This window comes from Canis aureus, chromosome 1 (genome assembly GCF_053574225.1).
Source record: "Canis aureus isolate CA01 chromosome 1, VMU_Caureus_v.1.0, whole genome shotgun sequence".
Classification (NCBI taxonomy): Eukaryota; Metazoa; Chordata; class Mammalia; order Carnivora; family Canidae; genus Canis; species Canis aureus.
Window position 1 is genome coordinate 57,914,424 of NC_135611.1, and position 243,793 is coordinate 58,158,216.

The window sequence follows — 243,793 nt, forward strand, 5'->3', positions numbered from 1 at the left end:
CAGCTTCTTTCTGTTACTTTAGAGGGTCTGCTAAAACTTCTCTTGAACTAGTGCATTGAGGAACTACAAACAATGCTGTCATCAGAGGACTCATGGGGACTGTTCTTTAGAGATTGTGAGAATCCAATGACACCTAGAATGAGGATCTAGAAAAGATAAGATGGGAAGCCTATAACAGCCAATTCAAATTCAAATGGGGAGTGAGACAATGAACATAAATGAGTGAAATTGAGCAGGTAAGGCCAGTGGCAAACTCTCGTGTGCATACCCAATCAGAGGGAGAACCTGCTCCCCAGCCCAGCAGGTAATAGCCAGGCAGGAATATAGGTTGGGGGCTATTGTGAGAAGAGAAATGGAAAGTTTTGAATTTTTATGTAAAATATTCTAGTTTTTAATGTTGGAGGTTAATTCTATTATTAAACAAAATGTACCAATTAAAACATCCAGGAGTGATATGTGACCAGTGGGCTGCCTGATTTCCACCTTTCCCCTCAAGGGACAGATACCAAAAAGGAGATACACAAGGAGGAGAGGAAGCCCTATTTATGTTCAAGATATCCAAGATATTTAAAGACCCCTGGGTTTATCAAAGACAAGCCCTTGCCCCATGGTCGATAGATCTATACTAATGAACGAAATTCTCCATATTTGTGCTAATATGGTGGCCGGTAGCTACATGTGGCTATTGAGCACTTGAAATACAGCTAGTGTGGCTAAGAAACTAGATTTTAAATTTTACCTTATTTTAAGTAATTTAAACATAAATAGCCACATATGGCTAGTGACTACCATACTGGACAGGACAGCTATAGAAACTCCAAATGAATGATTCTCAAATTTTAGCATGCATCAGAATCATCTGGAGAACTTATTAAAACATAGATCACTAGGCCTCTCCCAGCATTTCAAATTCAATGGATATGGAGTGAAGATTCCAGAATTCTCACTTAAAACAAGTTCCCAGGTGATTCTGATGCTGCTGGCTCACACCCTGAGAGCCACTAAACTGTCACCCAATTTTTAGATTTCCAAGACAGAGTGTGGTCACAGAGAGAGAACCACTGACACCTATATTATTACTGCTTTAAATACACACACACACAACCACACACACACACACACACAGGCCATGAACATTTTTGCTTTTAAATCAGAACATACTGAATGACTGCTTGTGTGGCCCTCAGTCTTAGTTCCACTCCAGCAGGGGGCAAAAAAGAAAATCCTATATCATCATGACCAAACTAGACACCTGGCAAAACCCATATGTCAGGAAATTTGATTATTTTTTTCTTGCAAGGCGTAGCATCAGCAAAGCGCCTAATTTATCCTAAGAATGTACTATTAAATATCAACCTAGGCCAACTGCAGCCTTCACCCCTGGAAAACATGTATTTCAGGCCAGGGGGGATAAAAGAGAAGATCCTTATCCTCCTTCTATCCCCTTTCCTCATTTAAAAAAGCTGAGATAGTGGGATCTGCTATTGTAATATATCTAAAGAGTTTCAAAGACATGATCTTTGTGTCTTAGTCCTAATATTATAAGTAGACTTATTCTAAGTGGAGGAATAATACCTGACAGGTTGGGGGCATGGGATGGGAAGGAGTCTTTCAGACTGCCTTCATATTTCTTGATCAGTATAATAGTTTACTTCTTGAAGTTTTCTCAGTGTTTACAGAAGCAGAGTGGGTTTTTTTTTTAAAGATTTTATTTATTTACTCATGAGAGACACACACAGAAAGAGAGAGAGAGAGAGAGAGAAGCAGAGACTGGCAGAGGGAGAAGCAGGCTCAATGCAGGGAGTCTGACATGGGACTCAATTCCGGGTCTCCAGGATCATACCCTGGGCTGAAGTCCGTGCTAAACCGCTGAGCCACCCAGGCTGCCCAGAGTGGGTTTTTAAAATCTTATTTTCTAGAGTGCATTATTGGTATTCTTTTCACCTGAAAATTTATTTTCTTCATTCATGTGGCATGACTCATCTTCAAGGAAACAGACTTAATAAAATCCTTTAAAGTAAACCATAATCATAACATTATGTTGTATCAATAATTCAAGTGGAAAGTTTATGCCCTTGCCATGTGTAGAAGGCTGGTTGCGTGTATATTCCCAATGTTTCACATCTCCATGTATCCATATTCACTGGCATTGTCTTCCCACACTGACTCTGAGATTTGCCATGAGTTGCTTTAGCCAATGGGACAGTAGCAAACCTGACATAAGCAGAGACTTTATAAAGCTTTTGCACATTTCCAATTCTCTTCATATTTCTATGCTTTCATAATGATTATATGCTCAGGACGGTTTGCTACCAGTGTGACATGGGGGAACAGAGTCAAATCCGCCTGATTGCCCCAGCTGTAGTCCTAGATATTGAAGAAACCCAGCCAAGATTAGCCATGCTGCCTGGTGGACCTGCTATTGACCGAGACAGAATCTTGAGTGAGTTGAGCTAACAGCAGCATGGACTAACAGAACTGCCAATCAGACATATAGACTCATGAGAAATAATAAATGGTTGTATTAAGATAAGTTTTTGGGGTGATTTGTTATATAAAGTTAGTACATAATACTTCATGCTTTCTTATTCAGGTAACAAGTTATGTAATGTATCTAGGAGAGATGATGTGGAAAGGAACATTATATACATTTACAATGTTTGGCTGTTCTTATACTTACTTCAAGCTTTCATCGTGGAATCTATAGGAGAAGAAATTTTAAGGAAGAAGGAAATTAAAAATCCTTATTCTGTATCAGAAAGGCATCCCCAGTCTTAGCAAATCAGATAAGTTTTAAGCAAAGTGAGGTTGCTAAATGGGAGTTTATTTTAACCACATGATCATGGTCCTAGAGATTATTAGCCTAAAAAGGAAAGAGAACCTTCCATTTCAGATGCATCCTTCCATTCTCTCTGCCAGCAAGCTATTGCTTTCCACTTTACAACCTCTACTCAGTTTGCAGTACAAATTGGACAAATTGTCCACCAGCATCAGGTAGGCGGCCTCATAGTGTCTTAACAGAACCCCTGCTGATGTGCATCTCTGTTCTCTACTCAGCTGTCCCATCCTGCAGCTATAGTTCTAAAGTTACAGGACAGTTTCTAACTTTGTGCCTGTCCCAAGGCATCAGGACCAAGGCACATGATTTGTAATTTATGAGGACACCCACAGAGCTGTCACTTGCAAGGCAGGTGTTGAGAAAATGGCAAGCAGCTCTAGGAAAGAAAAGGACTCTGATCTCACCCCTGAATAATGGTGGCTAACCTAGTCATGGATAGAAAGCGTTGACATAAGCGAGCTTTAAAAATAAAGTGATGGCTCATCTTGCCGAAGGCACTCTCTACTTGTCTCTACGCAGTTGAATATAACAGGATTTAAGTAATCTATGAAAAAGTTAGCTGTAGTATTTATTCTGAGACTGATTGTATGCTTTTGAACTGTGCTTTGACACCCAAACTACCAATTTCAGGTATCCTACAGATAAACAGGCAAATCAAACTTCAAACTAAATAATCCCAACAGGATGCAATGAATAATAATCTTCTAATGTCCCTAAAAGAAATGATAGAAAATGGAAATCATAACAACTGAACTCAAAAGTTAGATGCAAAGGAATTGCAAAAAAAAAAAAAAAAAAAACTCAGCCAACTAATATTTTGAAATTTAATAAACTGTATCAATGTGTTAGTTGCTTAATATTTTTGTACCACTGAATGTGGTCTCATTGCAGCTTGTTTCACATTCCAGTTTATGGTAATTTTTCAGAGACTAGTACCGAATGACCTAATCTTAAACTGAGATAGATGGTAGTGGAAGTCTATTTATAAGTAAAAATAGAGTGAAAGCCTCAAGGCATTTCCAAAGCACCACAAGGCGCACGTTGCAACTCTGGATGGAAAGAGTATCAGCTAGGAAGCAATATGAGCTGTGAAACCAAATAACGTCATGGTGAAAAGGCTCCAAGATTTTAAAAATATTGCTTACTGATAGGCAGCTCAATTTTCCATCTCAAGTCTTGAGCGTTCCAGGGGGATGTCTGTGTTACAATGCAAGTCCAGCGACTTCACACCATGCGAAAACCACAATGAACATAGAGACTCAAATATCAGGCTGATTACTGGTTGCAATTGGAGCTTTCACACTGGCAAAACTAGAGAATTTTTTCCCTTCCTTTGGTGAGGACAGATCAAGTTGGCAGGTATTTCCCATTACCACATTCTTAAAATCTCCCTTCTAGATAAACCTTGCATGCTGGCATTCACAACCCACATTCTGCTCATAGATTTCTATATGTTGTCTATTAATAAACAGTCAGCAAACCACTAAATGACATAAGCCATTGTGTCCTGCACCCTCCCACCTCTATAATAAATGATCAGGCTGAAAAGAACAGTTAAGGAGGTTCTGGACAACCCTAAGCCACTTTTTTGGCATGTAGCCTGGAAAAACTCCTGACAGAAAGCTTGTCTGGTGCCCTTGGCAGAGACCCACAAGATCTAGTAAAATGCCAAAGAGGAGGCACCATGACCTCAAGAGGGAAACATGCTATACAGCAAAAAGGCTACACCTGGCCAAAGGCAACTTTGGAAAATTGGCTTGTTGAGTGATTGGCTTGTTGGGTGATTGCAGGGCAGGTATAAACACATGGACACTGCATCATCCTCTTGTTGATTTTTGGTTTGGATGGTTTCATACCAAACATTTCATTTGGCGCTTTCTAACAAGTGGGAAATAGAGACTTAGTGGAAATTGAGGGATCTCTTTGGGCTGTCCTTTCCCTTCTTTGCAAGAATCCAAGCAACCGTTAGCCAGTATATTAGTATGAGTTTCTCATCACCAAGTTCCCAATCACTTCTTGGTGGGCCCTTCAGCCGCACCACAAGAGTCTGATGACGGAAAGGCAAAGGGTTCAGAAGTTCAAGAAGAGGTCATTAAAATAGCTGGAGATCATCCAATACTTCACATCCAATCTCAGCTCCGCATCTGTGCCCACCAACTTGATCTCTGTTGTAAGGTCTTCTGAAATTAGATTCCTCCATTGTTACTCTTCTCCCCCATCCATCTACACCATCCCACAGATTGGGCTGAATCTAGAAGTGTGACATGCTAAGTGGGGACTAAAGGAGAGGAGGTTTGTCCCCAGGACACAGCTAATAGAAAATCTCGAAAGATCCACTGGCAAGCAAATATTTTAGAAGCTTTGCATTTCATCAGAATGCATGTTTGTGAGCAAATATGAAGAATTTTCAGCTCATAGAAATGAAGAAAGAATAGAAGATGATGGAAACAGTCATGAGCTTAGGCTCAGACCTAAAATCTCTGGGGCCCATCTGCAATGTCTGCTTTAGGTTAAGCAATAAAGGGGCATATTAAAAACCAAATTTTATAGCTTATTGCATTTTTCACTTGTACGGATATAATGATAAGAAAATAGCTCAAATATTTTGATTTGTTAGAAAGGAGCTAGTGACAAACAACTTTAGGTTTTTGGTCCTACAAAACTGGACATGAATCTAGCACTTACTGTTGTGCAAATTTGGGCAAGTTACTTAATGTCTCTGAGCCTAATACCCCTCATCTGAAAACAGGGGGGAAATGCTTACTGTTTAGCATTCCTACAAGGAGTGAATTAAAATGGTATATGTGAGGCACCTAGCACAATGACAGTCTATTTTTGTCATATAGATGGACTTATTGCTGGAAGTATGCTGTCCTTTTGCATGGCTAGGTATATTGATATAGCAAATACTTATTTCCTATCTGCTGTAGGTTAGGCATCCTTTAAAATAAGTTCCCCCTTTCCTCTGAAAAAGAAAAAAAAAAAAAGAAAGAAAAAAGAAGAGAAATCTAACATGAGATAAAGACCCCCAAGTGAATTTTTGGCTCCATCCAAGACATTTGAGGAATCCCTGAGAGGAACAATTAAATGGGCAGATAAGGGGATCGCTGGGTGGCTCAGCAGTTTAGCGCCTGCCTTTGGCCCAGGGCGTGATCCTGGAGTCCCAGGATCAAGTCCCACGTCGGGCTCCCTGCAGGGAGCCTGCTTCTCCCTCTGCCTGTGTCTCTGCCCCTCTCTCTCTCTATGTCTATCATGACTAAATAAATAAAATCTTTGAAAAAAATAAATAAATGGGTAGATAAGATACATCCATAAAGGCAGTGTGAAAAAGGCAGTGTATGCCTAGGTGCCAAAACCAAACAATACAGTTTTAAATGCTTGGTATTTATTCACTATAGCACTCTAAAAATATAAAAAAACTTTTAGCTTTCTCAGAACAGTTTATGTTAAAGATTTTCCCAAGAGTCCTAACCATTTCTAGTGTATCTTATTTCAGGACTTAAAGAATTCTCTTACATTTTATTAGAATGGCAATACTTCCATCTGAACTTCTTTCATAGTTTGGATTGAAGATTTTCCTCAAGCTTTGCCTCCAACATTTATGTTAAAAAGAGCAATGCTAATATGCATATTACTACCTGGATTTGAAGTCAGAAGTAACTAGATCCCAAATTACCTAGATTCTTTGAGCCTCAGTTACTTTAATTGTAAAATATGGATAATAATGACCTCAACAAACTTTTGTAAAAATATATGCTCAATTACACTGAGAATGAGGAAGATGCTACATAAATATATCCTATTTTTGTCATTGTTTCCATTGGTTCATACTTCTCTTCATGTTATCCATACTGCAAGAAGAAAAAAAAAACTCACACATTTCCAGTGATTATATTGTATAAAAATCTCTTACCAGAGACCCATACAACTCAGCTTAACTGCCATGGATTTAAGTTTTATTTTATTCGAGCAAATTACCTTCAATCATGACAATCTTATGAACATCTAATGTCTAGAAATTAGCAATCATTGGGTTAAATAAATGAATTACTATTTTAAGTAAAATTTTCAACATTCTTGCTTCCTAGATCCATTAAGTGATCTTTCTTTCCAAAAATTAATTAGTCATTTCAATGAAAAGCCTGAAGATTTTTCAGATTCCTTCAGACAGCATTCCCTTCACCATGTACTGTGCATTTGTTCTGCATATATTTGTTCAATAATATATCCAACTTATCTTACCTTTGACTCGTCCTTATATATTTGAAAGTGGCCTCTAGATATTTTATTCATTTTGTTCTCCCTTTTTTTAGATCTCCTTCCTTTTACTACTGAAATATCTTTTATGCATAAATATATGACATGTTGATTTCAGTTCTTCATATAATCAATGTCTACTTTTTGGTCACATTTTGGCATCAATAAATGTGTCAGTTAGCTATAGCTGCATAACAAACCATCTCCAGACTCAGTGGCTTAGAACAGCAATCATCTATTATAGCTTATTCATCTCTGGATTGGCTGGAAATTAGCCAATCTAGACCTGGCTCAGCTGGGTGTCTCTCCTGACAGTAGCTAGGCTTGCTCATACATCTACAGGTCAGTTGGGGAATCAAGTGAACTAGGCTCAGCTTGCCCATGCGTCTGAGGATTAAATGGTGGCCCTCCTGTAAGCTGGGTTTCACTGATACCACTTAGCAGGTGCAACTATATCTAGTCCATGTGTCTCTTATACTCATGCTGGGACCCACAGGCTAACACAGACAGATTCTTTTCATGGTGAAGGAAAGTACAAGAGGATAAGCAGATAAAAAATATCAGCTCTCATGAGGCCTGGGTTCAGCAACAGCACAGTACATCTCTGCCCCATTCTACTGGCCCAAACTAGTCACATGCTAAACCCAAAGCCAAAATGCAGACAGAGACACTGAAAATCAGTAACGGTTATAAGTACCAGGAAGGGTAAAGAATTGAGGCCAACAAACAATTCAATCTAGCATAAGGTCCCAGCAGATGTCTAAACAGCAGCATTTTACCCTTCCAAAACATCAAAATAGTTAGCCTTTTTGGTCCCAGTGACCATTTTGTAGTGCAAGGTGAGAAAAGGAGAAACAGCTGCAGGCAGTTGTAGGATTTCATAGCCAGGGTAACACCCCTCATTACGACTGGAGAATAGTTACAGCAGAGATTGTGGTGCCACGCATGGTCTTTTCTATATAATAACACCATTTAGAAAAAGCTTGGTTTTCTCATTGAAATTAGATTGAGTCCTAATGGCTCATAGCTCATTTTCAGGGAGTCAGCTTTGGGTAGAATTTAAGAGATAGAATCTTCTGGACTGGCAAGTCATTTAGCTGGCAAAGTTAAGATGGATGAGGCTGACCCCTAGTTCCACGTGAAACCAAATGGTAAATTGGTAAATGGACAATCTTATTAACATTATATAACTCTTTTATCAATACTGGTGTCACATTTCAGATGTCTGCTCCCTCTTGTCACTGACCTACAACTTGTATCCTCAGTGTGGATGTACCATAAGCAAATATGGGACCCTATAATATTTAAACAATCAGCACCATGATCCAAAGGAGTGCTTAGAAGAGTTAAACAAGAGTTCACCATCTTGATTATAGGTGGTTATGACACTATAGTTTTTAAAATTCAAGCATAAACATCATGTCTTCTAATGAGATTTATAAGAAATAGGAAGAAATTAAAAGGGTGTGTGTGTGTAAGAACAGATATAAAGTAAGAACAGTATAACAATTCAGCATAAGCTGTAACACCTATGCCTAGGATAGTCAGTAAGAGAGATCCTCTAAACAATTTCCTAAGATGTATGGATGTGATAGACTGTCAGTCTCAGAGGAAAGAGTGTGACTGTGACACTCCTCATAGACACTTTAAGCATCTAGAAAAGCCTGCCAAATGTGGCAGCCTTTGGCATAGGCAGTCCTCCATATTCCTCACCCAGAAAAGGCAAGGTGACTCCTTACCCATCAGCTAAAATAAATTCTGGCTTCCAGCCTGGAGTCTTGCAAACCTATTTATCTTTTGCACATTAGCCCTTACTTTCAAGTAGTGGTTCTCAAGGTGCAAATGCAAATTCCAGAGCCCCACCCCATATTTCCTTAATCAGAAACTTAGGAATGAGTTTCTCATGAGGGATATGAAGGAGGAAGTAATTGCATTGGGGAAAAAAATTGTGATCCCAAAAGAACCCTTTGGAATTCAATTTTTGGAAATGTTTCCTTCAATAAAATTACTTACAGAAAATTATCTTATCACCTAGAAAAAACAGGTCTAAAGGACTGTAATTGGAGAGTTTCATTGATTTTTGAACAATTTGTTAGCAATACAAAAAAATGCAAAATCTGACACCTGGGTGGTTGACGCCTCAGTGGTTGAGCGTCTGCCTTCGGCTCAGGTCATGATCCCAGGGTCCTGGGATAGAGTCCTGTATCAGGCTTCCTGCAGGGAACCTGCTTCTCCCTCTGCCTATATCTCTGCCTATCTCTGTGTGTCTCTCATGAATAAATATAAAATCTTTCAAAAATGCAAAATCTTTCTCAGCAAATGCTATTACAAGCCAAGATGGCGAGGGGTGCCTGGGTGGTGCAGTTGATTAAGCATCAGACCCTTGGTTTCAGCTCAGGTCATGATCTCAGGGTCCTGAGACTGAGCCCTGTGTCAGGCTGTGAACTTTCACTAAGCTGCCCCTTTATAATAATTATGTGTAATACACCAATACATCATTCACAATTCGAGGCTTCATTTGATATATCAATCAAAGTTTATGATATAAAAGAGAAGGCTCCTTATCCCATCTCTCAGCCTCATGGGTGGGATTGGAGATGAGTTGAGGATTAGCCTTGGGTAAACCAAGGAAAATCTCTCCACACATTACATTATCAGTGTTTGAATGTTTTAAATATTTTCCTCAGCATCCAATGTCATTCTCCATCCCTAATTTGACTAATACTGATGCTCCTGCTTTCACCTACACTTCCTACAGACATTCTAGAGTTCTTACACTCTTGTTCTGCTGACCTGGATCCTTTCCCCTTCCTCAGCATCCTCATTACTACCTCAGAATTCATGCAGGAAAATGCAGGACTAAGCTGGAGGACTAGAGAGCACTCAAAGGAAAACCATGGAGCTTGTTGGGGCTACATGTCCTCCCAATGCTGATCACTGTCTCTGACCCAAAGTGCTGTTCCTTGAAGTTTTCTTCCCTTTGGGTGACTTAGTCCCCCATTGCCAGCTCAGCATCTCCATGAATATCTTCCAGATACACCTATAAAAATTTAGTATATGTTCAGTCCTACAGTGAGCACAGATTAGTTGGGATCTGCTTCTATTTAAAGAGCTGTGATCACTGTCAAAACTCTACTTATGGTTTTAGCTTTGCTTTTACTCATTTGTAATAGCACAAGAGTTAAGAGTTCAAATCCTCCCACCTACTAGCTCCCGCCCTCTTACCAGCTGTGGGACCTTGAGTAACTTAATGAACTCTTCAGTGCGTCCATTTTGCTATATGTAAAGAGGGGGTAATAAGAGATATTGGAGGGGAGATAAGTAGGGGGACAGGTTAAATGGGTGATGGGTATTAAGGAGAACACTTCTTGCATTGAGCACTGGGTGTTGCATGTAAGTGATAAATCACTAAATTCTACACCTGAAACTAAGATAATACTGTATGTAAACTAACTGGAATTTAAATAAAAACTTTGAAACTAAAAAAATGAAATAATAATAATAATAGACAATACAGCCTACCTCATTGATAAAGCATGAATACAGCTTAACTCAGGGACTAGCTCATAGTAAAATGCTCCACTGAAGTCAACCATTATTCTTTGATATATGAGAAGACCAAAGTGGAGTTAGTAAAAGAGTTTTTAATTCTTCTCCGTTCAATACTAATTCTCAAGCAAACAACAACAAAACTCAGAAAAGTAGCACAAATTATCTTCATGAAACTTTCTCTTCATTGGCTTCAAAGGACAAAATAGGGAGGTAATAAAAGGAGAGAAAAGTCCCAAAGGACGCAGTTGAGAGAAGGAAGGGTAAACTACTTCATGTGCCTGCGGGAAGGAGGGAAGGCAGTGGATCACTGAGGAGATATGAGCTGATCAGCCCTTCCCCTGGAATGCTCTTCTCCCAATCCTTGCCATGGCTAATTCCTTCCAATCACATCTCCATCCATGTATCACCCCCTCCGAGACTTTCCCGGACATTCTATTCCCTACATCGTGTTGTTATGCTCCCATCACCCTCCTATCACATCATCCTATTTTGTTGTCTTTAAAATCACATCATCACATGCTCCCATCACCCTCCTATCACATCATCCTATTTTGTTGTCTTTAAAATACTGGCCGCAAAAAAAAAAAAAAATAAAATAAAATAAAATAAAATAAAATAAAATAAAATACTGGCCGCTGTCAGAACTCTAAGAGAGTTATTAGCATAATTGTTTAGCACTCAGCCCCTCTGTTATGTCAACTCGGTAACAACATAACATAATTTTCATAAATTGAAAATCTTGTGCAGTCTTCTGTCTCCAGCACCTACAACAGATCCAAGCACGTTAAGTGCTCAGTAAATGTTTGCTTACATTTATATATTACCCATACATAGTCTTCTAGAACTTTAAAGTGATCTTTCAGCGCAGAAAGACCTGTTTGTGGGACACCTGGGTGGCTGCAGTGATTGAGTGTCTGCCTTCGCTCAGGGTGTGATCCCGGGGTCCTGGGATCGAGTCCCACATCGGGCTTCTCGCAGGGAGCCTGCTTCTCCCGCTGCCTATGTCTCTGCCTCTCTCTGTGTGTCTCTCATGAATAAATGAATAAAATCTTTAAAAAAAAAAGACCTTTTTTGTGACTATAAGCTCAGTTCAGAAGATTACTCTTATCTTCTACCAAACCAAATGTAGTTTGTGTAGACATTTTAAGAGGCACATTAAGACACTAGATAGTATCGAGAAAACAACAGACTCAGCAAGACTTGGAAACTAGATCATGTGAAAAAATGTATGAAGAAACAGAGCATACTTCTCTCTCTCTTTATCTCTTTTTAAGATTTTATTTATTTATTTATTTATTTATTTATTTATTTATTTATTTGAGAGAGAGAGAGCATAAGCAGAGAGGAGGGGCAGGGGGAGAGGGAGAAATAGACTCCTGGCTGAGCAGGGAGCCTAATGAGAGGCTCCATCTCAGGACCCTGAAATCATGACCTGAGCAAAAGGCAGACACTTAACTGCTTGAGCAGTCAGGCTACCCACAGCATGCTTCTCTTGATGTTGAAGAAAGGATTACCTTGGAAATAACATATGAACTGTTTTTCAGAATGTAAAGATATGTAATTCAAAGGAAAAATAGACTACTATATGTAGCTCCTGAGAACAATACTGAGAATTTGGGAAGCAAAATTCCACTCAATAGGTGAAGAAATTAAAGAAAATTAGAGTGGTTTTTCAATTAGAGCTGCTTCCAAAAATAGTTCCATAATTCAGATCAGTCAACATTTTTGAGTATCAGAATTGCCCAGAGTACATGCTAATGAGCCCACCTGGAACTTGAAATGAAATTATCAAATTGTCTAAATTTTTTACTTTTTATCTTAAAAGAATGACTGTTTTAAGCTACCATAATTTGCCACACTTGGCCCCACAATGTAGAAATATGCTTGTTCGCTGTTGGTGAACTCTGTCATAAATTGCTTTTCTGTGCTACTCCTGGTATTCTGGCTCTAACTTTGCTACCTGTTTTTCTATTTTTATCACCATTATTTCCATTCACATTTCACCACGATGTTGTCTTCCCACTTAGAACCCTTTGCTTTTGGAGAAACTAACATTCTGTTTATGCTGCCTTGGGCCACACTGGAATGGTCTGTTCCAGGTTGCATAATATTCACAATCCTCTTTCCTCATTATCTTATGGGTAATGGCCTTGTCTAGTTCGTTCTTGCCTCTCAAATGGGTACAGTTCAGGTCCTTAAAATTTTGCATAAAGCAGTATAATGATAAAATATAAAATATGAATAGAACTTTGCTCCATCATTTTAAAACTGTGTAAATGGGTAATTATCACAGATATGGCTAAAAAAAGTGGTCCTTTCCTCAGAAACAGTGGTCCTTTCCTCAACATACACCGACACAAGACCTGGCTAATGAAGAACTACATACACATACAAACACGGGAGAAGAGAAGTTCCATCTTTAAAATGGTACATACATAAATTACAATTTTGATTAATCAATTAACTTTAAATATGTCATATTTAGGAGTTTTTAATGTACTAACATTGTTTTTGCTCAACCATATCTAGATTGTAGTTGATTCATTCTTTTGTATTTCTTAGGCCAAAGTTAGGTCCCCTTGCCTAAGTTCCCCAGTTCAAAATACTTTTTCTTCCTAACATTTACCTCACCTGTAATCTTTTGTTTAATATCTATCTTCCCCACTACACTCTATGCTTCATGAGTATGGGATAATAGACGCTACTGTTACCTTGTCACTAACACTAAAGCCACACAAAGACCCAACACGTTCTAGGCACTAAATAAATATTTGCTGAATGAATGAAAACACAGTGTGGTACAAGCATGGTAATAGGATATTATTTAAATATAAATTCTGCTTCTAACCAGCTGTATCTCATTGAGCAGATCACTAACCTCTCCAAGCGCCAGTATTCCAGGAGCAATGTCCTTCTGATGCAGGGAAGTAATGATGGCTGAATAAGGAAATACAAATGAAAACACAATATTCATAGATATTGCTCTATAGATATGACATCAAAGGAATGTGTCTGTCTTGGGCATCTTGGTTTGTCTTAATATATTGTGAGCAGTGTAAATCAGGTGAAGAAAAAAACATGTATACGTTCGAAAATGTATTACTCCAAAACTGCCTCTCTATTCATTTAATACCATATTATTTTTTTCTCCATAGTATTTTCACTATTTGTCATAGAATATTGGTTGGTTAGCTGGTTGGTTGGTTGGGTTATGGTTCATCTCCACTCCCTAGAATGTTAGATCTGGCATTTTGTTTGGTCCACAGCTGTACCCCTGGTGCTTACAATAGCATCTGGCAACATAGTGTGTATTCAGGGATTATTTGTTGAATGACTGGCTGGAATGGATAGATATACATGGGAGTGGGTACCATGAAAGACTAGCAATCAAGGACCTGCAAACTTTTCCTTGGCTGTTCCTGCCGCATTTGTAGATTGGTAGTTATGGTGCTGCTGAGGCACAAGTTGACTCCTTGTTCCCCATTGGATTTCCATTTCAGTTGCTTAGAACTTCTTAAATCCCAAGTCATATAAGGCATCCTCTTATTCAGAGCATGACATTCTTGCAGAGAACGTCAGAGCAGGTGTCTTTGCTCTCCTCTAACATTTCTCTGCAATGCGTTTATAGCTCAAACTCCAGTGGGAGCACTCAACCCTCCTCCAGGCACTCAAAACTCTTTGGGAGACAATTTCTCACTCTTGCCAAGTTCCAGCCACCCAGCTGGGTGGCCAAAAAACAATACATTTGATCCACAAAAAGCAGTGGGTTTGGAATGTCTCCCATTACTGGGAGTCAAACACAAAATCAAATTGACTAAATCCTTCTGGAATTCCACAAGACAGCAATTTTCCTAACTCCCAGCTCTACCACATTTGCTGTCTTGTATGGCTGCAAAATGTAAACTCTTTAACACCTCTTCCCATTCAGTCACTCAGTCCTTCAATCCAGCTCCAAGGGGTGCGGGGAGTTTGAGAAGGAGAAAGAAAAGAGCTCTAAGATTGAAATAAAATTGTAATAATAATTTTTGAAAATTTTCTTGCTTGAGGTACAAACTTAAATAACTGATTCTGGATGAATATGGTTACATTATACATTCTTAATTTAGCTTTATGGTTATTTTAGGTTTGATCATTCTTGTAGGAATGTTCGAATATTTTCTCCTCTCTCATAGTTTGAAGTTAAACCCTCCCTCTATCCTCACACCAACAAACACATAGCTCAGTTTTTTTAAAAAATGTTTTCCTTGTCCCAGTTTTTAATAGTCTAGAGTAGCAACTGTTATAGTCAAAAGATTCTTTAAATGGGAAAGTGCTTTGTCTTAACTAGGGCAGACAAAATTATATTAAAATTACAGTTGGCTTTCACTAGGATTGTGGCTTGGGCAAAAGGTCCTTCACTACTTACTGCTTCTGCTCTTCCTTATCCCTGCCTTCCTCTCTTCCTCCCCAGGAAGGGGCTGGGGCAGCAATGTGGGTACATATCAGCAATGAATGCATGCGGATGAGTGGATGGATGAATGCCAGCACTTGCAGGGCACCACCCATCAGTAGGAGAATGCAAGGCACATGTGTGCTTAGTGATGGATTTTCCAAGTGAGTTCATTTATTTGCCACTTTGATTGAGTTGTTTGAATTAAATTCAAACCTGGATCTTATTTTGCTTAAGATATCTTTAAAATATTACAATATGATGTATCACTGAAATGAAAAGTACAATGCATTCCAAAGCACAGAAGTAGAGTTATGGAAAATATTTATGGAAAACATAGCAAGAAAAAAAAAGAAAACATAGCAAGTATTTTTCAGTGGGGGTGAACTTCATGTTTTCTTAGAAAGGCTACGAAAGATAGAAAACACAAAAGAAAAAATGTTGTTGGACTTCATAAAAAGTTAAAATTTTTTCTCTTCAAAAGACACCATCAAAAAATAAAAAGGCAAGCCATAGGATGAGAAAAGCTATTTGAGGTATATAGATGTGTGTGTATGTGTGTGTTACTTTGGATAAAATCAGATAGATGATAGATAGATGATAGATAGATAGATAGATAGATAGATAGATAGATAGATAGATAGAGATATCTCACAATTTAGGAGGCCAGAAATCTGAAATCAGGGTGTCACCAGATTGGTTCCTTCTGGAGGAACCGGGGCACAATCTGTTCCATGACTCTCTACTAGCTGCTGGGGGTTGCTGGGCAATCTTTAGTGTTCCCTTAGATTATAGCTATGTTTCTGTCATTTCTGCCTTTGTCATCACATGCCTTCTTCCTTCTGTGCCTCTGTGTATCTGTCCTCTTTTTATAAGGACACCAGTGAATAGATATAGGGCTCATCATAATCCAGTAGGACCTCATGTTAACTAATTATGTATTTTCAAAGACCTTATTTTCAAATAATGTCACATTCTCAGTACTAGAGGTTAGGATTTGAATATATCTTTTTACAGAAGACAATTTAACCCCCATCACTGGGGGAGAAATGTCCAAAAACAACAAGTTAATAAATAAAAAGATGTGGTATATCCATATAATGAAATTCCTACATAGCAATAAAAAAATTTGACACAAACAACTTGGAAGAATCTCAAAATCATGATGAAGTGAAAAAAGCTGGACCCCAAAAAAGTATATGTTGTATGATTCTATAAATTCTAGAAAATGCAAAGTAATATATAGGGACAGAATCAGATCAGCTGTTGTTGCCTTGGGGTGGTGGCTGAGGGAGAGATTGAAAAGAACCCTGAGGGGCAGCCCTGGTGGCTCAGCGGTTTAGCGCCGCCTTTGGCCCAGGGCATGATCCTGGAGACCCAGGATCAAGTCCCACGTCGGGCTCCCTGCATGGAGCCTGCTCCTCTCTCTGCCTGTGTCTCTGAGCCTCTCTGTCTCTCATGAATAAATAAATAAAATCTTAAAAAAAAAAAAGAGAAAGAAAGAAAAGAATCCTGAGGAATCTCTTGGAGATTATAGAAATGTTCCCCATTTTGATTGTGGTGACAGTTTCATGGCTGTATACACTGTCAAAACACATCAAATGTTCACTTTAATTTGTACACTTTTTTAGATGTAAAGTGTACCTCAATAATAAAAAATAATTGAGGCTGCCTTTCAAATGAAGTTTAGGTTTTAGCTATAGACAATTTAACATGTAAGTAGATAAAATCAAGAAGAACTTATCCTAACTTCCTTTAAATTATGCTTATATTTGAAGTAGCCCAACAGTTGCCTCTTCAGAAAATCTGTATTCTTAAACCCGATTCCGATATAGCTACTCCATACAATATAAACCAGAGCTCGGTGATATACATGTATATACACAGAGTGCGCATGTATAATGTGTGGCCTCACAATCCGTGGTTTTGCAGGGATAAGTATGCCATATTCTCCTTATTTCTTTCCTGAAATGCTAAACTTCTAGTTTTATTTTTTTTAAGATTTTATTTATTTATTCATGAGAGACACAGAGACAGAGAGAGGCAGAGACACAGGCAGAGGGAGAAGCAGGCTCCATGCAGGGAGCCCAACCTGGGACTTGATCCCGGGTCTCCAGGATCAGGCCCTGGGCTGAAGGCGGCAGTAAACCACTGAGCCACCCGGGCTGCCCATAAACTTCTAGTTTTAAATTTTGATTCAAATACTATCTCATATTGGAGATTCCCCTAAATCAAGCTTAGGACAAATTCTAAACAGCACACACCAAGGCCACCCTTACTCAACAGTGTAACACTTACAAATAGTTTTCTTTCCAAGTACAATCATGAGTACATCATGAAAGCAAAGTAAAAAAAAAAAAAAAAAAAAAAATGACTTTGACCTAAGAAATGCATTCTTCCATAGCAAGAGCTCAGTGAAAGACAGTGAGAAGATCTGGGTCCAGACCACCTGGAGCAAAACAGATTTCCTCAAGGAAATGCACATCTGAATCCAATCCAATATTTTACTCCATGCATTCCGGTTTCAGCTGCTGCCTCATTTCTGCACTCTCCCATTGACTCTCTTCCCATCAGATTTCTGAAGAATGTGCCTCCTTTGTCTTATACAGCACTGGTGACTTAAATCACTTGGTCATAATTATCATTCCATAATTACCGACCCAAAAGCCTGTTTGACACAACTAAAAAGCTGGCATCTCAGCTCAAGCACTGAGGGGCTGAACTCTTCTGCATGTGTCTCAGATGCCTACCTCTGGACATCTGGGTAACTGGCAGTCAGACCCCTGGTAGATATTCAGCTGCTCAATCAGAAGCAAGATCTTATATGTGCAACACTAATTGTATTTGTGCTTCTTTATCCTGTGTCCATGGTCCACAAAGTCTTTTCCAAATTGCAACTGGACACTGTACAAAATTATTTTATATTATTGGGATTATGTCTCAACAGTGCTAGGTTGTGCTAGGTTGAAGTCAGTACACCCCAATCTCCTGGGACTCCCAAAAGGCCCTTGATCCAAATAGGCTGCTCAATTGTTTCAATTTGAAACAAACAAACAAAAAGGCTAAATGGGTCATACTCTACATGTACACAAAGAAATAGCAAATTTACACGAAGGCTTACTTGTTTAAGTCCCATTTTACTTTCATGAGTAAAAAACCTAAGTTTTCTGGAAACAAAGGAAACTCAGATTCACAAACCTGTCTTTCCCAATTAACTCCACCTATCAGGCAGGTGGGTTGTGTCACCCACTAAAATGGACTATCCGAGTTTTTCCTCCAAGGTCAATATTTTTTAGATGAATGTTGCCATTATATTAATTGTGTTTTATTTAATGCATAATGACTCTTTCCCTTAGCTGAGTTTTCCTAAAGTAAGAGTGTAAGAATGACATAAATCATTTTACAGAGTATAGAAATGTTCCCATTCATTTATTGATCGTCACAGTGATAACATATTATCTTCATATTGTTATGCAGACCAAATTTACCAGCTTAGTATCAATAATAGTAATAATAATAATAAACTATGCTTCAAATACTTTTCTCTTTGTTTAAAAATTTTGTCACATAATGGGGTGCCTGGGTGGCTCAGTTGTTTAAGCATCTGCCTTTGGCTTAGGTCATGATCTTGGGGTCCTGGGATAGAGCCCTGAGGCAGGCTCCCTGCTCAGCGGGGAGTCTGCTTCTCTCCCTCCTCCTGCCTCTGCCCTCTCTGTGCTCATTCTCTCTCTCTCTCTCTCTCTAATAAACAAATATAAATAAATCTTTAAAAATAAGTGAATAAAAATAAAATAAAAATTTTGTCACATTCTGTAGGGAAAAAAACTTGCTTTAATAATAACACTATCATTAAAAGACTCTCAGAAATGCAAATCACAATCTTTCCCAAAAGTATTTGGAGAGTGTATTTAGCATTTTATTTGAATATCTTGACTATTCTGGAAATTTTAAGGAGAGGTTTCTCTTTATGTTCACCAGAGCAGAATAGGCGGTACACTGCTCCCCTGACATCTAGAGAGCAACTGGCCTGGACAACTTATGGATTAGCCAGTTAAGCTGACAGTTGCTGCTTGTCTTGGCTTTTATTTATTAATTTATTTTTTTAAGACCCAGGAAGTACTGACATCATTGTGGAAGTATAGAATTTAATTTCACCAATAAATCAAATTGGGCTCAAGCTGTAACTCTGTCACATCTACAGAGTTAGGCAGAGACAATGTGCCTCAATGAGCTGACAACAAGATATAAAGCTTTTTATCTCCAGGTCCATGCTTTTCATCAGGCCAAGCCCAGTACAGGAGAGACCAAAGCTGCTCACATTGCTGTCCAAGACTTTGCAGGCCCAGTTTCTCAGAATCAGCCTGATAAAAATCTACATTGGCAGAACCATGAAGACAGCAAGGTCACGTGTTGTGTCTTCATAAGCAAGTAAAGGTCCAAAGAGTTGGGTGTGGTCAGTAGAAATTGTCAAAGGGTGAAGGGTAAAGGATTTGAAGGTAAAAGAAAGCTTAAAATGCCCACCCAACGGAATGGCAGAAAGAATGGCGATCCTCACAGTGGAGAGCCCTATTTGTTTCTTCTCTGATGTCAAGAGTTGGTGACAAGCATCTAAACATAGGTATTAACAGGTGTAATGGTTATATGTCAACTTGGCTAGGCCAAATACTCAGATATTTGGTCAGGCATTATTCTACAAGTTTATGTGAGGGTTTGTTTTATTTTGTTTTAGATAAGATTGACATTTAAATCAGTAGACTTGGAGTAAAGCAGATTATCCTCCGAAATGTGGGTGGGCCTCACCCAATCAACCAAAGGCCTTAATAGATAGACTAACCGACCCAGAAGAGGAAATTGTGCCAGCAGATGACTCTGAACCACAAGAGCAACTCTCCCCTGGGTCTCCAGCCTGCTAACCCTACACTTAGATTTTGGACTTGACAGCCTCCACAATCAGCTAATTCTCTACAATTAGCTAATTCTCTAAAATCAATCAACCTCTCTCTTTCTCAATATCTATCTATATCTTCATCTATTTCATCTGTATCACCTATTCTATTTTTCTATAGAACCCTAGTACTACATGTGGGTATAGATATTTCAAACACATATTAACTCTGTGTACTTTTCTTCTTTTGGCTTCTTCCTCCCTTGCTCACACCATATCTCACTTTGGTAGAAAACACAGAACTATTAAAGATGTTTTAGATGAGAGAATCACATGCAAAGTTCATACCTCAGTAAGCTAACTCAGATTGCAATGTGGAAGATGTGGAAGATGGACTGGAAAAGGACAGATTGGAATAGTTAGAAGTTTATTTTTTTTAATTATTTATTTATGATAGTCACACAGAGAGAGAGAGAGAGGCAGAGACATAGGCAGAGGGAGAAGCAGGCTCCATGCACCGGGAGCCTGACGTGGGACTCGATCCCAGGTCTCCAGGATCACGCCCTGGGCGAAAGGCAGGCACTAAACCACTGCACCACCCAGGGATCCCCTAGATTCAAATAGTTAGAACAGTTATGCCTATAGATCATGTTGTCCAATATGGTAGCCACTAGCCACATGTGGCTATTTGGATGAAATTTTAAATTAGTTAAAATTACATAAGATTAAACAATAATTTCTTTAGTTGTGCTAGCCAACATTTCAAGTATCTATTTAGTTATGCGAAGCTAGTGGCTACCATATTGGAAAGTATAGATTATAGAACATTTCTATCATTGCAGGAAGTTCTACTAGAAAATGCTGGTATAGCAAAATCAGGAGGAACCCCAGCTGTGACAGTAGAAAGGGAGAAATAAGAGAAAGCAATTGTCATTGGGTATTCAATATGGGCTCAGTAATGTCCTGTTTACATTTCTTGTCTCAGTTCATCATGAACTATACAGGACACACAGTGTCACACACATGTTCACAGAAGAGGAAACTGAGTTTCAGCAGTTTCCTGCTGAAGGAAAACAACCAGACAGTGACAGAAGTGGGATATAAATGCAGGCAATTTTAACTCTAAAACCTCTCATGGACATAGACAACAGTTTCTCCAAACCTGAAAAGAGAACATTTTAAATTTTTTAAAAAATTTTTATTTATTTATGATAGTCACACACACACACACAGAGAGAGAGAGGCAGAGACATAGGCAGAGGGAGAAGCAGGCTCCATGCACCGGGAGCCCGACATGGGATTCGATCCCGGGTCTCCAGGATCGCGCCCTGGGCCAAAGACAGGCGCTAAACCGCTGCACCACCCAGGGATCCCAAGAGAACATTTTAAAAATAAGAAAATGATATATCAAACTTCCAATAGGAATCCTAAAGCCATCACACCCCATTTTCCTTGACAACCACCTGTGTACCTCCCTAAACCTATGACACAAAGAGAACTCCTCAAGTCCTCTGACACTTGGGATTCTGAAAGTTCCCTCTCTGACTACAATGTTATCCTTCCATTTCTTCTTATTCCTTCAAACCTACTGTACTGGTGTCCTATTCGTTAGGGCTGCTATAAGAAAATGCTTTTAAGGAAGAGAAATATATTTCTCACAGTTCTGGAGGCTGGGAAGTCCTGAATCAAAGCACCAGCATAGTTGTATTCTGCTGAGAGCTCTCTTCCTGGTTCATACCTGGCACCTTCTTGCAGTGTCCTCCATGGTGGAAGGGGCTGGTAATCTCTCTGGAACTTTTTTTGTAAGACACTAACTACACAAACAAGGGTCTAACTTCATGACCTAAGAAATTCCCAAAGGCCTCACCTCCTACTTTGGGGGTTAGAATTTCAAAGTATGAACTATGGGAGAACCCAAACATTCAGACCATAGCAACTGGCTTGTCAATCTCAGTTGCTACAACAAACAACCTCCCCAAACTGGGTGGTTTAGACCAATGCAATTCTATGTAGCCAGTTTCCTTAGTAGTATGTTGGCTAAGTGTGTTAGCTATGTTGCCATTCTGTGACAAGACAAAGGAGCTTGCATAAGAACATAAAAGAACACACCATTTCCACCATCATTGAGAAAGTTTTGCTAAGGAAAAAAAGAATTGGTTGAAGTAACCAGTGCCCTTAGTGATATACTTGATTTACATTCTGGTGCAAGCTCCTTCTATTGTCTCAGACTGAGAACAAACTGGTTTTGGATAGGCACTGGCCAGTGGATCACGAAGAGTGTTGGCTTATGGATTTGTGGCTCTTCCAGGCTTTATTATTCTTCCAAAGGCCATGATCCTACGGTCACTACCAATGCTCTCCATTCTGAGGCTGCTCAGGCTCCATTAGTCAGGAATCTCTAAAGCTCCCTGTTTTGCCCTCTGTTTCTACCTCTTCCAAACTAATGAAATATTTATCCATCCTTTTAGAGCTTCTCTTTCTTTCAGAGTTAGAGGTATTCCTGTTCCTTTATGATGATAGTCCTTGCTTTTGAGAGTACATCTACCTTCTAAGTCCTTCAACAATTTGATTTAAAAATTACTCCTTTTTAAAATTTAATATCATGTCTTTAACTTCTCTTTGAATCTTCACTCATGTTCATGTTTCTTTCATCCTAAAAAAATCCTTAATTCAACCCCACCTGAGCCGAAAGTTAACACTGTAATTCTATCTCCTTTCCCCCCTAGATTTCTACCTCCTAACTTCCCATTCAAACTCTATCCATCACTCTACTGAAAATGCTCTTAATATCAATCATGAAAATTAACATCTTAAAATGCCTATTATGAGCCAGAATCACAGTAGTGATCACTCATCCATTTTTAGTCATACCTTGGAAAGCAAATATTATTATTACTCCAACATTTGTAAAAGAAAATGTTGGATCAAAGACATTAAGTAACTTGAAGGTGACACAGCTACTGAGCTCTGAACCTACATCCATGTGACTCGTTTTCACATCTAGTTGTAACTGCTCTTTTCCAGGTATTCACTGACTTTGGAGTCCCTATTCCCCTTTCTTGGCTTTTTTTGTAGGCTCTCATTGGTCACACTAGGGGAGCCTGCTCTCTACTCCTTCAGTGACCCCTAGTTGTTGCCTTCAGGGCAGATCCACCAGCAGAAAAAGCTTCAGGGAGCCTGCTCTGAAATCGTCACACTGCTGATGGCTTGTCTCTGAGGCACAAGTATATGGCCATCTCCCAGAAGCCTGTTCTAAGGGAGGAAAGGCTGCTACATCTGCAGTGGCATTCTTCTGTTCAGTCAGGCTCTGAGCCATGCAATGAGTCCCCAAAAGAAAGTGAGGAAAGCAGAGAGGGATATGTGCTTTAGCCTTCCACTCCCTGCAGGGAATGCAAAGAGAGAAACCAAGACCAGGAAAGAATAAAGGCAAGGCTGGAAGAGAATAAAGGCAATCCCAAATACTATCCTAAGAACTTAGCTTTATGAAGAAAGCATGTGGCCCTGTTACCACACTTAGTAGGAAGCTGACTCACGCCCCAGAACAGGCTGTGGGTATGGACAGTAGCTCAGCCCTGTGAGAAGAATGTTTTTTTTCCTCACACACAGCTGCAGCATACCAACCTTCCACGCTTTCCCTAACACTATCAGATAAGAAGGTCTAATTCTCACGAATGCTCTCAATTCTGAAAAATGCCTGATTATCCTTCCCTGAGAACATGTTTGCCCTTTAACCTAATGAAGTAGTTATGGTGAAATCTTCAGACATCTTGACTGACCAGTGGCAGGATATTGGGGAGCTTCAATTCAAGCCAGATAGACAGCTGTCTTCTTCCCTTACAGTTAAGTCCTGGTTAAGGGTGTGATCCAAGCATTTCCTGATTCCATGTTGGATCCATCATCTATAAACTAATGTGTGCTCCCCTGATACCATTTGCATTTCCACATTCCTCTTAGTACCCAAAGTCTAACCTTCCCATGCCCTGGGAGGAAGGAGTGGAGACGCCATTACTGCAATGATTTGGCCGCTCCCATGGAAGCCATTACACTCCTGATCCAGAGCTTTGCGGCACCCATTTCCCCCACTTATGTGAAGAGGCTGTCAAAAAGCTTCTCTTAGCAAGGCAGTGTTGGGTTACCAACAGCTGGTAGCTGTTCTCTGCAATCAGGTTCCGGGTGTATGGGCAATTACAGGTTAAATGTGTGGCAGCCTTGCCTATGGGTGGCTGCACTGTAGCCCCAGCCTTCTAGAGACACAATGCTTTTAACTGGAGGATGGCTCTTGTGGTGGGAATTACAGTGCCTGGCAAGATGGCAGGGAAGATATTTTGGGGCAGGCAGGCTTTCCAGCACCAAAAATAACCACCAGTGGGAGGCTGCCTAGTAGCCCCTACAGAAGGTCAAGCCACCCCTGCTCTGTCAGCATGAGCTCTTTGAATCATCTCAACACTTTCCTTTTAGCCAAGCTCTTCCCCTTCCCCCACCACCACTGTCATTCCCAGACTTTAGAGCTATCTTTGCAATGGAGAGGCAAACAGGGATCACTTCTCCTTTTGTTTGAATTTGATAGAGAATGTAAAATGAGTAAGGCACAAGCAATTGGGAACCAGTACCCTCCCCTGATCCACAAAACCACAGAAGTTCAATACTGGGGCAGCCTTCAAGATCTGGCTAGAACTCACATTGCCAAGATTACTCCCACAAATCCAATCATCCAAGGGATACCAAATCTGTTCCTTGACACTGCTTCTTTTCCCTCAAAATGAGAGATGTAAGTATGACAATCATCTGCACATGATTCCTCCAGCATCACTCACTTTCCATTCCTCCTAGAGGCTCCAAGGCACAGCGAGTTAAGCTAAAGATTCCCTGGATTCCCCACAACATAGCAGCCGTGCTTCAGAGAGGTGCTGCAGCTTGTTATGAGAGATGCCACGCGTGGTTCCTGGAGGGTATATTTTCATTTAGTCTGGATGTTTGGCACACTCAGACCATAAACAGAAGCCCAAGGTAGAAATAGATGGTGTGACTGGTTTACTCAGGGAGTGTTGAAAATGTTTAATCAATTAATGGTGATAATAAAGTGTCTCATTGGAAGATAAAATGACAATTCCTCAAGCTAGAGCACATTTGTGTCTAGCCTAACAGCTCACAGGCATTTAGGGTGACTGATGGACAAACACGAGAGCTATGCAAATTATGAGCGTCTCCTTTTATGTTTACATTTGTGCATATTTCTGGCTATTTTTGCAGATAGGCAGATTAGCAGCCCTGCTGATAATTTGATCTCTCTGACAGAAGTGAAAAATCATTCACTCATCCCAAAACGTGTTCCCCATATCCCCAGTGTATGGATGTAATAAGCTGTCTGGGTGTTACCGCACAGATAGCAGCCTCACACATGACCAAGCATGGGGATTTCTAGGGCAAAATCAATCTATAAAGGGACAAAAATAAGCAGTCAAAGTACAAGCAGCATCTGGTGAAATGAAATTTCAAATATTTCATTCAAATAATTTCAGACCACAAAAGTTCGTGACATGACCATAAAAGAATGTTATAGTATTTACTCATTCATTCATCATCTAACTTCATTTACTAGCACATGAGCTCCATAAAAGCAGGGATCTTGTCTGTTTTTATTCACTGCTGTGTTCCCAGCTGTTTACTACATAGGAGTAATTCAAAAAATATTTGTTGAATTGAATTAATGAGTCCATTCATCATTCAGGAAACATTTAATAAATAATGTGATACACAGGCTCTTCCATTCATTTGCATTCTTCTATTTGCTAATTATTGTGCAATTTCACTTCCATAAGATTTTCTTTTTTGGGAGAATATATAAATATGTTGGCTTCCTCCTTTAAGAGTTTGATCTTTGAAAAGAAATTATGCTCTCTAATATAAAAATGAAAAAATAATAATTTAAGCCTCTCTTAAACCAAACTATCAACATACCATATAAGAAAATTGAAAATCAGGAGCTCCTGGGTGGCTCAGTGGTTGAGCGTCTGCTTCGGCTCAGGTTGTGATCCCGGGGTCCTGGGATCGAGTCCCATATCATGCTCCCTTCAGGGAGCCTGCTTCTTCCTCTGCCTGTGTCTCTGCCTCTCTCTCTCTCTCTCTCTCTCTGCGTCTCTCATGAATAAATAAATAAAATCATCACCCAGGCATTCCACAAATGTAATTTGACTTAGTGCATCATTTTAAAATTATTTTAGGACAATAATGAGGATGGCAAAAACAAACAAAACAAAAGAAAACAAAAAAGCCCTGACACTACCAAATGCTGGCAAGGATGGAAAGCAACCATGACTCTTATTCAGTGCTATTGTAAACGCAAAATTACAATACAGCGATTTTGGAAGGCACTTTGGTAGTTTCTTACAAAGGTAAACAGGGGCAGCCTGGGTGGCTGAGCATTTTAGCGCACCTTCAGCCCAGGGCCTGATCCTGGAGACTAGGGATCGAGTCCCACATCAGGCTCCCTGGGTGGAGCCTGCTTCTCCCTCTCTCTCTCTCTCTCTCTCTCTCCCTCTCATGAATGGATAAATAAAATCTAAAAAGAAAAAATCTTAAAAAAAAACAAAGGTAAACATAGTCTTACCATGCAATCCAGCAGTTATGTTCCTGGATTTTTCCCCACCTGATTTGAAAACATGGCCTCAAAAAGAAAAGAAAACATGTCTTCACAAACCAGCACACAAATATTTATAATAGCTTCACTCATAATCTCCAAAAACTGTAGGCAACTAAGATGTCCTTCAATGAGTGAATGGATAATGTTACTTGCATATAATAGAACATCATTCAGTGTTAAAGAAGACATTAGCTATCAACAAGCAAAAATACATATATGAACCTTAAAAGCATGTTAATAAAAGAAGGATTGGAAAGCCTACATATTGTATGATTCCAACTATAGGATATTCTGAAAAGGGTAAAGTGAAAACATTAGTGGTTGCCGGGGGTTTGGTGGTAGGAGGTCCGGTTGACTATGAGAAGCACAGGTGACTTTTAAGTAGTAAAACTATTCTATATGATACCATTATTATAGATACATGACAGTATACATTTGTTAAAACCCACAGAATTTTATAGCACAAGGAGTGAACCTTAATGTATACAGTTTTTAGAAATTATTTAATTTAGAAGGTTGGGAGGAATCCAAGAGAGTGCATAATGTGACAAAACAATCTATTGCAAATGTATGAAGTTGGAGGGTTGGGAGGAGAGGTGCTGCCTCAGTAGCCTTAGATATGAGTTGTGATGAGCACCAGGTGATGTATGGAAGTGTGGATCACTATATAGTACCCCTAAAACTAATATTACACTATATGTTAACTAACTGGAATGCAAATAAAAACTTTTTTAAAAAATTAAAAATAAAAAAAGGAGTGAGTCGAGTCTGTAAAACTAAAGGCAAAAGGAAGAGCACATAAGTGGTATATTGTAGTTGATAAATTGGTTTCCCATGAAGATACAAAATTAACAACTCTGATACTACTATATATGTATACTAGAATTAAATAAATATGGCAAAGAGTAAGAGCCATATTTCTTAGTGTTAGACTGCTAATTCACAGATAAGCAAGGGTAGGAGGCCAGAATGATCCCTTTTATAGTGGATAAGGATTTGGAGAAATCAGTCTAAACTCATATTTAATTTACTATGGATACAGATGATTACATATACAAATATTTATAGATACATGTGTAGGCATGGATTTGCATAGGCACATATATTTCCTTGCTCTGTAAGATGAAAATGTCGAGAAGTAATGACAACCTGGTAGCAAGGAGCACACCTAATGCCTAGATCCATTTGCCAATAAAGGAAACAGGGCTTCTTTGGGAAACAACTGAAGCTAAGATTGTAGCATAAAATATACAGAATAAGTTTGGAGAAGCTGATGATACCAGAAAGTAAGGAAGTGCTCAAAAATGTTAAAACCTAATTAGAAAATTACAAACCTACATTGGTAGGGGTATACTAAAGAGACACCAGAGATAACTAAAAGAACTCCAAGTAGTCAATCTCCAAATCACCGAAGATGAAAAAATTTTGAGGAAAAAGAAAGTAATATTGGATTATAACCCAAACTGTGAAATAAATATCCATGAGTCCATACTGAAATAAACACAAATAAATAAAAAAAGAAACACCTCCCATGAAGAAGAATCCAAAATAATATACTTAGAAAGTCTGCACTTAAATAAAGAAGCATAACATCCTAGTTTCAAGTGTGGGTTTCACATAGTGGCTTTCTTCTAAGGAGTACAGTATGGGAAGGAGAGAAAAAGAATAACCTTATAATAGAGAAATCTGACAAACTCTGTCTCAGCCAGGTGATCAAGGTCAACATCAGCAGTAATAAATCATATTGGTAGTACACATACTCATGGTGTGGTGAGAATGATATTTTACTGTGGTCTTCCACCCGAAGACTTAGAACTCCAGAATGATCATGAGAAAAACATCAAACAAGTTCCAATATAGGGGCATCCTACACATGACTGGGCCAGTATTCCTCAAAAGTGTCAAGGTCGTGAAACAAGAGAATTCTGAGAAACTGTCACAGACTAGAGAAGCTGTTAGGAGACATAACTACTAATGTAACTTTGTATCTTAGATGGGATTCTGGAACAGAAAAAGGACATTAAGTAAAAACTAAGAAGATCTAAATAAATTATGGACTTTGGTCAACAATAATGTGTCAATACTAATTCATTAATTATAAGAAAGGTACCACCCTAGTGTAAGATGTTAATAGTAGGAGAAACTGGGTGGAGGTACATAGAAACTATGAACTATTCGGCATTTTTTTTTCTGTAAATCTAAAACTGTTCTAAAAACTAAAGTTTATTTTTATAAAAATTCTCATAGTGTAGCCATAAATACTGAAGCATTTGCATGTAAAAATAATATATCTTAGATTTGCTAAAAATATATTAATTTCTTAAAAATGAGTAAATGTGATGGTTAATTGAATGTGTCACCTTGACTGGGCCTTGGGGTGCCCAGACATCTAGTCAAATGTTATCCTGAGTGTGTCTCTCTGAAAGTGTTTTGGGATGAGATTAACATTTGAGTCAGCAGACTGAGTAAAGCAAATTGTCTTTCCAAATGGATGGGTGGGCTTCCTCCAAATAACCTGAAGACCTGAATAGAACAAAAGGGCTGAATTAGAGGGAACTCTTCTTGCCTGACTACTAGAGCCCAAACATTACTTTTTTCCTGACTTTGGACTCTGAGACATCAACCTTGGGTCTTGGGCCTGCCAACTTACCATCAGATCTCCTGGTTCTTAGGCCGTTGCACTTGGACCAAAACTACACCAACTTTTCTAGGTCCCCACCTTGCAGACTGCAGAACTTAGGGCTTCTTAACCTCCATAATTACATGAGTCAATTCCTTATTATAAATTTATTATATAATAAATAATAAATAAATAGAAATAATATATATTATCTCCTGTTAGCTCTTCTTCTCTGGAGACTTTTGAATAATGCAATGAAAATGTTGATACAGAGAAGGGGTCCATTATAATATTCTGTTTACTATTGTGTGCCTGTGAAAAATTTATCTAACTTTATAAACTTAGATGAGTACAGGAAAAGAAAAACAGCAACAATAAAACAAAACTAAAAACCACAAGGGACCACCATCACCCATGCACTATGCTTCTCTAGTCGTTTGCTTTCTTAGCACTTAAATGGTAACCCAGCTTCCCAGGACAAATCCCCACCACCATCATCACCCACACCTATGGGCTGAAATTTACCTCCATATTTCTTTATCTTTATTTCAGTAGAAACAGAATATTTTATAATTGTCTTTATTAAGAACCTAAGACAAACAAAAAGGAAATAAAAGCAACATGGAAAAAGGACCAACTCTGACTTGCACAAAGCAAATATCCTCATTCTTGGGTCTGGCTACAATTAAGCTGGTATAACTGACAATGATTTGTCTCATCCTATTCAAGTTATCCCCCAAAGAAGCCTATCTCTTTCAATTCTTCATAGTTCTTCTTTCCACACTTATGTTATTCATTTATTCATTGACTCACTCAAGAAATAACTGAATGTCCACCTTGTTCGAAGACATTGGAGAATCTATGGAAACCAAAAGAAGTGAGGTTTGTGAACACATGAGGCTTCTAAAGGGTAAACAAATATTAATAAAATAATTACGTAAAGAAATGTAAAACTGTGGTTGTGATTTTTGCTATGAAAGAAGATATGTGATGATAGGAAAGAAGAGGTTTGACCTGATACTGAGTTCAAAAAACAATGAGTAAAATTGAAAAGTTAGAAAGTAGTGGTCAAAACAGATCATTTGGCATCCTGGCAGTATCAAAATAATCAGCTAAAAGAGATGAAAGTAGTTGTAAATGGGAAGGAAGAAATGAGAAATGAGACACTGCCATTTTATAAAAATTAAAATTTTAGGGGCTTAGTTGTTAAGTGTCTGCCTTCAGCTTGGTCATGATCCCAGAGTCCTGGGATCAGCCCTGTGTCAGGGCTCCCTGCTGAACCCCCTTCTCCTTCTCCCTTTGCCACTCCCCCTGCTTCTGCTTAACCCCCTCCATCAAATAAACAATTTTAGTATACATGCTGCCGAAGTGAGCACATCCATAAAATAAACAAATAAAATCTTTTAAAGTTTTTTAAATTTTAAACAATTTTACTCTTTAAGCTGTGTGCTCAGAAATTTTGATAAACAAAATTTTATTCTGAAGAAAGAAAAAAATACAAGAGAAGACAAATAAAGCTGAATGTTGGGTGCTTTAAAAGACTAATAAAATTGACAAATTTCTGGCAAGCTTGATTGAGAGAGAGAAACCAAAATTGCTAGTAAAATACAAGTTAAAAAACAAAACATAGCCATAGATACAGTAGAGATGTAGGGATTAAAAGATAAGAAACTATTACAAACAAATTCACCCCACAAATTAAAAAACTAAGATAAAATAGTTACATTCCTATTTTAAAATCAAAATCAACTCCAGAAGAAATAGTAAGTCTGTATAGTCTTTAAAAGAAAGTCCTATTAAGGAAATTTTATCACATTTGAAAGTTATCCAATAAAGAAAACATTAGATTCTATCAAATGTTTAGGTAACTTACAGGGACATTTTATCAAATTTTTCAAGGAATGAACCATTCCAACTTCATTCAACTTCTCTGGAAAGCAGCAGAAGAGGAAATATACCCCTATTCATCCCAAGTGGCTAGCATAGTTTGATATCAAAAAACAAAAACAAAAGCAGAAACAAAACCAAAAACCAGACATGGAAAGCACAATGAAAAAAAATGCTTTCCCAGGTCTTTCATAAATATGAATGCAAATATTAGTATGCCAAATCTAGCAAATGCACTAATGTAATTTATTATATGAATTGACTGACTAAGGGGGGGGAAACCTATGGTCATTTCAATAGATACATAAAACAGATATCAAAAAATTCAGTACTCATTCTTGGTAAAAATTACAACCAGACAAAGAAGAGAAAGGAAATACTTTAACCCAGCAAAGAGTTCATCTCCGAAAACCAAATTATTTTAATGGTGAAGTAATGGAAACATTGTTTTTAAAATAAGGAATAAGACAAGAAAATTGACATTATTGCTAGTATTTAATATGGGAACAGAGATAATGTGTGATGTATGTTGAAATAGGAAGAACAGAAAAGTAATATTATTGGAAAAGAAAAACAGAAATATAATAATAGATGATATCAGGTTAACAATACAGAAAACTGCAAAAGAACCAAGGAATTATCAGAATTAATAAGAGAATTTAACAAAGCTAATTGGTTATTAGAAAGAATGGTCTATTCAGCCAGCGAGGCTGTTACAATTGATTAGCGGTAGAAAAATTAAAGGGGATCCCTTCCTCGTCTTTACGCAAAAATCAATTCCAGATTTAAAAAAATAATAAAAAATGTGAAAGTCAAAATACTTAAACATTTAGAAGACTATATAGAAGAATATCTTATCTTAATGAGCTCTACATAAATAATGATTTTTAAACAGGGCACCAACAGTACAAACCATCAAGAAAAATTGATCAATTCAAAATTAAAATTAAAATCCTTTTATCAAATCAAACCATAAAGAGAATGAGAAGGCAAGATATACATGTGACCAATTAAGATTCATATCTAGATAAAAAATAGTGAAAGGGAATAAAGGGGAAAGGAGAAAAAATGAGTGGGATATATCAGAAAGGGAGACAGAACATGAGAGACTCCTAACGCTGGGAAACGAACTAGGGGTGGTAGAAAGGGAGGTGGGCGGGCGGTGGGGGTGACTGGGTGATGGGCACTGAGGGGGGCACTTGACGGGATGAGCACTGGGTGTTATTCTATATGCTGGCAAATTGAACACCAATAAAAAATAAATTTATTAAAAAATTTTAAAAAGATTCATATCTAGAGTATAAAATCTGTCTTTAAAATTCAATAGGAAGAACATAAGCACTCTAAAAGAAAAATAGACAAAGGTCATAAACTGGCATTTTACACAAAAAAACCCCCACAAATGTCCAATAAGCATATAAAATATTTTCAATCTCAATAGAAATTAATGAAATCTACATTAGACCTGAATAGTCTAACATTTAAAACCTACTCAACTGGTAAAAATTAAAAATTATTTTTAAAAAAGGTTGGTAAGGGTATAGAACAACAGGAATCTTCATTTATTTTTTAATTAGTTTCAGAGGTAGAATTTGGTGATTCATCAGTTGCAAATAACCCCCGGTGCTCATTACATCAATTTCCCTCCTTAATGCCCATTACCCAATTATCCCTTGCCCCCACTCACCCTCTAGCAAACTTCAGTTTGTGTCCTAGAGCTTAGTGTCTCTTATGGTTTGCCTCCCTCTCAATTTTCATCTTATTTTATTTATTTCTCTTTCCCTCCCCCTCTGTTCATCTGTTTTGTTTCTTAAATCCCATATATGAGTGAAATCATATGGTATTTGTCATTCCCTGACTGACTTACTTTGCTTAGCATTGTGCCCTCTAGTTCCAACCACATCGTTGTAAATGGCAAGATTTCATTCTTTTTGATGGCTGAATAATATTCCATTATATATATATATATATATATATATATATATATATATATTTATCCATTCATCTGTTGATAGACATCTGAGCTCCTTCCATATTTTGGCTATTGTGGACATTGCTGCTAGAAACATTGGGGTGCATGTGCTTCTTCAAGTTACTATGTTTATATCCTTTGGGTAAATACCTAGTACTGCAATTGCTGGGTATTTATTCATTCCTAGCACAAACATTGAAATAAAATCAGGATTATCTTTTTAATAGAAGCGTGTGCACACTCTATTCCAAGAAATTCAGACTATCCTAAAGAAACTCCTTTGGCACATGATGTGATGCAGCGGGTATTATACTATGTGTTTTAAATTGAATTTAAATTTAAAAAATGAATTTATACCGAGAGACACATATGAAAACTTACCTAAGAACAAAAAAGAAAAGAAAATCCAACTACATATAAACAGAATGGATGAATAATTTGTGGTACAGCCCTCTCGCCAAACTAGGAATGTTACATAGCTGTGAAAATAAGAGAACTACAGCTGTATGGACAACTTCAATGAATTTTAGAAACGATGTATAAAAGGAAAAAAGGCTTACAAGACTAATTGCAAACAATTTTTAAAAGTTCAATAACAAGAAAAAGCTTTTTAAAATATATCTTTAGGAAGGTATACACACGTGCTTAAAACTATTATGCAAGACATAAACACAAAATCCAGGATTGTATTTATTTCTGGTTTATGGAGAGGAGACAGGGAAATGGGTGTTTAGAAAAGGTATACTTTCACATTCAAGGGTCCTGGTAATGTTGTAGCCCATCCATTAGGAATTAGAATTTTAAAAGTTAATTTTATTATTATTCCTGAAAAATATATATATATACACATACACACACATGTGCACTCACACACACATCACACACAATGCTAACAATTCTCAGATAAACAAATGTACAGACTTCCTTCTGAAAGTTTATACCCTCTAGTCCAGTGGTGATAAGAGAATCACACACATACACACACACACACACACACACACCCCAACTGAATTTTTGTGGCAATGTAATGCTGATGCGCTGGGGATGCTTTTCTTCTTTATTAGATAATACTGTTAATAGGATTTTTGTAAATGAACTTGAAAAAAGTAGCAACTGCCATTGAGTCATTCACATTGATGGCTATTTAAAAGTGTATAAAATCCCCTATTAAAGGAAAAAAGGGAAATCTTTGATTCTTTTTAGCTCCCTCATGTGGCCACCAGAGAAAAAAGCAAGAATTGTTTCTAATTAGTGATAGGTTACCTTCATAACAATGTCTACACTGGGATTCCTGTAGATCAGTTGTAGTTACTTGGTAAGTTAGAGAACAGCGTACTTCTGAAACTAACAAGAAAGTTCTTGATTCTTCTTACAATTTATTACTAGAGTGTCGAAAATGAAAAAAAAAACAAAGTATGTTACCCAAACAGAAACAGGAAGAGATTAATTCTCAAATAAACCAGCAATCCCAAATATCTTCTGTGGGGGAACATTAATTTATATTTCTCTCCCTTAAGGGAGAAAAAAGTACTTATTGATTAAATACGTGAGAAATTTAGCATACTATCCCCACTAGGACATTAACAATGAATATTAGTTCAGTAAAGGTTCTAAAAGTCCTGTAGTCAAATACCTGTTTAACTCTGTTTCACCTAGCATTACTCCTTAAAAGGAAAATTTTGTTGAAGTACTGATTGACATGATTCATTTTAAGGCATGCTGAAGCAAAGCTTTAAATCCTGGCAATTTTTTTTCACTTAATCAAGAAATTAATAACCACTTGCATTTTGACAGCCAACACACAAGTGTAGAACTGTGCTGTTTATGTCCACAATAGCCAAACTGTGGAAGGAGCCTCGGTGTCCATCGAAACATGAATGGATAAAGAAGATGTGGTTTATGTATACAATGGAATATTACTCAGCCATTAGAAATGACAAATACCCACCATTTGCTTCGACGTGGATGGAACTGGAGGGTATTATGCTGAGTAAAATAAGTCAATCGGAGAAGGACAAACATTATATGGTCTCATTTATTTGGGGAATATAAAAAATAGTGAAAGGGAATAAAGGGGAAAGGAGAAAAAAATGAGTGGGAAATATCAGGGAGGGAGACAGAACATGAGAGACTCCTTACTCTGGGAAATGAACTAGGGGTGGTAGAAAGGGAGGTGGGCGGGGGGTGGGGGTGACTGGGTGACGGGCACTGAGGGGGGCACTTGATGGGATGAGCACTGGGTGTTATTCTATATCTTGGCACATTGAACACCAATAAAAAATAAATTTAAACAAACTGTGCTGTTTAGTGAGTATTTAACGTTAAATGTCAGATACCCAGTTGAGTAGATTGTGGTTAAATGAATAAAAAATGAATCAATCTAGTGTAGAGAATAGCAAAATTATTCATCTAGATTCCAAGTTACCTTTCTGTTAACATTTCTTATTGATTGTATGTGGTTTTGGTAAGAAGGATATTTCAGTCTGAGCCTCTAGTCCTCTAACTGTAAAGTGACTTTGCTCATCTGTGCTGTAGTAGTCATCAGTTAAGCATATCAATAACAATATATTTCAAATCTTCAAATTAAACAGAATAAATTATATTAAGTGAACCTATGCATGCTATGACTTAGAGTTTATACCTGTTCATGACTGTCTTAGTTTAAAATTTCCATCACATAAATAATATAGAAATGATTACACATCTATTACTGATTTGGGGGAAAGAAAATAATTACAGTGCCACCTTAGTCTCATCACATCCTTCCCCAAATCATGCTTTCAAAATGTTCTCTGAATGTCTAAGAACCTTTGAATGAGTTGACCTTTCAGAGAAGTGCTTATACAAATAGTATGATAGATTTAGTCCCTTTCTTGATGAATAAAACTTGAGTTAGTAAAAATGTTCGCTAGACCAACATCAAAGAACAATAAGAATAAGAATATTAACACCACCTGACAAACCTACCTTCTTTTTTCTGCATATGCAAATGTTCATATTTTAATATAGACATATATACTGTGGTATGTAATATAATATATAACGTAAATAAATATATATATATGTAAGTAAATACATAATTCTCACTACAGGATTTTGCTAGTAGATGACCTTTCTCAATTTTCACAGTTTTCTAAGAGGTAATCACATTCTGATCACTTTTGGAAGTACAAACTTAAAGGTGCATTGGCCAGATACTGACAGTAAGAAGTCTGTCATTACAATCAAACACTGACATTGCATCTTAATGCTTTAAAATTTATTTAATATTTTTAATGTTCTAAAATTTATTTTTATTGTTTTTAAGGTCAAAGTAGTATAAACCCATTTTCAAATAAGAGTAAATAAAAATCAAATAAACTGGAGTACACAACCAGAAAGTACCAAGTGATTGAAGAAAACAGAAAGGTCTAATAATCTAAGGGAAAGATATTTTAATAAATATACTTTTTTAAAAAGCAGGACAAACAAAAATAATTTAAAGTATTATTGACATCCTCAGAGGTTTGAAAGTACAGGGCATTCCTGAGAAATTACTAAAGACTTTGGAAATGAAAATTTGATTTTTGCATTTAAAAAATGATCAACACATGAATTAACTAGCAGAACAATCATAGATTAAAAGTAAATCAGTAAGCTGGCACATCAAATTGGGTAATTATTTCAGAATACTATACCAAATACAAAGAGCTATAAAAATAGAAAAAAATTAAGAGGTTCAAAGATAGATCCAGAATTTCTATGGTCTATACCTGTATTGATAGATGTCTCATAAAGAAAAGAAAGAAAATACAGAATTACTCAAAGAAAATGTCTAAGAACTTTAGAAAATTATTAGCTTTCAGTTTGAAAGTTTTCCTCAATACCAACCATAAAAAATAAGTAATAATAAATAATAAAGATTTATAACTAAACATACCATTGTGAAATTTCAAAACACCAAAGAAAAGAGAAAATTCTGTTTCCAGAAAAAGAGGGGAACCTGCTTAAAAAGAAAAGATTCCAATTGGTATGAGACATCTAAGCAAGCAATAATGAATGTTAAAAGACAATAGAATAATATTTTGAAGACTCCAGGGGAAAATCACTTTTAACCAACAATTCTACATCCAGGAAAACTAGCATCAAGTGCAAGGGCAAAAATCGTTTGAGATTTGCAAAAATTGAGAATATTCATCACAAACCCTTTCTTGGAAAAAATCCAAAGAAGAAACTATAGTGAAGAAAGACATAAAATCAATCATGTAATCAAGTCTAAATAATGGTTGACAAACATTGCTTAAAAAAATAATACACAAACTTAATAAAATAATACACAAGCTTAATTTTAAAAATCCCAATGCCTGCAAGGAGTGAGAAAGGAATGGTGAAGTAGGTAAGTAAAGTCATGCTAATATATTTTGTTTGTTTATAGGGAAAACATAGATTCAGATTAATATTAGACACCAATTTTTAAAATATGTATTAAAATATTAAGGGTAATTATCAGAAGAATGAAAATAAGATCTAAAATCAGAGATAATAAGATCCAAAGCACCAGAAAAGAAAGTAAAGGTAAAACTCAATAAGGAAATGAATAATCCAATTAAAAAATGGACAAAACACCTGAACAGACACCACACCATAGAAGATATTCAGATAGAAAATAAGAATGTGAAAAGATGCTCTACAGTGTATGTCACCAGGGAAATGTAAAACAAAATGACAGTGAGAAACCACTGGATCCCTATTAGAATGGCCAAAATCCAGAACACTGACAACAGCAAATGCTGACAAGAATTTGAGCAACAGAAACTCTCAATCATGATGGAAACGCAACATGATACAGCCACTTTGGAAGACATTTGGCAGTTTCTTCCAAAACTAAACATACTGTCACCATATCATCCAGCAGTTGCACCCTTTGGCATTTACTCAAAGGAGATGAAAATTTATTTCCATGCAAAAACCTGAACAGGAATGTTCACAGCAGTATTATTTATAATTAGCAAAACTTGGAAGAAACCAAGTTGTCCTTCAGTAGGTGAATGGATAAAACGAGGAATATTATTTAGCACTAAAAACAAATGAGCTACCTAACCAAGAAAAAACATGGAGGAAATTTAAATGCAGATTACAAAGTAAAGGAATCCAATCTGAAAAGGCTACGCACTGTGATTCCAACTATAAGACATTTCAGTGGTTGTTAGGGGTTGATGGGGAAGGAAAGATGAATAGATGGAGCACAGAGGATTTTTAAGGCAGTAGAACTACTCTGTATGACACTGTGTGGTGGATGTGTGTTATTATACATTTGCCAAAACCCATAGACTGTAAACTCTAAAATAAACTAGGGTGATAATGACATGTCAATATAAGTTCATCAATTATAACAAATGTGCCGCTGTGATGCAGGATATTTTTTAAGATTGATTGATTGATTGATTGATTGATTTGATAGAGCGAGATAGAGAATCTCAAGCAGACTCTACTGAGTGCCGAGCCCGATGCAGGGCTCAAACTCATGACCCTGAGATCATGACTTGACTTGAAGCCAGGAGTCAGATGCTTAACTGACTGAGCCACCCATGTGACCCCGTGGTGCAGGATTTTGATGTTGGGGTGACTGTGTACGCACTTGGAGCGAGAAGTATACAGGAAATCTCTGTATTGTCTGCTCAACTTTCCTATGATTCTAAAACTACTCTAAAAAGTAAAGAATATCTTTTAAAATGCTATTGTAGTAAATAAAATAGCAAAAATAATAGATCTGCTAATGTTTGGAAGATTTTGTTACACTGTATTTTCTCTTAATCTGCCTTTTGTTTTTATGACTTTTTAATTTCATCTTTCTTTCAATTTTCCTCTATGATTTGCTGATATGTTAAATATATCAGCATCTAAATATATATTTTTTTCTGATATATTAAATATATCAGTCATCCACAACTCTTTGTTCTGAAAATTGCTTTCTCAACAGCTAGAATCAAGCATACTGATCAGTAAACTTCTTTCCCAGATTGCAGTTTATCCTGATTTCTAGCCTGAATCTTAAGAAAACATTTTGCAAGTGATCTGGGCGTCCAAAGATTCATATTCTACAGCACACACACAGAGGAAAATGGAATTCCTAGTCCAAGTTTCCATATTTTGCCTTCTCCAAAATCACACAAAGACTTTTTTTTCTTTTTTTTACCCAGAAAAAGTAGCTCACTTCTTAGGAGCAATATTGGAGATGATAAAATTCCAGAAAAGCCAAGGACAATTCCAAACAGGTTATTGAATTCTCCCTAAAATGCAACGTTCGTTTTCCAGGAATATTCACAATGACCTCATGCCCTTGTATCAGAACAACATTTCGAGGAGATTATTTTAAATGTATCTTTGAAATCTTACCTCATGAAACCTAGACCTCTAAAGACCAAACTTGAGTACTCTCTAGCATCAGTGTAAGCAGAAGGAAAATAGCATGACAATTCTGATGCATATTTGTAGAATAGTCTTTTTATGCATATTATTTCTAGTGAGAGTAGAACAGCTGCAAGAGAGAGAGAGAGAAGGGGGAGAGAGAGAAGGAGAGAGAAGGAGAGTACTGGGAAGTAGAGAGAAGAAGAGAATCTTGTGGATCTTGCTATAAAAAAAAGAAAAAATCATCTCCAAGTAAGGCATGGGAGAGTTTGTGCTTTTGTCCTCTCTCAGGCTATTTTGTCCTCTCAGGAATAACCTATTAGCATCTCTTTCTACTTCTCAGATAACTGACATTGTTGACAAGCCCCAATATATGTGGATCAAGAGTTATGCCCATACAACACAGGATTTAAAGACAAAATATAATGCAAGTAAATATAGCAGTTTCCTCAAGTAAGGCAATGTCTCTCTAACTTCTCATCTACCTTTAGCTTATCTGCCAATTCTTCTATTTCTCTCTCTCCACAGATTCAGTGTCATAAGCCTGAATCCTTGAAGTTGCTCTCTTAAAACGTGTCATACACCCTGTGTCCAAGTATGGTCACTATGAGAGAGCTGTCACTGAGAGCCCTTGTGGAAAATTAATGGCTGACTGCAGAGGGCAAAATGATAGGACAGATGGCTCTGTCACCACCGCCAGCCTGGGAGGCTGAAAGAAACCCAGTGTCTGGGCAAATAGCGCTGTGTTTCATGCACTTGCTCCTTTGTTAATCCAATCTCCTTGTCAGCAGCTGTCCTTCATTGTTCCGTTTGGGAGGGAATGTTGTTTCATTTTCTACAGATATTTTCTATATTGCAATTTGTTAATGACGCAAAGAACACATTTCAGAAATTCCTTGAGACCCCAAGCCAGGAAAGAGTCTTCTCTGTCATTTCTTTAAAGAATGACAGTGAAATTTCTACTTTGCATAATCTAAGAAAATTTTGGTCTTCATCCTGCTATGGATTACTGGATTTAAATTCATTCAAGAATTTCTGCAACAATCAGCAAGGGATACTTAATATCCTAAGGTTACATCCAGCTAATATCAACACATAATTGGGTTAATGCAATGAAGGAAGGGAAATGGTCAATATGGAAATGTCAGTCACATTAGAATAACTGCATGATTCACAAATTTTGCACTTTTTAGCAGTGTAGTAGCGTCAATTAAATGTCCCTTACCTTCCAATTACTTCCTAGTCCAAGAAAAAAATGATATAAGATGAAGTCATAAGATGTTAATAAAAATTTTTTTCCTCTTACTCCATCTTCTTGGCCTGCCTTAAATCTCATTTGCCTTTGTCAAGACACTTCTGATGTTAATAGCTGGCTTCAGAAAAGAAGCAGAAATGTTCGGCTTCTCGATATCAAGGCCATGTCTGAATTGAGCAACACAAAAGTGCGCCTCAGGAGAGACGCTCACCTGCATTCTGGTTTCTTTAGAAAAGGCCAAATGTGCATCCTTACCAGGAAAATTCTTTGATCCTTGAGAGTTTCCTTCAGTATCTGACACCCCTCCCTTTCCCATTACTGATGTCTGAATTTTGAACAAAATATTACTGTCGTTCCTGTGACCCTACACAACAACTGGTCACCAGTTTCCCTACAAATGTCATTGGTGCCTCAGTTTCCCTCCCTTGTCTTTTCTGATATTTTTCTAAAGTAACAGCCCTGGAGCCGTAGGGGGTCAACTAGCACACTTTCACACACTTTTTTAAAGCTGGAGGAGGGCCTTTGCTTTTGTGTGTCTTCCCTATAACAGTGTAACTAAAACCCTCCAACATTTAGAGTTGTCACATACTCCATAACATGTGATGAATTTTTTTTCTTTTCAAATTTTATTCTGTTTCTTTAAACCAAAACCAAAACCAAAACAGTCTAGCTACTTCTCCCACCTGCCCTGACCCCCCACCTCTTATAGCTAGCAACTTGTTCTCTGTATCTGTGAGCTTGGTTGCTGTTATTGTTTTATTCCACATTTAAAAGAGATCATACAATATTTGTCTTTCTCTGATCTATTTCACTTAGCATATTGTCTCAAGGTCAACCCTTGTTGTCATAAATGGCAAGATTTCATTCTTTTTTATGCTAAGTAATATTCCAGGATATGTTATATATATATGTATATATATATGCACATATATATGCATATATATTTGGATAACAAGTTTGTGAGATTTTGTATATACATAAAGAATATTTATATCACAAATTTTTATCTACTAATTTACTGATAAGCACAGATTGTTTCCGTATCTTGGTTATTGTAAATAATGTCATGATAAACATATCACATTTTCTAATTAGTGTTTGCATTTTGGGGGTTAAATACCCAAATGTGGAATTGCTGGATCACATGCACTTCTATTTTTAATTTTTTGAGGAACCTCCATAATCTTTCCCATAGTAGTTATATCAACTTATATTCCCATCTACAGTGCACAAGGGTTACCTCCATATCCTCGCCAACACTTGTTAGTTCTTGTCTTTTTGATAACAACCACTCTAACAGGTGTGAGGTGATATCTCATTGTGGTTTCGATTTGCATTTCCCTGATGATAAAGGATGTTGAGCATCCTTTCATGTATCTGTGGGCCATCTGTAAATCTTCTTTGGAAAAATGTCTGTTAAGATCTTCTGCCCATTTTTTAATTGGATTGTTTGTGGTTTTAGCTATTGAGTTTATTTCTCTTTATATTTTAGATATTAACCCTTTATCAGATATAGGACTTCAAATTATTTTCTCCCATTTAGTAAGTTGTCTTTTCATTCTGTAGATGGCTTCCTTTGCTGTGCAAAAGTTTTTGGTTTGTTATAGTTCCGCTTGTTTATTTTTGCTTTTGTTGCTTTTGCTTTTGGTGTCAGACCAAAATAATCACCACTAAGACCTATATCAAGGAGCTTATGTTTTCTTCTGGGGGTTTTAGAGTCTCAGGTCTAATATTCAATTTCCTTTACAGATTTATTTATTTATTTATTTATTTATTTATTTATTTATTTATTTTAGAGAGTGAGCGAGCAGGGGGGTGAGGGTGTGAGGGGCAGAGGGAGTAGAACAGAGAATCCAAGCAAACTTGGAGCTGAGTGCAGAGTCTGACATGGGGCTTGACCTTATGATCCTAAGATCACGACCTGAGCAAAAACCAAGAGTCAGGCACTTAACTGACTGCACCACCCAAGTGCCCCTTATATTCAACTTTTAAATCCATTTTGAGTTAATTTCTGGGTATGTTGTAAGATAGTGATCCAGTTTCATTCTGTTGCATGTGGCTGTCCAATTTTCCCAACACCATTTATTGAAGAGACTGTCTTTTCCCCATGGTTTATTATTGGTTTCTTTACCATAAATTAATCAACCATATATGTGTGGGTTTATTTCTGGGCTCTCTATTCACTTCCATTGATCTTTATGTGTATTTTTAATGCCAATATCATACTGTTTTACTCATGGAGCTTTTCATTACTGTTGATAGAAATTTCACTCAAAGTAACTCATCCAGGTAACAAGTCTCTCATTGGGATGTTAGAAGAAACCCTGGCTGAGAGGCTTCTTCCAGGGGCACAGCTCACACTGTCAAAATCATCATTACCCTAGGTTCTATGATTCTCTGGTATTTCCAAATCGAATTGGTAAGCTCCTCTGCAAAGGTAAGAGGGCTGAGGTATTCCCAATTTATTGGTATCTACCTCCATGTGATTTTTATTAAACCCCTTTGCCACACAAAGTATGAAACTATTTTAATAACAAGTCCTGACATGTGAGGCTTATGAGTTATTTGAGAAGCAATTATTATCTGCAAAGTTTCATCCCAGTCTGGCAAGTGGATTTTTCATGACCCATGAGATATTGTCAACTCCTACTACATGCTCTAGAGCATTAAAAATCACATTGATTCAGTAAATCTGTATTAATGTGTCAAGCACTCACTCTCCATCAACTCCTCTGCACTCTCTCAGGTTCCTGAAATTCCTGTAATCCCAACTTTCTCCTGCCCATCTATGCACTGCCATGCCCATGTGACACAACACATATGTGCTCCATATTCTCTTCACCCCTCCACAGGCTGACATTGTATTCCTTCACAAAGTAAACCATTATAATTTTGAATTGGCTAAAAATTGGTGGATTTCTGTATATTTTTATGTGCTAGGATAACTAAAAAAAAATTGCAAGCAGAAAAAAGTTAAGCCATGTTTCAATTTCGATAACTAAATATTGAGTATTTACTTTGTTCCTGGGACTCTGGGAGAAATAAGAGAAGTATAAAAAGTATTTTTAAAATAGTTCTTAACATGTGTTAGGGATCTCAAACCATTTTAGGGAGAGACTATTAAGTTAAAACTATGTTCATAGTATTACTAAGATACTACCTACCTTTTTTACTTTAACTCTTATAAAAGCAAACAGTGGAGTTTTCCAGAGGGTATAAACATGTGATATTGCAATAGATTGAAATCAGAAGCAGATATAAGAATCCAGCTGTCTTTTGTTAAGCCAGATATTAAAGGGGCTTGAAAACCTATAAAACCAATACTCTTTTCACCAAAATAATTTTGTTTGGAAAATACATTTAGTTTCATAAAAATATTATTCATGTTAACATGTAACGTATTCATTTTTTAGTAAATTAATAAATGAATATTACTTATCAGGTTTCATTTCTAACATGACAAATATCAACAGATATAACTACATAAACAAACCTCTTTAGGGTTCATGATATTGTGATTTATGATAAGAAATGTAGTTTTTGTCTTCATTTTTAGGACAGAGCTTCTAAAATCCTTGCAATTTCTGAAGCAATGAGAGTGATAAAGATGTATTTTGCTGTATTAATGAGGTGACTTTTGGACCTCACCTAAGGATGGGAAGCTAGTTGCCAGAACGACCAACCATGAAGAGGGTTGAGGATTGAAAGTACCACTCCCTGATCTCCAAGAAGAGAGGGACTGGAGGTGGAGTTCAATCACCAATGGCCAATGATTTAATGACTCATGCCTATGTAATGAAGCTTCCATAAGTACCTGAAAGGACAAGTTTGTAGAGCTTCTGGATTGGCGAACACATGGAGATTTGGAAAAGTGGGTGCTGGAAGAGAATGTGGAAGCTCCACGTTCTTTCCCCATAATATATGCTTCTCTTCCATCTGGCTGTTCTGGCTGTTTGTTTGTTGGTTGGTTGGTTGGTTGGTTGGTTTTGTTGTTGTTGTTGTTGTTCAAAGATAAAATTTATTTGAGTAACTACTATATACATTTTAAAGGAACCAGAGCTCTGACGGAATGGCCAAGGAAATATCCAAGGCCTGAATTTGTACACCAAAACCTTAATGATTAAAACTTGACTCCCATAATAGGAAAAAAAAACTGTGCAAGTTGTAATTACTGATTATGGAAAGTCAAAGTATATATTGTGATAAAAACCTCAAACTACGTGGAAACACAAGTTAAATGTTTAACCATAGGAAAGCAAGATGCTACAATGAAAATAATATTAGGCTTCCCAACAAAAGTACACCGATCATAACCACGTGAAATGCCCTCTACTTTGATTAAATAATTAAAAGCACACTATTCCCAAAGGAAAAAATATATTTTTTTTACTTTTTAATTTTAATTAAAAAGTAATCATCTCATTATCAACACAGAATCCCAAAGAGAAAAAAAAAAAACACTCTATAACACAAACAGGTCAGAACATAAAACACTGCCACCTGGGGACCTCGAATTTTTGAAATCTTTGTTTGCTCAGCCACTGGCAGGGACTCCTCTGAAATCACTGCTCTCCCTCGTCCCTGCCAGTGCCCCTTGAGACTGTGACCCACAGGGCTCTAATGAGCACCATCCCTAGGGAGAGGGCAGCTTCCTTTGGCTCTATTTAGAGCAGCAGCCAGAAGTCCTCCCTCTAATAATATATATATATTTGGTCTTGACTCTTGACTTTTGGTAGCTGGACATGTATATATATATATATATATATATATATATATATATATATATATATATTTTTTTTTTTTCCAGCCAACAAGACAGATCTGCAGAGACACACAGCATGTAAGGTGATCAGTGGGCTGCCACCAAGAACTTCCAGAAATCAAGGCTGAGATCTCTCGGCCAACAATGTACTGTCAACCAGAATGTGCACCTCCTCGTCTGGCAGAAGGGAAACCGCACACAAAGCCAACCACTTGCTGCCTGCCTCAGCCTCATGGCACCACCTCAGCCTAGGGGGCACGTCCCACAGGCACCACTGGGCTGCTGCACAGAAGACCAGCTGTGCTGCAGCTTCATTCCGAGGCGGAATTATACCACGGCAAGGCAACTGCCCCTCACTGGGTTTACTTCCAGCCCAGTGGGAGGGGCCTTAGGGTGAGTCATCACATGAAGCGCTGGCCACGACTGGTTTACAATAAACCAGTAATCTAGTAAGTAAAATGTTTTCCTGAGTTCTGTGAGCCACTCTAGCAAATTAATTGAAGGTCCAGCCTATAGCTGGTCAGTCAGAAGCACAGATGATAACTTGAAATTAGCATCTGAAGGGGGTGAGGGTGTCTTAAAGGACTGAGGTCTACCTGCCATCTCCAGGTAGTGTCAGAATTAGAATTAATTTGGACTGTAGGACACCCTAGTGGTATCAGAGAATTACTTGGTGATGTTGGGAAAACCACCCCTTCACACACCGGAATTGGTGATCAGAAACATTAGATTCTTAATAGCCAATAAGAATGTTAAGGAGTCCTGAAATCAAAAAGCTAGAGGACCACCAGTATAAGGCAAAATACTATAACTTATAGCTCAACTGGGAGAATGAGCCAAAAGTAAATAAAACAAGAAAATAATTTAATGCCATGCGACCAAGTGCTGGTCAGTGTCCCATCGACTCAAAGTGAAGAGTTTTGTTGTTGTTGTTGTTGTTGTTGTTGTTGTTGTTGTTTAAAGGAGGATGGGGAGGAAATGGCAAAAGTAATAGGGAGGAAAGAGTATATTGAAAATAATATGCTAACCAGTTTGTCATGGTCCCTGACTAATCTGGTGAACTCGTTTGTTAGCCATGGTTGGGAAGACTCATAACGGTATTGTGTTTGAGCAGGGCCTTTTGGGAAAATCTGGTTTTAAGAATGTTATAAAGTTGGGAGAGAAGTTCCTGTGATGGAAAAGCAGCATGAGCAACAATATCAGGGAAGAGTCAGCACATGAGCACGTGGGGATTAGTGAGGAAATGATCCTGACCACAGGGAAAGGCACATACTGGCAAGAAAGAGTAGAAAACAGAATTGTGCTAGCACAGTTGGTAAATGCCCAGGCATAAAAAGCCATATTCCTAAAATCCACTTCCCTATACTGGGGATAATAGCGTCTTCATTCTGCCTGTTTGAATTTCCACTAATAAGAAGCTTATTGAGATTACCAATAATAGTTTGAGCATCAGTTCCCTAAGCCAAATAATAGATATAAATCTACTGCAGAGAGGGATGTTTAAATGAGAACGTTGATACCAGAAGATCTTTGGGAAATCTCTAAAACCCTGGACCCATCCTGAATAAAATTCCCCTTTTAAAATAAAAACACATTTTTTAAAGTAAGCACTTGCACTCACAACTTTGTAAAAATTCAATTAATCAGATTATTTTTCTCTACGATTCCTAGCTGAGCTCCAGTGTGATAAAGGAATGGGAGCCCCAAGGACAGAGGAGACATGGTAGGAAATCAGAGGCAATTTTATGACACAAGACACTTCAGTTTGTCAGAGAGCAGCCAAAGGCCATCCAAGGACCCTGGTCATAAGGATATGGAAGTGCCAAAAGCCAGTGGCATCAGCACAGGTCGGTGGTGAAATCAAAGGCTCACTAGCTTGGCTGTGACATTTGTTAACTACATGATCTTGAACAAATTACTTAACATTCTCTAAGTCTCTGTTTCCTCATCTATAAATGGAGATTTAAAAATAGTACCTGCCTTTTTGGGAAGTGGCCTTGCTCTTACCTCTATCTGATCTTCCCCAAAGTCTTCTTGTCTTTCAGATCCCAACTCCATTATCTTCTCAGTTAGCAACACTGTAAACCACCCCCTCTCTATTATAGTGCCCTATTGTTTTTATTCACTGCACTTATTTAATAAAATTTTCTCATTTATATTTATTAGTTTGTTCTCTCTCTACCCCAAGTAGAATGGAAGCCCCATGAAAGCACAGATAATAGTTGCCCAAAAAATCTTACTGAGTTCACTTCTGTTCCCCAGTACCCAGTACAGAACCAGGCATACATGGGTGCCTGCTAGAGAGTTTGTATAAATGAATATCATTGTTCAGTGTGGCATCAAATATGCAAGATCGGTAGAAGGAGTTAATGCCTTACTTGGTGCTTTGATAAAATTATTTTAATTATTATGTGCTTGTTTAAAATGACTTATAGAAGCCATTAAAAGATAATGTCAAAACTCATCTAATATGGTCTGCATTTTCTTGACAGTACAACTAATGAGATCTCTCTTGGATTTAATAGAGTAAGTGTTCATTATTGATTCTAAATCAGGAATTGTGCTTAGCGAGCAAGAGAGCATGAACTCTGACTTCACAGAGATTATAGGCTAATAGGGAAGACTACTTTAAAAAATAATTTAAAACCAAGTATGGGTGCAATGTATGGGGAGGAGTGGGGGTTGAGTACAAGTTGCTATAGAAACAAGAACATCTAATCTAATATAGGACAGGGGGTGGGAGGCATTAGGAAAGTCTCTCAAAGGTAGTTACAGGAATATCCCTGGCAGATAAGTTGTAATTGGTGATGCAAAAAAGTGGAATTGTCTTCTGGGCTAAAAAAAAGGAAAATATTGAAAGTCTTTGAGAAGAGGCAGACCTAAAAGGAGGTCAGAATGTACTTGATCTAGAGGGTAGCAGGAAGCTATAGAAGAATTTCAAGTAGGGGAATGGCCTGATCAGAGGTGGTGGTGGCTGTCCCATGGAGGATAGGTTCAAAGGGATCAAAGCTAAAGGAAGTGAAGCCAGTTAAGAAGTTGTGACAGGAATCCACATGGGAGCTGATTCTGCCTTAGACTAAGATATCGTCAGTATATTGCAAAGAGTTAGACTGATTTAAAAATCTTTACAAGAAAGATTTTATAAATTTTAGTAGCCAATTGGATACTGAAATAAGGAAGGGGGAAAGATCAGCGGTGACCCAGAGATTTCTGGTATGTCCCTGTTCTGACATGTTCCCTGGTATTTGGGAAGTTAATCAGGCTTAGTCCATTACCAAAAAGACACTAACCTTACTGAGTTAGTCATCGGATTGAAGTCCAGAGCAGGGTGAAAAACTTTTTTTTTTTCCTGTTTTAAATCAAAGTCATCTTCAGATAGATGCCCAGAACCTCTCTCCATTATCTTCCTATTCTGATAGCTTAGGATCCCTCTTGCATTTGCTCCTCGTGGCTAAGGCCAGTGCAACTCCAACCCCCTTTTTGTCAAAACCTAGTTCTACCTCCATCCTGGGGGAGCAGTCTAGGATTCCTGTGTTTCTCATAGTATTGCATTCATAGCAGGCACACTTCTTTCTTTCCTAATATTTCTTCTTTCCTAATATTGATCCTCTTCAGATTATACCTTTGCTATTATTCATCCCCTACAGAAAGTGACAAGAAACCAATAGGACAAAAACTCCATCCTGACACAGGGGCTAGGTGACTGGCTAGATGGTAATACAATTCAACAGGCTAAGGAACTCTGGAAGAACAGAAATGGGAGGATGGCCATAATAAGGTGCATGTGAGGCATTAAACAGAGACCTCCAGTGGAACATTGAACAAATGGATGAACCAATGATAAGTAGAAGGAGTTGTGGGCATACAGAAGTTCATTTAACCATGGAAAAAGCTGGGCTTTTTGTCCAGGAAAGTATGTAGAATTATAAGAGAAAACGCCAAGGACACAATCCCAAGTGATTCAAATATTTAAGACACGGGTAGCAGAAGAGGACCCTAGAAAGGAAAGAGATAGAGAAAACTGAGTTCATTTAGAGCTTATAGGCTGCTGGGGGAGACTACCTTCAAAATTAATCTGAAAACAATCTGGGGGGAATGTAGTGGGACCAGTTGCTATGGAAACAAGGACACTTAATTTAATGTGGGGCAGGGGGTGGGAGTCATTTAGGCAAGAGAGTTGAAAAGGTAGTTTCAGGGCAGCCCCCCTTGGCCCAAGCGGTTTAGCACCACCTTCAGCCCAGGGTGTGATCCTGTGACCGGAGTCCCACGTCTGGCTCCCTGCATGGAGCCTGTTTCTCCTTCTGCCTGGGTCTCTGCCTCTCTCTCTCTCTCTGTGTGTGTGTGTGTGTGTGTGTGTGTGTGTGTCTCATGAATAAATAAATAAAATCTTAAAAAAAAAAAAGGTGATTTCAGGAATAATTTCAGGAATATACCTAGCAGATGAGCTGGAGCTAGTGAAGTAAAGGGAATGGTCTTGTAGGCTAAACAAAAAAAAAAAAGTTGGAAGTTCCCGAAAAGAGAAAAACTGAGAGTGTGGTGTTATGGAGGCCATTGGGAAAGAACATTTCAAAAAAGAGGGAGTGGCATTACTTGGATGCTGCTGAGAGATCAAACAAAATAAGGATGGAAATGTGTCCATTGGTTTTAGCAATAAGGTCCCTTGAGCCTTGTCGTAAGCAGTTTGGGGGAATAAGCATCTTTTTCTTTCAGTCTGGTGTGTAAAAAAGCCATGAAGTTTTGATTAACGAAAGATGCCTGGTAAACCTTTACTTAATTTTTTATCCGTATATTTCCCCATGCATGCAGCTTGAAACGCAAGGGGCCTTTTAAACATGCTGTTCTGAGCCCAGTATATTTAAATGTTGTTTTCCTTTGTTATTCACTAGTGAGTATGAATTCAGTCCTCTAAATGATAAAGTACCGACATGCTTTCTTGCAGGTAGAAGGTATCTTCAGCCTGAAAGTTACAGTGGAACAGAAGTGTTGGGCACCTTCTTACAGAAAGCTAGCCACAGAGAGCACTTGAGTTGTCAGATCACTGCCATGTCTGAGAGAGAAGAATGAAGCTAGCATTGGCAGGGAGAATGGTTTCCTTAACCATAAAGTGATTATATGTGGAGGGAAAGAGAGATGATATTTGGTTGATTTGGTTTGGTTTACCTTTTGTTTGTGTTTGGCCCTGGTCTTAAGTGTTGTGTGTGGAAAAGAGCCACAGCCTCGTTGGTTGCCTGGGCCAGGGTCCAGATAAAAAGCTCTGTCTGTGTCTTCAGGTTTCCTCTGGACTTAGAATGGCTTCATCTCTCAGTAAGTGCTCAGTTATGTGTCTCCTTTGCCAAAAAAACTACTGCCCTATATAATCCCCAAGCTTCTGCCAAAAAAAAAAAAAAAAAGTATACCCAGCACCCACTCCAACTCTTCTTGCGCTAATACTTTCTGCATTTCCTTCACATCACTCTCTCCACAGTCACCATCCATACATTCTTGAAAATCTCATCTCCATCATCACCAAAACCAGAAGTGATTATTTCCTTCTCAGTTCCTCAGTAGAAGGCATGTGACAGTTAATCACTCACTATCTTATAAATATCTCTTCTACATTATCTCAAACTGCTATGGAATTCCTTTTTGTTGTTTCATTTTCCCTGCATTCTTTTCCTTGCCTCTAAATAGATCCTACGCCCCTTGATGGGAGGGGAAAAAGAAATCTCTGATTCATCTCTGAATCCTCTACAATACCACACCCATAAAGTGGGTGGTCAAAAAATATTGACTGAGACGTTTGGAAAAGTGTGTGTGAAAATATTTTTTGAATGTCAGGCGGTATTGTTACTCTCCTTTCCTTTAGCTTTTATGACAATCCCACTTCTATCAGATACTGTGTCAAGGGAAAGAGAATCCTGTAAACTCTCAGACTCCAAACACCTTCCTCTCATAATGCCGGAGACTTCCAAACTTTGAACGTCTTTGAAATTATAAAACTACAGTAATCCAAAAGATATGGCCAGATCTATTTGCTCTTGCTTTTGACCATTCATGTCAGTAGTGCATTGCTCCGTTTTAAACTCTCTTCCAGCTAAATGAGACCATTGACAACAGAACTGGGCTGCTGTGGTGATACTAGAGGGTCAGAAGCCAGAATTCAGTCTAGTTAGTCGGTCTATTTTAGATGATATTTATGATAGAAACAGACTGCTCAGATGTATATGGACTAACTTATCCCATGGTCCATCTTTCTTAAATAGACATCTCTGCTTTGTTGGAGACAAGTATGTCTTGTCATAATTTGGCCACCTAATTTTAGCTTCAACTAGGGTTTGCTTAGCCACCAAGCTCCAAATCCAGGCCAGAAATAGGCAGAAGAGTGATGGTCATGTGTTTAACAAGATCCTAGGCATCAGGCCAACACACATTGGAGCTAGGGTGGAATTTCTTGCCCTGTGAAAATGCAGTGCTAAATCTTTCTCTCTCTCTCTCTCTCTCTCTCTCTCTCTCTCTCTTTCTCTCTCTCTCTCTCTCCTCTCTTTCTCTATGAGTGGATCTCTCCTGTACAGTGAGCTGAGCTATCACCTGAAACTGAGGAAGATGTGTCTTTCAGCAATCTGAGCTACAGTCAAAAGTGGGTGACCTATCAGCCTTGACATGTCAACTAGGACCAAGATTTCTGGAATGATTGAAAAAAGTATTTTAATATGGTTCACCTTGGTGGACTATTTCATCAATGACTTCTAAAATTTCACAGGATACATCTTTAAAGTCTTTAGACATCTTCAGGTATAACACATAGTACATTTTTTTTACTGTAGGAAATGAACTCCTCATTCTTCTCTTTCACTCACTCTCTTTCACGTGGACTTTTTTGTGCGTATGAAGTATAAACCCTCACATTTGCATCTCCCTTTCCTTCTCTTGATTACAAGAGATGATTGAAGCATATTTGCTAAGAAAGTTATTTATAAGCTTATGAACATAAATTGTACTTTAAGAATATCTAAGTTTGGCTGTATGTTCATTTCTAGGGCTTTCATACTCTTTCATAGAAAATTTGTTCTATCTATAGTGTGAAAGTAGAAATAACATATTTATAAATTTGGGGTTTTTTTCTAGGACTGATTTCTTTGAAGTCTTAAGAAAGAACATATAAGAACAAAACAGTTTCAAGGATCAGAAAAAAACAGAGAAAGCATAAATCCTTAGGTTATTTTCAGAAGAATTTTTTGGAGTTATTTGTTAACCTATAGTTGTTAAAATCAAAGAATTGATGCATAATACAACCATATATCATATTTTAGGTGTGATTAAAGTTCTGAACTCTAATACAACAATTTACTCTAGGGAAACTCTTAAGGCATGTTAACTGTGTCCCATCCAGGAAGATATATATGACCTTCACATTGGATCTAGAAAAACAGACTTGGGTTCTCCTTTGTATACCAAGGGCATGAACTTTAAGAATTGCTGGTAAAAATGGATTTGCTGAGATCCTTCTTTCTTACCCATTTCCCATTGTGAACTAGATATTGAAGGTAGGGACACCATATCTCACTACAGATCTCTCATCCCCATCTACCGATTCCCAAAAATGAACCTCTATGATACAAGCTAAATAATTTAGTGAGCCATGCAATTAGACCACTAATATCACTAATTAGCTAATGAGCTGGTTGATGGAGAGGATCCACGGATATATCTAATGGTCCAAACTTTAGTGATAGGGAAAATTCTATGTGTTACAGTAAACACTTTGTTCAATATTTGACTATCATCATTTTTTACCTAGAGATAAATCCTAAAAGCTTGTTTGGAGACCCTGGAAGGGAAGAACAATTTTCCTATAATCCTTGATCAAAAGAATACCTTCTCTCTACAAAGGGCATCCTCTCAGAACAGGGATGCATCTTATTTTTTTCTTTTCAAATTTTTATTTAAATTATTGTTAGCTAACATACAGTACGATATTGATTTCTGGAGTAGAATTCAGTGATTCATTACTTACATACATAACACCCAGTGCTCATCACAACAAATGCTCTCCTAATACTCGTCACCCATCTAGCCCGTCCCCCACCCACTTCCCTCCATCAACCCTGTTTGTTCTCTACTTTTAAAAGCCTCTTGGGGGATCCCTGGGTGGCGCAGCGGTTTAGTGCCTGCCTTTGGCCCAGGGCCCGATCCTGGAGACCTGGGATCAAATCCCACATTAGGCTTCCAGTGCATGGAGCCTGCTTCTCCCTCTGCCTATGTCTCTGCCTCTCTCTCTCTCTCTCTCTCTCTGTGTGTGTGACTATCATAAAAAAAAAAAAAGCCTCTTGTGGTTTGTTTCCCTCTCTCTTTCTTTTTTTCCCCACTCCCATATAATCATCTGTTTTATTTCTTAAATTCCATGTATGTATGAAATCATATGGTATTTATCTTTCTCTGATGGACTTATTTCACTTAGCACATCATGCACTCTAGCTCCATCCAGGTCATTGTAAGTGGTAAGATTTCATTCTTTTTGGTGGAGGAATAATATTCCATTGTGTGTATATATATGTGTAATATATATATATTATGTATATATATATATTACATCTTTATCCATTCATTGGTTGATGGACTTAGACTCTTACCATAGTTGGCTATTGTTGATAATGCTGCTATAAACATTGGGATGCACGTACCCCTTTGAATCTGTATTCTTGTATCCTTGAAGTAAATGTAAATACCAAGTAGTGCCATTGCTGGATCATAGGGTAGTTCTATTTTTAACTTTTTGAGGAACCTCCGTACTGTTTTTCAGAGTGGCTGCACCAGCTTGCATTCCCACCAACAGTGTAAGAGGGTTCCCCCTTCTCTACATCCTCGCCAACATCTGTTTCTCCTGTGTTGTTAATTTTAGTCATTCTGACAGATGGGAGGTGGTATTTTCATTGTGGTTTTGATTTATATTTCCCTAATGGTGAGTGATGTTGAGGATCTTTTCATGTGTCTATTAGCCATCTGTATGTCTTCTTTGGTAAAGTGTTTCTTTATGCTTTCTGCCCGTTTCTTAACTGGATTATTTGGTTTTGGTTGTTGAGTTTGATAAGTTCTTTATAGATTTTGGATATTAAACCTTTATCAGATATATCATTTGCAAATATCTCGTCCCATACCATAGACTGCCTTTTAGTTTTGTTGATTATTTCCTTCCCTGTGCAAAAGCTTTTTATCTTGATGAAGTCCCAGTAGCTCATTTTTTATTTTCTTTCCCTTGCCTCTGGAGATACGTCTAGTAAGAAGTTGCTCTGGCCGAGGTCAAAGAGGTTCCTACATGTGTTTTCTCTAGAATTTTGATGGCTTCTGTCTCACATTTAGGTCTTTCATCTATTTTTAGTTTATTTTGTTTCATTCTTCCGCATGTTGCTGTCCAGTTTTCCCAACGCCATTTGTTGAAGAGACTGTCTCTTTTCTACTGGATATTCTTTCCTGCTTTGTCGAAGATAAGTGGCGCATCCATTTCTGGATTTTCTATTCTGTTCCATTCATCTGTGTGTCTGTTTTTTTTTGCCAGTATCCTACTGGCTTTGTAATATAGCCTGAAGTCCAGAATCATGATACCTCCAGCTTTGCTTTTCTTTTTCAGAATTGCTTTGGCTATTCAGGGTCTTTTGTGATTCCATACAAATTTTAGGGTTGTTTGTTCTAGCTCTGTGAAAAATTCTGGTGGTCTTTTGATAGGGATTGCATTGAATGCATAGATTGCTTTGGGTAGTATAGACATTTTAACAATGTTTGTTCTTCCAACCCATGAACATGGAATATTTTTCAACTTCTTTGTGTCTTCTTCGTTTTCCTTCATAACTGTTCTATAGTTTTCAGAGTATAGATCTTTTACCTCTTTTAGGTTTATCTTTAGGTATCTTATGGGTTTGGATATAATTGCGAATAGGATCGATTCCTTGATTTTTTTTTCTGCTGCTTCATTATTGGTGTACAGAAATGTCACAGATTTCTGTATGTTGATTTTATATCCCGTCATTTGCTGAATTCATGTATTAGTTCTAACAATTTTTTGGTGGAGTCTTTCAGGTTTTCTACACAGAGTATCATGTCATCTGCAAATAGTGAAAGTTTGACTTCTTCCTTGCTGATTTGAATGCCTTTTACTTATTTTTGATTTTTGCTGAGGCTAGGACTTCCAGTACTAGAACAACAGACTTGAACAACAGTGGTGAGAATAGACATCCCTGTTCTGTTCCTGACCTTAAAGGCACAGCTCTCAGTTTTTCCCCATTGAGGATGATCTTAGCTGTGGGTCTTTCATATACGGCCTTTAGGATGTTGAGGTATGTTCTATCCATCCCTACTTTGTTAAGGGTTTTTATCAAGAATGGATGCTATGTTTTGTCAAATGCTTTTTCTGCATCCATTGAAAGGATCATATGGCTGTTATCTTTATTTTATTAATGTGGTGTATCACGTTGATTGATTTATAAATACTGATCCATGCTTGCAGCCCAAGAATAAATCCCACTTGATGAATGGGGGGTGAAAGATTCCTTTAATGTACTGTTGGATTTGATTTGCTAGTATTTGGGTGAGAATTTTTGCATCCACATTAATCAGGGATATTGGCCTGTAATTCCCTTTTTGAGTAGGGTCATTGGTTTTGGAATCAAGATAATGCTGGCCTCATAGGAGGAGTTTGGAAGTTTTCCTTCCATTTCCATTTTTTGGAACAATTTGAGAAGAATAAGTATTAACTCTTTAAATGTCTCGTAGAATGTGGGAAGCCATCTGGCCCTGGACTTTGGTTCATTGGTAGATTTTTGATTACTTTTGTTCAATTTCTTTACTGGTTATGAGTCTGTTCAAATTTTCTGTTTCTTTCTCTTTCAGTTTTGATAGTTTGCATGTTTCTAGGAATTTTTCCATCTCTTCCAGGTTGCCCAGTTTGTTGGCATATTATTTTTCATAATATTCTCTTATGATTATTTGCATTTCTGTAGTGTTGGTTGTGATCTCTCCTCTTTCACTCATGATTTTATCTATTTGAGTCCTTTCTCTTTTCTTATTGATAAATCTGGCTGGAGTTTATCAATTTTATTAATTCTTTCAAAGAATCAATTGTTACTTTTGTTGATCTGTTCTACTGTTTTGTTTGTTTGTTTGTTTGTTTCTATATCACAGGGATGTATCAGGAAACCCTCATCAGTTCCTGAGATTCACCTTGTTCTCTCCTGCTTCTGGGCCTTTATACCGAGCATCCCTTCAACTTGATATGCTGAGCTCTTGTCTCCCCACTACCCCACCCCCCACCCTCACCCCCACCCACCCTACTCCTTCTCTTTTGTGTGGCTAACTTCAACTGATCCCTTAAATCTTAGATTCTGTATCACTTCTCCAGGAATAAAGCAATGAAAGAGCAAGGATACTTGCTGATCAACTGGAAAAAACTCTAATTGATGCCTCAGCCAAATTATTAGCATCTCTTTATTATTCATTTTGTTAACTGGTGTTCTCCTGAATACTGTTTAAGAATATTCATTAAACACCTAAAATAGGAATAGTACAGTACTAGGTACTAAGAAATGATATTGGTTACAGAAGTAGAACCTTTGCCCTTAAGGAGAGCAGAGTCTAGCAAAAGCAAGAAATATAAAAACAACTAATGACAGCATAGAGTAGTAAAGCCATATAGCCTATGTATACGCACGTAGAGCAGGAATATAGTATTTTTTTAGGTGGAGTTGAGTATGAAAGGGTGAGTAGAATTTTAATCAATGAGAGGGCAAGAAGGTCATTCTAAGCAGGAAAAACAACATAACCAAAGGAATGGCAAGATGGAAGGACACTGTGGGTTCAAATATTGGAAAGAAGGGTTAGGTGCCTAAATGGAGGTGAGTGATGGTAGAGGGGATGGGCAGGGTCAGCTATATATTTCATGGAGTCCTGCATAAAATGAAACTGTAAGTTCCTTGGTTAAAAAGGAGGGATAAAGCTACAGTTAAAGGTATTAAAATACAAAGCTTTTTTATTTAAAAAGGAATATAATAGAGTAATAGTGATATATGATAACATAAACCTATAAATTGCAAAGAAAATTATATTATAATTTCATGTAATACACTGAATAACGTTAATGTGATATCTTGGTTTCGCCCATTTGTCTACAAATTCCTTTGCAAGGAAAAAAATCTATATTTTTAGGAACTTAATTTTCAAGTATATTATAAAAAGCAATGTCAGTCACTCCCAGCTAATGCAAGATCACAAGTAATTTTTGATAACTTTTCATTTTCAGAAGGATCTTTCTGCTGATGCAGATTTACTGGAATTGTTAAGGATATTTACTAGACTGTGACAACATTGGGATACATTTCTGATCAATTATCACAAAATATAAATTTTAGCACATCTAGAGCTGATGACTCTTACAGTACATTTTTTTAAAGATTTTTTTTTTTTTTAAGAGACAGAGTGAGAAAGCTCAATCAGAAAGAGGGGCAGAGGGAGAGTGAGAGAGAGAATCTTCAAGCAGCCTGCTCCCTGAGCACGGAGCTGGAGACAAGGCTCAATCTCACAACCCTGAGATCAATGACCTGAGCTGAAACCAAGAGTATGTTACTTAACCAACTAAGTCACCTAGGCACCTCAATCTGAATTTAATTTTTTTTAAAGATTTTATTTATTTATTCATGAGAGACACACGCACACACAGAGAGAGAAAGAGAGAGAGAGGCAGAGACACAGGCAGAGGCTCCATGCAGGGAGCCCGACGTGGGACTCAATACCAAGTCTCCAGGATCATATCCTGGGCTGAAGGCGGCACTAAACCACTGAGCCACCCAGGCTGCCCCTGAATTTAATTTTAAATGTAAATTTAGACAATGACATTTAAATATTTCCCCTGATATTTCCTGAAAGTTGTGTAGGTTGTATAAGAAAAGTAGCTTCATGATTTGCATGTATTTCAAAATACCTGTTTCTGCATCCAATCTCTGTGTCTTTAATTAGAAGGGAAAATTGAAAAAACAAAAAAAGAAGGGAAAATTTATTTGAAAATTGTCTTCTCTTTAATGGTTCATGTGAAGTGTTATTCGAAAATAGCATTTTTTCTATCAAATGAACTGGTCTTCAAATCTTTCTATTGCTAAGCCTGTGGGTATTTGCTTTGCAATGTTGCGGCAGTTTTCAAAACCAGAAATTCAAAACTCTTAAGAATTCTAATAAATTCTTGATATGCTTTAATGCAATATCTGTCTGACTTTGTAATAATTTACTGACAAATGTTCCTGCCTCATTTGCCAATGGTATCGGCTGCAGACAAGACACACTGGGCTTTTGGTTTTGGGATGCTTTACTGCAGGTGCTGGCTATCCATCTTCCATCTGGGGACCTTACTATCCCTAAGGGACCCTGGTTCTGAGTTGGATAGTGGTGGTTTGGCTGGGAGTTAGGGAGGACCCCAGAGAGGAGAAGCAGAGCCTTGGGATCTCAAGATCTGTCTGACTCCTTCACCTCTGGGCCCTACTGCCTCATACTGCCTCAAAGTTTACTGCACTCAGGCTGGAGACTTCATATTTGAGCAGATGCAGAGAGATGCACTCCAGGGATGGACAGGATGCCCACCTCCCACCCAAGTGCAGGCAATGACCCCATGCAAAGTCCCTCCTTTGTCCCAAAGCTGCTGTCACTGCTCTCCCTACACTGCCTTCTTTGCCACTGCAAATCTGGGTCCGGGTTATAATCCCAAAGGTCCCTTGGGGGCTCAGAGCATCTCAGACTGTCCCAAGTGCATGCGTGCCAGGAGGCCAGACCAACTGCTCAACCGTTGGCTGCAATGGATCTGAGTCTAAGCACCCGCAAGCTGCCTCCTCCTTGCTCATACCCTCACTCCATCATTGCATGTGACCTCGCTTAGAAAACACAAGTTTAAAGATAAAATCACGAAGGATGTCAAGTCCATAGCAGAGCATTAAACCAATGGTAGGGTTTATTTGAGAGCAGGTCCGGGGGTGACTGCATAGGAGCTGTTTGCCTAAGAAACCTGCTTAGGGGATGAGGAATGCAAAGTAGAAAAGAAAGTCTTTTAAAATAGTGGGGACAAGTTTTAAATGAATGCCTGAAGAAAGAGCATTTTGTTTTTTGTTTGTTTGTTTGTTTTTTGTTTTTTGTTTAGAAAGAGCATTTTGAATGCTTTAAGAAAAAGCATGAAATATTTAGGCACTAAAGATTTTGAAGTGGGAAAGGAACATTGAATTTGTGTTTTAGAAAAATCACTCTGGTGTCTAGTCTGATGACAAGACCAGCAGATTAACTAAAAAATTTGTATCATCCAGGCAAGCAATTTTGAGAGACTGGATGTAGGAGTAGTAACAGATTTAAGGAATAACTATAGTGTTTAGAGTAGTAAATATGTCCCAGGCACTTTATAAACATTATTTCTAATCCTCTAATAACCCTGGAAGGTGCATATTAACCTGATTTTGCACCCAAGGCAGCTGAAACCACTGGGGTCTGGTTACCTAAGGTTACCTAAGGGTCTAGTTACCTGCTCCACAGGAAGTAGAGCAAAGCCAGCACTAAGCCCTGAGCATACCCTCCCCTCTCTGGGCAGCACCTCTTCTTAGCTTAGGGAGAATGCCCCAGAATGTGGTGACAGATCTATGCAAAGCTTCAAGGAGAGGAAAGGGTCAGAGTTTCCCTTAAAAATTTCACCTCTCCATCCTACACTTTCCAAAGTCCTCCAGCTACCCATTTTTATTTCATGTGTATTTCAAAACATCCTAGGAAATAAAGAGGACCAAGGTCTAAATAGTGAGACTCTGCCGTAGATTCTTTTCAGGTCATCTGTGCATAGTACCTAGTACATAGCTGGCATTCTATAAATATTCCTTTCCTTTTTATACTACTTCTCCAGCAATGGTCCCACAGGGCTCAAGTTTGAGTTGGTTAGATTAGGTTTTTCCTTTTCCTACCATGTTTGTACCCCCACCTTACCCCATCAAGCTCCAATGATGGTAAATTTGCCCAAAAGGCCATGGCAAATAGTGTGCATTTTCCAAGCTTTGGAAACATTACCCTCATTCGGTTCAGGAATAGCCCATGGGAAGGAGGGGGCATGACTGGGAGAAATGAAAGAGATAAGGATGTAAATGAGTGAGGCGATTAGCACCCAGGCATCATCCAATAAATGTCAACAGCCTGTCAGCCACAAGAGAAAGATCTTTAAGAGCTCTTCTATTACCTATTACAGAGCAGTTGAGAGTTCTTACATAATGAACATCCGCAGGCTGCACGCAGAGAAACAGAGTCACAGCCTCATTCTGAAAGTCACTGTGCATTCATCAGTCAACAAAGATATATTGATGTTTACTATGATAAAGACACCATCCATTTAACCATTAAGGTCTTGGAAACTGATAATGTTGGAATATATTGTATTTGGTCATATATGTACAAACTAAGAAAATAAGACTTATTGAATTATTTCATCAGGTCTTGTGCCAGCTTTCCTGACATGAAACTGAGACATGACACTGAGACAGAAATTGTCTCAGAACATAAGTTATTTTAGAAATTATTCAAATAGCTGTTCTACTTGTCATTGCACCATTCCTTGTGGCATTATTCCTTAAGAAATGACTATTGACCAGGTTAGTCATTTTCCAAGATTAAAATGAATTTTAACCATATATTCAAGTCCACATAACAAACATTTATTGGAGGGGGAGGGACATTCACATTCGTTGAGCAATAACCTTGTAGCATACACCAAGAAGCTCCTTTACCACGTCTTCATTTAATTTCACAATGACTCTAATTACCTCCCTCTACAGAAAAAGAAATTGAGACTCAGAGAAGTGAAGTAATTAACACATATCATGGCACTAGTACAAAGTTGAGCCAGATTTTGATTCTAGTTCTATTTAATTTCAAGTGACCTCCATGCATCAGAGATCAGAAGTTATACAGGCAGGGGTACCTGGGTAGCACAGCCGGTTTAGCACTTGACTCTTGGTTTTGGCTCTGAGCTTGATCTTAGGGTCTTGAGATGAGCCCCATGTCGGTCTCTGTGCTCTGCGTGGAGTCTGCTTGAGATTCTCTCTCCCTCTCCCTCTCCCTCTGCCCACTCCCACTCGTGCTCTCTCTCTCTCTCAAATAAATACGTTTTTTTTTAGTGTACAGACATACACAATTTACTTCAAGTCACTCAATTAAGTAGAACAAAAATCTAGCACATAAGCAAAAATCTGTCCCAATACAAATATGTGGTCTTATTATCTAAGACAGACTTACTACCATCTATTTCTATCCTTGACAATAGCTTCATTGTGCCATAATTTCATACTATACAATTCATCAATTTAAACTGCACCACTCAATGGTTTTTAGTATATTCACTGTTACATATCCATCACACAATCAATTTTAGAACATTTTCATCACCCCAAAAAGAAATCCAAGAACCATTAGCAGTTATTCCCTGTTGCTCCACAAATCCCTCAAACCTAGGCATCTATTTCTTTTGTAACTTCTTATTCCCCTGCTGAGCTCATGACTGTGCTGCAGACAATATAAACCAAATAAATGTTTGCTTCCTGGGGTTTGAGTAAAATTAGTCTCAAAACCTAACTATCATTTTCATAACAGGTATTCGTGGTACATCAGGTTTTGTAGTCAACTGGGAAATCTTTGTTTCCCCCACTGATAATCCAGGCAAACTGAGAAATACTGTGAATTAGCTTGGGTTAAACAGTTGGCTACAGTTGTGCCCTGTATATTCTGCTTAGCAACAACAGCCTGGTCTTCCAATGATGAAAGAGTCCTGGGAGCTGAGTACTGACCCAGTGGAATGTGTGGAGCGCTGGGTGTGCAGGGTGCTGGAAGGCAGGAGATTAAGGAAGGCTGGCAAGCGTGGGTTGGAAGGAGGACGGCACTGAAAGACATGTGTGTATCCTGTTCAGCAAGGAGAGTGGACCACACACAGAAGGATCAGAAGGACCAAGTACAGGGGGCGCCAGGGTGGCAAGGTTGGTTAAGCATCCCACTCTTGGTTTTGACTCAGGTCATGATCTCAAGGTCCTGGGATCGAGCCCCGAGTGGGGCTCCCTGCTCAGCGATGAGTCTGCTTGTGATTCTCTCTCCCTCTCCCTCTCATTCTCTCTCTCTCTCTCTTTCTCTCCTTTTCAAATAAATAAATCTTTAGGAGGAGGAGGAGGAGGAGGAGGAGGAGGAGGAGGAGGAGGAGGAGGAAAAGGAGGACCAAGTGGAGCTGAAAGATACCTGGTTGATCTTTTGAAAGGCAGACTGGAGTTGTGAGAAGTATGTGACCTGTAGGCCACATATCCAAGTATATGCCCTCTATTCACTACTCCTAACTCCTCATTCTCACCAATCCTTGTGGAGTGTCTAGAAGATCATTTTCATACATATTGGATCCCATATCTCACTGTGTCAGAACTACTTCTGCTCATCTGTCACGGCCCTGAAGAGTGTCACTCGTCATCTTAACCACTCTACTCATCTTCTCCTCCCTCTCCTCACGTCTCAGGTGCTTCCCTCAGTTACAAGGGCATGTTTGCCATAGCAGGCATCCCAGATCTGATAGATGACCTTGGGCTGTGGTGCATGAGGCTCCATTTTAGGCAGGGACTCTCTTCCTATGAGAGCCTGCAAAAATGACCTCCTCTCACCGTGGTGGGAGCCCTGGGAAGACAATAAATATTGACTATAATCCATCCCATCACCTAGAGACAACCAATGTTAACATTTCAGTGATTTTCTTCTAGACATTTTTATGGGACTATATATATATATATATATATATATATATATATATATATATATATACATATATGTACATATGTACAGTTTTATGGGACTACATATATATGACTATATATGTTTATTTTTATGGCACTATATATATATATGACTACATATATATAACATACACATGTATTTTATGCAACTATAGCTATATCTACATATTTATAGCTATATAAATATATTTCTGTCTTTTTTCATGTAAGATTATATAATCACCATTTTCTCATGTCAATAATATTCTCAGAAAACAAGATTTTGTGAGATATGTCATCTCATAAATATAACATAACTGATTTACACCTTTTCCTATTGCTAGACATCTGCATAGTTTCAAATTTTAATCAAAATAATACCACAATAAATATTTTGTTTATAAATTTAGGTGTACATTTATGTTCATTTTCATAAAACAGTAACAGCTAACATTTGCCAGTGTCTTATTCTCTGAGTGACTCTGAACTAAGTGCTTTATATGAATATTATCTCATTTAATCTTCACAAAAGTCTCTGAGGTTGGTTCAATTATTACCTCCATTTTACAGATGATGAGCAGCAGAGTAAACCGTTGAACCTCACGCAAGAAGAAAACACAGGAGGCAAGGTTTAAATGCAAACATCTGTACTCCCCAGTCTGCTGTACTTCAAAGACAATGGAATTACATGGAATAGAAGACTATGGAGATTTTATTTGTGTGTTTGCTATGTAAGGGTAATTCCTGCAAGTAGTAGATGAAAAGTCCAAACTGCACAGAGTGGTATTGAATGGAAAATAAAGGACTTCTACACGCTCAAGTCCTACTCCCTAGAAGTGGTAGGTAAGCCTTCCTCCCTCTTCCTCCTCCTCTCCCCCCACCCCCTTCTTTTTGTTGTTGTTATTTTGATAATTACCACTATAATTTTCAATGAAGTGGAAGCTTTTGGACAAGTAGTTGATCATTTAATTGAAAATGTCATTTAAAATGGGGAATTATAATAAATGACACGTACAGACCATCGATGCACGTCCAAGGTCTTGTCTTTTATTAGAGGCAAAACTGCCCAATGTGAATGTTGTGTGGCCTGTTGTGTATCAATCACAGCTGGAATGCCTAGTCTATGATTTCTAGTTTCCATTTCTTTGTTTGTTTTAGTCTTCATTTTTTTAAAGCAGGGCGAAGAGTTAAAGCCACTTACAAAGCACCTGTGTGCAGAATCAGTGTAGATTGCTTTTCATTTTCTTCCAACCTTTTAATATTGCCTTCCCATACCTATTTCAACACCAGTATTTGTAGTGACTTTCCTTTCACAAAGCACTCAACAAAGCATTTTCAAAGTATTCGATTAACTTTTTAGACAAAAACACCTCTTACCTCACACATTTTATTTATTGGTTTACTTAAAATTTAATTAAGTTACACAGTGACAGTATGTACTTCGTAATATGCATTTATATTATAATTGTATTAATCTGCTAGGGCTGCCATAACAAAAACCACAGACAGAACATTTAATTAATTAGTTAATTAATTTAAAAGTAAAATAAAATAAGAAAATAAATTTAAAAACCCCAGACGAGGTGGCTTAAACAATAGAAATTTCTCCCGCTTCTGGGGGCTAGAAGTCCAAGATGAAAATGCTGTCAGGAAAAAGGAAAAAAAAAAAAAAACAAACGCTGTCAGGTCTGGTTTTTGGTGAGACTTCTCATCCTGGTTTATGAACCACTGCTTTCTCACTGTGTGTTCACATGGTCCCTCTCCTGCATGCATGGAGAGATCTCTGCGTGGCTTTGGGTGCCCTTTCCTCTTCCTATAAGGACACCAATCCTATTGGCTGAGGGCCCCACCCTTATGGCCTCATTTAGCCTTAATTATTTACCTAAAGGCCTTATCTTCAAATAAGACCACATTGGAGGTTAGGGCTTCAACATATGACTTTGGGGAGGGGGACATAACTGCATCCATAACAATAACAATAGTACACATATTCCACACGTAGGTATGGGACTTTTCTCATCATGTTTGGTAATAAACAGGTGTGGGGCAACACAACTGATTTCTAGGGTAAGTTTACAAATCAGTGTGTATACACCAAAGGGCAGGGGTGTCTAAAGATTGGCCTACTCAGCATCAGTCAGTATGTTAGAGAGGAAATGGAAGGCATAGTCCAGCCAGCCTAATGAGGTCATTTACAGGAGCACCTGCAGTATTACGCTTATTTTTTTTCAATGTGTCAACTTTTGAAATTTCCTAGTGACTCCAGGGAACCCTACCTGCATCTCACCTCCATCCCATCCCACTTTTGCTACTGATATTATTTCAATTCTTCTGTTATCTTCCTTTATAACTTAACACCTGAAATTCTATTTCATTTCATTAATTTTGGAGAGTATAGCTTGACGCCAGAATCTGTCAGATGAGCAAATTCGTACCTTTTTGTTGCCTCCACATTTCACCACACACCTCTGTAAAAGGTCCCAACCTCTGAAAGCTATATTAGTATATTTACAAAGTCTGGGTTTCTAACATTTGCTTTCCAATCTGAAATTATACTTTTGTTAGTATATGTGCTGCCAAAGCAAGCACACAATTCGCAATGATACTTAACTCATAAGTGTCTTGTTTATACAATGATTCTAAAAATTGGGAGGAAAAAGAAGTAAGAGTCTGTAAGTATTAACAGCAAAAACAAGAGTGTGATTGGGCCCATAGAGAAGGAAATGGCATTTCTATCTCCATAAATTTGTGTTGCTTAGAGGAGAATGATACAAGAATTACAGGCAAAGGGATTTTCATTTCTTATATTCATCTTCTTTCAGCTTGACAGATGAAAGCAATGGATGCTGATCTGATTCATATTCATATACCCCTCTTGGAGATCATGCTTTGATAACCTTATTTTTAAAACTTCTATGATCTCCATATTTTCAATGTTCTAAAATTAAATGATGATATATCTAAAGGTGAATCTTTTTTTCTCATTCATCCAGCTGAGTATTCGGTGGAATGTTTTCAATCTAAACATTTGCATCCTCCAATGAATTTTTTTCTATTTTTTTAAATTACTTCTTCTCTTTTGTCTCTCTTTTCCTCCACAGTGGTGGATGACATGATTATGTCATCTAATCATATGGCTCATTTGTGCCCTCTAGCCCTGCTCATGCCCAATCCCAAATGTACCAGTTCCATCTGACCATGAATTCTGCTAGGCATTCCTCACCTTATAATTTGGTGCAGTTGACAAAATGCAGTTCCTGGTGGGCAATTTAATGGTCAGGTGCTCCATGTCTCCCAGGGCTCAGTAGCATATCAGAAGTGATTTTTGAAAGATTCCAGCATATGATGTGTCTGCATTGTGATGTTTCTGTTGACATTGCCCATAAGCTGCACATGGTATATCTTCTTACTACAGATAAATCTAATAGAATCAGCCAAGTTGCATGGCCCAAGAGGCTGAGCTGCTTGCAATACAGTCGGGACCTGTTAAAAGCCCTTTTCTCTTATGGGCCCCACTGGAATTTGGCAGGTCTTTTTGCTATCAATATATAATTTGGAACAGTGTTTGCAGTGTGCAACTTGCTATCCCCAGGACCTAAAAGACATTCAAGACAATGTCCTTCGTCCTTAGTAATAGGAGGTACAAAATACAATATTTTTTTCTCTATCTTGTAGAGGTTGCCCCAGCAAGTCTCATGCTGGGTTCCTAAAAAGTTCAATAGTGTGGCATGCCCCTGCATCTTCATAGCATTTATTACTGCCCACCCTTCAGAGCACAATTGTACTTGCTGCTTCTTGCTGACCTGGTCTGATTAAACTACTATTAAAAATACAGGGAACCATGTAATGTTCTGGGGGGTTGTAGATGGCTCAGATCCCTTCAGACTGTATTACAATAGAAAACAGAGAATTAACATAGCCTGGGGCTAAACTATAAATATATACTGTTGTCTTTCCTTGTCCTTTCTGATAGAGATAGAAAAGATGACACTCATCAAATCAGTGACCACGTACCATGGACCTGAGGCTGTTTATCTACAGTGGGCACAGATACTACATCTAATACAGCTGCTGCAATCAGGGCCATGAATTGATGAACTTCATTGTTAACTTCCAGAATCTACATGACTTTTGTAGAAACCAGACTGGTGAATTAAATGAACATGAGATGGGGAACCACCATCCATTGATTCATCAGATCTCTAAGGATGACAATAATCTCTGGCATTCCCCCTGAATTGAATATTACTTTTAATTTATTCTCTTGACCAGAGGTTTATTTTTGTCCTGTTTCACTATGATACTCTTACCCCACATGCCAAGGAACAATTTCACAATTGTAAACACATTCCAATTGCACATGGTGGGATAGGGTTTATATCTGATTTCCCCTCTAACAGGGGATCCTTGACATGCTTCTGGTCCCTCGGTTCAATGTCACCTAGAAACCCCTGTCGAACAATTCTTGGGAAATGAACATATTTTCCTTTCCCTGTTGTCTGGTTACATGGCTGAAGAGCCATCGGTTCCTTTGAGGAAGGGTTGAGGAACCACATGCTATAATGTTATAGTCTTTCCTCTTGGAGACCTGACTGCTCCTTCACTATTATGGATTCCAGGCTTGAAAATTAGCACATGACTAGGAATTGGGCAGAGGTTTATGATTTTTAATCAGGTCAGTTTCCTTCTACAACCTGATCATCTATCCTTGATTTATTTTTGTTGTATAGATTGAGCAACATCCTTGGTGGCTGCCCAAATATCTTGCTCCTAGGAACACTGTGCTCTGTGACCAATCTTCATCATTCTCTATAGGTCAGCCTCCTTTGGCTGCCAGCTTGAACTTGGTGTTCATTGCATGAATAGCACCCACCTTGCATCTGATGGTTAAGTGCCACCACCTGACTTCTATTATTTTAGGACCCTATCATGTCCATGGCCATCAGTGAGTAAAGTTCAGACATCATATCTTCCACCATTCATCTTGGCCTACAAAGGAGCTATAACTGAGCTTCTCTTTCATGTCAGTTACCCTCCCACTACAGACCTCACAGCTTTGGTTGGCAACCTGCATCCAGATGTGTCAATAAAGGAGTACACAAGACTCAATTTTGAAGGGTCACCCTAGCTCCAGAGCTCCCACTAAGATTCACTGAGGTCTTTGTTAACAACTTCATCACTCGACCTTTCCCTCTGTTCAATCCTGCTTTCTTCACTTCGCTCCCCTACAGGCACTGACCCTGTGAGCTCTCCACAGTAATTTCCTGAATGCAAATCTTTGCCTCAAAATTTTCTTCCCAGTAACTGAGAATGCAGACCTTAAAATAAGATCTTGGCACTGAGCCAACAGCTGATGGGTTAGCAAAGAGGACCCCATTGTGATCCTAGATCAACTGACCCTCTTTAGCTGAAACAAGGCTCAGAGAACTCATGGAAGAGCTATTGGCTATCAACAATATCCTAGAAGCTTGGAGAATGAATGTTTCTATTCCACGAGTACATCTGGGCAGTACACCAACAGTATCTACTACCTTTATGTTTTCCAATTACTTCTTTTTCATAGTAGACCACTCTTGTTTTATGTTGCAATACATGTTTGACTTTCCCATAGAATGTTAATTAAATTTTGTTTTAAATATTCTTGCTGTTCCTTAAATTAACTGTTTCCTCTAAGGTCAGTGACCCTAATAGTCCATTTTGGTTTTGTTTTGTTTTGTTTTGTTCCCTTTGCTGTCCCCGGTTCTCCTCAAAATACAATGCTTCTTGGTTGTTTAACAATGAAAGACCATGGGGGCTCCTGGCTGGCTCAGTCAGTAGAGCTTACGCTTATGACTCTTCATCTCAGGGTTGTGAGTTCCAGCCCCACACTGGGAGTAGGGAGAAAGAGAAAGAAAGAAGAAAGAAAGAAAGAAAGAAAGAAAGAAAGAAAGAAAGAAAGACAGACTATGTTAATTTGCATGGGAGTCCACTGCTTTTTTTATAAGTCTGTTTCCCTAGCATGACTTTCTCCTAATTGGGAGTGTTGAACACAAACCAGTGGTGATATTAACTGGCAGGTTTCTCTTTGGGTTCTCTGGAGGTATCCACGTGAGCAGTCTGGGTGCCTTCATTACAAACTTCAAAACAAGTGAGGATTTACTCTGATGCACTAATTCTCACTTAAAATCCTACATTTCCCCTGTTAGAGAGTTCCAATTCTTTGAAGAACAGTCTTCTGTTTTTATCCTGGGGGTAAATAGAGTTGCTACTAGTCACTGTCCATGTGTAGGGAAGTCCGGAATATTTTTATGGATCTATCCTACATAAAAGTTTGCCAATTTATTCTCACCGTTTTACCATACTCTTGAAAGCACAAAGCATTACTGATTTTTAAATGTTTGCAGTTTTATAAGCAAAATAATGTTATCACTTAATTTGCATCAAACTTTTTTCATGGATTTATTTTTTTAAAGATTTATCTATTTATTTGAAAAAAAAGATTTATCTATTTATTTGAGAGACAGAATGTGAGCAGGGGGAGGGGCAGAGAGAGAGGGGATGCACATTACTCCCTGAGTGTGGAGCCTAGCACCCCCCAACCCCCAAAACCCCCGACCCCACCCCAGCGCACCCAGGGCCAGGTCCCACGACCCTGAGATCAGGCCTGAGCTGAAACCAAGAGCTGGACCCTCAACCACAAAGCCACGCAGGCGCCCCCTTCCATATATTTAGGAGCTCATAGCTGCCAAACCTGTAGAAAGACTAGGAGAGGAAGACAAGCTGCAAAATTCACAGCACTGCATTTTTCTATTCACTTGCACATTTCAGAAAGGTCACAGCTAGGAAAGAAAAAAAATGTTATTGCTATGCTGGTTTTAAAAATACCCACTTCTTAGCAGATCTATAATCCACAGAAGGGTAAATTAATTCCATACTGTTTTTACCAGTCAGGTATATTTTGTAACAATTTGTTTCCTGTCTCCAATCCTTAACATTAAGGATATATTTAGGCAGCTGTATGAGCTATGTCACTTTTCCCAAAATAACACCCTGACCCCAAACCATGCAGTCAGATAATAAGGAATTAGTGTGCAGTAACACCCTGTCAACAGACATAATGTTTCTGAACGTGAAAAGGGCTTGACCCATTGAAGGAGCACTGTCCTATTGCCATGGTCCATCATGACATGGCCCGGTTTCTCTTGCAAGCCCTGGCCAGGGTTTCTTCCTTAGTCGGTCAGCCTCAGCCTAGCCCGCCCACAGGCAGGTCCTGCCTCTTCCTACTGGCCAGGAGGAGGGTGACAGACGGCCGCAGCTGCGGCCTGGGCCCTTCCAGGTTCCACCTTCAGCCTGCGCACATCACCGACTCAAATGCATCAGGCACCGCTCAGCTGTTCCCCGAAAAGCCCACGTAGAGGGCCAGCATCCTGTGCCCTTACACGTGCACTCACTCTAGGGGTCTGGTTCGGAGAAGGGAATGGCATCCAGCCCCACGTCCTGCCCCACCCCATACCCAAGAACAAGAGCACCAACTAGGGCCTGGTGCTCCAGGCACATGGGTCATACGTGTGCAAACCAGCAATCAGTAGGCTCGGCCTTAGCTCCAGAGACAAAAGTATGCAGAAGGGAAAGGGTTTGACCAAGCAGTCCAGAGCTGCCTTGGCACTAACCTGTGAATGGTGTTGCACAAACAGATGCTTGCAACACTTGCCAGGTGTGTCTCAGGAACTCGCAGTCACTAAATCTGGAAATAGCATAAAGGTGGTAAGGAGGAGATGGGACAAGAAACAGCCAACATCCCGTGGTGCTGGGACCTCTCAGGGACCCTGGAATGAAGAGTTCAGTGACTTTCACCCATCTGCTTTTCTGAGAGCACAGACCGTGAGGTGTATACTTAGCCTCAAGTTCTGAGACGATGACTGTCTGGATACTAATAGTCTGTGTCTAGGGCTGAGGAGAGCTCCAGTATTCTGAATTTGGGACCCATATTGACCCCAGGGCTCCTCCACAGAACAGCTGACTGGCCTCTCTAGAGTATCAATAATCTCCACAGGCCCAGTGACAGAGCTGGGCTGACAGCAGCATCTGCTGCACGTCTGTCATCTCTTCTGGCCAATAGAAACAGGGCATGATCCCTGTGGCCTGGGAAGGCCGTCATTCTCCCTCTCCAGTGGTTGTGCCAGATGAAGAAGTCATTACTACTCAGGGCTGGAAAAGAAACCAAGGATGCCTGGAGGGAATAAAAGAATGAGACAACAGGATACAGTCAGCCAGTTGGTCACTGGGGCACATTACAGCCTCTGGGCACTCTTTCCAGATGCCTTGCATTTTTCAGTGTGCGGCCGCGTTCCTCAATCCTTCACTGGGGGAGTTCAAGGTTTCAACATCCTTGTACACTGTAGCATTTGAGAGAGGGATAGGCATGTCTTCAGAAAGAGAGAGCAATGTGGCAGCCCAAGAAGAGATTCCATGTCTCCTCATTGCTTTGCAATGAATTCTGGAAGTTCAGTGAGGAGCCATGGGTCAATGCGTGTCATTCATGGTTGCTTTTCATCACTCTTTTCGTGCCTTGTTTCTCAAAAGCCTTATGGTTATTCTTATGGATCATAATACTAGTAATGTCTCCCTTCTGAGCCATGCACAGCATTTACACAGATTTTTCACATTCATGACTTCAACTGAAACCCTAAGAAATAAGGACAGTGTGTCCTATCGTGCCCATTTTAGAGATGAAAACCTAAAAGATCCAAAAAGGTAAGAGCAGCCCCAGCTGAGAAGAAGCTGAGATGGAACTTGACCTCAGATGTTATGCTTCCAAGTCCAGGGCTCTTTCCACACTCATGGCTCACATTATGTTGGCCCTGTCCACAACTCAAGTAATACCAGTCAGTCGTGATCCAGAAGCAGGGGCAAGGTGAACTGCATAGCACCTAGAAGTTTGTCTGGGGCATGTTTCTATCATGATGTCATTTCCATAAAGGAAGCCACACCCATGCCCCCAGTGTGTGGGGGGGAGGAACGGGGGGGGGGGGGAGGGAGGGGTGCACTTGCCCACGTAATAGCATTGTAATGTTCTCACTCTCCAGACCAATGACTCCTGAAATGGAGTCACTAAGTGGCTTCAGTGCTTTGATGAAGAACATCAACTCTTTTTTGAGATTTGGTATCATTTTCTCAAATCCATAGGAACCGGAAAAGGGACAAAGTAACTGACCAAGTAAATCGGTTGATTTATATTGAAATCTGAAAGGTAGAGTTCGGCATGCTCATATGTGTGCGTGTGTTTGTGTGTGTGTGCATATATATTTTAAAAAGCAATATGATACACTTTCCTACCCCACAGAAAACAATCCCTAACATTTAAGAGTAAAATTCTTACAGAAAAATATTTGGATATGGCACGCATACACAGAGCAGAAAGTTAGCTATCCTCAAACTATTGTCAACTTCCAGTAAATGATGTATTAGTTTTTCTTCCTCAGAATCCATACTCTTTTCTTTTTCCTTTACCTCTTTTCATAAAAATGTAATATATGACAATAACCCCCCCCACTGGCCCCTCGAAAATATGTAAGAAAAAAACTATTGCTAGCTTGAACTAAAGAAAGTGAAATAGCATGACCAACCAGTGTCTCATTATTTTGAGAACAATCTTTTTGCTGTTTTGACTTTCTACACTAATTAAGAGATTTGGATTAGACACTGGAGCTTGAACAGGCTTTCACAAGCCCTCAGAGTCACTCTTAGCAAACTTTGATTCATAAACCCTACCAGTGCATGACACCCCACAAAAACAATCCACAAAGCATATCAGTTACCAAAGAAGAATAACAATTCCTGATCTTCTTTAGATAGCTGTCATAAAGAGTGGGGAAATGGGATGAGACCATTAAGAACATATAAAAAATGGAAATTCCACTAAGATCCTAATTATTCTTTCTACTAGAAAAGCAATGAAAGCTTTGATCTTTCTCTAACTTGCTTCCAGGACAGAGTTTTCTCCTACCCTCAAATCCATTTTCTTCTCAAGATGTCAGAACTGAAACAAAGAGGGAGGAATAGGGAAAAGTAGGGAAAAATTAAAAACCGCAGCCCTGAAGCAGACCATCACCCTCTACCAGCACAAAGAAACTATAAAATGTGTTTAACCAATTATATCATTTACTCTCTTATCAAGAAGCAGGAAAAGGCTATAATTCTAATCTACTCCTTGATGCATAATCAGAGATTGTCTTCATGTTTTATTTTTGAATAAAATTAAGTAGGAGTTCTGTAGTAAAGTATGATCAATATCAGCCACATTGCCTATACTAAAAAAAGAAGAAAAAGCATTCTAGCATTCAATGTGCCTCTGATGCAAATCACAGTGGGACTGTAAAATTTAAACAGCAATTCACAACACCAACTCCCATATTATGTACAGCACTGATTCCCAAATTTTATCATGCATCACATAGAGGGTTATCTTATGAAAACCAATAACTGGTTCCCACACCCAGAGCTTTTGATTTAGTAGGTCTGAGAATGTGCATTTCCAACAATTTACCAGATGCTGTTGATGCTGCTGATCTGGGGAACCATCCTTTGAGTATCACTGCTCTAGAGGAATTAGGAAAACAGGAAATAGTAAAAAGAGTCTTTGGGATTGGGCCATATTGATGAACTAGAGGAAGAAATTTCAGAATAGACAGTATATTTATTCAAAAAATACTTAAGTTCCCACTCTAGGCCATAACTGTTCACCACTGGAGATAGAGTGGTCAACAAAACAGGCAAGATCCCTATCCTCATGGGGCCTGTGTTTTAATGGAGGAGATGGATGATAAGCAAGTAGTCAAGAGTGGTATAACAAAACATAAGTGGTGCCTGGGTGGTTCAGTTGGTTGAGCATCTAACTCTTGGTTTTGGCTCAGATCCTGATCTCAGGGGTCATGGGATCGAATTCCCACCCCCACCCTCAGCCCCCTCCCACAATGCCCTGGGGGTACTCTAAACTCAGTAGAGGGATTCCCAGGTGTCTCTGCGGTTTAGCACCTGCCTTCAGCCCAGGGCATGATCCTGGAGTCCTGGGATCAAGTCCCACACCAGGCTCCCTTCATGAAGTCTGCTTCTCCCTCTGCCTCTCTCTCTCTCTATCTCTCATGAATAAATAAATAAAATTAAAAAAAATAAACTCAGCAGAGAGTTCAGTTGAGATTTTCTCCCTCTGCTCTTACCTCTAAGTGCTCTCTCTCTCTCTCTGTCTCTCTCTCTCTCTCTGTCTCTCTCTCAAATAAATAAATAAACCTTAAAAAAAAAACAAAGTGGAATAAGTGGGCAAAAATGATGGAGGTGGGCTACTGTTAGACCTGGTGTTTGGATCTTTGTACAAGGGTTTGAATTAAGTGAGGAAGGAAGCTGTGACCAGGAAGATTGCAGGCATATTCTAGGCAGAGGAATAACAAAGTCCAAATACAACTTGTTCTGCTATTGTTGCTACGTGTTTCACAACCAATCTTCATTCAGCAAATAAATTAAATGTCAATGTAAAATATCAATGTAATGTTATTAAAAGAAAAATATCTCGTGAACAGTACTTAGCCAAATGCTAGAGCTATCGGTATGATATATACAGAAATCAGTGGAAATGCCCTACATTGAATAGAAAGGATTTCAAAATTTGACGCTAGAATCACTAAACATTTAAGATAGGTGAAAGTAATAAAGCCATGGAACACTGTTTAGTGTGAAGATTTCAAAGTGGGATTAATTTAATGAGTAATAAAATGAAAAAAAGTTATAGATAAAATCTGGAAAAAAAAAAGTGCTATTCAGTTGAACTACATTGTATTAAAGACAAAGCCAGGCTGAAAAATCAACATTGATTTTATGTATTGTTGAGCTATGAGAGAAGAAAACGAGACTACCACTAGGAATCAGTGTTTCCTTGGTTTCACACCTGTTCGATGTAAACAGTAAAGAGTTTTCTTTTTTTGTGAAGGTTTTGACTACATAAAGAATGAAACAATAACTTTAAATTTTAGACATTAATTTTAAAAGGCAGAGAGGGGAACCTAAGTTAACAACACTAATATTAGTGCAGAAAAAGGTGCACAAGTCACAATTTTAGCAGAAAACCAGAAAGGATTCTTTCTGCCAACTACAATGCATACTTTGAATTTGTTCCTAAGAGACATGGCCTCAACTGTGCAGATAATAATGACTTTTGCGGAACAATTTAGCAATTATAAACAACATATTCTGGATCCACTCAAAATAGAACATCTTGATGAAACACACCAAATGTGGCTTTAAAACTACTCTTGGACACAAGACAGGAATCCTGACTAAATGTTGTCAAAGCAATTAAATTTAATTTAGTCGAGATATGAGATGCAGACTGAGAATTAAGCCAAACCACAGAAGATCCTCAAAGAGTGAATCATGGACATTGGCAGGAAATGAAACTAATTTTGAACTTGTAGTAACCACAGTGATTGATATGAACTGTTGCTTGCTATTAATAATGTTAACGAATTTTACCAAAAAAAAAGCTCCAAAAACCCAAACAGATAAAACTTTCACAGTTTCACTGTGTAAAGGATTTTTTAACTTTTAAAAATTTAGAGATAATTAAATATATATATGTATATACTGTGCTACAAAAACATTCCAATAAATCATAAGGAAATTAAAAGTTCACACAACTGTGAAGCTGATGAATCACATACAAAGAATTTTCATTTATACTATTTTCGGGCCATTGTTATGGCCAGGTTATAGTTGATCAGTGTACTGCTATTATTCCTTTGGAATGTATTTATATTAAAGTTTTTGAAAGAAAAGAATTTTAGAAATATTGTGTTTCATCTAGACATTGCTTTTAAAGTTAACGGACAACTGTGAAATAAGTGATAGTGATTTATATGAAATTAAAATCTTTTAATGTTTTCTGTAATAATAATTTCTCATATGGCAAACCATAACAATATCTGAAGCTGATTTACAAAATTCACGGTATATTTTCAAATTTAATTATTCCTTCCTTTAAGAAACGTATTGACAATTCCAGTAGGTACTGCTTTGGTAGAGCAATTTTTATTCAAATCAAAATTAATAAAATCTATCAGAGAATTACAATTACTTAAGGAAATCCATTTGGTTGACATGATTGTTGTCAGAAAATAAATTATGTTAGAATCTTCATGATAACAACATAATTCGTAATTTTGCTAAATAAAAACAAGAAAAATATATGTTTTGTTATATTTTGCTATATTGTTCCTCATCCAAATATCACCAACCAATCAACAGAACACTAGAACAAACACAACAGAATAAAACATGTGCAATAATAAGTATATCCAGTGGTCGTTCATTTGTTGCCTAATTTAAATCATATAAACACATGACTTCACACACATTTTTTATCTATTATCATAAAGTATATTGTCAAGATTGGATGAAAGAAAGCTTGTCAGCTTGATTTTTAACTCTTAAACTATTAGACAAATGGTATGTGGGCTTCCAATCATGTTTTAGCGCTGGCCCCCACAAATATTGAGAACAGGCATAATTTTACCAAAGAAGGAGTGAAACGTAGTTTTGGTTCTTTCCATCGTTGCTGCTGCTTTAGACTCTGAGGGATCAGACAAATCAGATGACATCAGTCATCTCCCCAGGTTTTTTTTTTCCTATTTATCCTTCAGATACTGCTTCTCAGATTACCCAAACTAGTGTCCCTCCCGCACCTCTGTACCTGTGTTCCTACCTGCACTTCCACTTATCTCAAGGCTCTGAGGCTCACTCCTGGCTACCTGGGAGTACAAGGAGGATCATAGTGGGAATGATGGCTCCTGGTTGATGTGGCACTGTACACTTCCAAGGTGGAGGCAAGCCATAATTGGAGTGTGGGGGAAATAAAAATATAAGAGAAAACTGAGATGATTAAAAAAAAAAAAGTACTCCAGGAGTTAGGGACAGTGGTGAGAATGGTAAAGAAGCAAATGGGAGAAGGAATTAGTTAAGAGAATGAGAAGCATTTCTACTTTTGAGAAAAAGATAGATGATGGATGGATGGATGATAGATGGATAGATGAATAATTTTGAGATGTGTTAGAGACTAACTCAATTTTCTCAGAAATTCATAAAGGGAAATTGTCTACTTATAGTAACAGTGTCAGTATTAACAGATTCCAACAATACATATTGAGAGCCTACTGTGGGCTCTGTATTGTATGAAGTCCTGGGGTAATAGTGGCCAACCAAAGAAGACATGGTCCTCCTCTTATGAGTTTAAAAGCAAGAAGGAAACATAGGGAATGCTCAAATATTCATACCACGGAATATATATTATTTCAACTGGAGTTCCAAGATAAAGTCATGCTTCCACAAAACAAAGATTAGTGAATTTGAGAACACATAGAAAAATTTGAAAAGGCTCTCTCAAGTACAGCACGATATGGAAACTATTGAACTTAGTAGAGAACCCAAGAGAAGCACAGGAGAGAGTAAACCTCAGCACCAAGGCAGCTCACGACTCAGGCCTAAAAGAAACCCACTGTGTGACTGGGAAGTCACCTCTCAGATAGTTTTATTCTTGCATAAATTGTGGCTTACTTCTTGATCTTAAAAATAAATGGAAAGTAAAAAGGAACACCTGGGTGGCTCCGCGATTGAGCACCTGCTTTCGGCGCAGGACGTGACCATGGAGTCCTGGGATCAAGTCCCACATCAGGCTCCCTGCATGGAGCCAGCTTCTCTGCCTGTGTCTCTGCCTCTCTCTGTCTGTGTCAAGAAAGAAAGAAGAAAAGAAAGAAAGAAAGAAAGAAAGAAAGAAAGAAAGAAAGAAAGAAAGAAAGAAAGAAAGAAAAGAAGGAAGGAAGGAAGGAAGGAAGGAAGGAAGGAAGGAAGGAAGGAAGGAAGGGAAAGAGAAAGAAGAAAGAAGAAAGAAGAAAGAAAGAAAGAAAGAAAGAAAGAAAGAAAGAAAGAAAGAAAAGAAAGAAAAGAAAGAGAAAGAAAGAAAATATTTAAAAACTAGAAAAAAAAACAAATTCTCTTCAACAGGTGAATAAGTAAATTGTGATACATAATGGAATAATAGTCATAAAAAGGAATGACCTGTTAATTCACATAACAACTTGTACGAATCTCAAATGCGTTTTGCTAAGTCAAAGGAGCCACACAAAGAAAGGCTACAAACTGCATGATTCCAATTATAAGCTATTCTAGAAGGAGCCAAACTACAGAGAAAGAAAAGATATCAGTGGTTGCCAGAGTCTGGGAGCAGGAGTCGGAGGTAACTACAAAGAAGTCTGAGAGAATTTTTTTTTTAGTGATAAAAGTGTTCTATATTTGCCTGCGGTGGGGTTTATACTCTTGTATGCATTTATCAAAACTCATATAACCATACACTGCAAAGGCACACTTTTCTGCATGCAAATTTTACCTTAATTTTAAAATTATGTTTTAATATGCCCAGAGAAATAAAGAAAGGAAATATAAAGAAATCTTGTGGATGCTGCCACTGGGTTGGTGATTTTTTCTCCAACCTATAGCATCTTCAATTTAGGAGACACCACTCACTGCCTATGAAATTTAGTTAGATCATAACTGCAAGTTGGAGGTTAAGAGTGTCAGGGTGCCTGGGTGGCTCAGTGGTTGAGCATCTTGCTCAGGTCGTGATCCTAGGGTCCTGGGATCAAGTCCTGCATTAGACTTCCCGCGGGGAGCCAGCTTCTCCCTCTGCCTATGTCTCTGCCTCTGTCTCTAAATAAAATCTTAAAAAGAGAGAGAGAGAGAGTAAGTGTTAGTAGTTATATTCAGACTCTCTTGACAAACCTCAGCAGGTAGAAGGGAAATGCAAATGCAAAGTAGGTCAGTCATTCTTAGGTCTTTCACTTGTTTATTCTACTCCATTTAAATCCTGAAGTGCACTTATGTCTCAGAGATAACCCAGACCAGACAGGTATCTCACTTGAAGACTATCTTGTTGGTGTAAAAATAGAATGTGTTAAATAAAATGTTTTGGAAGTCCTTGTTATGAGACTGAAGAACATAAATGAGTAGTTACTACAAATAGTGACCTAATCTTCTGGCAGTTGTAAAGGAGCTGATCTTTTACAATAAAGGTGTTATGGGCAAGGTGCCCAGAATTGGTAGCCCTAATCCATTGGAATAAATTGGTATGGTGACCCAACTTAACAACTATGAGCTTCAACCATGCAATAGTTAAACAAAGAACCCTTGTTCCTGAGGAAGATAATTACTTTCAGAGAAAACCTGCAGACCTTCAGAGGAAAATGTATTAGATTGCCTATGGTAAAGTGGATTTTCTTCCTTTTCCAGCAGCTGAGGACACAGGCAGAGGGCGAAGCAGGCTACCTACAAGGATCCTGATGTGAGACTAGATCTCAGGATCCTGGGACCACAACACAAGCCAAAGGCAGACACTCAACCACTGAGCCACCCAGACATCCCATGAAGTCCCTGAATTTTAACAAGAAGATTTTTTTTCTGAAATTGCTGGATATTTTCTGAGACTACTGACCAGTTAAGAGATTGTGAATTAGTATCTTCCTTTTCCGTTGTATCTAACTTTTATTAGACACCATATACAATTAGTATCTTCCCATTTTCCCTATATCTGACTTTTGTTAGATTCTTTATACAAATGTGACTACCCTATAGCACAGATATGAATTAGTTCTATCATAGAAAAGAATCCAGATAACAAAAAAAGGAAAAGATAAGCAATACTAGATCTAATCCATGGATATACTTTCTTTACCCTAAACTTGGATCTTTTAAAGATGAAAAGATTTCAATTTCCTTTAAACAGACACAGGCAATGTCTTTCTAAATGACTTTAGGAATAGGTTTGGCTGTTTGGTTATTGACATCTCCAAGCAATATTTACTAGAATAAAAAAGGCTATACTGATTTCTTTATATGAGGCTAGCAGAGTCTTAGTAACAAAATCAGCTAAAACGTAATACAACACAGAAAACAACAATACAATTTTACTCATGAATATAAATGAAAAATCATAAAGAAGATATTAGCAACCAAATCTAGAGAAGTATGAGAAAGATGAGACATCACCACCATTGTGGATTAATAGTAGGAAATGAATTAATGTAATTCATCATATTCACAGACTGAGAAGAAAATTTGTCTGGTCATCTTAATGACCTCAACGTGAGAAAAAATGTTGGCATAGTTTACAGCTAATGTTACTGTTTACATAGAATATACAAAAAAAACTAAGTAAATTACTGGTATTGATAAGCAAATTTAGATATAAAAGCAATCAACATATAATTGTGTCTCTCTTCACTACCAAAACTAATCAGAAAATGTAATTTTAAAAATACCATTAACAAGAGCAATAGGAAGTGGAAAGTGCCTAGGAATACATCTTGAAAACATTTTCAAAGACATAATGAATAGAGAGCTACTTCATGTTCTTTCACAGAAAGGCCCAAGAGAAGAAGGCTATCCCCAATTAGATCTAGATTTTTCCTGGAACCTAGCAAGCTAATTAAAAAATTTATGTGGTAATTCAAAAATCCAAAAAATAGCCAGACTACTCTAAAGATAAAGAAAATCAGGTGGGGACACACCCTACCATATATAGAGACCTACTATAAAGTATACTTGTTAAGATACTATGGTATTTTCAAAGGAAGAAATAATTTAACAAAAGAGAAATACAAGAAATAAAGTCGTGCATATATAAATACTTGATTCTTGTCAGATATCAAGTAGGTCAGGAAAGAGTAGATAGTCTACTCTTTAAATATTACTGGGACGGTAGATTTCCATATAGAAAAATATGAATTAAACTCCCTTCCTCATACTCTACTAAAAACCACTAAAAATCAATTTCTGATGAATTAGACAATAAACGTGAAAGGAAAAATTCAAGTACTAAGTAGATAACATAGAACAATATTGTTATGATCTCAGGGAAGAAAAGAATTCAATAAGTAAATATAACACAACCATAAAGGGAAAAATGATAATTTGTCAATGTTAAAATTAAGAGCTTCTATTTGTCAAAAGAAACCGCAAATGAGTGGAAATATAAGTCATGAATGTGAGAAGACACTTACATCGTCTATAACAAAGGATAATTATCCAAATACTCACAGGAGACTTCTGTGAATCTGGAAGAAGATAAGCAACCAAGTAGAAAAAATGTGAAAAATATATAACGAAATTTCATGGAAGAGTAAACAGGAATACCTCATTGTCAGCGGTAATCAGGAAAAAGAAAATGAATATAAAATCCCAACACACACATAACACGTGGGCCAATTTCAGAATAGCAAGAACGTTTAGAGGTGGGAACTTTCTCATCCCCTGTTAGTGGGAATATACATGATACAATTAATTAGAAAAACATTTTGACATTCCTTGGTGAGGTTGAAGATACACAAGCCCCATGACAAACAGTTTCATCCCCAAGTGTACGCTGTGAAGAAATCCTTGTGTATATATGTACCACAACTACATTTTAATATAAAAAAAATGTAAACAACTCAAATGCCTCTTCACAATAGAATAAATAAATTGTTATTATATTCCCTGCTCGACTATTATACAGTGATATATCCAGCAAAAAATGGGCTACAGCTTTACGTATTGATATGAATAAATAGCAAAATCATAAATTTGAGAAAAAGAAGCAGGTCACAGAAGAATCCATGCAGTATAAATCAACTTACATGAAGTTCACAAACAGATGAAGCTAAACAATATATTGCTTAAGAATACTCATCACAGGGGCGCCTGGGTGGCTCAGTGGTTGAGTGTCTGCCTTTGGCTCAGGTCATGATCCCGGGGTCTTGGGATCCAGTCCCGCATCAGGCACCCCACAGGGAGCCTGCTTCTCCCTCTACCTGTGTGTCTCTCTCTCTTTGTGTCTCTCATGAATAAATAAATAAATAAAATCTTAAAAAAAAAAAAAAAGGAATACCCTATCCCAGCTGGTAAAACTGAAGGAAATGGACAAAGATGCTTTAAAATCACCTACTTTCCTCACTCTGTTAAATCTCTGAATCTTATAATCAGTTCTTCCTTTCAGTGTCTCAGGGCTCAGATTATGAATTGTATACTTATCCCATGGGACTCTGATCCATAGTATTGTTTACAAAATAGAAGGATATCTGGTTCAAAATAAACCTAGGAAAAGTGGCCAGAAGCCTCTTACTTTATGTAGTTGATGTAATTTCTCAATTTCCAGTTTCTTATTGTCAGACTCTGATGAGGGCATACTTGTCACACATAAGAAAAAAAAAAAAACTGGGGCACCTGGGTGGTTGAGCTGTTTAAGCCTTCAGTTCAGCCCAGGTCTGATCCCGGGTCCTGGGATGGAGCCCCTCATCAAGCACCCTGCTCAGCAGCGAGCCTTCTTTTCCCTCTCCCTCTGCCACTTCCCCCGCTCATGCTTGATCTTTCTAACATAAATAAAATCTCAAAAAAATCAATAAATAACAAATAATATTGCTGTGATAAACCTATTAAAATCTAGTTAGTACCTTCAAGCTATTTGTACAGGTTTATCAAGACAAAAAATATTAGTAGATATTTAAGTCCCAGGCCCTGCTAAGTAAATATTGGAACATTATACAACCATTAAGGTCTTAACTGAGTATTTATGTAGTAATTCCCTAGACAAAACCTAAATCTACAGTAAATCCCTCTTGTGACTCAGAGTGAGAAACTATGTGCACCCACTTTTAGAGAAGAGGTCATGGAACCAGTAACATGTACAACTACAGGTTCTCCACTTTTTTACTCTGTGACCTCAGAAGGGTTATTGAACTCCTGAGCATCAGCGTTTTTTTTAATTTACATAAAATGAAATAATAACAGGGCTGTTGAAAAGACTGAGTAAAATATATATAAAGTGCCAAAAATATGAAAAAATGTTAATCTATAATTAATGCAATTATTAAAATATTATATCAGGAACATTTAAATTAATCTGGAGCCCTTACAATTTAGAATGTCCAAAAGACATTTTTACTGTTGTTTAAGTTGTAAAAGTTTATTTTATGTGCACTCAGTGGCCTAAAATTCAAAGAATTTTGCAAAGAAAACAGGGGTCTAAATTGCTTTATTGATTAACTGGGAAATTCAACTATTTCTTTTGCTTTCTAAATAATTCATACATGCACATATGAATTGAAGCTTAAAGTGGTAGAGTATAAGATTTCAGAAACTCCAAGGGACAGATCCCTTTAATCCATCTCTCAGAAAAATGGATTTCAAACCTTAATCAATACTTAAGTGAAAAAAAGAATTATTCATCTTAAGGAAGCACCCAAAACTTACCTCTAAAGATATGTAATAATAATTTTTGCATATACTTTTTTTGGTAAAATATTTCAAAGGACAGAGAAAGAGAAAATCATAATAGAACAGTCTTGTACTCACTCCTCAGCCCTAACAAATTTTGCTATATTTTCCCCCAGATTCTTTTAAATCATAGAAATCCCATGTACTCTCCTTATTCCCATCTCTCAGTGGTAGCCTTATTCTAAAATTGACACATATTTCTTTCATGGTTTTCATGTTATTAGCACCTATAAATGTATCCATAAAAATAAACAGCATTGTTTCACAGGTCTTCAAGTTCTATAGAAAAATATCATCCTATTTTGGCAACTACCCTTTATTTGTTGACAATCCTGTTAGATTTAACCATGTCGATACATGTAGTTATAAGTCATCAGTTCTATCTGCTATAGAGTATTTCATTGTATGAATATATTGTAATTCATTTATTCTCTTCACTTTTGTAAGTTTATTTGGTTTTTATTTTACTTTGCTTTGTTTGGGTTTTTTGTTTTGTTTTGTTTTGTTTTGTTTTTGTTATTTCAAAATAAACACATACCTCATTTTATTGAGCTTCACAGATACTGCTTTTTTTGCAAATTGAAGATTTGTGGCAACCCCACATCAAGCAAGCTTATCAGTGCCATTTTTCTAGCAGCATTTGCTCACTTCAAGCCTTGCATTATATTTGGGTAATTCTCACAATATTTCAAAATTTTTCATGATTATTATATTTGTTGTGGTGATCTGTGACCAGTGATCTTTGATGCCACTATTGTACTTGTTTTGGGGGCATCACAAAGCAAGCCCACATAAGATGGTGAAGTTAATAAATGTATTATGTGTTCTAACTGCTCCACCAACTGGTTGTTCCCACCTCTCTTCCTGTCCTTGGGCCTCCCTATACCCTAAGACACAACAATACTGAAAGTAGGCCAATGAATAACCACAGTTGCCTCTAAGTGGTCAAATTGAAGGAAGAGTCACACATCTCTCAATTTCAATCAAAAGCCAAAAATGATTAAATTTAGCAAAGAAGGCATGTGGAAAGCCAAGACAGGCCAAAAGCTAACCCTCTTGTGCCAAACATTAAGCACATTGCAAGTCCAAAGGAGAGACTCTTAAAGGAAATTAAAAGTGCTACCCCAGTGAACACATGAATAATAAGAAGGCCAAACAACGTTATTGCTGATATGAAGAAAAATTTAATGACCTGGATAGAAGACCAACCCAACCACAACATTCCCTTAAGCCACAGCCTAATCCAGAGCAAGGCCTTCACTCTCTTCAATTCTGTGAAGGCTGAGAGAGGTGAAGAATCTGTAGAGGAAAAATTTGAAGTTAGCAGATGTTGGTTCCTGAGATTTAGAGAAAGAAGCCATCTCCACAGCAGGATGGTACAAGGGGAAGCAGCAAGTGCTGATGATAAGCTGCAGCAAGTTATCCAGAAGATCTAGCCAAGATCATTAATGAAGGTGGCTGCATTAAACAATGGATTTTCAAAGTAGATGAAACAGGTCTCTACTGAAAGAAGATGTCATCTGGGAATTTCATAGCTGGAGAAGAGATGTCAATGGCTAGCTTCAAAGCTTCCAAGGACGGGCTGACTCCCTTGTTAGGGGTTAATGCAACTAGTGAAGTTGAAGCCAATGCTCACTTACTCTTTTGAAAACCTTAGGGCCCTCAAGAATTATACTAAATCTACTTTGCTTGTACTCTATAAATGGAATAATGAAGCCTGGATAACAACACATCTGTTTACAACATAGTTTACTGAATATTTTAAACCCACTGTTGAGACCTACTGCCCAGAAGAAGATCCTTTCAAAATATTACTGCTCATTGTCAAGGCATTTGGTAGCCCAAGAGCTCTGGAGATGTTCAATGAGATTAGGTTGTTTACATGCCTGCTAATACAATATCCATTTTGCAACCCATGGATCAAAGAGTAATTGCAAATTTTGAGCTTTAATTATTTAAGAAATACATTTTGCAAGGCTACAGCTGCCAATGACAGTGATCCTTCTGATGGACCTGGGCAAAATAAATTGAAAGCCCTCTGGATTCGCTATTTTAGATGCCATTTAGAAATTTTGTGATTCATGAGAAGAGGTCAAATTATCAACAGTCACAGGAGTTTGGAAGAAATTGAGTCCAATCCAGTCCAATCCAGTTCAATCCTCATGGGTGACATTGAGAGTCTCAAGAGTCCAATGGAGGAAGGAACTGCGGATGTGGTGGGAATGGCAAAAGGATCAGAATTCAAAATGGAACCTGAAGATGTGCCTGAACTCCTGCAATTGCATGATGAAACTTGAATGAATGAGCAAAGAAAGGGATTTCTTGAGATGAAATCTACTCCTGGTGAAGGTGCTGAGAAGATTGTTGAAATGACAACAAAGGGTTTAGAATATTGCATGAACTCAGTTGATAAAGAAGCAGCAGGATTCGAGAGGGTAGGCTCTGATTTTGAAAGAAGATCTACTCTGGGTAAAATGCTATCAAACAGCATCTCAAGCTACAGAGAAATCATTTGTGAGAGAGAGGAAGAGTCAATCGAGGTGGCAAACTTCATTATTGTAATATTTTAAGAAATTGCCAGAGCCACTGCAACCTTCAGCCACCATGCTAATCAGTCAGCAGCCTGATCAACACTGGAGGAAGACCCTCCACCAGCAAAAATATGACAATTCGCTGAAAGCTCTGATGATGGTTAGCATTTTTTATTAATAAAGTATTTTTAATTAAGGTATGTATATATTTTTTAAGATGTTATCATTAGAGAGAGAAAGAGCACAAGCCCTATAAAGGACTCCAGTCCAGGACCCTGAGCCGAAGGCAACAGTTTAACCGATGAGCTCCCCAGGTGTCCCTATGGTATGCACATTTTAAAGACATAATGCTATTGCACATTTAATAGACTCTAGTATAGTGTAAACATAACTTTTATATGCACTGGGAAACCCAAAAATTCATTTGACTCACTTTATTGCAAAATTCACTTTATTGTGGTAGCCGGAATCAAGACCACAGTATCTCCAAAATATGCCTGTAAATGTTTCAGAGAAACTTTCTGTAAGTACTTCTGTGTGCTCACATGCATGAAATTCCCTAAAGTACATATCTAGAAATGTAAGTACTGGATTGAAGGACATATGAATCTTTAGGATTGCCAAAGTCCTTTAAAAATTGACTATATTAGTGTATGTCCCTATCAAAAGAGTTAGAACGTTTCTTCTGTTGCAGACTTTTGCCAAGATTTGGTATTGTTAGGTTTTGTAATTTTTTTTCTTCTAAAACAAGTGGTTGTAAAAGGCATTATATTGGTGACTTTCTTTGTTCCAGTTACCATTTTTAATAAGAGTTTAAATAAAAGTTTCTAAGTATATAGTCACATACAAATAAGGATATTTGGGCTCTTCCTTTCCAATTCTTACCCTATTTCCCCCCTTGTCTTCTATATTGGCTAGCATGACTAATATATTGACTAGAAGTAATGATAGCAGGCATCCTTATCTTGTTCTAACCTTTGATGGAAAAGCTTCTAAAATGTATCCACTATGCATAATTTCTACAGTATATTTTTGATGACTGCCCTTAATCAAATTAAGGAAGATCCCATCTATTTCAATTTTTATAATGGATGAGAGATCTCACTCATTGCATTTTTCAACATCCAAAGAGATGAGATAATTGTATGGGTCCTTTTCCTTCTTCTCCTCTTTCTCCTCCTTTTCCTTCTCCTTCTATGTCCTTTTATCTGCTAAAGTGATATATTCCAGTTAATAGATTTTCTGCACTTGAATTCCCAGGATAAGCCCTTCCTACCTGGTCCCCACGTATCTTTTTCTAAGTGCAGTGGAAACCCAAATGCTAATATTCTCGTTAGAATTTTTGCATCAGGGATCCCTGGGTGGTGCAGCAGTTTGGCGCCTGCCTTTGGCCCAGGGCGCGATCCTGGGGACCCGGGATCGAATCCCATGTCGGGCTCCCAGTGCATGGAGCCTGCTTCTCCCTCTGCCTATGTCTCTGCCTCTCTCTCTCTCACTGTGTGCCTATCATAAATAAAAAATTTTTTAAAAATTAAAAAAAAAGAATTTTTGCACCAGTGTTTCTAAATGATCCTGGTTAATGACTTTATTCTTTTGTTGTTCCTTAGTCCAACTTTGGTATCAAGACCTGTACTCTTCTCTCAAACACTCTGTGAAACAGAAAATTAGGTAAAGCTTGTCTTCAGATTCTGTATATCAACATTAAATGTGGTCTTTTGGATGAAACAATACAATTTTTAAATATCTTTTAATTTCATGCAAGATACTTTTAGCTATCTACCCAATATCATCCTTTTTTTTTTTTTGGTTAAGAAAACTCTAATTTTTTTGGAGGTTGGTGGTATATATATCATATATACACACACATTCACATGCATATATACTGTACATACACACATGTGCACATATATTATATTATATACATATATACCTGTACACTGTATACACACGCATGTTTACATACACCATATGTATGTATATGTTTGTTTTATCACATAAATTTTCACTAAATAATAATAATAACGTATTTTAGTATATAAGCATTTGCTCCTTTGCCATCCCTAATATTGTTCAATTGCCTCTACCTGCCCCGCCCACCATCACCTGTACCCATCCCAGTCCACATCCTGTCCTAACATACATATTTCAGAGCTTCTGCTCCACTGGGTAAACAGAGATGATGCAAATCCAGGCATGGAGTCAGAAGGTCATCTAGTCCAGCTTTGGGTCATAAAGTTGTTTATTTGCCAAACCAGGATGAGAGCTTTAATAAAGATATAGCCAGGGCAACAAGTCAGAAGCCTTTCTTTTTCTTTTTTTCAGCTTCTTTTGTGGGCATGAGAATCCCAGAACAAGCCTTGGTTTTAGGTTGTGGGTCCAGCTCAGAACTTTTCATCCCATTCCCCTGCAGGAGCCAACAGCCTGATTGTCAGCTTCCAGTCCAGAGACCAACAGGCGCATGGCAATTGGCTCTGCTCATGGTTTTGAGTTTGTTTTATTCTTTTGTCTTAGAATGTTTATCTTATTTTGGAGTCCATTCATGTTTCCTGGCTATCTCTTTCTACATTTTATTACTGCTATAGGTGTGAAACAAAAGGGGTGAGTCTAATGATGAAACTTACTGTCATCTCTACAGCAAGTGATTTTCAAACATTCTTAAGGATAAACAAAGCATCAAAATTCTTATCAATGTTGCTATTCCTAATGTAGTGTGGGTCATTGCTCATTTTCTTCCAGAAATCTATTCAAGCGTTCACCTGTCCTGGGCAGGAGAAATTTGCAGTACTTATCACCAAACAAGATGTATGACTAATACTTCTAATAAGTTTATTTCCTCTATTAAATAAGCATGTTGAAATACACAACAATTATGCAATATGGAAAAAAGGGAAAAAATTCTAGTTTCAGAACCCCAGCCTTACAAATTTAAAAAATGGTTATTCTTTGTTCTTGCCCTCATGAAAGATCAGAAAAGTTGAACTTTTATTTCCCAGAGAGCAGACATTGGATGTATACACATGCACTGGGACCCACAGAAAGCAAGCATAACGACAGTTTTGCTTCAAGTACTGCATACCAGAGATCTCCACTTCATTCACTTCAATGCTCAAAAGATACAACCCCCTTTTATATTACACTTCCCTGAAATTCTAAAGAATCTCTGGTTAACTAATTCTGCCCAAACTTTAAGATAAGGCCTCTACTGGGTGAGAATTCAGGAATACAAAATTATTTAAGTGAAGTTTATTTTTTTGAAGATTTTATTTATTTAATTTGACAGAGAGAGAGAGAGAGAGCACGCAAGCACAAGCAGGGAACCAGAGAGGGAGGAACAGGCTCCCCACTGAGCAGGAAGCCCAATGTGGGGCCCTGGGACCATGATCTACGCCGAAGGCAGCTACCCAACTGACTGAGCCACCCAGGTGCCCCTCAACTGAAGTTTAAAATGTGCTACTTTTCAAGAAGGGTCTTAGGTTAGAAATAACACTTATTAGGGAAATGCTTATAAATATTGCACACTACTTTCAAATCAAATGTGAATGTGTTCTGATTACAGAGTTTGAAGCCATAAGCATGTTTAGATAGAGATTATCCAGTCTAGTTTCTTTTTTATACAAATGAACAAACTGAGGGCTGAGGAAGTGACAGCATTTCACACCATGTGTCAGAACCCTGTATCTTGATATCCAGTCCATCACTCTTTCCATGCTACTCATCAGCCTCCTCCATTCTTAAGAAAGTAACTAAGATAATGTCATCGGGATGAGGCTGTATTGCTTTACAGAGAAGGCAGGGCAACGTCCCAGAAAATGTGGTCAGTGGGCTGAGTTCCCAAAGTATGTGACCTTTAGAGCTACACCCAGGAATTAAGTATGCCAACTCATGTGTTTCAAAGGTGGCAATCTGCAGCGTGGCCTTCCACCTTTTCCCTCCTCTTTTAAGATCTGATGGTTCTCTTCAGTTTCTCCAGCTACTTATCTACATAACTATTTGACAACATGTGCTTTGAAATGTCTTCTTTTTGACACCTACTCTTGGGATCTTTCTTCTGATGAAATAACGCTCCCTAGCTTTCAGGCCTACTACCAGAGCTAAGAAAGGATCTTTGTTTCTCTTTAACTTGTTGGTATGGTTGCTTTAATTTAAGACTTTATTTTATTTTATTTTTTTTTAATTTTTTTTTTAATTTACTTATGATAGTCACAGAGAGAGAGAGAGGCAGAGACACAGGCAGAGGGAGAAGCAGGCTCCATGCACCGGGAGCCCGATATGGGATTCGATCCCGGGTCTCCAGGATCGCGCCCTGGGCCAAAGGCAGGTGCCAAACCTCTGCGCCACCCAGGGATCCCTAAGACTTTATTTTAAACGCACAGATACTATCTACTTTTCTAAATATAATAACTATTTAGTAAAAAAAAAATAAAATAAATAACTGTTTAGTAATGGAATCATTAGGCTGCAGTACTGAAAGGCTGTTTTAACACATTCATTACTAAAAATAATCACAGGCAATGCCTCCCAATAGCCACTCCCTCAAATACCTCCCCCCTGCCCCCCCCCCCCCCCCCGGGCAAAGGTATAAACGTTGGTGCATATTAGGACTTCAAATTTATTGAAAAGAAAAAGAAAGCTACAGGGTAAAAATGTGTTTTTTTAAACCATTTCAGAATCACTATCTTAAAATATTTACAAAACCAACAGATATTATTAAGGTCATGGCCAGATTCTGAGCTCACATACATTTGGAGAAAGAATTAGCTATGCTTAGGAGTATGGGCATTAGTTTGTTAATATGGAAAGAAGTTTCCTTGGTGAAAGCCTACTTTGAAACCTGAATTTTTCACTTTGATTTATTACATAGTCATATTTAGCTGGTTTTCATTCCAAATTATCTGGGCAACTGCCAAATTTCCACTGTGATTCACTGTGTGGCAATATTCTGCATGAGACATATAAAATAATATACTATTTTTTAAATTCTACATTTCAAATTTTAAAAGCTTTTAAAAAATCTTAGGTTATGTTACAGGTTAGATTATTTTACAAAGTGATTGATTCATGCATCTTATGAAGAAATATGAAAAAATTATATCAGCTAGTGAAATTTAAATTTCAGTCAACAACCAGACTTCTACTTAGAAATATGATGTGCAGTATTTATAGTATAAAGGTAAGAACAAAAACAAAATATATAGTCTGCTTTGGGGCCTGCTAAGTGTCCTGATGCATCATCAAACTTCATACTACATGTTGTACTTGAGGCATAGCTAAACCTAATTTATTTACGTCATCATGAAATTTGCTTAAAAATCAGTCATAATAACCAATGAAATTAAGATAGTCAATGCCAGTCTAGCAGTTGGTGCTAAAAATTCTTCCACACATGCCAAGAGAAACTCCCTATGAGGGAATTTCTAAGAAGCTGTTTCAAGATCTCTTGAAGCATGTGACAGGACGTCACACTCAGATGGATATCCTCACCTTCTGTCTGTGGTGTCCTTTTAATCCCCTTAGCATCCTGCTGAAATGAAGTTTATAAACAGAAGTTTGGGAATGGATCAACACCAATACTGTCAAATATCTAAGTCACCAGTTTAAATCCTTCAGTCTACTTCCACATTATGAATCTGCAAATTCCTCTATATCCCTGTACCTCACAAAAGGAGTTTCACAGATACATTAGCTTCTAGGATATCACTGGACTGTGTGTCTTTACAAAGAAATTTTTTCACTATAATCAGAAACTAAAAAATCAGAAAATTTTTCACTATAATCAGAAACTAATAGAGTGACTTTTCCAGCCAAGTAAAGATGAAAACTTCTCCCCATTAAGAAATAATTGATATATGCTCTCTGACTTACCCCTTTGTGTCCAAGTCAATAACAGAGAATGTAAATTTCCTTCTAACTTTTATTCTCTTGCAAAATCATAGCAAGCCAAAATATTTCACACACGCTATTCCCAGTCTCTCTTCTTGCCCTTTGTATGTCATCATTTTGAAAGGTTTGAATCATATGGATTTGTGTATAAATGATATCTTTATACTAAGCATTTCATAGAGACTCATTAAAAAGAACTTACTTCTAAAAGATGAATTGTAGTCCTAAATATACTTCTCAATTGTATAACCAGCCATTGACATCAATAAGAACATAAGAGAAAACTAAATTCAGAAAGTTGCAATGATTTCACCGAAGCTAAAGTTGACTTGTATGTAACATGAAAATAGTCTTTAAAAGATGAAAAAGGAAAAGTTTAATATTATAGTAATTAAATATATGTCCATAGTTACAAAGTAGTCTCCTCTATTCATTAGGACAGACCATGGACGGTTTTCACTTGAAAACATGAAGAGCTATTCTAAGTTTGTATGAAAATAATTGAACCCTCTTTGCCTTGGTTTTTCTCTAGGTCAAACTGGACTCACTCCACCTAGCTCTTTAATGAGCTTTCAGAGTCCAGAAATTTCTCTTTTTTCTTTAAATAAAATCACCATTCAGTTCTCCCTTAGTTACCAACATACTATTATTAAATAACACAGTGCCCCCAAAACATGATTTTTTGCAGACATGTTTTCAACTAATATTAATATTTGGAATCCACAAGGTCTTGTCAGCTACTCACAAATTCCAAATGCATCTCCTGTCTGTAATACAGGCCAGGGTGGGTTTAGGGGTTAAAAAAAAAAAAAGTCTTTGATATTACCACTGTGTTCATCTCTTTTGGCTGGCAGCATAAGGCAACCTAAAATGCCAACAGTCAATGATTCAAATAAATCATGGGTGAGGGAAGGCCTGGGCTGGCTGCAGATCAGTTCTCCAAATTCATTCTATTCTTACATCCTTCCTTTAAAGTTGCTTCCTTAAATTGAACACCAATAAAAAAAATAAATAAATAAATAAATAAATAAAGTTGCTTCTTTGCAGTTTTCAGAATAAGATGACACAGATAGCCAGAAAAACTCTGAAGGTATCGAAGTCCATTAGCTTAGGAAAATGATAAGCAACCTTTCCAGAGACAAAATAAAGTGCTCCATTGTGATATCTTGAAACAAGTATGCATTCAAAAGTAATTAACTTCATTTGTTAACTTCAAGAATAAAGGCACCTTTTATTTTCACAGTTCTAGGTATTGTTAGAATTGCACACTAAGGGAAAAAAAAGGATTGCACCCTAGAATGGAATACTAAAAGGGAATTTTGGTGGAAACAACTACTTTCATATGGCAAATTCCCTCCTTGCAGCTCAATAAATTTCCTTGAAGCTATCATAAAGTGGAATTCATTTCTGAAAGAAGTTTTGATATTTTCTCTGCCCAATTAAGAAGTTAAAAGGCAATTAGATTAGCTGTCATGGTAATAGTTGGCCTTTCTGGGGATGTCGATACATTTGTTAGGGGAGCCAAGCTCAGAGACATCTACTGTCTAGTGTGTAGTCTCTTCTAAAATAACTGGGGGGGAGAGGAGAGAGGAAGGAAGTGAGAGACACCCCCCCCCCCCCCCCCAGTTTTCTGTAGTCCATTCCCAAGGCTCTGAACCAAAATCTCACTTCTTTGATGAGTTCAAGTCCTGGTGGTTTGTCATTTCCTTGATGAGTTGGTGTCCTGCCAGTTTGAATGTCTTTAAGAGTAGAGGGGGTTAAATTTAATTGTTTTACTTTCTACTTCAGCATATAAACAAGACACAATCTCCTCTGATTGAGAAATACCACCTTTGTGTAAATGACAGCTCTCCAGATACACGGAAAAGACTGACCTTGCTCCAATCAGTGGGCATATTTTAAAACTTCATTCTTCTTCCTTTACCTTGGACTTGGGGGGGAGGGTTGGGGTGGAGGCAACTGTTTTCCTGCCTAAATTCAAATCGATGCTCACTGGTCCCAATCTCCTGTGTTTCTTTAAACTCCTGTGGGGCCAGTACCCTTACTTAGCCTGAGCAAGGTTTTCAAAACCTGGCTCAAATAGAGGAGTTTGAGAAATGTGAACCGAAAGCAGCCTTAGGCAACCGGCCCCACATTCTCTTCCTCTTCTTTGTTCCAACTGTGGGATGTCACTGCTATCGTAATCCTTTTAAAACATAACTACCATTTTGCCGGGCCTCGCTTGATGCGGAGAGACTGTCCTTATTTTCTCCTGAATTTGTGCGGAAATCAAAGTTCCTCTGGTCTCACGGTCAAAGTCAAGTAAAAATAGCAAAGTGAGGGGATCCCTGGGTGGCTCAGCGGTTGAGCGCCTGCCTAAGGCCCAGGGTGTGATCCTGGAGTCCTGGGTTCGAATCCTGAATCAGGCTCCCTGCAGGGAGCGTGCTTCTCCCTCTGCCTGTGTCTCTGCCTTTCTCTGTGTTCAAAGTGAGTGGGTGCAGGGGATGGGAGGTGAGCAAGCAGCAGAACGGAGCTGCCCAGACCTCGCTAGGCGCGCGATCCCGCGCTCAGGGTCGGCGCTTGCCCCACGCAGCATCGCGGGCCTCGTGCCACGCAGCGGAGCCTGGGCCGCCGGGCAGGAGCGCGCCTCGGGGAGGTCGCGGGGGCCCGGAGATGCCCTCGCTGGAGGAAGCCAAAGTAGAACCTCTGAGTCCACAGATAGACAGCGGGACCTGTGCGGAAGGGGCAGGGGGCAGGTGACCCTCAGGGGTCGCGCCTACTGGCCGCGATCTGTCGTGGGCACCTCGGCTCCCGCTCGGACCCGATTCCGGGAGCCAGGACGCGGCCGCTAGCGTGCGCCCAGGCGGCGAGAAACACCGGGACCTACGCGCCTCGCTCCCGCCTCCGGGGGGCACATCGTGGCTCTTCGGATGAAGGTTCGCTCTTTGCCCCCGGAGAAAGCAAAGGCGGTTTTTTTTTTTTTTTTTAAGATTTTATTTATTTATGAGACACAGAGAGAGAGGGGCTGAGACACAGGCAGAGGGAGAAGCAGGCCCCATGCAGGGAGCCCGACGTGGGACTCGATCCTGCGTCTCCAGGATCAAGCCCTGGGCTGAAGGCGGCGCGAAACCGCTGAGCCCCCCGGGCTGCCCCAAAGGCGGTTTTTTGCCCTTCTCCGAAACACCCGGGGGCAGGTGGGTTGGGGTTGAGGTTGGGGCGGGAAGGAGGTTCTGCTCCACCTGTGCGCCCAGATCGCCAAAGGCTCTAGGAGCTTGCAGAGCCCGGCCAAGGGGCAACGTAGCCCCTGAAAAGGCTTGCGTGAAACTATACTGAGTAGTGTCTTTATTATTTTTTTTATTTTAATTTTTTCTTTAGAATCGACATCGTACTTAAACTCTTCCGACCGCTCAGGGCAGCTCACCATTTATAAACAGAATTGGACCCTCGGAGCCGTTGTGCATTTATTATTCGGTCAAACCCAAAACCTCAACCCCGGAAACCATTTGGCCTCAATGTTCCCGTTTCGAAGACAACTATACCTTTAAGGGTGCGTGTGTTTGCAGTTTTACAGCCTGGGAATCGATGTCAGACTTTTTGTTGTTTTGAAACTGGGTAATAGCTGGGGTTCAGTGATGCACTGCACCTCTCGGTTGTGGGCCCTCCGTGCTCCCAAGCTCTGCCCCCTCCCTGCCCCCTCACGTCGGGCCCACCACGATTCCCAAAACGCCCTTTCCACCGCCTGACCCAGCCTACCCAACAGCCCTGTCCCGATCCATCCCTAAACTTGCGGGGACGGAGGACTCCCCGGGGACCCCGGGGATTTGTGATGGGAGGAGTGGGGAGCGCTTAGGGGAGGAAAGCGGGGAGCCCATCCGAGCCGGGACAGAGCTCTCAGGGCACGAAAGAGAACGGTGCGCGCGCTTCACAACTGAAACGCATCCTTTCAACTCTCTAAAACGAAACATAACGTCGTAGCCGCTGTTCTCCTGGTGGAAGAGGAAGCAAAAGTCCTCTCTGACCTCCCTGCATGCCCCAGCACGGTTCCTTCGGCACCAGACACGTCCTCGTCCCAAAAGCTCCCGCAGCTTTAAAGGCCTCCTGCGGGGGAGACCCGGGGCTGCCGAGGGCCGGGGAAGGCCTCCCGGACTCCTCGAAAGCATCTCGCACCGGGAGGAGCCAAGGCAGGGCGCGAACAGCGCCGACGGAGCGGGTTTGGGTGCGGGGACTCGGAAGAGCGTGTGTCGGGATCGAACTCGAACGGTGCCGAAGGGACGGACCCCGCGGAGCGGACTGGGGGTGTGGGAGCGGGCGCCGGGTCCCAGGAGGTGCGGCGGGCAGTGCTCACCGGCTTCAGCCGCGGCCTCCCCCGCCCCCGCCCCGGGGGGAGCTCCTCCGCACCCGCCAGGAGTCTCCGGACTCCCCGGACACCTGTCGGAGCAGACGCGGATCCCCCGGCGGATTCCTGGGGAGAGCGCATCCCTCCCGGAACCCCGCGGAGGCCGAGCCGGCCACTCCCGGGCGCACACGCTCTCCGCCTCGGGCTGGAGCCCGGGGCTCTCCCCAGGACCCCCGCCACCAGGCACCACACTTCCCCAGGTGTGAGCGCCCCTCTCGCCCCCTTCGGCGCTCCCCGCTCCCTCCCCCCCTCTCCGTCTCTCTCGGTCGGTCTCTCGCTCTCTCCAGCTTTAGCCTGGGAATCCTCGGGGCTCAGCACGGAGCTGCGCAGCGCGTCGCCCGCGGGTCCCCCAGCTCGCCGCGGGGGAGCCCCGGGGAAACACGCCGGGAGCCCCCTCGGGCCCGGTCCCCGGCTCCCCATTGGCGCCCCGGTCCCCGCCCCCTCCGCGGCCCGGAGTGGCGTCAGCACGCCAGGCGGGCGTGGGGTTTAAATGCCCACTAGCGGGAGCTCCGGGCGCTTCTATCCCGGAGCGCGGTCGGGGCCGACGTTGCCGGCTGGGAGCGGAGCCTGCGAGCGGGAGCGGGAGCGGGAGCGGGAGCCCGAGCCGCCGAGCGCGCTGCCCGCCGCCGATGACTCGGGAGCTCGGGTGCAAGCGCCGCCCATGCAGCATCTCTGCGCTCCGCGGACCGAGAGTTGATGAAAAACCGCTTAGCCGTCTCCGCTGCGGGGAGCCATGAGCTGTCTGGATGTTATGTACCAAGTCTATGGTCCTCCCCAGCCTTACTTCGCAGCCGCCTACACCCCCTACCACCAGGTACGTGTCTCCTCCCGGCCGCGATCCCGGAGACGGGGGGCGGGGGTCCCCGCTGGCGGGAGCCCCGCCTGGACCCCGAGGTCCGGGGCGTGCTTCCAGCGGGGGAGCCCCGGCGATGCGGGCCTGCCGGCGCTGCCCGCGGGAGGTTGAGCCAACCCCCTTTCAGCCTGTGCACTTGCTCCCTCGGGAAGGCGGCTAAGCGCGTGCCCCGCTCCTGCGGGGAGCAATCGCCCGAGGATCGCGCGAGCTGGACGGTCTCCTTGGAGTTTGTCGGACTCCAGATTCTTCCGTGCGGGTGAGGGGAGATGCGAGCAAAGCTCCCGCAGGGATAACCCAGCTTTGGTCTCAGAGGTGAGAGCGCCGAGAGAACAAAAGCCAAGACGTGCCCCTCTTGCCTTTCTATCAAAAATGCAAAGACCTGCGTTCTCATTCCTGCAAGTTTATCTAAGGAGGAGCTTCCCTCCCCCCCGCCCCCCACCACCACCGTTTCAGTTCTCAGGGGATCAGGCCAATTCATTCCCGAACCAGAGAATTCGTTACAAAGGGAACTCGTGAAAGCGTGGGTTTTATAATCTCTGCTCTGCAAAATTCTGGGATTATTGGGGTGCAATTGACCTGGCCGAGGCGAGCTTCAGAGATAATATTTCGCATTTCTATGACCCGAGTGGCTGCATCGGGCTGTCCTGCAGGCCACTGACCCACCTGTAAAGAAGACCACTTAACCCCGTTTCCACAAACTCTTGACGATTTAATTATTCCAATTTCTCTCGTCTCCGGGCTGGGTCTGGGCGACCCAGTTTTTCTTTCCACTTCCTCAGCTGATATTGTAAAAACTGAAGACCGCAGTCCAGCAAAAGAATAAGATCACACACCCAGGGGGCCGTAGGGGTCAGGAACAGGTTCCAGAGTGACGGGCCTGGACTCCAGTCCCAGAGAGAATGAAATATATCCGGACCCCCGGCCCAAGTTTTTAACAATTTTCCTTGCAAATTCAGAATGTCTATTCAAATTTTTTCTGTTGAATTAAGAATGGAAGGAGTAGGCTTTGCTTTTTGCTTTTTTCCTTCTACCTTCCCCCTTTTAAAAATTCCCATCTAGGAGTTTGTTTAGTCTCACAATATTAATTTGGGGGAATCACCAGAGTCCCTCATTATAAGCCAAGCGGAAAGTGGTGGAAGTGGTGATCCTTCTAAGTAACCAGTCTTTTTGGCTTCAGCTTCTGAGATGGCTCCTTCCCAGGCTGGTAATATTGCAAAGAGAGGAAGGAGATGGGTTGGTTTTCTGTCTGTTTGGTCCTTTCTTCTCCCTGACCCTGCACCAACCTATTCCATTAAGATCTCTGTTCAGTTTTGCATGATCAGCCCACTTTGAGGCCATCTCTGCCTTCGTAAATGCGTTAGCACTGCATTCAGCCTATTGCCCATTTCTAAGAAAATATTTCAGCAGCTACACTCGGCTTTTAGAATCACTACCGGACAGTCACAATTTACCCAACCTCACAGCTAAGATCTTCTTCTTCCTTCCTTCTCCTTACTTGTTTCCTCAATGGGCATAGAGATGCCGAGGGTTCTATCCTCATAGCCCACTTACTCAAAAGATGATCTCTTTAAAAACAGCGATAGACTTTTAAGTGGACAATTTATGGGCGACCAAACAAATATCAAGTTGCACTTATTAACATGATCCATGTCAGGATGTTATTCCACATTTTTACCCCACAAGATTCTTTCCTAAATGGAACTATCTCACACCTCCGTGGCAGTTTTTCTTTTACATTCCTGGCTATGTGGCGTGGATTTGGGTATTTTCATGCTCCATCAGGATAATGCTTAAATCTTGCATCTTGTGCATCTGCCCTGGATTCTTAGGCAGGGGACATTCAGGCCCTAACTGGACTTGGGTGCCCTTTATCCTTGGAACCTGATTTTAAAAATATATCTGCCCTGAGCCTGGCTTTGCGGTCAAACTCAGCTCATATCCTGGCATCTTCTGGGATTTTTCCCCCTGACATCTTCAGAGAGCTTTCCCTGTGGTCTGGCAGCAAGTCTGGGGAGACGGAGACACCAAGGAGGGCAATCCGCCTCTCAGAAGCTCACCGGGTTACTGACCATAGGGCTTAGGCCTGGTTCCTGGGGCGGGGGGGCCCTCTTCCCATACCTTAGAGATCTGAAGGAGTGGAGTGGGAACCCAGTTTGCCATCTCTTTTGAAAGTGACCTCTCTGTTCTTTCTCTCTTTGAGCAGAAACTAGCCTATTACTCCAAAATGCAGGAAGCCCAAGAGTGCAACGCCAGCCCCAGCAACAGCACCGGCAGCGGCAGCTCCTCCTTTTCCAGCCAAACTCCAGCCAGTATCAAAGAGGAAGAAGGCAGCCCAGAGAAAGAGCGCCCACCAGAGGCGGAGTACATCAACTCCCGCTGCGTCCTCTTCACCTATTTCCAGGGGGACATCAGCTCGGTGGTGGACGAGCACTTCAGTAGGGCCTTGAGCCAGCCTAGCAGCTATTCCCCGAGCTGTACGAGCAGCAAAGCACCCAGGAGCTCCGGGCCCTGGCGGGGTGAGTAAAGGGCCTGCTGCTGGGCGCCGGGAGAGAGGCTTCTTGGCCTGGGGCCCACCTACGTGGGGGAGGGGGGCCGCCCGAGGAAAGGCAGCGGAAGGAATACTGGGCTGCCTATAGGAGGTGAGAAGGGGCCTATGGGGTGGGCAAGTAAAAGCAAGGAAGGAAAACAAAATTTCTCCTTGAAGAGACAGGACAGAGCAGTGACCTAGAAAAAACACTAGCCTTGGAATTGGGAGACCTGGGTTTTCCTGTTGGCCCTACCACTCCCTAGCACTATGACCTTGGGCAAGTCTCTTAACCTCTGTGAGGTCACTCTATTTACTGGTCTCTAAAATTAGAATAATACCCGCCCTCTTAACTATCCCTGGAGATGGCAGTAAGGACAGATAGAAAAATGTATGTAAACATGCTGTGGGAATGCGAGGTTCCCAACACTCTCCCAAGGCACAAGGAAGATCTTCATCTACAACAACTTTCAGGACACTTAGTTCCTGAAAATTTGCCCAGAGGAAAAAGTCCTAGACCCCACTGTAAGCAAAACCTGCTGAAGAATGTCTCTTAAAATTTATATATGCTTTTTTTTTTTTTTTTTGCCATGTTTCTATTACCTAGGAAATCTTGAAGCAGAAAATGTCTTTCAGTGACCAAAGAAATAAAAATTTAGGTACAGCCAAAACATCTCTAAGAGTTTTCCCCAAACACATCCCCTCTTTATTGTTCTACTCATCTCACAAAGCACTGCTTTATCTAGCCTGGGACAATGATTTATTGGTCAAGCCAACTAAATCTCCCTTCTATTCTGAAATCTCAATCTCCTTTTATTTCCAAGACAAGGGTGGGGGTAACTCTTCGATAAACATTCTCACTAAACTTAATTTCTGATGTGAACCAAGCTGAGAAATGAGGACTTTGTTATAAAAAGGAAAACCAATATGGGAGGGGGGATGACAACCCTCACCCTCTCTTTTTTTCCTTAAGAGTGTGTGACACTTTGTGTAAGCCTTGCCTAGACAAGATCTCAAATCATTAGTTTTGAATACAGAACATTCTTTTGATTCTCCAGTCGCCTAAATGTGTTTAACAGGAAGACTGTTCACAACATAAATTGCATTTTCACCGCATTTTTAATTCTGTAGTATGTGATGCAGATGCCTTCCCCAGAGGAGGTGCTAAGTCAAGGCCTCTGGAATTAAATATCTTTCTTTCCCGCCCTTCCCACTACAGGTGACAAATTTGATCTATGTGCTGTTCTCTTAAAATGCTTCCCGGTTGGAGGAGTCAACCGTGATATTGGCAATAATAATAATAATTATTATTATTATTCCTGGCGTCCACACTTTAAGGAACCAGTGTTAACTAATTAAAACTTAAAAGATCTGTCCCTGTGTGTCCCTCTGCAAATAATACAGCTGCCCTTTTAATAGGTCTAGTTTACTCTTTGGCTTGAGTTCTTGGAAAAAAAAAATATTTGAAAGAAGGTTTCTAGAAAGGAGGCTAATAATAGCAAGACTTTGAAATATGTCGATGGACTTCCAGTCTATCAGAGGCCTTGGAGGGGCACATTTTCTGGAGCTGGGGAGGCTGAAACGCGAGAGGGGGTAGTGGAATCGCGAGGCGGCTGACCAAGAGTGAAGAAGTATCTTTAGCTTGGGGAGAGGCTGCGGGCTGGGACCGGGAGCAAGACCGCGTCTACCCCCCAGCCAGCAGAGCCTGGAGTCGGGGGACCCGCTCTCCACCCCAAAACTGGAGTTGAGGAGGGGGGGTGTCTCCGGCCTCTTCCTCTCCCAGTGCGTCCTGGGGTGTGCGCTCTGGAGATTCCGTGGAAGCGGCCCTCCTTCCCAAAGGGTTCCCCCCACTTTGCCGGGCCGTAACCTGGAATTCTCAGGCTGCAGCATCTCGTGCCCCTCCCCGCCCCGCGCGCGCCCCGAAAGGCGCCGCCCCAGAGCCGCGCCGGCGGGTCCCCGGCCCCGCGGTGACGCGCCCCTCTCTTCCTTTGCTCCCCCCGCCCCGCCGGCCCGCAGACGGCTCCTTCCCGATGAGCCAGCGCAGCTTCCCCGCCTCCTTCTGGAACAGCGCGTACCAGGCACCGGTGCCCGCGCCGCTGGGCAGCCCGCTGGCCGCCGCGCACTCGGAGCTGCCCTTCGCCGCCGCCGACCCCTACTCGCCGGCCGCGCTGCACAGCCACCTGCACCAGGGCGCGGCCGAGCCCTGGCACCACGCGCACCCGCACCACGCGCACCCGCACCACCCGTACGCGCTGGGCAGCGCGCTGGGCGCCCAGGCCGCCGCCTACCCGCGGCCCGCCGCCGTGCACGAGGTCTACGCGCCGCACTTCGACCCGCGCTACGGGCCGCTGCTGATGCCCGCGGCCTCCGGGCGCCCCGCCCGCCTCGCGCCCGCCCCGGCGCCCGCGCCCGGCAGCCCGCCCTGCGAGCTCTCCAAGGGCGAGCCGGCCGGCGCCGCGTGGGCCGCGCCCGGGGGACCCTTCGCCAGCCCCGCGGGGGACGTGGCCCAGGGGCTGGGACTCAGCGTGGACTCAGGTAAGCGGGAGAGGGAGCTTGGCCTCCCCGGACCCCTCCTGCCCTGTGTCCGACCCTGGGCTGAGCCCCGGACGCCCCTAAGCTCCCCTTGGAGACCCCAGTGACCTTGTGGCCCGCAGGGCTTCCGCAGACAGGTGGCCCAGTGTCATCGGTGTGGGCAGAATGGCAAAGAGGGGCACTGCCCTAACCTGGCTGGAAAATATAAGAGGATTCCCCCAAAAAATTTTGAATAAATAAATAAGTATGAATAAATGAGTAATCCGCTGGAAAGGTTCTAGCTCTGCGCTGTTCAATCCTGTCACCGCCAGCCACGGGTACCTGTTGAGCCCTTGCAACGTGGCTAGGACGAACTGGGATGTGCTGTACGTGCATAATACACACTGGATTTCAAAACTGTGTGCGAGGAAAAAAAATGTAAAATTCATCTCACCAGTATTTTTATGTTGATTGCATGTTGGAATACTTTCGACACATTGAACACATCAGGTCAAATAAACTATATTGCCAAGATTAATGCTCACCTGGTTCTTTTTACTTGTTTCCAATGTGGCTGCTAGAAAATTTAGAGTTATGCCTGTGGCTCCCATTGTTGTTTTTATTGGACAGCGCTGATCTAGAGGACCTAGAGCTAAGAGTGTAGTTCAGGATCTTCTGCCTTCTGGGGGAGGGAGGGGGCGGTATTGTCTCCTAGTGACAGTTATAAGGAAGGAAAAATGTGATTCTCATATCAGCCGAATAACCAAATTAAACAAGTCTCTTAAAATGTAAAGCTTAAAGAGAATGTGATTTCGATGAATATATCGAGTTCCTGGTTTAACGAGTTGCATTCGAAAGGGACATTCGAATAAGGGTTTACTCTTCTGCTTCCTTTATTTTTAGGGCAGAACCCCAAAATGATTATACTATAAATGCAATTGTTGGCTTGTAGTCTTGCCCACCCGCCCTTCCTTCAGGTGAAGATTTGACATTTCTGTTTGCTTCGCTTTTACTTCCATTCATGCCCTTTAGAAGAATTCTGTGACATTCACAATAAAACAGTGGTGTTTGTCTTTTTCTCTTTCCTTAAATACCTGTGCCTTCCCGCCCCCAATCCCTTCTCTCTCCCTCTCTTCGCGCTCTCTCTCTCCCTCTCCCTCTTTCTTTTGTTTTCTCTCTGTTTTCAGGTTTGCAGCCTCAGGACAAAAGCAAAGATCTGTACTGGTTTTAGACAGCCCACCTTGCTCCCCGTAGGTCTCTGCATAGCGCAATTGGTGACTCTCAGAGCTGGAATCAGAGTGGGTTTGTAACAGCTTCTGATCTTGGTTTGCAGCTCGTCGTTATTCCCTCTGTGGTGCGTCCCTCCTGAGCTGATCTGCTGACCCCGGGTTCCCCCTTCCCTTTCCCTTCCGACCAGCCACGGAGGCTCAGCATCTGGGCCTCTCACTTCATGGATGAGGACACGGGGGAAGGCAGAGACTTCAAACTTCTCCGTGTATTGAGAAAACCAAAACATACATCTACAGAAGTTTTGTCTAACAATAATTCCTTCCGCGGAAAGAGCAGATCCAAAGACTCTGAATCATGTTACAAGCCTTCCGGGCAGATCACTGGAAATATCTGCGGTGATCTCACTTAGGTGATATGATGCCATAAGTTTTCTTGAAAAGAGGAGGGGGGAAAAAGGGACTTTTTTTGGTGTGAATATTTTTTATGCTGATGTGAATTATGTCATTAAGTGGTGTGACCATATAGCACTACTGATGTCAGTATCCTCACATTTAAAATGTATTTGTATTTGCATCGAAGACTGTGGTAGAGAAGTAAGAGGCCACTTCCTTCTTCCTCACCTCATAGCCTCCAGCTCCCTTCATGCCCACTCCCTCTCTGCAACACCCACTCCAGACACAAAGACACACTTTTCATTTGGACTGTGAACATGGAAGCCTCAGCCTAAATGTGAGTGGCAAGTGGCTTATCTGAAGCCACCTGCCCAAGTCTTACTGAAATGCAGCTGTTGTAAGGACAACTGTTTGAAAACTCCAGAAATACATCGACCAAGGTGGCACTTCCCAGTGTTTGGCACAACAATTGCAATTGCACTGGATCTATTTTATATGTGTGTGTGTGTGTGTGTAGATATATATCCTATTTTTTACGAGGAACATTTTACGATGAAAGAAGAAACTCTTCTCTGCCTTCTCCTACAAATTCCATCTCTCCTTCCATCCTCCTCTGGATGAAAAAAAAAAAAAAAGCAGCAAGGAACCCCAACTGCCTCCATGAAGAAGAACCAGGAATCGCCACAAGGGGAAGAAATGTCCATGGAGTCTCCAATACCTCGAATATTCCTCTCAGTCTCTATGGTCACTTTTTGGTCACTTTAATTTTGGCACAGGGGAAGGGGTCCACGGGTGGGCAAAGGTTCAGGTGACGAGGAAGAAGAAATGAACAGTAAAGATGTCTCTTTACTACAGGGTCGCTGTGTTATTTCATAAAAAGAAAATAAATGTCTTAGTCTTTCTCTAGTGGAATAAAATAATTTATAGTAGTACAATCTGATGTCAGTAACTAATGTTCCATTAATTATATATATATATATATACATATATATATGTGTGTGTGTATATATATATATACACACACACATATATATAGTGCTTTTTGGTTTTCCCAAGTGTTTGCCATTCTGTGAAACCCGTTCACCCTTTGCCACCTCGCATCAACCCCAGAAGTGAGAAGTTAGGTATCCCACCTCTGTTTCACACATGTGAAAATTGTGGCCAGCAGAAGCCCACGGCTTCCCTGTCCAACATTCACTGGGTTGAAAGTAGAGATGGTACTAAAAGCACGACCTGGACACTGTTCAGTCAGGAACACATTTATTACTCTCCAGAAGAGACTTGTTGTTCCTTCTTCAATTCCAGACTCTTAGGGCAGTAGTCAGTTTTAAAAGTGTCTTTGAAACATTGGTGATATTACATTTTCATAAACTAGGCTAAGAAACCAAACCTACCAGTAGGCAAAAATAAATAAATAAATAAATAAATAAATAAATAAATAAATAAATAAATAAATAAATATTTTTTTAAAAAATTTTTTAGAAAGGAAGGAAGAAAGAGATTGATTATTAAGAAACTAATGGTCTTTTCTCTTAATTTCCTCTTGATGCCAACATTGTGTTCATTCACTGAAGGGCCCAAAAGAAATGTTTTGTGTTCTGTTCAAATTGCCCTTCTAGGTTGTTAAAGCATAAAAAGAGTCCGAATCTTGACCTCTGTTATAACATGAGAAACAAACCCAATTTATCTTGGATAATAGTCTCAAGAGTTGGGGGCAGTAAGGGACCTTACTCGGAGTATGGCTTAGCGGAGCCACCCATCCCCTCTTTCTATCATTTTGGTAGCTGTGAAGTAGATTATGATCATCCCAAGATCCTATGCCTGGTTTTGCTTATATGGAAGGTACTCTCTGATTATGCGGCATCGGATGTGATGGCACTGCAAATAACCAATGCTGAGTGTTCATCAGACCCTAGTCAGAGGGCTTCGTATGCAGGTTAACTCATTTAAGTCTCTTTCCAGTGAGACAACTGAAGCTCACAGAGGAGAAGTAAGTTGCCCAGTCACAGCCAGTAAGTGGCAGAGCCAGGATGCCAACCCAGGCAGCCTGGACGCAGAGACCGCCCTGTTACCCACCCACCACACTAGCTGCCCGTCCTCTTCTGACTTGCCTTGGGCGGCTCAACTTTGGGTTTACTTTCTCCTCCACAGTTGATGAATAAGGAAGGGGAAAGAGGCAGGGCAGCAAAGGCTGCCACACCACGGACCTTCCAGAATCCCTGGTCTCAAAGGAGCCATCACAGGATATTTTCACACCTCTTCATCAAATGATACTATCTATAGACCATTCAGTCAGATGCAGATCTCCATTCTTCTCCAGGAGGGAATTATTATTGCTTCTCTTATTAATTCATTTCACTATTTACCAGACTTCACTGCTCTGAAGCTCTTCACACCCAACCCGACCAAGTCGTGTAAGACTTAGCCTGAGGTTTGGACATCGAAGCAATAACTAAAATTAACTCTGGACTTCTCTGTGGATTTTGTTAATCCATGTTCCACTGGCACGGATCACTAGCATATACCAGCATAAATAAAATGCATTGCGTTCCAGCTCGCTTTTTAGAATTTGCCACTGAGTACGCAGTGGAAGGAGAAAGCACAGCAGTGCATTCTTTGCTGGCCACAGTGTCCAGACAGTCCCCACCAGAGAAACCGTGCCCACGCTGCACTGCGTTAGCACACTCACAAGATCTCTGCTCAGAACCCGGTGGGAGCGTTTTCCCAGCCACAGGGTTCTGGTTACTGAAGCCTCTCCCCTGAGCCGCATCTGACCCGAATATCAGGTTGCTGGTGAGGAGACCCATTCACTGGAACTGGCTTCTGGGGCAGTCCTGAACAGACCATCCAGGCTGCTGAGCCGGGCTCTGGTGACCTGGCACCCGGGCTACCGGGATGACAGCATTTCCCTCCGTGTTGGACGTTCCCAAAGTAGAAATGCAAGACGACCCAGAACGATAATGATTCTGTCTGTGTAGTAAGAGCCTCAGAGAGGGCTTTGGAGAATTAGAGGTCCCAATTGACATGCTCTAGGCCTCACCCGACTCACGCAAAATATGAATGCCCGTGCCTGTCTTGTTAACATTCACGCAATGATGCAGATTGGAGATTGGTTGATGAAAGGACATTGGGGGCAATGAGGGATCACAGGGGGCAGAGGCACACATGACGTTTCCACATGTGTTCTACGTGGTCCGGGGGCCTGAGAGAAAGCTAAGCTTCTCCTCTACTCATCCCCGCTGGCACCAGCGCCCTCCTCCTGCAGCTCTCCCTGTGCTTGGCCCAGGCCCAGGGAGAGGTGATGAAAAGGGGAGAGACAGCTCTCCGCCACCAAGTAATCCTTCTGCCGATTGCCCTCTGGCTGAGAACTCAGTCACCCAACTTCAGGGAACTCTATCTGCTCTGCTCCTCTAGTTTAAAAGGAGTTGCCATCCTGTCTCCTCTCCCCCTTTGAAGTTCTATTTCAATGTGTGGCAAATTCTAGCAATGACTTAAGATTGATTTGGGCCTGGATGGGAAGGAGGGCAGAGGTGGAGGGACGTTAGGACTTAGATCCCCTGACTGGAAGCTTCTCTTGCCACTCTTTCTGGGTAAGTACGGCTCTTTCTGTGCCCTTTTAATCAGAGGAAGCGACTCTTAAGATCAATTTAACCTCCGGTTTGCTCAGAATCGTAAACCCTGGGCTTAGGTGCAGGCGCCCATATCCTTTCTATCAAAATAAACAGATTTTTTTTTTTTACATTTAGTAATTGATTATTTTGGGGTTGGAGGAGATTTAAAAAATAAGACTTGGACAAACTGCTTTCCCTGTAAATGCTACTTCTATAAATTGCATTTTAAATGTAAGTCCTACGGTATCAAAGCATGAAAGGCAAATTGAAAGATATTTTAAAAGACTTTAAAAATAAATGAAACCAAAAAAACGTAAGATTCCTTTATAAAACTGCTAACACTCTGTCGATAACATGCCTACAAATAACTCACCTTATGATCATACTTATCAATGTCCAGACTCTATATATCCCATTTTCCTTGCAAGATTTTTATTTATTTTTATTTTTTTCTTGCAAGATTTTTAGAATTTATTATTATTCATTATCTATTACATATTCCTAAAATCTGGAGTAAAGGAATAAATGTCCTGAAGGCAGTATCATTATTAGATGTGCTGTTTGCACATAACTGAAGTTTTGACGTGTGCACAAGCTATAGGATTAAGCAAACGTGAATTTTACATTTCCTGAAACCCAGGTTTCCTCCTCTCTCATGAATAAATGAAACTCTAATAATATAAATATGGTACCCTCGCAATAGAATCTATCTACAGATTTCTCTCCCTCTCTCTCTCTCTCTCTCTCTCTCTCTCTCTCTCTCGCAGGCCTAAAGGGAAATCAGAGACACCATGCCCTCAGACAGGCACAGACACAAATGATTATTCTCACTTGACAGACCAACTGTACTGCTCTTTCCTTGTATTTCACTCCAGCCCCAGAGGGCTGGATCAGGAAAGAGACACTTGATAGCTGCTGGTTCCGTGGTTGAAATATTTGTGAAGTTAACGCATAATCTGAAAGCAGAAGCTAATAAATTATAGGGTGCTAATTGGAGCTGGAGTGGAGCTGTCAATCATGTTTCCCTAAACACAGAGAGACCCTCATACCCTAAAAAGGCAAAGCAGCCTTCAGGAACAGCGCCCAGTTGTTTGCAGCCTTGACCCGCACTGCAGCAGAAACATCGAGTCCAGGCAGAGTGGCCTCTGGTAGAGTCAGCAGAGGTGGTTCTGCTAATCCAAGCTCACTTTAAGAAGAGAGACAGATTCTCTTTTAGGGGGAAAGAGTAAAATACTTTTACTAAAGAATTACTGTTTAAAGAAACATACTGTTTACAGAAATATATGTATATATATACACACACACACATACATATGTATGGTAGTTGATGAAAGAACTATATATGTGTACATATATATATATACACATATCGAATTTACTAGAATAATTATTACTTTGGTGAAACATTACCCTTTATTTGGAATTTCTCACTTTCTAAAACAAGTTTAACTCAATGAGAGAAAAATCTAAAGGTCTCCACAATAGTGTCATGTTGACCTCAAGCTGTAGTATCTCTGTGAGCTTTCTGATGTACTCTTAAGGAACTAAGCTCCTCTAGAACAAAAATAAGACATCCAAATTTCCATTGCCTTACTGGAATTCATTTATTTCCTCCTTAAAAAGCAGCAGCAGCATAGTTCTCATTCCTTTGTTTTGTTCTTATAAACTCCTAGAAATCTCTGGTTCTACTCATCTCCCACTATTTCAAATGGCTGACATGATTTTGCTCAAACAATCCTCCTCTGTTCCATTTCCTATCAAAACGGTATAAATCAATAAATATGTGATTATTACACAGGAGACAATTTAGGTTAAAGGTAAACAAAAAATAATAAAATAAATAAATAAAAAATAAAGGTAAACCAGATTTTTGGAAAACAAAACTAAAGAATTAACATTTTTTTATTTCTACTCAGTATTTGCATGACTCTCACGATCGAGTTACCAGGCAGAAATTTTTATCAGCATTTACTGATAGAGTATGTGCTTTGGTCTCTATGTGTATTTACAACTAGTAAAATACTCTTATAACTTGGAAACTTCTTCCGCATACTTCAAAAAAAAAATAGTTCTCACTCAGGAAAAGCAAATCATGTATGTTAAAATTCTACACACACAATGGCTCAAAACAACAATTATAATTGATGGGAATGTCATAAGTTTGTTTCTTTTCTGGCTAATTCTCACTGCTACAGCCTTGCCCTTATTTTTGGCAACTCTATAATTCACCCTAGTGCCAATAACAGCACTATCAAGAAATGGGATGGAAAACAAAAATATATATTTTGTGGTCGTTGCCGTTTATTTTCACTAGATACAATCATTTCTTTTTTCTTCATCTACCACATTTTACGCAGTGTGTAATGCATCCCAGAAAATAATTGGATATTTTGTCACCTAATATCCTATGACTTTTTTTTATATCGTACCTGCTTTTTTAGTGGAAGTTTCTGGTATCTTTGGAAGCACTGCTGAAAACTTCTGTATTATTAGTGACATCCCACCTTGTTTGGTGGAGTGGGAAAATTCTGTTTTTATTTCAGGCAATTTCTCCTCCATACCCAGAAACTGACAGAAAGGCATTGACAGACTTTTGGTAAGAAACATAGAGAACAAAGCCTATGATATTTGTACTTCCTTGTTCAAAGATTCCTCAGAACCCTTTGTGTGTGTGTGTGTGTGTGTGCTGGCACTTTTTTAAGGGAAAAAGAAAAGTCTAGGGAAATGTCAGATTTATACCCTGAGGGGAAACCACACTGAAGTTGTATTCAATTGGAATTGATGAGAAGGAAAATTATTCATAATTTTATGCGTAACAGTTGCAAACTATGTAGTTAATAAATAAAAATGGATAATACTGACACCTTCATCTTGCATTGATGTTTGAGATGTCTAGTTCTTTGATGTTTAAGGAATGATGTTATCATAAATAAGACTGAAAAATTTGGGGTGCTTGAGTGGCTCAGTCAGTTGGGCATCTACCTTCCGCTCAGGTCATGATCCCGGCCTCCTGGAATTGAACCTGAATCAGGCTCCCTGTTCAGTGGGGAGTCTGCTTCTCCCTCCCCCTGCTCTTGTGCTCTTGCACACTCTTTCTCTCCTTTTCATATAAATAAATAAAGTCTTTTAAAAAATTGAAAAATCCACAGTGGGAATATTGCCACCTCCCTTTTTTTGCTTGAGATATAAAATGTACTGACACTGAAAAAGAAACATAAACAATGCTTCTCAGTTATGTATCAGGCTGCAGGTTAATATGGGCTTTAGGTCTTGGGAGAAAGAGAAAGTATAGATACCACTGAATCTCCCTGTATTACAGAACAGCAATAAGGGCAATACATTAAGTGTTAAAATAAAACAAAATTATACAGTTTCGTCGTATACACTTTTTCAGATCCTAAAAGCTTAAGGCTACGTTTTTTTTACTACTGCTATTTTAGAATGTAAATTTCATTTTTGTCACCTCCTGTATTGGAGGTATTTCTAATTTGAACTCAATTACATATCCTGTATTCATTTTCTCCTTAATATAATCAGAAAAGTTCTAAAAGGGACATGATAGAAAATACTTTGTATGTTGTCTTTTCATTTTCTGATCTAGTTCTTGTGTTTTCTTGTCCTGTAAATCCATATCAATGCTCAGAATGAAGTTAGAGCTATCTTGTCCCGGTTTTCAAGGAGACATCAAACTCACCATCAGATGATTTCAGCTCAACAGTACACAATCTAGAAATTAGCCGGGTACCTACACACAATTCTAGTTGACTGTTCTGGGTTAGAGCAGTGTGCAACATTTTTCTCATACTCCACAGAAGGTTCCTTTCAAATTCCTACCTCCCATTGTGTTAGAAAACCTTCATTCTAACTACCCTGCTATCCAAATGCCATCTGTTTTCCAAAGTCTAGCATAAGTCTTGCCTCTTGCACAGCAGAAGCTTTGTCTCCACACCAGATCCACTGCGTATTCTCACCTTTATCGGGACTCTCGCCACCTAACGTCTGTGCCGCTTACCTGGCATTTATTTTATAACCTCTTGGGACAAAAGTTCAGGATTTCAGAGTTGCAGTAACCCTAAAGATCATCACATTCACTCTTATTTATAATATTCTTTACCCTCTTAACTGGATATTAAATACATTGAGCAGGTGCCACCAATTATTGTGAAAAGCACACACAAAATGCTGCATTAATTTTTTTAGATTTTGTTATGTGCAAACAAATTTAAAAATATAAGTTGAGCTGAGGTTTGGCATAAAAGTTAAATAAATAAATAAATAAATAAATACTGTCTGGAAGCCTGCTTCAGTAAAGAAAATCTTCTTACTAAACGGAGTGGGGAGAGGTTTGCCACTTAGCAGGAGCTGGTTAGAATCAAATATCATTATCCTGCACTTGTATCCCACTCCTTGTGCTCAAGACATCACTTCCACAGTTGGCCTCTCTTCTCCCTGCATCATCGGTTGGCCCACTCTCCTGGAGCATTCCCACTCATGTAAAACAGGCTGCAATATTCTTGCCTTTAAAAACAAAAAAACAGAAACAAACTCCCTTGACCCTATCTCCTTCCAGTTACTTCTGTGTTCCCTTTAAATGACAAAATGCCTTTACATGAGTCACCTTCTTGCTCTCTCCATTAGCTTACTCATTTTCCTTTTACCCACTCTAATTTAGCTTCCACTACACACACACTTGTCAAGGCCACCGGCTAGCTCCATATGTCCAAACCTGAAGATCTGTTCAGATCACTTCTCAGTACTCCTTCTATCTGTCTCATCAGTAGGGTGATACAGCAGTTAAGATGCTCTGATAAGCAGATGTCAAGACACAGACCATGTACCGGAGGCCTTATTAGTGTGTTCTAGTAAAGATGCTACCTCTGGCATAGTAACTGTAACCGGACCTCTACTTGGTTTAACTCATGGGACACAAGTCATTCTCCAAGATCCACACAGTTCCTGCAGGAGCTCTGGTGAAGTAAACAGAGATATGATAGGAGCCATGAACCCTTATAACCTTAAGATCCTTTTTTTAAAATAATAAATTTATTTTTTATTGGTATTCAATTTGCCAACATACAGAATAACACCCAGTGCTCATCCCGTCAAGTGCCCCCCTCAGTGCCCGTCACCCATTCACTCCCACCCCCTGCCCTCCTCCCCTTCCACCACCCCTAGTTCATTTCCCAGAGTTAGGAGTCTTTCATGTTCTGTCTCCCTTTCTGATATTTCCTACCCATTTCTTCTCCCTTCCCCTCTATTCCCTTTCACTATTATTTATATTCCCCAAATGAATGAGACCATATAATGTTTGTCCTTCTCCGATGGACTTACTTCACTCAGCATAATACCCTCCAGTTCCATCCACATTGAAGCAAATGGTGGGTATTTGTCGTTTCTAATGGCTGAGGAATATTCCATTGTATACATAGACCACATCTTAAGATCCTTAATGATGGCACTAACCATTGTCATCTCCTGGTTTTCGACTTTATGGTTAACTTTGTTTTGACGTGGTTAAGGGAAGGAAAAGAGGAGGGAGGCAGTTTCAGAGGTTTCCGCTTGGCCTGACGACTGTTAAGAGGAGAAAGAAGGGAGCATTGGAAAGGAAGAGCCTCAGATTGCAGTGCAATTCTGGATAGGTCTTAGCTAACCTAAAAGGGAGCCCCCACATTAAAATGGCCTGTTAGTAGCCAATAACGTCCACATCAGAAAGGAATGGTCCATTTCTAGTACTTCTCTGCATTCAGTCATGGGAGGGAAACCCAAGGGAAGTATGGCCTGGCATAAAAGTCACAGTAGATCTGAAGGTACAGCAGCTGGAAGTGTCAGTTAGCTGTGCTTCCCACAGCAGGTTCTCTCGAAAGATGATCTAAACATCACACCTCCACATCCACCACAGGGGACCATATAATTTATGGTCTGAATAAGATCACTTTTAAGTGTGAAAGGGGCACTGGTAGTAATTAAGCCAGGGCCAAAGCATAAACTGGGACTATCCTGGGCAAACTGGTGCATATGGCTTCCTTGCCTGTCAATAATATTTGATACAGTTCATAATTCCATCCTTCTTCAAACACTTTTCATTGGGTTTCCAGGATTCCACTCTCTTGACCTTCATACTACGTTTCTGAGCCCTCTTTCTCAGTCTTTGCTAGTCTTTCTTTATCTCTCTAATATCTAAACATGGAGTGACATCATGGAGATGTTCTCTTTCTGTCTTATTTATACACAACCCCAGTTGAGCTGAGCCTGACTCATGGCTAGTCTCAGCCTTCTGTACATAAGGAAAACTCTTTGGCCTGAATCCTTCTCCTTCACCCCTCTCCAACGGCACACTCAGCCTCTCCCCATGGGTATCTAACAACTATCTCAAAACTAACACATCCCAAGCTGAACCTCTCGTTGCCACCCTGCCTCTCCTGTCTTCTGCATGTAAATAAGTGATAACTTCCATTCTTCCTACCACCCAGGTTAAAATTTTAATCTTTCTTCTCTCATACACCCTCCCTAATTCATCAGTAAAACCTGCCCCCAAAAACTCAAGATCAATCAATTTCATCACTTCTCACCACTGTTTCACCACCTTCACTACCAAGCCGCCATCATCTCTTGCCTGGTTGATCATGATAACTTCTAGTTGATTTTCCTGCTTCTACCTCTCGGCCCCACCCTACTCTCAGGCTCCTCTCCACACCTCTGGAATGATCCTTTCAAAACTTAAGTCACATCATATCTCTTGTTTGTTTGAAACTCTTTGGCGTCTTCTTCTCACACACGAGGAATAGGCCAAAGGCCTCCTAATGGCTTACAATGACTTGTGTGATGTAACCACCATTACCATGCTCCCCTCCTTCAGTTTACTCCTGACCTTGGTGTCATTCCTTTCACAGACCAGGCATGCTTTCATCTCAGGGAGGGCTTTTGAACTTATTTTCCCTTCTACTACAAACACATATGACTATTTTTTTTTTTACTTATTTCAGGTCTTCACTAAATATCTCTTTATCAGCATAGCTTTCTCTGGCTATTGTACATAAAATAACAACTCTCTCTCTCTCTCTCTCTTTCTATGTCTCAACCCCTGATTCATATTTCTGTTAGCACTCAGCCTCCTCTGACACATATATATACATATGTATTTGTCACCTCTATATATTGAGTAGATATTTTTTAAGCACTTACGTACAGGAGGAATGTTCTGGACATTGGGACTATGCTCAAAGATGGACCAAATATGTGATTCTCTGAATAACAATGAAAAATGTTTGAATGTTTCAAAGATGAGTGTGGAGAAGTTGGAATAAAGTCTAGTGCAGTTCTAGAGATTGGGCTCAGAATATCTATTCCGATTTCTTCTATTTGACTTCCTTCTCCTGTGGAGAGCAGAAAGCTAAAACGTTTCTCCTATTCATGTTCAGCAGATGATCCAAGTTGGATTCAGGTTCTATATCAGATGCAATCACATGAGACTTGAAATATGAACTGAGATAAAAAGGATGTTGGGATTTTATCAATGGGTGTTGTAGCAAATGCGGCATAGCTCTGCAGCCAAACTCTGTCTCCGAGGCTTGTTGAATTGGCAGAAATGGCTTCTTAATACTAGAAAAGGAGGCATCATGTGGGATCCGAAGCTTCCTGATAACAGCAGCTAATTTAGCAGCTCAGACTGAGGCAGCCCTATGTTTACATACATAATAAGGGGCGCCTCCCGATTTGACAAGCAGCTTCCCTATCCTTGGCAGCCTGTTTCTGCAGTATAGACTTGCAAATAGATTCTGGAATTTCATCCTGCAGATTTCTATTCAACCATCTTGATAATTCTGTAAAACCATCTGACATGCTATAATAAATCCTTTTATTCAAATTGTCTAGAATGGAATCTGTTCTCTGCATCAGAATATTGACAAATACGAAGCCCAAAGAGAATATACTGAACACATAAAAGGATATTTTTAAAAGATATTTTTAAAGTAAATCCAGTAATACCGTTGAATAATAATAATTGACCCTTATAGTACATCTCCCACGGTGACTTCTCCCTTTTTCACTCCCAGTTATTTTCTGCTTCTTCACTCTATTCCTCTGTGTTGCCTTGCCATTCCGAGGAAGGGTAAAAGTAGACTATACAGTCTGCTTTAATATCTGCAAGGAAACATTCTTTTGAAACGTAGTGTCATATTTTTGATTTGCATTTTTCTCTCTTCTCAATATGGTACAAGATCTCAACTCAAATCAAACTTATTTCCCATTTTATCATCAAATGTGTATTTCTTAGATTTTTCTTTTACTTAAAAAAATCCTTACTCTAAACTTGCTTCCTTTTGATCTTCATTCCTTTTTTCTTTTGAAAAATTACACTTCTGTAAAAAAATTTTTTTCTTCAATTTCTTTAAACCTCTCCCCTAAATAAGAATAGCTTACTATCTCTCCTGCTCCCCCACTCTTACACACAGCAAACACCAATCTGTTCTCTGTATCTATGAGACTACGTTCTCTCTCTCCTCTCTCTCTTTCTCTCTCACTCTCATTCTTCTTTTTAAGAGTAAACCTAATAAGAGAGGCCATATTTGTCTTTCTTTGTCTGACTTACTTCACTTAGCATAATTGCCCTTGAGGTCAATCCATGTTGTCACAAGCAGCAAAAGTTCATTCTTTTTGTGGCTGAATTAGATAACCCATTGAATATACATATCACATTTTTAATCCATATATCTTTCTCCATATATCTTTTCTAATTAGTGTTTCTGTTTTCTTCTGATAAATACCCACAAGAGAAATTGCTGGATCATATAGTAGTTCTATTTTTAATTTTTTGAGGAACCCCCATACCCTTTTCCGTAGTACTAATTCACATTTCAATCAACAGTGCACAGGGTTCCCTTTTTCCCACATCTTTGCCAACACTTGTTAGTTCTTGTCTTAAAATGGGCATTCTAACAGGTGTGAAGTAATATCTCATTGGGGTTTTGATTTTCATTACCCTGATGAATGATGATTTTTCATCTTTTCATGTATCTGTTGGCCATATGTACATGTCTTCTTTGGAAAAAAATGTCTATTCAGATCTTCTGCCCATTTTTTTAAAGTTTTTATTTAAATTCCAGTTAGTTAACATATAATGTATTAGTTTCAAGTATACAATATAGTGATTCAACACTTCCATACATCAGCCAGTGCTCATTACAGCAAGTGCACTCCTTCATCCCCATCACCTATTTCCCCCATCCCCCTACCTTCCTCCCCTCTGGTAACCACCAGTTAGTTTGTTCTCTATAATTAAAAGTCTGTTTTTTGATTTCTCTCTCTCTTTTTTCCCTTTGCTCACTTGTTTTGTTTCTTAAATTCCACATGTGAGTGAAATCAGATAGGTATTTGTCTTTCTCTGACTGACTTATTTTGCTTAGCATTATATTCTTTAGATCCAACCATGTTGTTGCAAATTCTGCCTTATTTTTACAGATTTATTTATTTATTTTATATAAATATATATATTATTTATATATATGGAGACAGAGAGTGCATAAGCAGGCGGAGGGAGAGAGAATCCCAAGCAGACTCCTCACTGAGCACGGGCCCAAGGTGGGGCTTGATCTCACAACCCTAGGATGGTGACCTGAGCCAAAATCAAGAGCTGGATGCTTAACTGACTGAACCACCTAAGCGCCCCTCTTCTGACCTTTTTAAAATTGGGTTGTTTAAATGAATGAATGAATGAATGAATGAATGAATGAATAAATGAATAAATAAATAAATAGGGTTGTTTTTGGCTACTCAGTCATATGAGTTCTTCGTATTTTTTGGATATTAGCCCTTTATCAGATATATGATTTGCAATTATTTCCTCCCATTCAATAGATTGTCTTTCCATTTTTTGATGGTTTCCTTTGTTGTGCAGAAGTTTTATAGTTTCATGTAGTTCCATTTGTTTATTTTGTTTCTGAACGACTGATGTCGTTCTGGACTGTGGCTTGGTGTTTCCAAGGAAGTCTCTATATTCTCTTAATATTTTTTGGTTTCTAAATAGCTTTTCTCTGTATTCTATTTCTGCTTCCTTACACAGTTTTTTCTCTCTGGCAAGAGCTTCAGAGCTTCCCCAAACTTCCAAAGATTTTGCCTCCACATCTGATCTCAAGTATACACAGTAAAAGACTCAGTATCTTCATGAGGACTTCGTCGTCTGATTTTTCAAAGTTGTTCTAGATCACTGGATTTAAGGCAGAACTCATTTATTGCTCTGACTCCAGTGATGGGCGCAAGACAGTTGTCCAATTTCACTCTTTTGCATGTGGCTGTCCAATTTTCCCAACATCAATGACTGAAAAGACTTTCTTGTCCCTATTGTATGTTCCTGGCTTCTCAGTCATCAATTAATCGACTATATATGTGTGGCTCTCTGTTCTGTGCCATTTTATGTGTCTGTTTTTATGTCAGTGCCATACTCTTAGTTATATTTGTAATATAGTTTGAAATCAAGAGGCCTCCAGCTTTGTTCTTTTTCAAGATTTCTTTGGCTATTTGGAGTTCTGTGGTTTCACACAAATTTTAGAATTGTTTGCTCCATTTCTGTGAAAAACACCATTAAAATTTTGATAGGGATTTCACTGAATCTGTATCTTACTTTGGGTTGTACGGATATTTTGATAATCTTAATTCTTCCAATCCATAAGTATAGGAAATCTTTCCATTTATTTATGTCTTCCTCAGTTTGTTTCATTAATGTCTTGTAGTTTTAAATATATAATAGGTCTTTCACCTCCTTGGCTGAATTTACATCTATGTATCTTATCCTTCTTGATGCAATTATAAATGAGATTTACTTAATTTCTCTTTCTAATAGTTTGCTATTGGTGTTAAAAAAACAGCAGATTCTTGTGTGTTGATTTTGTATCCTGCAACATTGCTGAATTTTAGTTTTCACAGTTTTTGATGAAGTATTTATTAGTTCTAACAGTATTTGATGAAGTATTTATTGTTTTCTATATATAATATCATGTCATCTGCAAACAGTGACAGTTTTACTCATTCCTTTCCAATTTAGGTGTCTTTAATTTCTTTTTCTGGCCTAATTGCTCTGGCTAGGACTTCCAATATTACATTGAACAAAAGTAGTAAGAATGGACATCCTTGTCCTGTTCTTGATCTTAGAGGAAAAGCCTTTGGCTTTTCACCATTAAGTATGATGTTAACTGTGGGCTGGTTATAAATGACCTGTATTAAGTTGAGGTACATTCCCTCTATATTCTCTTTGTTGTAAGGTTTTGTCATAAATAGATGTTGAATTTGTCAAATGCTCTTTCTGCATCTATTGAGATGATTATATGATTTTTATCCTCCATTTTGGTAATGTTGTATATCACATTGACTGATTTGTGGATATCAAAATATTCTTGTATCTCTGGAATAAACTCCACTTGATAATGCTATAAGACACCTTTAGTGTATCATCATAGATATTTTTGTTTATTTATTATGTATTTTCACCCACCTAAAATTCTAGAATGTAACCTCCAGCAAGGCAGAGACTGCTTTGTTTATTACTCTATTCCTAGTGCCTATAACAATGCTTTCTATCTGGCAAACACTCAAAAAATACTTATTGAATGAATTAATGAATGAATGAACAAATAGGTAGATCTACGAGGGAGCAGTACACCACAGCAAATCCATCGTAAGAGATTTTATGCAGCCATTAGAAACATTTCCCACAAGGCCATTCTGAGGATAAAAGGTGGATTTGAGACAGGGAAGAAACTGATAATGGTTAAATACATTTTTACCCCTTTATCATATGTTCTCCATCATTTCAAGAGCTTCCAGAATTTCAGGCCTACCCTAAGTCTGGTTCGAACCTCAAAGCAGTCTCCTAACTTCTATAATCTATGTAGGTCTTAGGAGATGACTCAGGATCAAAAGAATCCTCTTGAGCCCCCGTTGGCATTAGACCAATTTTCTGGCATCCTTTCTAAGAGCTGCCAGTGAAGACGTTGTGAAATGTGTTGTAAAAAGATGATGAGAAAATCAGCCAATTAATCCATTAAACATTATTTGGGCTGAGAGAAGATACCAAGGGTTAAAAGACATCACCTTGTCTACAGAGAGCTTGCTATTTATTCAAGTGGGTAAGATACATGGAAATTGGATGGAGATATATGTGGTTACTGTTAAATGAGATGTAAAGACAAGAAGGGCAATAATAATTCTGACAAGGGAGAGGAGACGGAGTTAGGGACAAGCCTTTCCAAACAGTTGGAATATGAGCTGATCCTAAACGATGAGTGGGATTCAGACAAGCAGAGAATAGGTAAGGAGCTCCAATAAGCCAGGCAAAACCAGTATGGGTGAGCAACAGAGAGCATATCTGGACCCAGGGACAGACTCTTTCCCTAAGGGCATTTTAAGTAAAGCATCTTCATCATAATTATATCAACATATTAACTTTATCTAGGTAAATCTTTGTTTGATTGGCAATGTTAAATTATAAACAATATTTCTTTCTTTTGTTTTCTTTTTTGTACCTCTTAATCCCCTTCACCTATTTCATCTAACCCTCCACCCCCTTCCCCTCTGGCAACCACTAGTTTGTTCTCTATACTTATAGCCTGTTGTGTTGTTGTTGCTGTTTATAAACAATATTCATTTGCAACTTACTTTTCCTTATAAATGATATCATTTCCTTGAACAATCTAAAATGAAAGTTAGATGGATGGACCTAGATGGTATTATGCTAAATGAAATAAGTCAGACAGAGAAAGACAAATACCATATGATTTCACTTAACATGGAATATAAAAAAACAAAACAAATGAACAAACAAAACAAAACAGAAACAAACTCATAGATACAGGAAACTGTTAGTTACCAGAGGGGGAAGGGTTAGTAGAGGCAGGTGAAATAGGTGAAGTAGATTAAGAGGTACAAATTGCTAGTTAGAAAATAAATAAGTCAAAAAAAAAAAAAAGAAAAGAAATAAGTCATGGGGATGTAACGTACCTAGGGAATGTAAGCATAGGGAATATAATCAATAATATTGTAATTACTTTGTTAACAGATGGTAACTAGACTTATTGTGAGAATCATTTTGTAATGTATAAAAATATCGAATCATCATGACATATGCCCGATCTAACAGGATATTTTATGCCAATTATGCTTCAATGAGAAAAAATAAAGTAAAATGAAGATTAGATTTATTAATTGGCTGTTGTATTTTGTGTTTTGTTCTTACCAAGTATAAACTTTGCCTTTGGGAGCCATTTTTCTTTTTTATTGGAGTTCGATTTGCCAACATATAGCATAACACCTGGTACTCATGCCGTCAAGTGCTCCCCTCAGTACCCATCACCCAGTCACCTCCCCTTCCACCCATCCCCTTGCCCACCTCCCCTTCCACTATCCCTAGTTCATTTCCCAGAATTAGGAGTGTCTCATGTTTTGTCAACCTCTCTAATTTTCCCCACTCATTTTCTCTCCTTTCCCCTATAATCTCTTTCACTATTTTTTATATTTTTCCAGGTCATATTTTGCAGATAAAAATATGTATCACTAAGATTCTATTCTTCCATTAATGTTTGGTGAAAAAAACTTTAATAAGTAATATTTTTAGCAATTGCCAATTTTCCCTCTTGATTATAAGGTCTATTTTTTCCAGAATTAACTTACATAGTTTTCAATATTACCAGTCATTTGTATCTTATCACTTTTATCTGTAATAAATTTTACTCATGAGATTTCAGCCATTATTTTATTTTGCATTAAATATTTCTACCAATATTATTCATTATGAATTATTAAAAATACTACTAATTTACATGTATAGTATAGCTGAAACATGATATTTTATGGGCTCTTCTCCTCAGATATTCTGTACATTTCCTTATTGTCCAAACTGTAGTGCAAATGTACCTGAAAATCCAGTTTTCCTCTATATTTTTCATTTCTCTTGCCTATTCCAAAATAAAGGTCCATGCCACTGGCAGAGCAAAAGTCCTGGTTGCAAGCAACAGAAACTGACTCCAGCTGATTTAAAAGAAAAGCATTTATTAAAAGGATACGAGGGTAACTCAGGAGATCCCTGGGAGAGCTTGAGAGCCAGACTGGAACCAGGTGCATTTGTTCAAGGCAGACAGCAGAACCAGTCTAATCTGGCTACTGCGACTGCAAGAAGCACCAGGCTCCAGATCTGCTCTGCAGACTCTCTTGGGCCTCAACACTGGATGCCAGGAGTCAGACCAACTATAGAGGCCACCACCACCTGGGAAGACTCACGGTGGGCCCTCTCTCTTTGCTTCCTTACCTCTCAATTAGAAGGCTGTGGTAGGTGTGTTTGAGTGGTGGGGGTCACATGCCTGCCTTCTTGCTGCAAGAGATCTTGGGGGAGCCAATGGAACATAACTCCCACCCAGAAGATGAAGGTAGAGGAATTCTCCAACTTGGGAAGGGGCATCATATACTGGGCAAGCGAAAAGAATGATAACTGCCTATTAGAACATCAGAAGATTAGAGAGAAAATATCCTGCCTCTTTCCATGGAATAACAGATGTAGCAGAGGCCACAGATCCTGGACCTTTCCCTGGGGGCTGTTCCCCACAGAACTCACGCATTGACTTGCCTGTGTTCCTCACCATGCAGCCAACGGGTGCATCCTCTCAGGCTGTAAACAAGTTAAAAACTGAACTAAATTATCCCAGGTGCAAATGGATACATGATCTTCTTCCAGGAGTAGTTTTTATCAAATTTATTATCAAAGTGTCTTTCATATCTAGCAAACATCCTGTATACTGCAACTGAATAACATACAGGTTGCTTTCTTTCATTAGAGTTGCCCTTAGACAGGTTGAGGCATTCAGATTTAAAAGGGTGGCTGCAAAAAAACATGATTGGCTTTAATCAGAATATTTCTCTGAAGAATTTTTTAATAGTTCTCATTTAGGTATCTATTATTTCGTGGAGTCATTAAAAATCACAGAACTTAGATTAACATCATACAATCGCTCATATTTAATTTTAAGGAGGATTGATACTAAATGGAATCCTAGCTATTTTATGTATAAGACAGATATGGCAAATAAAAACGATCTTTATATTAGTTAATTTCCATAGAAGCGCACAAGTCACAGAGCGATTTTTATATAACCCAAAGTCCGTGGAATGCTAAACTTCAGGATTTAGAGCTCTTTTCATGATCCTATTTTCAATATGACTGAAGCCTCTAAAATAAAAGTATTTTAGAATAGTCATTAAAGACAATGTTTTACTGTAGTAATAGCTTTCCAAATGATTCCTCGTGTCCTAGGTGCTGGTTACTTCTATGTGTGTAGAGGGAATTCCCCCTTGTCATTTCCACATATATGTATGTGTATATGTGTATATGTATATATGTATATCCCCTTTGGGGATATAAAGCTATTTTGTCTCTCACCATCTAATCAAGATGCTTCTGCTGCAGCAATGGACTAAGGGACCTCAAGGGAGAGAAGGAACAGTTTCCCTTCCAACTTCGAGTCTTCCTAAGCTTTCCAAATGTTTCGTGGTTCAATGGGAATTCTGCCGAAGGTTAGGCAGTTGTTATGGGGATGGTCACAACCGAAATCAAACGGCTCTTGGAATCAAGAGTTCAGGAATTCAGGAACTTTTCAGTGTTAATTTGGAGTCACAGACTATCACATCTATCACTCTACTAGGGTTTTCTTTCAGTAACTACTTAATGAGAGTGTTTATCTCAACTCTGCATTTCCCAAACAGAGCTATTAATCAGACCCATCTCTATATCCACTGTGAGTGAGACAGGCATAGTTCAGGCCTTCAGGGTTGCCAGGAGGGCAGTAAGCCACTTGTTTTTCTTGGCAGGGATCTTTGTCCGCATGTGGTTCCTTCTCTTCTTTCGTCAGACCACAAGATCCAGATTCCTTGGAGCCTAGAGGACCCTCAGAATTTTCTTCACCTTGGCTACGTTCAGTAGCAAGTACCATATAGTTTAACCCTTCTTGATTCTTGGTTTCCGTTAGGGCAATTGATGTAATGTCACCTGAATTCAAACAGATCACACTGCCATCTTCATCTGTGAAAAAAAAATGTGAAAGTTATAACACTATCTCATTGACTTTCTGTCCCCATGATATATAGGCTGTACAAGAATTATAACAATACCAACCTTATAAATTGGTTCAGCAAACACTGATGAGGACCACCAAGGGAATACAAAGATAAATCAGATATGCTCTTTGTCCTTGAGGCTACTGTCGGCTAGTAGGGGGGCAGTAACATTACTATAGAAGACAGTGTGTGCTACATATAAAAGGAATACATAAATGTGAGGAGAGCACAGAGATGATAACTCTGTCATAAATGAACAGGTCACAGCCTTGGGGATAGGTATTAAGTGGCCTTTATGTCAAAAGTGCTTACCTTTTAGTCCCACCAGCTAAAATATCCACCTTGAAAGATACAGTCTTTTCTATTGAGTAATTTAATCATTTATTAAGATATTTACTAGATGCTTAACACATACCAGGTTCTGTTCTAAGAATTGATGAGACAACAAAGAACAAAGCAAAGTTGTCCTCTTTGGGGTTTACATTCTAATAGGGGGAGACAGACAGTAAAGTAGCAGACAACTAAGTCTATGTCAGGTGGTGACGAATAGCAGGAAAAGGGGACAAAAAAATAATGGGGTGGTGGAAGGGTGTTGCTACTTTTTTTTTAAAGATTTTATTTATTTATTCATGAGAAACACAGAGAGGGGAGAGAGAGAGACACAGGCAGAGGGAGAAGCAGGCTCCACGCAGGGAGCCTGACACGGGACTCGATCCCAGGTCTCCAGGATCAGGCCCTGGGCTAAAGGCAGATGCTAAACCGCTGAGCCACCCAGGCTGCCCAAGGGTGTTGCTACTTTAGATGATATGTCAGCAAAGTCCTCTCTAATGAAGTAAACTTGAAGTAGAGACCTGAATCAAGTGAGGGAATTCAGCACATGGCTATCTGAAGAAGAGTGTTCAAGGAAAAGAGAACAGCGAGAACAAGGAGCCCAAGGAGTGTGAGTGCAGAGTGTGAATCGGTGTGGCTGGTCCCCCTCAGCTACCTCCCTGGGACAAGTTGCATTAATACTATTTAGCAAACAAACTAGTGTGCTTGTGAGCTCACCAGGCTGATAGGGAATGGATAGCTTGGCAAGTTTTGATGCCAGAATTGAGGGAGAAGGAAAATGATATGAAATATAATAATAGTGATGATTATTGTTGTTATTAACATGGAGCACGTACTACATGCCAGGCACTTCACCGTTCTAAACTATATACGTATCTTAACTCATTCTCCTTCTATTAAGTAGATGCTTATATTATCCCCATCTAACAGTTGAGGAAACTGAGGCACAGAGGAGTTAAATAATTTGCCCAAGGTCACACAGCTGCAATTGGAACCCAGACTGTGTCCCTATATTATATTTACCCTCCCCAATGAGAGGGCAGGGCCGCTGCGCTCTATGAGGAGGAGCCAAGTTGGTGGGCAGTGTGCCCTACAGGAGTCCTTGAAAGGCACAGACTCTGGATGCTCCTGTGTGTGGGGTCAGAAAGGAGGCAGCAGAAAAATGGGCAGAGGGTACTCAGCCTTCTTCACAATTACGCTCAGATTATTTTGTCTTTCTCTACCTAAAGACTGACCTTTTTACACAGAGAAAAAGTATAAGCATTCTTGCTGAAACTTAACAGCAGAGCTTCTGAAACATTTCACAAAATGCTGGATACTCAAAAGGGACAAGCACACAATACAAACATACATATGTAAATGTGCATTACGGGGATTGTTTGTGATCAATGCTTTCCAGTTGCTGAGTGTTACTCCTGGATAAAAAATTTATGATTAGAAATATTACTGTTCCTTCAAAATATATCATATTTTACAAATCAGTCAACAGATAGTGGTCCTTTCTTTGTCTCCATCATTCTTCCAGCAAGAAGCATCCAAATGTGTGTCACTAAGGAGGGTGAGGCCTGCTGCACGGTCAACCTTTTACTCTTAACCCTGACGTACACCCAGCTTGGGTTTCTTTGGAATGAATATAAATGGAAACATGGGGAAAAGAAGCAACCTCAATAGACTAAGGGAGGTGCATTGTAGCTACTTTTTGCCAATGGAATTGAATGCATCTGCCTGAACTATGAAGCTTATTTGATTGTAAGAGCATGTGAACTACTATCCCTGCTCTGTTTTAGGAGGTCCACGTTTCTTCTGCAGACCTTTACACGCTGTCAAAGGACAAGATGGCTAAGCTACGGGCTCAAACTCCTGGCCATCATCATTTCGTGTTCCTCTTCAGCATTCAAACAGCATGGTAGCCCATTTCAAACCACATGGATAGTTACATAGTGGTATAAAATATCCACCCTGTAGAAATCAAATGCCAAGCTTGGTTAATGCCTAAGTGCTGAATATCTTTGGAAGCATCCTACTGTTATTATTATGGTCAACAGATAGGTACTGAGAGCCACTGGGAAACTCACAAAAAAAGTTTTCCATATGATAATATTAACCAAAAATATCAAAAAGTGATAGGAAGAAATAAAATAGCTTTAAATAGTCCATTGGTCCAGATTATTGAGGAAATTAAGATGTTCCTGAAAGACTTAAAGAAATTAGGCTAAAGGAAAAGCTGAAAAAATTTCAAAACTTAAATTTACAATGAAGGTCTAGCTTCTCACGTTATCAGCAGCTTCATTTTCATACCTTGAATCCATTAAATAGCATATTTGGAAACTTATTACCCATATGTGGTTTAATTTTTTTTTTTTTTGCCTCTTGTTGAGTTATTTGGGAAAAAAAAACCTTTTATATAAAGCACATAAATTCTTTTTACAAATTCTGGCACCGTGCGTCAAAGAAAAATCATTAGCTAACTACTTCATTGGTTTAGAGTACTTAGAGCAATATTTAGTAACTTGACCCTGGCAAGCTTTCAGCAATTAGTACATCTTCTTATTGCATAAAGAACTTATGAGAGATGGTGGGGAGGAGGGTGTTTTGTTTGTTTATTTTTGTTTAAAACTGAATAGAAAGCCTGCAGGTCAGATCTCACAGCAGAGATCCTGAACAAAGATAGCATGTGCTCGGCAACCCTTTCTTTAAGAGGGAAATATTAAAATAAAGACTTCCAAGCAAGACAGGGTATTTACAGACGAGACATATGCCGGCTGACTGGCTATGTTTAGAACAGCAGAGGAGCATTTAGATTTGTTTCCTGTAGAACTCTCTGGGACTGATGAGGTGATGTTTACAAAAATGTTTGGATGAAGTCACTGGGATATTTTTACTAGATGCCCAGATATGTTACTAATCTCTCTCTATCCCCTCTCTACCCCATTAGGTCAGTAGGACCATAGGATAGGCATGGTATTATTGCTCTCTGTAATCCTAATGCCCACCACCCCCTGGCTTTTTTTTTTCTTTCAAAAAGCCCTTTCAATGGCTTTCTTACCTTCTTATGTATCTCCAGTAATAACAGTCAAAACAGACATCTTATTGCTTTGCTAAATATGCCTACCAGTCTGCAGAGCGGTAAACTATTATTAAACACATTCTCTCTTATTAAAAAGGTAATTAAGTTTAGGCTTCCCTTGAAGGGACTGTTTTATGATTTCTGTCCTTTGCAAATATGCAAACGCTGCCTGTGAGTTTATTTCTTCTCTCTGCCCCCTTTGTTCAGTCACATCTCAATAATCAAAATTTTTAATGATTCTCATATCTCTTTCCATTCCTTACCGTCAGGATTTGCATTCGTTGTAAATAACAGAATGAGAATTTCTCTTTTACTAAAATTGAATTTCTGTCATGGCACAGAAATGCTTGTTCCATCCAAATTATCAAAGTTTGATTATATTCCCTGTTAAACTCTTGCTGCATCATTATTCTGCATGTTTGTCTGCTTCATTATTTTTTAAGTATTGCTTAGAATTTTAATTCAGTCTGCCAACAACTTGGCACCTAAGTGACCAGGACAAATTGGGATATCTTTTCTGGTAAGCCAGAAGTAATAAGTTCTTTTACTATCCCTAACTGCACAGCACACTGTTGGTAACAAATTGGGGAAAGCGTGTGGGTATTTTCCTTATGACAGCCGTGTTTCTGTGAAGGCTGAGAGTAGAAGCCATACTCCAGCTATACTAGGACAGAAGCCACACCCCAGCCCTACTTCAGCAGTGTGACCCCTGGCAAGTTGCTAAACCTCAGTCTTCCCAGCTGTAAAATGGTGATATAATATCTAATACCCATGTCATACGGCTATTGTATTTAATGAGTTAACCCATATAGCTCAGTGAATGACACATCGAAAAGGGCTACAATAAGATTAGCTAATACTGCAGTTAAAAGCCATTCACAAAAAGAGTTTTGTCAAAAAAAAAGAGTTTTGTCATATATATTTAATGTGAGCATTGTTTGTTACTTCTCTCAGTCTCACAGATGAACCAGGTAATGCAACATAATACAAAGATTTTCTTAAGGATTCATAGTCTTCTGGTAGAGACTAAGGGAAAGCTCAGCTCTCAGGCCCTCTTAAGCCCCTTACAGCAGCCTTTTTGATTTTTATAAAATGTCTGCACACATTAGAAGAAAAGGACTCTATGAGCAAAGAGATTTTAAAGTACAATACATGTCAACTGTAAAATTCTTGCATCCCTCTGGAACTCTTTACCTCTGCAGCATTTAACCACTCTCTCCTGCAAGAGCCTTTCTCCCTTGGGTTTGGCAATACTCTTTTATGACTCTCTTGTCCCCTTTTGGCTTTTCCTCTCCATGCCACCATCCTTTTTTTTTTTTTTGCCAGCCTCCAGTATCTCGGCTGATCTCTGGGTCCCAACCACCATTCACTCCTCTTCTTATTCTCTACACTCTAATTGAATGACCTTATCTACATCCTGGACTTCAACTACCTATATTTATTTATTTATTTATTTTATTAAAGATTTATTTATTTATGATAGACATAGAGAGAGAGAGAGAGAGAGGCAGAGACACAGAAGGAGGGAGAAGCAGGCTCCATGCCGGGAGCCCGACGCGGGACTCGATCCCAGAACTCCAGGATCGCGCCCAGGGCCAAAGGCAGGCGCTAAACCGCTGAGCCACCCAGGGATCCCCCCAACTGCCTATATTTATAGGACAGAACTTTCGCCTGAATAGGAGGCTTCTCCACTTATCCCATAGCCAGCTCAAACCAAACCTGTGCAAAGCTATTCTTCCTCCTATGCCCCACATTTCTGGGAAGGGAATCACTCTTCACCAAGTTTCACAAATCACTGGGATTCACCATTGTTTATTTTCTCCATCACTCAGAAGTCAAGTCTTACAGTGCCTACCTCTGGGCTTCATTTCTTCCTCTCTACACCTGTTACCCTTCATTAATTCAACTTTCCTTAATTTTCATGTTTTTACCTGATTGTTTATGTATGATTACTCTCCCTCCCATTTCCTCCCTTGCCATCTAGCACCCTCATGTGTAATAAACTGCACGTAGTCCCATGTACACCTCATTCTCTATTATTCTCAGCCTTTCTACATACTGTGCCTTCTATCCCAAAATACTGTTTTTCTCACCTCCCTGCAAAACCCAGCGTGGAAGTAACCTCTTCCCAGTAGCTTTTATTGACTCTCCAACACACTATATGGACTTCGCATCCTTCCTCTGATCTCCCACAGAACATGGATTCCCTCTCAGTGGCAAGAGGAAATGCCTCCTGCTCCCTGCAGAAGATGTAGCATAAAATCATCTGTTCCCCAAATTCTTACACATCAGCTCACTTAAAAAAGAAAGATTCTCTGACCAGAGAATCTATATCCCACTCATCCCTCTAGAGTACATCAACTTATCTCTGAATCCAGCCAGTACATATATAAACACACATAAATGAATATTCCTGTAAATGGTTGTATATGAATAAAAAAATATCTAAAAGCATATAGCCAAATTGCTAACTATGGCTAGCACTGAAGAGTAAGGATAGAGAGGAAGTAGGAGACTTTTGCTTTTTATTCTGTTTAGATAATTTTATATGTGTTTTAGCAATAAATGTAAATTAGTTTCATGACAAAGATCTTTAAAATGTAGATAGAGGGACACCTCAGTGGCTCAGTGGTTGAGTGTCTGCCCTTGACTCAGGGCATGATCCCGGGTCCTGGGATTGATTCCTGCATCAGGCTCCCCGCGCAGAGCTGGCTTCTCCCTGCCTGTGTCTCTGCCTCTCTCTCTGTGTCTCTCATAAATAAATAAATAAAATCTTTTTAAAAATAAAAATAAAATGTAGATACAGTTATAAAATAACATAGTGAGAGAAATTACTGAGATGAATTATTGAAAAGTTTAAAGGAACACTGGAAAGGAATCAGGAGTCATTTCTATGATTGATGTGAAATAACACAGAAATTCTTTTTTAAGCCTTAAAAGGTAATAACTGTGCTTAATTTTATAAGGTCCACAAAAGGAATATTCACAAATTTGAATCAGGGTTTTATCAGTTAAGTGTTCCTTGTAGAGATGAGACCAGTGATTTAGTAAGAAAAACGTGCTCCCTTGCTGTTCACATGTCTACACACTGGGCTCTATTCAGTTACTGCCATTTATCTGTCTTAGGAACAAAAGATTTCCTTTTACATATTGGTAAACAACCCCAGATTGTGGTTTCTCTCAAGTTTCCATATGTGATGTTACCACAAATAAGAACCAGGCCAAGGGCAGCCCTGGTGGCTCAGCGGGTTAGCGCTGCCATCAGTCCAGGGCGTGATCCCAGAGACCCGGGATTGAGTCCCACGTCGGGCTCCCTGCATGAAGCCTCCTTGTGTCTCTGCCTCTCTCTCTCTGTGTCTCTCATGAATAAATAAATAAAATGTTAAAAAAAAAAAAAAAGAACCAAGCCAAGGGGAGCAGATTCAAATGGCTTCAGTAGAATTGTAGGGACAGAGGCAGCCCTATGACAAGGACAGCCAATAAAAGCAGCACTCACTATTAAACTCTATATACAAAATTAAAGAAATTGACTCTAATTGCTCAAGGGAAAGAAATATTCTTGCCTCCTTTTCTCCCCCTTAAGACAGCCCAATGGAACACATCAAATTTAGATACTTAACACTATGCCTTGCAACAAGTCAATAACTGTTTAAATAAATTTTTTTAAAAATTTAAAAATGTAATCGAAATTTCATTTAGAAAAATTCATTAAGCAAATGCTTAGAAAATGAGAAGGACCTGATAGTATCCAGAGTGACTTCCAGTCTGTTTTGCCTTATCCTGTGTGATCTTCACACAGGCACAAATATGCACAGAACCCTCCCAAAAGATGGGGCTGCTGCCCCAGTTGGCGCTCCTCAAGGCTCAGCCACTGGCACTTAGAATTAGCGGAGTCTCGCGATGAGAAGGCAGGTGGAGCCACTGTGGGACCATTACCAGGGCTTATCTGATAAGAGTTAGAATGCACATTCAGGACAAGCACAGCCCTTTCCAGTCTGTCACTTAACTGTTCACAGTAAAGAAGCCAAACGATCAGTGTTATTTCCATGCACGTCGTGGAGTCTAAATTACCCCAGAGACATATTCAGAAATGCAGTGTTCAAGACAAACAGATGTTCATCCAGTGTTTTTTTTTCCAGTGCTTTTTATACTTCCCTGCTATTCTTCAAGAGCATCACTGTGGACCAAGGTGTCACTCCAGACGCCACGATGGCCATCAGCCTCATATAATCAGTCATTGTCAAGACTGAGAGACCTGATTTCTGGGAGATTCTGACTCATGGTCCATCTCGCCAGCTTTATTTCTAGGCAAAAATGCCCACATTCACAAGGGGCCTGTGAACTTTGAATAGCCTCAAGGAGTTCTAGAGCAGCTGGAGTGGATCATTTCAAAATTCATTTTTCCACAGCCAAGTAGGCAAAATCTGATTCTGGAAAGGAATTAAGTGACTACTGGGTTTTAATTCCATTTTGTACTTGTCATTGAACTAAAAGAGGTTAGTCTGCCCATCACAGTCGAATGGTTCCAGAAGATTATTGCCTTATTCACTAAATTATTGAAGTTGTGGACTCAGACTAGACCGTAACAAGGCATGAACCACTCCAGTGATCATCATAAAATTACTCAGCAGTTAGAAGCAATGATTAGATATATACATAGCAACATGGATAGTTCTTAAAAACAGTGCTCGATGGAAAAGAAAGAAGCTCTACAAACACAGTAGCATCTGTGTGTACAGAACAATATACATTTTGCAGCAAAACCTACAAATAAAAAGATACACATTACAGGTATTAGAACGGTTGCCTGGCAAGACGAGAGAGGAAGTAGAACAGAAGAATATGGAGATAAAGGGACTAAGCAAACAAACAAGGAAGAAGCCCTGCATAGACCAATGATCATGATGTGCCACCAACTAACAGTCTATAATTAACTCAGCTCTGCATTTGAGGTTGAAACTTGTATGAGGGGGGGAGTACAGACCTCATGAAAACATAGTCCAACATGTTAATCTCCTCCTTACTGTCTTAGATGATAAATCCAGGGGCCATATCACTATGGGTTTTTTTTTTTTCAATTTAGTGCACAAATCAAAATAATTTCCAAAGAAGAGTATAATGAGCACATAATTATTATGAGGATGGTGCCAGTATATTATTCTTCTTACTCACCATAAAACGTCATTTTAACCTGTTCAATTCACACTGGCGAGAAAACCAGAAAATTCTGAAAAAGACTCAAAATCAAACTTACCTTCAAAGCCTTCATTGACGACTCCACTGTGGTCTGCTTCTTCTCTGCATTGAGAAATACCATTCAAGGAAACATTTCTGAATAACTGAAGCTGATCTTGAATTTTGTGGAAAGTAGGTCTTTGGTCAGGTTCTTGAGCCCAGCACTGGGTCAATAGATTCCACCTGGATATACACGTAAAGACATGAAAGTAAATAGTGTTTGAAGATCATTAGGCAATGAGTACTGATAGCCCATGTAAGGTCATTTTAGAAGGCAACACATTTGAGTTATTACCAGTTTTCCATAATCAATTTAAATAAACCAGAACAAAATCTTTGGTTTCTAACTTAATAGTGCTTTGCAGTTTACTACCTTTATTAGATAACATCTTCTTTGAATAGCTATTTCTTGGGGCAGCCTAGATGGCTCAGCGGTTTAGCACCGCCTTCAGCCCAGGGCGTGATCGTGGGGACCTGGGATCAAGTCCCACATCGGGCTCCTTGCTTGGGGCCTGCTTCTCCCTCTGTCTGTGTCTCTACCTCTCTGTCTCTGTGTCTCTCATAAATAAGTAAATAAAATTTTAAAAAAGAAGAAAAGCTATTTCTTGGGGCACCTGGGCAGCTCGGTGGCTGAGCCTTTGGCCAGGTCATGATCCGGGGGTCCCATATCAGGTTCCCTTGCAGGAAGCCTGCTTCTCCCTCTGCCCATGTCTTGCCTTTCTCTCTGTGTCTCTCATGAATAGATAAAGTCTTTTAAAAAGCTGTTTCTTTTGACAAGCTATTATTTTTAACAGTTATTAATCCAAATAGATGGTTGGAAAATGATGACTCAACACATAAGGGAACTGACAGCTATAAAAATTACTGAAGACTAAGAAGACACTGACATCTAAAACAAAATCGAAGATTACTCCAAGATCTGCCATAGATCTTTAGGCAGAACCCAAGGGAGAAACAACCAATTCTAATGCCTTTACTCTTCATTATAATGTGAGGTTAAGTAAGAAACTGAGTTTCCTCAGACATTAATAGCTGGTTTATGAAACATCATTTTTTTTCCTTAACAGTTGTCTAAAAAATGTCTGAGTAGCACTCTTAACTGTGTTCATTCATTCAGCAAAGATTTGTTGGACACTTATTACGTACCAGCAGTATATCAAGAGCTGAGGAGGAGGTAGTGTGGCTCCTGTCCTCATAGGGATACATACAGTAAATGTAGGAAGGTAACAAAAATTTATTTCATCTCACTACAACTCATATGAACGGGGAAAAATGTAGCTCTTCTACATTGTCTACTACTAATTAGGTCTTTCTTAGAGCCCCCACTTAGGAGGGAAAAAAATTAACTTCATTAAGTACAATGCAGTTTAAAACCTGGTGTAATTCAATATTTTAAACAATCTTTTTAGGTTATGCTCAGCCTTTTCCGCATAATAACTCAATCTCTAGTTTTAGGCTATTCCTACTCCCTCTATCCTCTTCTGCAAGATCGTGGTATGATATATGTTGGGTGAAAGTCTTATGTGACTTATAATGACACAGGGAAGAATGCTTGGGTCCCACTATGCCCTCTGGATCTTTGCTTGTATCAGAGAAAAATAATCAGGAATTCAGTAAGGAGTGCCCAGTCTGGTCCAGTCCACAGGCATGCAGCCTATGGTTTCTTTACCCTTTCTTTGCCCCCAGCTCCCACTGAACTGCTCCTCCCTTTCCTCACTCTAGCCATCACCTTCTCTTGGACTGCATCATGTCCTGCATATGCTCACAAGACCCAGAGGATCCTTCCTGTTTCTGTTGATGCTCCTTGGCCGAATCTCTAGCTTTCAACAAAATGTTCACACTACATGGCAAACAAAGAAGGCTCAGGAGAGCAAGCTTGACCTTCTCTGTCTGGACATGCCCTTCTACCTTATTCATGATGCTGGGTCTCCATGTCACTATGGGGGAGGGGTCCCCCACTCAATGATCAATTTTCCATCCTCCCAAATTGGGAGAGGTGGGCAGTTGCCTACACTTGGTCTAACTGAAGCCTACAGGAGGTTTCTCAGGACCTAGATATCCAACATCTTCACCCTCCTATCTCTGTCAAGGTCTCTTCTTCCTATACTCTCCCAGGGCTTAGAGGGAATGGGGTTTCTACTGCTCCCTCTTTTTAATTAGATTATCCTGATACAGAATTACAGGTTCTAGTCACTCAAACCTGGCGTTTAGCATACTAATAAGGAGCTCAAGGTAACCTCTCCCTGCTCCAAACCTGGCTTTTGAGTCTACTGACTTACTAAAAAAAGGTCAAGTATCTGCTTTTTTTTTTTTTTTTTTTTTTTTACTTCCTGAAACTAGAGGGCAGATTAGGGACAGGGAGAGAAAAACTGATAAAGAAACGTAAGTTGGTAAGTATTTAAAAATATTAGTATGACTGGGGCACCTGGGTGGTGCAGTTGGGTTAAGCATCCGCCTCTTGGTTTTGGTTCAGGTCGTGATCTCAGGATTGTGGGATGGAGGCCAGAGCAGAGCCTGCCTCAAGCCCTTGTGAAGTCCTGTACTGGGCTCGGTGCTCCATGTGGAGTCTGCTTGAGACTCTCTTTCCCTTTCCCTGGACCCTCTCTCCCTGCTTGCTCATGCTCGTTCGCTCTCTCTCTCAAATAAATATTTTAAAAATATTAGTATTACTATATCAACAGGTTAATATATAATTACAAATTACAAGTTCTAAAAAAAGTACTAAACAAAACAAATGTGAGATATAATACAGATGGAACATTCTTAGTAAGTTGCCCTCAGAAGTACACTCTGAAGAGATGACATTTAAGCCAAAGGACTTTGCAGGAAAATAAGATGCTAGTCATGGGAATAGGGTAGAGATGAGATGCAGGGAACACCCGAGAGTAGGGAAAAGCATGTGTAAATTACTAAATTTGGAAAGAGCTTCGCTCGTTTTAGAAACTGAAAAAAAGCTGGTGTGGCCAAAGGGCAGTCCTTGACAGAGAGAGTGTAAGAGAAGAGAGCGGAAGAGGAAGGCAAGATCATGCAGGTCTCATAGGCCAGGGTAGGAGTTGGATTTAATGGCACTACAATGGGAAGCTGCTAAAGGTTTTTAAGAAGGCATGATCTTCACATCTTTAGAGAATTACTCCAGCTGATATATGTGGAAATGAATAGATTGTAGAAGTGTAAATTGGAAGTAAAGGATATATTAAAGAAGAAAAGTGAGAGATAATGATTGTTTGAACTAAAGTAATGACAATGGTACTAGGGCAAAAATGTAGTCAATCACTAGGTGACAATCACCAAGAAATAATTATAGGTATTGTATTTAAAATAGCTGGTACCTATGTTAGAAATTATAATGGAACCTCTATTCCATTATAGTGTGGCATGCAAAGTCCACTTCCATCTCTTTCGCTTCTTGACAAGCACCTTGGGTCAGAGTTAGTACTCAATATCAGAGTATTTTGGAGAAACCTAATATTGGTCTGTTTTCCAGTATTCATCTGATGACTTCAGATACATTACAAGGAATTTATATTCTCGATATGGAGTACCAACCTTGGCTCTACTTAAAAATTAGATTCACAACTGAGAACCTATCTTTTACATATTTCTTTATAACCTCTCATTTAAAAATGGACATGATACAAAGATTTGAATGAAGGATGATTAGACTCTGAAATAAATAAAATATCATGCCTTATATTCAATCATGAAATTTAAACCAATAGTTAAAGTAGAATCTTGATGACTCACCTAAGGGTTGTCCTAGGAGATGCACGGTGAAAGTATACTTCACCATTGGAATCATATCCCTTCTGAAAATACAGTTGTGATTCAAAGATATTGCCAAAAAGTAAATAGAATCTCTCAAGACTTGCCATATGGTAATTATAAAGTTTTTTTACTTACTTACAACCTGCCTCATTTCTTTTTTTTAAGATTCTTTTTTATTTGTTTAAGAGAGAGAAAGCACAAGCAGGGGAACAGCAGAAGGAGAGAGAGAAGCAGACTTCCCACTGAGCAGAGAGCCCAATGTGGGGCTCTATTCCAGGACCCTAGGATCATGACCTTAGCTGAAGGCAGACACTTAACCTATTGAGCCATCCAGGCACCCCTCACCTGCCTCATTTCTATAAAGGACTCAAGATACTTAATGGAGATGATTCAGAAGGAGAGAAAAGGAAAATCAAGAAGGTAGAAGGAAGGAGAGTGGAAGGAGGAAGAGTGACAGTCGCCACTTACTCTGTTTTTCATCCACTCGTACAACCCTCCGAAAGTTCAGCCTCTTGTGTAATCCATGTAACTTATTTCAACAGACATTCCTATTGTCTTTTATCTAAGAGGCTTTTATTTACATCAAACCCAATCATTATTCTTAACTTTCTGATGGCAAAAGTGTAGGACCTGATAGTATATCAAGTCTTTCTCTCCCACCATCTGGGAACAAATGAGCACAAAATTGCCCTAGATTAAGAAGAGAGGAGCTCTAGAAAGCAATCATCCACTTAAAAATAAAGAGTGCAACTTGCACTCTTAAACAGCATTAAGCTGGCAATGGAATGAAAAGGTGTTTATGAATCTAACAACTCCCCCCCAAAAAAAATGAATCTATAATCTAACAACTCCTAAAACATGCATTTTTCATATCTTTCAGGTAAATTAATAACAGCAGCTATACCTTTGGCCTCGGGTCTTCCCTTACAAACATGCACTTGTCACGATTCAGCATTGCTCTTGTACTAAGTTATAGTTGCAAATATTCAAGCATATTACTGTAAACAAACTTTTAGGTCATTTGCTCTGTTAAAATTTCCTAAGGCTAGTTTTTTCTAGCTCTATAAAATACTCACTCATACTTGAAATATTTCACTTGGCTAAGTGTTCAGGTTCAAATTCCTCTATTCACTATGCCAACCCTTTACTCTTCTTTGCCTCAATGTTTTCTAAAATAGCATGAGACTCATTAGCCATGTTCATTATCGGTCTCTGTATTAAAATCCTTGAATTCATAAGGCAATTGAAATTCAACAGATGAAAATTTCAAAGCATGTTTCAGTATTAAGGAGATGAGTTTCTACAGCTATTGAAACAAAGCACATAACATACAGATTTTTCCAGAACTCCCTTACTCATTATACCCAATCCCGAAGAAATCCAATTGGCATCTAGGTGTACTTATTTTTTAAGTGGTAAAAATGAGGTGAACCTTTATGCCCTCCCATTGTGGCCTCCTACATTTGAGATATTCTCTAGTAATTTCAGTTGCCACTGTGATACATCTGTGAGAGAACCCCAAAGAGCTCTCACTTGCAGTAGATTGCCCTTTGATCCCGTTTCTTCTCGAAAGTGGCGTGGATGTTGTGCAAACTGAAAGTTGAAGAGAATCCTGAGGACCAGGCTTTCCACCATACATCCCAGGCTATGGAAAGAAGGGCAGGAATGCTCTGAACTCCTGCATTCCATTAATAGTTGAGCACAGCATAGCCATCTACAGGCTCACCTGACCCAGAGTGCATCCAGGTGCTGAGCATTTAGGTAGTGAATAGAAGGAGCAGCCTGGCTCAGTGCAGACTTTCAACTCTCTAAGCTGGGCCTGTGATCTTAGAGAACTGCTTCAAATAAAAATCAGTTCCCTCTGTACTCTAAGGAGAGTAGTTAATCTTTATCATGACAACTTAAGGCCGTGGCCAGATTGAATGGCATGGCCAAGAGCTCCATTTCCTAGCACAGCTTGTTTTCCTGGTTGCCAATGGATCCTTAACCCTTCCCAGGGCTCTGAGATCACACAACAATCAGGAGTTGGGAGCACTGTTTACTTTTTAATGACTGATGTTCAAATGAACTTCAAAACCACCAATGGAAAATTTTGGCTTTAAGGGCATCATATTTTTTATAATATTAGGGGAATAATATAGCCAACCAATGAATTATTCAACATAAAGCTATATATAACATTAAGTTATGTATTTATATAATCTGTATAAATGTATGTTACATAAATATAGAACATAAATGTTATATAGGATATCTATTTCTGCCTCTAAACAGGAAAGTCTCTCTGGCACTTTTCTAGCATTCTTTCTTCCTCCCCCTTTTAGTTGCATATTTGGGTACATCTCGGTAGAGCAAAGTTCAACATACCTACATTTTCCTGCTCCACAACCTCTGAGTAATTATCCACCTCCATTGTCTCCAAAATAAGCGAACACATCAGTCAAAATGTATAATTCAATGATTGATACCTAAAGTGCCTATCCCAAAAAACTGTATCACTGTGATGAGCTACATGGTACCTCCTGGGGGGAAACAGGCCAGATAAAATTCTAACAGGATAATAAAAATTTGGTTCCATTGAAATTCTGGGGAAAATTTCTGAGTGTTTGATAGACATGTAAGAGATGCAAAGCGGTGATTGGTTTGCTAGCCAATAAAAATGTATTTTCTGCTTAGGTGTGCTGGAGTTTTCCCTCAAATCCTAAACCAAAGGTTTTCAAATTTTGTATAATGTCTGACTTCTTATTTACAGGATTCTGCCCATCTCCCCCCAAAGGATCGTGAATCATTTTTAAGGACAGTCACCAAACTTAATCAGGTATGGGTACATCTGATCCCCCTGTAAATGTCCCAGAGTCTGTACAAAGCTAAATTAGAAACAAGCGGTGATTCTAATCTTCTTCTTCTGGCTGGAAGATTTAAATAATACAAAAACATTCACCAGTAGAACATCCAACCAAAGTGCCCAGTTCTTAATCATCTTTTGGCTCCAGTCTGAATAATCCTCTAAAATAACACAGCATAGTCAAGGCAGTACAACCATGGTGTGTATCCGCATACTGCTAATTCCTTTTGCACTTGTCTGTACCACACAGTTTAGCACTTTATTACATGTTGGCTTGTTATGCAACTGTTCCATGTGTGTTTCTTTTCTTTCAAAATACATTCTGAGATGCTGAAGAGCTGGGGCCATGGTTTAAACACCTATGTATTCCGCACAATACGTGGCATGGTATTGTGCACAGTACAGAGGAGTTTATACTTGTTTGGCGTTTGTTCCTTTTGAAACTTCTTGGGTAAAACATCCCTTAGAAAAAGTTGCAAAACTTGTTATTTCTGCTGAGGTTTTTCATAGGAAGGTAGATTATTATGCAGTAAAATAACTGGGTTTATATTTCTTTTGTAATTAGATCAAAATCACCTACTCTCCTGAGAATCTCGAGTTTACTAGACTTCAATAGTAGCATCAGTTTAATAGAGTCATGAATAGTCAGTCTGTGTTAAGTTCATAAATAGATTGTAACCTGAGTAATTTTTTAATAGTACTATGTCCCAATATCAGCTGCATCAAGAAAGGCAGTCCAGTATATTCTTATTTAATAGAATCTCTTAATATGCAAATTAAGATATTAGCCAAATTAAATCTTCCAAAATAAAATGAGGGTGTGTGTGTAAACATACACACACATAAATAAAATAAGCTTTTATTTATTTATTAGAATTCATCTATCAAGAGTATGAAAATATTCTACTCTTCTCAATCATGTTTCTGAAACGAAATATCATATGTATGTAAAAAGAGACAATCGCGTATTTAGAAAATTAAATGTTACAGGGATGCCTGGGTGGCTCAGTGGTTGAGCTTAGGTCCTGGGGTCCTGGGATTGAGTCTCACATTGGGCTCTCTCCTGCCTATGTCTCTGCCTCTCTCTTTCTCTGTGTCTCATGAATAAATAAATAAAATCTTTTTTTAAAAAAGAAAACTAAATGTTACAATCAAGTTACATTTTATGTAGACAACACAAATCCATAAATTTCAGTTTTCATTTTAAAATACCATGCCAGTGAAGCATAAGATTGCATGAACACATGTTTTTAGATTTTAGGTGCTTCTATTAGCAAAATTAACTTACAAATCATCAGGACAATTTTTCGGTGGCTCCAGTCTCCCTCCTGTTTGCACATAGTTTAAAACATCAAGGTTGGAATGAGTTGGATAAGGCTGATGGCCAAGAGTTAAAATCTCCCAAATCAGAATTCCGAAAGACCTAAGGATGTTAAGAGTTCACTTTGATTATGCTTATTACAAACATCATGCTTAGAGTAGTTTGTCCAACATAAATATTCCTGGGGCTATTGGGGTCTACTTTGTGATTGGCATTATTGGGCCCATAAAAGGCAAATGGGAGACTTAAAAGCAAATTGACCTCAAGAAGTAGAAAAAGCAACTGCCTACTAGCAACACTTCAAAGGTGATAGGAAGGCTTAGTGGGAGCACGCGCGCACACACACACACACACACACACACACACACACACACACACTTTATTCCTCTTCCCCAGCTGCAACTGCACCACAGATCTCCTTAAGGCTTTCATAGCATCAACATGCAGACTAATGTAGGGGTAAGAAGGCACTGCACCTTCCCCTCCCCACCCCCCACCCCCGACTTTGAGTGCCAGTAAATGAGGAGAGGAAAGGCATGAATGTGAACTGGTAACACTGAGGCCCAATTTTATCTTGTCACCGGTTTTTTGGGGGGCCAGTCCAGCTTAAAAGTTATTGAACAAATCTTCACAGTTTTTAGAAGCTCTAATCAAAATTTGGTGTCAACAAGCAAACAGAGTGGTCCTATTCTAACAATAAAGAGATAAATAAAATCTTTTAAAAAATAAAATAAAGCTATATCGAAACATCCCTGGTGTCATAATGTTTTTGATATCCGTGATTTAAACTCTACCTATAAAATAATGACCACCCATCCCAAAAGAGTAGGCATTGGGACACTTTCTTGGACATGGATTCATATGTGCCAATTCCTACTAGTCACAGCCGCTAGACTTTGGGAAGTGATAGAACACTTGAAGTAAATGTATCTATTTCACATATACTCATAAGATAATAGATCAAAACTGATTAGGGTAAGGGGCAAAAATACCAAGAGCCAGAATGGTCCCACAAGTTTAGATGACCTTTAATGTTCCCTTCTGGCTCTGATGTTAGCTGGTTCTGCTCGAATTTCTCTGTGTCCTGTTAAACTCACCACACATCAGATTGAGTAGTGAAGATTCCATCCATCAAACTTTCTGGAGCCATCCACCGAACAGGGAGGAGGCCTTCCCCTGTCTTTCTATAGTAATCATTTTTATAGATGTCCCTCGCGAGTCCGAAGTCCCCGATCTTCACTACCCGTGATGGACTGGTATAGTCTTTCACAGAGACAAGGCAATTCCGAGCTGCTAGATCCCTATGACAGAAGCTATATTTAATAATGCTAATAATAAAGTTCCAGAGATCAGACAAGTAACCCTAGGAGGTCTTTAGAGGAGAGAGACTTTTTACAAAAACTTTTGCTATTTTGAAGTAATAGAAATACTCAATTATCCTGTATGTTTTACCCAAACCATAGGCAATTACTGTGCTGACATCCTTAAGAACTAGCATTAGAATATCACCATACCTGTGAATGAAGTGCATCTGCTCCAAGTAGACACAGCCTTTTGAAATATCTACGCACAGATCTACAAGGTCAACCAAGGTGAGTAAAGGACCATGAAACTGTAAGAAATGAAAGAAAAGTTACAATCAAAAAAAAAGAAAGAAAAGTTACAAGTACTTTTCCAGTTTGTACAAAACATATTCATGATGTTTTCAAGGTACTTTTATTTTTTTTAAGATTTTATTTATTTATTTGAGATGGAGAGAGAGAGAACGAAAGAACACGAGCAGGAGGTGGGGAGAGGCAGAGGGAGAGGGAGAAACGGGCTCCCCACTGAGCAGGGAACCCAACATGGAATCAATCCCAGCACCCTGGGATCACAACCTGAACCAAAGGCAGAAACTTAACTGACCTAGCCACCCAGACACCCCTAAAGGTATTTTTAGTTATGGTTACAAGAATTCAAACAAGGAGGAAAAGAACTAGATTTACAGACTTTCAACTGAACTGTACATAAATAAGACTATTTTTAGTAGGCAGAGGCCATATAGGATCTTCCTCAGAAAGATCTCAGGGTGTCAGGTCAGACAGACCAAGATCTGAAGCCTAGTTCTGCTACTTACTAGTGACATGAACTTGCTCACATTGCTTAATTCACTAAGCACCTTTCTCATATGTAAAAAGGGAATAATAACACTGGCCCTATAGGATCTGAAATAAGGTATGGAACCTGGCTGGTATATAACAGGCACTTAATAAATAGTAGCTGCTGTCATAGGAGTACTAATGATAATTTAATCAGTGCAAGTTTAATGACTGGCCCAATGTCACGCTGGAATGTCAGTCATGACAATGGGCTTGTTCCTCAGATAAGCCCCCATGTAACTTGTTAGCAGTGCTCTATTTCAAGGCCACAGATTACTCCTCTCCTCCATGAGAGCCAGCATGCATATATAGCTGAGCCTATCCTGGCTGCAGTGATTTCTACATTTAAAAAGCCAGTGGAAGTTTTTATTGGTACCATATGGAAAAAATTCAGTCCCTTCCCTGAGGTTACATTCATAGTTTGTCTTTCCCTTGCCATTTTCCTGCAATTACTCTGGGTCAGGCCTCTATCATCCCTATCTGACGCATCCCAAACTTGTCTCCAGCCTCTCGTGCTTTAATAGGCCCGCTTCACTGCGACCTACTGCCTGTGGAGTCTATGACAGATTCCTAAGCACAGCCTCCAAGGAGGCCCCAGGCTGCAGCCACCTCTCTTTATTTCTGCTACCATTCTGGAATGCTCTTCTTATCCTTGATTTCCATTCACATCCTTCACTGAGCATCTCCAGTGACCCCCAACCTTGAAATCCCTCAATCTCTCATAGACGAGTGCTCTTAAGTGCTGCTCCCCCTGCCTCCCCCAACAAGCTCCTGTTTTGTCCCCAAACTAGGAAGATTCCTCATGTTCTCAAACTCAACATCACCATGGTCCTGCTCAACCACACCGCAGCCCCATAGCGAGGCTTGATGTTACTCCCAAGAATCAATCCCCCGCAGCACTGTTCAGGTCCAGCAGACATCAGACTCCATGGGTATAGTACTCAGGGCCTGTGTCTAAGTCCCTGCTGGGTGTCCTGACCGGTCCACTGGGTCCTCTGTGAGTGGAATCCTGATTTGCTCTTGGCAAAGCCCACTCCTCTGAAGATGCTCCTCAGTTAGAATCTTGCTTCTGAACTTCTGGCTGGTGGCTAGCATCATGCTCCCTGTGGACAGATTTGAATGCTGCCTAGGTCTCTAACTGCCACTTGCTCCTCATAGCCCCTGTGACAACTTGTTGGGATACCTCATCACCCCATGTTGGGGCTCTTTGACTCCAGATGCTGCTGCCCTGGGCTGTCACCTGTCATCTCTTGCCAAGCACCCCCAACCCCAGACATAATGAACCTCCACCTAGGACTCTTCCTGGTCATAGCTTTTCATGTGGGGAGGTGTTGCTTCAAAGACTGTTCTATACATGAGAGACTCCTAACTCTGGGAAACGAATAAAGGGTGGTGGAAAGGGAGGTGGGCAGGGGGTGGGGGTGACTGGGTGATGGGCACTGAGGGGGGCACTTGATGGGATGAGCACTGAGTGTTATGCTATATTTTGGTAAATTGAACTCCAATAAAAAAAAAAGACTGTTCTATCCCCTCTTTTAGTTATGTCTCAAACGAAAGACCTCCCCGGTCTCCCAGGTCTCCTCAGTTGGAAATAATCACTCTCTCCTCTGTGCTTCCACAGTATATTCTCTACTGCACTCCAATATACCCTCCAAATTTCTACCTTAAATGAGTTATTTATACATGACTTACCTCCCTACCATGTGGCAAGGCCCTTGAAAGCAGGAGCCACATCCTTCACTATTATGTAGTAGTGTATATATAATATTACATATTATGTATGAATAATATTATACTAGATTGTAAAACTAAACATGCAGCCAAAAAATTGCTGAATTGATTGTAGCTAGCTATGTATTTATACTATTTTGGTAGGTTGGGTTTGGGTTTTGTTTTTTACTTTCTTCTGTCTTAATATAATCTTAGGATTTCAAAGCTAAAAAGAGCCTAGGAGTATTTTCAATTCCATATTCCATTATACAGATGCAGAAACTGCGTTCCTGAAAATAGAAGACAGGACTAAGGTTTATGGGGCTAGTTGCAGTCTATCCTTCTGTATTGGACCCAGCACTGCAGTCCCAGAGCAGGGATAGGGAAGAGGATGCATGTGGCCTCTCTGGAATGTTGCCTCTGAGCACTCCCTGTGGAGAAACAGCTGGCTCCCCAGGATGGTGGGGAAGTAGAGCCCTTGGTGTTCCTGCACACAGCACCTAAAGGCATCCTGCCGACTGGCTGGAATGAGGGCGGTGAGGCATGGAAGCTGCCCTGTTCAGGAAAGAACACTTGAGAACCAATCAGTATAACCATCAGGATCCCGACTAACTAGGAATAATTTGGAAAGAGCAGACCCATATTTTTTCATCTCATCCCCTCTACCCCAGAACAAACAAAACACAATCTACAGATAAACATTCTTGTTAAGGATGGAGGACTAAGTGTGTACATTTTTAGTCTCACTCTCTCCCCAAACCTTCCTGAACTGACAGTATAGGGGAAATGTTTAGGGGCGGCTGGGTGGCTCAGTGATTGAGCATCTGCCTTTGGCTCAGGTCTCAATTCCAGGGTCCTGAGATCAAGTCCCACATGGGGCTCCCCACAGGGAGCCTGCTTCTCCCTCTGCCTGTGTCTCTGCCTCTCTCTGTGTGTGTCTCACAAATCAATAAAACCTTTTTTAAAAAGGAAATGTTCATAATCTCATGAGGACATATACATTAGGAAAATAAATTTAGTGCATGAAACATTTTGGGGAAGCGAAGCACATGGAGGAGTGGTCATTCAGCAGAGCCGACAGACAGTGTGGCTGCCTTCGGGAGGAAAGGCAAGAACTAGGCTGTATTTCACTATAAAACCCCCTAAGGGCTCTGCAGTTGGAGGTTGCAGGCATCTCTGAATGCAGGGGTGAGAGGTAAGCCTGGAAGCAAGAGGAATGTTTGGAAGTTTATTTTAGGAGCTAACTGGATCCTAGGTCCTCCCACCACAGCAGGAGGCTTTCTACTGCAGAGCACACACACACACACTGAACCAGAACAACTCCAAGTTCAAATAAATCAATCACACTAAGACACTGTGCAGAAAATGGAGAGGAAAATTAAATGAGAGCCTATGTACTCAAGAGTTTGGACCTGCACCCTCCTCCCCTCTCACCTCGGTGAACTGAGGCTGAGGCATTTACCCAAGCAGGAGACCCACAGATTCTTCTCTGATGAAAGTGGGGTGTTCCAGGGAAAACACCCAGGTACTGTCATCAGAGGATTAGGGGACCCCCCTCCAGTGAAAAAGCAGGTCCCACATGACAACCACAAGGAAGCTGCCGCAGAGGCACAGGTTCCAGTCAGCTTCTCAGGCCTCACTGTTAAATGGGAAGACCAGCCACAAGTCACCAAAAGTTTGAGAAAAGCTTCTCACATTACAAACAGATCCCAGAACAAAGCAGATAAAGGAAATCAGGACAATGCAGGAAGCAAATTAATACTTTAAAAAAAACTATAATTAGTGTCCTAGGAAAGATTAGAGTTTGCCTGTATTAAAAAAAAACAAAACAAAAAAACAAAAAACAAAAAACAAAAACAAAAACAAAAAAAAAAACCACCACAACACTGTTTTAAGAAGTGATCAAAATAGAAGAATGAGTCTGTGGAAAAATAAGTTTGTAAATGCTGTTTAAAAAGTTATAGGAATCTACCACAATTGACAGCACAAATACAATTGGAAAATAGGAGAAAACAGCTAATAGAACAAAAGGATAAAACAAAGCAGTCCATTATCCAATGAGTAGACTTTGGAGTACAAGGAAATAGAGGGAACAAAGAATTTTATTTATTAAAAAATAATATTAAAAAATCCCAGAGCTGAAGGGGGTGATTTTCCAGGCTGAGCATCCAGATTGGTAAAAAGTACCAAAGATAAGAAGTTCCTAAACTTTTCCAGAGAGGAGGGGCAAAAAGCAGGTCACTGATCCTAAGTCCAAGAATCAGAATGGCATAATACTTCTTAAAGGCAACTGTACAAACGAGGGAACAAAGGGGTTTTCAGCCTAGAATTCAGCCAAATTGTTCATCAAGTGTGAAGGAAGGAAAAGAATATTTTCTCAAAAAGAGGGGGAAAAGGAGATTTTTGCCTCACATGCATGCTTTCTCATGTTTTCTCTCTTCTGAACAAAGAAGTCATGGAATAGAGGAAACTAAGGTCCAGCAAGGAAATTAGTGGGGCAAATGTGAAGGGAGCGCCTAGGACAACAGCTCTGCGGAGAGCCCAGAGGACAAGCACTTATATTGGCTCCCGGGGGGAGTGTCCAAGAAAAAAACCCTGTTAGGTGCTGGATCATCTGATCTATCTAACCACAGTGATAGAAGTGCCTCAATTCTGTCAAAGAGTTTAGGCATATAGAAAATGAAGCAAAAGGGGAAAACAAAAGAGGCATTTATTATTCTTGTCCAAGAAAAAAAAAACATAATCCCAGCATTTGAGTAACTCAGCTGCAAGTAACAGTCATAGTAATGCAAATCTGCAATGTTGATTTATCTGAAAATTGTGATAACTACTGTCAGAGGACGGGGGAACAAAGTCATCCACGTGTAGAGTCGGTGGGTTTGGGGCTGGTACTGAGTAAGTCTCAGAGAGTTAAAGCCTCACCTCTCATAGTAGGTAGTCAGGAGATTTCCCCCAAGATTTTTCAAAAAATCAACGTGCAGCGGTATGAACAGAGTACGTAGGAGCATGGAGATAAATACCAGAAGAAACATGTCGATGCCTGGCATGGGGTGGGGAGAAGATGGTCTTTCACCTGGTTCTATATTTCAGCGTTTTAGCCATAGAAGTGTACTTTGATAGAAATGAAAACCAATTTTTTAAAAATCTACAGATTTAAATTTGAATGTCTTGTTTTGTCTCATGTGTTTCTCATCTGAGATACATGGTAGGTTCCCACAGGGGCTGTCACATCTGGCTCTGATGCCACAGTCTTTGCAGGGTCTGCACTGTGCCCCCCTCACAGCAGCTAAAGGTAAGCACTGAGAAGACCAGAGAAGACAAGATGGTGTCCTGCATCCTGAAGAAAAAGCAAAGAACCAGATGGATGGTATGGAGGGAGAGGTATGAGATCAAGACTTCTGGCCAACACAAGTTTGAGATGCCTAGGAAAATCCAAACGGATATGCCAAGCAAGTAGGGACATAGGGTACTCAATAAAAATATAAGGACTTGCAAATATCAGTTTGGGACAGACAGACAAATAGAATAAGTGCCGAGAAAGATGTGACTTTCCAATGCCACACAATCTCTGCTTTCCAGAAAACATGATTTTTGGAAGTGAGGTACCTGTTTTCCCCTACTGAATAGTAAAAACACCCAAAAAAAAAAAAAAAACAAAAACAAAAAAACAGAAAATACCAGAAGTTAGCTCAGGATTCTAATTGTCCTATTCCAACTGAAGGAAATACAAGTCTTGCACAGAAGTCTTCCAAGGTTCTACCATTAGCCCAAATGGCAGCCTACTGAATTTAGAGAAACTTAGCTGGAAATTATAGAGTATTTGCATTACAAAACCAAAACGGGGACCCCATTTCCTACCGTTGTCATCCGGGCTTTACGCAAATAGGTAAGAAGGTCTCCTCCTTCCATCAGTTCCAGGATAATGTACTGGGGTTCGTTCATCAGACAAACTCCAAGCTGCTTCAGAATGTTGGGATGGTTAAATTTGCTACAAGGTGGAAAGAGACAGGAGGATGTCATGACAGCGACAGGAGCCCTGGCTGAAGGCCTTGGGAAGAGCAGTTCTTTATCTACCGTTTCCTTCAAAACTCCTGTTTGGAGTTTGGGTTTTGGGTTTTGGGTTTTGTTTGTTTGTTTGTTTTTTCTGTTTTTTCTCTAATAAATGAGAGTCTCCTTCTCCAAGTACTGATCCGTGTGCTTGCCTTAGACAGATGATACGGCAACCCCTAGTGGCCAGCGCATATGGGTAGAATAGGTCATCTTGAAAAGAAACATTCATATGAAGTATGTCCTGTTTTGGTGAAGAATGTAATTTTAACTACCATCCTTCAAAAGATATTTGAAAGCATTAAATTTTCAGTCATAATAAACATGAAATATTATTCTCTTAAGATCTGTTGGAGAAATAATTCAGACACACGGGTTTGGCTTCAACCATTTTCTCAAGACATCAAAGCAAGTATCCCCGATCTAATGATCCAAAGCCACAGCTGGGCCCCCATGGACCCTGGCCTCAAGCCCTCCCTTTAAGAAGCCTCAGAGCAGTTTTCATGACCAACCACTGATTCTAACCTTGAAGACGAGTTACTAAGACCAAGGATATTTTCATTGACATTCCTGTACTTGGAGCTCTCCCTTACTCCACTTGACCCACTATCACACATTCAGAAGAACCTAAGGATGTTTAAAGCTGAACAGCTTCAGAAGTCACTTGCAAAATACCCTTCCTACTGAAGGTATAATAAAAGAAGAACTTTTGCCTGAGGACTGCCCAGGGGAACACTGGTTTCTTTTTTTTTTTTTTTTTTTGGAAGACTGGTTTCTATAGAACACTTGTCTCTGCAGACATATTTATGTCTCAACTTCACCCATGCCTATTTGGGTCATGATCTATTATGTCAGGTCATTTCGAACATTAAAAATTTACCCATCGGATGTAAAAGCTTTCCACTCATACCAAGGGATGGGACGATTAGGCCAGAGCTACCCCAATACCTCATCAGATGTGCTTCCTTCAGGAACTCAATCTTCTCCTGGTCTGTGGAGCCCTTTTTCAAAGTCTAGACAACATAAAAATAAGCCAGGAATCAGTATAGCAGACCTTTCTGTGAGCTCGGTGGGTCAAAGGAGACAATCTTTGTTTTGTTTTGTTTTGTAACATTCACCCTGAACACTGGAAATAGATCATACATGTGCGTGTGTTCTGTAAACTCAGTCAAAAGTTAGCCTGTGTTATAATTAGTGTTCACGTGGGAAAGTCTGATAGATAAGAAGTCTAGTAACATTTACACAAATTCCCTCCAAAATGGAGAAATTTTTAAAAGGACAAATTTGGTACCTAAACCAGTTTCTTTTTTTATTTTTATTTTTTTTCAGTTTCTTTTTTAAAAAGATTTTATTTATTTATTCTTGAGAGACAGAGAGAGAGAGAGAGAGAAGCAGAGACATAGGCAGAGGGAGAAGCAGGCTCCATGCAAGGGAGCCTGACGTGGGACTCGAGCCCGGGACTCCAGGATCACACCCCGGGCCTAAGGCAGGCGCTAAACCACTGAGCCATCCAGGGATCCCCCCCAAACCAGTTTCTTAATTTTCACAGTTTTCTGCTGGATACCTGTTTCCCCCTGCTAATAATAAATACCCTGATTCATTTCTTAGAGGCAAGATGCTCAGTCCCAGACAATTGGTCTAAACAAATCATGAAAATTGTTTTGTAATTCTCCAGCTTCCTTTGCAAATAGGGGTGGTCACCTGATTCAATTTTGGTCAGTGAGTAAAAGGGGAAAACTGTTGAAAGGGAGAGAAGCTTGTGGAAAACTTTCACTTTTTTGAACATAAACGTCTAACATCATCCTTACCCCTTGCCCTGACCTGAATGAAGTCGTAATGCCTGATCTTCATTCAGTCGTAATGCTGATCCCCAGCAGCCATCTGGGGATCATGAGGCAACACACACATACAAAGTCAAGAGAATTTCAGGTATCCTGGCTGTGACCTAACACCATACTGTACCAGAACCAGCAGCCCTCTTGTTGTGTGAGGAAAATAAACTCTTGTTTATACACCAGTTGAGGCTAGAGTAATTTAAACTACTCTTAGATTATATCATTTGGCAATGGAGAGGCTTTTGCCAACCTTTCTGGTTGTATAGCCCTCTCTCGAAGCAACAAATTCCTAACAAGCAGTGGTCAGGATATTGCCCAGTTACATAAAAGATTCATCATCCCCCGATCAAAAGGTTTTACACAAATATGAGAGTATACTCAGCACTTCCTCAAAACTGCATTAAATATATCATGTGAATAACTGTGTAGTACAGGGGTCAGCAAACTCTAGTTTGTTTGTTTTTTTTTTAGGATTTTATTTATCTATTCATGAGAGACACATACACACACAAAGGAAGAGACACAGGCAGAGGGAGAAGCAGGCTCCATGCAGGGAGCCAGACGTGGGACTCGATCCTGGGTCTCCAGGATCAGGCCCTGGGTGTGCTAAACCGCTGAGCCACCCAGGCTGCCCAGCAAACTATAGTTTGTATAGTTTGTATAGTTTTCCAAATGGCTGGAAAAAGGTCAAAAAAAGGATATTTCTTCTTAGCACAGGAAAATTACATAAAATTCAAATTTCAATTTTCATAAAATCAAGTTTTACTAGAACATAACCACACTCCTTAGTTTACATATTGACTAGGGCTGCTTTTGCACTGCGATGGCAGAGTCACCTATGTGCCCTGGCACCTAAGACATGGAGAATGTGCTTTACAACCCCGGTCCTCTTCTAGTATATTCGAAGGGACAAACTGCCTGTGGAGTCTTAGCTAATTAGTAACCTCAGAGATAACTATGAATTACAGAGCTTATATAAGAAAAGGAGGAAAAAATTGTAATTTCTGTTGTCGTGCATGGACTCCCACCTTCAGTTCTCTTTTCAACTAAGATCACTTGTGTTTTATTACAGTTTTATCTGCATAAATTCACGTAAATGTACTGATGCAGTATGTCAAGGAATTAAAAGATCCACATTACCTTCACTGCTACCTTGGTTTCTCCAGTTCCAGCTCCTAAGATGTCTACTGCTGTCCCTTCATACACTTCTCCAAAGGCCCCACTTCCCAACAAGAGGCGCAGAGTCAGTTTTTCCCGAGGGAAGGCAGGAAGACTTTCAATCTCCGCTTGGGTTGGAAGAGTACTGGAAAACAATATTTTTCATTTCCCAAAATACGTTGGTCTACAAGTTCGTGTTGGTGTTAGTGTTTAAGAAAGAGTATGAGAAAGAGAAAGAGAAATCTCATGATTTTGCAACACTATTCCACGTAATATAGTGACATGGAAGTTTGCATTTCTATTCCTTCCTAATCTATCATCCAGAATATTCCTTCCCTATTCCAAAACGTGGACAGAGCATGTCACTTCACTTCTAGGTCCCATAATCCTAATAGAAAGATGCCTTGTTTGCATTGTCGGGAGTTTTTATTGTTGCTTGTTTTGTTAAAGTTAAAAGTTATTCATTTCTTCATGTAATCAATTTATGTAAAAAGCTATTGCAAATTAGTAATAAATATATCTGGGTTTATGAGCTCAAAAGCTTTCACTTGAACAATTTCACACGCCTGATCTTTTGTGTAAAACAAAATTTAGGGGCAACCTGGGTGGCTCAGCGGTTTAGCGCTGCCTTCAGCCCAGGGCATGATTCTGGAGACCCGGGATCGAGTCCCACGTCAAGCTCCCTGCATGGAGCCTGCTTCTCCCTCTGCCTATGTCTCTACGTCTCTCTGTGTGTCTCTCCTGAATAAATAAATAAAATATTAAAAAACAAAAAAAAACAAAATTTAGTATGACCACAAAAATAAACTCCTTCTCCTTGACTTTTAGAAGCCAGCTCTCACTTAGAATATTCTGAGGGGGAAAAAATTGCCTGCATTTAAAACGCTTTGAGTTTTTAAAAGGGAATCTTGAATAACAAGTATGCAGAGTATTTTCTCAAGGAAAAGTCACCTCTGAATCACTAACTTAGATCACTCCTGTGTCTACTTCAAATCTTCCTATTTTTAGTCTTGGATCATAAATTTCGAGGCCTCTGACTGCATAATTCTTTTTAGCATAAGCTGTAATATAGTGTCATGTATAAACCGCAATATGGTGTCTTGCATTTAAAAAATTTAAATATTTTCTTTAGTTATGATGACAGCATAAGTTCAAAACTCAACTATCTTAAAGAGCTTTTGTAGGCAATCACCAAACTTCTAAAAACAGATGAACTTAACAGCACAGGCACGGGACCCTTGAAATTCCTCTCCTTCTGGTTGCCTCCAGTTGAACCAATCATATTACCATCTGCTCTTTTCAACACAGTATTTATTTCCTTGTTTTGTTTACTTTTTAACTAAGTGCTAAATAAACCACTGGAAAACAATGGAATTTTGCTTATTTTCCTTGGGATAGAATAACCACATAATTTGCCATCCATCTTAGGTCACATTTGAAAATGGAGGGGGATGGTATTAATAATTATGCCAGAATAATGAGCATAGACCAGGACAGTCGTGGGCAACAGAGGACCCATGGGCACTCTCTTTATAGTTGCCCACTCTTCATCTAGATGCCCTGTAGGGACGGCCCAGGTTACGTACTGTATGGCATAGCAGGCATTAGCCAGTCCTACTCCAGCTGCCAGACCTCGAAGCTCAGCCAACTCTTTGTCTTCGTTTATGAGACCCGTCAGCCCTTCCTTGGGAGCTTTTTGATTCTTTAATTTTCTGTGCCAGACTATAAAAAGAAAAGAACATAACTTACAAATCAAAACATGGCTTTCTTTTTCCCTTGAGAAATGTTAACAATACATGTTAAATGTTTATATATAAGAACACCATTGGCAGAAAACCGAATTTGATTGAAAAATTTGTCCACAGTAGAAAAATGAAATAATCCAGGTGCAAAGACATATTAAAACACATGACTTTTACCACGTCACTTCTTATCTCACATCTCAACCCAATGCTTAATGCGTTTCTTATTGCTGTTATAAACAAGCTCACGTACCTTGATATCAGAACTTATTTCTCAAAATCACCCTTAAACTAGAGTCTAAATAAACCAAAACAAATTGGCATTGTAATTATTAGTGAAACGAATTTATTCCTGAGTCCAGATATATTCCTATAGTAAACAGGTTACACTCCTACAGTAGATCTGATGAATTCTTTCGATTATAATGGCATGCTTTCAAAAAAATGCAGAGTACAAGGGTTTATTCCATTGTTGTTCATATACACATACTCACATATATACAGAAAAACTATTGGAATTAAACCCACCAAATGTTAGTAGTGGTCCCCCTCAGTTGTGAAATCATTGATAATTTATATTGTCTTCTTCATACAATGAGCAAATACTATTTCTATGAGCCTAAAAATAAGTGATTTTGGGGAGATCAAAATACAATTAGGTCATAAGATCAACCATTTATACTAGAACACTGGCTGAAAAGTTGAAAACAGCAAGCATGTTTTGTAAGATGATCATTAAAATTTGAATTTTATTCCATAGTAGCTTCTATATCCAACAGGTGAGAGTTTTATTCAAGGGACGTTCCGTCTGAGGGACCACACAGGGAAAGATCTTAAGTACCTTTGCTAATGCAATTTTTCAAATCTGAAAAGCTGACACTACCCCCTCTTCATTTTTGTAGAGGCCCAGCGCGGGCCCCCAACCTCAGAGATGCCTTCCAAGACCTCCCAGTTCTCAATTTCTAAGACCAACTGTAGCTCTCAGTCCACATTTCTGTGGCAGAGTCCAGCACATGTCATGTCCTACTGCCTTTTTATGTTTCACTATTCACATTTTCACACAGGTATGTCTTACCTCCCTCATTAAATGGCAAGCTGCCACGGCCAGCAATTGTATTTTACGACTTCATATTTCCCTCTGCTCCCAGCATGAGGCTAATGTTGCATGTTAGATGTGACCACTCACCAAAGCAAAGGCTGTTGATGTTTATTTTTAAATCGTTGTTTCGATTTTATATTTATAAGTACGACTGCTGAGAGCCCTCGGCACAATACAAATATTTAAACAATTGCCACTTTCCATGATTTTAATAGCTCAATCTTTTCTCATGCACTCACCCACTCCTACTAGTAAAACCACATGCTCTGCTACTATAAAAAAAGAACCAAATTAGCTTAGCTGTACCAAAAAATTCATAAGTTCCAAATAGAATAAAGACCTTTAGATCCTGAGAAAGCCAGATATCCATAGGATGTCTTGAAAGCACAATAGGTTGTCTGAAATTATCTCATGCTCATCCACTAGAATTATGGGTTTAAACAATGGTGATGTACAAGTAGGCAAGCAAAGGTCAGATGAAAGATTCTTCATGTAATACTCCTTCGCAGTAGGAAAGCAGACAAGCGGTCAAGCCTATATGCCAACTGCCAAATATACTCCAGTCATACGCGTAATTCTGGAGGGGGGTGGCTTAGTGGTACAAGCATCAGCTGTGCAATACTTAGACTCCCTGGAACCACAGGTTAAGATCCTGGCAGGGTCAGCTGAAATTTTTAGCTTTCCGAGTTAGCTAAAGGAGTTCCATATATTATCTGGGTGGAATCTGTGAAAAGAAATCTTAATTCAAGTTTCAGTGTGCTCTCTGATGGTTTACAACTTCAATAAGTTTGGGGAAAGAATAAAGATTTAGACCACTCAGTCTGATACTGGCTTTCTTTATCCTGAGAGAGTTTAGCTTTATGGTTGTAACTTTTCCTGAAACTTTCCCTTCTAACATTCCCTTATAAGATGAAAAAACAAGCCATAATTGCCTAAATATGTACTTGAGTATCCTTTTCTGCTAAGTATCATGTCTTTCTTATAATGCTTCAGTATGTCAGGGACCCATAAAATTAATAAGTGGTAGGGTGACCACATATCTTATAATCCAAACCAGGACATTTTGGGCACTGAAAGTCCTATTAATGCTTACACTGAAACAAGAGGAATGAATGAACTAGGATGTACAATCACCAAAATAACTCTATAGGCCCAATATTTGGCCCCAATATTTCTGGGATTGTTACTGTATTTTCTCATCATTAGAATAGATCTAAAAGAAAAAGACTTCTAAGACTAGCACATTGGTATAAAATAAATACTGGGAGATAGCTATCTTTCCAGCTACCTAACAAAAACTTCTGCTTTCCTGGACATTTATAAATAAGCAGGGATTTGAAATAATCAAGGCAGATATCTGAACGCAAGAGTGGACCCTCAAAGCCAGATGGGTCACCTGCAAAAGAGGAGCTGCTCCTTCCAATCCAGTCTGTCTGCCTGCCTGGAGACCCAAACTATCCAACTAAGGGCTGTCACTGGTCTATTAATCCTTTTTTTTAACCTCCAGAGTTATTTTTCTTTTATTCATTTAAAACCATAAGCCACAAAGCACTAGCTATGTGGCCAATCCAAAATAAATAGTGTTTTAAAGAAAGCTGAAAATTGGGACAACTGGGTGGCTCAGTGGTTGAGCCCCTGCCTTCGGCCCAGGGTATGATCCTGGAGTCCCAGGATCAAGTCCCACATCGGGCTCCCTGCATGGAGCCTGCTTCTCCCTCTGCCTGTGTCTCTGCCCCTCCCCTCTCTCTCTGTGTGTCTCTCACAAATAAATAAATAAAATCTTTTTTTAAAAAAAACCTAAAAATCGATGCCCTTATAATCAGTTTTATCTAAAGTATACCATGAAGTGTAAATGCAGATATATTTTCTGTAAAATTGTTACTCCAAGATCAGAAAACAATTCACAGAAGTTAGTGCTTATGAAAGTATAGCCAAAGGTAACTGTGAAATTTATGAATTTATTTCATGTGGGAGGTTGAACACACTAGGTGATAAATCAACTAATATGATGGAGCAAACAGGTTACTACCTGCATTTTTAGATCTAGTATACTTACCAAAGACCAGTGGGACTGTAACAACCAGAAATATTCCAATTATGATAGTAAGTATAAAGCTTGTTTCTGGCATCCAAAAAACATCTAATAAAATAAATGAAAAAAGTTAATTTGCAGAATAAAGCAGGTAGATACAGGGCTTTGCCAGATATGCTTGAACTAGCTGCTACTAGATTTTTGCAAGCCAGTTGTTGAACCACTGCTAGTTTGAGATCACCCATAGCAAGAGTGTTCAACACCATAGGAAATCAAAGTCAAGGTTTGGTTTGGTTTGGTTTTCCAAAGACCTGGCTTACCAATACACCATTGTGATAAACCTACCCAGTCTTCTACTTTAAAATAGCTAAGGAAACATGTATAATCTTTTTAATGAATTTGGAACAAAGAAGTCTCAGTCTTCATATAATATATACTCAGGATTGTTATTTCTTCTATAATATCTTGATATACATTCAATTCTATGGGCATTAAATTGAGGAATATAAACAGGGAAACCTGGTACCTTCTCTTGGGTGGTTTCAGTTGAGGAGGAGACGCATATACGGGACAGAGTTTGGCAAACCTGGCCACAATCTGATTCCTAGCGCCCATGAGCTAAAAATGATTTTTAACTTTTTAAAGTATTATTTGAAGATGAAGAAGCAGCAGCAGCTACAAACATCAGATTTAGTCTGCAAAACCTAAAATATTAACTATTTTAGATATTCTTCAGAAAAAAATTGCTGAGCTTTTATACAGATAACTATAAAACAAATAAGAATGATGCAAATATTATATAGAATAATATCCATCTTGCCTAAGGAGCATCAGTTGAGCATCATTTTTGGGCTCATTTAAGTTAGGCTTTGAAGGTTAAGAAGAATCTCAGTTGACAGAGAGTGAGGGAAAGGAAAGCCTAATGGAAGGGTGAATGGCAGGTGGTGGGGGCCCACATTTTAGGCTGAGGGAAACCAAGGCTAATGACCTAGTGTCATAAAAAGCTCTTTACCATTCTGATATGGCCATAACCTGGGGATAAGTGTTAAGAACAATGAATCACAATTAGAGGACAAATCATGGAAGGCCTTAAATGCCACTCAGGAGTTTGCACTTGAGTCTGAAGACAGTGAATGAAGAGTCATTTGGGGGATTTCAGAGAGGGGTTAAGTGATCCAACTTGTGCTCCAACTAGATTAACTGTCAGCAGTGTGATTAAGTCAAGAGCACAGGTAAGAAATGATAATTTAAATTAGGAAAGCCGAAGTGGTAATAGGTAGATGAGCACTCAACAGACAGAAACTAAGATGGTAATCAACAAATCTACTCGGTGACTGAGTAGAGGGAGAAATTAAATATAGTATTGAGATTTCTAGCCCATGGGATTAGACAGATGATGTATCGTAACCTAAAATGGAAGACGTAGAAAGCATAGTTTTAGTCCTGTTGTGTAGAAGATGAGTGTTTGGGGAGCAGGAACATAAGGCTGGATCCAGATCCAGACCAGCCTGGGAAGCCCATCCAAGAGCACGGACTCGATGTGCTGGGCATTAAGCAGTAGCTGCTTATTACCGAGGAGAAAAATGACATGAGGATGCTGATGTTTTAGGAAGATCACATCAGATAAAATGAACTTCCAAAGTCTGGATGATAAATTACATAGTCACCCAATTTATATATTGTGTTAAGAATTCACTTCTCTTTATCTCTGGACCTTTATGTAATCAGTTAGCATATAGACAGACATGGTCACATACCTCCAGCTAATATAATATTCTCACTAATTCCACTATAGTCACCAAATCCCAGATCATTTGCAGCTACTACTCTGAACTGAAATGTTCCTTTCAGGTTTTTGGACTTCCATGTGCAAATACTACTGCAGGATCCATTAAATGCCATCTTCCACATTAAGTTCTGGTTCTGTGAATCATTTGAAATGCCCTTTCTACAAAAAAAAAAGAGCAAAATGGTAAATATAGAAAATATGAGACAATATATGTGTTATTTCTAGATGCTCATCTATCATTTTAATGACGGGACTCCAGAGCATCTCCTATTGCACACTTTATCCTTGGTCTCAGTCTTCTCACACAGTTGGCTACAGAACACAGAATAATCTCAGAAAGCCATCCTGGCAATGCATGCGAGCCAGCCAACTCAGCCCATTGGGAAAATAACAAATAATCAACGGCCAAGAGAAAGCTAAAGAGGCTTTTCCTCCTATTAGAATGTGTAAGCTTCCTTCAGAATTTCAAACACATAAGCAATTAGTCCACAGTTTCTAACTTGCAATTTTTTTTTCTTAATTCTCAGTCTTTTATGCCATTTGTAGCTTAGGTATTCCGCAGCTGGATAAAATAAAATATAGGACATAAAATTGATAAGGAAGGTATAATTAGACTACCAAAATTATCATATACCTGAGACTTCAAAGTGTGTTGCCTCTATTTGTATTGTCCTACACTCCACCTCAAGTCAACCCACATTAGTCTTTATATGAAGCATGTAAAGAGCAGAAGAGCAGGCCTCAAAATGTAAATGTATGTAAATGCAATGGCTTTTAACAGAATCATAGGCTGAAGGCAAGCTTGAGACCTTCCAATTATGTCTTCTCTGTCAATGAAGAACTTTTCAAAGCTGTGGCTTTTCAGACAGCAACAGTTTTAGGACTTGGTGCCAACCCACAGTAAGCTGAGGGATAGCTAGTTCTGCTCCTACAAACTGAGTAGTCATCCGGAAAGGGATGGGAAGGCTAAGCCTTTGAGCGACAGAGAATGAGCAAGAACATCAGGAGGCTCGAGCAGCAGAGTTGGTCACAACTGTTAGCAGCAGCTAAGTGTCCTAGACTCTTTATACAATGTCTTTACACATTTTGTGAAGTCTTGTGTTAGGCATTGGCAATTTCATTGTTCAACGCAAACAACTCTGATCTAAAAGAAGAAGACACTTAAAATTTATAAAATGGCTCTTCACAGTTATTGGCCACTGAGGAAGACAAGAATTCTGACACTGGTTGAGCATCTTCTATTTATAACACACCATACTGGTGCTTTTCATTTTGTTTCATTTCCTTGAGTTTTCACAACACCCAAAAGAGCACGTGCCATCATCCTAATTGACAGATGAGAAAACTTAAATTCAAAAAAGGAACACATGGTACTGGGTTGAATAATGTTCCCCCAAAACTCATGCCTACCCAGACTTGGTGAATGTGACCTTGTTTGGAAAGATGGTCTTTTTAGACATTAGTTAAGATGAGGTCATTCTGGATTAGGGTAGGCTTAAATCCGGTGACCAGTGCCTTCTTATGGAGAGAAAAATTTAAGCACGGATATATACATAGAACACCAGGTGATAATAGAGCCAAAGACTGAAGTGATGCATCTCCAAGGAATACCAAGATTGTTGGAGAGTCTGGATACCAGAGGCTAAGAAGAGGCAAGGAAGGTTTCTTCCTGAGAAACTTCAGAAGGAGCATGGTCCTACTGATACCTTGATTTCAGACTGTGAGAGAATAAATCTCCGTTGTTTTGAGCCACCTAGCAGGTGGTACTTTCTCAGAGCAGTCTTAGAACACTAACAATCTGTTCAGCTCCCAAGTTCACACACTTTGCACTATCGCTACCACTGAAGCATGAGCAAGTACCCGGCTATCCTAGTGCTCTGACAGAAGAAGTGACTGAGATTCTGAAGGTCCAGCAATTCATTCCACTATCCCATCAACCCTGCCCTGAGAGTTAGGGGCTTGGGGCAAGAAAATGCAGAGAATTTTTGGAGCTATGCACTCAAGGTATCACTGCAGGGAACACAGTAAAGGGGTCCTAGCAAGACTGTGGTGTGGGCTGGCTGGTGAAGGGAATTACAGTCACAGGCCACCAAGGCAGCTCTGCAGATTAGAATGTATTTGACTCTGCAAGAAAAACAGTAATAGGAATTTCAAGGAGGTTTCAGTTAGAAATATGGCCAATGTAATTCACCATGCACAGGAAAAAAAAATTAAGGTTATGGGAATACCAGAGCAAGATGAAACAAAAATAGATCTAAAGCTCAAGTTGCCAGGACTATAATTATGGAAGTGACTTTTGTCCTTGGAGCTTCTTAGAAGATAGCTTCATAGACCCGTGGAGGGAGTGTCTGTGGAATTTGGAATTCTCCCTTCAAGTTGGCATGAAATCAGTTCATCTGAGCCAGGTCCCATTTACAGAGCTCCCCATACTGGCCGGTTCTGAGGTTGCATTTGTTCATCAGCTGCATGGTTTTCACTGAAGGCACATTTTCCGACCCTTGAGAGCACTGCGAACTGTACTCTTCACAATAGATAAGAATCCTGCGTGACCTTCACAGTTCAGGCCATTTCGGGCCTTGACCTGGTTTTACATTCCGAAAAATACCTAGTTCAGGGCCAGCTCTCACTAGACATTATTCATCTTGCTAAAACAAATTATCATCAGAAATTTACATGCATACCATCATCTGACATCAAACATCAGCTCAGCTTCTTGAACAGAATAGATATTAAATAAATATTAGTTGCATCTGCCAACGATTAGATTATTTCCATAAAGTTCTGACAAGTAGCTGCAGATTTCCAAGAACAATGATATGATCTGCTTTACAACTGGAGCGCTAGGGCTAGAAATTTCACAGAGAACATAATGGTGCACACAGGGTCCTTAAGCTAAAGATCTTTCATATTTATTATAAATACATGTTAATAAATATAGTTAATTTTGATCTAATAATACAATTAACTGCTTAGCTCTTTGTAGCTTCCAAAGCACTTTTGCAGACATACCTGACCTCAAGGATATAGTACAGAAGCCGGCTTCCGTTATCTTCAGCTTTTCCCCACTGTATTGAATCTTTGCTTCCTTCTAACACCTCTGGAATGCCTGGTTGACTTGGGACTCCAGCTTTGGAAACATAAAAAGTACTGACTAATATGTCAGAAGTACAAAATATTCTGCTAACCATCTTTCTATAGAATACATCTCCAAAAAGGAAAGCCAAGTGCATGAAAGATATATTTAGAAATATTCTCATATAAGTGTATATTTTTAAATGAGTATCTGAGGTTTTTATTAGTGATGGATTAGTAATGGGAATAACAATATATCTTAGCTCACCACAAAGCAAGTGATGCAAAGAAAACTACTGTAAATTTTGGAACATTTTCCACTTGATTCTTACAAGGATCAACTTATAGGGATCACAAATTAGCTTTCTTTTCTGGATTTTTTTTTTATTTTTAGCATCTGGAATATAGTAATCAGTGAGTAAATAGTATTGAACACTCAGTTCTTTTCAGTTTCTTTGCTCAAGCTCTAGAAATAGTAATTTACATATTTTTTAAGATTTTATTTTTTTCTATCTATTCATGAAAGACAGAGAGAGAGAGAGAGAGGTAGAGGCATAGGCAGAGGGAGATGGGAGACTCGATCCCAGGACCCCAGGATCATGACCTGAGCCAAAGGCAGATGCTCAATCACTGAGCCACACAGGTGCCCCTTGATTTACACCTTTTAAAACAAAGGCTACCTCTAGGATTGGTGAAATAAGAGAAGCATTAAGAGACTTACAGGATTTTTTGAGGACTAAGGATATTAGTACTCACCTTTTGTCTTAAAACTTTCTGGGAGTGAGGTGCTATTTTCTCCTGTCTCGTAAATCACCACCACGTGGACATTATAGGCCGTGAAAGGCTGTAGATCTGTGATGTTACAGACATAAGTCGGGCCTTGGAAGCATGAAGCGTTGACACTGAAAAATTCATTGTACTTCCACTGGAAAAAGAAGTCTCAAGTAACATTTTTGTTTCTTTAAGAAAACCTTCTGAAACATAGAAAGTCACAAAACTATGGGAGGCAATTAAAAACTTAAATAAAAGGTGTTTTCTTTAAAAAAAAAAAAAAAAACAAAAGAGTTTCTTTAGAATGTTTGATCCCAAACATTGCCACCACTGACAACCATTTTATGCTTTTTTGTGTGTGAGAAGCTATAACTGACTTGAATAATGGCTCTTAGGATAGGTCCAAGGTGGGACATGAACCCCTTATCATTAGGGAAGATTCAGAGCTCGGGTTTTTGTTATCCCTAAATACAGACACCTACGTTAGGTGAGGATCCATGACGGATCAAAACAATGATATTTTAAATTATGTGGATTTGCTAATTTCAAAATAATAATATTTTTACATATTTTGATTCTTTCAAGAGGTCCACAGTGACTTATAAATTAAAACATTTCTCTTTTCCTACCCAAACTCTTTTCAGACATCTAACCAGCATTCCTTAGTTTTAGACATCCAAAGCCTAGTTCCCTAAAAGAGGGAAATTTTTGATCATCACTCAGCCACTAAGTAGCAAGGTTAGAAGTTAAATACAGGAAATCTTACTTTCATTCCACTGTAGATTGTGGGTCTCTATCTATAGCTATCTTACACTTTCTTTGTGCATGGCTTTTTTTAAAAAATATGTGTATTTGGACCCTTAATATCTTATTTGAAAATGGTGATTTTTTTTCAATATGCAAATAGGGAAAGACGGATGATGTGGCATTTTGTCAAGAGTTCATAGTGTATTTTCTCCAGTAGAGTTTCCTAAGAAGGTCAGTTTCCATAAATAAACCTTACTTTACATCTCGTTTTTCATTCAGCGCTCACAAGGTCACATCATTTCATTGGATGGACACTTTATATTAGTTTTCTATTCAATTAGGAATGATTCCTATAGCACCTTCAGGAAGTAGATCCCCTTGTTATTAGAGAAAAGGAGAAAAGAAAGAAAAGAAAGAAAGAAAGAGAGAGAGAGAGAGATGGAAGGAATGGAAAAAATACAGAAATGCTGATGTCTGGGCCATTACCTGCTAAATTCATAAATGTATCAATTCCACTGCAACATACAGACTAAAGAAACAGATGCAATGGGTCTATGTTATTTTCTCTGAACTACAGGAAAGAGAGAGACAGAAAGAGAGAAATATTGATTTCTAGCTCAAAAATTTTAGCCCTTTGAGGTCTTGCCTCCTTAATAATCTGCTATAAAAACTACCTTCAGTGAATAGTCTAGATGACCCAACATTCCATACCAACCAGAAATTTATCAAAGCTCCTTGGAAGGTCAGACGTGTGACCAAGGGTCCTGCTGGAAAACTGTAGAGTACTGGCCTCACCACAGCAATGAATGTTCTGGGCAGACCACCAACTTGGAGAGATGCCATGGCTACCCCAGTAAATCACAAGGGAATCAGGACCTTCCATTTGTCAGAGGCCAAAAAGTGCAGGGGTGATTTTCAATACCACAGAGGGATTTTCAAATTCTTTGGGCAGGGGTGTGGAAGAAGTGGTGCAGACTATCATGTCTCAGAGACCGGAACTTCAGAAATGTTTGGTTCTAGTAGCAACTTTCCTGGACAGTTGAGAAAAACTCAATTTTCATGGACTTCCTTGAAAATAATTTACCGAAGTGAAACTACTTGCTTCTCCTCAATCTTAAATGAAATAGGTTCTCCTTCTATATGCTGTTGTGATAAAAAAAAAAATTAAATCTGTGGAATTTAAGACTTAGATAGAAATTTAGCTTGTGCTCTAATTTCTTCATTTTCCATATATGGAAATTCTGACAAAAAAAGATCCCAACTGGAACTTACCCTTTTCTCCTTCTTACCTGAAAAGGATGTTTAAAAATCATTAATGAAAAAGACACATATTCACCCTTCTCACTCACCCCTCAGGGTTTCAGCACAGAGTTTAGGATCCTTCCTAGCTTTCCTATCATTGTGAGGTCAGTTCAAGTTACTCAAAAGATACAGAATTTTCTGACTAGACATACTCATCGGCCCTCTCAGAACACAGCCTTCTACTCTGCTTATCAGTTAGTGCTTGTACGTGGTCACACGTGTGAATATTACCATATCCTACATTCTCAGCTTCATGATTTTTCTAAGTGGAATATCTGGAACCTGTTTGCAGCAATTGTAGAGGAAGTTTTTAAACAAAACACATTGCATGAAAGTCACAAGGACTGAACTCACCATCCCAGTCTGCTGTCCTTGTCCCAAACTTTGAGGAGTGGGGTGGGTGCCTTAGTGACTCATATTCCTTCCATGGATAGCACCCAAGTAGGACTGCTGTAGGATGAGTCAGCCCCTAGCACTCTTCCCTGCCTGACTGGTGATATGTGACTCACTATGGCACCTGTCTGGGTCTCCGACTTCTCATTGGTAAAAGGAGGAGCTGAGAGTCACCAGCTGTGAGATCCTTCCCCATCTCATTTCTTTGACATAGGAAATAAACTTTACACCCCTCACCTTGCCTTTAAGCTGAACTGCATTAGTCTTATTTAAATAGATGTCCCAAAAAAGGTGGTCCTCCAATTCAACTGCGTTTTTATAAGATGACCAGTGTTTGAATAGGCAATAAATCATCATACACATGCTCAATGGAAAAAGTCCAACTAAACTACGGTCTTTGGCTTTATCAACTCGACATTCACTGTGGTTTCATGGTTTTTCATAGATTTTATCTAAAAAGTACAAGGTCATATAAAATATCTACATAGCAAAATTTTAAAATATCCAAGAGAGCAATTCCTCTTAAAAAAAAAAAAAAAAAAGGAAGGCCATGACTATACTGATTTGTTTTTGTTACAACTGAACAAAAGATTCCTAACCAATCTTTACAAATATGGACACACAAAATATATTCTACTGAAAGTGAAATGTAGCAATTATTAAAAATAATCCATTTGAAGCATCTCAATATAAAAATCAACATAGACTTTCCCCAGCAGTGAATTACATTAATTGATGCTTTAAAATTCAGGGGATGTTTTTATATTGGATAAATATTGGATAAAAAATGAAGATTTTTGGACAAGGAACCTTCTAAAATTTATAACCCAAGATCAAACTAGTTTAGAATAAATTCATTTTATCTTTACTTCTCTCCTGTTGCTACACAGCCCTTAAATGGTTGAAAGGACATTTCTAGACAAGGTTTGGGGTGTTGTTTGTTTGCTTGTTCATTTCTTTTATTTTTTTTCATTGAAAACACCAAACTGTTATGGACTTTAAACTAGACAGCCATACTGATAATATCTAAACTAAGTAAAACATTATGAATACCAGTAAATCATAGCTTATAGCCTTTTCCATGGAGCCTTTTAAGAGCAAACTAATCTTTCTGGAAATTCTTTTCATCAGAAATGAGTCTAGACAGCTTCTGTATACAGCAAACCTAAATCAATGAATGATGTCAAATATATTGTTGATTTATACAAGAGAATACTCTAGAGATATGAGGAAGGCCTTCTAATTTATCCCATAGCACAAAACAGAGATTCACATTAAAAGTGAATGGTGAGATCTACCTTCTGGAGTTCAAACCAAAATCTGATGAGGTTAACATCAGATGGAGCCGTCCAGTCTAATTGCACACTAGTGTTCTCTGGGACCAAGGCATAGGGTTTCTCTGGAGTGTCAAACATTTTGACGGTGACAGGATGACTCTCGGCACACCACATTTCCTCAGCGTGGCAGGCCAGAACCTTTTCATAAAAAAAGAACAATTGCTTAACGTTTTCAGAACCTTGCACTTGAGAATGGCAATAAAGGTGCCCAAGACGCTCACTGTACCTTGAATACATACAGTTTTCCACCGGACAGTCTAGTCACTAGGAGAGCGAGTCTTCCATCTGGATAGTCACGTTGTCTTAGAGGAGTCTCTGGAACCAGGGCCAGATGTGAGATTGCCAACTGATAGCGAACCGACTCTCTAGGTCCATTTGGCTTGTGAGATTCTCTCCAGGAGATAAGGACGCTCGTGTCTGACTGTACAGTCGTGTTAATGAGCCTGACTGCCTCTGGCACTGAAATAAATAGCAATGCATGATAAGGGACGTTGCATCAGCCCTAAAAGATGGAAGAAGGGACAGGGTCTTGGTTGAGGAATAATCGTATCACAGGAGCAGAACAAATGACAGATGTTCTGAAGGAAAACCAGTCTCTCAGGTTTTCCTGAGAGGCAACATTTAAAGTTAGCAGGCTGCCTGAAAGGCTCCTGCTTATTTTTGCCTACTGACTAAATCATTCTCTGACTCCAGCTCAATGATCTGGCCAATGAGGATGAACACATCAATTCAGATTCCTTTGGGGAATGTCATCAGAGACATCCGAAAGAAATGGCATCACCTCAAAATAGTCACCACCACTTAGCACAACCTTTTTAGATTGTGGATCCATTTTCTTTCAGGCAATGATGTTATTACCTTAAATCTCAGTGGCCTCAATAAAACTCACACAGAAAAGGCTTAATCCTTCATTGCCATGTGGACGGAGCCTGTAAATATGTGGGGAGAGGGAGACCCTCTGTGGTGAGACCGGAGAATGTGTTTCTTGGTCAAATAGTATTGATTCTGATATTTCACCATCTAGTTGCTTTTCGTTCTGATGGAATATTATTCATCTGTCGCTAGAACACATATCAGGTCAGCTGAGTATTTTCAACAATACATTTTTCTTATGAAGCTTGAAAAGCTCACATAATAAAGATTACTTAGCACCCAAATTAAAAAAAAAAATCCCCAACAAATATAGATAGATCACGAAATGCCTCTAGAACCTGGCCCCAGACCCATAACTCACCTCCACTTTTAGTTTTTCCCCAAATCTCTTTTCCCAGAGGTAACTGTTCCATGGGGTCTGAATAATAATTCTTCACAGCTGTCTGTATCACATATGTTGAAAATGGCTGTAAACCGTCTATAAGGACTATCCTCTCCTGAAACTCCTGTAATTAATTTTTAAAAATCAGTATGTGACTCTTACTTTTTTGTACAAATGAGGAGAAATTGTTTAACCAAAGAAAAAAAGTAATTAAAGTATTTAAGTATATTATTATTAAATTGATATTAAAATATATAATAATAAAATATGCGCTTATTATATCATTATAATATTAATTTATTTTTGATATTGGATCATGAGAATGATCATGTTCACGGCCTTAACCTGCCCAGACCTGAGTTGCTTAAAACTTTCAAAATAAATACCAAATGATTGGCAGCCCTTGGTCAATTCTGTGATATGCTCATTTCACATATGAAGCTAAGTTCTCAGAAGAGGATACTATTTCACTTATGTTGCATAAAACATTCAACAAGATGGTCGGGTAAAGATGTGACACATAAGTGAATATGATGAAAGATGAAGCTGCATTATCTCATCATTCTCAGAAGTGTGGGCCCAAAGATTTTTTTTTTCGGGCCCAAAGATTTTTAAAACTCCAAAGTGCAGGCAGGTTAGAGAACCATTGCCCTGGACCCTTATTAATCAGTGTTAAGACAGTAGGATTGACTAGCTAGCTGCAGTCACAGAAATATCCAGTGCCAGCAGCCCAATCTTGATCAGCTAAATGACTCAAGCTGTCTTCTGAAACATTGAAATGTGTAATAAAAGGTCAAAATAGACAAAATAAAGGAAGTAACAGGGTGACAAGCACTGAAGGGGGCACTTGACGGGATGAGCACTGGGTGTTATTCTGTATGTTGGTAAATTGAACACCAATAAAAAATAAATTTATTATAAAAAAAAGAAAAAAATAAAGGAAGTAACAAGAATAACGTGTCCTTTCTGGAAAAGTATGTAGTGCTTAATTTCCAATAGGTGATGGTTAGTTTCACCTTTTGATTTGGTTAAATAACAAGCACAGAGCAAAACATTGGATACATATGACTCCATCACAAGGACAACGGAAATGCCAATGCCAATGAGGGAAGGAATTGTGACAATTAATGCAACATTCAAGAACTATCCAGTGAGGGCCATCCGGGTGGCTCAGTGGCTAAGTATCTGCCTTTGGCTCGGGTCGTGATCCCCAGGTCCAGGGATCGAGTCCCACGTTGGGCTCCCTGCATGGAGCCTGCTTCTCCCTCTGCCTGTGTCTCTGCCTCTCTCTTTCTCTCTCTGTATCTCTCATGAGTAAATAAATAAAATCTTAAAAAAAAAAAAACCTGTCTCTATCACTTTCTGGGGATAATTAGATAGTCAGGGAGGTCAACAAACCCAGTTCTTCCAGGACACTCAGGAAACTGTCACTGTGGCAAGCCACCACTGATCAGAGTTAATATACTTCCTTGAACCTTCTTTCCCAGACAAGACTAGAACACCATTCGCTTTGATGAATCAGCTGTAAAAGTTTGCAGAGTAGCATATTTCAGAATATAATATAGAAAATATGTGACAATGTTTTTAAGTTTTTATTTATTTACTTGAGAGAGAGAAGGAGAACAAAAGGGAGTGAGAGAGCACCAGCAGGGAGAGAAGGAGAGCGAGAAGCAGGCTCCCCGCTGAGCAGGGATACCAATGTGAGGCTGGATCCCAAGACCCTGGGATGGTGACCTGAGGCTAAGGCAGACACTTAACCGACTGAGCCACCCCGGTGCCCCCAAATGAGAATTTTATATCAGAAATAGGTATCTTGTGAGAAGACAAAGACCATCCAGCTCCAGTCTTACCCGCATTTTGTATTTCAGCTCAGGGCTGGTTTTCCTGCCATTAACTTCTTTGTAATAAACCAGGTATGTTGGAGTGGGAGGGGTGATGCCACTGAGCCACGGGAGATTTGTCCTGGCAGGTGGTAATCTGATTGTGAGGCTGGTGTTAGTGGTGTTAAGTAGAATTGGCTCTGCTGTATCTGAAGCTAGACACAGTAATGCTTTATCTAAAATAACAAGAAAAGATTAAAAATATACACATATATGTATCAAAGAGGAAGAGCAGATTTATTTAACATGAAGAATAACAACATCTTTTTTTATTTAGCTGGCAAGGCAAGATTTACTGATGCATTGGAAATGTTGTTCAACAGAAATCTCACAGAGGAAGACACAGACATGGCCAACAAGCACATGAGGAAATGCTCCGCATCACGGGCCATCAGGGAAATACAAATCAAAACCACAATGAAATCCCACCTCACACCAGTGAGAATGGGGAAAATTAACAAAGCAGGAAACCACAAATATTGGAGAGGATGCGGAGAAAAGGGAACCCTCTTACACTGTTGGTGGGAATGTGAACTGGTGCAGCCACTCTGGAAAGCTGTGTGGAGGTTCCTCAAAGAGTTAAAAATAGACCTGCCCTACGACCCAGCAATTGCACTGTTGGGGATTTACCCCAAAGATACAGATGCAGTGAAACAGCAGGACACCTGCTCCCCGATGTTTCTAGCAGCAATGTCCACAATAGCCAAACTGTGGAAGGAGCCTCGGGGTCCATCGAAAGATGAATGGATAAAGAAGATGTGGTCTCTGTATACAATGGAATATTCCTCAGCCATTAGAAATGACGAATACCCACCATTTGCTTCAACGTGGATGGAACTGGAGGGTATTATGCTGAGTGAAGTAAGTCAATCGGAGAAGGACAAACATTTTATGTTCTCATTCATTGAGGGAATATAAAAAATAGTGAAAGGGAATGAAGGGGAAGGGAGAAAAATGAGTGGGAAATATCAGAAAGGGAGACAGAACATGAGACACTCCTAACTCTGGGAAACGAACTAGGGGTGGTGGAAAGGGAGGTGGGTGGGGGGTGGGGGTGACTGGGTGACGGGCACTGAGGGGGGCACTTGATGGGATGAGCACTGGGTGTTATTCTATATGTTGGCAAATTGAACACCAATAAAAAATAAATTTATAAAAATAAAAAAGGAAATGTTCAAGAAAGGAAGACAAGAGTTTGGTGTTTTGTTTTGTTTAATGCAAAAACATGTTTTGCATGTTTTGTTTTAATGCAAAACATGTTTTGTTTTGTTTTTCCCATTTGTTCTGAAGTCCTTAAACACCTCAGGAAAAGGGAGCAAGGTAAGTGGTCATTGCTCAAATTTTCCAGCAGGTGACGCTACAGTACACTGAATAATGTACGAAGTGGCAAACCTCTCCCCCTCCTTTTTTTACTTTGAAGAAAGTAATAACAGCATTATTTTCATCATATTTTTAAAATTCATCCCAGTTACAAAAACTCATGCTAGCTTTAGGACTTCTATTTTTAAGGATGTACGTGTATTTGTGTATGTGTTCAATTTCAAACAGATGTCACATGGACTTATTAATCTCTTAAATTTCTCAAAGTGAAAAGTGAATTTAATAACTAGTTTTGCCATCGTGCCATACATGCACGATGTAAAAGTCCTAAAAGTCACTGCATGACACAAAACCACGCAATAAAATCCACAGGGTTTATGAGAGAGATAGAGGCATGACACTAAAAAACGTCATAAGTGATACATAACTAAAATAAAGATAGGAACTTAATAAAAATGGTAGCACATGTACATGTGATAAATGATTGAAATACAAAATACTACAATAAATTAAGCATTTTACTTTGAAAAAGACCTGAAATTCTATGTGGTGCTTTTTGGACAAGTGGGAAGTCTAAAATGATGTAGAGGAGAAAAAAGAAAGAAAGGAGAGAAATTAAAGGAATAGAGAAAAGAATAAAGACAGAGAGGATGACAAACAAGGTTCCCCATGGGCTAACATCTACCACAGCCATGTATACACATGGAGATGTATACACTTGGAGATAAATTGTGACCCCGGCCAAACAGCAATTGCAGTGCGCACCAACCCTGACAGTTTGGAGTCCCGCTGAGCATAGCCAAGGCCCTGGGGAGGCAGTGTGCAGAAGAAGACATCCCCAGACGTGTCTGACCCTAACCTGGGCCAATATGCTGATTCAGAGTACAATCCTATTACCTGGAAAAAAAAAATCTTATTACCTGGAAAAGGCTGCAAAACTGAACTGTAAGCAAGGATACGCTTACTCCTTTGGGCCTTCATCTGGGAGAGGATGGCCCCATTGCTTTTCTTGGCTTGATAGATCTCTGTGCTGTCCTTTGTGGAGGAGATCCAGTATAGAAATTCCCCATCCACAGTTAAGCTTTCAAGTGTTTTTCCTGCTCATGAAAAACATAGAATAAAGAACATAAAGAACAAAATACCTAACATGTGTTTTCTACTCTAAGCAACATGTGAAATCCTTTTTCAGTATTGTTACTGCTAAATTTTGAATCTTGCTGTCATTTCAAAAGACTAAGGATTTTGCAGATATTTTCTCATTTGAGCTCCATCTCAAGCCAATAAGGTAAATACTATTATTATTAGCCTTATTTTGTAGAAGTAGAAACAGGCTTTGAGTAGTTAAATAATCTTCGCAAGGCCACAAAGTTAGTAAAGGGCAGAACCAAGATTTACAACTTTACCTGTGTGACTCCACGTCAAACAAGGGAAGAGAAATGTTACGTGATGGGCCCAGGGCTCAGCATCTTGCTCAATATTTTTTTGTCAATGATTTGGAATAAATGCAGAGTAAACATACTTACCAAATTTGTAGATAGTACGTGATTCTTACCAACACTAGTATATCCAATCACTGACTTAAAACTTGAAAATATTACAACAAAATCAGGAAATGGATTGAAATTTAATAGAAATAAATGTGACATCCTAAAGCCAAGTTAAAATCAATTCTATGAATAACAAATGAAAGAAATCTGGCTTAATAATAGTTAATATGAAAAAGACTATGGGTTTTTCAAATGGCAGGCAGCCCAAAGACTCGATGCCACTTTTAGCTCTAATAAAAGAAGACAGAGGAAGTCAGAGGCTCCTTGTACTAACCAGAACACAATGAGAGTACAGGGAGTCATTATGGGGGTGACATTTACGAGGATATCAAGCAGCTGGAGTGAAACCACAGGAGGGCTACTAGGGCAAAGAGAGATCCAAAAGCCACATCATCTGAGGAGGAGTTACAGAACATGAATCTTTTTTCTCCAATGGAAGTACTTAGAATGAGCTATGACGGTAGCCCCAACATATTTGAATGGCTATCATGTAGAAAATACTTGATTTATTCTTTTTTTATAAGATTTTATTTATTTATTCATGAGAGACACAGAGAGAGAGGCAGAGACATAGGCAGAGGGAGAAGCAGGCTCCTTGTGGGGAACCTGATGCAGGACTTGATCCCAGGGATCACACCCTGAGCCGAAGACAGAGGATCGACCACTGAGCCACCCAGGCATCCCCGATTTATTCTTTATAAAATTAGAGGTCAGAACTCAGACCAATGAATGGGAAAAATGGGAAGAAAACTTTGGCTAAATAGAAGGGGGGAAATCTTTTTTTTTTTTTTTAAGATTTTATTTATTTACTCATGAGAGACACACACACACAGAGAGAGAGATAGAGAAAGAGAGAGAGAGAGGCAGAGACACAGGCCGAGGGAGAAGCAGTCTCCATGCAGGAAGCCCGATGTGGGACTCGATCCTTGGTCTCCAGGATCACTACCTGGGCCGAAGGCAGGCACTAAACCGCTGAGCCACCCAGGCATGCTAGCTTTAGGACTTCTAAAAGGGGGAGAAATCTAATATTTAGAATTTTTGCCCAAAATGTAAAAACTTCCTTATGCAGAATAGATGTTTTTATAAGCAGCTGTTCAAACAGAGCTGTTTTTGTAGAGGAGACTTCTTCCAATATCATGCCAGCTAAAGGATCTCTAGAGCCATTCAAATTTTCTAATTGTAGGGTTATACTTTTCAATTATGGATTCTTGAAAGACTAACTAGTTCTATACCTATAAGATAATGGCCTACTAGATAATTCTGGTGTATCAGATGATAAAGAAAAATTATCCTGGCACTTGTTTAAATGGTAAGAAAGACTTTAGTTAAGACTATTGCAATATTGGAGTAGGGGAGAGAGAGGTGCTGAACTTTGCATACAACAAAGACACTGAGGATGTGGAGCAAGTAGTGAGGGGATCAGTGGATAGAAAGCCACTAAGGGGAGACAACAAGGATAGGGAAATTCCTGCTAAACTGGCTCACTATGACTTTTGCTAACTGTAAGCCCAGAGCATCAAGGGTGGGGGATGAAGAACTTGATCCTGATTTAGCAGGATTCTTGCTAAAACTAGACTCAGCAATGACAGACACGGAAGACCAAGGTCAAGGTCTAGTTGAGAAAAGGGCTCAGAGGAGCCTAAAGTTTGATTAAGGAAAGAGTCTTTGTCACAGATTGAACAGAAATAAGTAATTCCCCTGAGAAGAGAAGCTCAAGACATTATCTCTACTCTTAAGACCATTGAAAGTATATTGGAATTATTTCTAAAAGGCTCTGGGTACCATGTCAACAAAACCATATGTACAGATATATCACAGACACACACTTGTTTGCAATGTCAAAACTTCACTATATAGACTAGCAACGTCCAAAAGCACTTTCAGTGGTGAAAGTATTTTATATCTATGCTGCCCAATGCAGTAACCATTAGCCACTTGTGGTTTTTGATCACTTAAAATATGGCTCATGTGACTGCAGAATATAATTTTTAATTTTATTTAATTTTAATTAATTTGAACTTAAGTCCCATGTGACTGGTGGTTACTATATTGAACAGTGAGGAGTAGACTCTTAAGAATATATGACAGTAGGGGTGCCTAGGTGGCTCAGTTAGTTTAGCCTCTGACTTTTGATTTCTGCTCTGATCAGGATCTCAGGGTCATGGCTGAGTGCAGAGTCTGCTTGTCCGTCCCCCTCCCCTTCTGCCGTTCCTCCCCCCTCCCCACCCCCGTCATGCTCATTCTCTCTCTCTTTCTCTCTCTCTTAAATAAATAAATAAATAAATAAATAAATAAATAAATAAATAATTTTTTTAAAAAGAATATATGGATTATTTAGAGTGCATTTTTTCCCTATTGCAGTTAGTTTTACTTAGGAAACCCCCAAATCACTTTAGACATTTAAGTATTTCCTCCATAAGCATGTGCATTTCAACAAACACACCTGTCAAGTATTGACCAACTCATGGTGAATGTGAAGTCAATGGGACCATCACAACAGAAGTAAAGTAGGGTGCTGGTAGGAAGATCGTGGCTGTTGTAGTCAGGCTCAGCTTCAAACACCAGCTCCTCCACTAATCGTGGCCCTCCGGACAAATATCTTATCTTTGTCAGCCTCAGTTTCCTTGTCCATAAAATGAGGACACTAGCATCTACTTCATCAAGGTGCTTTAAAAATTAAATGAGCTAGTACATGCGGTAGCTTGCTTAGAATATAGTGTTAAGCTCAATACATTGTAGCTCGACTATTAATTGTAAAATGACAATAACAGCAAAGAAACCCACAGATCCAGAAAATTGTGTGAATGTCTATATACAATTTTCCTGGGAACAACTTGACTTGAATTCTACAGAAACATTTGGCATGGTCCAGAAAAAATACCATGTGTATATTCTTTTGAATATATGTGGAATGTACACCCTTTTTAATGGGACAGGAGGGGCCACCATTAGTAATGAGCATCTGTGTACACACACGGCTGTCTTACCAAGCGGAGTAGGCACCATGATGACTTGCCAACATTGGCATCCTTCCAGATCCGTGGCCCAGATCTCTTGCCCTTTGACAAAGTATATCCATGGTTTCTTTAGGTCAGAGGTGTCAATTGTCATTGTGCCACTAAACTCGAATTCAGTAACACCACAAAAACACTGTTTCTTTCCATTTGAATGGTTTGTGGGTCTGGATGGAAGAATGTGACTCAAGGTCTGGTTGATAATACTATAGTAGAACATCTGAGAGCCAAAATCGGAAACTTCTGTCCAATACAGGCGACTAGAGGGGGGAAAAAACAAGACCCTCCAACTTAGTGAGTAAAACATATCATTGCAAAGATTGGTTTCTAATGAGGATTAAGCATTCCTAACGATTGGAGAGAAAAATACAGCCTTTCGAGAGAACAAGTGTCCAAGTGTCCAATAACCTTCTGAGACAGAGGTGGCCGCAAGCAGTCTAATTTGTAGTATTTTCCCATGATTTCTCAATAACTGTGTTTACAACAAAAGCCTTGGACTAAAATGACTTTGAGGTGCTGTATGGACTAGGTCATTAGTGGCTGTAAATGTGAAACATATTTGTACGCTTTATATCAACACCCATCTCCATCCCCCTCCTCTCAAGTGTATTTATGCTTCTTAAGACTGGTTAACCATCTAGTTTCAAGATTATGACCATGCTTATGGCACAAACAAAATATACCTTTCAGCCCAAAGAACTGCAATTCAGTTGCTGGATGGAGGCCTTAAAACTCATCTTACAAGGGCATTAATTTTTTTTAATAATAAATTTATTTTTTATTAGTGTTCAACTTGCCAACACAGCAGAATAACAGTTGCTCATCCCATCAAGTGCCCCCCTCAGTGCTACAAGGGCATTAATTAAAGATGGATGAGTCCAGAATAACTTTAGCTGTGCATCACACATTGCCTGTCTACCTCTCATTCATCTCCTGCCACTGTCTCAGTCCCCTTCTCATCCTTATCATCCGAGGATATTAGGAAATTCACTGATATAAAAATCTGCTTTGGTGTCCTATAGGTAATTACCCTAATTTTAGGCTAGCCAAATTGTCAGTATGAATTAAATTTACGTATTTGTGGCTGTGGGCTCATAATTCATGTGTAGAATTATTTAGCATATATTAATATAGCTAGTCAAGAGCCCTAAGCATCTTATTTTCCCATCAATGACTTCTATTATTAAGCCAAAGATATTATATTAAATGTCTCTATTTCATCACAATAGAAAAGATACTCACACTTCACATACCTTAAAAGAGGATATACAGAAAAAGAGACTATTGTTGAATTTCTATTGCAGATTTTCAGCTTTCTGGGGTATTTCACCTTGTGTTCAAGATCAACATCAAATATTTGCATTCCATTTTGTGATTCTTTTCGCACAAAGTAGAGATGCCTTGAAATCCAGTCAGTTGTAATAATTGTGATATCAGAAACCAGTGCATCTCGGAAAATCTTAACAATAGGTAGAAAACATAGCCAAGGAGATAATGGTCATCTTTTTTTCAAATTTGAGGACTTTTCTGTAATCTACCATGTTACTTATTTACTGCACTTTTTTGTAATCCAAAACCTCAATAACTCGAGACTATACCATTGTGACATTGGTCCTGTTCCCACATTGCATTCTTTCTCTCGGTTAATTTCAACTACCATGACTTTAACTATAATTCATAGACCAGTGCTATAGGAACAGTAGCAAGATCCCTCACCGAGTTACTGATTCAAACTGACTACTCTCTGTATGAATGATCCCAGGAAATAGAATTCATCACTCCACCCCTGAGACCTTCTTTTCTCCTGCATACTATATTTTTATGGATTTCCAATACTCACCCAAGAAGCAATCCTGATGAATACGGTTCACCCTTGACTTATTCCTATTATGGCTGCACAATGGTGAATTAGTCCCACTTTAAATGTGTCCCAAATTTGTCCTTTCCTTTCTCATCTCACTTCCTGCCTAACATTTCCTGTCTGGGTTTCTGTGGTAGCCTCCTAATTGTCTGAGACTTAACCTTCTCTAAGTCGTTATTCACACCACTAGAGAGGTCTTTCTATAACGTAACTTGATCATGTGAATGATCCACTAGATTTCTTTACTGGCTTGACGTTGTCTTCAGGACCAGCATTCCACACCTTAGCACAGTAAAGGAAGCCCATTGTGTTTAGGGTCCTGCCTACTTCTCCAGCTTTCCCACCTGTCCTTCACTCATCCTCACCCTCACCTTCATCCCAAGCTCACTCTATTTATAGCCTCCTAAATGTGCTCTGGCTCTCTTGTTTCCCAGTCTTCACACTTACTACCCCCTCAGCTTTTCCCACCCTCACCTGGCTCATCTTCTTTGCACCCAATATGTCTTTCCATTCTACCACCACCACTCTCATCTGGATGGATCACCCATATTCTGTGATACCACCACACCCTGCCCTCAGCACAGCATGATGCTGCCTTCTGTCTGCTCTACTAGCTGACAATCAACAAATGCCACTTCATGCCAGGCATTGTGCTAAATGCCCCACATAGATTATCTCATTTAATCTTCACAGGAACCATATAACAGGGTGCCACATAATCAGTAGTTAAATAATTTGCTGATGGTCACAGATCTAGTAAGTGGTGAAGTCAGAATTAAATTCTAAATTTCAGATCCCAAAGCTCACCCCTTAATCACTACATGGTACTGTCTTCCAGCTGTTAGACAAATACTACGCTGGCTTTGTTCAAGGACTGTGATTTTTTTTCCCCCTCTATCCCAGGAACTAACACAGCGCCTAAACCAAATAACTATTTAATTAATCCTGAATGACATTTGCCCAAAATCTAATCTCTATTTATTTGTGACTAAATAATTACACCACAGCTGTCCTTTTCAACCATTCTAATCTTAATGGCTCAACCACTGACCAGTCATTTTAATTATAGGGTAGTGTGATATGCAAATCACCCACGTCCTTCCTTCCACAATATTTACATGGTGAGATACCTCAGAAGTGGACCTATTGTGCATGTTCAGAAGGCAGAGTGAGTCTCCTTGCGCATAGTACCCCATTCCATCATCAGCTGTGTAGCCCATGGTATTGATGACTCTTTCTGCTGAAAACATCCATACAATGTGACTTTGATCCATATCTAATAAAACTATCTTGTTGTCAAAGAGAGTTATGAGGATTGGAAATTGATTAATTTCTGAAAACAAAAAAACAAAACATTTATCATATTTATAAGAAAAAAAAAGTGGTTTGGCAAAATCCCTTGATTCACTATCAGGCTAGTCCAAAATCCATGGGTCTCCCCCCGGGTTCATCTACTGCTTCAGTCTCAGTCAACACAATCCAGGCACCCTACGCTTAGGTTTATTTAAGTATGTTTGGTGATGATTAAAAAATGACTCTTTGGCTTTAACTCCAGCTCAGAGACAGCATTCATACCCTCGAGAATACCAAGGATCAAGAATGTTTTTAAAACACCAACTGTTTTTTGCACAAGTTTAGGTAATAAATACCTGATGTTTTGGACTTTACTATATCAGAAAACGGTCCAGGGCCTTTGGATGTGAAGACTCGGACCTAAAGGAAGAAAAGGATACCAAAAAAAGTTGCATTCAATGGCATCCTCAATGATAATAATTACATTCTGAGACTGATAGATTATTGAAGCTTTCATTTCACAATTCTGATATCAATTATGAATGGTTTTTTTTCATGTTTTTATTTAAATTCCAGTTAGTTAACATACAGTGTAATATTAGTTTCAGGAGTAGAATTTAGTGATTCATCACTTACCTGTAACACCCAGTGCTCATCACAAGTGACCTCCTTAATGCCCATCACCGGTTTAGCCCATGCCCCACCCACCTACCCTCCAGCGATCCTCAGTTTGTTCTCTATGGGTAAGAGTCTCCTGTAGTTTGCCTCCCTCTCTTTTCTCCCCTTTCGCCTATGTTTATCTATTTTGCTCTTAAATTCCACATATGAGCAAAATCATATGGTATTTGTCTTTCTCTGCCTGAATAGTTTCAAATAGTTACTCCCATCCAAGGATAAAGCAATAAATCACTAAGAGGTAAATATTACCTCACATGCATGCTGGTGGTTTGTTTTTTACTGCTGTCATTATTTTTGTCTAAAAGAGTAGAAAGTAATGGACAGATCTCCATGCAAAAGATTTGAACTTCTAAGAAAAGTTTTTAGCTCTTTTTAAAATTCAATTACGTAGACTATTTAACAGAAGCAAAACTATGCATATTCTGGTGAACTCCCACATACTGTGAAATAAACAACTAAAAGCTTTAAATAACTAAATTTGGTGTATTTTTTAAAAGAGATATTTAGAAAAGGAAAATAATAATTAAAACTTGTATTTCAGAATGAGTTGTGCATTTCAAACCACTTTTACAGATATTAACTCTTTTAATCCTCACAACTAGTAAGAGCAGAAACTGGACAAAATCACAATTAAGGTAAATAACTCATCCACAATGACACATGCAAAAACTGGCATAAAAACTAAGTCTTCTGAGGGTCATATACTTTCTTCCTACTGTGCCTCCCTGCATTCTAGTACCAAAGCTTTTCAAAGACAGTTTTTAGGGGCACCTGGGTAGCTCTCAGTTGGTTAAGCATCTGCCTTTGGCTCAGGTCATGAGTAGGGCTCCCTGCTCAGTAGAGAGTCTGCTTCTCCCTCTCCCTCTATCCCTGCCTCTGCTTGCTCTCTCTCTTTCAAATAAATAAATAATATCTTTTTTAAAAAGCCAAAATAATCCAGTTTTTAGTACATGTATTTTATTGTGTAATAAATTATTTCCATTTCCAAACCTTGCATATGTACAACAGCCTATAAAGAAAATTGGCGTGCATAATGATGCAAATGGTAGATCCTCAATTGCCCTCTCAATCAACAAAGCATTAGATTATTTTTATTATACTTCTAGTGTTAAATATATTTTACCATATTATACATACTACCATCTGTATATGGTGCGGGTGTGTACCATGGTACATATACATACCAAGACATCTTCACTTTTGCACAAGACCATGTTAAATGAAACTCATGTACATCTATGTATATCACCCTGCATGGTCCTGTGGTGACTGATATCTGAAACTATATGTACGTATAGACAGATACACTTAACCAGAATATTTATTTAACCAGAACACACATAATTCTTAAAAATAGGAATGCATATTATCTTTTAACTTTTATGTACAACTTTTTTGATTAGCATATGTCAATCTAATATAATAACAAAATAATCATTAAATTAGAATTTTACAAAAAGAAAATAGATCCTTAGGAAGCTCAAATCTCTAAAACACTCCCCAAAAGCATTATGTTCCCTGAAAAGAAATGGAAAATAGCTCTAAATATGTACAACATTGTCATTCTTTTTATTCTTGACTCCTAGTCTCTTTAACTTTCTCCCCTATCAGCAGCCAGACAAGAATAGATAAGGTAGACAAGAATAAAAGGTTGGCTTTTTACTATTCACAATGAGGGAGTGGAGAGACTTAGTAGTAACTCTGAGATGTCAACTACCTAGACCCTCGGCCTTTATTTCCATTGGTAGCTCCAAGTTGGGGCATCCAGAAGATTCACAGTTAGTGACATGATCTGGTGAAAAGGACTCTTGAAGTTGGACCCTAGCATACCGCTTCCTAGGCACACAGCTCTAGTAACTCACTGATACACTCAGGGACATGGCTGTTTCTTCACAGACCAGAAGACGGTCAAATGAGATAAGGAATATAAAAGCATCTACCGTGGTACTGGGCTTGTAGTGATCATGGGAAAAAGTAATGGCCTATTCTGAATCTGAAAGCCAGAAGTTGTCAAGATGTTCTTTACCCTAGCTTGCCCCACTGCCCTCCATATCCTTGCTGCCACCTTGACTTCGGTGATCACTGTGGACCTCAAATTCTTGACAAAGGGGCAGAATTCTTAACCTAGGTCTTTAGTCAACCTTCTGTTCACACTGTTGAGGTCCCTCGTTTCCCTGTTTTCACTCATACCTGGAAGGCAACAGTGCACCCAGGACTCATGCCTTCAAGCTGAAATGACATCTCCGAGGGGGTTGTGTTGACAGCGATCCAGTCTTGGAATGTTTCATTTGTGTCTGTCTGGTTGGTTATGTGATAGAAAATTTCAGATCTTGTCAACACACCGTTTTCATGCTTAGGCTTATTCCATCTAAATTCCACCACAACTTCATTCTGCTTATAGTATTTTCCACTTGGTAATACAAACATCCTGGGATTCCGTGGTGCTGATGGAACTGAAAAGCAGAGACATAGATAAGGTAGACAAGAATAAAAGGTTGACTTTTTACCGTTCACGACGAGGGAGTGGAAAAACTTAGTAGTAAATACTTCTCGTTCCAGACTATTGAAGGGTGTCTATCTTGTTCTTTAAGATCTTCAGGAAAGAATATTCCATGGATTTCTTCAGGAGCCTATCCTGATATTTCAGCAAATCTTTCTTATCTTCAACCCAAATCCCTCTTGCCAGCACTTAGGTACACCTTTCTCATCTGTGCCCTGTGGCTGGTTCTCCTTTTAAAATACAACATTTACTCTCATCCTGACAAGTGAATTAGCTGGTGGTGGAAATGGCAGTCACAGGAAGGAAGGCGGGAATTCAGTCCAGCCTTCAGCCAGTTCAGGATGTAACATCCGGCATATCATGGATCCAGGCACTCTCACCTTGAATCCTCTCCAGCAGCAGGGAGCACCCCAAGAGTATGGTTTGGGGTTACCATTTATCCTAGAGCCAAACCAGTAATGGAGTCTCTCCCAGTCCTTCAGTGAATTTATCTTCCTCTTAATCAAGAGAAATTCCTCTGCCTGGTGTCTATGTCATTTCATCCTTTCTTTGGAGTCTTCTACGAGGTCCCCTTCCACTCTCCACTGCAATCACATCGCTTCTCAATGTCCAAAACTCATGTCACTATCTCTCCAGGCCTGCTCACATTGTGCTCACATGGGATACTTTTTCTTGGGTCATTCCTCAGAGCCCAGTTAGAATTCCTCACACCTCCCACCACAGGCCCTAGGTGGCCATACCAGTCCATGGGCCCTGTGATCTCCTAAGAGCACTGGGGCTGCTTGATATAGATGAAGATTTCCATCTTATCTACTCGTTCTATACCATTGCAACTCAGTTCCCACGGTCTCATTTCTATTATTGTTGGAAGCCTGTGTATATTATCTCTACTGTTCTTTGAGCTCCATCAGAAAAGGCACCTGTTCTTACTCCTTGTTAAATCCCCTCAAATCTGGTATAGAACTGACACACCATAAATGCTTAATAAATATTGGTCAGTTTGAACAATTTCCTGACTATATTGTAAATTTCCTGAAGGCAAAGGCCAAATCTTTTCTTTCTTTTTTTTTTATTGCCCCCAACATCCAGCCAAGTGCTGATGACCTTAGCCCCCGGTGCATCCCCTGACAGATGCAGGCAAAGCCATTTCCACAGAAGAATCCGACCAAAGCTGATATCCCAAGACAATCTCAAAGAGAGCATACCTGGATCCAAATGCTAACTGCTCCAGAACCTGCCCAGGCTCCACTATGTTCCTGTCATGAGACTCATGGATAAATATTGTTGAAAGAATCTTAACGGTTAAAAAAAAACACAATTATGCCCGTTGAGCTCTTATCGCCTGCCAGGTCCTGTGCTAATAAGCTTATATTAAATAAATCAATATGATACTATCATTGACCACCATTGGCAGAAATGACCGAATGGGGATTTGATCAAACTACACTGAAAAGTCTAGATGAAGTCCCAGCCCTGCCACTTACCAGCTATGCGACATCAGGCAGCCCCTGGGCTTCTGCTTTCTCATTTGCATAATTGAGATTATAACACCTGTCCTACCTCAGAGCAGGGGGAGGGCCAAATGAAAGGATGAAATGATGTTTCTGACACATGATAGGTATGCAATAAATGTTTAATAAAAAAGTGATACATAAAAAGGTGCCTTGCACATTTTATAGTGGTATGCATCTAAAAATATGACGAGTACCCTTTTAAAATATATTCCAAAGAGCAACATTAAATTTAGACATCAGCCATTCACCTACAGAAGATTCTGAGCTACCATCCGTGAGAACCTCTCCCGATAAGCCTGCCTTCCATGAAACTGTCTCTGCTGTTATATTCCCATTTTCCCTATCAAGTGTTTCACAAATTTCCTGAAACAGGTTTCTGCATCAGATATATTATGATAATCAAGTGAAACAGTTTCTAAGAAATCTTTGAAATATGCTTTTGGAATAAATTATGCAGATTTATTTTAATGATGTTATTCTAATCTCTGAGAAGTCATTGAAAGAGTATTGAATCTAAATATATCTACAAAACTGAAAGGTGCCTTTTTAAATTATTAGCTATTTATCCTAGATCATGGAAAGTGAGGTTCTGCCTTTTTTTAAAAAGAAATTTTGACCTGTGTACCTGTTTCAGGTGCTCGAAGTGAGAGAGATGTTTTGGGGCCCTTTCCCCAGTACGTATAAGGAGTGACAGAGAGGTTATATAAGGCATAGGGCTCCAGCCCTTCCACGGTAAATACAGGTAAAAGCTGTTGTTCACTGGCCAGGAACTAAAATATAAGAACAAAACATTATTTTCCTAGTAAAGGTATCATAACATCCTTTATCTCCGAGCTTTGGTGCACATGTAAAGTCAAAATTTGCAATTTGGGAAACACTAATGTTGGTAAATTCCATGTGGTTTCACAAAGACGAGTTAAAATGTATCTAACACACCAGCTGTTACCACTAACCACAAAATGGGAGGAGATTGGCCATACGCAGGGTTCTCGGGAAAAATCTCAATAACCAAATGTTATGGGAACAACAAAGGAGTCAGACGTGCTTGGCAAAAGGAAGGGAGCGCCAATCAGTGCGGGCAGGGCTGATACAGATGGAACAGTCTGAGAAATGGAAGCTACTAGAACCAACACTATACCTTAGAATGAGAGCTGAATTCCACACTGTAGAAGATCACACCCCAATCCACTGCTGGGGGAGCATTCCACAGGATTTGAAAACTTGAAGCATTCCCTTCAATCCTAAATGAAGACTCTGGAACAGAATCTGGGATAACCTTGGGGGTAACAGAAAAGTTGCCTATAGGATGAAAGAAAGAATAGAAGGAGAAAGAATTTAGGATTCTCAATCATCATGGAAAACATAGAAATTAATAGAAATTAATACCCCCAAACAAAATTCCCCTTTCCTTTAATATATCTTGAAAATTTTATTAAGTTGATTGCAAGCAAACCAATGGAAACTGCTAAGGCCTTTTTTCTTTTTTCAAAACAGAATTCTTAAGAAAAAAACACTAACCTAAACATTTATTTAACAAGTCTGAAGGAGAGAGGGTAAGCAGGAATAAAATCTTGTACCTGGCAGAGGCTTGAGGGACGTCTGAATAATCGTAAACTGATTGAATTTGGCTGGTTCCAAAATGGAGACACTGGCTCTCTGACCTATTTCCTGAGCTGTGATAATCCTAAAGCCATTGATCCAGAAGAGCCGACCACTATAGTACATCACTGTATTCTGGGAAATTTCAGAAGTACTCCAGGCTGCAAATTCGGTGATGTTGGTCTCCCCAGTACTGTGAAAACATGACACCAATTAGCCTGTGTACCTAAAGTGGGAGAGGGGCTGGAACATTCCAGTCCTGGAGAGCACATATGTTTGTGAGGGAGTGTTTGTGTTTCCAAAAACAAAACGAAAATCCTTTTAGTTCCATAGAACGTTGCCTTCTAAGATTTTTGTTAAAGTATACCTAAAGCAAATTTTCTAGGACTTCTCTTATTAACGTGATATTGCAATGGCAAGAGGATTACACAGATTTTAGCAAATGCTTTTGATTCTTGTAATACCTTACATGCCCACTGGTTTCTCCTCATTGAGGTGTGCCTCCCTTTTTAAAAAATTTTTATTTATTTATTTGTTTGTTTATTTGAGAGAGAAAGCACAAGTGAGGGAGAGGGAGAAGCAGGCTTGCCACCGAGCAGAGCGCTCAATGCGGGGCTGGATGCAGGACTCCATCTCAGGACCCAGAAATCATGACCCAGCAGAAGGCAGAGGCATAATCCACTGAGCCACCCAGGTGCCCCGCCATTTGCCATTCACTATTCTAGCCTGTTTGGTCCTTCACTTTATACTATTCACAACCGTTGCCCCAGTGATACTTATTAACCTCTTCAGCTTATTCAAAATGCTGCTTTTCAGACTGGGGGATTCAAGTTAACAGATTATTACTAAAACTGATTTTACAGAGTTTTTTTCTCAATGACAGAATTTTACAATGATTTTTATTTTAAAAATCTGCTTGGTGATTTCTAAAGTTACTCCATTTGCCTAGTACTCAATAAAGAAAAACTACCTCAATGATGTTCAGCCTTTTGAAGCAGAGGCTTGACTTTTTTCTAATGATTTCTCTAAATCTTTTTGGGGTGTTAACATTCCCCTCTATGGAAAAGTATAAAGTATGAAGTATGGCATTTGAACTCAAAACACCTAACAGTTTTGATTTCAGAATATCACAATACCTCCTTGACGAAACTGAAACTAAGAGGACCATAACTGGAAGTGAGGAACTAAATAAAGTATATTCACAGTGACTGTTCTCATCATTCTTTTTCTAGTAAAATAATCTATGCATACCTACGCAGTTCTGAGGACAGCATCTGGTTTGTCTTTTGGACTTTCGCCCACTTGTCTAATTTTACACCTTGTTATTTCTACTTCTCATTAGAAATTTCTAGCAACGTTGTGAAATATATAAAACCAAATCCCAAATGGCAGGAAGGAACCTCACCAAGCAGGAGGCTAGCCCTTCTGGACTACCCGCAGAGCTGCTGCAGCCTGTATGTACCCTGTGAACACATTTGTGTGAGTTTTGCTCACTGGGTTGTTTCAACAATCCCAAAATAGTCCTCAGGATAGAGGATTTCCCCACAGGGTGAGACTGGATATCCCTCAGTAACTACTGGCTTGGATTGCCTCTCATTTCCAGCTGAAGACTCCTCCTCTGTAAAAATCTCCTGGGCTAACCAGAAAATTCTTGACCTCCAGTGTTCACGGCACAACTTCAGCAAAACCTCATTGCAGGAGGTCAGTACGGGGCTTCCTTCCATGTGGGATTTCAAACCCTTCGGTCCTCAGCAATAAGTGAAGCTGCATTTAAATCAAAGCTCAAAAAAAAAAAAAAACAGCTCAACCAAAAAGTCATAAAAAGGGATCCCTGGGTGGCGTAGCGGTTTAGCGCCTGCCTTTGGCCCAGGGCGCGATCCTGGAGACCCAGGATCGAATCCCACGTCGGGCTCCTGGTGCATGGAGCCTGCTTCTCCCTCTGCCTGTGTCTCTGCCTTTCTCTCTCTCTCACTGTGTGCCTATCATAAGTAAATAAAAATTTAAAAAAAAAAAAGTCATAAAAAGACAAAACTCTCCCATAAAGTGGGAACTATGTATAGATGACAGCTGAGGTTACTGCATTGACAGTTCATTCATTCACTCATTCATTCAGCAGATGTTCTGTGCCTAGTTCTGCATTAGTCACTAGGAATGCAGTGATAAATAAGACAAGTACATCCCTGCCCTCACAGAATACACAGGCTAGAAGAAAAGGCAGCCTGGCAGAAAACGAGCAAACAAAACCCCTGAACTACACTGAAAAGATAAGTAGAGTGGGTTCCTTAACAAGGAGACCTACTGGGGTCTGGCCAGAAAAAGTCTCCCCTAGGGAACAATGTTTAAAGTGAGCCATGCAGATGGAATACCAGCTAACCGAGGGAACTGAGTCTGGGAACATTCCAGGCAGAGGGAAGAACAAGGGCAGAGGCTCCCCTGGAGTAACATAATCAGTCCTGACATAACTAAATACAGATGAACTTATGATAGGTGCACCTTCTTCAACTTTCAAGTCAGATATGTTGTTATCCTTGTAAATGATTCAATCCTTTATAAACTAAAGGGAATGGATGAACACAGGAGAGGGAAGAGCCATTTCAAGAGTAGCTCTGCTACAGCCATCAAGTTCAGACTATGCCGAGTTGCAGCAAACAGGTCATTTCATATTTACTATAAGCAAGAGCTACACTGACCAATGTAGTAGCCACAAGCCACATGTGACTACTGAGCCCTTGAATACAATTGAGGAACTGATTTTTTTTCATGTTATTTAAATTTAAGTTAAATATTAAAACTAATGTTTGGCTCATATTATGAATCATATGTATCATTTACTAGAAAAAGTATAAGTATTTTGGAAAAATTTAGGCATATAAGCCAACTTTATCAGCTGTAAATTTTCCAAAATCTCAACACAGATCAAGTATTTCCTATGAAAACAATGTACAAACTGAGATGTGCTATATATGTAAAATACCCTCTGGATACACAAGAACTAATATGAATTAATAATTCACTTGTATCTTTTTACTTTTCAATAAGGCAACTAGGAAATCTATAATTACATATGTAGTTCACATTATATCTGTATTAGTGCCGATCTAGATTAAGGAAAAGGAAATTAACAAATAGAAGAAAGAATGTAGGCTATATATAAGAAAAAAGTCTCTGTCAGATGCTCTGGAATCCCTATCTTTATGTACAATTTTTATTTCCTGATATGATAAAAAAGGAAGACTTGGAGGGCAAAAGTGTCTGTCCATTGTGTAACCTTACAAGCACTGCAGCACTCCATTGTGAATGCATACAAGAAAACATTATTAACCTTGAGATGAGGAAGTGTGTTTTTAAAGGAGAAACTTCCTTTCTCTATCTATTCATTCTAATGATATCAATTCTCTGGATGCTTGAGGAGCTGGGCTCTCAAAGAATGCTAACTAATCAGCTGTCTGGGATGTACAGACACAGAATGAACCATAATCTTTCAGGACACTGTCACTCTAAGCATTTTATCTTGGCAATCCGATTACCGGTATCTTACATTTCTAGGGAAAGGAACAACCAGTGTTCTGTGGTTCACAGGTGGGAAACAAGTCAGAGCTATATGCCATAGTAGATATGAAATAATTGGTTACTCAGATTGTTGTGTATTTGTTTGTACACAATCTATGTTTATATACATATTCAGGTGTGTATACTCCTTTTTCATAGTCTCCATGATAAAGAGGTTTTCCAGTAATCAAAAAAATGCATTTTTTAATCTAACAGTAGTCTTGTCATTGTCCTCATGGACCAGGAGTTCTTCACCTTCATAAGATTAGACTCTTGAAAATTGCTGAAAAGTATGGATCCTTAATCTCAGGATACTCACACACATCCTGAAGTCCACCATGAACTCCCTGGGGTCTAAGAACCCAATATTAGAAAACTCTTCCCTAGAAGAGCTACATGCAAAAGAATAGAACTTAACCACTTTCTTACACCATATACAAAAATAAACTCACAATGGATTAAAAATCTAAATGGGAAACCTGAAACCATATAAATCTTAGAAAAGAGCACAGGCAGTAATTTTTTCTGACATTGGCCTTTGTAACATTTTTCTAGATAGGTCTCCTGAGGCAAGGGAAATAGAAGCAAAAATAAACTATTGGGACTACATAAAAAAAAAAAAAAAACTTCTGCACAGTGAAGGAAACAATCAACAAAACTAAAAGACAACCTACTGAATGGAAGAAGATATTTGCAAATGACATATTCAATAAAGAGTTAGTATCCAAAATATATAAGAACCTGATACAACCCAATACCCAAAACACAAATAATCTAGCTAAAATAGGTAGAAGACATGAAAAGACATTTCTCCAAAAAAGACATACATATGGCCAACAGACACAAGAAAAGATGCTCAACATCACTTATCAGAGACACACAGATCAAAACTATGGTGAGATATCACCTCACACCTGTCAGAATGGCTAATATCAAAAACACAAGAAACAACAAGTGTTGGCAAAGATGTGGAGAAAAAGGAACCTTCATGCACTATTGGTGGGAATGCAAACTGGTGCAGCCACCGTGGAAAGCATATGGAGTTTCCTCAAAAAATTAAAATTAGAACTACTCTAAGACCCAGTAATTTCACCACTGGGTATTTACCCAAAGAATAGAAAAACACTAATGTGAAAGGATATGTGCACCCCTGTGTTTACTGCAGCATTATTTACAATAGCCAAATTATGGAAGCAGCCCATGCATCCATCTATAGATACATAGATGATAGATGATAGATAGATAGATAGATAGATAGATAGATAGATAGATAGATGATAGATAGACATGTGCATATATATATACATATATAATGGAATATATCATGATATATATATCATGGAATATTATTCAGCCATAAAAAAGAATGAAATCTTGCCATTTGCAACAACATGGATTGAGCTAGAGGGTATGATGTAAGCCAAATAAGTCAGTCAGAGAAAGACAAATACCATATAATTTCATTCATATGTGGAATTTAAGAAACAAAACAAATGAACAAAGGAAAAAAGAGAGAGACAGACTCTTAACTATAGAGAACAAACTGATGGCTAACAGAGAGGAGGTGGGTAGGGGAATAGGTGAAATAGGTGGTGGGAATTAAACAGTACACTTATCATGATGAGCACGAACTAATATGCAAAACTGTTGAATCACTATATTGATCACTATATTAAACATTTGAAACTAATAGAACATTACATGTTAACTATACTGGAATTAAAATTAAAAACTTAATAAAAGTGAAAAACGAAAAATATATAAGAAAAAAAAGATAATTCCTATTTAAAAAATCTCTGCCCTAGCGCATTAGCTTTTATTTTACTTTAACCTTTTACTGACCATCTCTCTGTTTAACCATGTATCATTATGCAAATTTGCACACCTCTGGGCCTGTTTCTCTATGAAATAAAATTATTTCTAAATTTTCCTAATGATTTAATGTCCTATATTTTAATCTGAGATATGTAACCACTACCTCAAAGTTAAAAAATGTTGACTGTGTATCAGTTTTTTTTCTTGGACAGAGATGGCGAAGGGACACAGAGAGAGAGAGAAAATCTTGAGCAGACTCCATGATCAGCACAGAGCCCTATGCAGGGTTTGATCTCATGACCTAAACCAAAACCAAATCAGACATTCAACCAACTGAACCACCTAGGTGCATGAATGTTGGCTTTTTAAATGAAAAACAGTAGCAAACATGGATTTCATGCAGTAGGCAAAAGTAAATTATATGACAAGTACACAGAGTTGAAGGTAATAATTGCAACTATATTGTCATATTTTTTTTAATTTAGGCTCCACACTGGAGCCTTTTTTTTTTTTTTTTTTAAGTTAGGCTCCCTATGCAGAGCTTGTTGCTAGGATCAAGACCTGAGCTGAGATCAAGAGTCTGGCACTCAACCAGTTGAGTCACCTAAGCACCCCTTGTCATAAATTTTTTAATTCATGAAACAAAATATTTTGAATATTGACTATGAAGAGAGGAGCAAAGAACTAAGACAAATGGAAGTCAAACATCAAGATGGGGATCCCTGGGTGGCGCAGTGGTTTAGCGCCTGCCTTTGGCCCAGGGCGTGATCCTGGAGACCCGGGATCGAATCCCACGTCGGGCTCCCGGTGCATGGAGCCTGCTTCTCCCTCTGCCTGTCTCTGCCTCTCTCTCACTCTCTCTCTGTGACTATCATAAATAAATAAAAATTAAAAAAAAAATTAAGATGGTAGATTTAAACCCAAGTATATCAATAATTATATTAAATGTAAATGAACCAAGCATCCAAATAAAAGAAACTGTCAGATTGCATAAAAAAGCAAAATCCCATATGCTGTTTACAAGAAACATACTTTTTTTTTTTTTTTAATTTTTTATTTATTTATGATAGTCACAGAGAGAGAGAGAGAGAGGCAGAGACACAGGCAGAGGGAGAAGCAGGCTCCATGCACCGGGAGCCTGATGTGGGATTCGATCTTGGGTCTCCAGGATCGCGCCCTGGGCCAAAGGCAGGCGCCAAACCGCTGCGCCACCCAGGGATCCCAGAAACATACTTTAAATGTAAAGACAAGGGCGCCCAGGTGGCTCCATTGGTTAAGCATCTGCCTTCGGATCAGGTCATGATCTCAGGGTACTGGGATCCAGACTTGTGTTGGGTTCCCTACTCAGTGGGGAATCTGCTTTTTCCTCTCCCTCTTTGTCTCCCCCTCCTATCATTCTCTCTCTCTCTCTCTCTCTCTCTCTCAGATAAACAAATAAAATCTTTCTAAAAATAAATAAATAAGCACAAAAACTGATTAAAAGTAATGGGATGGAAAGAGATGTACCTTGCAAACATTAAGCATAAGTGAGCTGCTGGAACTAAACTGGTATCAGACAAAGTGGTCCCTAAGATGTAGAGTAGTACCATAGACTAATGAGGGTATTTTATAGTGATAAAAGGCAATATAGTCAGGTATATAGGTGACAATATAAACACAAAGCACCCAGATACATCAACTAAAGAGAACTACAGGCAAATCTACAATCATAGTTGAAGACTTTAACACCTCTTTCTCAGTGATAGATAATATAAGTAGACATAAATATTTTAACTATAGTATCAACCAATTTACATACTTGACAGTTATACTACTATATAACTACTGTCAGACTACTGTCAGACTACTATATCAGACAAGAGCAGAATAAATATTCTTCTTTAAAAAAAAAAAGGTTTCATTTATTTATTCATGATAGTCACAGAGAGAGAGAGGCAGAGACACAGGCAGAGGGAGAAGCAGGCTCCATGCAGGGAGCCCTACATGGGATTCAATCCTGGGTCTCCAGATCATCCCCCGGGCCAAAGGCAGGCGCTAAACTAAACCACTGCGCCACCTAGGGATTCCAATATTCTTCTTTAGTGCACATGGAACATTCGCCATGATATACCCTATGGTGGGCGATAAAATAATCCCAAATAAATGTCAAAACATTGAAATTATATGAGGTACGTTCTTTGGCCACAATGATATTAAATTATAAATTATACCTAAACAATCCCAAAATACTTCAAAACTAAGCAACATACATTTTAAAAATATATGGATCAGAGAAAACTAATAAGGGAAATTAGAAAACATTTTGAAATCAATGATAATGAAACACAACATGCTAAAGTTTGCGGAATACAATATGATCTCTAAAAGAAACTTACAGCTTTAAATGTCAATATTATAAAAACATTAGTGAAATGATATGAACATAATGATTTCTCCTTTCATCTTCAAAAGCTAGAAGTAGAAGAGGAAATTATACCCAAAATAAGTAAAAGAAGAAATAATAAAAATAATACTAGAAAGAGGTGAAATAGAAAAGGGAAAAACAGAGAGAAAAAAGCAACAAATCTAGAAGCTAGTTCTTTAAAAACATTAATAATCTGATAAACCCTTAACAAAAGTGATCAGGAAAAAAATATACCAATATCAGAGATATAAAAGGACATCAATACAGACCTTATAGACATTGAAGTGTTAACTTGGAACTATTATTAAATTTAATTTGACAACTCATTCAAAATGGATAAATTCCTTAATAGACATGAATTACCAAAATTGATTCAAGAGGAAATAAAAATTTAAATAACTCTATATCTTTAAAACTTATTAAATTTTAATCACACAATTTTCTACAAAGAAAACTCCAGGCCCAGATGAATTCACTGGGGGATGCTATTAAAACTTAAGGAAGAATTAATATCAATGCTATAGAAACACTCAGAAAATTGAGAAGGAAATGTTTCCTAATTCATTTTAAAATAATACTATAAACCCTCACTAAAGCATTCTGCATGAAACCAGAGCAGCGAATTTAGCAATGAATCAAGATGCAAAGTCAATATACAAAAATCAATTGAATTTCTCCATACTAGTTAATAAGCATTTAGAAAATGGAATTTTTAAAACATCACTTATAAACCATCAAAAAAAATCAGAATATTAAGGATTAATTAATGAAAGATGAGCAAAACTTCTACTTACACTGAAAACTATAAAACACTGCTGAAAGAAACTAAAGAAAGTCTAAATAAATGGTGAGAAACACCATTTTTATTGATTGGAAGACTCAGTATTTTATGATGTCCATTCTCCCTAAACTTATAAAAGATTTAAAATTCCAACAGGCTAGGGGTGCCTGGATAGCTCAGTTGGTTAAGTGACCGACTCTTGATTTCAACTCAGGTCATGATCTCAGGGTTTGACATCAAACCCCACACCAGGTTCTGCACTCAGCCCAGAGTCTGCTTAAGATTCTCTCCCTCTCTTTCTGCCCCTCCTTCTGCTTTAATGCTAAATAAATAAATAAATAAAATCCTTTTTAAAAATTCTGATAGGCTTTATTCTAGAAATTAGGGAGATGATTTTTAAATTTGTTTGGAAAGACAAAGGATGAAGAATAGCCAAAGAAAAAACACTAAAAAAGAAAAACAAATTGAGGACTTAATATTACCTATCTTTAAGTCTTTTCCTAATTTATAGTAATCAAGAAGACTAAGCAAATTATCAAAGGAAAGAAAGAGTCTAAAAATAGACCCAAATATGCTCAGTCAAATAATTTTAAACAAGGGCATCAAAGCAATTAAATAACAAGCAGCAAATTCTTTTAACAAATGGTACTGGAGGGGCACCAGGATAGCTCAGTTAAGCATCTGACTCTTGATTTCAGGTCAGGTCATGATCTCAGGCTCTGCACTGGGCATGGAGCTTGCTTAAGACTCTCTCTCTCTGGGGCACCTGAGTGGCTCAGTAAGTTAAGCGTCTGCCTTTGGCTCAGCCACGATCTCAGAGTCCTGGGATCAAGCCCCAAGTCAGCCTCCCTGCTTGATGAGGAATCTGCTTGTCTCTTTCCCTCTGCTCCTCCCCTCCCACCCACCCCTACTCATGTGCGTGCTCTCTCTCTCAAATAGATAAAGTCTTTCTAAAAAATTCCCTCTCCCTCTCCCTCTGCCCCACCCCCCACTCTCTCTCTCCCTCTCTAAAAACAAAGAAACATAAATGGTGATAGGAGAATTGGATATTCCTATAAGAAAGAAACATCTAAAAAGCAGTATCTAAAAGCCATATCTAAAAACAATTTTAGATGGATAATATATTAAATATGGAAACTAAAACAATTTTTAAAAGCATCATATAAAATCTTCACAACCTTAGGATAGGCAAAGGTTTCTTATAGAAGACACAGAAAACAAACCATAAAGAAAGTAATTCATAAATTGGGTTAAGTCAAAATTTAAAACTTCTGCTCATGAAAACGTACCACCAACAAATAGAGAGGTAGGTCAAATGCTGGGAAGAAAATATTCACAACACGTATATTTAACAATGGATTTATATACAGAATACCTAAAGATCTCCTGCATTCCAATAATGAAAAGATATACAGCCAATTAAATACGGAGAAAAATATTTGAACAGCCACATTATGAAAGATGATATATAAATAGTCAATAACAAATGAAAAAGAGATCAAAATTGTTAGTCAATTAAAAAAATTGTTAGTCATTGTCAAGTGTAAATTAAAAGCGCAATGATATACTGCTACACACAACAGTGAATGGTGAAATTTTAAAGATTGCCGAATCCAATTGTTGGGAGGATGTGGAAGACCCAGAACTCTTATACATCTCTGAGGGGAATGTAAAATGGTATGAACCCTTTGAAAACCAGGAAATTACTTAAGAAGTTAAGCATATATTTCCCCTATCTCCCAGTAATTCGACTTGTAGGTATTTATCCAAGAATATGTCCACAACAAGCTCTCCAAATAAATATTTGTACAGTTTTATCCATCATAATCAAAACTGGGAAGCAATCCAAAATGTCCATGAAGAGGAGAATAGATACGCAAACTATGGGATGTTCATGCAATGGAAAACCACTCAGGAATAAAAAGAGAAGACTAATACATGTAACAACATGAATAAATCATAAAGATATTATACCAAGTAAAAGAATCCAGACACAAAAAGTACATATTTCTGGTGGGGGGGGGGGAGTGGGAAGGGGCACAGGAAAACTTCTGTGATGATGGATATATCTGTATCTTAAAATGTATTTGCCAAAACTGATATGCTGGAGCACTGAAGATCTGAGCATTTTATATTATGTCTATTACATCTAATTTTTATTTTTTTAAAGATTTTTATTTATTTATTTATTCATAGAGATGCAGAGAGAGAGAGAGAGAGGCAGAGACACAGGCAGAGGGAGACGCAGGCTCCATGCAGAGAGCCCGATGCGGGACTCGATTCCGGGTCTCCAGGATCATGCCCCGGGCTGCAGGCGGCGCTAAACCGTTGCGCCCCCGGGGCTGCCCTACATCTAATTTTTAAAAGCAAAATTGTAATAAAAAAAAAAGTCTAGAAGAAATGCGGGAGAAAAAAATACCTGACAGCACCATTATGGGAGATGTGGTGATGCCAACAAGAGAAATGGGGACTTAGTTTGAGAACACAGATCAAGAGAATTATTTATGTGCTTCCTCCCACTCTAGTTTTCATGTGTGCCATACAGGAAGATTTCTGCCTAACTCCATCATGTACACTCTGCTTTGTTAAGATGAGGGGCAAAACATATCCATCCATTTCCTGGGCTCTTGAGAAGCGTTCTTCTCGGTATCTCCACCGTATTCTCTTTCTACCCCTTCCCAGTATTTCCCATGTTCTATTGGAAGTAGTTGTTTACAAACCTATCTTTCCCCACAAGCACAATGCCTGTAAAAACAGTGGATAATTAGTAAATGTTTATTGGAAAAAAATTAATTTTCACATAACTGAAGGGGTAAGTCATTCTCATTCTCAACCAGTTGTTTTCAAGGGATATTATTACTTACCTCTGCCCCCGAAGAACAGCTGCATACAGGTGAATACATTGACTGTCTTGAACCAACCAATACAGAAGCCCATCACTAAGGTCTAAAGTTAGAGCAATTACCTAAATAGAAAATAAGGTAAAATGAATCAATTATATGTTTGGAGGATACTTTTGTGAATAACTCACACTCAAGCTATACATCTCTCTTTAACATCCTCCTTGGAACAATAAACTCAGTGATTTTTACCTTTCTCTAAATATAAAAATTATATGAGTGTGTCTGTTATGCCATTTGGGATATGGTTTCCTAAATATCCTCCAACGGCAGGGACTTCTATAAACTTAGCTCTGGTGGTTCTCAAAGTATGATTCTTGGACCAGCAGCATCAGCAACACCTGGAAACTTATCACAAATTCTCAACCCCATTTCAGGTCCGACTGAATCAGGAACTTTGAGCCATTGCGTTAAGACTTGCCTAAAGCTAGCCATAACTTTGGACTCTGGCCACACAAGCCAATGAGTATCGTTGTTTAAATCTATTATTCTCAAACATTGATGCACATTAGGATCACTTGTTGAGCTCATTAAACCCCTCAATTCCCAGAGTGCCTCCTACTAAATTATAATTTCTGGAGATGGAACCCAGTTTCTACTGTGTTTCAAAATTCCCCAGATAATTCTGTCACCAAGCTTGAGAACCAATGTTTTGAGCTGCTTTCAGGATTTTCTCTTTATCTCTGAAATTTGCAAGCTTCACTATTATGTGTTGGTCTATTTTTGTTGATTTTGTGAGGGGTCCTCTCTCTCTTGGATTTGAATGCCTATCTCCTTCCCCAGATTAGGGAAGTTCTCAGCTATGATTTGCTCAAATATACCAACTGGCCCTTTCTTTCTCTCTCTTCATCCTCAGGCGCTCCAATAATTCTGATGTGGGTTCTTTTCATTGCGTCACAATAGCCTCTCCTCGTGGGCTATTATTTGCTTTTCTCTCTTTTCCTTAGCTTCCTTCCTTTCCATCAACTTGTCTTCTATGTCACTTGCTCTCTCTTCTCTCTTCTGCCTCATTTACCCTAGTTGTTAGAACATCCAATTTAGACTGCACCTCGGGTAGAGTATTTTTAATTTCAGCCTGATTAGATCTCATTTCAAGAACAAATGTTTTAAGCCATTTAAAATTACATTTCTGTTAATTACAACCAAAATGTCTTGACACATTTAAAAAATATAATATACACAGGGCTTTATGTGTTATAATTAGAGTCATGTATACATAAAGTTCTATTTCCACCTAACATCTGAAAACCACTCCTTACTCATCTTTCCTTGCCGTCTTGTAACACTGCAGTGTTAATTTTGTGTCCAGTTGTCTAGATGAGGCCTGAGGAAAGACTGCTTCTCCTATGAAATAGATTGCTTGGATAGAAGTTACAATTCAAGGGAACTCTTTTGCTTTCTTTGGCTTTAGAGGTATTTTTCAAATAACCTGAGATTGTCAGGTGTCTGACCTCAGAGTGGTGGACAATTTCTATAGCAGACCTAGAGGCTAATAGGGATCAAGGACTAAAGTTGATGACTACATCTTTAATAAGACACTTCAGCATAAAAACAAAAATGATGAGCCAGTGAGAAATGTAAAAGGAAGACAACAAGGTAGCCAAGAACTAAAAATTCTTGCTGACAGGTTCCCCAAGGCCTGCTACAAAGGCATATCACTGCAAGAACCTCCAGCTGTCATATACATCACAGCCTTCTGTCTTCAAGGAAACTCAACCTACTTCTTTCCCACAAGATTTTTAAAAACTATTCTAGCAATCCCCAGCTTTTGGGGAGTTGAATCACGTCCTTGCCTTAGGCTAAAAGAAATGTATTGATTATTGTTTCAGTTAAAGAAAATCATATTAATCTTGTATGGTTATTTATAATGAGATACACTTGAGTTTTCCAAATTACAAAGTCTATTTTTATCTCTTAAAAAAGAATATTCTACTGGACCCCTGGGTGACTCAGTGGTTGAGCATCTGCCTTTGGCTCAGGGCGTGATCCCGGAGTCCTGAGATCGAGTCCCATATCGGGCTCCCCAGAGGGAGCCTACTTCTCCCTCTGCCTATGTCTCTGCCTCTCTCTGTGTGTCTCTCATAAATAAATAAAATCTTTTAAAAAAGAATGTTCTATGATTCCCTATTCTAAAATACAACAAACTATTCAAGCTGTAGGTGAATTTTAGGTATTAGGTCATTACCCTATTCCTTTGCATCAGTCATTTGGGTCCAGATTTAAACAGAGCCAGAGGACATTCCATAAATCTTTGGTAACCATTGTTATGTCTAATAATGCCCATGCCTTGGAAATAATCCCTTTGATCTAAACTAAAAGCTTGAGGTTTAATCCTATGGTAAAATGTACTATGCACTATGAGCTTGCTTAATCCATCAGATGTGGCAAAGGGTATCTATTTACTTCAGATGAATATTGCACTGCATTCTCCCTTTGAATCACACAAATATGAAGTCTTTCTATAAGTAATTGGCTGATTACTTAATCATACCTGTAGATTGCAAAGTATCTCATGACTCCATGATAAACCTATGAGTAATGTATGAAGGAATGACAGTGAAATGGAGAATTTTGCTCAGTGCAAAAGTCACCTTCAAAACACCCACTAGCATTAATGGAAGCAGATGGGTAAGACATCAAGCCACGGAACCAGAACACAGATTTGCATGAGCAACAACACTCATCAGCCAGTGAGAGGATTTGGAGTGAAGATTTAAAGAGGGATATATTTTCTCAAACATGCTGAGAAATCTAATTTTTCACTCATTTACAGAAAAGTCCCCAGGGCTACTGCAGAACTTTTCTAAGTGAATATATCTCAAATGACCAGACTGGAGCAGTGGGGTAGATTACTGACAAAGCCCCAGGAATAGATAGAAAGTTACTCTTGAGATAATATTATCTTTAATATGCTTTTACAAAAATAAAAGTGCTTTGCCCTAAAATTTATTATTGAGACATAAAAAATATACTATATACTCTCTTGCATTCAGACTCAAGTGGCTCCAAAATAGAATCAAGGGATATTTTTATGATTTGACAGGAATGATTAATCTTTGGATATAGAGCATAAATTTTTATTTCTTTTAAATATCTATGCTATAATCTATATATGCAAATAAGGTCTTTTTTTTTTTGAAGATTTTATTTATTTGATAGAGAGAGAGCACAAGCAGGGGGAACTGAAGCTGGAGCAGCAGGCTCCCCACTGAGCAGAGAGCCCCGACATGGAGCTTGATCCCAGGACCCAGGAATCATGATCTGACACCAAGGTAGATACTTAACAGACTGAGCCACCCAGGGGCCCCAGCAAAATAAGCTCTTTTAAGTACCGTGAGAATTACAGCCCATGTATTCTGGAATTGAGGATCATGTGACTCACAATTTGTTTATAAATGACCTGGTATATTTGTATTTATGTATATTTATATTTATCTCTACTGACAGAAAAAGATTATTTAAAAAATAAGAAAAATTTTAAAGAATAGCCTAGGTAGAAGTAGTATGAATGTTTTCTTTCTTTTTTCATGCTTTTCTGTGATTTCCAAGTTCCTACAGCAAGCATATGTTATTGTTATGATCAGGAAACATGAAATTTAGAAATTTAGATGAATAGCTACAGCATATCAAGAAAATAGGTATTGCTTTTATAAGCTGAGGAAGTAACCTGTGTCTAGAAACATTCTTATATCAGGGGTGTTCTTCAGATTTCGTTAGAATCAAAAGAACTTAACTACTGAGTGGTTACCAAGTGCCTGGAACTATTCTCAGTACCTTCCATTAGTTATCTCATTTAATCTTTGTAACAACCCTAAGAGGTAGGACAATTGCTCATATTCTCGTTTTGCAGATAGGAAACAGACAAAGAGAAGTCACATAATGTGCTTAAGAGTCACCATTTTTAGAGTTTTTCAGTACCCAAAATCAACTGAATATAATAAAACATCTAAGCAGTCAGTACCCAAAATTGATGGAAAATAATAAAACATCTAATCATTATGCTGCAAGAAGCTCTAAAATATCCAATTTCTGAAGACTATAAAAACAGTCAAATTAAAATGCTTTCAAGGAGGAGTCTACTCAAAATAAAGCAAATTATAAAATTCTCCACATTGTGTTTTAATTTATTTAATCAATTATGACAATAAAATAAGACTTAGAGAAATTTTGGTTATACAAAGACCTTGACAGTATTTCCTTACAGATTCTACTGAACTATTCACAATAAGCAGAAACAGTGTTGTCATAACTATACAATGGAACTATTTAATATTAGTAAATGATCAGATCTTATTTTTAATTCATCACCTTTTTCCCAGAAAACCAAGGCTGTGCTTGTAGGATAAGGGAACTTTCTCCATTTAGCCTGGTGCTCTCGACTGAGTACAGTGTGGTCCAATAGAGATAACCGCCAACTGAATCCACCACCATATCATTCACCAACAACTTCACGTGAGTCACAATGTCTGTGTGCCCTGTCAACAGAGACTGCCTTTGTATCTGTAAAACATGATTGTACGGTTGGTTAATAATTTTCACATGACATGGTTATTTCTGAGTAGCTTATCGCAATCTTAGTAAATTACTGCATTCATCCAATCATGAATATTTATTAGCACTATGTGCTGGGTAGTGTGCAAACCTTTGGAATCATAATAGTCACGGTAGCTGACTCTAGAAAAAAAAGGAGGTAAATTTATTTTGAGTCAAAATACTTACTTTTCCTAATCATACAACCAGACAAGTGAAACACTGCTAGGTAAGAATACATTTGATTGGACTCCAGGAGAAGATGTATATATCTTGATAAATGATGATGTATCTCCTTACTCATCTCTATCAGTATATTTCCCTGATATTAATTACTGCCATTACTGAATACTTACTATGTGTCCGGCAGTGTACACTTTTATCTTTAAAATATTAGCTTTTGTAACCCTAACATTATGTCTATAAAGGATTTCTATCACAAGTTAGCTGGGTTCAAAGAAGTAAAGTAATTTTTCCTGAAGTTAAGCAGTTTTGTAAGGGATAGAGCAAATACTTGAGAGCAGTTTCTACATCCACTCTTCCACTTCCTCCTTCAAAATTATTTTTAAACTAATCCATTTTAGGGAATATTCTCAGATTTACCCCACTCAACTCCATTCCACCCGCATATCATTGGCACTTATGAATTCAGACTCTTACCACATCGCTTTGTCTAAATACATTGCTTTGTATGCTTCTTCTCTTATTTTATGTATGTATTTTATCTCATCAAAAGAACAAGGACAAGTAGCGATGGTTTGTACAACACTGAATATACTAAAAAAAACAATGTATTTTATACGATAAAAGGGCGAACTTTATCATATGTGAATTGTAGCTCATAAAGTTGATTTTTTTAAAAGCTGATACATGTGTACTATTTACTTCCTATTCCCTACTATGCCTGTCCTCATGGCTCTCAACACATTGGTAATGGATAAATGATTGCTGAGTGAATAAATGAATGGACAATAAGTCCCCACCTGATAAGAAAATGATTCCAGAACCATATTTGTGGATCTGTCAGACCAGTATTCTCATCTTTGACCATCCTTCTCTTCAAAGTGTACCACTACACAGATGTGCAGGATATCTTCATTTTGCATCCAGCGACACTGTCCACCCTCGCCACCCTACTCTGCGCCTTCAAAGGCTGGTGCCATAGACTGCATCAACTGGATTCTCTTATTCTCTGGCTTCCAGTGACATTCAGCCAACGGAAGCACTGGTGGAAGATCAGAGGGCAGAAAGATAGAAGGAGTGGGGCCCTTATTGCCTCAGGTCACTCCTTGCCAGACCATCCCTTCTGACACTGGCTGGGTGTCATGCCAGCAATTCCTATAGCTATAGCCCTCACCAGAGTCTTCCTCTTCAGCCCCTTGGCCCCCACATGCCTGAAGGCGGTTATATCTTCCACCTTACTCGCCCAGGGCATGCTTCACTATCCTTTGCTGATTTTCCTTAGCCCTCACCACATCTTTGGAAACAGTCCCTTCATTGGGTTTTCTTTAATCATCTCTTTGGAGTATGCCATCTTCCTCCAAGACACTGACCCACAGATGAACATTTTAATATATTCAAGATATTATTGAAAATAAATAGCTAGTACACTGAATAGCAATATAAAGCTTTCTTTACATAGAAATCCCCTTTCATTAAAAAGTGAGTAGGTTTGGAGACAAATATTAAATAAATAATAGCATAAGTGGCATACCACTATGAAAACAAAATCATGAAAATGACATGTATGTCACTGAAGTGGGTGGGGATTGTCATAGAACATCCAGAATGCTGAGCTTGAACTTACCACGTATGTCTTTCCAGCCCAGTAGAGAAATTGACCCAGCCAATCAAAAGCTAAAGCCCCTGCTCCTGAAATGTTGGGTATGTGATAATTCTCTGAGATATCCGTCCCATTCAGCAGCCACACGTAAACATCACCTTTCACGTCGCTGTAGTAGAGGCTGTTGTTATACCAATCCATGTCTCAAAACAAAGTGAATTGGTAGCAGTTATTTTTCACGTATGCCAGCATAACCGAGGCAAGTCAACAAAATCACAAAGCACATACTAACATGATATTCATAAGAACCTCAGGGATCTATCCAGAATGTTCCAATAATGTTCTCTCAAAATCTCAATCCCTGGGACCAGGGAGAGGTACTAATATTCACTGAGCCCCTCCTCTTTGCCAAACATTGTCCCAGGCACTTAAAATATCTCACTTAAATCAGAAAACAAAGGTATGAAGTAGGAATTACCCCATTTTTGACTTGGTGGACCTGAGACTCAGAGATATTATCTATTTTGCCCAAGGCCTTATAGATGAAAACAGTAAGAGCTCAGATTCAAGACAACTCCTAAGCATCATTCTTCCTACTATTACCATACTACCTCCTAAGTCCAAGTCCTGTGTTGGTCAGAAATGCTGCTGTATTCTTAGTGGCCCAGCAAATAGAACAAATAACTAACATAATTATAGAAGATGTCATCTGCAAGCAAGTTCACTGGTACTTGAACTTGCTTCACCCCACAATGAAGACTTTCCTGCATTCTAAGGTCTTCTAGGCAAAATTACCCACTTATTACTTAATAATCCTCTTTGTCAAGAGATTATTTCTTACACTTTACTTAGAACTTCATGCAACCTTTCTATTCTCCACTCTTATAGCAAACATAGTAAATTATTTAAGTATAACCGTTTTAGTGGAATCAGGCTGTTACCACAAGACGACATTGAGAGATTCAAATATATGAGAACTATATCAAAGCCTTTTTGAAATGGGCGTAAATCAATAAATAGCCTCACATTTTGTGAAATAACAAATAGCATCCATACTTGAGAATTGACATTTTTCTTTTCTTTTTTTTTTTTTGAGAATTGACATTTTCTTAATGACATCACTTGCAGTATATAGTTCAGTCAATGTTTTTTCTTTCATTATTTTCCTGATACTAAAACACTCAACTCTTTGGGTGTATTTCCTGTATTTTCCTGATACTAAAACACTCAATTCTTTGGGTGAAGAGCTTGGGAAGTCATATAGGTAGAAACATGACATCCAAGTGAACAAGGGATTTGGTGTTTACCTGACACATTTCCTATATCAGAGGATATTAATTCTCCTGGGCCAAAGCTATTTAATGGCTTACTCCAAAGACCATCTTCTTTCACAGCCATGATAAATGGTGGTTCTGAAGCTATTTGGTAAAAAGAAATCAAAAAGAAATATCACAGAAAGCACACGTTTTAAGGTACACATCTTATACCCTAAGATTTCCTTTATAAACTAAAACACTATCAACATTTGAGAAATACTGTGGAAGGATATGAATGATTACCTCTGCTTAACAGAATTACCTATCATATTAAACACACTTTCTGAATTTTCCATAAATAATTGAAGTTGAATGTGAAGAGAAATGTGTGGTGATGCTGCCTTTATAGCAATGTCATGGTCATGGCACTATTTCTCAACCATCTCTGGCTATTGGTTGCCATAGTTCCATGCAGAAGATCCAGAAGTCATCATGATAACAACAGCAGCATAAATGATACAGTTCTCTTTCCCTTTTCTTTCAGCCAAGAATGGGGTGGTCAGCATAATTCACAGCCCCTTAACTTCTCTCACCATGACCCTGAGAATTCAAGGGATATTTTTGTTTACTAAACCACAAGAAAGAAGAAAGCCATAAAGAAGAAGAAAAGTATATGGTTTCCTCAAAAGTACCCTCAAAAGTTTAAAACAACAATTTAGAAACGTAAATTAAAAATCACACAAGGTTCCATTTGCTTTCCTAGTCCAGATAATAAACACACACGCAAGAGATCCAGGCATCCTCATTCCAGTTCTTTTTATTTTTTAAGATTTTATTTATGAGAGACACAGAGAGAGAGGCAGAGACACAGGCAGAGGGAGAAGTAAGCTCCCGGTGGGGAGCCCAATTCTGGACTCAATCCCAGGACCCCGGGATCAGAACCTGAGCCGAAGGTAGACGCTCAACCACTGAGCCACGCAGGTGTCCCCTCATTCCAGTTCTTTACCACATCAGAGTTGAGGAACTCTTAAGGACACAGGGAATAAACCTATTCTGTCCGAATTACCATCTAAATAAAAAACGTTTTCTCACCTGGCACCAGGGTAGTACCCACCGAGGGCTCTGACCAAGGGCCTGGCCCCTTGGGTGAACTGGCTCTCACAGAAACCTTGTATTTTGTAGCACTCTGCAGCTCGGGTACATTAAGCATGGTCCCACTTATGTTAGAGAAAATATGAGTGATTTCAGGAAAGTCTTGGGTTGATACTTTCACCTCATAAATCCAGTTCTGCCAAGCAGAGGGACCTAATCAGAAGAGTTAAACAGTATTACTCACCAGGATGAGACAGGTAAAGGCAAGCAAAAGACTGTCAGTAAACTCATCTATAGCTTCATCTGGAGTGGAAGGGTAATTGGGCAGTAAAACATGCTACCCCACTAGTCGTCAGGGTTTGGCTGCTGATAGGACTAGGACACTGTCCATTCCAGCCATGCCGTGGTTTTTTGCTCCATCGAAGGAGACACCATTTCCAACAAATCAGAGTCAAAGCTCAGTCAAAGCTAAATGTGTGGCTGCATAAAATTGTCAAAGGGGCATTAAATAGCACCACCAGGTGTAACCAGGCTCATAATAAATATTTAATGATGAATCTCTAATATAATTCTCAGAGTTTGCATAGCATCTTCCTCCTAGAAGCCCAAACTCATAAAAAAACAAACAATGAAAACTCCCTGAATACATAGCAAACAGATATAATCAGCTTTGTCTTAAAGTCAAAAATGGCCCATGTTTGCTAAACACTCTACGACCAGGAGTTGGCAAACTATAATCCACAGGGCAAATCTGGCCCACTGCCTGTTTTTGTAAATAAAATTGTACTAGAACAGCCACGGTTCCTCATTTACATATTATCTATGGCTGTGTACACACTGCAACGGCAGACCTGAGTAGCTGTGACACAGGCCATATGGCCCACAGAGCTGACCATATGTACCATCTAGTCCTTTCTTTATAGAAAAGTTTGCCGATCTCTATGCTAGATGCTGTTCTAAGTGTGCTATTTATTGCACCTTAATCTGTATGATAATCCCATAGAAAGATAGAGTTAACATTCCCATTTTCTCGTAGCGAAAACCAATGCATGGAATGGTTAAGTAATGTGCCCAGGACCATTCTGCTAATAAATGACAAGACCAGCTTTTGAACTCATGCAGGCTGGTTCCAGGGCCCACCTCCTTACGCTCCATACACACTGCCTATCTATCCAGAGATGGAAGTTCAAGTTCAAGGAGTTTTAGGAAGTTGCTCCAGGGATCCCTGGGTGGCGCAGCAGTTTGGCGCCTGCCTTTGGCCCAGGGCGCGATCCTGGAGACCCGGGATCGAATCCCACATCAGGCTCCCGGTGCATGGAGCCTGCTTCTCCCTCTGCCTATGTCTCTGCCTCTCTCTCTCTCTCTCTCTCTGTGACTATCATAAATAAATAAAAATTAAAAAAAAAAAAAAAGGAAGTTGCTCCAATTCATGCTAGGTCCAGTTGGATAAAGATCTCAACCCACCCACTCTATCCCTCTGGCTAACACATTCACTCAGACCAGAATGTCAGTGCCTGGCTCCCAGTAGACATCCAACAAATGTTCAAACTATTGGGTTGGGATACACGGAGCAAATATAGAGACCCTCCTAATGCAAAACCAATAAATCCAGAGCAAATGTATAGGTGTTTTTTCTGGAGCTAAATAGCCCTTCTGGCTGATGACTGAGTGATCACATACAGGTTCTCAAAACTGAGTCACAATGTCAAGCAATTCAAACTTTCCTCCTTCCAGCAACACTGGGGTGGGGGGGCACTCACTGGCTCCGATGGCAAGGGCAGGGGGCTTCCACTGAACCAGGGCCTGGTGGGAGCCAAACAGCACGGAGAGCTGCTGCGGGCGGCCGGGCAGGGGGTGCGGCTGGGCATAGGAGCCCAAGATGACCAAGTTACCAAATCCAAACTCTTCTATGTGACTCAGGTCACATCCCACGATGAACTCATTAAAAGATAGAGAGTCCTGTTGGAAAACGGCCTTGCCATCTGTGACAAGGAAGTCGTTGTTTTCACAAGCAAAGCTCTTCACGTCAGCAAAGGAGACAGGAGCTAGGACAAGGTGGGAAGCAGAGCCGTCCAGAAACGTTGACATGAAGACGTGAGCGGTGTCATTGAAGTAGATGATTCGTTTGGACTGTGGCTTCACTGCAAAGTCCTTTAATGTGGGACTTTCCACAATGCGTAGGGCTTCTGAGTCCCGACCAGATGGCACAGGGAGATCTACTCTATAAATGCCGTCCTTCAGGAGGTAAAAGACATACCTGACATAGGAGCAAAAGAAGCCTGGTGTGATCCAATGCAAGTGTAGATGAATAACCTCAGCCCCCTGCTCTGTCCTGTTCTGCAATCAGAACCATTTATCGCACCAGTCATTAAGTGCAGGGTGTCCCCAGGTACGAAAGGGTAAAGGCACTTACTAAAGACAAGCACTATTCATTCCAGGTAGAAGCTGCAACCTTGGAAAATTTCAGCCTCCCTTACAATGCTTAGTCTTCCAGTGACATGTGTGACTTTATAAAGAATCAGAATTTAAGAGCAGAAAGGGTAATGAAGCCCACTTTTTTTTTTTTAAGATTTTATTTTTTTTTTAATTTTTATTTATTTATAATAGTCACACACACACAGAGAGAGAGAGAGAGAGGCAGAGACACAGGCAGAGGGAGAAGCAGGCTCCATGCACCGGGAGCCCGACGTGGGATTCGATCCCGGGTCTCCAGGATCACGCCCTGGGCCAAAGGCAGGCGCCAAACCGCTGCGCCACCCAGGGATCCCTGAAGCCCACTTTTGAAGGAAAGCGTATTATATAAAAATTACAGGGCCAAACATGTTACATATTGTAAAACACTTTTCTCCAAAATGCACATATTCTTAAATCTAATTCTTTCGATCCATTTTCCCACGCGTCGTGAGTAATAAAATAGAAGGAAGCAAAAACATTTAATCCATTTTTTGAAACCAGTTACTGTTTCGCTATAACTATCCAGCAGAACTACTTGGCATTTTGCAGCAGACTGTTTATATATATATATTTACAATGGGGGGGGGGGGCAATAGAGCTATCATTTTACAAATCATGAAGAAATACCCCACAAGAGACAGCACCCAGAAGTTAGAAGGAGCCAGTGGAAGAATTTTGAAAAAGACATCTAATTTGGAGCCAAATCTCATGGTAACAGTGTGGGTGGATTTTTAATAATGAAAAAGAAAATACCACCAAAATATTTCATTCATAAACCAAATCTGTAAATAGAGTTTTAACTACAATATAAAACTATTAATTTAGGGATGCTTGGGGGGCTCAGTCAGTTGAGTGTCTGCCTTCAGCTCAGGTCATGATCCCAGGATCAAACCCACATCAGGCTCCCTGCTCAGCCAGGAGCCTGCTTCTCTGTCTCCCTCTACTCTTCACTCCCACCCCCGGCTTCTCTCTCTCTCTCTCTCTCTCTCTCTCTCTCTCTCGTGCGCTCACTCTTTCTGTCAAATAAATAAAATATTTTTTAAAAACTATTAATTTGGATGAAGCTAATTTAGAATTTGTGATTATGGAGACAAATGTTAACAAAAGTACACTTCTGCTGGGGCACCTGAGTGGCTTAATCGGTTAAGTGTCCGACTCTTAATTTTGGCTCAGGTCATGAGATCAAGCTCTAGAGTTGGCTCCACCTGAGGTATGGAGCCTGCTTAAAGATTCTCTCTCTCCCTCTTCCTCCCCCAACCACCCTTCTATCTCTATCTCTATCTCTCAAAAAAAAAAATATATATATATATATACCTCTGCTTAGTAAATCTTTCTTATCACAACCCCATGGATTCACAGGATTCCGACCTTTCATCACAACTGTTGAATTATTTTCCTTGTCCTATTAAGTCCCACCCTTGTTCTCCTTGATGACTATTCCAAATCTTTATCAATATGCTCGACTCCTCTGCTATAGTATCCTGAAATATAAACTCTTTGTGGAGATGTGATGTTCTTTTTCTTAAGAGGGGGTTGTAGCAAGCAAAAAGCAGAAACAACTTGGCTTTTAACTGCTTGCTTTAGTTTCCCAAATTCAAAGCTATTAAGGGAACAGAGAGGGACTTCAGAGTAGGTAAGAGGAAGATTTGGGCTGAAGATTACAATACTGGTACTGAAGCAGAGAGAGGATAGATCTTTAACCCTCATTGCTACTTTGGAGGGGAAAGAAAAGAGAGAGAAAGTGTGCAGAGCTGGGGTGTGGGGGTAAAGGGCAGAGGTGAGAAGAAGCACCAAAGTGGGGTACGAAGAGAAGAGGTTTAGCCTAAATACAGACTCAATGAGTGAATAACTCAATGTCGTAAAATAACAGCATAAAGGAAACCGCTTCAGGAGAATAAATGATTTCACACATCTGGAGTTCCTTAGAAACACCGTATACAAAGTATTGCTAAAAGTCGTATGCTGATTTTTATGGAAATTTTATTATTGTACAAGGAGATGATTAGAAGGCAGGCCCTGAAAGTCAAATACTGGCTGCATTGCAAAAGAGCTGTGTGATCTTGGGCAATTACTAAGCTGTACTTTACTTTCCTATCTATAAAACTGAAATAGTAAAAGTACCTACCTCATAGGGTTGAACAAGAATTAAGTGAATTTTTGGAAGTACTACACCAAAAGGCACATATTAAGTGCCTAATTAATATTATCATTATCATTTCTAGTCACATTTCAAAATCTAAGCGCAAATCAATTTTATATAACAGGAAAAAGAGCCACCAAAGACCTCATTGAAAAAAAAAAAAAAAAACAAAGACCTCACTGAGATGTATTTTGAGTGACTGATTTAGTGGGTGAAGTTTATTAACCTTGTCATATTTTTATATGATATTATACTATAATTTTATAACATTACAAATAATATTATAAATATATTGTAAATTTTATATTATAAATATTATGTTAGAATATTTATATATCATTATATTATAAATTTATAGTATATTTATTATAATATATTATAATATTATACATTATAATATTTATATTTAAATTACATTTACATTATAATAATATATTATGAGTATATTTATTATAAATATTATAGATTATTATAAATATTTATTGATGTAAATATATTTATTATTACATTATAATATTATACATATATTTATTATTATTTATTTAAATGGGTGAAGTTTATTTCTAAAATGAATCATTTTGTAATTTCCAGCGGCAAAGTTCCATTTCATAGAATCTTACACTTTTACAAATGAGAAAAATAAGATCTGGGGAGTCCAAGGGCCTTACTGTACACACATCACAGTGTTTGTAAAACATATTCTTGAATCAGTGATTCAGTCAAACATAAGTATCAAAATAAAATAAGACGAAGTAAGAAAAAATAAGTATCTAGTAAATTATGAATGAATATGAATAGAAAATCTGATTTCAGATCAATAATAAGCAACCTTTTTTTAAGAAAATCAATTCATGAAAAATAAAAAGTGCCATGGCCTATATATATATCTTTTTTCATTCAAAGCGAGAACAATTTTATTTCTATAGGAAAGAAAAACGTTTCATCTTATAAATGTGGTCTTGCTTATTAACTATTAACCTGTTATTGTCTGGTCACATCTAAGAAATAATATTCCCAAAATAATTTTCTGCATTTTCATCCTTTGCATTTACGTATATTTGGGGATCACAAAATATATTGACAGGGAATACCTCATTTCATCCTTGTAATAACCCAACTGGGTGAGCATTGTTATCTTCTATATATGAATGGACAAAGGAAAAGTCACAGACACAAAGTTACCTGCTCCAAGTCAGACCGCAATCTAAGCAAGACAGCTGAGCTAGAATGTGTCTATTTTATCCGTTTATGTGTGTGTTGGGCGGGGGATAGTTATTTAAAATAGGAAATTTTTACTTGTCATTAACCATCAATACCTGTATCAGAAGATAGGTGGTAAGCGGCGTTCTAGCTAAGCCAGCCTCTGATAGGTGTGAGAATGGGACCAAGGAAATGAACTGGGGCCAAATTGCTCAACAAAATTAAGTAAACAATAAAAGAAGGAAGCACAGCCAAGAAGGGCTTTCCACGGGGGCAGGGGGCACTGAGGGAACAATGAGGCCCGGAGTCATGCCATAAAAGAATGACAAATCCAGGACTGGAACCCAGGTCCCTGAGACCTGGGAAGACCTGTCTTTCCCACCTACCTGTATTTTGCTATGAAGGAGAAGAAAATCGACTCAACTTGAGAAGTTGTGGATCAAGTTGGCAAGAAATCTCCTCATGGCTCTATAGAATGCAAACTTTGCCCAGATTTAATTACTTTTGAAATAAGATACATCAATTGGATTCTCTGGTTCTATGATGTCTCATCATCAAGCAGGTTTCCCATAAATTCTTGCCGAGGAAGAGAACTCACAGTTATGAATAAGGCTAACACTTACCCATTGTATGGATCAACCACAATTTTCTGAGGTGCGGTAATTGAGGGAGGTGTAATCTCCTCAGTGTTCGAGCAGTTTCCTAAATCACAGACGTACACCTAGAGAATCAAGCACGCATCCATAGATCAGTGTCTGCCTGTATTCAGTTTGGCCAACAAGTATTTCTTTTTTTATTTTTTAATGTGTCACCCACCCCCCCACCCCCTCTCTCACAAAAAGTATTTCCTGATTGTCTGTTCTGTCCTGAGAATTGTACTAACTGTACTAATTATACCGCTTTTCAAGGTATAATTTTAAAAAAAACTTAAAATTAAATTTTATATCCTAATGAGTGTGCATCCTGTTTACATCAATGACATACAAATATCTTTTTTTTAACCTGGCTTGTGGAAGCACTCAACTTTTTTTTAATTTTAAGATCTTTTGTTTTGTTTTGCTTTGAGTAATCCTTACTCCCAGCATGGGGCTCAAACTTAGAGATCAAGAGTCACACGCTCTACCAACTGAGCTGGTCAGGTACTCTTCGACTATTTTTAATATTGAAGCTGTATCCAAGTTTATGGGCATCTAGCCATGGTGACTGTAATAAGCCTGTCCCTTTGAAAGAAGGAAAGTCAAAACACATCAAGACTGTCTTCTCAAAGATTTCAATAATACTGTATTTTCAGAGACTACTAAAATTACCTTTGGTTATTATATAATTTTAAATGCTTGCAGCTGATTTTAATCATGATTGACAGTCTTATCTAGTGATAGCATGGGCACCACCACTCTCTTAGGAGAAATGAATTATTAATATCACAAAATCATGACTGTAAAATCACAAAGATGATTTCATGGTAGGTCAAGACTAGTCTTAGGTAAGAGTAAGACTCTCCTATAGTCCAGATCTATGATTCAGTGCTTAGTGTCTAAAACTGAGTAAAGACTCACTGAGGGACACTTGGATGGCTCAGTGGTTGAGCTTCTGCCTTTGGCTCAGGTCATGATCTCAGGGTCCTTGAATCAAGTCCCACATCAGGCTCCCTGCAGAGAGCCTTCTTGTCTCCCTCTGCCTATGTCTCTGCCTCTCTCTGTGTCTTTCTTGAATAAATAAATAAAATCTTTTTTTTAAAAAAAAGGACTCACTAAGTACTCATTGAATGAAAGAATTGTGTTTCCTTGTAGATATACCAAGATACGCATGCGACTATCAATATCTAATTATTCACTTTAAATTCCCAGACTAACCAGTGCATCCATGATGAAATACATTCTCTGATAAAGCCAGTCTACAGAGATGGAAGAAATTAATCCTGAACCTCTGTAAAAAACTCTCAAATCAGACCCATCAGACATGTTGGCAGCTTCTTTCAGCCATATGAGCATTCCTTCTGAGAAATAAATGACTTGCTGGTGGACATTAACTGATATTCCTAGAAGAGCCATGCAAATACATGTGTGTTATGATATGACAACCAAAAAAAATGACAGAAAATTTATTTCTTTTATTTTTAATAAGGAGATTACAATAGAAGTCAATCTGGGTCTTTTTTTTTTTTTTCCACACAAAGGAAACACTTCTTTCCATCATACTGACCTGTAATGTCATGGTGGATAGCACCTGACTGAAGGCAATGTGCTTCATCTACTAGATGTTTTAAAGATCTCTTTCTGAGAGAAGCTTTTCTGGATAAAATGAGCCACTGTTCCTCTTCTTGAACTAAAACAATAACATGAGTTATAGGCAGACCAACCACATGCACACTGACATGCAAAAAAATTGTTACCATCCTTCAAAGCAAAGCAAGTAACGCTTGGAAGAGGCTGGTCAGGTTTTTCACTGAAGGCACCGGGGCATTTTAACTGTGGCAAAAATCACATTATTCCACGATTAGGGATGGGAAGTAGAGTGTGGAGCAAGTAGGGTTTATATGTATGTGCCCCTAAATGCCCCTAAGATAACACCACATAGGGGATGACCATTCTCAACAGACTTGTGCCAGGAGGAGCTCAGCTCATTACCCGCAGCCATGAGAATGTGACTGCTCGGTGGAGGTGGTCCAGCCCAGGCCAGACTGGGCTGTTGCGTAACACCAGACAGACATTGCCTGTCTCTGTGTTGTCTTCAACGATCTTTCCCTTTGAGGCCAGAGAAAAGTCCTGAGAGCAATGAAATCTGAGGACTGTAGAAGTCTGCTTGACGTCCCACTCAGTTGGAGACTGAGGCGGGTGCGTCGGTGAACACTTTTAGGGCAATTAATAAAAGTTATGCAATAATTGCAGTAACAGCAACCTTAAGCCTGCTCTATATTTAACTCGTCCTTTCGGATGCTTCTTGCATAACAAAAATGCCTCTCCTTTCCTAGAGTCCAGTAACTGCCAAAAAAAACCAAAGGCCAGTGATAGACGACACTCAATACCTCCTGGCATAGATGCGTGCGTATCAGGGGAAGGGGCAGTCCATTCGGCAGATGGGATTCTGGTGAAAATAGGAGACAGGCTCCTAGAATTTCGAATCTTCCTGTGTCGGTCCAGACGACTACTCGTGTCCCCAGAATATTTCCAGTGCTTCTTAGAAAGCATTTTCATGCATTATTTTTCCCACACCGGCATCATACGGTACATATTCAATCTCTCAAGGCAATTGTTAAAATGCCCAAGTGGAAAAAAAAATGGTACACTTCCAAAATAATAGCAAAAGCTAATTTGGTAGACTGGTAGACTGAATATTCAAAACGGTAAAATGTAAATTAGTGGGTCCTGATGGATTTAAAAACCTAAAGGAGAATGGAAGAAAAAGATATCTGATCTGTATTAAAGGATGAGACAAAATATATAAAGGTGAGGGCAAAAAGATGACAGGTATCCCTAAGTGTATAAATGTTGAGTCTCAACCACTAGTGATTTCACCTGAAACTAAGGGTTTGTATGAGGCCAATTTTTTTTTTTACCCCTAAATCTTTCTTTCTAATTTTGAAATTCCTAAATTTTAATTTAAAATCTTTGGGTCAGGATCCCTGGGTGGCTCAGTGGTTTAGCACCTGCCTTAGGCCCAGGGTGTGATCCTGGAGACCCAGGATCGAGTCCCACATCAGGCTCCCTGCATGGAGCCTGCTTCCCCCTCTGCCTGTGTCTCTGCCCCTCTCTCTCTCTCTCTCTCTCTCTCTGTATCTCTTGTGAATAAATAAATAAAATATTTTTAAAAAATAAAAAATAAAATAAAATCTTTGGGTCCAGTAACTTCTCTTTGTCAAACACTGGGTGGGATTCATTTAAAACCGGAGCTTAGGGATCCCTGGGTGGCACAGCGGTTTGGCGCCTGCCTTTGGCCCAGGGCGCGATCCTGGAGACCCGGGATCGAATCCCACATCGGGCTCCCGGTGCATGGAGCCTGCTTCTCCCTCTGCCTGTGTCTCTGCCTCTCTCTCTCTCTCTCTGTGACTATCATAAATAAATAAATTTTTAAAAAAATTAAAAAAAAAAAAACGGAGCTTACCAGACACCAAAAGACAGTGTTTATTTGGGCAGAAGAGGTGGGGTTCCTGGGATCAACCAGATGGATGAGCTAGGACTCGGAGATGTGAACCCACCCTAGCCACCCTCTCGGTTCCCGGGGAACGAAAGGGGCATTCCCAGGCTGTACCTGCTGAGGATAAAGTGGTAATACTAGATTCTGCTTCCGGCCCCTCACCAACTTCATTTACTGCTGCAATGGAAAACCTATTCCAAAAACAATTTAGAGAGATGTGTTTCACATGGCATGGTGTGAACATGAGATAAAAAGAGAAGGAGCAATAATATTTCTATTTAAAGGACAATGTGGCAATGCGCGTATCTAGTTACTCTGTGCTGCTGCTCAGCCCTGAAATGACCATCAATCACATCCTTGTTTGCATTCCGCATAGAACAGTTCAGGGTCACAGAGGTCAAAGACTAAACTCTGCTATCTGCATGACCCCCACGACTACCCTGATTTAAAGAGGCCTTAGCAAATGCTGGGAAAGCTAACAATAATAAAATAATCCCCCTAATGGTTAATAAAACACACACACACACACACAATTTCCCCTCCCTACTTTTTTCGTGTTGAGTTAAATGAAGAAATGGTATTTATGGTGTTTATGATGTCTTACAGGTGCCTATTTAAAAGGGCCCTCTGAATATAATAGAAATACATAGAAATACTTGAGAATGTTTTTGCTTAGGACACTGTAATCTCAGAAACATTCAAACTTGAGGGAAATACAATAACTTCAACCCAACAGCACAAAGTCAATGGGAGTTTTCCAAATACATTTAAACTACTTTGGGGCCATATTTCTTTAATAATGACCATGCCTGTAGCCATGCTGGCTACATTTTCCTTGCACCACTTAATCCTTACCTGTAGGTGGTATTTGGTAGAGTGGAGTAAAACTGGAAACTGGTGCTCTGTGTTCCTGAATCTAACTGTTGATTTTTGCTGACCAGCCTTATGTTATAACCCAAAATAGGTCCTCCTGGGAATTGGGGTGGCGTCCAACTGACTTCCACGGTGTCGGGACTTGAGCTCTCAATATTTCGAACGGAAGGAGCAGTTTCAGGAACTAGAGAAAATAATGGTGACACGGTGAGCATGAAAATGTACAAGCCAAAATGTAAATAGCATGGGAGAAAATGTCTTGTTTTTTTGTAGTGTAAACTAAATATTTTTATTAATATTCAAAATACATGATAGAGAGAAGGGGGTAAGATATCTATGAGCTGCAACTCTTGATCCCTACATGAGACCAGTTGGCCACTTTCCCAAGGGACTCTTCCAAATGTAATTTTCTTTTTTTTTTTTTTTTTAAATTTTTTTTTTTTTTTTTTTTTATGATAGGCACACAGTGAGAGAGAGAGAGAGGCAGAGACACAGGCAGAGGGAGAAGCAGGCTCCATGCACCGGGAGCCCGATGTGGGATTCGATCCCAGGTCTCCAGGATCGCGCCCTGGGCCAAAGGCAGGCGCCAAACCGCTGCGCCACCCAGGGATCCCCCCAAATGTAATTTTCTTTGCATCTAATTTATGAACTCCAGTGAAATGCGGAGGTATGCAAATAGGATCAATGTTCTAGAAAGAAAGTTATCAAAAATCTCCAGAGATCTGAGTGAGTTCAAACTGGGGTGAAATGGGCTTAGGAAGGAGAAGAGAATCTATAACAAAACAGGAATCAATGATTAACCTGAGTTGAAAGAAGTAAATGCTGGGCCTTTTCACTCACTCCAGTGCTTGCTATAGCCTGACTAGCTCCAGCTGAAGATACAGGTTCAGATAAGCCTGGATTAGAACGGAGTGCTTCCCGCTTGCTGGCATCAGCTCTGCTGCCCCGGACTGCGTGTTCCTTCCCACAGCTCCCAAGCTCCCTTGGGATCCAAGGTAACTGTGCTTTAGCAGCACCCTCTCCCTTGCGGAGGATTGAAGGAACATGCATTAATTCATTAAGCACAGATGAGAGAAGCTACCTAGGTATCAAAGAACAGAAAGAAAAACCAATGATCTAACAGCCTGTCTGCCATTCCTGTGTCCACCAACTTTTCATAGCTCCCACCCCCTGAAGCCACACTTTTTTCATTTCCTCTTCCTGTAGAAAGACACACTCTGATTCACTTTGTTCTCGTGTAGACTTCCCAACCTCTGAACACTTTTGGCAAATGCTCTGCATCACTCCTGACTCAGGGCAGTTGGTAGAAATAAGACCGTGCAGCCTGCACATTGGATGAGGTGGGTTTTTGTAAGATTTTTATTTTTTTATTTGACAGAGAGAGAAAATGGGAGACAGAGCATGAGTGGAGGGGGTAGGGCAGAGGGAAAGGGAGAAGCAGACTCCCCGCTGAGCAGGGAGCCCCACATGGGGCTGGATCCCAAGGAGCTTGACCATCCTGAACCAAAGGCAAAAGCCCAACTGACTGAGCCACCCAGGAGCCCCTGCATGAGTTTATGAAAGGCCTGTTTATTGATCTCTCAGCCTTTCTCCAATATGATTCCTCCTTAAACCTCAGACCAATCTTTAAAAAACACAAACATCATTGTGTCGACTCCTCTGCTCCATGCACCCAGTCACATTGGTGAACAGAGCGGTATCAGTCATCTCTCACAAATTAGAATCAGAATGTCAAAAAAAACCCAATTTATTAGGGTCAATGCTCAGACATGATCTGCTCCACTTGAAGCCAGTTGGATGCCACCTACATGGTGAGCTGTGATTCTTATCCAAATCTCTCCCACAAAAATCCTCCCTGAAAGACCAGTCAGGGTGGGCAAGATATTCCTTGGCTAATGTCCATTCCACTTGGTTAAGAAATTATCTGCAAGGACACCTGGGTGGCTCAGCAGTTGAACATCTGCCTCCGGCTCAGGGTGTGATCCTGGGTCCAGAGATCAAGTTCCGTATCGGGCTCCCTGCAAGGAGCCTGCTTCTCCCTATGCCTCTCTCTGTGTGTCTCTAATGAATAAATAAATAAAATCTTAAAAAAAAAAAGAAAGAAATTATCTTCCTAAGGGACCCAATTAAAAGATAATAATACCATCTAAATCATACATTTCCCATCACGAAAGGACACTAGGGCCATGAGGCACGGAACACAAAACAGGTAGCTCTAAGTTTTAATGTGGCTCGAATAGTCAGAAAGAATTGGCAAATGAGGTGCTATCCATAGAAAGGATCCAGTGTAGGTCAGGAAACCTGGAGGGCATGAGGACTTGCAAATCCAGGAGAAAGGAAATTTCCAAAAATGGAAAGCAAAATTTGCCTCCTTGGTTATTTTGATTTGACTAGCCATGGGCCCTGGACCATGTTATCTCTCCAGCATCAGAAAATGTTCCAGCACTGTTGGAATACACAAGGCATTGCCTTGAACAAAGAAGGATCCATAGACTCCACTCCGATCTGGAACATTTCAAATATTGCCCGAGGCCAGTGTCTGACCTGAGCTTCTGAGGATGGTCAGGGAGTGGCCAGCAGAGGTGGCCACACACAGCCTTAAATCTGATAAGCAATAAGAGAGCACCGATCAGGGGAGGGGAAAATGCCACAAGCAGGTGCATCAGCCGTCCAGCTACGCTTCGGTCACAGCCTAGTTCAACGTGAGGCTCTTTGCACGGTGCTAGATCTCCAGAACTGAAGGGTGGGGACATCTAGCATCTGGCCTGGACTAAGTCCTCCCAGGTCTGTTCGGTGAACCCTGAGGGTAAGGACACCAGACAACCTTCCTTCAGAGTCTGCCCCAGGCATGCACACCCCCTAAAACACTCTAGGCCTGAGCCCCTTTCTTGGTGGAAGTCACATCTTCAAAAGAAGAAATCAGAAAATGCTCCAAGATATGTGCCATTAAAAAAAAAAAAAAAAAAAATCAGGGATGCCTGGGTGGCTCGGTGGTTGAGCGTCTGCCTTTGGCTCAGGGCGTGATCCTGGAGACCTGGGATTGAGTCCCACGTCGGGCTCCCTGCATGGAGCCTGCTTCTCCCTCTGCCTATGTCTCTGCCTCTGTGTGTGTGTGTGTGTGTGTGTGTGTGTGTGTGTGTGTGATGAATAAATAAGTAAAATATTTTTTAAAAAATCATATCTGATAAAATGGTAAAGTAGTATCATAACCTCCAGGCTGATGGCTCTACCTCCGTGCTTCCCACTCTTCCCATTCTCTCTCATGCTCTCAATTCATTCTATGCATAATTGCCAAAATTACCTTTTTCAGAAGCATGGGAAACAACTGCTTCCCTGCTTTGAATCTGTCCTTGACTGCCAACTGCTTCCTGGGGCTTATTCCGCAACATGGTCACTGCTGTAACCTGACTGTCCTTCACCCCCACATACCACTCGCAAGCCCCTGATGGACAGACCCTGTTCAAAATGTTCCTCTTACCAGAGTGCACAGCATTTTCCCACTTAGAAGACAACTTTCCATATTTATTATGCTTAGAGTAGTGTCTCCTCTGCCGAAAGGTGAGCTGTACAAGAACAGGGAGTTTGGTATTGATCACAGAGCCAGGGTGAGCACCCAGAGCGCCACAGGGCCTCTGGTTGGGTACTCAATTCCCGAATGGATCGATGAACGAAGGAATGATTTATTTTATTATTTAAAATAAAACCAAACTGAGGGACACCTGGTGGCTCAGTGGATTAGCGCTGCCTTCAGCCCAGGGTGTGATCCTGGAGACCTGGGATCAAGTCCCACATCAGGCTCTCTGCATGGGGCCTGCTTCTCCCTCTGCCTGTGTCTCTGCCTCTATCTCTCTCTGTGTGTCTCTAATGAATAAATAAATAAAATCTTAAAAACAAAACAAAACAAAACTGAACTAAGGCTTTGGAATAATCTTGCTATCTCATGAGCAACAAGGACACACTGTACCTCCGGAAGGATGAGTCCTGTAACTGGGACTTGGCAGAGAATAGAGCTGTAGCTGGGCTGTGAAGATCCAGGCCACTCGGAAAATATACTCCGTGAAGGGATGCAGGGGCTCCACCACGTAGGAGGGCTTGGACACGGCCTACGTCAGTGAGAGATCAATAATCAGCGTTCACAGAACCACTGCCACAGCACTATGGCTCAAGAGCACAGTTGAGTTTGTCAAAGGTGCAGGACTTTTTGGATATAAGGTGACCCCAGGGCCTGCCAGCCCAGAAGAAACAGCGGCCGGGGGCTCGGAGCTGAGCCCTCCACATGGCAGTCTGCATAATTCACACTGAAAATCTCTCCTTCTTCAAAGTTGCAAAATTATGGACTCAATTATTTGGCATTGACCTCAAAGCTTTACTGTAATTTTTCTATGTGTTAATATATTTAGTGTCTTGGGGCTATTTTTCTCTGAACTTGCTCGTGCTTTCCCAAAGGGGACAGTCCTACGTGACTTTCTTGCCCTCTACGCTGGTTGGAATCATTGTAAGTGGGATGGGCAGATAATGACCAAGGATATGGGTAGTGGGTTATGTGATGCTTTGCTGAAGGAGGAAAATATATGTCTAACAAGATGTATTCCTCAAACATAAAGGGTTTAACCTCAAGGCGTCACAGAGTAGCAGAGATTAAAATTCGTCTAAATCCAACCAGTCATCTTATCCTCGAATCTTCTTTAGAATGTCTTTATGCCTATAATAATATGTAGTATTTGGCACTTTCAATACTTTGAAAAAAAAACCCATGTGTACACACACAGGCAGCTTTTCATACCTCAGTATAAGTCCAGCTTCCAGGAAGTTGTGTGTATTTCCACTGAATGATATATTTTACTCCGGAGATGTTGGCAGATTTCCATCGTAACGTCACACTGTGGCTTCCAATGGAAGAAGCAAAGGGAGCAGTGGGAAAGTCTGCATTTTCTGGAGAGAGAACAAGATTTCATTTACCACGCACCTCCGGCCCTCAAATCAGGAGAGAGGGTATCTGTTTATCTCATGCTTTCAGGAGTCTCTCGTTACAAATACACAGTAACTCACCTGAATAATAAATGAACATATTCAATTGGTTTATTTTTAAAAATCAGCTAAACAGTCTGGCATCTTGTTTTCTCCATAGAATTCACTATTAGCTTTTTTTTTTTTCCCCAGGCAAGCAACATGGAGTATCGTACAGTTTTCTCTTAAGACACTGCTTCCTTAGTATACATGAGGGGGCTGGGTGCCAGGAGTATATACCCCAACACATTTTTTTAAATTTTATACTACAATCCTGTTGCTATTGCTAGATTGTCAATAAATTATTTTTATATGTACAAGTAATTATACTCCAAAGAATTCTATATTCATCTGTCTATATTGCAAAATATTTCATGACTTCTAAACATTAGTAACATAATAGCATTGATGTGGGAAATAAAGGCAGAAGAAAAATTATTAAATTTCCCTACTACTTACAGCCCATTAACAAGTCCCTGAAACAGGCAGAGTGACATTCCTCTAGGGACTCAACTGCCTGGATGCTGACACTTTGCTAAGGACAAAAGGCAATCTTAGCCTGACCCCCAGGACCCTGTAGGTCTTCTTTAACATATAAAAATTCCTTTGGAAACTTCCTTTATCTCTACTCCCCAAGATATGGGTTGGCAATTCATCCCCGAAGCATATGACCCACTGATAAACATCTGGAGGGTCTCATGACTCAGGTTTTATTAGACAGTAATAAATGACTTTTCCCAACAATAGCTAGCCCCCTCAAGGTCCTGGAAACCTTGCTTCCAAAATTCCTGAGAGACTTGAGCTCTCCCTAGCCCCCTCCCCACTTGAAAGCACCACTGCTCACAATCCCAGTGCAGTTCTTTCTGCCAACAGGTCCTGTCCCTGTGCTTTAATAAAACCACCTTTTTGCACCAAAGATGTCTCAAAAATTCTTTCTTGGCTGTCAGCTTCAAACCCTAACGTCTTTCCTACGTCAACATTGCAACTGGCATCACGCATGTATTGGTGCTACTTCCAGGCCCTGTACAAGGGGCTAGAATTTCGAATGGTAGCTTCCACTGGAATGAAGTTATTTTATTTTACTTTTTTATCTTCCAAAATTGTGACTGATATAATGCTTCAGCTTGCTTTATAATTCCCCCAATTTTTTATTATGGTAAAATATACATAACATAAAATTTACCATCTTAACCATTTTTAAGTGTGTTCAGTGATACTTAAGTACATTTATCTTGTTGTGCAACCATAACCACCATTCATCTCCAGAACTCTTCTCATCTTGCAAAACTGAAACTCTACCCATTACACATTAACTCCCCATTCTGGCTCCCCCAACCCCTGGCAAACACCATTCTACTTTCTTTTTTCTTTTTCTTTTTTCTTTTTTTTTTTTTTTTTTTTTTTTGACCATTCTACTTTCTGTCTCTGCAAATTTACTGTCTCTACTTTCTGTCTCTAATACATCACCTAAGTGGCATCAAACAGGATTTGTCTTTTGTGACTGGCTGATTTCACTTAACTTAATGTCCTCAAGGTTCATCCATGTTGTAGCACGTGTCAATTTTCTTCCTTTTTAAGGCTGAATAGCATTCCATTGTATGTATATATTAAGTTTTGCTTAGCCATTCATCTGTCAATGGACTACTTGGATGGCTTTCATGTGTTAACTATTGTGAATTGAACAAGAAGTGTCTAACATTGGTGTATAAATATCACTTCAAGACCTCACTTTATTGAGTATATATTCACATTGCTGGATTATATGGTAATTCTGCCTTTAATTTTTTTAAGGACCCATCATGCTGTTTACCACAGAGGCTATAATCATTTTACATTCCCACCAACAGTGCACAAGAGTTCCAACTGCTTCACATCCTCATCAACACTTTTATTTTGCTGGGTTTTTTAAGAGTAGCAATTCTAATGAGCGTGAGGTGGTATTTAGTTGTACTTCGCATTTGCATTTCCCTAATCAGTTAGTGATGTTGAATAGCATTTATTGACCATTCGTATATATTCTTTGGAGAAACATCTATTCACGTCCTTTGCCATTTTTGAATTGGATTGTTTGGTTTGTTGAGTTGTTCAATTTTAGGAGTCCCTATATATTCTGGATGTCATTTATCTTAGCAGATATATGATCTGCAAATATTTTCACCCATTCTATTGTTGCCTTTTTCCCCTGTTGATAGTATCTGATGATGCACATATTTTTTTTTAATTTTCACAAAGTCCGATTTGTCTATTTTTTCTTTCATTGCCTGTGCCTTTGGTGTCATATTCAAGAAGTCATTGCCAAATCCAATGTTGTAAAGCTTTTGCTCTATTTTTTCTTCTAAGATTTTTATAGTTTTAGATCTTACATTTAGGTCATGAATCCATTTTTTCATATGAAATTATGTAAGGGTCCAACTTCATTCTTTTGCATGTAGACATCCAATTTTTCCAGCATCATTTCTTGAAAAGATTCTCTTTTCCCCATTAAAGAGTCTTGGCACCCTTGTCAAAAATCATTTGACCATCTAAATAGGATTTATTTCTGGACTCTTTTTTTTTCTAGTTCATTTTTCTGTATGTCTGTCTTTTTGCTGGTATCACACTGTTTTGATTACAGTAGCTTATTACTGTAATAAGTTTGAAATCAGGGAGAGTGGGTCATTTAGCTTTGTTCTTCTTTTTAGGGTTCGTTGTCTCTTGAAATTCTATATGAATTTTAGAATGGGTCTTTTTTTAAGATTTTATTTATTTATTCATGAGAGACACCGAAAGAGAGGCAGAGACATAGGCAGAGGGATAAGCAGGCTCCCCATGAGGAGTCCAATGCGTGTCTGGATCCCGGGACCCCAGGATCACACCCTGAGTCAAAGGCAGATGCTCAACCAGAGCCACCCAGGGGTCCCAAGAATGGGTCTTTCTATTTCTGCAAAAGATAGTGGGATTTTGATAGGGATTATATTAAATCTGTAGGTTGCGGTGGGTTAGCATTGACATTTTAACTACATTATCTTTCAATCCATGAATATGGGATATCTATGTTTTCTTTGTTTCAGAAATGTTTTATAGTATTTTATTTTACAAGTTTTTCACCTCCTTGGTTAAGTTAGTTCCTAGGCATTTTATGCTTATTGATTCTATTGTAAGTGGAATTACTTTCCCAATTACCTTTACAGATTGCTCATTATCGGCAAACAGAAATGCACTGATTTTCATATGTTGACTTTGTACACTGCTACTTTGCTGAATTTATTAGTTCTAACAGTTTTTTGTGCTATCGTTAGCATTTTTTACATATAAGATCATATTACCTGCAAACAAGGATAATCTTCCTTCTTCCTTTCCAATTCAGATGGCTTATTTCTTTTTCCTGCTTCATTGCTCTGGTTAGAACTTCCTGTACTATGCTGAATAGACATGACAAAAGCAAGCATCCTTGCCTTGTTCCTGATCTTAGAGGATTAGCTTTCTTTCATAAAATAACAATCACTACTCTACTTGAGAAAACATACGTTTTTGTAAGAAGCTTAAAATGGCTAAATACAAACATCCATGATCTCACTCTTCCTGCTTAAAAGTTGATACCATTCTGATAACTATAGATACTGAATCTGGACTAATTAAACTCCTTATTACCAGAATGCTTTGTGACCCAGAAAAAAGAAAGCCGGGATCCCTGGGTGGCGCAGTGGTTTGGCGCCTGCCTTTGGCCCAGGGTGCGATCCTGGAGACCCGGGATCGAATCCCACGTCGGGCTCCCGGTGCATGGAGCCTGCTTCTCCCTCTGCCTGTGTCTCTGCCTCTCTCTCTCTCTCTATCATAAATAAATAGCAATTTAAAAAAATTAAAATAAAAAAAAAGAAAGCCATTGTCATGTGAGGTGCTAGCCCACAGAGAGCACAACCCTTCTCTGCTGATTATTCTATTTATGGTTAATTTTTAGCTGTTATACAAGCAAAGCACAGTTCCATTTCCCACCCCACCCTGGTTTTATGGTTTGAGATAAGAACGAGGATTGGAATATTCAGTGGGAAACCTTTGTCAAAAAATAAAGGACACCTCATTTAAAATGGAGTCAGGAAGACCAGAAGGGGGAGCTCTCATACATACACCACTTATTGCAGCCTGCATAACCAGCACAAAGGAGGTGAAGAATAGTTTTGCCAAGGAGGACATTTTTCAGATAGGAATTTTATCTTTTTTTTTTTTTTTAAGAAAAAGAAGGAAGATCCCTCTGTGCTCCAACAACAATGCACTAGCCACGCGCACAGCCAGTGAAAACTCTTGTTCTTCTCCAGTGAACTTTTGCTCAAAACATCCCTCCCCAATTTCCTCCTTTCCTTTCTAAAACCTGACCTTCCCTTTGTTCTCCAGACTTGCCTATGGTTTGCCAGTTTGCCATAGTTTGCTTGTCCCGAATTGCAATTCCTTTGCTATTCCCAAATTAACTCATTTTATTGGTAAGATAACTGGCTATTTTATTTTTAAGGTTGACATTTTAAAGAGATGTCCAGTGTGGAGTTGTCAGTGGAGTGAGGAAGAGGATCCAAAGAATCAGAAAGAAGGTAAGTTGAGAACGGGGCAGAAGCGACCAGAGTTCTATGAGTAAGTACAAGTAAATGTAAACTTCACAGCCAACTGGAGACATATGTTTCAAAGCCAAGGCAATGTGTACAGAAAATTAGAAGTCAAGTAGGTTTGTTTGAAAATATCAGGACAAGGATCAACAAAACAAGAAAGAGAAGCTGAACTGAGCTGTATACTACTTTCAGTACACAGCTGAATGGGCAAGAAAAGGCTCTGGAATCAGACAGCTGGGTTAAAATCAAGTTACGCCCTTTCTAGTTCATCTTCAAGTTCATCCCCTTTTTTTATGATTTTGTGTATTTATTCATGAGAAACATAGAGAGAGAGGCAGAGAGCCTGCAGGGAGCCTGATGCAGGACTCGATCCCAGGACCCAGAATCATGCTCTGAACCAAAAGCAGACACTCAACCACTGAGCCATCCAGGTGCCCCAAGTTCCTCAATTTCTACGTGGTCCCAAGCAAATGTATACACTTTTGTGCCTCGTTTTTCCCATCTGTAAAATGGGGATAATAATAGTAGTTATACCTCAGAGCTCAAAAAGAGCTAATACCTATAAATTATTTTTAACAGTGCTTGACTCATAAATGCCTAATAAATAATAGTTCTTTTTATTTTAATATATTATTAACTATTACCATTTTTACCATGTGGAAAAGAGACATGGATGATATCTAAGACAGAATAATATAGCAGACTCACAGATAAATGGACCAGGTACTAGATGTGTTACAGCCAAAAACGATCTTAGGTCTATACACAAAAAGATTCATTATAACAAACTAAAGGTGTGGTCTATAAACAAAACTGCCTTTTTTTAGACGTGGTACATCTCATTTGTTATTAGTATATAGATATTGATTCATAGCCAATGAGAAATTTTAAATAAAGCATTGATTACACTTGTATTTTAACAGACTATATAATTAAGCTGATAATGTAACTTTGGAACGTAAGAAAAGAATGTAAATCAAAGTTTCCCAAGCTTTCCCAGTTCTGGCATCCTTAGTTTCTCAGGAATTCTTTTCACAATTCCTTAGACGAAAAGAATTACCTAACAGCCCCATTTATTAAGTATTATAACTTGAGTATGTGTGTCCTTTCAACTCAGCATATGTTTGAAAGAAATAGCACACAAAAATTGAAAGACAATAAAGGCACTTAATCCTTAAATAAAAACAACTGTACATGAATGGGATCTGTGTGCCTATTGGAAACAGCACAATTTCTCCAATATTGTAATCGGATTGGGCACCACCGTTCCCATTTCCTGTTCCACCCTGAGTTTCTTACGGTACTTGCTTTTTATCACAGCAATTGCCAAAAAACTCAGCATTGCAAAGATATGCTATAGAAAGGAATGTAGTGCATTTCATTGTTTATACCATGAACTACCTCCAACTAGTAGCTCCAATGATGTCCAGAAGATGTCAACTATCCTAGGTCTCCCTTAAATGTTCAAAACACACCATGAGGTAGATGCAATGCACTGGGGCACCTCAGTGCACAGTTTGGAAAGCATAGAATATAAATCTTATCCATAGCTAACTCCCACTTCACAGTAGGAGAAGAATGTATCACTATCTCTCCACAGAAATATCGACAAGTTTCTGTCTAAAGAACCAGAAGCAAATCAGGACATTTATAAAGCAAGATCCTCCCAATTTCCATCAGCCACTGAGAGCAAGGAGCAAGCCATTGAAATAAAAGACTACAACTAATGGAAGAATCGATCATTTCTGAGTCTGGAAGGAGCTATCTATCTCCCAGTAGGAGGAAGACCCTGGAAATTCTGGAAAAGAAAGCTACTAACATCCAGACCGTGACTTATCAAAGAGCTGGTTCTTCAGAAACCACTAGAGAATTAACATGGTAGGACAAAGCCACTTGGACACACCCAACCTGCTCTGATATCAGAGGGAGTTGGAGACATACACCTAAGTACCCTACTTACTCAAAATCTAAAAGCAAGAGGCATAGCTTCTATACATTCAGTAAATTTCCCAGAGCCTTATAGGGAGTCATGCCTATAGTAGGTACTCTATTGACCAGCTAGTAGATGAATAATTAAATGCACACTAAATAAAATTCTCCTGTGCTTTTGGTTCATTAAAATAGTGGCATTTCCTGATACCAAGTCTGTGTAGGATCCATAGCTGTCTCTTTCCCTAAGATAGAAGTGATTTCACTTACTGAAGAGGGCAAAACGTCAAATTCTAAACGTCAGTCAGATACTGTGTCTCCTCTATTTTGCTCTGAAAGAAGAGTCTTGCTGAGTTTCCATCACAATGGCTTCCACATCTGAAATTATTGAATTTTTCCAACATATGTATATATTTTTTATACATGTGAGAGTCCAGATAGTTAGAGAGATGGCCCAATCTCCTTACATAAGCACGGGTCCCTAGAGTGGCTTGGAGTATTTTCAATGACCATTGCATAGGTCTGCTTACCTAGCACTTCTGCTTCAAAAGCACCTTCGGCACTGCTGCAGCCCACCTCACACGATTCTCGCTGGAAGTCAGAGAGCAGCCACGTCAGTGCAGCCTTGGTCCTGCTTTTGCTGATACATTTCAACTACCTTGTGTGAAATTCAAATGCCTGGTATATAACTATACCTGCATATCAATGATTTCAACTGCAATACTTTAGGTTTCCAGTTGAACACAACCTTTCAAACCTTTTTGACCATGTCTCCAAATTCCAAAACACATTTAACCAAACAACACAGGACACACACATGTTGGGGGAAAAAATCTTGAATAGTACTTACTTTTTTCTCCTTTTTTAAGTTTTAGGGAGATATATTCCATTTGCCATAAAATTCACCCATTTAAAGTACACAGTTCAGTGGGTTTTGGTATATTCACAGAATTGTGCAATCATCATTACAATTGAGTTTTAGAACAAGTTGGTCCCATCAAGAAATCCCATACCTGTGATGCAACCATACATGTTCTCTTCTAGTCTGTTCTTCCCTTTTGTTTATTGTGACTCTTTATTTGTTAAATTGATTTTATGACCCTCTAATGAGTGACACCCCAGAGTGTGAAAAAGCACTGAGCTCAACAATACAGTGATCTGTTTGCCACCTTGGTCAAAGGTTTAGTGAGTTAATAACCTAAAACTGTAGCCTAAAATGATGCCTATTTATTTTATACATCCATGCTTTCCTTCAGAAATTAAAAATGGATTAGTCCATTTCATAGTAACTTGAACATTTTAATGAATATCTTAGTACTAATATTACATTTTAAGGTCTACAAAAAGTGATTAACATTTTACTTCATTAACTGAAAAGAGGTAAACATTTTCGTGACCGTGATACAAATTGCCTGCAACTCTTAACAGTTGTATTAGCATTCATTCATTCATTCACTCGAAAGAAGGAAGGAAGGAAGGAAGGAAGAAAGAAAGAAAGAAAGAAAGAAAGAAAGAAAGAAAGAAAGAAAAGAAAGAGAGAGAGAGAAAGACGAAAGAAAGAAAGAAAGAAAAAGAAAGAAAGAAAGAAAGAAAGAAAGAAAGAAAGAAAGAAAGAAAGAAAGAAAGGGAGAGAGAGAGAGAGAGGGAGGGAGGGAGGGAGGGAGGAAGGAAGGAAGAAGAGGAGAGGAGATAAAAAGAAAAGAGAAAAAAAGCTTTTGGAGAAAAAGCACAAATTGTAGGACTATAACATAATTTGCAGATATGATACCTAGGACAACATGCTATTGTTTCTCATGGTGATAGTAAAACCATGACACAATACATTTGCCCTAAACATCCCAGGTAATTTGCAAATACCAGCTGTACATTGTTTGACCTGTTCACTCAAGGGAAGTGCAGACTGATAAGCTCAGGTTTGCTTAGTTAAGGATTAATTTAAATATCTCAGTCTAGTTCCAAATTATTTATCTTAAGGATTTAGTATACTTTTCACATCCTTTTTGCAGGTTTCAGTAAAATACATTCAACATGTTAACTGCAGAGAATAAACATACCAAGTGGCGACAAAATTATCGTGTAACATGGATTTTTTTTCCAAGAAGTAAAACCAAGGAAGAAGAAAGGAAATAGAATGGTGTTTATTTGGAAATATTGCTAGTCCTGAATATCCAGTAAATTGTGGGTTGGGTTTATTTTCCCTGCATTATTTCAGAAGAAAATATATAATAAAATTCTGATCTATCTAGGAGTTTAAATGCTTGGTTACATTGTGAAGCTTGTATCTTTTTCAGCTTTATTGAGATATAATTGACATATAGATTATTTAAGGTATACAACATGTTGATTTGACACGTTTATGTATTGCAAAATGACTACCACTATAGCATTAACTAACATCTCCATCCTATCCTATACTTTACCATTTCTTTTTTGTGATGAGGATATTCAAGATGTACCTTCTTGGCAACATTCAGGTATAGAATGCAATATTACTAGCTATAATCATCACACTGTACATTAGATCCCCAGAACTTGTCAATGTTCAAACTGGAAGTTTATATTCTAAGGAGTTTAAATGTTATATCAAGTGGGGGCAACACTTAAATTAGATTCCTTCCTCCCTCTCTCTCTCTCTCTCTCTCATCTAACATTGCACTTAGAATGATGACATTAGCTAGTGCTCAAATGGCCTAGAGAGAATCTAAAAGTAGTGGGATTCAAGGAATTCATGGAATCTGAGCCCAAAGCCCCAGGATGAGGCATTTATACAGTGTATTCCAAGCTACTGAAATACCATTCCAACTACAGGAGCTACCCTTGTGCTTCCCAAGGCCTCCATCAGTCTGCTGTCCCTGTTTTGGTCCATACTTATTTCTCCCATAGTAGTAAAACCACCTTTCTCACCATCCCCCTGGCTCCACTCCTGTATTTATCAGACTGGCACATGTGCTGGCAATGGCTTTTCTTACTCCTATAACACAAAGGGGACCTACCCACCGCCTTCCTGGGATGCCCCCAGTACAGCCTCTCCATATGAATTGTGACTTCCCTTCCCTTCCCTTCCCTTCCCTTCCCTTCCCTTCCCTTCCCACCATTCATTCATTCATTCATTCAAAAAAATGTTTATCAAGTACATATTGTGTGTGTGTGTGTGTGTGTGTGTGTGTGTATGTGCCAAGCACTGGTTTAGGCTTTAAGGAACTGGCCATGAGCAGAGCAGACACGTCCCCCCACCTTCATGGAATCTATATTCTCTAGGAAGAGGACAGTCAATAACCGAGTAAAAAAAAATTTTTTTTAAATAAAATACACTTAGATTATGAAAAGTGCTATGAAAAAAAATAAAACAAGTTTAAAGGCATAAGGCATGACTAGGCAGGAAGGAGATTTCGTCTCATTAGGATACTCAGGAAGAACCATGCAGAGAAGACCCTGGAGCAAGGACCTGAGTGATTGCAAGAATCCAGGCTAGCAAGGGTCTTAAGGACAAAAGCTGGGAGGCAGAAATGTGTCTCCCATACTCAGAAGAGGGAAAGGCAGGTGTGGCAGGAGAGGGAACAGGGGGAGGGGTGCAAGGTGAGGCAGGAGAACCTGCCATAGGTAGTTCACAATTTTTTTCTCATAAGGCAACTTGAAGCCATAAAAAGGTTTTTAGGAGCAATGTGATCTAATTTGTGTTTTTAATTATCAGAAATAAGCCATTTCGCTGGCCAACATCATTTGCCAAGTTATGGCTTGCTAAGCTAACTCTTCCAATACTATTTCCTCTAAGAAACATGTGCAGAAATTCCCAGCTTCTAAGTTGAATGAAGCATTAATGGTTGAAGTTTGATCTCCTGCAGGTGTGAGTAGCTGAGTTAAAACCTCTGTGTGCCCATATAAGTCTCAACCTATCTAGAGAGCATGTATTGCTGTTCAGTTCTATTTCATTTAAAGTGTAAAACAGCAAAGTATGCAAAGAAAAGAACAGAAAAACTATGTAAGTTATAACACTGAGAGAAAAGATGTACATCACATAAACACAGACGATGGGGCAGCGTACTGATCACCAGGGAGCTACCACATTAGAAATCCAATCTTGGGGGGCACCTGGGTGGCTCAGTGGTGGAGCTTCTGGCTTTGGCTTAGGTCGTGATCCTGGGGTCCTGGGATCAAGTCCCACATCGGGCTCCCTGCAGCGAACCTGCTTCTCCCTCTGGCTGTGTCTCTGCCTCTCTCTGTGTGTCTCTCATGAATAAATAAATAAAATATTTTAAGAAAGAGAAAGAAAGAAAGAAAGAAAGAAAGAAAGAAAGAAAGAAAGAAAGAAAGAAAGAAAGAAAGAAGAAAGAAGAAAGAAGAAAAGAAAAAAGGAAGAAAGAAAAAAGAAAGAAAGAGAAAGAAGAAAGAAGGAAAGAAAGAGAAAAAGAAAGAAAGAAAGAAAGAAGAAAGAAAGAAAGAAAGAAAGAAAGAAAGAAAGAAAGAAAGAAAAGAAAAGAAAGAAAGAAAAGAAAAAAGAAAGAAAAGAAAAGAAAAGAAAAGAAAAGAAAAGAAAAGAAAAGAAAAGAAAAGAAAAGATCCAGTCTTGGGCTGCTTCAGTGTTTGAGAGGCTTGAACTGTCTGACTTTCTTAATACAATCTTCCCAGGGACAGTTTTGGGAGGAGGGTGGTAATGTTACCTTAATCACATAAAAATATTTGCAGGCAGTTTTTGTTTTTTTTAATCCCAATCAGGAAAGACATAATTTTTTTTTTTTTTTTTTTTTACATAGGGAGTGAATTCTCCCCCCCTGTTTTACCTCTTCTTAGTCAACCTTGACCCCTCTCCATCTACTCCCCAGGAAACATTCCTCAGGTACAGAGTAAGAAGAGACTATTGAGAAAATGTTTCAATGTAACATTTTTTGTTGTTTATTTTTTATTCTCTAGTAAAAAGTAATTTTTCTATTTTACTAATGGCTGATGTTTATGCTCCTTTCCCAGGCAGAATAAGGTAGTCCTTTGGTTTCAAGGACACTTAAATAGAATACAACCTAGGTTTTACACTGAGAAATACTGTATTTTCTTCATAAACATCGATGGTTGGCCTAAAACTAATTCTGAGTGCCATAGAATCCAGAACAATTGAAGAAGATCAAGTAGGAAAAGATCAAAATCCCTGAAGTCTTTCTGAAAAGGAGGAGAAAATCCAGTCGGGAGGTGGGGGGGGATCCCCATGGGAGGAAGGAGTTGAGAAAAGAGACCTGAGCCACCAGAGTCAGCATGAAGATACTTATTATCATAGCAGGAGAAAAAAATTAAAAATCATATATTTTAAAAGCAGCACTTTAAAATATTGTCAAAGCACTTTGTTGAATAAGGAAGAAAATTGCAACTACAATGTTCTTTTTTAATATACCATATTTAATGGTGGACCACTGTGATTTATAGGGAAGAAGATGAAATCTTCTAGATGGGTCCCCTCCTTTCTCCTCCCCACCACCCTTCCCCTACCACCAGGCTCCCAGAATTAGAACCTGTCCAATCAGATTAGAGCAGCAAATATGTATATATGTGAATAGGTGTGTATACATACACACATATATATGCACACTGGTATATAAAACAGCAAGTATTTGTGTCAAAAATGGAATCTTAAAAAAAATGGAATCTTACAGTCATTTTCATACCCAGATTAATAGCACTCCCACAAGGAATATTTTTAAGCACTGAGAATTAGTCAGGCTTCCTAATTCTTATTTTAATAGCTTTTTAAATATAAGAGATAAAGACATTGGGGTTTGATGACATCCTTTTTGTGATTGCCAACTCACCTCACAAACAGTGTCATAAGTGTCGTTCTGCATAGAGAAAAAGAAAAGTGAAATCACTTAAAATCCTTAAGGTTGTAAATAATTTTAATGACACTGTTCCTATATATTTCGTTTAAATAAATTTCTTGCCCCACCATTGACAAACAGCCAATAAAAGCAATCAAAATCAAGGAGCCCAGAGCTGGGCCTTTGATCCAGGCAGGCCACTGTATGAACATATGCTTACAGTTAAGTGACAGACTCTTGATTTCAGCTCAGGTCATGATCTCAGGGTTGTAAGATGGAGCCTCAATTCAGGCTCTGCACTGAGCTGGAACCTGCTTAAATATTCCCTCTCTCTCCTCCTCCCTTTGCCCCTCCCTGCTCGTCACTCTCTAAAAAAAAAAATATATATATATATATATTTTTTTTATGCATCACTGGAAAAATGGTGGAGTTAGATTACCTACCACAGATTACCTCTTAGTAATCCAGGTAATCCTTAGTAATTCTCAGGTTAGAGAATGAAGAGGTGTTGGCAGATGCCCACTGGAGACAGAACTGGAAATGAAAACCACCAATAGCTCTAGCTAGCAAAGGCCAGTAGGTTCCTCTGCCCAGACTGTCTGCTCCGGTGCCCACTCTACCGCCCAGACTGCTGCCAGCAACACGTGGTACTTCCCAGTCATTCACTCAGCAAGTGCTATCTGAGCACCTGCTATATGCCCCTTGTGGTGTTCCATGAAGTAGACACAGCGTGAACAGAAGGAGAGAGACCCACTCTGATGTGCTTACACGTCAGAGCAAAAGACAGCAAGCACAGGCCTAGACTAAATGATGATTTCAACTGAAATTGGTAAAAAGTGGTACCAAAAAAAGGTAAAATATTTTTAGAATGTGTAATAGTTCCCAAATCCAGAGAGCGCCCGCTCCACTGTTTGGTAACTTCCATACTATGGGCACATAGTCACAAGCGTGAGAGCAGCCCTAGGCCTGTGATAGAGACCTGGGGACAGACCACACAAGGAAAGCCGTGAGCACCATTTGTAGGGAGAAGTTAATATCCTTATTTAAATCTCAATGATATAGTTTCAATAGAAAACAGAATTAGGATTACCCCAAATTACCATGATTTAACCTCAGACCTGAACAACCCGAACAAAGGAACCCACTTTTAATAAAATTTGTATTCACTGGACCAGAGTAATTACAGTGTATGGAGCATTATCCTTGGAAGGGAGGTTCTATCACGATCCTAATTTATGGACAAGGAAAGTGAAGTACATTAACCAGTTTCACACTAAGTGGCAAAGCTGGGATAAATTAAAGATAAAAAGTAAAGTACTTGGGGATGTATTTTCTACCTAGAATGGAATAAATGTAGGGCTTTGTGACCTCTGCATTTGATTGCTGCCATGTTCTCTGCAGAGAAACTTCGAACATGATCTAGGGCCTCGCTACCCAAAGTGTAACCAGGAGACTACAAGCATCGCATCACCTGGGAGCTTGTTACCGGTACAGAATCTCACGTCCTGGCCCAGGTCGACACAATCAGAATCTGCATCTTAACAAGATCCTTAGATAATTGTACTTTAAAATTTGAGAAGACTAGGAAATTTGACAAATGCCTGACATTTTACCAAAAGGCCTTTCTGGTTTGGAGCAATTGAGCATCCATCCCGGGGTTCCACGGTTTGCATTCACCTGCCTTGGTCCCCAGTTGCATTAAGAGCGTTTATCTCCATTTCCCCCACTATTCTGTATCACTCGGGCCATCATACTTTTCCTTTAGAGTCAAGCAAACGAACTGAAAGCCAATGGAAATTCAAAAGGGAATCCTCTTAGGTAACTTTTCTCTTGAAGGCAGTATTAGTATCAAAACAGAAACATAACTAATACTTACACACTTTAAAGCACAATTTTCCTGATCTACAGAGTTCCAAAAATGACATCCTTGGATACACTGCAAGAATAAGAAGAAACAAAGGTAACTAAAAAAGTGTGACTTTTGTCACTTGATAGCGCAATGTAGTAACAGAAAGTATTTTAGAAATAAGTATCTAGGGAATCCCTGGGTGGCTCAGCGGTTTAGTGCCTGCCTTCAGCCCAGGGCATGATCCTGGGGTCCTGGGATCGAGTCCCACATCAGGCTCCCTGCATGGAGCCTGCTTCTCCCTCTGCCTGTGTCTCTGCCTCTCTCTCTCTCTCCCTGTCTGTGTCTCTCATGAATAAATAAATAAAATATTTAAAAAAAAAAGAAAGAAAGAAGTATCTACCCAGGACTCTGTGGCCTCAAAAGGATCAGGGCCTTTGGAATTCTAAGCAGAGCTCTCATATTGGCAGGCAGAGCAGGGCTTGGTGTGATTCATTGCAGGGCAGCTGGGTTGCTGAGTGGAGGTGGAGTGGGCAGGGCTAGAACCCGGAGAGCACCCAACCTTCAGAGAGCACCCTGTCTACTGGGTGGCAGGCAGCAGATAAAATCCTAGACAGCCTGACATTGAGCATATCGTGAGTCCTTGCCATGGCCTTACACAACAAACAAAACCGAAAACTGGAGACTCAACCGGAAGGCAGCCTATCGAAACCTTAATAGGTCAACAGTTTGGGGAGTCTGCTCATGTTTATATATTTTGAGTCACTAAACACTTGTTGAATAAAAGAATAAAGGTGCAGAAAAGTAATAAAACCATAAATGTAATTGTTGGAAGAAACACTGGAGACCATCTAATCCAACCCTCTCGGATAACACGTAATAAAACTAAGTCTCAGAGATATTAACTAATTTGCCCAAAGCCACACAACAATGTAGAATCAAAATCACGAAGTTGGATTAGTCTTGTGTTCTTTCCTCTTCGACACACTGTGCCTGAGTTCGTTTTTGAATATTCTGGAACTCAGACGTCTCACTATTTCCAATTGAACTTCCTCTAGTAAGGACAAACAAATGAGACTTTACTTAGGAACTATTCTTATTGTAATAAAACCTGACCATTGTCCCATTTTTATCAATGCAAACACTATAAACTTCCTGACAATGGAAGTGATTACTCACCGGTTCACTCAGATTAAATGGTGTGCCAATGTCAAGCTGCCAGCCCTGAAGTGAAGAAGGAGATCATAAATATGTTCAGTACAACTACCACACCTTTTTGAAAAAAAAAAAAAAAAAGCTTCGTGGAATAGTGGTGCCTCCTCCATGTTTTCTAACCATAAAGTACAATGCTTTAAAGCCATTGAATCAGTCATGAAATCTGGTAAAATGCTAGTGCAAATTATAAGATGGAAAGCCTAAGAACTCTGCAGAAATGATCAAGGCAGGAAGGGGGCCTTGGCTGTCAGGAGTGGTTAAGGACAATGGACAGATTCTCACACGATATTAAATAAGTCTGTGCCTTTAGTCAAGTCATCAAGTCAAAAGACTTGTGGATTAAAGAAGAATTATGTTCAGAATTTTTTTAAGCAGTCTTACTAAGAAGAGTGAAAAAAAATACAAATTCAGAATTTTACATATAGTAAAATGTCAGATTTTTCTGGGGTTTGTTTTTCCTCATGTTTTCACAAATTTTAAGAACTTTCTGGGCTGGGAGAGAATCAAAGAAATAGGAACCAAGAGGGAGCGAAATCTATAAATTGTTCATCCTCTCCCTGGTTGTGATGTGAGCAGAGTCCTTGATAAACAGAAAGGCTTACAAAGAATGGCAATACTAGGCCCATGATGATCAGACATGTGCCTGAATAGTGTTACATGGATGGGATCTAATCGTCAGCCGGCCTCACTGACTGAGAATTATGAGCACTAAGTGAATATTCCTAGCACCTCTCCTTGGTACTGCTCAGAACCTCCCCTGAAAAGTTTCTGGATTTGAACTATTGAATTAAAGAGACGAAAAAAAAAAAAAAAAAGAGACGATTGATCCAACAAGGAGCACGCCATCTGTCCTTGACTGAGTCAGCACTATAAGCAACGTGTGTTCCAGGTGATAGGAGAAAATCCAAAGGGGCCCTGAAAGTGTTTTGTTGTTGCTGTTGTTGTTGTTTAAGATTGATTGATTGATTGATTGATTGAGAGAGCGTGCACACGTGTGAGCAGGGGGTGGAGTAGAATCTTAAAGCAAACTCCCAGCCCAGCAGGGAGCCAGAAGTGGGGCAATGGGGCTCAGTCCCACAACCCATAAGATAATGACCTGAGTGGAAATCAAGAGCCAGACACTTAACTGACTTAGCCACCCAGGCTCACACTGACACCCCCCGCCACGTGGTTTAAGCATCTCTTGAGGCCCTTCTGAATAGCCTGCGCTTTTCAGAGGGAAGAGAAGATCTATTTGTTAGTAAGTTTCACTGAGCCTTCTCTCCCCTTCCAGGTAAGTACCATTCATTATCCCCTGCACTCTATCCTTAGTACCTAGAACAGTCCAGAGGGATGAGGTGTTCAATAAATACATATGGAAGGAATAAATCCATGAATTCCACGTGGCCTGTTACGTAGGACTGCTCCAGAAGTCCTATCTCTTGGAAACCTCATCCAGTGACCTGGCATTGTGGGAGTTTACTTGAGAAGTAATCATGCAGGAACCAAAGAACCAATGTTGCCTTTTCCCCTCTCATTTACTGGTGTCAATGAAGATTCCTCTAACCTCCATTCCCTAACCACTTATATTTGTAGAGAAAGGAGAAGCATGCTTAATATGTTTTGTTTTTAGATATTAAGCACTTAGAGAGTAAGAATTGTATCTTTTAGATTAATTTTGCAGCCATGGGCATAATAGTGCTTTGTTTTTCCGTGATTTTGTTCAAGAAGAAGCTTTTGATTCCTTTATATGATTGAACCACAATCATACACAATCAAGTCCAAGAGTGAATTTGCAATTACATTTTTTTAGATCCCTTCAAACATCCGTTAGCTCATAAAAACAAAACAGTGGTTGCTGGGTAGTTTCTACATTCCATTTTAAACAGTAGGCCTAAAAAAAATTAAAAATTAAAAATTAAAAAAATTTAAAATTAAAAATTAAAAAAAATAAACAGTAGGCCAACAGAAGATGTTTCTTGGTGACCATAAAGTCACATTGTAACAGTACTGAGTCTTTTCACTGGCAGCCTTCAAGATTAAATTTAACAGGCTGAAGGGAGAGCTCATCAAACAGTCTTGGGCATGGTAGCCTCATGAGTCAGGTCAATGGGGTTCTATGAAGCAGATTTTGACAACTCCTGTCCTTATCATCATTATAGCTACCATTCAGTGAGTATTTCCTATGTTCCAGGCACACTGCAAGGTGTTTTACACTAAATCTCATTCAACATCTCAAAAGCTAGATGTGTTAGATATGTATTAATTCCATTATACACATGAGACACAGGGAAGTTTAGTAAATCGCCCAAGAGTTAAAATTTAAAGGAGGTTGAGAGTTGCCTCAAGAGCCTGTGCTTTTTCTTAACCAAAGCACCTGCCTCCCGTAATCTGCACCAAATTCACAGTCCTCACTTTGCATTTAGGATCCTCACCAGTCTACCTTAGCTCTATCTCCTCCAATGTTCTGCTTAAAACACACAATCCCAGTCCTGGGTCTTAAATCTTCTTACCCCATACCTACATCTTGACACAAGCTTGTCTTTCCTGCCTCCCCTCAGCTGGAACTAATTTCATTCCTTTACTTCCTACCCTGATAAATGAAACAGAACAGAGTGGTCTGCATTTTGGTCCCATACGTGACACTTGCTCCTGATGTGATATTTTCAAAGTTACCTGTGCTAAGTATTCTCACCTGGCACAGAAGGAAGATAATATTGAGTGCATTAGCCCTGTGAGGGTTCAAGTAAGTAATGGATTACTATAGAACAGTGCCAGGCACTTGGAAATCTATTAGCAATATTATGTGTAAACTTGCTATAAATAGCTTTTTCTAGACATATCTCCAGTGAGTTGTGCAATCATCTTTTCAGATACATTTCTTGATGCTCAACTGTACATGATAGTGCTGGTTTATCCCAACTTTGCCAGCTATAAATGTTTTTATCTTTGCCAATTTGATGAAAGAAAAGTTGATCATTCTGCAACTCTGTGGCTGCTATGAGGTTGCACATCTATTACATGCATGTTAGCCATTTCTATTTCTTGTTTTGAAGTAGGTCTTCATGTTCTAAACTTCTTTTGAATACTTTTTTATATATAAGGGTTGGTAAAATTCTGTTCATCATTTGTAGTCCTTCTTCCTTTTTTGGCTTTGTTTTTCTTGTATTCTATTTATTGTCAAATCCTTTCTAAGTAGTTAAATTATTAGTAATTTCTTTTAGGGATTGTGTATTTATGAGGCAGTTTTCTTAAGGCATTTCCACTCCAAGATTGTAGAAATATTCATCCCTAATTTATTCTAATATATCTATGGGGTGAAGTCTTGTTTTTGTTGTTTGGTTGGTTGGTTGGTTGGTTTTAAATCATAGTATTTTTTAATACCTCCCAGAGTCTATTTGAATCTGGTAGTTTTATGAGGAATTTGGTTTTTAAAAATTGGCCGAAATTTTTTTAAAGGCTTTATTTTGGGGGCGTTTGGATGGATCAGTTGGTTAAGCCTCCAATTCTTGGTTTGGCTCAGGTCATGGTCTCAGGGTCATGAGATTGGGCTCTGTGCTCAGCGGAGGAGTCTTCTTCTTTCTTTTTCTCTCTCTCCTTCTGCCCTTCCCTCTGCTTGCTTACTCTCTCTCCCAAATAAATAAAGCCTTTATTTTTTTATTTTTTAAAAGATTTTATTTATTTATTCATGGAAGACACACAGAGAGAGGCAGAGACATAGGAAGAGGGAGGAGAAGCAGGCTCCCTGCAGGGAGCCCGGTGTGGGACTCGATCCCAGGACTCTGGGATCACACCCTGAGCCAAAGGCAGATGCTCAACCATTGAGACACCCAGGCATCCCTAAATAAAGTCTTTAAGAAGGACTTTATTTTCTTAGAGTAATTTTAGATTTGTAGTGTAACTGACATTAAGATACAGAGATTTCCCAAATACCTCCTGCTTCCACCCATGCATAGCCTCCCTCATTATCCACATCACTCACCAGAATAATTCAGTTTTTACTAAGTGTAAATCAGCACATACACAATTATAATCACCCAAAGTCCTCAGTTTACCTTGGGGCTCACTCTTGGAGTTGTATATTTTGTGGGTTTGGACACATGTATAGGGACATGTATCCATCACTATTATCATACAGACTAGTTTCCCCGTTTCTAACAATCCTCTGTGCTCTCCCAGTTCATCTCCCCACCACAACCAGACCCACTCCTGGCAACCACTGATCTTTTCATTGTCTCCCTAGTTTTGCCTCTTCTAAAATGTCATATGATTGGAATCATCCAGTATGTAGTCTTTTTAGGTTGGCTTCTTTCACTTAGTATAAGACTTTATGGTTTACTCCATGTCTTCTTATGGCTTGAAAGCTGATTTCTTTTCAGCTCTGAATAATATCTTGTTGTCTGGATGTGCCACAGTTTACTTATCCATTCACCTGCTGAAGGAAAGTGTTATTTTTTTTTATTCTAAATGAACAGCCTCACTTTGGTTTGAATTGCCATCTTTATCATATTCCACACTCCTTTATGTGGCATGGCTTAACTCCCAGGCTGTATTCTAGTTTTTTACATCCCTACGCCAATACAAACTGTGCTAGTTTCTGGACATTTTATGGCATTTTTGGATTCTGACTTCATTCTATTGTCTTGCTATAAAGTGATGTATTGATACACAAGAATGCTATTGATGTTTATACTTTTTTAACAGGATAAACTTCTGAACTCTTGTTTCTTTTTTTTTTTTTTTTGAACTCTTCTTTTTAATAGTCTTTCATTGAACTGAATTGATACTTCCAACAGAGCATTTCTCAACACTAGTTCCTCAGTTGTTGGGACTCGTCACTCAAAAAAAAAAAAAAAAGGTTTTGTTGCCAAAGAAGATCAGAAAATTATGATTAAACAAAGCCATTGAGGGATACCTGGATGGCTCAGTGGTTGGGCTTCTGCCTTTGGCTCAGGGTGTGATCCTGGAGTCCCGGGATTGAGTCCCACATGGCACTCCACTCGAGGAGCCTGCCTCTTCCTCTGCCTGTGTCTCTACCTTTCTCTCTATGTCTCTCGTGAATAAATAAATAAAATATTAAAAAAAAAAAAAGAAAAGCCATTGGGACACCTGGGTGGCTCAGTGGTTGAGTGTCTGCCTTCAGCACAGAGCGTGATCCCGGGGTCCTGGGATCGAGTCCCACATCAGGCTCCCTGCATGGAGCCTGCTTCTCCCTCTGCCTGTGTCTCTGCCTCTCTCTGTGTGTCTCTCATGAATAAATAAAATCTTTTTTTTTTTAAAGTAAAGCCATTAAAATAAATAAATAAATAAATAAAAAATAAAAGTAAAGCCATTAATAGGCTATGAATCTACACAGAACTGACAAAAAGCATTTCCATAAACTGTTGGACCATGAATCTTTTGTTTTTCATTAAAGGATGCCACAATACTCGTGTTCTGAAGAACATTCATTACTTTTTGTTCTCTGCACAAATAAATAAAAAATTTCAAGTCAGTTAATACATTAAACTGATATATACCCTCAATTGATGTAGAACTACTCATGCTCAAGCACAGAACCATGATTTGTGCACATTTGAACAGCAATCCTAACATTCCTTTGTATAAGACTCTTTGTGTTTCTTTTTAAAAAGCAAAGATGCCTCAGTATCAAGAACAACCGAGTGAAATCAAAGCTGACCTTCACAGCAAATGTCCAGGCTAAAAAGAGTGGAACACACACACACACACACAGATGCAAACAGTATCCTGAACTCCAGCACTTTACATGTCCTTTCCCTTGATCCACGGCTACGTTCACTGTTCATTCACCTGTGTGGGAGGCCCAGATGGAGAACGAGTATTACAGTCACCAGGCAAATTGACAGACCGTGTCTCTGGCAGGGGCCACCACGTCGACTGTGCCTGTGTCTGTAGGTGGTGAGCGGAAGGCAGTGCAACAAGGGAACAAACGCTCTACTCCTACTGCCTGAAACCCAGGAGCCCACACAAAGATAAGACAAAACTAAACTTAACTAAAAAAAATGAAACAAAATAAAATAAAACAAAACGAAGACCACAGTAATGGAAACAACCAACATCAGTTTTGATAGTTAAGAGGAAATTCACGAGGCTGGTAGTACATTTATAGGATGGAAGTATTCTAAATATAGTGAAGACCCTGTTTCCATAAAAGCTTCGGGGTATAGGAAAAACTTACAATGTCATGTTACATGAAAAAGATGAGTGTACAACGGTATGTAATATATATATACATATTTGAAGAAAAAATACTTTTACCTTTATTCTTCTCTACTTCTCTATCTTATAAATATTTTACAATGAATATATGTTCTTATTATAATTGGGGAAAAAATTTTAAATTTTTCAATAAATAATACATTTAATAGTTTCATTGTTCCATTTTTTAATTTTTTTTCATTGTTCCGTTTTTAAGTTTGGATGACAACTATAAAGTCCTCACGCATACAATTCCACATTAATGCCAGTGAGGTCTGCAACAGTGATTTATATAAAATATTAAATTTCTGGGTGCCTGGATGGCTCAGTCAATGAAGCATCTGCCTTCAGCTCAGGTCACGACCTCAGGGTCCTGGGATCTGGCCCTGCACTGGGCTCACTGCTCTGCGAAGAGTCTGTTTTTCCCTCTGTTTCTGCCCCCCCACCCCATGCTCTCTCTCTAACAAATAAATAAAATCTTTTTAAATGAATAAATTAATTAAATTAAAGACCAAGCTTTTAAAAAAAAAAAGTGCTACTATCCATAGAAAGCTTAAGTGGTGCTTTAATCTCTAGTTTAAATTAAGCCAGAAGAATGTAACAAATAATTATCTTTTTTTTTTTTATCTACCACAGACTTCTACCTCCATACTTTAGCCTAACAATGAGTAGTGTATTTGGTACTTTTATTATTCTAAAAAGTAGAACTAGAAGTGGTGTAACATGTAAGCTATCATGCTATTTCCTTTGTCTTTAGATAAGAAGAATGCATCTTTCCCTGGCTAGAATGTATTTGGTTTTTACAGCTGATTCAGTGGTTGTTTTAAGCACAACTAAGTCACAATAAGTGAAAGATACAAAACAATTTATATGAGAAGGATATCCCAAAAAAAGCATTACCGAAAAAATTATAAGTGCACAGGTAAAAGTAAAGGAACTTAAAAAAAATTCTTGCTTTTCAAATAAGGTGTGTTCTATATCTGCACTTGCTTCCTTGGGCATTTACCGACCCATACAACCATCCATCCACGGTATAAATAGTACTGCTGTCTGCAACTAGCAGGCATTGCCCTGTGGCCAAACCTATTTCTTGCTTCAAGATGGACACAAATGGTTTTGTAATAAATGAGTTTAAATTGGTATTTTTAAAGCATGCAAAATTCATCACACAGAAGCCCAATTCCTATGTCCCTTCACTGAAAAAAAAAATCTATCAACAGATAAGGAAATAAAATAGCCCTCCTCTAGCTTCTGTAATTAAAAATATTCCAAACTCACTCTGGGGGAAAAAAATCTTTCTTGCCTTGCTACCACTTCTCATGAGAAGATTTCTCATAAAGAGACAGTAATGGACTCAGTTTTAACAAGCTGAAGTCTACATGTTCCAGGTCTTACAAAGACAAATATTAGACCAGCAAAACTTACCAGGTTAGTTACACATGACTTTAGGCAGCTGTTTAAAACTGTGCACTGAATCACAGAAATCCATATGCAGCCAAGAGTCGCAAAATTGACAGATTTCAGAATGAGCCAGCAAATGTTCTTCATCACTCCACCAATGGCGATTTTTAGATGACTGTTCTTCTCATTTTCTCCATCCCACTATATCAATTCTCTTAAGTTTCAGTTGAAAGAGTGGCCAGTGGAGTTTGGGGTTTTTTTTGACATGTTATAATATCTTTGCCTGTTAAAATAATATTTAGACCATTTACTTGAGACCTTTGTGTCCTAGATAGCTGGCAAGGTTCACATAAGAGCTATCTCACAATTGAGTTTCCTTTTACCCTCATAAGGAAAGTCACCCACCGTCTGAAGGTTAGATCTTAGAAGTGCGCTTCACTCAGGAAGCAAACAACATAGAAAATGCAAACTGCATTTCAGCAAACGTGTGACACACGCACCATCTGAAACTGCAGCACTTCGGATCATCCACCACTTCACTTCTTTGAGGTTGGTTCGGCTTTGCAGGAAACTGGGGTTTTGACCATCTCTGCTGCAGCAAACAGTGACACAAACATAATGAAGAATTACCAGAAAAATAGAGTCAGATGATGCTGCAGAGGGGGAAAGCAGAGCCCTTTGAAAGCAAATACATATTTTAAAATTAAAAAGCAAACAAAACTGAAATTAATAGACAAATACTCTGAGGGTGAGTCCAAGACCAGGAAGTTTGTCAGAGTACTTTGAGAACTTCACTACATATTAACTAAAATACCGCCTTATCAAGACTATTGAGACACAGAGCTGAAACCAGCTACCACAGACCTAAGATATGCACAAGAATAGTGTCTTGAAAAGGAAATATTGTACAAATTTCAATTAGCCTAGCATCAAGATAAAGTTAAGGATTTGAAACCCAGCAAGGTACAAAAGTGAGTCATTCTGGAGAGCTACTTTTTAGTTTGCTGAGGATTAACCCTTTCAGGCCCGAAAGTTGTGTGTTGGTGTCCTTTTTTATGACTTAAGTATCAAATAAACCTCCATGTCTTCTCAAATAAATTATATTAATGTTACTTAAGCTTTTCTTATTGGCATGGAGTTC

General features: G+C 39.2%; 2 protein-coding genes across 8 annotated transcripts; one reads left to right on the plus strand and one right to left on the minus strand.

The window, feature by feature from the left end:
• Window positions 1–96,893: 96,893 nt before the first annotated feature.
• VGLL2 (vestigial like family member 2) lies at window positions 96,894–104,809 on the plus strand. 2 transcript variants are annotated; one of them, XM_077900821.1, is made up of 4 exons: window positions 96,894–97,178; window positions 99,421–99,733; window positions 101,758–102,276; window positions 103,586–104,809. In XM_077900821.1, the coding sequence occupies exons 1-4, from the start codon at window positions 97,098–97,100 to the stop codon at window positions 103,624–103,626; spliced, it is 954 nt and encodes a 317-aa protein (XP_077756947.1). In that variant the 5' UTR covers window positions 96,894–97,097; the 3' UTR covers window positions 103,627–104,809. The 2 variants fall into 2 exon arrangements, with proteins under 2 accessions (XP_077756947.1, XP_077756957.1); XM_077900831.1 differs by lacking the exon at window positions 101,758–102,276.
• Window positions 104,810–122,204: 17,395 nt separating this feature from the next.
• On the minus strand, window positions 122,205–243,454 carry ROS1 (ROS proto-oncogene 1, receptor tyrosine kinase). 6 transcript variants are annotated; one of them, XR_013381554.1, is made up of 46 exons: window positions 243,153–243,448; window positions 242,677–242,935; window positions 235,018–235,062; window positions 233,869–233,928; window positions 231,987–232,013; window positions 226,725–226,785; window positions 219,468–219,616; window positions 218,649–218,787; window positions 214,667–214,868; window positions 213,926–214,002; window positions 211,880–212,002; window positions 211,531–211,715; window positions 210,301–210,398; window positions 205,644–206,140; window positions 203,884–204,096; window positions 202,843–202,953; window positions 201,560–201,738; window positions 199,531–199,722; window positions 195,187–195,287; window positions 183,752–183,966; window positions 183,313–183,473; window positions 182,800–182,944; window positions 180,351–180,613; window positions 177,839–177,902; window positions 177,320–177,522; window positions 175,582–175,787; window positions 174,302–174,588; window positions 170,688–170,864; window positions 168,418–168,623; window positions 166,547–166,691; window positions 165,539–165,771; window positions 165,274–165,450; window positions 161,519–161,687; window positions 160,700–160,817; window positions 157,659–157,849; window positions 155,926–156,009; window positions 152,615–152,750; window positions 151,011–151,173; window positions 148,984–149,048; window positions 147,847–147,976; window positions 141,655–141,752; window positions 141,238–141,441; window positions 140,108–140,242; window positions 132,229–132,392; window positions 122,904–123,542; window positions 122,205–122,345 (listed from the first exon to the last, which is right to left on the minus strand). XR_013381554.1 is itself a non-coding variant. In XM_077900766.1 (45 exons), exons 2-45 carry the CDS (start codon window positions 242,797–242,799, stop codon window positions 123,232–123,234), a joined length of 7,032 nt encoding a protein of 2,343 aa, XP_077756892.1. In that variant the 5' UTR covers window positions 242,800–242,935; window positions 243,153–243,448; the 3' UTR covers window positions 122,205–123,231. The 6 variants fall into 6 exon arrangements, 5 of the variants coding, with proteins under 5 accessions (XP_077756892.1, XP_077756900.1, XP_077756916.1 ...); XM_077900766.1 differs by having other exon boundaries at window positions 122,205–123,542; XM_077900774.1 differs by having other exon boundaries at window positions 122,205–123,542; window positions 243,058–243,448.
• Window positions 243,455–243,793: the final 339 nt, after the last annotated feature.

Excerpts from the sequence above, each read along its gene's own strand:
- VGLL2 (XM_077900821.1), top strand. The coding sequence starts at position 97,098 with ATGAGCTGTCTGGATGTTATGTACCAAGTCTATGGTCCTCCCCAGCCT. Across the intron at positions 97,179-99,420 it reads CCTACACCCCCTACCACCAG|AAACTAGCCTATTACTCCAA; the intron begins GTACGTGTCTCC and ends CTCTTTGAGCAG. Across the intron at positions 102,277-103,585 it reads GGGACTCAGCGTGGACTCAG|CTCGTCGTTATTCCCTCTGT; the intron begins GTAAGCGGGAGA and ends CTTGGTTTGCAG.
- ROS1 (XM_077900766.1), bottom strand. The coding sequence starts at position 242,799 with ATGAAGAACATTTGCTGGCTCATTCTGAAATCTGTCAATTTTGCGACT. Across the intron at positions 233,929-235,017 it reads CATTTAATCTGAGTGAACCG|TGTATCCAAGGATGTCATTT; the intron begins GTGAGTAATCAC and ends TTATTCTTGCAG. Across the intron at positions 206,141-210,300 it reads GTGGTTGATCCATACAATGG|GTATGTCTTTTACCTCCTGA; the intron begins GTAAGTGTTAGC and ends CTCCTATGTCAG.